This window comes from Amphiura filiformis, chromosome 6, assembly GCF_039555335.1.
Source record: "Amphiura filiformis chromosome 6, Afil_fr2py, whole genome shotgun sequence".
Taxonomy (NCBI): Eukaryota; Metazoa; Echinodermata; class Ophiuroidea; order Amphilepidida; family Amphiuridae; genus Amphiura; species Amphiura filiformis.
The window spans coordinates 55788970-56039811 of NC_092633.1; the positions used below are offsets into that span (position 1 = coordinate 55788970).

Sequence of the window (250842 nt, forward strand, 5' to 3'; positions counted from 1 at the left end):
ATTTCCGTACGCTCATGTTCGACATTTTTCACTCCACTCCAAGTAATCCTGAAAAGTTGACAAACAACCGTGGTGTTCGAATCCTGATGGTAACAAACAACTGTGCTCATCTTCTCTTTTTAAATTCCTTCTTTCCCTTAAAGCCAAAAACCACTTTCAGCATTAGGGTTACATACTTAAGTAAGGTAAATGTTTTTATCTGTTGCTGAAAAGCAATTCTTCCTAACTCAATATCTTCTCAACTCAAGAATATGTGTAATGCAGTTGCTGCTTAAAATAACCAGTGGTTGATGTCAATTAATTGATTTGCACTTTCTTTTACAACTCGTCCCTTCCTGAATATCTATAAAACTATTTTATCCCCATCTGAAAAAGGGAATTCTTGACATGGTACTTGATGTTGTTGATCAGATTGAACTTAAAAAAGCACAAGTCAATAATGTGTAATGTAGCCAGCTAGTTAGAGCAGTCAGACTGTGCTTTATATCGTTATGAATTCGGCAGACAGCTGAATCCAGATTTGGCTTTTGGGAAATTCATGTTACGCATGCATTATTTTTTAATAAGCGAACAAGACACTAACGCTTTAGCTCAAGAGGGCAGCATAATCGTCATCCCTATTAGGCTGCACCATTCATGCATAAGATGAATTTATCAAAAGGATGAATCCAGATTCGGCTGTCACGCTGAGTTTTTTTTTTATCTTTCAATATTTATTGGTTTGTATTCAAAAACAAGAAATAATTAAGACAATTAACATCAAACCATACACAAAAAGGTAGCAAATATGGATACACAAATTATGCAGTTACTTCTACCCAGATACACTAATCATGCTGAGTTCATAACGATATGGTCATCTTGACAACTGCTGCATGGTGGAGGTTGTCCAGATCAATTTGACATGATGCATGATTTGTGACATAATTATCAGGGCTGTGATTTCCCAGGATTTCCAGATTTTTTATGTGCCCGGATTTATTTTAATTTTTTGGAGTGTCCCTGGACCTAGAACTAAATGCTAGGATCGTTCATGGTTGACTTGCTCGAAAAAATTGTTTGTGTTTTTAATATGCAAAGTGATAATTGTGTCCATGTCATATTCTACCAATGATTCAAAATTGATACAAATTCAATGCATTTTAAAATCAATGATCCTAGCTAGGTCCAGGGACACTCAAAACCGAAAAAAAAAATCTTTTTTTTTTTTTAAATCTGTACAGTGTATTTTTGAGATTGTGTTTAACACAACTTTAATTAAAGTAAAGAAACATTTCAAGGGTTGAGAGCCAGAAAGCCTCAACTCACAATCACCTGCTCCCACAAAATGAGCATAAAGTCACCAGGGCATCATCATCATCAGTCGGCTGCGGAGCAGGCGACTACAAGCTTTCTCCAACTAATGCGATCTTGGGCAAGCGAAACAATTTTGTTTGGCTGCAGCATCCTTCAGTATCTCCCAGGAGGTGCTGGACATACTGTAAGTACAGTGTGCGCGCCGTCCCGGTTTCCTCTTCCCATGTGGTGGAATATAAAGCGCATATTCTTTCACAGGCTCGCCATCTTCAAGACGCAGTATATGGCCGAGAAATTAGAGTTGATGAATCTTGACTCTGGCAACCAGTGGAGTGGTGTTGGTCAGGTTGTAGATGGTTTCGTTTGGAATCCGATCCACACGCTTGATGTTTAACATGACTCTGTAGCAAGATGTTGCAAATGCATTGATCTTGTTTTCCATGTCCTTGGTAATTACCCATGACTCGCACCCGTACAGAAAGACAGTAACACACGTTGTCTGAAACAGCTTGATTTTTGTTTCGATTGGCAGGGACGGGCTTCTCCAAAGCGTTCCAGTTTCCAGAAAGCTGCCCAGGCTAGTGCTTTTCTTCTTTTTAGGTCTCCAACACTAGAGCCCATCTTGGAACCCAAATACCTGAAGTCTGTGACATGGTTGATGGTACTACCATAGACTTCAAGTGCTGGTTGGGCGTTACAGTTTGCAGTCATATATTCTGTCTTAGGTGCGCTGATTACAAGGCCTAGATCTGCTGCTGCAGTTGCAGTCCTAGTAAGCTGTGACTGGGCCCGGTCTATGGAAGATTCCAGCAGGGCAATATCATCAGCAAAATCCAGGTCATTCAGCATCTTGGCAGGATACCTGCTTGACCGACGTGGGTAGGTAACAATTCCAGCGTCAATTCCAGAAGTTGATTTCATCAGAAGGTAGTCTACCAGGATAATAAACAGGAATGGTGCCAACACATCACCCTGAAGCACTCCAGTTGTTACTTGGAAAGGCTCTGAGATACTGCCATCTACCATAACGGCACTATTGGAGTCTTTGTAGAGCACCTGGATGGCATTGACCACAACCTTTGGTATTCCATAATGCCGCAGCACTGAAAACATGACGGACCTGTTGATGGAGTCGAAGGCTTTTTTGAAGTCCACAAAAGTGACTGTTAAGGGAAGTTGGTACTCCTTGAAGCCTTCCATGATCCTCCTCAAAATGTGTATTTGCTGAGCACACCTGCGACCAGATCTAAAGCCAGCCTGGTTGCTTCTCAGTAAAGGATCAATGTGGGCTCGGATCCTGTTCAGAAGGATCTTGTTGTACACTTTTGCGGCAATGGACATAAGCGAAATACCACGGTAGTTTGTCATGAGAGAGAGGTCACCTTTCTTTGGTAGAGGAATGATTACATTCAGTAACCCATTGACGTGGTGGTGTCAGCGTTGAGAATACTTCCATACAGAATTCGAGAATCATATCAATCATGCTATCCCTCCTCCCTGAAGTGCTTCTGCAGTTATAGCACAGTCCAATCCTGCTGCCTTGTTGGTCTTCATGGCTGCTATTGCTTTGACTACTTCTTCACGAGTTGGGGGCTCAGTGATAATAGGATGATCTTCAACAGCTGGTGCAGGAAGTTCTGAAGCTGCTGTGCCACTGTCGTTGTTAAGGAGTGAGCTAAAATATTCCTTCCATTCCTCAAGCAGTTCATGGTCACAGGTTGGAGCTGATCCATCTCTCTTTTTGACTTTCACCCCTTTCCTTGAGTTCTTCCCAGAAAGCGAGTGTATAATTTTCCAGGTGGTGGTATAATTCCCCACCTCGTCGGCCAGCTTCAGGTCTTCCATCTGCTTATTGAGGGTTGCAAGCTCATCAGATTTATAGGAGTTGTTAAGGCTGGTGTTCAAGTTCCTCCATCTTTCTCTAGATTGACGAGACTTTGAAATGGAGTACCGCTTTTTGGCCTCATCCCTTTCAAGTTTAAGTCTGATGGTTGCATCTGATACCCAACTTGGTAGTCCGCATGGCTCTTGCTTTCCAATAACTTTCTCGGCAACTTCACGGACCGCTGTTTGAAGGTCTCATACCTGTCAGAGATGGGTGTGGTGTCATCCATGCTCAAGACCTGGAATCTGTTTGATAGCTCCAGCTGAAATTCCTCCTTTGTATCAGGATCTTGCAACTTCTTCCAGTTGAATTTTGGTCTCTTGCAAGGTTTTCCTTTGCTAGTTCGCAGACTGGCAGCTAGACGGATGCTCACAATACGATGATCGGAGTCCACTTCTACTGAGTTGTATGCTCGACAGTTGCGGAGAGAATTTACCCACTTGCTGTTTATTAGTATGTGATCTAGCTGTGCATGGGTTGATCCAGCTGGATGGGTCCAAGTCCAGAGACGGTTCCTGGGTTGCGGGAATCTCATCTGGGCGGGTCTGAGAGTGAACTCCTGGCAGGTGTTGACCAGACGCTCACCATTGTCATTTGTTGAATCATGGTAGCAATGTGGACCAATGACCCAAGGATGGGAAAGATGACTGTCTGTTCCTATTCTGGCATTAAAATCGCCGAGGATGAGATGGATGTTGTGTCTTTTCATACCATCCAGGTGGTCAGATAGAGATGAATAGAATTCCTCCTTGTCAGAAGATGTTGCGCACTCAGTGGGTGCATATACAACAGTGATGCTGAGCTGAGGGTTGCCATGGAATGTTACAAATAGTATCCTCTCGGAAACAGCTTCAACACTCTTAAGACATCTGTGAATGTGCTTGGACATGACCAGACCAACTCCTCCGTGCCTTTGCTTGGTAGCAGAACTGAATGATAAAACCCAGTTCCTATCATCTGACCAAAGTTCATCGGTTGGGCTTGGTGTAATGAGACGATGTTCTTGAATTCCGGCAATGTCAATACCTGCATCCCCTAGCAGAAATTCTATACAGCAAGAAGTGTATCAAAAGTGTATCAAAGTGTATTAAAACTGTATCAAACAGCAATTTAATACAGTTTTGATATACAAAGGGTGTATTGAAAATGTATCAACTGAAAATATAAGGTATCAAAACTGTATCAAATACCACCTAACTGTATCAAAAATGTATCAAAAGTGTATCAAATTTGAACTTAGTTAATTTTGGCCATGCTTGTGGTGTATCAAAAGTGTATCAAATTGAACTTTGCAGTTTTTCAGTGTATGTAAAGTGTATCAAAATGAACTTTTTGGTGCTAGATGTATATCAAAAGTGTATCAAATTGGACTTAGTCAAATTCTGGCTGCATACAGTGTATCAAAAGTGTATTAAATTGGACTTTGCCTGTTTTTTAGTGTATCAAAAGCGTATTAAATTGGACTTAGTTTATTTTGGGTGGCTAGAGGTATATCAAAAGTGTATCAAATTGGGCTTTCATAAACTGACCTTTTGTAGTGTATCAAAACTGTATCAATAACTGATCACATGTCTAGATAATGACTCATCATTTTCAAATTTGCCCATGTGGCATGTATGCAGTTAACACCAGGATTTGCATTTGGAAATGTACTGTATTTTAGAGCAAATTATGGTGTTTTATTTATCATGATGACGATACAAACATGCTTGTAGACTGCACATTAGGTTACAATGTAGTTGTAATCAGGGACTGTGATTAAAGAGGAAATATCTGACTTTGTTCTGATAAGGTAAGCTTACTATATATTATATATAGGGCCTCAATGTATATGTATTAAGCATGAATATAGCACATGCCTGTATAGTAGATGTTATTGGTAGCCTTTTTGTCTCTTTATTGAGGGTAACAACTTCAGTGACAAGCACTGCATTCCAAGCAGGCCTTCTGATGTATGTATGTTCCATTTTGGTTGGGTTTTGCTTCTTTTTTGCAAGACTTTCTCACACATTTATCCTATTGCGTTGTAATTTTGAAGCGTTGATAGGGAAAGTGCATTGAGCTGCTCCGTGATGGGGGAAAGTGCTAGAGGTCAGCATTAGCAGTAGAGGGCAGTGTTGAATTTGAGCTTGATTAGACTAATTTCAAAATTTGACCTTTGACCCCTTCACTTTGGGGTCATTAATGTTTGCAAATATGTTTAGATCATGTACGGATAATTCTTGTTGAATTTGAGCTTGATTGGACCAATTTTGAAATTTGAAAAACTGTATCAAAAGTGTATAAAAAACTGTATCAAAAGTGTATCAAAACTGTATCAAAAGTGTGTATCAAAAACAAAAACTATCAAAAGTGTATCAAAAAACTATCAAAAGTGTATAAAAAACTGTATCAAAAGTGTATCAAAAAACTATATCAAAGGTGTATCAAATGGCATGTATCAAAAATAGGGCGGTCCAGCTGGCCAGCATTAGAATTGGAACGCTGATTTGATACAGTGACATATTTGATACACTTTTGATATAATTATGTATAAAATGTGTATAAAATGAAAGGATAAGAATTTCAATGCTAATTTGATACAGTTTAAATTGGCACGCTGATTTCATACAGTGACATATTTGATACACTTTTGATATAATTATGTATGAAATATGTATGAAATGAAAGGATAAAAATTTGAGCATAAATTTGATACAGTTTAAATTGGAACCCTCATTTGATACAGTAACATATTCGATACACTTTTGATATAAATTATGTATGAAATGTGTATGAAATGAAAGGATAAAAATTTGAGCGCTAATTTGATACAGTTTAAATTGGAACCCTGATTTGATACAGTAACATATTCGATACACTTTTGATATAAATTATGTATGAAATGTGTATGAAATGAAAGGATAAAATTTCAACGCTAATTTGATACAGTTTAAATTGGAACCCTGATTTGATACAGTTACATATTTCATACACTTTTGATATAATTATGTATGAAATGTGTATGAAATGAAAGGATAAAATTTGAGCGCTAATTTGATACAGTTTAAATTGGAGCGCTGATTTGATACAGTTACATATTTCATACACTTTTGATATAATTATGTATGAAATATGTATGAAATGAAAGGATAAAAATTTGAGCATAAATTTGATACAGTTTAAATTGGAACCCTCATTTGATACAGTAACATATTCGATACACTTTTGATATAAATTATGTATGAAATGTGTATGAAATGAAAGGATAAAAATTTGAGCATAAATTTGATACAGTTTAAATTGGAACCCTCATTTGATACAGTAACATATTCGATACACTTTTGATATAAATTATGTATGAAATGTGTATGAAATGAAAGGATAAAATTTGAACATAAATTTGATACAGTTTAAATTGGAACCCTCATTTGATACAGTAACATATTCGATACACTTTTGATATAAATTATGTATGAAATGTGTATGAAATGAAAGGATAAAAATTTGAGCATAAATTTGATACAGTTTAAATTGGAACCCTGATTTGATACAGTAACATATTCGATACACTTTTGATATAAATTTTGTATGAAATGTGTATGAAATGAAAGGATAAAAATTTCAACGCTAATTTGATAGTTTAAATTGGAACCCTGATTTGATACAGTTACATATTTCATACACTTTTGATATAATTATGTATGAAATGTGTATGAAATGAAAGGATAAAATTTGAGCGCTAATTTGATACAGTTTAAATTGGAGCGCTGATTTGATACAGTTACATATTTCATACACTTTTGATATAATTATGTATGAAATATGTATAAAATGAAAGTATAAAAATTTGAATGCTAATTTGATACAGTTTAAATTGGAACCCTGATTTGATACAGTAACATATTCGATACACTTTTGATATAAATTATGTATGAAATGTGTATGAAATGAAAGGATAAAAATTTGAGCGCTAATTTGATACAGTTTAAATTGGAACCCTGATTTGATACAGTAACATATTCGATACACTTTTGATATAAATTATGTATGAAATGTGTATGAAATGAAAGGATAAAAATTTCAACGCTAATTTGATACAGTTTAAATTGGAACCCTGATTTGATACAGTTACATATTTTATACACTTTTGATATAATTATGTATGAAATATGTATGAAATGAAAGGATAAAAATTTGAGCATAAATTTGATACAGTTTAAATTGGAACCCTCATTTGATACAGTAACATATTCGATACACTTTTGATATAAATTATGTATGAAATGTGTATGAAATGAAAGGATAAAAATTTGAGCATAAATTTGATACAGTTTAAATTGGAACCCTCATTTGATACAGTAACATATTCGATACACTTTTGATATAAATTATGTATGAAATGTGTATGAAATGAAAGGATAAAAATTTGAACATAAATTTGATACAGTTTAAATTGGAACCCTCATTTGATACAGTAACATATTCGATACACTTTTGATATAAATTATGTATGAAATGTGTATGAAATGAAAGGATAAAAATTTGAACGCTAATTTGATACAGTTTAAATTGGAACCCTGATTTGATACAGTAACATATTCGATACACTTTTGATATAAATTATGTATGAAATGTGTATGAAATGAAAGGATAAAAATTTCAACGCTAATTTGATACAGTTTAAATTGGAACCCTGATTTGATACAGTTACATATTTCATACACTTTTGATATAATTATGTATGAAATGTGTATGAAATGAAAGGATAAAATTTGAACCCTAATTTGATACAGTTTAAATTGGAACGCTGATTTGATACAGTTACATATTTCATACACTTTTGATATAATTATGTATGAAATATGTATGAAATGAAAGGATAAAAATTTGAATGCAAATTTGATACAGTTTAAATTGGAACCCTCATTTGATACAGTAAAATATTCGATACACTTTTGATATAAATTATGTATGAAATGTGTATGAAATGAAAGGATAAAAATTTGAACATAAATTTGATACAGTTTAAATTGGAACCCTCATTTGATACAGTAACATATTCGATACACTTTTGATATAAATGATGTATGAAATGTGTATGAAATGAAAGGATAAAAATTTGAGCATAAATTTGATACAGTTTAAATTGGAACCCTCATTTGATACAGTAACATATTCGATACACTTTTGATATAAATTATGTATGAAATGTGTATGAAATGAAAGGATAAAAATTTGAACATAAATTTGATACAGTTTAAATTGGAACCCTCATTTGATACAGTAACATATTCGATACACTTTTGATATAAATTATGTATGAAATGTGTATGAAATGAAAGGATAAAAATTTGAACGCTAATTTGATACAGTTTAAATTGGAACCCTGATTTGATACAGTAACATATTCGATACACTTTTGATATAAATTATGTATGAAATGTGTATGAAATGAAAGGATAAAAATTTCAACGCTAATTTGATACAGTTTAAATTGGAACCCTGATTTGATACAGTTACATATTTCATACACTTTTGATATAATTATGTATGAAATGTGTATGAAATGAAAGGATAAAATTTGAACGCTAATTTGATACAGTTTAAATTGGAACGCTGATTTGATACAGTTACATATTTCATACACTTTTGATATAATTATGTATGAAATATGTATGAAATGAAAGGATAAAAATTTGAACGCAAATTTGATACAGTTTAAATTGGAACCCTCATTTGATACAGTAAAATATTCGATACACTTTTGATATAAATTATGTATGAAATGTGTATGAAATGAAAGGATAAAAATTTGAACATAAATTTGATACAGTTTAAATTGGAACCCTCATTTGATACAGTAACATATTCGATACACTTTTGATATAAATGATGTATGAAATGTGTATGAAATGAAAGGATAAAAATTTGAACATAAATTTGATACAGTTTAAATTGGAACCCTGATTTGATACAGTAACATATTCGATACACTTTTGATATAAATTATGTATGAAATGTGTATGAAATGAAAGGATAAAAATTTGAACGCTAATTTGATACAGTTTAAATTGGAACCCTGATTTGATACAGTTACTTATTTGATACACTTTTGATATAATTATGTATGAAATATGTATGAAATGAAAGGATAAAAATTTGAAGCATAAATTTGATACAGTTTAAATTGGAACCCTGATTTGATACAGTAACATATTCGATACACTTTTGATATAAATTATGTATGAAATGTGTATGAAATGAAAGGATAAAAATTTGAACGCTAATTTGATACAGTTTAAATTGGAACCCTGATTTGATACAGTTACTTATTTGATACACTTTTGATATAATTATGTATCAAATATGTATGAAATGAAAGGATACATTTCATTTGATACTTTTTGATACATTATCTTGGCATTTGATACACTTTTGATATGTATAAAATGTGTATGCAATGTTAATTTGATACAGTTTTGATACATAAAAGTGTATGAAATGAGGGTTCCAATTCAAAGCCTTTTATTTCATACATTTTTCATACGTATCAAAAGTGGTGTATCAAAAGTGTATCAAATTTCAGCCAGGGTCAGCACAGCCCATGAAAAGCTGATGCATTTTCCCTTGTTGATTTACAGTACGGACATTATAAGTAGATATTACAAGAGGTTTGAAGGTAGACAGGCGACAATAATCAGGGCCAACAGTTCGTGATGGTGTGCGAGTTCCCGCTGGTCCGTCATGAAGTCAACAGTAGACTGCCGATCATCTACCCTCGGTATTTTCGAAGATTTGCTTGTAGTTTTCGTAATCATGAATTTTGCTGGGAATTATTTTGGTCCAGTCCCAGCAGCTTTACGGGTGATCAGCCCTGTTTCAGCTTATTTCTGGACACACAGCAGCCGAGATCTACCAATATGTAGTAGTTTGCCCCTGATCTGGAACATGTTGGCCAGTGTTGGAAGGTTGACCAATGATGACATGTTCAACACCAGCCTAATGACCGTTGAGAAGTAAATCTTCCTCTTCCGCTCTTTGGCCCATGATGAAGGTTTAGAGCCATTGGGATAGGCTACTCCAATATGGGCAAATTTTTTTTGGAGACTCTGAGCTGCCCAGTAATCAGAGTCCCCTCTTGGCCTCGTTGATGTAGTCCAAAGGAGAGCGAAGCAACACGTTTGGCATCAACTTGGATGCAGGAGCTGCGGAAGGTGTTGAAGTTCATTCACCAGACCGCCTTAGGGGCTCCACTCGGATTTGTGTAAGGTTTACTCCTAGCCTTTGCCTCTCCCGAGGCGCTCACAAGGCAGTGAGGTTCATCCACATTTCTACACAAAACTCTATGATTGGGACAGGAAGAAAGAAAAGATGAAGATGAAGAGGTAAGAATAGACACAACCCAAGCTGGCACCCACACTAGCTTTTACCCGACAAAAGGAAATGGACGATGATGTCCGTCTGTGGACAACCTTTTAGTCCACAGTCCGGATTTAATTGACGGCATCGCCCACTTCCTGATGCCCGTGTGGGGTTACGCTGTCACCTTCACACTGGGGATCTGTGTCCTGTACCGCCAGTGTGAAATGATTTATGTACCCATCAGTACTGGAATTCAGCGCCTTTACCATAGTATGTGGAATAAGAACTCCCATCCTCTACGAAACTTAGGACGGAAGCTCCAATCCAAAAACAACACCAGACAATAAAACAAGCTACCAAGCCAACTAATTTGGCTCACCTTTCCTAACCAGCTGTGTTGCGAAAGGAAGTTTCAAGGTAGAGTAGGTAGACAGATAGAAGGATGAAAAGTAGAAAAGGATGAAATATAGAGTAGTGTAGGTAGGAGCATCCAAAAGGGACAAAATATAGTACCCATTTGGAGAAAAACCAGCATAGATGGAAAGAATTAGCAAAAAGTGCCAAAATGCTGGTAAAAGGTAATTTTCAGCTCCTCGACACTGGGATGAGGTGTCTTCCTTTTACAGCGGGCTGTAAACGCATAAACTGTCCCTAGTCAACATCGTTGCAGACTATAACATAACTAAAAACCTATATCTTGAAAGACTACTATTATTATAAAATCCTGATATACCTTTAACATGGTAAATATTTGACACTGGTGGCGCTATCTCCACGGATCACCATCCCTATCATCCTCTTTGTTTGAGGTACTCTTTACCATCTCACTTAAAGTCATCCCGTTAATCCTCAACTCATCGTCCACGGATGACGCACTATTGGGAACATCCTTAACCTTAAGTGACTGTTCTGATGCTTTGGTTGAATGCACTTTAGCTATATCATTTGACTTATTCAACATCGACACCAGGGCACTATTGAAGATACAGTCCATTAATCATGATAAAATTCACAAGACATTAATATTGATTTTTGAAGACCAAAGCAAGGAGCCAACTTTATGCTCATTTTGTGAGTGCTGGTCATAGCGAGTTACAGCTTTCTGGTTCTGAACCCTCGATTTACAAAAGTTGTACCCAATTTGACTGTCATTGTACCCCATGAAATGGCCTCTTCTGCGGTGCTACACACTCCCAGGTACTATGAAAATTATTTTCATATTATGCGACTTCCGTGTATTTGTTATAAATATGCAATGCTACGAACATCATTCAAACCTAATACCTATAGATTTTTATCTTCCGCCCTTCTCCTATGTGCCTCCTTAGCTCAGTTGGATAGAGCGTCGTGCTGGTATTACAAAGGTCGCTGGTTCGAATCCAGCCGGATGCACTGGGGTTTTTTTTAAACGTTTATGTGCACTGGCCTACTCTGGGAAATTTGTTTACCCCCAGGTGGCTGGTGCTACAAAATAGTACAAGATGTAGCAAGATACATGCATGATGTGATGTGATGACATAATCACCCCATGTGATATATGCACGCTTTCGTTGGCAGGGCCAGCGAACACCTGTGGCTACCTGTCGCCGACCTAGTGCTAGGCACGCGAGAGTTCTCAGGTTCGAATCCCGCCCAGAGCAAACAACTTCTTTGTTTTCTTTCTTTATTCCTTTCCTTCATTTCCTTCCAGTCACCAGAAAGCCCTTGGGGCATTGAGGTTAATGGTGATGGAGACTAATTCTATGACTAGTTATTGATTTATAACTACGTAAATAATGATGAAACAGGCAAAACAGTTATTATATGTACATTGATCAATGATCACTCTATAGAGGTTGTTTTATTTCAAAAATAACATTATCATAAAACGTACAATGCAATAATAACATATCTATCAAGCTCGCTGCATAAATTAGGAAATCGTCATTAGTAGAAGCTATCACTAATACAAGCTTCATTATTAGAAAACCCTAAATCATTATGTCTGGGACAGGTGTTAGTACAATAAAAAAACATTTCAACAAACAACAATTGCCACTTACACACAAAATTACAATTCAAGTCAGAGATGTCTGATGACGCGACAAATGTTTTCCACAGAGACAAATGTCTAGAAGAATAAAGCTAATCATGAACTGAGAACCAAATGCAGCAGAGAAACACAAATGTAGCATCTATTCCAAGGATTTTAATACCAAACTTTTTTCCTGTGATCTAATTCCATAAGAAAAATATAATGCAAATGCTGTTATTTACCATACAGAAACTTATCAGTGGCGTACTAGACAAAATTTCATATTTGCTATTTTAATGTTAAAATGGGTCAAAATGGGGTTACATGACCTGTAATTTGTCTTTAATAGCATTTTGGCTCTGGGTACCCTAATTTCATGAAAATGGAGTGCAAAATTTACACTTAGAAATTTAACAACAGCTTTGTTTGACATTGAACTCAGGCCTCTTGTAATTAGATTTTGTGGCTAGGGACCAAGTTCGTCATCTCATTGGTGCCAATGAACTTTTCAGACAAACTATTCACACAAACTAGGCCATGGCAAGGCTTTATAAACACATTCAATAATAACCTTCGGGTAGCCGTACAAGAAATTTATACAAGGTAACATAGGAATGGATAGGTACCCAAGAGCTTGCCCGAATATCCCAGCCTTAGTCTATACTGGCCTAAAGCTAGCTAAGATTCAATGAAGCTGTTGGTAAATTTGAAGATTAGGATTATCCTAAAGTGATCTATAAAATAATTGGTATATATGACAATACAATGACTTTTTTAAAATTCAAAATGAGTTTACATTTGGCAGCCTTTAGCATTTCAGTAAAAAATGTTCTTCTATGAAGCCTGATAACCACAATGGACAATATTTCCACCTATTCATTTGCTGATTTCACCAACCGACAAATTTTATAGATCGTATAAGTAGATAGGCTTTCTCAACAAATTCATAATAAGCTACAGAAATGAATAAGCTATAGGATTTCTACGAGTATGCCATCAGTTATCACAGTAGTGAGTACCAGTGCAGCCAGTCCCTGTGTGAGTGGTCTGGCTGCACTGGTAACCGACAGCGTACTCATAGAAAAAGTATAATTTATTTTTAATTTTAGATCATATGTGTGTGGAATTGTCTTCACTGACATGCATTCTGTAATAGCTGCTCTCTGTAGCATTACATTTTACACATCAAGAATTCCGAAATGTAATCAAATACTATAGTCTATATATCTACCTCGAGTCAGCGGCACTAGCTTTGAAGTTCAGTGTGTGCTGCATTGGCTTAGCATGGTTTCTTGCATATGTACATATGTGGCACGTTGGTCGTGTGTGTAAAAGTATGTACACGCACCAAGTAACGCTAAGCTAACACAGAACACGCTGAACTTCAAAGCTAGTGCCGGTGACTTGAGGTAGATATATGGACTATAGAGAGCAACTAAAGCAAATTCAATTCCCCCGTTGATCACATCCGGATTATTTTTGGTTAAGTGTATTGTAAATAAACCAAATCTGAGTATAATGATGCTTAAATACATAAATATACATGCAAAATGTACAATTGTCACTTGACAGATCTGAACATTTGTGGCCAAAAGAGTGACAGTATCTAACTCCATTCACCTGTTCTACAGAAGACCAATCAAATGGGCCATTTCATGGCTTTGGGACAAATGTAGGTAACACATTTTCTTCTCTCGCTCTTATATCAAGAAAGTCTAATATCATGCCAAGGACAAAAACTATTGACCTTTATATGACAGGAATAGTGTGTGACTTGCTTCCTGTGCAAGACAAGAGGACACAGTATTGGTTTAGACATGTCGCGTAACTTTGTCCCAAACCCATGGAATGGCCAAACTGTAAATCACTATAATATCAAATATATTTATATAGCCCACAATGACACTACCATGTTAATTTTGATAGAAATACAGGGGTATTTCATGATTTTTGCATCCTCTTCACTATACATTTGTATATTCACACAAAAAAGCTTGTTTCCAAAATTTCAGTTGATTCAAGTTACACATATCCAAAATACAGGGGACCAGGACTAGTACTGTCCTAATAGAAAGCTGTTACATTCACCCTTGTTCAAGTTACTACTGAAGTCCACAAGAATGAATTACAAACATAAAATGTAACCATATATAGGCCTACTTTGGACTTAAATCATAGTTTGCAACCATTCTGTGTTGCAGGGCAAAATTTGGATGCATATTACAAAATGTATTAAATAAATGCTTGTGTCCAACATTTTTTGTTTTTTGTACAGGGGCAATCTTCCAGCAATCTTTTCATAAGTACTTTTACAAAAATTACTGATCATGCATGACCATCAAAACATATACAACCAATTACTGGCAATTTGAACGTGTATTCAACCATGAATACACTATGTCAGGTTAGGGCAACATGGGACATGATTGTCGTGAAGAATCATGTCATGCCACATCACATGCTATCGCTAGCATGTGATTGGTGGTGGTGTTTTTGTTTACTGCACACAACAACTTTCTGAACTACTTTCTGAAGATTTCCAATAACTACTGAAAAGTCCCAAATAAATCTTGATGATTTCAGTAGAAAATTATAGCAGGGAACAGCAAATGGGCACAAACACAAACTATCCACTGGTTGGATTATGTCAATAAGCTTCAATAAAATGCCTTCCAAAGTGGATAAGGTTGTAAAATGTTAAAATACCTGCTATACATGATATCAACTAAACCTAATCATATCACCCAATATTATGTTGCACATAAATCACATTTATGATGTGCTTCATTTGATAACAAAACATACTTTTAATTTAATACACCATTAGTTAAAAATCAGCAACTGTTTTCTTCAAAATACTTTCTGAAACATGACATAAATTTTGATTTATACAAGGTTACTATTGTACATGGCAGATTACTGAAAATAAAGACAGAGAAATGAAAATGGTCATTGGCTAAAACTAGAATGCTTTTTGCTGTAAAACTATAAACAAGTAGAGACTTGGTATGCAACCTTTCAAAGAATTTAAGTAGAGAACAAGAACGTAAGTACAGAATAAAGATGAACATAGCACTATGCATAATACTGCACTAGGCTTCACACAAGTTAAGCACTTTTTTGCCACTTAACATGTATACACAGAGTACAAAAGTTGGAGTCTGATTGGCTGATTGAGACATGTTATGAACCATCGACACTTCATTCATACTTGTCAAAATCAAACTATGTTTACTTCTTACAGTTTGTCCCCTCTGAAGTACAAAGTGACAACGCACTCGTATACAGCGCGTTAACAGTGCGTAGTGTTTTGTCTCTTCTGCAGGTATGTGTGCCTTCAAAGTCGGCACAATGTGTGCGTCCGTGTTGGTACTTTGTACTTCAGAGTAGACTAACTGTAGGCCTGTGTGATGTAAGGCCTTACCCAATAAAGTACCTGCAAAATCAAATGTTTGTATTATATGGGCTCTGTATGCACATGGCAACACAATCAACAGGTGTACTATTTACCCATCCACCATCCTGAGCATCATATCAACTTCACCTGTTTTACACAGGCATAAACAGAATTTTTATTAATTGAGTTCTTATCAATGTTACTTTTTCCTCATCACATTATTACCTTATTATCTTCTTACAATGATGACTGATGAAACAAGAAACATTCACAATTAATTTTTGCTACCAATTGCTTTTGTTGTTGGATATGTTACCATATGATACAGCAGATACAAAGTTCATCCATTGCAGCTATCAAAGACCAAGTTTGTAATGCTCATGCTTACTTCAACCAACACCAACGTCAGCCATAAATCACAGATGGTACATACACTATTATGGTCTCCATAATAAACATGACAATCCAACACAATGGGTATTCCTTAGAGTTCCTCCTCCAGCTATGCAGTTTGGGTATGGCACTCCAGGATTTCCAATTCCACTACAAACTACATTTTGGAGACAACAAATTTTCCATTTTCAATCGCAGTTTTTGCCCATGGTGTATACAACTGCTTATCTTCAAAGCCCATTTATGTGCTATGTGCTATTCTTTGAAGAGGTGAAACATGTGAACGCCATGACAACTACAAACAAAGTGCTACAATTTAAAATAACTATAATAAAAACATATAATTGGATGGAATGAAATCACTTCAATCATGGAGGGTTTCAGACAATACTTATTTCATGTAGTAATAGTGCAACATTAAATCACTCAATCATTCTAGTCCAGAGTGGTAACACTCGCATTGGGACCAATTTGATACCTGCCACCCAATGCAAGCATATCTCAACCAACTATGACATCCTTCAGTTATACCGTGGTCCACATCAAAATCGGTAGTGACGTCTATGCTTTTTCATGGTTGCGCCACAAGTGCAGATAAATATCCTTGTACACTCTGCAAGATTAACTTTACATGGGCGATCAATACTGCGGCACGCACAGGGAAATACGCATCTACGTCACTCCAGACTTGAGGCGAGCCACAATATAGAGATCATGCATAACTGAGGGATACTTTTTGAGTTTTCACATCTCATGAACCCTGCAGGATACTCCTTAAGCTGTATAAACAACCTGCAGTCACCAAGTAAATTTCACATCTTAATATGTTAATTTATCATTATTTTTTCTCCACAATCTGGAGTGTTAATCAATCATAAAAAACAGTTCAATTTTACTAATACAACTTCCATCATCACATATAATTTTGTTAAAAAATACACACAGGTCATGTTTTCACTTTTATCCCAGTTGAAAGTATACAAGTACTAAAATGGTTTGAAGGGGTATAGAGAAACTTTTTTCCTTGAGGTACTAGCTATGCAAGTTTCCTACAAAAATCCGAAGGGTAGTACGCCTGTCGCCAGTATCAAGGGGAAAATATTGACCCTATGTCCCAGAAAATACCATGTAGTATTTGTTTTATTATACCTAACACCTCATCACACATATTTATGAGAGAATGACACCAATTCATAACACTGTAATTTAAGAAATATGAATAGACCCATTACATGAATTGCTTTATCCTCCACATACCCTCTTCTGAATCTTATCATGGAGAACCATTACACAACACTAATGCCAAGTCCTACCTTCTTTGGTACCCACTTACAAAAGTGAAAACAAATTTTAGGGATGATGATGGAGTGATGGGGTGGAGAACTATCGACTAATAACATAATGTGGATCATAATGTGCCCTTGAGTAAAATACTTCATCTTGATTACTCTCCACCCAGGTGTATAAATGGGAACCGTCATTCTTAAATGCTGGAAGGTAACAAACTCGCTGTGTAGGAGATGTGGCGATCCCCAATAGCAATATTTCACGATGGAGTGTAGCCTAATTGCTAATGAAAGAGAGATGGGCACTCCGTCTTGTAAAAAATGCAGGTTTGACTCCTTTCTCTGGTTAAATCTACTAAGGTTGTTAAGTTGCTATTGACCAATGAATTGGTGTCATTCTCTCATGCACACATAAAATGCAAATGCACTAACAAATATTACAACCGTGCATATTTACTCAAAATAGCAATTACAGAAAAAAAAAACTGGCATTATTTTATATTATTGTTTGGCAAAAAATGAGACTCGTAACATTGTGTATTGATATCAAATTGGGCAAAGCATCAACACTAGTTGTGTAATTCATGACAGGTGCTTATTTACGTGAGCATAAGTTGGGATTTTACTGACGTGTAAAAAAATCAAACAATTTTGTCCACTTATAAAGCCAAACAAAGTAAGAGTATAAAAATCACATGCACATAAATCAACTTGATACAACTTAACATGGCTAGCTGTCAAACTAAATTCCTTATTACCCAAGACTCTCATTATGTAATGTATTAGGAAGTGTTATCCCACATCAACTTCTTTATTAAGCTATTATGTTACATGTTTTGACTATCAAATTAAAAAATAAAATCCACCCGACTGATGCCGTCTTCCACAGAGAGTGAAAGGACAAGCAAATTATTTGTTTGCCTTGATGCTATAAACAACAATGTACAAAGCATCAGATCTGACCAGGAATCAAAATAATAAGTCATCTATAATTGTTAATGTTGTCTATAATCCTAGTATATATGCAATCAAATGAATTTGAAACAATGAAGCTTAATCACCTATATGTCTAGTTAATTAGACATATTGTTTGAATTAATTTCATCATTCATATCTTTTGCTTACAAGTGGTAAGTGTACATCATTTTCAGCCATCTTCTGGGTAAATCAATATAATTACTTTCCAAGTATACAAGAAAATCATGTGATAACCTACAGACGATAACACAATTTCGTATCCATGACAATAACAAGGAATGCAACCCTACTGATTCACCCACAAGATGGTGACTGGCTAAAGACCGGGATATAATTGGCTAATCAAATTTGGTACCAAAATGTTGTTGGTACAATGATATATCCATTTTGTTCACTTCCAACACAGGTCTCATTTAGGTAACACATGGCCATATAAAATCCCTCGTGTACCACATATATGAGAGATTGCAAACAAGTAACAAACACAAAGAAGCATTGATGACATCAATTTGAGGAAGTAAAACAACATGGGTCAAGCAAAATATGCACACAAATCGGACGTGAGACAGGTTCCTAGTGTTTAATACCAACATAGCATGTGTATGGTCATCAGCTAAACTGAAAATGGAAACCACCAGGAAATCCTCCACCACCACCACCACCGCTTGAGAAGTTGGAGCCACCTGGGAATCCATGTCCTCCGCCGCCATTGGAACCAAATGAGAAACCAGGACCGCCAAAGAATGTCTGGAATATCTGGTTAGGATCAAAGCCTGCAATGAGAATACAATGACAACTACATTAGGATAATGTTTTATTCATAACATGTGCACTAGTGAGATTTAGAGATGCCACTCAGTTTCACTCAAAAAACCTGAAATTGGTGAAAAACCTGAAAAAGCATGCAAATGCAGGCCAAAAAGCCCCCCAAACAGGCTGAAAAAAAAACCCAAAACACAAAAAAACCTGAATTCAGTCTTAATCCTGAAAAGTGGCATCTCTGGTGATCCAATCAAAGTATTACTAAATAAATGTATGAAAGATTTTGTAAGTTATTGATATTGCACATTTTTGTGCACATCTGTAACCAATTTTTTTTTCTTCAAAACGTCCCCTAAATGACTTTCAACCTTGTAGCAAAAATACCCCCTAATAAGAGATATAATGCTGTTTTTGACTTAATGTGTCATGTGTGTATCATGGAAAAAAACACAGCTTTTGTGTTTTTGTCACACGTGTACAATGTCATACCTGTGTGGCCCACAGGATACTTACACCCAAGTATGCACATCAAACAGTTCCGGTTCCTAAGTGTTCAATTGCAATTCTAAGATTTTGATCTAGCTAAAGGGGGTACTACACCCCTGTGGTAAATTTGTGACTGTTTTTGCATTTTTCTCAAAAACTAATAACACACTGGTAATTAAAGTTATGTATATTATTTGGGCAATGAATCCAATTACTACACTGAAATTTCAGTGACTCAAGACAAGCGGTTCAGTATATAATGATAGGAAACAAGGTATCATAAATAACAAACCGCTTGTCTTGGGTCACTGAAATTCCAGTGTAGTAATTGGACTCCTTGCCCCTATAATATGCATAACTTTTGTTACCACTGTGTTATTAGTTTTTGAGAAAAATTCAAAAATAGACACAAATTTATCGAGGGGTGTAGTACCCCCCCTTAAGTGCCTGCAGCCAGGATTGAGTCTGGGTCTTGTACCAAGCACTCAAAATTACAAATTGCCAAGCTTCCTTTCTTTGCTTGCAATCACATGTAACTCATATGTGAATAAAAATTGTTATAAGAATTGTTCTTATTATAGACATCAGTGTCTTATAAATAAAATAAATAAATTTTGGATTTATAAAGCGCCTTTCTCCAGATCTTAGAGGACTCAAAGCGCTGTAATTTCGCTGCAATGGTGAATCATCACAATCAGATCGCATCAACTAGGTTGCTGCCGAAGCGCACACCTATCCGCATTTAGATTGTAACATCCACCAATTATCTGTGCAGCTCCCCAAATTCCATTGGGTGAAGGAAGTTTTTGATAACCAAACAACTAATCACCGATTTTTGCGATACAGGAGGAAACCGGAGATCCCGGAGAAAACCTGCGAGAGCGAGCATGGAATCGGGATAAACCAAGTGCACATGAGTCCTTGGGCGCGCCGGGCTTGAACCCGGGACCTCAGTGGTGCAAAGCGAGGGAATTACCGCTGCGCTAACTCGCCCTCCCTACGAGTTGAGTCTTAGCTACCATCCGTCATATTGGATTGAATGGGGGAGTTTGCTCCGAAGACTGGCATATTAAATACATTTGACAGATGCCATTTAATTATAATTGAAGCTTTTGAAAAAGTCTATTGAACATATTTTAACTTCTTTGAATGAGCAACCTCAATTTCTAGACACTGATAGCACTTACCTGAGAATCCCTCCATCTCCTCAAGGTCCTGCCCACTATCGTATCGATAACGCTTTTTGGTATCGGATAGAATGCTGTAGGCTTCATTTACTTCTTTGAATTTGATCTCCTCTTGTTTGCGTTCATCAACTGATTTATTAGCATGACGATCTGCATAGAATAGGGGGAGAGAGAGAAGGTTATTATAGGACACTACATGATCTCAGCACACCTTGTTGCTGATCAGTGTCAGAGGGGGGCACTCAACTCAAGTATAATGCGGTTCACATGCGTGACCAAAAAATTTTTATGTGAAAAGGGTTTTTGTTTTGGCGTTACGGGAAAAAAATGCCAATTTACACAAAAAAAGAGTCCTATTTAAAATGATCTCAAATGCATTTAGCGTACTTTTTTTTATCCACTTTACGTATCTGCTCCTGCACCGATTTCAAAAAATGTGTATTCCTTGTATTTTTTATGTTCTTAATTTTCCCCTTGTATGTTAAAATGACAGTTTCAAATGAACACTCTTGATGACTTCATTTACATTTGTCAATAATTTTACCTACAATTCTGGTCAGATTCCATTTGCGCTTGCCAATGTACACAACCTGTTAATTGTTACACCAAGTTCATACAACACAATTTACTTATTGAATGTTCAATGCATATTCAATAAATTTTACAACCCACATGCTATATCTGGACAAAATGCAACAGAATTCTGGTGAAGAGCATATTATGTTGAGTGTTGTTTACCTGCTGCATTTAAACATGACATGACAATACCAAGACTTACCTGGATGGTGAAGTAAAGCATGTTTGCGATAAGCTTTCTTGATTTCATCTTCACTTGCTGCCTTAGTAATACTCAATACTTTGTAGTAATCTTTCCTTTTACTCTTCTTCAGTTCTAATTTGGCATCCTGAAGCAATCTCTTGTTATCTGCAAGAAAAGAGCAACATTACCTAGTTAAGGATCAAATCAAAACTTGACCGGCGGTCGACCACCGGTTCTGGGCGATTCTGTCTGGTTGGAGCAGGTTTCTATTGTTTAAACAATGGAATTTTTGATTTCATCCCTTTGAAAAATGAGAAGTAATTGAAGATGGCATTAAAAAAAAAAAAAATTTAATTTAATTTAATTTTTTTTTAAAGCAGTGATCTAATAGTGCACTAAGCACAGGCATAAACTCGCAAGTCTTCTACTACTGGTGACTGGATTTGACTAATATGACATTTTGGAAACGGCTAACCCTATATGTGACCATTCACCACAAACCAGGTGTAAAGTCACCAGGACCTAGCATATTCAGAGATATGGCTCAATAAACTCAACAATATTCAATAGGAAACAAAGGAATCTTTACAGGAATATTGATCAAGTGACTATTTACCACGCAATTATCACATGTGATACACCATTTTAAAGCTTGTTTTTGTACATTGCAACTAATTCAAAATCTAAAAAGTGAAAATTGCAACTTCACACCTGGTTCGTTGTGGACAGTCTTTTCTTATCCATATTATATATGAAGCCATTGGATTTGAAGATAAATATGACATTTTAGAAAGGGTAACCGTCTCATGACATACCTCTTGTCTTGTCCATATTATAAATCTTGTCATAGTCTCTGACTGCTTCCTCAAATTGCTCTGTATCATAGAAGCTGAAAGACAATCACACAATGAACATTGTTTTTGATAGATATTGCAATGTGACCTATGCAGACATGCCAACTTTGAAATCCAGGTGCAACTATACTAACTGGCATGTCTGCCTATATTTGTTTGAATGCATAAACAACATGATTAGATTCCCATATCGCATAGACTTACAACTGATCTCAAGCTTGATTTGAACACTTGATAAATTTGAAGTTCTGATGATTAAGAATAATCCAAACTCTATGTGAACCAGGCCTCAAGACTATTTAAATCATTGCATGCTGATTTAGTTTATCGGGTGGAATGCTTGTTGTTGTAGCATCAAAAACTTCTAAGCCCATTCAGTGATCCCAGCAAAAGTATAAAATATTAATGTGTATAAATTGCTTAAAAGTGAATAATGTAACTTTGCATGATAAACTGAAATATTTACAAGAATGCATTTAGATTCTTGCAATTTTGTTGATGAGAATCTTTGTGAGAATGGATACTCGGATTCTCGCCGAATTTCTGACCCTATGTAGCTAATTTCACTACTTAGGCCGTATAAAATTAATGTTTTGGTTCTCGTCCAGAGGATTTTCATGAATTGATGAGGGAGGGAGGTGTTTTTTTGTTTTGTTTTTTTTCCCAATGTAAAATTAGCATTGTCAGTAGTTTTCGGTCTTCTCCAACAGTGCTCGAGGAAACGATGAGGCCCTTTTTTTTTTTTTTTCAAATGTGAGATTCTGAGGGATAAACCCCCTAGAGTACCACAAAAAGACTTGGAAGTGATGCTTGTTCTCTAATAAACTTATTTATATGTATGAAAATTTCATAAATCATTCCAAAGTCTAAAAAAATTGAAAAATCTATAAAAAAAAAAAAAATCTGACAAATCCCAGAAATTGAGGAGGGAGGGGACGAGAACCAAAATATTAATTTTACACGGCCTTAAGTAGACATATAACAGTTTCATGTAAAATGTCCTATCTTGATGATTTTCTGAATGAGCAAATTGCTGAATAGGCCGTTAATGGTTTTCTCCACAGATATAGAACTTTTGGTACGGGAAGAGTAAAAGAACTGTTGATCATTTTGGAAATATAACAATGTGTTCATAATATTTAATGTTAAACTTGCACCACTCATTTGATAGAATGTGCAGGTGTAAGCAATGGGTGTCTGGCGTCTCATGATTCAGAGAATCATGTCAAATGGTGGCCCTGTGTATCATATGAATCAAATGTGCAGCAGAATTGCACTGATACAATTCATAACAGACAAAAATGTACACTAACTTGACAGATACTAGATACACACACTCACACAGGTATACTTGTGTGTCTGTGAGACTTGTGTGACTTTTCTTGTGTGTCTTTTTGACCAGACGGACACGTGACAGACGCCTGACGGACCTCTTGTGTGTCTTTTTTTTCCATCTTGTGTGTCTTTTTTGTTGTTCAGACTGGTTGTTGCTTGTGTGCCTTTTTCAATACCTTCAAAAATGAGCTCTATACCCCCCTGCACGATCTTGCTTCTGTACTAAAAAAAAGGCACACAAGCATAGCCTCGTGAGAACACACAGACAGACAGACAGACATTCAAACCTACCATTTAGCTCTCCTCATGTAAGCTTTGAGGTAGTTTTCATCTAACTCAATTGCACTTGTACAATCTTGTATGGACTCTTCTAATCTCTTTAACTGTGAATAAAAGAGCAAATAGTATGTTATCACTTCATATAAACACTTCATACATTTCATCTTTTCTTTGGGTAGGGTAGTACAAATACATGTACCGTATTGTTCCATTAATTGCCCATTCCCCTATCAGTGCCCACCCAGCAACTTTACTAGACAAAGGCACTGAGCATTTGTGCTTAAGTTATAAGACAATCCTGAAGTACATAAAGACCAAAGATGGTCTTGAGAATTGAGATCATGGATAAAATGACTAAAATCAAACAACTACCATAAAGATTCACCTAACGTGGCACATGGGCTCCCTGTAATTTTAGGTACAAACTAAAAGTGCCCTCCCGTAATACTCCCATCAGCAATTTGTACATGAAATTTAGCCAAAGGCAGAGGAGCCCATGTGCACCATTAAATGAATCTCTAAGGTATTACATATACCATGTACAAGAATTTCACTAACAAAAATAGAATTTTGGAACTAAGATAACACCAATGAGTTTATACATAGCCTATAAGGTAAGAAAGATATAGACAACGAGTCCCCATTGCCGTGAGGTCCACATTCTGAAAGTTGTGTGTCCACATTTAACACCGTAAATACACACACATGCCCACATACAGCACTTATGAACGCAAACAGAGACAGCATAGAATACCTACCTTGGCTCCTACTGTTGCTCTATTACAATACAACTTTGCATTTGTGTTGACGTTATGTGGATCTATTGAAAGTGCTTCTGTGTATAAGTCATATGCTGCCTGGAATTGACCCTTTTTGAAGGCCTCATTGCCCTGGTCCTTTTTACCTTTCAATAATTTACATTTCTGCAAACAAACAAAAGAGTTGTGTTATCAAGTGTTACAAACATATTTAGCATGAAAATGGTTAGTTTAGTCATAGCACAATCATCTTGGCATTAAGTTGTACAGGTGTTTTATAGGTGTTCTTTCGATTTTTCTTCAAATTCAAGAGTAACCATCTTCGCTGCAATTATCCAGGTAAAATACTGCAAATTATGACCCCTGAAGGCAAATAACGAAAGTTGGCAAAATAATATTAGGTTAAAGATAAAAGTTGACACTGCATTTTGTTGAAAATTCATTGGAAATGGCAAATATTTGGAGTGAAAATGAGGTTGCTTTTCACACATACCATGTAGTATTTTATCTTTCATTCGGCATGACAGATTACACTTTGGGACAAAAATCGTCGCATAGTTCCACAATTGTTATTCTCAAAAGGCCACATTATGGACTCATGGCATGGAACAACATCCGTCACCTGCTAAATTTCACCATTGATGTTAGCACAATCAGTGCAGAAGCCACCAAAACTATGTTTTTGATGGTTTAAATAAAGAACACTTACCTTAAAAGCTGTGATGGCAATTTTATGGTCTGGAGCCAACCTTAGTACTTGCTGGAAATGTTGTTGTGCTTTTTCTATACTATCTTGGTAATAAAGGCATAGACCTCTGACATACAGGGCATCTGCATTCATGGGATCTCTTAGTAATAAGCCACTGCAATATGAATTCAATATGAGAATTATCATATAAACATTACATCTTAATAGCAACTTACAAAGCAAGGAAGGGAGGCCAAACTCTATTCGACTGGACTGGTTTCTCCTTCCACTGAGGATTGAAGTTGTACCAGGGGCAAGAACACCACGGGTACACACAGATGCATAAATGGATGCGCTGCTCAAATGGGTAGTTTTTTTCTGAGAAATCCTTTGGAATGTTTTGTACTTTAGCTATGCATGAAATAGACAGTACATTACCAAATTTTGACTTAAAATCCTGTTTTTTCTTGTGGGCTATGTGCAAAATTTAGTCTGTGCTACAAATGTAATAGCAGTAATATATGGACTTAAAATCATCCACAAAAAAAAACACCCATCTTCAGATAGGACAAAGGGTCCATAGTTCATGTAAAATTATGCTTGGATATAGGTAAGGGTTTTGCAGATTAAGCCACACATCCTTGTGAAAAAGTAATTCAAGTACCCACCCCCCGCCAGCGCAATAACCTGCTATAATAAAAAATAAAACAATTCCACAGAAGTACCATATTTTCCACTCCAGAAACTGTGTGCCTCAAGAACTTGAATATGTCAATGTGGAGGGACCTAGTGAATTAGCCAATGGCATACCAATGATTGATGACCCCATTCAATCAACCATTCACACCCCCTTCATGACATATCAACAAAATAATGTGAAACACCTGTCAAAAGATAACAGTTAACTTACTTGATTGTTTCTTGTGCTTCTGAGAACCTTTTGAGTTTGGCTAATGCTTCTGCTCGTCTAATTTTAAATCTGGAACTAGCAGGTGCTCTGTCAATGGCCCTATCCATATCATACACAACCTAACAGATAGGTCAAAGGGGAAATTACAAGTCAATAATAATATTGATTGCTTATGCTTAACTCACACAATACTGACTAGAAGCAATCATTACATCAATGTCAAGCCTTTCAATGTAACCAGGGAGCATGGGGACACATTTTTGTATTATTTAATACAATACATTCTTAATGTCTTTTTGTTCCTTGTTCCATTTGATGTTTTCATAAGTTTGATAATGCTGTATTAGAATCCTATCACAGAATAGGAACTTGCTATGTTTCAATGGCAGTGAAATTAGCACTGAAAAAGTGCTCCTGCTACATGTTCGCAGGATGGGGTGTGTGTGTTTAGCACTTTTTTTCTGGTTTTTTTGGCAACATAGCAACCTGAACCATTTAAAACAATATAAGCTCCTATAGGGAACAAACAAAAAGCTTGATGATGTCCTATAAATGAAAGTGCTGTTGTTAGGAGACTGACCCTCCCCCCCCCCATCACTGATGGTGCTTAGCGGTGAACTTAAAACCAAACTTAATTACGTCTTAATCCTATTAAAACTAACAATATTTTTATTGTAAATATTGATTCGTATAAGAATTCCTCACCTTTCTGAAGTCACCATCAATGAAAGCCTTCTCTGCAGCCAAATCATGAAGTTGTACCAACTTGGCCGTTCTCATCTACAAAATGTACAGGAAACATATTAATTATCATCAGCATGAGTATAATAATGGAGCTAAACTATGTTCTCAAAATCTCTCTGCTGTGTCATGTAAATGAACTCACAAACTTCATGAACTCATAAAATAGCAGTAAAAGGAAGACCATAATTAGCTACCATGTGTACAAAAGGTGATTTGCTTACAAATTTTGGGACAACATTTGATGATTTCCATCACAACATTTTTTGGATAAACTTCCATCAATGTGTGATGTGCAAGAGTCAAAATGATGGCAGTACAAAAGCAGACAAGGCTAGGGAGATATCTCATTTGTAACATGTCCAATCAGCCTCATTCTTGGACTTTCAAAGAGAAGTATATCATTTGGGACTACCAAAATCACTTTGGACTTTGGTGAACTCGCCAAAACAAATTTGCTTCCATTATTAGAGTTCTTCTTTGGCTTCGATACAATAAGGAACATCTTTCGTAAATCTTGGGAACTTCTCGCAGAAGCTCTACCGAGTTAAAAAACAAAATACTGTTCACCATAGTCCAACTGGTACAAGCTCAATTTTTCCTTCTAAATTTTTAACATGAATAATAATCACATTCACATTTAACTTACGATGCATATCTACAACATGCTATAAATGTTAGTGAAATTCTCCTGGTCCTATGTCTTAATACATTTATTTTGTAAAAGCTGCAATACCTCTGATTCTGCCTGTTTGTTACTAGGTTCTATATCAGCAAGCCTTTCTAAACTTCTTACAGCAGCATCAGCACTTCCTAATGCTATATGACACTTGGCTTCTCTTAGATAACCCTGCAAAAGAAAGGTTTCAAAATTCTTTAAATAGTACATAGATATATATTGTCCATAGATAGTATTCGCATAATTGACATATAAATCACAAAGTGGTTCAAGGTCGGTGGTCCGATAGTCAGTGATGTATCGTTCGAGTCCGGACTCGAGTCCACTTTTTGTTGGACTCGGACTTGGACACAAAAAGACTCGGCTCGGACTCTGACACAAAAGGACTCGGACTCGAAGCCGAGTCCGGTCCGAGTCCAGTCCAATTAAATCCATGTGAATCTGAAATAAATCTGAAAATGTCAAAATAGATCTCAAATTTGTTGACTTTACTTGAACATTTTCCAAATTAATTGGGGGTGTCAAATCTGTGATCTGTCATATATCCTACATATCCACCAAATTATTTAGATTTATCTGTCACTTAGCAGAATCATAATTATTATTGTTATCATTAATTTATTAATGAAATAATTAATTAAATTCATAATTTAATTAGATAGTAACCTCTAGCCCTGAGGTTTTCTACCGCACATTGAGGCCAATCACCCAAACATTGAATTCTAAATCAAGGTTCAATTGCTCCAGTGGTTCGCTGGGAGCAAAAATTTACATCACAGTGGCCCGTAGAACAGTACATGACTTCCTGGGGTGGAAACCACCAAAATACTGTTCATACTACCTAAACTAAACATATCTCAGGTCTAAATTTCACTGGGGTTATGAAAAAAATATGAACTTTCACCTTATACCAAAATCAGTATTTTGATGTGATTAAGTGGGGGGATGAGGATGTCAATTAGATCACACATGCACCTGACACTCAGGACATACAGCCAGGGTTTTTTTGTATACCGGCTACCTGTTTTTCCCCATATTATTGAGTGACAATGATCTCTTGCACATGTTGCATAGTCCTGCATTTGTAAACACTAACAATATTCTGATTCACCTTTTGACAATTCAGTCACAAAGTGCACCTCACACAATGTTGTCTAACCCCTTGGATGGATAGACGGAAGGAATGACGGACAACCAGGAAACATATTGTCATTTGTACTGAGTAGCCCCACTCCTCCGATCCAAATCAAACACCTGTGGGATCAATTACCTTAACTAATTTGTTATTTAGCCTGAGTGCTTCCTGTACATCTTCCAAAGCCTGTTGGTACTTATCCAGCATCATATAGGCTGCAGCTCTGTTGTTGTAATAACTTGCACACATCGGGCATGTTCCTATGGAGAAAAGAGAACAAGCATAACTGATTAGGAAAAAAGTGTGAGAAATGAGAATATTTCAAGACATCTTATTTGACTTAAGACAAAGAGTTGTTTCCAGAAGTTATTTACTCCAAAAACTTGTATTAAAAAAATTAAATTATCATTCATGATTTAGTCATTCTCTGTGAGCACCACAAACCAAATTGTTGGGGACAGTCCATTAATCTGAAGGGTCGATAGTCTGAAAAGGGTTAAGATTTTGGGCATTTTATGTTGGCATTAGGGTTAAGGGTAGGGTTAGCATTAAAGTTTGGGTTAGTGTTATGGTTCGAAGGGTTAAGTTTAGGGTTAGGATTAGGGCTTAGATTTTATGTTAGGGTTATTGCAAAGTTTAGGGTTACAAGGGTAAGGGTTAGGATGTATAACTAAGTTATTGGGTTTAGGGACTAATGACTCTATCAACCTGTAACCATATTGTTGAGCAAATGTTGAGCATATAGTTTGATCAGCTCGTAATCGGCGGGAAATGTTAGGCTTTTACCAATAAAATAAAGTTGACGCACCTGGTTTATATTTTGGGTGTTAAAGAAAGTAGACAAAGTATAGGACTTGAATTACGAGCTGATCAAACTATTGGATGATGTGCTGTACAAGTTTCCATTATACAACCACCAATGGAATGTGTGTGTAAACTTGAATGCACAATATAAGAACCAAAGGTTTGTTCAATTTTGCAATCATTGTATCTTGTCCAAGTGTAATTAATACAATTTTTAATAATTAGCGAGACCATTACAACATTCAGGACAACTTCTTTTAACTTGATTTCATGCTACACATTACAACATGCAGAAGAAACCATACCTGCATACCCTTAACACACGAGTTATGCTAGTATTAATTTTCAGGCTCGGTTGCGACATAAGGTATGAACCGCGACTTCACAGGTACTCAACCTTTCTGCTTGCAGGATACGACTTATAAAGGACACACTTGTACCCTTGGCTTTCATCATCTTCGGGAAAATACACAGATGAAACAAAAATTTTAGCTGCAACAAAAACACATGCACATGGAACCACAAAAAAGAAAAACAAACGGGAATATTAATAATCTCATCACCATGCTGATACAAAAAACAGCCTCAGAAATCTGCAAAGAATAAAGCACTACATTATGCATTACATTAGTACTACATAGGAAAAAAGAGACATCTCATCATCTCGTGGTAGGCAAGGCATGCAGAAGAATTAAAGACCTCACAATAAGTAATGCAGCCATTACAAATACGTCTATAGCTGCAGAACTATTAATTGTATTCACAATATTTTAACAAAGAAAGACGGTTTATGTATGCATTTTGAAAGCCCATTCATCCAATGACGTTCAACATTAACAACACAGCAGTATTTTTAAGGAAAAAACTCATATTAAAAAGTTGCATTGTATGCAAAACCTGCTATTGTCTTCACACTGGATTCACATCAATACAAGTTACTGCAACTTTTAAATTCATGGGTTTTCTTTAAAAAATACTGCCGTGTTGTTATGTTGAAAAAAATTGGGCAAATAGGGTATTAAAAATAAATGCGCATGTATAAACTACCTGTCTGTCCATGTGAAAATATTGTGAATATGATTAATAGTTCCGAAACTATAGACGTATTTGTAATAACTGTGTTACTTTGTGTGAGGTCTTACTATCTCAGTAAGCAGATATATAAAATGAATTGCTGAGCCCAGATGCCAGTATTAATTTTCAAGCAGTCAGACCTTAGATCATGATCATGAAAATTCAAAGGTTCAGAAGTTTCTCTATAAATACCCTTGTTTTTAATGGCCACAACCAGGCTGATGTTTGAAAGGAAAGATTTGGATGGTAAATTTCATTCTAATGACTGACAAACCTCAATGTCTTGCTACTGTACATGTAAGACACTGGAAACATTCCTGAAAGAAGTGATGTTTTACTATCTATGGTATAAACTTTAAAAGAGGTGCACCACAGAAGCAGTGGCGTACGGACCGGAGGGGGGGGGGACTGGCTCGAAATTGAATTGAATTGACAAAATGCTGTACATTATGTGCATTTCCCTTTAGTCCCTTTTTGGGCACAACTGTTCCAATTTTGACCAATTTTAGCGTTAAAATAGACAGCATGCTTCACCCGCATTTGTCCTGGTACAGTCATTTTAGTACTGGTCAGCTGTTGGTTCGGAGGCCTTGGTACGCCCCTGTAGAGAAGTTGTCCACACACCTGCATGTATTGCATTATAGTTACAAACAAGTCCCGGAAGGATTTGCAAATGCAACAGGTAAAAACAGTAGATGCTTGTATTTTTGACATGCTAAGAATGCAGAATTCTTAACAAGCAAACACTGCAAATGATAAGACTTCTATAATACTTACCAATTGCTTCTGAATAGCATTCAATTGCTTGATCATCGCCTGACGTTTGTACAGTTCATTCCCTTCATTTTTCTTTGCTTCTGCAACCCTAAATTGAAAAAAAAATTGTTCAATTGAATGTCAGAAAATGAATTTAGAGTAGACCAACCTAATGAGGGTTGAGAACCACAAAGACATTTAACTCATAGGCAGAAAGCCTTTACGCTGAGTTGGTACCATAGAATGGTTGGCACCCGGGGTACTCAGTACAAATGACCATACGGGACGTGCATAAACATGGGTAGCATTTTCGGCATTTTGGTATATCAATGACCCCTTTTTCCAAGCCAATTTTGGTATATGGATGGGGCCTTTTTACATAATTTTCTCAATTTTTTCAGAAAATAGCCCAATTTTGCTTCAATCTAGCCAAAATTTTTGGGAAAATTTGTAAAAACTAAGCCAATTTGGCCGAAAATGTTGACTTTTGGTATATCGATGGGTCCAAATTTCTTGAAAAATTGGTATATTTATGGGTCCACTTTCAAATTCTCAGCGGCACACCCTACCAAAACCAAACTTGAGTACCCCCCCCCCCGGGTAAGTTGGCACCCTCTGGTAGATAACAATGACTAACTCAGGATAAGGTTATTTGGATTGAATCAGGAATCAATGTTTAGTGATTTAGCGAGGGCGAGTTTAATAGCGCAGCGGTAGTTCCCTCGCTTTGCACCACTGAGGTCTCCGGTTCAAGCCCCGGCGCGGCCCAAGGACTCATGTGCACTTGGTTTATCCTGATTCCATGCTCGCTCTCGCAGGTTTTCTCCGGGATCTCCGGTTTCCTGCTGTATCGCAAAAATCGGTGGTTGTTTGGTTATCAAAAACTTCCTTCATCTTCACCCGCAATGGAATTTGGGGAGCTGCACGGAAAATTGGTGGATGTTACAATCTAAATGCGGATAGGTGTGCGCCGTTCGGCAGCAACCTAGTTGATGCGATCTGATTGTGATGATTCATCATTGCAGCGAAATTACAGCGCTTTGAGTCCTCTAAGATCTGGAGAAATGATTCGATTTTTGTTGATGATTTCTGTCATTGGTGTTATGTAAATTTTGATCGCAAATAGTCAGTGGAATCAAACAACCATTTCGAAGTCTTCAGAGTGGAAGAAACTTACTTGATTTACCGTTTATATACTGACAAACTTAAAATTAAATTCCATGGTCGAGTGTCGTTTTTTCCGAAATTGAATGTCACTCCAGCAACATCGCTATGTAGCCTCCTTCACAGCCGGTTTCTGTTGTTCATAACAAACCGTGAGCCACATGCAGTTTGGGCCCGAGAATAGAGATAGCCCGGATGTTGGACCGACAGAATACTGCCGAGTGACGAGTGTCGACACTCGACAACAGCCAATGCCGTACTATTACGCTGACTTTCGTATTCGCCAAGGAGGACAATTTCGACCTCCTCGTTTGTTTACGAACAGAGAGGTAGACAAAAGCCTAAGATTAAAGAAGGCCTGTCAAAACTGTTCCGCTTGTCCAAACACTCAAGTATCAAAAGGATGGTCCACAATAGAGTGATTCACGCAACATGAATAGGGGATTTAAAAACTGTGAAGTAGGACCATGTGCTTCTTTTGTCCAATTTGCCATCAAGATTTCGAATGGAAACAGTTCAGACCCAGAACACGATCATGTGACAGAAATTAATATTTTGTTCTGGGTCTGATTATTCGGACTAGACAACAGCATGAATTCATAAGTATACATGTACATGAATCTAGGCCTAAAGCTTTATATCATTATACATGTTATATATGGCAATATATTACATCATCAGACTGTACATAGTACACTGAATGATCATGCAATGATTCAGCATTGAAATTCGTGTGGAGTGTATTGCTATAACGCATGATACGTGCGCGTGAACACCGGCATGCGATCACCGTAACTTCTCTGGCCATTTCACACACATATCAACGATTAAATTACACGATTGCAACGATGTATACAATCACACATACTCTTGATCTGTCTCCATGCCATTTTCTGAAGAATTGTCCATGTTATTGCTTAAATCTGCGTTGTTTTTCCCCATCTCAACATCCGCCATAATAACATACACAGGTTTCGCTTTAATGCATGTATTTACAACGGGCTGACATCACTGAAACTCGCCATCATTGGCCATTTCCACACTGAGCTGCGATTTCATGGTTTGTGGGGGGGGTACAAAACTTAAACCCCATGCAAAAAAATATTAGTACCCCACACTACCTCTCCTTTTGATATCAATTTTGGGAAACCAAACAATTGTATAAAGTGGCGTGATCACGGCAGGTGTGCGTAGACCACATTTTTTTGGCTTTTTGGTAGGGGCCCATGAGGCGGAGGGGAGCGAAATCTAGCGAAGACCCGAATGTGCATGTCATTTTAATATTTGGGCAAGTTCTCTTAAAAGCACCCATATTTTTGTTTAAATTTCGGGTGCTTTTGGTAAAAAATTGTTATACTGATGAGTTGCAAACACAGCCTAGCCTCCATCCACCCGCCTCACCCTATGTCTGAATAGGCCTAGCCACGGATATGTGACTCACTGCAAGCGGAGCCAGTGGCGTAGCGTCATAGGGGCATGGGGTGGGGGCCATGTGCTCCCATAGGAAAATTGCCAAAAAACGACTTTTGCCCCCTCCACAATCAGACCCGGTGCCCCCAATCATGGTCGATGCCCCCGATCAGCTGAGCGGAGCTATTTCTTAGCAGGACATCTATACTAAAATGATGAAATAAATAAATTAAATAAACAAACAAACAACCAAATAAATAAGTAAATAATTAATTACATTATAAGTTTATCAAGTGGCATTTCGTGATCCATAGCCTCATCCCCCATATTCTAAAAAAAGTTGAGAGATTTTTTATACACCTCTGGGCTGGCTACATAATGTTTAGAGACCGTTCACAAACACTTGTAAGGGGGGCTGATGCAAAAAAGAAATAGAAAAGCATATAAAAAGGAAAATTTGTGGTCATTTTTTCAGCCCCCCCCCCTTAGGAGGGTCAACAATTTCCAGGGCCCCCCTTTTTGCATCAGGTCCCCCTTACAAGTGTTTGTGAACGGTCCCTTATGTGCAAACTTTCAATTCATTTCTTATTTATTCAAAATAACATCGTGGCAAATAGCCCAATTGTGTTACCTTTTACAATCTTAAAACATCAAAATTATTTACTATTATTACACATTAAAGTTATTAAAATACATTATTGCAAGAAATAAGCATAAGAAAAACATAAAATATTATGTTTTTTTATTTTTCACTTTATATAGCAAATCTTCACTTTGTGTTCTGTTAACAGTGGCCTATGGCTAATCATACATAACTCACAAACGCCCCGACAAACGCACAATCGGAATTAACTGACATTTTGGGAATAAACTTAATATACTAGTACCCCGCTAGTACGCCTACCTGGACATTATCAAGTCACTTATCAGGACTTCAACAACGAACTTTTATACTAATCATCGCGACATCTTTTTTAAAGATATTTCTTGTTTTACGCTGCATACGATGTCAGCCCTGTGTGTCAATTAGTTAATCATGCTCTGGCAACACAATGTATGAACGAAGCTTTGGAAAGTTCGAGAAGCAAATTAAAGGAGAGGTGTCATCACTAAATACATTTCAGTAAATGAATCACATAAAAACGGTGTCATTTTAATCAGGACAAGGACCAAGAGACAATTTATAATGGGACAAATTATTCTGGTTCATCTGTAAATCCCGGAATGTAATATTTATAAATGAATTGTATTTTTTATTTTTTTTTAGGGAGTGTTCATAAATAGGGGGAAGTAGGGCAAATTGGTCCACCTAATGTCCCATTTTGCCCCACCTGATTTTACTCGGCTATAATACTAATACCCGACAACTTGCGACAAGTGACCACTACAAAACAAAAGGTACATCACCAAGTGTCTAGTAGACTTACGTTTCACAAAAATTGGTGCCGGTCGGCCTCCGGCTTCATTATTTTATTAAGGTGTCTTTAAGGCGTCCCATTTTACCCCACTGCAAGATTTTTCTGTAACAGAGGCTGGGGTAAAATGGGACAGCTTGGGTAAAATGGGACGCCATTGATTTACTATGGGACTTTTTTTTTTGGGGCAAAATGGGACAGTTTGAGTTAACACACAGTAAATCAATGGCGTCCCATTTTACCCCAATTTGGCATATTTCTAAAAGAAAGCTTTTCTTATAATTTTCGAAGAAAAAAGTTACAATTGTTGTCTTATTTAATTGAAAGGGTAGCTTAGAAGTTATTTTTTAATTTGAGAAACACTAATCCGGACCATTGATTCAGATATTGAGCCACAAGTCGTGACCTCTGCTTAGACATGACAAAAAAATGGAATACTTATTTTGATGTGTTAAGCTTACGGCCCTCAAGTTCCTGTTTAATGAAGAATGGTACTTTTAAACGGTTTGAAATATAAATAGACATTATATCAAAGTTATTTTGTTGCAAAAATGGGCAAAATGTGACTATTTTAAGGTATAAAAGTATTTCCGAAATCACTGTCCCAAATTACCCTGTGTCCCAATTTGCCCCAAGTTACCCTACTTTGGTAGGGGGAGCTGGAAAATATGTAGGGGGGTCATAAAATTTTAGGAGTTCTGAAGAGGGGGGGTTAAAAAAGTTTTGGGCGTATGAACAGGGGGGGGTTAAAAAGTTTTTGGGCACGTAGAGGGGGGGGGGGGTGTAAAAACTTTAGCAACATTTAATAGTCCTGAAGCAAAAAATATAAAATAGCCTGAAATTTTTTTTTGCGCGCTACGCGCCCAAATGTTCCCCTAAAACCAGAACAAAAGTTCATTCCAGATAAGGGCATTTGATCAGGTCCTTTATGTATTTTGAAAAGTCATTCAATATAAGGCCGTGTAAAATTAATATTTTGGTTCTCGTCCCTCCCTCCTCAATTTCTGGGATTTGTCAGATTTTTTTTTTTTTTTTTAGATTTTTCAATTTTTTTAGACTTTGGAATGATTTATGAAATCTTCATACATATAAATAAGTTTATTAGAGAACAAGCATTGTGGTACTCTAGGGGTTTATCCTCAGAATCTCACATTTGAAAAAAAAAAGGGCCTCATCGTTTCCTCGAGCACTGTTGGAGAAGACCGAAAACTACAAACAATGCTAATTTTACATTGGAAAAAAAAAAAAAAAAAAAACCCTCCCTCCCTCATCAATTCATGAAAATCCTCTGGACGAGAACCAAAACATTAATTTTATACGGCCTAAGTATGAAGTGTTAATTGTCTTGTTGTCTATAAGTCTAACTTAATTTTGAGGTTTGTGTCAGTTCCTTCTGATCTGCTCTTTTAATCACCAAAAGACTGCAATAACTTTGTTCTTCTTTAGTGTTGACAATTTTTACAATAATGTTTCATGCAGTACAGATTATTAATTTATTATCAACTAAATGTTGCTTTACAATTATAGGCGGAGGAATCTTGGAGAACCGGGGTACACGTTTCCACCCCCTAATTTTTCCATGGGGGACATCCCCCTAAAGATCCTAGTAGGAGAAAAAAAAACAATATCTGCCATATGCAACTTTTTTAGCACATCGAAAAGCACCGTGTTTTGGGCCCGGGTTTTGGGCCCAAATAGGGTAAAATTGCACAATTTTGCGCTTCGCGATCACACGAACTGGCCCAGCAAATAGCAAAACACCCCATTTCGGCAGTAGCGTAGCCAGGGGCAAGGGGGGAAAGTGCCCGGGGGGGGGTACTCAGTACAAATGACCATACGGGGACGTGCCGCAAACATGGGTAGCATTTTCAGCCTTCTGGTATATCAATGACCCCTTTTTCAAAGCCTATTTTGGTATATGAATGGGTCCTTTTTCAAAATTTTCTCAATTTTTTCGGAAAACAGCCCAATTTTTCCTTAATCTAGCCAAAATTTTGGGAAAATTTGAAAAAATTAAGACAATTTTGGGTAAATTTGGCCAAAAATTTTGACTTTTGGTATATCAATGGGTCCAAATTTCTTGAAAAATTGGTATATTTATGGGTCTACTTTCAAAATCTCAGCGGCACGTCCCTACCAAAACCAAACTTGAGTACCCCCCCCCCCCCATGACAAAGATGAATGAAAAATGAAAGATAAAATCTGGAGGGCAAAGGAAAAGAATAGTGGCAAGGAACCCCTTTTCCACCCAAATTCACCCTGATCATGGGCCAAAATAGTGTAAAATACAAAACGTTTGCGTGCTGTATGCGCACATTGTCACAATAAAGGCATTTTCATCCCCATCATGGGCGAAAATAGTGTACAAATGAGGGGGGGGTCAAAATAGTTTTGAACCTAATATGAGGGGGGGTCAAAAAGTTTTAGGTCCATTAAGAGGGGGGGTCAAAAGTTTTGGGTTCGCGAAGAGGGGGTTAAAAATTTTCGACATGAAAAAAAAAAATTCCAGCCCCCCCCCCCACCACAGTCTTTATGAACACTACCTTATACATTTCCTGGCTTTTGCTACTTTGTTGAACTGTATTTTTACCACTACTAGTTAGTGTTCGACTTGCCCGGGGGGGGGGGCACTCAACTTTAGAAGTGACGGGTATGTGCCTACCGGTCATGTTGCGAAGTAGGGGCCTATCGGTAACAAAGCGTTATTTTAAAAAAGGGGTCATTGGGTACAAACAAAATAAAAAAGGGGGTCATAATATTTTGAAAAAAAGGGGGATGATACTATTCTAGAAAATCTAGAAAAAAGGGGGTCATTGGGTAGCCGCAACCAAAAAAAGGGGGTCATTGGGTAGCCACAACTAAAAAAAAGGGGGTCATCGGGTATGACTTTAAATAAAAGGGGGTCATCGGGTATAGTCGACCCCAAAAGAGGGGCCTATTGACAGGCACATACCGTCACTTCCAAAGTTGAGTACCCCCCCCCCCCCCCCTGGGTTTTGCCGGCCTGCATAAAACCTGTTTTTGCACCGCCAGCAAAAATGGCAGCAACTTGTCAGCCAAACACTAACTTGCACATTGAAGCTCATAAACAACTTTTAATGACTCATTCAACATGTTTTTGCCACATGTCAGTCAGGGGGCTATCATTTTCTTCGGAAGACCGCCCCCCCATCTTGGGTCAAACAAGTTGAAGTTTTGCCGGCCTTTCATAATATTAATCATGATGAACACATTCAGTTGAACTTGTAATAGCCAGAGCTTTCCAGTAGTGGTATAAAAGTCTCAAATTTTTGAGCAAAGTGAGGGGGGGGGGGGAGGCTGTGGACCATGAAATGCCCCTTTAAATTTAGAAATTTAAAAAATATTTTGCCAAATAAAATACAGGCCCTATTCCTTTTGTTAGTTCTCACTGGCAATATTAATAAAGTCACATTTTAATATTTCTGCAGTTTACATAGGCTTAGGAAGATTTTCAACATTGGGGGGCTGAAACTTGGGACAAATTTTGTGGGACCAGACTGGGGTGCGTGAGGCCCCCCTCGCAGTCAGAAAATGTTGCAAAATATAGGTCACAAAGACCCCATCTCCTTTTATTTTATCACAATTTTTCAAGTCAGTTCACCTAGGATTATTTGAAAGGTATTCCAGCCCCGCACCAAATTATTTCAAGCCCCCCCGGTTCCTAAGCCTATGATTTATTGGGTCAAAAACATCCAACACTGTTTTACCAAAGTATTGGGTACATGTACCCTAGAATAGCCTACTTTGGTTTTACCACACAGTATTGTATTTGTAGTAGCCCTCAGTCGCAAAGTTGGGTCATTCGTGATTTCAGAATCAACACACAGGGCACGATTGAGCCTCACGTGAAAGAAACCGGCAACTCTACGGCCTCTTTTCTTCGCACACGCTGCTGGCATGGTATGTTCCTGTACAGGTCGTTAAAGAAAATTACTGAAAATTCGCCTTTTGAAAATAAATTTGCAGTTAATAATTATTTGGATGAAATGCTAATTGTATCAGCTTTGCGTCTTTAATTTTTATTTTTTACATCTCTCAATGCCACATCGGAAAATATCTCCATAAAACATGGTTCAGTTTCCGCGAATTGGTAAATTCAATAGCATGCTTGGGAATTTATAGGAGTCGAATTTTGCACCTTTTTCATGATCATGATGATACAAGGTGCTCTTGTAAGAAAAGTCATTTGCAAAAGAGAAATCTGTATTTTTGATTCAGGGACGTATCCAGCATGTCCAGCGTTGTGGATGGAGCCTGAACTCTGGGATTAACTGAATTTATTTTCGGTTTGGCTGCAAATTTTATTTAAAAATATTTTCCCAAGATATCCAATTTAAAGGGGCATTTCGTGATCCACAGCCTCATCCCCCCACTTTTCTCAAAAAAAGTTGAGATTTTTATATCACTGGAAACCTCTTGCTACATAAATGTTTATGTACAAAATTATAAATATTTCTTTCAGATTAATTCGTTTTGCAAAGATATCGTGAAATTTGAATTTCGTTCTGGTGCACCAGAACGAAATTACAACGCATTGTCTATGGAGCAGTGTAATTTACATATATCTGGTTCCATACAGCAATACGCAGTATTGCTGTCTGGTAAGCAGGTACGAATTGAGACGTTGTGAATTGAGACGTCGGAGCCGGTCAAACACAGAGGACTAGCCTACATCCCGTATCCTACTATCACTCAAACAAGCAAATCTCTTCACGAATTCACTCACCTTGCGATCCTACATCATCAGTTGAAACAAACATCTAAGTTACCAAAACAACTTTGTCATTCCTCAAAACTACAAGTAACTTCATTAATAAAAAATTGAAATCATACTATTACCCGTTATTGAAAATTTTGTTCGATTTATGTGAACCAAAAAGAAGCATGCGAGTCGAGTTCAGTTTACCAAAATGGTAGCTCCTGCCTCCTGGTCACCTCAGATATGCGTCAGTATCAAGCTGCTTATTAAGCGGTGGATCGGATTGGTTGAAATCAACGCCACGTTTTTGACCTTACAGGGGTCAGAGATATGCATATTCATGTATGAAAACAGCGATGCGGATATAGTATCATCACCGAGAACTGAGAATTGCGACATTTTCGATGTTTGTACCGGGAATTTCAGACACGGAGACTCAGCATGGAGATTTCGAAAAATTAGTCAAAGGTAACCAAAGGGTTGGGGATCGCATTTTTAACTATCACTAAATGTTTCGGAATTGAGGTCGGCTAAAAAGTAGACAGTTTCGGGGACTGTAATTGGTGTAGATGTCACATTTTGAACAGTGAGCGATAAGTGACCAATTTCATGCTCAGCACAAGTGACTATCTTTACACAGGGTATGTAATACACATAATCATGCATAACTCGCAAAAGCAAAATCGGAATCAACTGAAATTTTGGGAATAGGCTTTTTTTTGTGGATATGTACTGAAAAATGTCATAAAAAGAGGATGCTAGGATCACGAAATACTCACGAAATACTCCTTAAAGGAGTATTTCGTGATCCTAGCATCCTCTATTTATGTAATTTTTCATTAGATATCCACGAAAAAACCTATTCCCAAAATTTCAGTTGATTCCGATTTATGCTCATGAATTATGCATGATTATGTATTCTGCTCCATAGACAATGCGTTGTAATTTCGTTCTGGTGCACCAGAACGAAATTCAAATTTCACGATATCTTTGCTTTAGAAACGAATTAATATTTTCTTCCATTTCTTGCTTTGTTTATCAAAGCTATCTAGGCCAGCATGCATATATTAGCCTACACTGGCTATCCAGGCTTGTGCATTTGTATAAGCTTGGAACAGTACATGGATTTTCCATGGATTAGCATGTGTTCCTCACGGACCAACCTGGGTAAACAAACAAACAAACAAACAAAGAGGTTTCCAGTGATATAAAAATCTCAACTTTTTTTGAGAAAAGTGGGGGGATGAGGCTGTGGATCACGAAATGCCCTTTTAAGGCATTAATATTTATTTTCACAAAATAAAATTGAAAGAATCCATGGTGATCTGCAATACAATCCATGCAGAAAAAAGTATAGAAAATAGACCAATTTTTTAGGCAGAGTAAAAAATAAAAAACATGGTTTCTCGTCCGGGTTTTTAAAAAAAAGAGGCCCTTTTTATTTTTTGTTCTGCTGGTCATGCTGGTAGGTACGCCCCTCTAGTGATCACAGAACCATCCAGAAAGTGTTTCTTGCATATTAGCATGCCAAGCCAAGGCAGGCTATACTATAGAAAAATTATCAAATTCGTGGACATCGTGGAACATTCAACTACGCTTGTTACTCGCGACTAATCATGCTAACTACTGCAGCATTATAACGCTACTCTCTGGCGTCCATACTAGCGAGCAGGGGTCGCGCTAAGTTGCGTTCTTGCGCGCCACGCGCATTTTTTTAAGTTTGAGCGCATCTATTCATTTTTGCATACCAGTTCGGGGGTTTTCATGCGCGCAGAAAAATGAAAACATGTGACGGAAAAATAAAAGCTTCGATCTCCAATATTTACGACCTGTCCAGAAATTATGTAACATAAAATGCAATAACATAAATGTTGAAGTGAAGTCGCCGTAGCATTGTAACATAATTTAAAAATAAAAATAAAATACACACCTCCAGCGTAATTTAACACAGATTGTGATATTGTATAGAATCACTGATGAGTTTTATTGCAGTACTGAATGACGACACGTACGTGAGTTGGCAATTTCTAATTCTAGGGATCGGTAAGGAATGCTTCAAGGGTGGTATGTAGAGATATGCCAGCGGTGAAATACGAGGCCGTAGAAGGAAAAGGTGACAAAAATTTGCCCTTGAATTATGTTTTATAGTCAAAATACTCCAGTAATTCAATAAATATCATGATATTTGGCCTAAACTTGAACTCATTAGCAATGAAATGTCATTTTTTATTGAGTAAATCATGGCTTTTTTCACTCGTCACATGTGACTTGCAATGCTGTTGAATTCTGCACTTTGCCAAAGTTGAACTGCATTTTATGGAATTCGGCGAACTTTTATGGCATAAAGCAACACTTTTATAGCAAGTACACTGCGTGGGAACTTTCTTTAAAAGCCAGATAGTTGGTTAGGGAGTGATCGTTATTTACGAGAGGGGGGTAATGGGCGTTTTGAGGGGGAAATCCGAATTTTTTTGGGTCTTGAGCCTGAGGGGGGAACACAAAATTTTTCGTTGAACCAGGAGGGGGGAACGCGAAATTTTTTGTCGATATTTTTTCCAAAGCGCCCATTACCCCCTGCCGTAAATAACGATCGGTCTACATGACATTGCCTTAATAGCGAGAATCGCGGCGTGAAAGGGAGATCGCGTTTTTGCCAGGCCATAAACTATTTACACATAACCAAAATCACAAAATCTGATACTGATAATATTGAAAGCGGGCATTCAATACTTGACTAGAGAACCCCTCATTTTAGGATTTGAGCGCATATTTTTAACACTTTCAGGGGGTTCAGGGGTTCTGAGATCCCCTGGATTTAAAACCTAGTGCTACCCCTGCTAGCGAGGCTATCTGCGTACAACTGCTTACTACGCACAGCCACGCAAAGAGTATGTTCCACGATGTCCACGAAATTGATAATTTTTCTATAGAAAGACATCTTTCTTCAAAATTTTAACTGAATTAAAAAAAAATCTAAATAAATTTATAACGACATCACAAAAGGAAGCGGGAGGGGACAAAAGGAGTTAAATTAAATTATAATCAAATTGAATTCAACTCGGCTCTGCGCTGCGTAATTTAATTTTAAAAACTGCAAATTTGAACTTTTTGGGGAAAATACACACATTTTAGGAATATTAATCCATAAATCTGGTGCGTGATATTTGCTGTCAAAAATTGTGCATTTTTCTGAGGGTGTCTTTCTTTCTTTCTTTGAGTTTAATGGCGCCTTCAGCTACTATGGCTATTTGCGCCAGTTACATAATCTCCAGCATCCAGTACCTTCAAACAAAAAATAAAAAAAAAACAAGCTAGCACATGGAGCTAGTGAGTTAGGATTTATACAAATTACAGCATTGTCTTCAAACATTGAATATTACATCACCATTACTACACATTTAAGTTGTTATTTAAATGTATATATGTTGTAATGTAAAAGGTGAAAAATAAACCTTTTACCAAAACATTTTTTCTGAGGGTGTGCAGTACTTACTGCTTAAATAATTGTAAGGATATCAGTATAACATTGATGAGCTAGCTGAAACAGGAAAGCAATTATCATTTGGGAATCCTAGGTGCGGTTCATCACACACATTTTCAATAATGGAGATTTGGTTGTCAATTGATATCATTTCTCATAAATACCTGCGCAGTCAGATTTCCAAAATTGCAAAGGGTTTAAAAATGTTGACCTTTCGTATTGAAGGTACACATTTTTTTACCAAAAAGACCTGCAAATGTTTGGTCTTTTGGGGGGAAAATGTGGAAAATGGAATACCACCTTTCAAATGTATTTTAACCAAGGTATAGCGCGATGACCAGGAGACAATACATTATAATGATCGGGCCACATAAAAATACAAATTTGTTTCATGTCACAACCTTTTTGGAAAAGTATGGGGGTGAGGGAGGTTGTATTTTTGCTCTTGTGTTTGAAAGCTTATCACGTCTCGCTGCCGTCCGAATTTTCATTCATTGACTGGTGACCCGGAAGTGTTGCAAAATGGAAGTGGTTAAATGTGAAAGGTCAATAACTTGTTTACTGATTGGTCCATTGGTTATGAATATTAATTAAGCTTTATTAGGAGAATTAGGAGTGATCAGTCAACGTAATTTTCGCGATTTTTATGATGATGAAGTTGGTAAGCTTATAATCACTCATTTTTGGGCTGAATCAACTTCCGACTGGACGCAACAGGTTGATGAAATTTGTTGAACATTGCATCCAGCAATACAAAAATGCGTCTGGACGCAAGAATTCGCGTCCAGCGGGAGCCTTGAGTGCCGCCATGGTATAGTATTCGTGTGTCGTTAATCCCTCCTTTCTACAGGAGCACCATCGGGAAATTTAAACATGATTTTTAAGTTTTTTTCACTGACAATTCACCTTCAATAAACACCCCCTTTTGGAAAAACGGCCTAATAATATGATGAGAGAAATATATAATTGATCATTCTTTTTTTCTCTTTGCCAGACTCAAAAAAGGCGTAACAACGGACGTAACAAGAAGGGCGTGGCCATGTCCGCCAGTGCGCTGCACCAACTGTGCACGCTGTGTGCCCAAGGACAAAGCTATCAAGAAGTTTGTTATTCGTAACATAGTGGAAGCCGCTGCTGTCAGAGATATTCAAGATGCTAGTGTGTATGAAGGTAAGGTGTTTTGCTGTTTGTATCTGTGTAGTAGATTAGCATTGCTCCTCCAACAACTGTTTTGAAAACAATCCCAATTTGGTTGTCCTTGGCCAATAGACCCTGTGCAATAACCACAATGTCACTGGCCATGATGGATTCCAATTATCATTACATGATCATGTGATTGAAACAGAATGATGATTCAGTTATTTGCTCCCTTACTTTGTTCCTAAAATTATTGTGATGAATTGTAAACACATGTTAAGAAGTTATTGGTTACCGTTTCAAATCGAGAATGGACCTCATCTGAATTCTTTACCCCCCACCGCTGCATATGCTTCATAATTTGTCAAAATATTTTTGTAAATTGTAATCTAAATGTACATGTAATTCTAAAATACCCACAATTGCATGATATGTATTACAGCATCATCACATTTTTATTTTACAGTATATGCTCTACCCAAACTATATGCCAAGTTACACTACTGTGTGAGCTGTGCTATTCACTCCAAAGTTGTCCGTAACCGTTCCAAAGAGGCACGTAGAGACAGAACCCCACCACCAAGATTCAGGCCTGGCATGGTAAGACTAAAGGATTGAGTAGTAATATTAGTACCGTATTCATTCCAATAAGCGCCCAGGTCATTTTGGGAGGGCGCTTATTTTTACCTCATTTACCCAAGTTTTTTCATAAGGGGGCGTTTATTAGAGACAAATGTATGTATGTTATAAAAGGGTCCCGAGACGTTCTAGTAACTTTCTGATGCAGAAAATGTATTGCAAGTTATTACAGCTATTTCACTGTATCGACATCTATCTGTCACTTCAACGTTAATGGTGTCCTTAAGCAAATTGAAAATACACTGGGTGGGCCCTTATTGGGGTATGGGCGCTTATTGGAACGAATATGGTAATTTAAATTAAAGGAAAAGTTTGTAAATGTAAATAAATGATTTGATTCTTGACTTACAATGCCTGTTGTATCATATACCATTAATGTGACTTTTCTGAAGGAATGAAATGTTTATCTATTTTCCAATTCTAATAGCCAATCAGGATTCAGGACTGCTCTTCTTTATTGACAGTTACAAATGTATCCTGCATAGTAAAGTGAAAGAATTGTGCTTAGAGAGATCAAATCACTTTATTATCAAAATACATATAAAACCATTGAACAATAAAGGAATACAATAAGCCCAGGACAGATCGTATATATTAGGATTTGAGTTTGATTTAAATACGCTTATTTTGAGTTACAATAGGTTCACATAAAAATGAAACGCTTTGGAAATTTGCAAATCTTTATGAGCCCTTTCAAGCAAGACTGCTTTTGCAGCCCATGTGCTTTTATCATTACCGGTATGCCTTTTACTTGTTGCGGCTAAAAATATGAGAATCTTTTTAGAACACAAATCGATATCTAGGTCTTCTGAGAAATTAACATGTGCTTTTCTTTTTGTTTCTTCTCTTTTTGCAGGCTGGACGGGGTCCCAACCAACCCGGAGGAGGTAGAACATAAAAGTGTTGCATTCTATTATGAACTGTAAATGACACAAATTTCAGATAATGAGGGATATAATTAAATACGTATTATTATGTCTCATTTCTGTGAATAAAAGACCACATAATTTCCTAATGTGACAAACAAACCTGGATTGTATGAGCGTGCTATGTGTTTTTTGTGTAATTTATTTTTAGTGCAAATGTGCAATCAGTGTGGCATTTAATGCAGCATATTTAATAAATGCATGTATATCAGTTTCAGACTGGCAACCCATCGCATCTAATTGTTTTCTTTTATAGGCAACTGGAACTGCAGTTGAGGGTGTGATGAGTAGGTCAACAATGTTATCCTTTTCGCCGTATTCAGATGTCAGCTTCTCTGTCAATAACTTTCCGAGTCCTCCCAATAAAAAAAGGCAACATAGTCGGTGACAACTAACTTGCGGTCTGTGGTAGACTATTTTCGTTTGGCATGTATGTATTAGCTACTTGCGGTTCCGCCATTATGCACTATGTGCGGGCCGAGCCTCGAACTGGCAGCATACATGAAAGGAAGAATTATGTATCCTTACACAGAACGTTATGACTAGTTGAATTCCCATTCATGTATGCTGCCAGTTCGAGGCTCTCCCCGCACATAGTGCATAATGGCGGAACCGTGCAAGTAGCGAATGGATTAAGTTAGGGCTGAATGAGCCTAAATTGAAGGCAAAAACTGCCCTTTTCAAAAGTCACAAAGTAGGCCTATGCTTGTCACAAAAGTTGATTCATGGCTTGTTACTAATGGAAAACCCCATGTGTTTGAGTGCAGTTTAAAATCCTCACCAAGTGAACATTTACTGTAATGTGTATCGATTCTTGATCATTCAGCCATGCAAATCCCCTTGGTGCAGAGTTCAGCACAGTGAGTTGTAAGATGGTCAGTTCCATTCCTTGTCCCAATCGCCTTGCAGTTAACAAGCATAGGCCTACTTTGTGACTTTTGGAAAGGGCACTTTTTGTCTTCAATTTAGGCTCATTCAGCCCTGAAGTCATGGAAATCTCTCATTTTCACACAGCACTTAGTAAACAGTCATATAATTATTTCAAAGTTAGTTTTGTTGGTACAAAACGAAACCTTACGATGTTATGACGAAATGTTCAGAGGGGGACTTATTTCTTTTGAGGTGTTTATATGAGAACCGGTCATCGTTCGCCCCAAAGAACTCCAAAAAAAATGGAGAAACTTGAAACTAAGCCAAAGACACATGCCAGCCTGAAATCATCTGTCAGACATCCGATATCACAGACCATGTTGCCTCTACCAATCATTCTATCAATAGTGAGGACTCGCAGAGTTATCGTCAGAAAAAACTTACATGACCACTAGATGGCTGAAAGAAGCCATCTGGATATGCCGAATATGAAGAGACTAAAAAAAAAGGGGCAAGGGGCCAAATACTCAATATCTTTGAGCAACTCATCACGCCCTCAACAGCGGTTCCTGTTGCCTATAAAAGGAAACATTTGGGTTGCCAGTCTGAAGAAACCACTAGTGTAGTGGTCAAACGTCACATGTGAAAAGCCTACTGTTTTTTCACTGAAATTGCGGTTTTAACGTTCCATATGAACATTTTCAAAGATACATGCCAGCCTAAAATCATGTTGAATGAATATTCATGTCAAATATTTTGAGTCTGTAATGCCCTTGGCATTTCGTGATCTAAAGTATCGTCCCCCACTTTTCGCAAGTTACGTTAAATCAGAATTTCCTGAAATTTTTGGGAATATGCTAAAATTCAGATTTGAATTTCATTACATGGCTTTAACTTTATTTTGCTGATAAAACCCCATAACTGGACTTACGATTCCAGAAATATGGCCATTTTAGTGTTGCTCAGAACAATAAAATACACAGCTGAAACTTATTATTGGTTATACACTAAGCCAAAAAAGAAACTTATAATTTTTCACAAGGTCACATCTTAAAACCCTGTCTATCAAAATTAACCAAAATTACACACAGGATTGGATTGCCTCAATACTCTACTCTAAACACATGTCACTAACTATGCAGTTGTCCAACTGACACAACAGCAAAATGCACTGACATGCAACACCTTCCTGGACCACATTGACAGCGCAACAGATTTCTTTGGCTGGGTTCCAATTATTCGCCTGTGAATGTGATCCCGGAAGCTGTTCTGTGTCAGTGCATTTTACTGTTGTGTCATTGGAAAACAGCTTGGTTACTGTCATGTGTTTAGAGTAGAGTATTGAAGTAATCCTGTGTGTAATTTTTGTTCATGTACAGGCGAATAATTGGAACCAAGCCAAAGAAATCTGTTGCGCTGTGAATGTGGTCCAGGAAGGTAGTTGCATGTCAGTGCATTTTGCTGTTGTGTCAGTTGGACAACTGTTTGGTTACTGACCAGTGTTTAGAGTAGAGTATTGAAGTGATCCTGTGTACAATTTTTGTTCATTTTTATGGAGAGGATTTTAAGATATGACCTTGTGAAAAATTATAAGTTTCTTTTTTGGCTTAGTGTATATCTAATCAGGGATGTGAGAGTCTACTCTCACATCCCTGATCTAATAAATCAATATTACCAACATCCGACTCCACGCAAAAAGCATAGCAGGCTGACGAAATACTTTAAAACCAGAATATGACAGGTGACATTTCAATTCCAAATAATACATGTACATGTATAGTGATTGTTACCCGTGGAAATGACTCATGAGTTTCAATGCCTCCAAGTGTCAAGTACTACAGATCACCAACAAGCGTAGACTAATCCCAGCCAATTACACCATCCATGGCCACAATCTTGAAGTTGTCAACTCTGCCAAGTACCTTGGAGTCGGCCTGGATTCTCGGTTGAGCTTTAACACCCATATCGACACCATCACGAAAAAAGCCAACTGTACCAGAGCCTTCTTCTCTAGAAACTTGTGCCATGGCAGTTACAAGGTCAAGGAAGCTGTCTACAACACATTCATCCGTCCAACAGTAGAATATGCTGCTACATCATGGGACTCCCACGCACACTGCAGAGAAACACAAGTAAATTGGAACAAGTCCAACACAGCTCAGCTCGATACGTCATGTTGGATTACAGCAAGTATAATAGCAGCGTCTCTACCATGCTGAAACATCTCGGCTGGACATCACTCCAGGAACACCGTCTTCAGAGTAGGCTGCACACGATGTATAAAATCAGTAACAACCTGGTCGACATCCCCTGGAACCACTACATGTCTCAACTTGCATCGTCCACCAGAGGCCACAGTTCCAGATTCTTCCTACCACGTACCCACTCTTCAGCGTATGCCAGCTCGTTCTTCCCTCGCACCATCCGGGAGTGGAACCGCTTACCAGTAGACCCAGCTGCATACCCATCCCTCAACTGCTTCAAGACTGCTTTTTTGGCAGGCCAAAAGGAGGGGGGGGCAAGCATTTTTTTGCAGGTCGAAAGGGGGTCAAGCAATTTTGGCAGGTCGAAAGGGGGGGGGCAAGCGAATTTTGGCACAGATATTTTGGGCACCGTTTCTATATTACGCCCTAAAAAGGTAGGAAAACGTTAGGAACACGTTCAAATGTAAAAGGTTTTTTGGCATGTCAAAAGGGGGGTGGGGCAAAGTTTTTTTGGCACGGCCTGAGGTGGGGGGGGGGGGGAAGCGTTTTTTGGCAGACCATTTTGAGAATTCACCCGGGTACACATAATTATTGCACCACCCTTATGGATGATGATCAATGAGGCAGTAGTGTTGCAATGAATTTATGGATGATGATCAATGAGGCAAGTAGTGTTGCAATGAATTTATGGATGATGATCAATGAGGCAGTAGTGTTGCTATGAATTTATGGATGATGATCAATGAGGCAATAGTGTTGCTATGAATTTATGGATGATGATCAACGAGGCAATAGTGTTGCTATGAATTTATGGATGATGATCAATGAGCCAGTAGTGTTGCTATGAATTTATGAATGATGATCAATGAGGCAATAGTGTTGCTATGAATTGTGACTGGACGCGGCGAATCAGCCGTAAAGTCGGCCCCGGTCAATTTTGTTTTATTTCGTGTTTAGAAAATATATACCATAAGCTTTAAAATGGTATATATCATTTGACTTCAAAGCGATATCCAAAAGCGGGGTTATGATTTGTTGAACTCTGTTCCTTCGACAAAATCCCGGGACAAAATTGTATTTTTTATCGGTTGTAGGCTACATGTGTCTCTTTTTCTACATTTCTGGTAATAAATATCCAACAGTCATAATTGGCGGTCATTTCAAATCATCCCCAAGTCAACGTGGCTTAGAAATATCCTCTCATTGTTCATTGTTGATTATACATACCTAGACAAAATACAATGCTTTGTTATCTGCCACTTGAACAGGATTTAGCCAAAGCAAACAAAGACAAGAACTATTCTATAGAAATAGGTAGAAGCTTAATTATTATCCTCTTCAGCAGTAGTATTATTGATTGATTTAAACACATCGCTTGATAAGATACTTGTCGCCACGATTTGATACACCTATGAATACGACCTTCACATACATTTTACACTTTAACTCAGAATACAATTTGCCGAGTTTACGGCTGATTCGCCGCGTCCACTCACAATTTATGGATGATGATCAATGAGGCAATAGTGTTGTAGTGAATTTATGGATGGATGATCAATGAGGCAGTAGTGTTGCTATGAAATGGATGATGATCAATGAGGCAGTAGTGTTGCTATGAATTTATGGATGATGATCAATGAGGCAGTAGTGTTGCTATGAATTTATGGATGGATGATCAATGAGGCAGTAGTGTTGCAATGAATTTATGGATGATGATCAATGAGGCAAGTAGTGTTGCAATGAATTTATGGATGATGATCAATGAGGCAGTAGTGTTGCTATGAATTTATGGATGATGATCAATGAGGCAGTAGTGTTGCTATGAATTTATGGATGATGATCAATGAGGCAATAGTGTTGCTATGAATTTATGGATGATGATCAATGAGGGCAGTAGTGTTGCAATGAATTTATGGATGGATGATCAATGAGGCAGTAGTGTTGTATTGAATTTATAGATGATGATCAATGAGGCAAGTAGTGTTGCAATGAATTTATGGATGATGATCAATGAGGCAATAGTGTTGCTATGAATTTATGGATGGATGATCAATGAGGCAGTAGTGTTGTATTGAATTTATGGATGGATGATCAATTAGGCAGTAGTGTTGTAGTGAATTTATGGATAGATGATCAATGAGGCAGTAGTGTTGTATTGAATTTATGGATGGATGATCAATGAGGCAATAGTGGTGCTATATGAATTTATGGATGGATGATCAATGAGGCAGTATAGTGTTGTATTGAATTTATGGATGGATGATCAATGAGGCAGTAGGGTTGTATTGAATTTATGGATGGATGATCAATGAGGCAGTAGTGTTGCTATGAATTTATGGATGGATGATCAATGAGGCAGTAGTGTTGTATTGAATTTATGGATGGATGATCAATGAGGCAGTAGTGTTGTAGTGAATTTATGGATAGATGATCAATGAGGCAGCAGTGTTGTATTGAATTTATGGATGGATGATCAATGAGGCAGTTGTGTTGTGAATTTATGGATAGATGATCAATGAGGCAGTAGTGTTGCAATGAATTTATGGATGGATGATCAATGAGGCAATGGTGTTGCTATGAATTTATGGATGATGATCAATGAGGCAGTTTGCTATGAATTTATGGATGATGATCAATGAGGCAATAGTGTTGCTATGAATTTATGGATGATGATCAATGAGGCAATAGTACTAGTGTTGCTATGAATTTGTGGATGATGATCAATGAGGCAGTAGTGTTGTAGTGAATTTATGGATAGATGATCAATGAGGCAGTAGTCTTGTATTGAATTTATGGATGGATGATCAATGAGGCAGTATAGTGTTGTATTGAATTTATGGATGGATGATCAATGAGGCAGTAGGGGTGTATTGAATTTATGGATGGATGATCAATGAGGCAATGGTGTTGCTATGAATTTATGGATGATGATCAATGAGGCAGTAGTGTTGCTATGAATTTATGGATGATGATCAATGAGGCAATAGTGTTGCTTTGAATTTATGGATGATGATCAATGAGGCAGTAGTGTTGTAGTGAATTTATGGATAGATGATCAATGAGGCAGTAGTCTTGTATTGAATTTATGGATGGATGATCAATGAGGCAGTATAGTGTTGTATTGAATTTATGGATGGATGATCAATGAGGCAGTAGTGTTGTATTGAATTTATGGATGGATGATCAATGAGGCAATGGTGTTGCTATGAATTTATGGATGATGATCAATGAGGCAGTAGTGTTGCTATGAATTTATGGATGATGATCAATGAGGCAATAGTGTTGCTTTGAATTTATGGATGATGATCAATGAGGCAGTAGTGTTGCTATGAATTCATGGATGATGATCAATGAAGCAGTAGTGTTGCTATGAATTTATGGATGATGATCAATGAAGCTCAATGAGGCAATAGTGTTGCTATGAATTTATGGATGATGATCAATGAGGCAGTAGTGTTGCAATGAATTTATGGATGGATGATCAATGAGGCAGTAGTGTTGTAGTGAATTTATGGATAGATGATCAATGAGGCAGTAGTGTTGTATTGAATTTATGGATGGATGATCAATGAGGCAATAGTGGTGCTATATGAATTTATGGATGGATGATCAATGAGGCAGTATAGTGTTGTATTGAATTTATGGATGGATGATCAATGAGGCAGTAGGGTTGTATTGAATTTATGGATGGATGATCAATGAGGCAGTAGTGTTGCTATGAATTTATGGATGGATGATCAATGAGGCAGTAGTGTTGTATTGAATTTATGGATGGATGATCAATGAGGCAGTAGTGTTGTAGTGAATTTATGGATAGATGATCAATGAGGCAGTAGTGTTGTATTGAATTTATGGATGGATGATCAATGAGGCAGTTGTGTTGTGAATTTATGGATAGATGATCAATGAGGCAGTAGTGTTGCAATGAATTTATGGATGGATGATCAATGAGGCAATGGTGTTGCTATGAATTTATGGATGATGATCAATGAGGCAGTTTGCTATGAATTTATGGATGATGATCAATGAGGCAATAGTGTTGCTATGAATTTATGGATGATGATCAATGAGGCAATAGTACTAGTGTTGCTATGAATTTGTGGATGATGATCAATGAGGCAGTAGTGTTGCTATGAATTTATGGATGATGATCAATGAGGCAATAGTGTTGCTTTGAATTTATGGATGATGATCAATGAGGCAGTAGTGTTGCTATGAATTTATGGATGATGATCAATGAGGCAATAGTGTTGCTTTGAATTTATGGATGATGAGGCTATAGTGTTGCTATGAATTTATGGATGATGATCAATGAGGCAGTAGTGTTGCTATGAATTTATGGATGATGATCAATGAGGCAATGGTGTTGCTATGAATTTATGGATGATGATCAATGAGGCAATGGTGTTGCTATGAATTTATGGATGATGATCAATGAGGCAGTTTGCTATGAATTTATGGATGATGATCAATGAGGCAATAGTGTTGCTATGAATTTATGGATGATGATCAATGAGGCAATAGTACTAGTGTTGCTATGAATTTGTGGATGATGATCAATGAGGCAGTAGTGTTGCTATGAATTTATGGATGATGATCAATGAGGCAATAGTTGTTGCTTTGAATTTATGGATGATGATCAATGAGGCAGTAGTGTTGTAGTGAATTTATGGATAGATGATCAATGAGGCAGTAGTGTTGTATTGAATTTATGGATGGATGATCAATGAGGCAGTTGTGTTGTGAATTTATGGATAGATGATCAATGAGGCAGTAGTGTTGCAATGAATTTATGGATGGATGATCAATGAGGCAATGGTGTTGCTATGAATTTATGGATGATGATCAATGAGGCAGTTTGCTATGAATTTATGGATGATGATCAATGAGGCAATAGTGTTGCTATGAATTTATGGATGATGATCAATGAGGCAATAGTACTAGTGTTGCTATGAATTTGTGGATGATGATCAATGAGGCAGTAGTGTTGCTATGAATTTATGGATGATGATCAATGAGGCAATAGTGTTGCTTTGAATTTATGGATGATGATCAATGAGGCAGTAGTGTTGCTATGAATTTATGGATGATGATCAATGAGGCAATAGTGTTGCTTTGAATTTATGGATGATGATCAATGAGGCAGTAGTGTTGCTATGAATTTATGGATGATGATCAATGAAGCAGTAGTGTTGCTATGAATTTATGGATGATGATCAATGAGGCAATAGTGTTGCTATGAATTTATGGATGATGATCAATGAGGCAGTAGTGTTGCAATGAATTTATGGATGGATGATCAATGAGGCAGTAGTGTTGTATTGAATTTATGGATGATGATCAATGAGGCAAGTAGTGTTGCAATGAATTTATGGATGATGATCATGAGGCAATAGTGTTGCTATGAATTTATGGATGATGATCAATGAGGCAATAGTGTTGCAATGAATTTATGGATGATGATCAATGAGGCAGTAGTGTTGTATTGAATTTATGGATGGATGATCAATGAGGCAGTAGTGTTGTAGTGAATTTATGGATAGATGATCAATGAGGCAGTAGTGTTGTATTGAATTTATGGATGGATGATCAATGAGGCAATAGTGGTGCTATATGAATTTATGGATGGATGATCAATGAGGCAGTATAGTGTTGTATTGAATTTATGGATGGATGATCAATGAGGCAGTAGGGTTGTATTGAATTTATGGATGGATGATCAATGAGGCAGTAGTGTTGCTATGAATTTATGGATGGATGATCAATGAGGCAGTAGTGTTGTATTGAATTTATGGATGGATGATCAATGAGGCAGTTGTGTTGTGAATTTATGGATAGATGATCAATGAGGCAGTAGTGTTGCAATGAATTTATGGATGGATGATCAATGAGGCAGTAGTGTTGTATTGAATTTATGGATGGATGATCAATGAGGCAGTTGTGTTGTGAATTTATGGATAGATGATCAATGAGGCAGTAGTGTTGCAATGAATTTATGGATGGATGATCAATGAGGCAATGGGGTTGCTATGAATTTATGGATGATGATCAATGAGGCAGTTTGCTATGAATTTATGGATGATGATCAATGAGGCAATAGTGTTGCTATGAATTTATGGATGATGATCAATGAGGCAATAGTACTAGTGTTGCTATGAATTTGTGGATGATGATCAATGAGGCAGTTTGCTATGAATTTATGGATGATGATCAATGAGGCAATAGTGTTGCTATGAATATATGGATGATGATCAATGAAGCAATAGTACTAGTGTTGCTATGAATTTATGGATGATGGTCAATGCGGCAGTAGTGTTGCTATGAATTTATGGATGATGATCAATGAGGCAATAGTGTTGCTTTGAATTTATGGATGATGATCAATGAGGCAATAGTGTTGCTATGAATTTATGGATGATGATCAATGAGGCAGTAGTGTTGTATTGAATTTATGGATGGATGATCAATGAGGCAGTTGTGTTGTGAATTTATGGATAGATGATCAATGAGGCAGTAGTGTTGCAATGAATTTATGGATGGATGATCAATGAGGCAATGGTGTTGCTATGAATTTATGGATGATGATCAATGAGGCAGTTTGCTATGAATTTATGGATGATGATCAATGAGGCAATAGTGTTGCTATGAATTTATGGATGATCAATGAGGCAATAGTACTAGTGTTGCTATGAATTTGTGGATGATGATCAATGAGGCAGTAGTGTTGCTATGAATTTATGGATGATGATCAATGAGGCAATAGTGTTGCTTTGAATTTATGGATGATGATCAATGAGGCAATAGTGTTGCTATGAATTTATGGATGATGATCAATGAGGCAGTAGTGTTGCTATGAATTTATGGATGATGATCAATGAGGCAATGGTGTTGCTATGAATTTATGGATGATGATCAATGAGGCAGTTTGCTATGAATTTATGGATGATGATCAATGAGGCAGTAGTGTTGCTATGAATTTATGGATGATGATCAATGAGGCAATGGTGTTGCTATGAATTTATGGATGATGATCAATGAGGCAATAGTGTTGCTTTGAATTTATGGATGATGATCAATGAGGCAATAGTGTTGCTATGAATTTATGGATGATGATCAATGAGGCAATAGTGTTGCTATGAATTTATGGATGATGATCAATGAGGCAGTAGTGTTGCTATGAATTTATGGATGATGATCAATGAGGCAATAGTGTTGCTATGAATTTATGGATGATGATCAATGAGGCAGTAGTGTTGTATTGAATTTATGGATGGATGATCAATGAGGCAGTAGTGTTGTATTGAATTTATGGATGGATGATCAATGAGGCAGTAGTGTTGTAGTGAATTTATGGATAGATGATCAATGAGGCAGTAGTGTTGTATTGAAGTTATGGATGGATGATCAATGAGGCAGTTGTGTTGTGAATTTATGGATAGATGATCAATGAGGCAGTAGTGTTGCAATGAATTTATGGATGGATAATCAATGAGGCAATGGTGTTGCTATGAATTTATGGATGATGATCAATGAGGCAGTTTGCTATGAATTTATGGATGATGATCAATAAGGCAATAGTGTTGCTATGAATTTATGGATGATGATCAATGAGGCAATAGTACTAGTGTTGCTATGAATTTGTGGATGATGATCAATGAGGCAGTAGTGTTGCTATGAATTTATGGATGATGATCAATGAGGCAATAGTGTTGCTTTGAATTTATGGATGATGATCAATGAGGCAGTAGTGTTGCTATGAATTTATGGATGATGATCAATGAGGCAATAGTGTTGCTTTGAATTTATGGATGATGATCAATGAGGCAGTAGTGTTGCTATGAATTTATGGATGATGATCAATGAAGCAGTAGTGTTGCTATGAATTTATGGATGATGATCAATGAGGCAATAGTGTTGCTATGAATTTATGGATGATGATCAATGAGGCAGTAGTGTTGCAATGAATTTATGGATGGATGATCAATGAGGCAGTAGTGTTGTATTGAATTTATGGATGATGATCAATGAGGCAAGTAGTGTTGCAATGAATTTATGGATGATGATCATGAGGCAATAGTGTTGCTATGAATTTATGGATGATGATCAATGAGGCAATAGTGTTGCAATGAATTTATGGATGATGATCAATGAGGCAGTAGTGTTGTATTGAATTTATGGATGGATGATCAATGAGGCAGTAGTGTTGTAGTGAATTTATGGATAGATGATCAATGAGGCAGTAGTGTTGTATTGAATTTATGGATGGATGATCAATGAGGCAATAGTGGTGCTATATGAATTTATGGATGGATGATCAATGAGGCAGTATAGTGTTGTATTGAATTTATGGATGGATGATCAATGAGGCAGTAGGGTTGTATTGAATTTATGGATGGATGATCAATGAGGCAGTAGTGTTGCTATGAATTTATGGATGGATGATCAATGAGGCAGTAGTGTTGTATTGAATTTATGGATGGATGATCAATGAGGCAGTAGTGTTGTAGTGAATTTATGGATAGATGATCAATGAGGCAGTAGTGTTGTATTGAATTTATGGATGGATGATCAATGAGGCAGTTGTGTTGTGAATTTATGGATAGATGATCAATGAGGCAGTAGTGTTGCAATGAATTTATGGATGGATGATCAATGAGGCAATGGGGTTGCTATGAATTTATGGATGATGATCAATGAGGCAGTTTGCTATGAATTTATGGATGATGATCAATGAGGCAATAGTGTTGCTATGAATTTATGGATGATGATCAATGAGGCAATAGTACTAGTGTTGCTATGAATTTGTGGATGATGATCAATGAGGCAGTTTGCTATGAATTTATGGATGATGATCAATGAGGCAATAGTGTTGCTATGAATATATGGATGATGATCAATGAAGCAATAGTACTAGTGTTGCTATGAATTTATGGATGATGGTCAATGCGGCAGTAGTGTTGCTATGAATTTATGGATGATGATCAATGAGGCAATAGTGTTGCTTTGAATTTATGGATGATGATCAATGAGGCAATAGTGTTGCTATGAATTTATGGATGATGATCAATGAGGCAGTAGTGTTGTATTGAATTTATGGATGGATGATCAATGAGGCAGTTGTGTTGTGAATTTATGGATAGATGATCAATGAGGCAGTAGTGTTGCAATGAATTTATGGATGGATGATCAATGAGGCAATGGTGTTGCTATGAATTTATGGATGATGATCAATGAGGCAGTTTGCTATGAATTTATGGATGATGATCAATGAGGCAATAGTGTTGCTATGAATTTATGGATGATGATCAATGAGGCAATAGTACTAGTGTTGCTATGAATTTGTGGATGATGATCAATGAGGCAGTAGTGTTGCTATGAATTTATGGATGATGATCAATGAGGCAATAGTGTTGCTTTGAATTTATGGATGATGATCAATGAGGCAATAGTGTTGCTATGAATTTATGGATGATGATCAATGAGGCAGTAGTGTTGCTATGAATTTATGGATGATGATCAATGAGGCAATGGTGTTGCTATGAATTTATGGATGATGATCAATGAGGCAGTTTGCTATGAATTTATGGATGATGATCAATGAGGCAATAGTGTTGCTATGAATTTATGGATGATGATCAATGAGGCAGTAGTGTTGTATTGAATTTATGGATGGATGATCAATGAGGCAGTAGTGTTGTATTGAATTTATGGATGGATGATCAATGAGGCAGTAGTGTTGTAGTGAATTTATGGATAGATGATCAATGAGGCAGTAGTGTTGTATTGAAGTTATGGATGGATGATCAATGAGGCAGTTGTGTTGTGAATTTATGGATAGATGATCAATGAGGCAGTAGTGTTGCAATGAATTTATGGATGGATGATCAATGAGGCAATGGTGTTGCTATGAATTTATGGATGATGATCAATGAGGCAGTTTGCTATGAATTTATGGATGATGATCAATAAGGCAATAGTGTTGCTATGAATTTATGGATGATGATCAATGAGGCAATAGTACTAGTGTTGCTATGAATTTGTGGATGATGATCAATGAGGCAGTAGTGTTGCTATGAATTTATGGATGATGATCAATGAGGCAATAGTGTTGCTTTGAATTTATGGATGATGATCAATGAGGCAGTAGTGTTGCTATGAATTTATGGATGATGATCAATGAGGCAATAGTGTTCCTTTGAATTTATGGATGATGATCAATGAGGCTATAGTGTTGCTATGAATTTATGGATGATGATCAATGAGGCAGTAGTGTTGCTATGAATTTATGGATGATGATCAATGAGGCAAATGGTGTTGCTATGAATTTATGGATGATGATCAATGAGGCAATGGTGTTGCTATGAATTTATGGATGATGATCAATGAGGCAGTTTGCTATGAATTTATGGATGATGATCAATGAGGCAATAGTGTTGCTATGAATTTATGGATGATGATCAATGAGGCAATAGTACTAGTGTTGCTATGAATTTGTGGATGATGATCAATGAGGCAGTAGTGTTGCTATGAATTTATGGATGATGATCAATGAGGCAATAGTGTTGCTTTGAATTTATGGATGATGATCAATGAGGCAGTAGTGTTGCTATGAATTTATGGATGATGATCAATGAGGCAATAGTGTTGCTTTGAATTTATGGATGATGATCAATGAGGCTATAGTGTTGCTAGGAATTTATGGATGATGATCAATGAGGCAGTAGTGTTGCTATGAATTTATGGATGATGATCAATGAGGCAATGGTGTTGCTATGAATTTATGGATGATGATCAATGAGGCAATGGTGTTGCTATGAATTTATGGATGATGATCAATGAGGCAGTTTGCTATGAATTTATGGATGATGATCAATGAGGCAATAGTGTTGCTATGAATTTATGGATGATGATCAATGAAGCAATAGTACTAGTGTTGCTATGAATTTATGGATGATGGTCAATGAGGCAGTAGTGTTGCTATGAATTTATGGATGATGATCAATGAGGCAATAGTGTTGCTTTGAATTTATGGATGATGATCAATGAGGCAATAGTGTTGCTATGAATTTATGGATGATGATCAATGAGGCAGTAGTGTTGCTATGAATTTATGGATGATGATCAATGAGGCAATAGTGTTGCTATGAATTTATGGATGATGATCAATGAGGCAGTAGTGTTGCTATGAATTTATGGATGATGATCAATGAGGCAATAGTGTCGGTTGCTATGAATTTATGGATGGATGATCAATGAGGCAGTAGTGTTGTAGTGAATTTATGGATGGATGATCAATGAGGCAATAGTGTTGCTATGAATTTATGGATGATGATCAATGAGGCAGTAGTGTTGCAATGAATTTATGGATGGATGATCAATGAGGCAGTAGTGTTGTATTGAATTTATGGATGGATGATCAATGAGGCAGTTGTGTTGTGAATTTATGGATAGATGATCAATGAGGCAGTAGTGTTGCTATGAATTTATGGATGATGATCAATGAGGCAGTTTGCTATGAATTTATGGATGATGATCAATGAGGCAATAGTGTTGCTATGAATTTATGGATGATGATCAATGAGGCAATAGTACTAGTGTTGCTATGAATTTGTGGATGATGATCAATGAGGCAGTAGTGTTGCTATGAATTTATGGATGATGATCAATGAGGCAATAGTGTTGCTTTGAATTTATGGATGATGATCAATGAGGCAATAGTGTTGCTATGAATTTATGGATGATGATCAATGAGGCAGTAGTGTTGCTATGAATTTATGGATGATGATCAATGAGGCAATGGTGTTGCTATGAATTTATGGATGATGATCAATGAGGCAATGGTGTTGCTATGAATTTATGGATGATGATCAATGAGGCAGTTTGCTATGAATTTATGGATGATGATCAATGAGGCAATAGTGTTGCTATGAATTTATGGATGATGATCAATGAAGCAATAGTACTAGTGTTGCTATGAATTTATGGATGATGAACAATGAGGCAGTAGTGTTGCTATGAATTTATGGATGATGATCAATGAGGCAATAGTGTTGCTATGAATTTATGGATGATGATCAACGAGGCAATAGTGTTGCTATGAATTTATGGATGATGATCAATGAGGCAATAGTGTCGGTTGCTATGAATTTATGGATGGATGATCAATGAGGCAATAGTGTTGCTATGAATTTACGGATGGATGATCAATGAGGCAGTAGTGTTGCAATGAATTTTATGGATAGATGATCAATGAGGCAGTAGTGTTGCAATGAATTTATGGATAGACGATCAATGAGGCAGTAGTGTTGCAATGAATTTATGGATGGATGATCAATGAGGCAGTAGTGTTGCTATGAATTTATGGATGGATGATCAATGAGGCAATAGTGTTGCTATAAATTTATGGATGGATGATCAATGAGGCACTGGTGTTGCTATGAATTTATGGATGATGATCAATGAGGCAATAGTGTTGCTATGAATTTATGGATGATGATCAATGAGGCAATAGTACTAGTGTTGCTATGAATTTGTGGATGATGATCAATGAGGCAGTAGTGTTGCTATGAATTTATGGATGATGATCAATGAGGCAATAGTGTTGCTTTGAATTTATGGATGATGATCAATGAGGCAATAGTGTTGCTATGAATTTATGGATGATGATCAATGAGGCAGTAGTGTTGCTATGAATTTATAGATGATGATCAATGAGGCAATGGTGTTGCTATGAATTTATGGATGATGATCAATGAGGCAATGGTGTTGCTATGAATTTATGGATGATGATCAATGAGGCAGTTTGCTATGAATTTATGGATGATGATCAATGAGGCAATAGTGTTGCTATGAATTTATGGATGATGATCAATGAGGCAATAGTACTAGTGTTGCTATGAATTTATGGATGATGAACAATGAGGCAGTAGTGTTGCTATGAATTTATGGATGATGATCAATGAGGCAATAGTGTTGCTTTGAATTTATGGATGATGATGATCAATGAGGCAATAGTGTTGCTATGAATTTATGGATGATGATCAATGAGGCAGTAGTGTTGCTATGAATTTATGGATGATGATCAATGAGGCAATAGTGTTGCTATGAATTTATGGATGATGATCAATGAGGCAGTAGTGTTGCTATGAATTTATGGATGATGATCAATGAGGCAATAGTGTTGCTATGAATTTATGGATGATGATCAATGAGGCAATAGTGTTGCTATGAATTTATGGATGATGATCAATGAGGCAGTAGTGTTGCTATGAATTTATGGATGATGATCAATGAGGCAATAGTGTTGCTATGAATTTTATGGATGATGATCAACGAGGCAATAGTGTTGCTATGAATTTATGGATGATGATCAATGAGGCAATAGTGTCGGTTGCTATGAATTTATGGATGGATGATCAATGAGGCAATAGTGTTGCTATGAATTTATGGATGGATGATCAATGAGGCAGTAGTGTTGCAATGAATTTTATGGATAGATGATCAATGAGGCAGTAGTGTTGCAATGAATTTATGGATAGACGATCAATGAGGCAGTAGTGTTGCAATGAATTTATGGATGGATGATCAATGAGGCAGTAGTGTTGCTATGAATTTTATGGATGGATGATCAATGAGGCAATAGTGTTGCTATAAATTTATGGATGGATGATCAATGAGGCAGTAGTGTTGTATTGAATTTATGGATGGATCAATGAGGCAGTAGTGTTGTAGTGAATTTATGGATAGATGATCAATGAGGCAGTAGTGTTGTATTGAATTTATGGATGGATGATCAATGAGGCAGTTGTGTTGTGAATTTATGGATAGATGATCAATGAGGCAGTAGTGTTGCAATGAATTTATGGATGGATGATCAATGAGGCAATAGTGTTGCTATGAATTTATGGATGATGATCAATGAGGCAGTAGTGTTGCTATGAATTTATGGATGGATGATCAATGAGGAAGTAGTGTTGTATTGAATTTATGGATGGATGATCAATGAGGCAGTTGTGTTGTATTGAATTTATGGATGGATGATCAATGAGGCAATAGTGTTGCTATGAATTTATGGATGGATGATCAATGAGGCAGTAGTGTTGTATTGAATTTATGGATGGATGATCAATGAGGCAGTAGTGTTGTATTGAATTTATGGATGGATGATCAATGAGGCAGTAGTGTTGTATTGAATTTATGGATGGGTGATCAATGAGGCAGTAGTGTTGTATTGAATTTATGGATGGATGATCAATGAGGCAGTAGTGTTGTATTGAATTTATGGATGGATGATCAATGAGGCAGTAGTGTTGTATTGAATTTATGGATGGATGATCAATGAGGCAGTAGTGTTGTATTGAATTTATGGATGGATGATCAATGAGGCAATAGTGTTGCTATGAATTTATGGATGATGATCAATGAGGCAATAGTGTTGCTATGAATTTATGGATGGATGATCAATGAGGCAGTAGTGTTGTATTGAATTTATGGATGGATGATCAATGAGGCAGTAGTGTTGTATTGAATTTATGGATGGATGATCAATGAGGCAATAGTGTTGCTATGAATTTATGGATGATGATCAATGAGGCAGTAGTGTTGTATTGAATTTATGGATGGATGATCAATGAGGCAGTAGTGTTGCTATGAATTTATGGATGGATGATCAATGAGGCAGTAGTGTTGTATTGAATTTATGGATGGATGATCAATGAGGCAGTAGTGTTGTAGTGAATTTATGGATAGATGATCAATGAGGCAGTAGTGTTGTATTGAATTTATGGATGGATGATCAATGAGGCAGTAGTGTTGTAGTGAATTTATGGATAGATGATCAATGAGGCAGTAGTGTTGCAATGAATTTATGGATGGATGATCAATGAGGCAATAGTGTTGCTATGAATTTATGGATGGATGATCAATGAGGCAGTAGTGTTGTATTGAATTGATGGATGGATGATCAATGAGGCAGTAGTGTTGTATTGAATTTATGGATGGATGATCAATGAGGCAGTAGTGTTGTATTGAATTTATGGATGGATGATCAATGAGGCAGTATAGTGTTGTATTGAATTTATGGATGGATGATCAATGAGGCAGTAGTGTTGTATTGAATTTATGGATAGATGATCAATGAGGCAATAGTGTTGCTATGAATGAATTTATGGATAGATGATCAATGAGGCAGTAGTGTTGCTATGAATTCATGGATGGATGATCAACGAGGCAATAGTGTTGCTATGAATTTATGGATGATGATCAATGAGGCAATAGTGTCGGTTGCTATGAATTTATGGATGGATGATCAATGAGGCAGTAGTGTTGTAGTGAATTTATGGATAGATGATCAATGAGGCAGTAGTGTTGTATTGAATTTATGGATGGATGATCAATGAGGCAGTTGTGTTGTGAATTTATGGATAGATGATCAATGAGGCAGTAGTGTTGCAATGAATTTATGGATGGATGATCAATGAGGCAATGGTGTTGCTATGAATTTATGGATGATGATCAATGAGGCAGTTTGCTATGAATTTATGGATGATGATCAATGAGGCAATAGTGTTGCTATGAATTTATGGATGATGATCAATGAGGCAATAGTACTAGTGTTGCTATGAATTTGTGGATGATGATCAATGAGGCAGTAGTGTTGCTATGAATTTATGGATGATGATCAATGAGGCAATAGTGTTGCTTTGAATTTATGGATGATGATCAATGAGGCAATAGTGTTGCTATGAATTTATGGATGATGATCAATGAGGCAGTAGTGTTGCTATGAATTTATGGATGATCGATGATCAATGAGGCAATGGTGTTGCTATGAATTTATGGATGATGATCAATGATGCAATGGTGTTGCTATGAATTTATGGATGATGAACAATGAGGCAGTAGTGTTGCTATGAATTTATGGATGATGATCAATGAGGCAATAGTGTTGCTATGAATTTATGGATGATGATCAACGAGGCAATAGTGTTGCTATGAATTTATGGATGATGATCAATGAGGCAATAGTGTCGGTTGCTATGAATTTATGGATGGATGATCAATGAGGCAATAGTGTTGCTATGAATTTACGGATGGATGATCAATGAGGCAGTAGTGTTGCAATGAATTTTATGGATAGATGATCAATGAGGCAGTAGTGTTGCAATGAATTTATGGATAGACGATCAATGAGGCAGTAGTGTTGCAATGAATTTATGGATGGATGATCAATGAGGCAGTAGTGTTGCTATGAATTTATGGATGGATGATCAATGAGGCAATAGTGTTGCTATAAATTTATGGATGGATGATCAATGAGGCACTGGTGTTGCTATGAATTTATGGATGATGATCAATGAGGCAATAGTGTTGCTATGAATTTATGGATGATGATCAATGAGGCAATAGTACTAGTGTTGCTATGAATTTGTGGATGATGATCAATGAGGCAGTAGTGTTGCTATGAATTTATGGATGATGATCAATGAGGCAATAGTGTTGCTTTGAATTTATGGATGATGATCAATGAGGCAATAGTGTTGCTATGAATTTATGGATGATGATCAATGAGGCAGTAGTGTTGCTATGAATTTATAGATGATGATCAATGAGGCAATGGTGTTGCTATGAATTTATGGATGATGATCAATGAGGCAATGGTGTTGCTATGAATTTATGGATGATGATCAATGAGGCAGTTTGCTATGAATTTATGGATGATGATCAATGAGGCAATAGTGTTGCTATGAATTTATGGATGATGATCAATGAGGCAATAGTACTAGTGTTGCTATGAATTTATGGATGATGAACAATGAGGCAGTAGTGTTGCTATGAATTTATGGATGATGATCAATGAGGCAATAGTGTTGCTTTGAATTTATGGATGATGATCAATGAGGCAATAGTGTTGCTATGAATTTATGGATGATGATCAATGAGGCAGTAGTGTTGCTATGAATTTATGGATGATGATCAATGAGGCAATAGTGTTGCTATGAATTTATGGATGATGATCAATGAGGCAGTAGTGTTGCTATGAATTTATGGATGATGATCAATGAGGCAATAGTGTTGCTATGAATTTATGGATGATGATCAATGAGGCAATAGTGTTGCTATGAATTTATGGATGATGATCAATGAGGCAGTAGTGTTGCTATGAATTTATGGATGATGATCAATGAGGCAATAGTGTTGCTATGAATTTTATGGATGATGATCAACGAGGCAATAGTGTTGCTATGAATTTATGGATGATGATCAATGAGGCAATAGTGTCGGTTGCTATGAATTTATGGATGGATGATCAATGAGGCAATAGTGTTGCTATGAATTTATGGATGGATGATCAATGAGGCAGTAGTGTTGCAATGAATTTTATGGATAGATGATCAATGAGGCAGTAGTGTTGCAATGAATTTATGGATAGACGATCAATGAGGCAGTAGTGTTGCAATGAATTTATGGATGGATGATCAATGAGGCAGTAGTGTTGCTATGAATTTATGGATGGATGATCAATGAGGCAATAGTGTTGCTATAAATTTATGGATGGATGATCAATGAGGCAGTAGTGTTGTATTGAATTTATGGATGGATCAATGAGGCAGTAGTGTTGTAGTGAATTTATGGATAGATGATCAATGAGGCAGTAGTGTTGTATTGAATTTATGGATGGATGATCAATGAGGCAGTTGTGTTGTGAATTTATGGATAGATGATCAATGAGGCAGTAGTGTTGCAATGAATTTATGGATGGATGATCAATGAGGCAATAGTGTTGCTATGAATTTATGGATGATGATCAATGAGGCAGTAGTGTTGCTATGAATTTATGGATGGATGATCAATGAGGAAGTAGTGTTGTATTGAATTTATGGATGGATGATCAATGAGGCAGTTGTGTTGTATTGAATTTATGGATGGATGATCAATGAGGCAATAGTGTTGCTATGAATTTATGGATGGATGATCAATGAGGCAGTAGTGTTGTATTGAATTTATGGATGGATGATCAATGAGGCAGTAGTGTTGTATTGAATTTATGGATGGATGATCAATGAGGCAGTAGTGTTGTATTGAATTTATGGATGGGTGATCAATGAGGCAGTAGTGTTGTATTGAATTTATGGATGGATGATCAATGAGGCAGTAGTGTTGTATTGAATTTATGGATGGATGATCAATGAGGCAGTAGTGTTGTATTGAATTTATGGATGGATGATCAATGAGGCAGTAGTGTTGTATTGAATTTATGGATGGATGATCAATGAGGCAATAGTGTTGCTATGAATTTATGGATGATGATCAATGAGGCAATAGTGTTGCTATGAATTTATGGATGGATGATCAATGAGGCAGTAGTGTTGTATTGAATTTATGGATGGATGATCAATGAGGCAGTAGTGTTGTATTGAATTTATGGATGGATGATCAATGAGGCAATAGTGTTGCTATGAATTTATGGATGATGATCAATGAGGCAGTAGTGTTGTATTGAATTTATGGATGGATGATCAATGAGGCAGTAGTGTTGCTATGAATTTATGGATGGATGATCAATGAGGCAGTAGTGTTGTATTGAATTTATGGATGGATGATCAATGAGGCAGTAGTGTTGTAGTGAATTTATGGATAGATGATCAATGAGGCAGTAGTGTTGTATTGAATTTATGGATGGATGATCAATGAGGCAGTAGTGTTGTAGTGAATTTATGGATAGATGATCAATGAGGCAGTAGTGTTGCAATGAATTTATGGATGGATGATCAATGAGGCAATAGTGTTGCTATGAATTTATGGATGGATGATCAATGAGGCAGTAGTGTTGTATTGAATTGATGGATGGATGATCAATGAGGCAGTAGTGTTGTATTGAATTTATGGATGGATGATCAATGAGGCAGTAGTGTTGTATTGAATTTATGGATGGATGATCAATGAGGCAGTATAGTGTTGTATTGAATTTATGGATGGATGATCAATGAGGCAGTAGTGTTGTATTGAATTTATGGATAGATGATCAATGAGGCAATAGTGTTGCTATGAATGAATTTATGGATAGATGATCAATGAGGCAGTAGTGTTGCTATGAATTCATGGATGGATGATCAACGAGGCAATAGTGTTGCTATGAATTTATGGATGATGATCAATGAGGCAATAGTGTCGGTTGCTATGAATTTATGGATGGATGATCAATGAGGCAGTAGTGTTGTAGTGAATTTATGGATAGATGATCAATGAGGCAGTAGTGTTGTATTGAATTTATGGATGGATGATCAATGAGGCAGTTGTGTTGTGAATTTATGGATAGATGATCAATGAGGCAGTAGTGTTGCAATGAATTTATGGATGGATGATCAATGAGGCAATGGTGTTGCTATGAATTTATGGATGATGATCAATGAGGCAGTTTGCTATGAATTTATGGATGATGATCAATGAGGCAATAGTGTTGCTATGAATTTATGGATGATGATCAATGAGGCAATAGTACTAGTGTTGCTATGAATTTGTGGATGATGATCAATGAGGCAGTAGTGTTGCTATGAATTTATGGATGATGATCAATGAGGCAATAGTGTTGCTTTGAATTTATGGATGATGATCAATGAGGCAATAGTGTTGCTATGAATTTATGGATGATGATCAATGAGGCAGTAGTGTTGCTATGAATTTATGGATGATCGATGATCAATGAGGCAATGGTGTTGCTATGAATTTATGGATGATGATCAATGATGCAATGGTGTTGCTATGAATTTATGGATGATGATCAATGAGGCAGTTTGCTATGAATTTATGGATGATGATCAATGAGGCAATAGTGTTGCTATGAATTTATGGATGATGATCAATGAGGCAATAGTACTAGTGTTGCTATGAATTTATGGATGATGAACAATGAGGCAGTAGTGTTGCTATGAATTTATGGATGATGATCAATGAGGCAATAGTGTTGCTTTGAATTTATGGATGATGATCAATGAGGCAATAGTGTTGCTATGAATTTATGGATGATGATCAATGAGGCAGTAGTGTTGCTATGAATTTATGGATGATGATCAATGAGGCAATAGTACTAGTGTTGCTATGAATTTGTGGATGATGATCAATGAGGCAGTAGTGTTGCTATGAATTTATGGATGATGATCAATGAGGCAATAGTGTTGCTTTGAATTTATGGATGATGATCAATGAGGCAGTAGTGTTGCTATGAATTTATGGATGATGATCAATGAGGCAATGGTGTTGCTATGAATTTATGGATGATGATCAATGGGGCAATGGTGTTGCTATGAATTTATGGATGATGATCAATGAGGCAGTTTGCTATGAATTTATGGATGATGATCAATGAGGCAATAGTGTTGCTATGAATTTATGGATGATGGTCAATGAGGCAGTAGTGTTGCTATGAATTTATGGATGATGATCAATGAGGCAATAGTGTTGCTTTGAATTTATGGATGATGATCAATGAGGCAATAGTGTTGCTATGAATTTATGGATGATGATCAATGAGGCAGTAGTGTTGCTATGAATTTATGGATGATGATCAATGAGGCAATAGTGTTGCTATGAATTTATGGATGATGATCAATGAGGCAGTAGTGTTGCTATGAATTTATGGATGATGATCAATGAGGCAATTGTGTTGCTATGAATTTATGGATGATGATCAACGAGGCAATAGTGTTGCTATGAATTTATGGATGATGATCAATGAGGCAATAGTGTCGGTTGCTATGAATTTATGGATGGATGATCAATGAGGCAGTAGTGTTGTAGTGAATTTATGGATAGATGATCAATGAGGCAGTAGTGTTGTATTGAATTTATGGATGGATGATCAATGAGGCAGTTGTGTTGTGAATTTATGGATAGATGATCAATGAGGCAGTAGTGTTGCAATGAATTTATGGATGGATGATCAATGAGGCAATGGTGTTGCTATGAATTTATGGATGATGATCAATGAGGCAGTTTGCTATGAATTTATGGATGATGATCAATGAGGCAATAGTGTTGCTATGAATTTATGGATGATGATCAATGAGGCAATAGTACTAGTGTTGCTATGAATTTGTGGATGATGATCAATGAGGCACTAGTAGTGTGAGTAGTGTTGCTATGAATTTATGGATGATGATCAATGAGGCAATAGTGTTGCTTTGAATTTATGGATGATGATCAATGAGGCAATAGTGTTGCTATGAATTTATGGATGATGATCAATGAGGCAATAGTGTTGCTATGAATTTATGGATGATGATCAATGAGGCAATGGTGTTGCTATGAATTTATGGATGATGATCAATGATGCAATGGTGTTGCTATGAATTTATGGATGATGATCAATGAGGCAGTTTGCTATGAATTGATGGATGATGATCAATGAGGCAATAGTGTTGCTATGAATTTATGGATGATGATCAATGAGGCAATAGTACTAGTGTTGCTATGAATTTATGGATGATGAACAATGAGGCAGTAGTGTTGCTATGAATTTATGGATGATGATCAATGAGGCAATAGTGTTGCTTTGAATTTATGGATGATGATCAATGAGGCAATAGTGTTGCTATGAATTTATGGATGATGATCAATGAGGCAGTAGTGTTGCTATGAATTTATGGATGATGATCAATGAGGCAATAGTGTTGCTATGAATTTATGGATGATGATCAATGAGGCAGTAGTGTTGCTATGAATTTATGGATGATGATCAATGAGGCAATAGTGTTGCTATGAATTTATGGATGATGATCAATGAGGCAATAGTGTTGTATTGAATTTATGGATGGATGATCAATGAGGCAGTAGTGTTGTATTGAATTTATGGATGGATGATCAATGAGGCAGTAGTGTTGTATTGAATTTATGGATGGATGATCAATGAGGCAATAGTGTTGCTATGAATTTATGGATGATGATCAATGAGGCAGTAGTGTTGTATTGAATTTATGGATGGATGATCAATGAGGCAGTAGTGTTGCTATGAATTTATGGATGGATGATCAATGAGGCAGTAGTGTTGTATTGAATTTATGGATGGATGATCAATGAGGCAGTAGTGTTGTAGTGAATTTATGGATAGATGATCAATGAGGCAGTAGTGTTGTATTGAATTTATGGATGGATGATCAATGAGGCAGTAGTGTTGTAGTGAATTTATGGATAGATGATCAATGAGGCAGTAGTGTTGTAATGAATTTATGGATGGATGATCAATGAGGCAATAGTGTTGCTATGAATTTATGGATGGATGATCAATGAGGCAGTAGTGTTGTATTGAATTTATGGATGGATGATCAATGAGGCAGTAGTGTTGTATTGAATTTATGGATGGATGATCAATGAGGCAGTAGTGTTGTATTGAATTTATGGATGGATGATCAATGAGGCAGTATAGTGTTGTATTGAATTTATGGATGGATGATCAATGAGGCAGTAGTGTTGTATTTAATTTATGGATAGATGATCAATGAGGCAATAGTGTTGCTATGAATGAATTTATGGATAGATGATCAATGAGGCAGTAGTGTTGCTATGAATTCATGGATGGATGATCAATGAGGCAGTAGTGTTGTATTGAATTTATGGATGGATGATCAATGAGGCAGTAGTGTTGCTATGAATTTATGGATGATGATCAATGAGGCAATAGTGTTGCAATGAATTTATGGATGGATGATCAATGAGGCAATAGTGTTGCTATGAATTGATGGATGGATGATCAATGAGGCAGTAGTGTTGCTATGAATTTATGGATGGAAGATCAATGAGGCAGTAGTGTTGCAATGAATTTATGGATGGATGATCAATGAGGCAGTAGTGTTGTATTGAATTTATGGATGGATGATCAATGAGGCAATAGTGTTGCAATGCATTTATGGATGGATGATCAACGAGGCAATAGTGTTGCTATGAATGATCAACGAGGCAGTATGGAGTTGCTATGAATTTATGGATGGATGATCAATGAGGCAGTAGTGCTGTATTGAATTTATGGATGGATGATCAATGAGGCAGTAGTGTTGTATTGAATTTATGGATGGATGATCAATGAGGCAGTAGTGCTGTATTGAATTTATGGATGGATGATCAATGAGGCAGTAGTGTTGTATTGAATTTATTGATGGATGATCAATGAGGCAGTTGTGTTGTGAATTTATGGATAGATGATCAATGAGGCAGTAGTGTTGCAATGAATTTATGGATGGATGATCAATGAGGCAATAGTGTTGCTATGAATTTATGGATGGATGATCAATGAGGCAGTAGTGTTGTATTGAATTTATGGATGGATGATCAATGAGGCAGTAATGTTGTATTGAATTTATGGATGGATGATCAATGAGGCAGTAGTGTTGTATTGAATTTATGGATGGATGATCAATGAGGCAATAGTGTTGCTATGAATTTATGGATGATGATCAATGAGGCAGTAGTGTTGTATTGAATTTATGGATGGATGATCAATGAGGCAGTAGTGTTGCTATGAATTTATGGATAGATGATCAATGAGGCAGTAGTGTTGTATTGAATTTATGGATGGATGATCAATGAGGCAGTTGTGTTGTGAATTTATGGATAGATGATCAATGAGGCAGTAGTGTTGCAATGAATTTATGGATGGATGATCAATGAGGCAATAGTGTTGCTATGAATTTATGGATGGATGATCAATGAGGCAGTAGTGTTGTATTGAATTCATGGATGGATGATCAATGAGGCAGTAGTGTTGTATTGAATTTATGGATGGATGATCAATGAGGCAGTAGTGTTGTATTGAATTTATGGATGGATGATCAATGAGGCAATAGTGTTGCTATGAATTTATGGATGATGATCAATGAGGCAGTAGTGTTGTATTGAATTTATGGATGGATGATCAATGAGGCAGTAGTGTTGCTATGAATTTATGGATGGATGATCAATGAGGCAGTAGTGTTGTATTGAATTTATGGATGGATGATCAATGAGGCAGTAGTGTTGTAGTGAATTTATGGATAGATGATCAATGAGGTAGTAGTGTTGTATTGAATTTATGGATGGATGATCAATGAGGCAGTAGTGTTGTAGTGAATTTATGGATAGATGATCAATGAGGCAGTAGTGTTGCAATGAATTTATGGATGGATGATCAATGAGGCAATAGTGTTGCAATGAATTTATGGATGGATGATCAATGAGGCAGTAGTGTTGTATTGAATTTATGGATGGATGATCAATGAGGCAGTAGTGTTGTATTGAATTTATGGATGGATGATCAATGAGGCAGTAGTGTTGTATTGAATTTATGGATGGATGATCAATGAGGCAGTATAGTGTTGTATTGAATTTATGGATGGATGATCAATGAGGCAGTAGTGTTGTATTGAATTTATGGATAGATGATCAATGAGGCAATAGTGTTGCTATGAATGAATTTATGGATAGATGATCAATGAGGCAGTAGTGTTGCTATGAATTCATGGATGGATGATCAATGAGGCAATAGTGTTGCTATAAATTTATGGATGGATGATCAATGAGGCAGTAGTGTTGTATTGAATTTATGGATGGATGATCAATGAGGCAGTAGTGTTGCTATGAATTTATGGATGATGATCAATGAGGCAATAGTGTTGCAATGAATTTATGGATGGATGATCAATGAGGCAATAGTGTTGCTATGAATTTATGGATGGATGATCAATGAGGCAGTAGTGTTGCTATGAATTTATGGATGGAAGATCAATGAGGCAGTAGTGTTGCAATGAATTTATGGATGGATGATCAATGAGGCAGTAGTGTTGTATTGAATTTATGGATGGATGATCAATGAGGCAATAGTGTTGCAATGCATTTATGGATGGATGATCAACGAGGCAATAGTGTTGCTATGAATGATCAACGAGGCAGTATGAAGTTGCTATGAATTTATGGATGGATGATCAATGAGGCAGTAGTGCTGTATTGAATTTATGGATGGATGATCAATGAGGCAGTAGTGTTGTATTGAATTCATGGATGGATGATCAATGAGGCAGTAGTGCTGTATTGAATTTATGGATGGATGATCAATGAGGCAGTAGTGTTGCTATGAATTTATGGATGGATGATCAATGAGGCAAGTAGTGTTGCTATGAATTTATGGATGGAAGATCAATGAGGCAGTAGTGTTGCAATGAATATATGGATGGATGATCAATGAGGCAGTAGTGTTGTATTGAATTTATGGATGGATGATCAATGAGGCAATAGTGTTGCAATGCATTTATGGATGGATGATCAACGAGGCAATAGTGTTGCTATGAATGATCAACGAGGCAGTATGGAGTTGCTATGAATTTATGGATGGATGATCAATGAGGCAGTAGTGCTGTATTGAATTTATGGATGGATGATCAATGAGGCAGTAGTGTTGTATTGAATTTATGGATGGATGATCAATGAGGCAGTAGTGCTGTATTGAATTTATGGATGGATGATCAATGAGGCAGTAGTGTTGTATTGAATTTATGGATGGATGATCAATGAGGCAGTAGTGTTGCAATGAATTTATGGATGGATGATCAATGAGGCATTGTAGTGAATTTATGGATCGGGGGGGAGGGTTCTTCGGAAAAAAATTACGGGGATGTGCCACACAGACTTTCGGATGCTGACTTTCTCTATACCTACTTTTTGCCACCCATTAGTATACCAATTTTTCGCAAAAAGCACCCAAATTTGCCCTAATTGGGCGCTTTTAGGGGCACTTTTGCCCCATTGGTATCCACTGAAAACCCACCCATTGATATACCAAAATTGCTGAAAAGGTACCCGAAAACCGTGGCACATCCCCATATACCTTCAACCAGGGAGACTCCCTCCGGGGAGGCAATAGTGTTGTAGTGAATTTATGGATGGATGATCAATGAGGCAGTAGTGTTGTAGTGAATTTATGGATAGATGATCAATGAGGCAGTGTTGCAATGAATTTATGGATGGATGATCAATGAGGCATTGTAGTGAATTTATGGATGGATGATCAATGAGGCAATAGTCCGGGGCAATAGTGTTGTAGCGAATTTGTGGATGGATGATCAATGAGCTGTGGTTAAAATAATCAAGGGTCAAATTGAACATTGTAGTCGCCAAAAGTAATTCTCACCCGGTACGACAGTGTCTCACGCCTAGCAATTCCAAAAAGTTGACAGCCCTGGTGGATCATCTATAATTTAACAAGTCCAGATAATTAATGTTATTGTCCTTGCAGGAAACCACTATCACCAGCAATGTAAAAGTTGAAACCCACTGACCATTTCCTTTTATAGGACCCGCTGTTGAGGGCGTGATGAGTTGGTCAAAGATATTTTTGGGTGAATAGGCCCCCTTGTAATTTTTCCGAGGGGTGGGGTTACGGAACAGGCCAAAATATTGATGGAAGTCTGATAAATCTTAAATTTGTTTCATTTCATACCTGTTGACCCCCTCCCTCCATCTGTAACAAGCGATTTTTGACATACATTCATGGGGGCGTTTTTTAAATAAAATGCTCTAAAAAGGCTTGCATGGAAATGCTTTTAAAATATGCACATTTTCATGTTCGCAACATGTATCTAGGACATAAGGTTTGCAAAGAGGGATCCCAAAAATTTGGCGTGTGCAAAGAGTTTTTGGCAGGCCAAAAGGGGAGCAAGCAATTTTTGGCGAGCCAAAGGGGGGTGGGGGCAAAAGTGCATCCCTAGAATGGTACAACGTACCCCTACAAAGTACTAAGGTTTGTTCAGTTTATATCAGGCAGACAAAATAAGACTCATAACACTTGCGTATTGATATGGAATGGCGTGCACGCTATTGACTCGAGTGTTGGGCACAGTGCTTACGCTAGTTGTGCGTTTTGTAATGCATGACTGACGCACGCTCATGTGAATTTACGTGAGCGGGAGTTGGGACTTTATTGACGCGCGCAGTAACAAAAGCCGAATAATTTCCGCCTTATATAAGCCAAACAAACTTTAGGGTTAATATCAGAAGTAATATTTTACCTGGGTAATCCACATCCAAGGTATGTCTCAAGCAAATAGTAAATATAACAAATAACAGGCAAATTCACACAAGATTCACTGAAGAAATTCAATATTCATGTATTTCCATAAGAACTTTGAGATCAAATAGTACAAATTTAACTGATAGTTTAATATATATACATGCTATACACAAGCTGATGCTTTACTAAAGTAGTAAGAGTTGCAGTTCTTATGCCTGCATTCAAAAATGGCTGGGTAGATACTCTATTGAGTACAGAAGATTTTAAGTTCTACACTACCCAGGCATTTGATATGGGGGGACATACATCAGCTAATTTTTGCCTCTCTACTCCCCTAATTTAATCGTTTTTAGACCAGGCATGAGAATACATAAAAGAAAACAAAGGAAAAAGTGCATAAAATATGGCAATACCTAATGCTCAAAAACTGGCTAAAAGAAATAAAAACAGAAATTTGGGGCAACAAATAAGGAATTCCTGTAAAAAAAAAGGAAAATTCTCATGCCTGTTAAGGTGGTACTACACCCCTTGATAAATTTATGACTATTTTTGCATTTTCTCAAAAAGTAATAAAACACTGGTAACAAAAGTTATACATATTATAGAGGCAAGGAATCCAGTTACTATACTGGAATTTCAGTGACTCAAGACAAGTAGTTATTGATTTATTGATCAAATATTGGTTTTCCCTCATTTTTGACTGTAATTCCACAACTGTTGTCTGTGCTGAAATAAAATTTTCAGTGCAGTAGTTGTAGTCCTTGCCCCTATAATATACGTATATAACTTGTAATTGTTACCAATGCGCTATAATTTTTGAGAAACATGCAAAAATAGGCACAAAATTGACCAGGGTTGTAGTACCACCTTAAACTCCTGGATGCACCCTGCAGGGTTTTAGCTACATCTACCATTTGTGATGTGATCAAGCAAAATGAGTTGAATGCCGGGATTATTGATTTTGAGATATAGCCACTATAAATAGTATTGGCCAAATCTCTGGAACCATAAGTCTAATTACGAAGGGCTTTTCAGCCAAACAAAGCTCTGAGAATGGCTCAATGAAATCAAAAACTGAATTGTGATAAATGACGGACATCTGACTCATTTAACTTAATCGCATCACATTTGTACAAATTGAAATTGTACACATCAGTGGAGTGGCTGCCCCCTACACATTTTTAAATTACAATTTGTAACTGCTAATTCTGCACACAGTTATAATGTTCCTGAGGTATGAAGTGTAATTTGAATAAGAGAATCAGCATGCTCCACTTAGCAAACAGAATTAAGAAACAATAACATGCCTATAAATATTTATATAGGAAGTTTATCTTTATAAACACTAAATCACCTTTCCCTAAAATTATTTGATAATTGTAATCAGATGTACAGTATTTGATCTAATGAGCAACCCAAGTGCTTTCTGAAGTCATTTTAAGGGAGCGCTTATTAGATAGATCTTCTGAAAATAAATTCAAAATGGATATGTTATAAATCACACTAACTGTGACCAAATGTCACAACCATTGAAGCTAAATGTCAAGATGGATTTCCTGTGATTTGTAAAAAGTTTTGCAATTTAGTAAACTAGAAAGGGGCTTTACAGGTTCAAATCTAAAAAATGCACATGGTGCGCTAATTAGGTCGAATACAGTACATCTGATTGATACCGCCTCCATTCCACTTTTATTTGTACAGAATTTACAAATACTCACTATTTCAGCATTTGACAAAATTGAAGACCACATGGTCTTCAAAACTCTCAGTCCATCACCATTAATGCTCCTCATTTTCTAATGTGTGGTCACACAATACAAGAATAGTCCTTCGAGAATGATCTCAGCTATCGGTAGGGGGGTCCAGCCGGGGTTCCTCGGCCATACTACATGTATATAGTTTTTAACTTCAGCTGAAAGCCTTTTTTAAAGGATTATTCAACAACCATAATTTTCCAAGATACTACATGTACTAAATACTACTGTGACTATACGCTGGCGAAGTGATGTAATTATCAGATTCACTACCATAGCAATAGGTGAAATTTTTTTTGAATATACCGCGCTGCACTGGTACGTTCATGTGGTTGATTTTTGAACCATATCATGCTGATCACTCGAACCTGTAAGATTAATATCTTTGAAATTCAATTTATGATTGCAGACATACACAGGTGATAAGTGCAACCTGCTTGTAGTGCAGCGCGATGTATACAAAACTTGTTTTCACCTATTGGTTTGCTATGGTATTTAATCACTTCGCCAGCGTATAGGCCCTTATTCCATAAATTAATCAAAGAACAATACCAAAAACTAAACTACATAAAAGTATTACTTTTGAATGCAAATTGTCATTACCTAACAAATGAGTAACATGAGGGTAGCGGGCTGAGCAAGTTTTGGCCAAGCCAAGGGTTGGCATTTATCATTTTGGGTGTTTACACTCAGGATAATCACTTGGTCTATTCATGTCCAAAAAAGAACCATGTGTCTATTTCATCACTTACAGTTTGGAAATTAGACAACTTATAGGCCAGTACTTGAAATAAGTCACTCTGTTCCCTTTATGTATATACACGTCTGAAATTAGTGCCCTTAATTCACAAGTTGAGGTACAAAGTCTTCTGATCAGGGTTTCCCAAACCGGTACTGAGATCCATTCCTTGAAAGTCTGACCACCCCATTTCCACATTTTGTTTCCTTGCAAGTCTCAAGTCCCAAAATTATGAACTAACAACACACCAGTGTTGTAGTCGAGACCGGGCTAGCCGAGACCAAGACCGAGACCGAGACCAGACAGTCCGAGACCAAGACCAAGACCGAGACCGGCTGGTCCGAGACCGAGACCAAGACCGACAGGTCCGAGACCAAGACCGAGACCGGGCTTGAAAGTAATATCATGAATAAATGATAACTATCTCGGTGACTGGTACATGAAGGGTCATTTAAACCATTTTTAATTCTAGCTTTTTAAGCAAGGATAACAAAATTCAATTATTTTTCAAAATATTTGGATCCAAAACAAGAGATATAATTAAAGCAGTTCAAGTGACCCATTAGTAACATCGAAATGATAGTATTTTGCAGTGGCGTAGATTTCCTTTGGGACATTGGGGGCGGGATGGGGTTGGAAGTATAGTGATTTCAGAAATACAATGTACAAGGTTAATTTGTTCAGAAACCCACATACAGGCATCAACATTAGGGGGGGGTTATTTTTGGACCTCCCCCCTGGCAAAACTTTTGGGGGGGATTTATCCCCCCCCCCCTCCCGGATCTACGCCTATGATATATAGGGTCCAAAAGCTATAAAAGAATGCGCTCATACTCATAAAGCTCTATGATGCTATGTATCTTTGATCATGGTGCATTAAAGGAGTATTTCGTGATCCTAGCATCCTCTGTTTATGTCATTTTTCATTAGATATCCACGAAAAAAACCTATTCCCAAAATGTCAGTTGATTCCGATTTTGCGTTCGCGAGTTATGCATGATTATGTGTATTACACTGCTCCATAGACAATGCGTTGTAATTTTGTTCTGGTTCAAATTTCACGATATCTTTGCTAAACGAATTAATCTGCAAGAAATATTTTGTGGGGGGATGAGGCTGTGGATCACGAAATGCCCTTTTAAGTTGCATGTAGCATTATCTGCTATCCCTGCCATAATGTATGGGGAATTTGAAACAAAACTGTTTTCTGCAAAATGTTAATGTTAAATGTTTTTTCAACTTTACAACAACAATACGTACAACAAAATCGGTAACATTATTGTAAAATATTATGAAAACTGTTACTAGAATACATTTTACCATGTTTAACATTAACTGGTTACCTTTGGGAGTCATTTCATGTTGCTACTTTTTGGTACGTATAGGGCCTATACTTTATATGATTATTTGGGCAAATGCATCAATGAAATTGTTTAAAATAGATTTTTAACAGAATTGGATTCTGGAGATTGAGATTGAGTTTGTTTACAATGAATTCATACAATGTTTTGAACAATACTAATTGGATCTAATTGAAAATAAATGAGTAAGTTCTGATGTAAGATTGAGAATATTAATGAATGATTCAATAATTGAAAAATGTCGAGCAGAATTGCTGATAGGTAACCAAAATGGTGCCATTTTGCCGGTCTCGAACCCGGTCTCGGACCGAGACCTCGAGACCAGGAGGGCCGAGACCGAGACCAAGACCGAGACCAGCAGGTCCGAGACCGAGACCAAGACCAGGCTTAGCTGGTCTCGAGACCGAGGCCGGTCTAGAGACCTACAACACTGCAACACACTGGTTTGAGACACCCTTCAGATTAACAATGTAAGGCAAAAGGTGAAAAGGATTGCTGGAAATTACAAAAAATACAATTCATTTCAGCTCGAGATTGGTTGTGACGCAATCCGCAAGCCAATTGACAAAACCCATGTCCCTTTTATGTGTGTATATATACAAGTAGCTTTGCATGATTAGGTTTAACACACAATCCAACCATCTACGTCAGTACCAACCTAACGGTGAAATTACCTACGTTATAATAGGGTCCCGAATGTTAGTGTACCCACCTCATATATATGTACAATACATACTGTGGAAGGGAAGAGGCAACTTTACTTGTTGGTCTTGCTACCCTGCATCAAAATGCAAATTTGAATACCCTGTAAAGCCCAACAATTTAATAAATTTTCTATTCAACAAAGGTTCATTCATGCCTTATTAAAACAGGTTTTTATAATGAAAAAATATTCAAATTATTAATCAATACCCAGCAAATACAACTCATTTCATAACATTTTCAAATGAGTGCACAAAGGTTGCCAAGAAAACATTTAAATGCTGGGTTATACAAACATTGTAGTAAACGCTTTTATAATAATTTCAAGTTGCCACAAAACATTGTAGCATTATGAAGTGTTGACATGTTTGTCAAAATGTTTTACAATAAAATGTTGATTACATTAAAAAAAAGCAAATACATCCTAATATTTTAACAACCCAACATTAAGGTTATAAAGGTTTTGTAACTTTTAGAAAAATGTTTTCAAAACATTTCAAAAGTCACTTTGTGTCTGAGTTTATTGCAAATAATATCCATCACCATCAAAGTTTAAATACACCTTTTCCTCAAGTTCAAGTAAATACATCATACAACTTTCACATATTCCTGATCTCCTTTTTGGACAAGCAAGAGGTAGGTTTCAGGTTGCTCAGTAACAATCTCTGTAGCAATTTCCAACTCTGACTCAACACTAGTGTGTTCTATAGTGTGTTCTACTTTTGGCACATTACATCTCAACAAGTGTTGCCTCAAATTTGCTTTTGAGCGAAATGCTTTTCCACATCGGGCGCAATCAAACGGCTTGTCGCCTGTGTGACACCTAATGTGGCAAACTAAACATGCTTTAGTTTTGAAAGTTCTTGAGCAATACTCGCAGAGAAATGGAAAATTCTTTGTGTGGCTTCTCATGTGCACTCGTAGACCGTTAGGAAATGTGTAGGTTTTAGGGCATAGTTTACAAGCGAATGGTTTTGGGTTGTCATGGTGCATCACATGAACCCGGTACGATTGAGAGTCGGGTAGAACTTTGCCGCATTTCTCGCAGGTGTATTCCTTCTTCTTTCTAACAGTTTTTGGTTCATTTTCTCTCCTGTGTTTCTGCAAATGACAGCTTAAACCCCGTTTCTTCTGAAACGAGGCATCGCACAAAGTACATGGGTAGGTGTTCTTGCCATGCTTCATCACCAGATGACTTCTGAGTTCACATAAGGCGCAAGGTTTCACCTTACAATATGGACACTGAAACACCTTGCGGGCACGAGATAACTTGCAGTTTTGGTATTTGGATTTGGCCCCTTCTTTGTGGATTCTAAAGCAAATTTTACATGCGCCACTTTTTATCTTGACACTTTCCAAATGTGCATCAATTTCCTCGTCAGAGAAGAGTAGATGACAATCTGAGCACTGGTAAGCCCAAGCAACTGGAAGTGTATCTTCCCCACCTTTCTTATTCTTACTGTCTTTCTTACTGTCTTTCTCAGGTTGCCCCAGTACCACAATACCATCAAACTTCTTAGCTTTCTTATGCTTTGACTTTATGTGGCGTTTGGTAGAAAGTTTGGAGTCAAGTAGGCCTTTGCAATATGGACACATGAAGTAGACTTCAAGCAGTTTTGGTTCAATGTTCTTTTCAAGTTGTTGTTCCTCTAAAACTGATTGACTTTCTTTGATATAGTCATGATCACCATGCTCTACAGGTGGTGGATTGGATTGATCTGAATCATCCATTGGCTCTGGGGTATTATCTTCACCTTCCATGTCTTGGTCCTGCCTGCCATCATCATTATTGTCACCACCAGGGGGTTCCTCGTCTGGTTTCCCTTCATCTTCTGTTTGCTCATATTTAATTGTATGAATAGCAATTGGTACGACGTTGCCGTCCTCATCAGCAACTGGTAAGACATTGCCGTCCTCATCAGCAACTGGTACGACGTTGTTCTCATCATCAGCAACTGGTACAACATTGCCGTCCTCATCAGCAATTAGTACAACGTTGCTGTCATCATCAGGATGCTTTGCCTCATCTCCTGTTGCATCTTTGTATTGAGACAATGCTTTGGTACTCTCGCTTGTCTCAACGTCTTCTTCATTTGGCTCCATCATGACACCTGTTGCTTCATTTAACACAACATCAGATTGCATACCTTCAACCTCCATCCGTTTCTGATGTGCAACACCAAGATTCAACCGTTTCTGATGTGCACGTGCAACACTTTGTTCTACCTCACTAAGATCAATCACCACTGTTTCACCTAGTCCGTCCATTATTTCCATCTGCACTTCGTATATAACAGGTTCTTCTTCCATAAGCACTGGCACCTGTTCACCTTCAGGAAACATGAAAGTACCTTGGGCACTTCCTCCTATGGGAAGAGCACTTCCTCCTGTGGGAGTCTCTTTATCATGATGTACCTTTTTCTTGCACCTGCGATAATGCTGTCGTAGATTTGCTCCAGACCGGAACATTTTTGCACACAAGTGACACATGAAAGGCTTATCTCCAGAGTGAATCCTAACATGATCTTGGTACAAAATCTTTTTGGAAAACGCCTTTTGGCATACTTCACAACGCCAAGGTTTCTCCGATGCTGGCTTGTGGGTGTTCATGTGTGCCCGTAAACCTTGATGAAAAGCATAGGTTTTGGGGCACAACTTACATGCAAATCTTTCTCCTGGTACTCTTTTAGCTCTAATTCTTCTTTCTTCTGACTTTTCTTCATCACTTTCTGTCGCACATAAATGCTCACCAACAGGTCCCCCACCTTTTTCAAAGAACCCACACGTCTCACAGATCTCTGTCTTTACTTTAGTATGGATTTTCCTAACATGTCGCCGTAGAGATTTTGAAGATTTAAAAAACTTTTTGCAACCTCTGCATTTTTCTATTGGTAATTGGTCATCATCCGATTCATCTTCAGAGTTGCTGTTAGCTCTAATTGGCGGATCCTTCATCCAATCTGTGTTAGCTTTCCTTATAGCAACATCTACTTCATGGCATTTAGAGTGAGCCAATAGAGCTTTCATTGTAGAGAATTTTGCCTGACATGAATCACATACAAGCCACTCTTCATTCTCATCCGGTATGTCGTGTAACGCCATGTGCTCTTTCAGGCTCCATTTGGTGTTGAAAAATATCATGCATGTCCAACAGGCAAAACAACTTGGATGGTCCTTCATTGGTCCTCCCTTCACTTCACAATATCCACATGTTGGGCAAACCTCTGTGTCTACATGGGTGTGTTTCTCCTCAATATGCTGCTTGAGTGATGTTAGTATGAAGAATTCACTGCAGAATTTGCATTCCAATATCTGCTCTTCAGGGGCTAATATTTGCAATATCTGCTCCTCGCCAGTTGATTGGGATTGTTCATCATCTTCTTTCTCGGATGACTTGCCTGATATTTCTGTTGCCTTGGTATCCATCTTAACATTGATTTTCCTTGGAGGTACTTTATCACTTTTATCGGATTGATTTGATTTCGCCAACATCTCTTTGGAAATCCTTGTTTGCTTTTCCCCTTGGCCTCCCGCAAGAAAATCAATTACCACTGTTTCATTTGCCCGCTTGCCTTTTTGATTCACGATTGTATAAGAATGCTTTGTTTTCTTGTTGGGATTCCCTGCTGGGCCCTTTCCTGGTGTGTGGGATATTTTATATATCTCAATAGTTTTATTTTTACTTTGTTCACTCTCTGTAAGATTTTGTTGAGAAGACATAACTTTGGCAGGAGATGATTTCTTTTTGGGGTCATCCTTGGATCCACTCTTAGTTGCTAGACTAACTTGTGGAGACGCTGTCTTAGTGGTCAGTAATTTCACTTTTGGGTCTTCCCTTGCTTCAATCACCTTTGATCTGGTAGTGTGTTTAGTTGCTGTACCGGCAGTCAAATCACCAATTGGTGGTGAAGCTCCCTTGGTGCTGGGTGACAATTTTTCTTTGGGGTCTTTGCTTGCTTCATTTTCATTTGATCGAGTGATTCGCTTTGTTGCTGTACCAGAAGTCGGACCACCGACTACTGGAGCAGCTTTCTCAGTGATAGGTGATAATTTTTCTTTGTGAAAATCTTTTACTTCACTCTTCTGTGGGCTAGTGATTGGTTTAGCTACTTTACCACCACTCGCTCTATCAACAGGTGGAGAAGCGCCCTCAGTGGCGGGTGACAATTTTTCTTTGGGCCCTTCCTTTGCTTCACTCTCCTTAGATTGAGTGATGCGCTTACTTGTATTAGCAGTCACATGATCAACTGGTAAAGAAGCACTCCCAGAAGCTGATGATCTCTCTTTGGGCTCTTCTGTTGTTTCACTCACATGTGATCGAGTGATTCGTTTAGATGGACTAGTATCACCATGGTCCGCTTGAGGGGAACCACTTGCGGCATCTGTCTTGTCTTTAGATGCCATTTCAAATACTACACTGCTTTCTTTAAATACTTAAAATACTTTAAATTACAAACTTAGAGAATAATACTTAGTATACACTACAATTTGTCAATACATGACAGTCAATCACTACTCATTCTTCAATTTCTGCAGCAGGTGTTCAATCTGGTATCTCATGACAGGCTGACCTCTTGGTGTTTTTTGTCTTTGTTTCTTGTGTCTCGCCGTCTTCTTCTCCTTGTATCTTTTCAATGCTTCCTCCTGCTTTGCCTGCCTTTCTAGATAATCCTACAATGATCAAACATACAAATGAAATGATACTAGGTTATTACATGCCAGCAAAGTTTTAAGTCTATTAATGATACTAATGTCAGTTTCTTTGCTCCATTTGCTGATGAAGGCTGGGGCAGGGGTAAAATGATTATTTGGGACTGTTAGGCCATGCATCCAATAATATTAGGTGATGTGTTGGTCTAATTATGGGAAGTACCCTGCCCCACAGCCAAACCCATCTATGCTTCACCAACCATCTATTGTAACTAAGTTTTGCAGTAATGTTTGCATCATGTTTCAAGAAAACAGGTTCATCAACTTGATCCAGAATGAATTTAAGATTTTTCTCCGAATACGTTATTTGAAACTCCACTTTACTTACATGGATATATCATCTGTATACACATATAGCCGAAGTACCAGGGGTTTAGCCCATTTAAGTTTGCTGATCCACTAGCTAGCTAAGGGACAAGCTAGATACTTTTTACATAAGCTACAAAGAATTTGATTGACAGGATTGTTAGACGTGAACTAGTTTCTCTATTTGCTGTAACCATGATTTCATGATCAGACTAGTTAAAATTCCTTTAGAGTTCCTGGTATGTTATGCCGATTATCGAGTGTGTAGAAGTAACAAAGTCTCTACCACTTCTACATGCTTGATGACCAATGGGTCATGATTGTGTATCACTTCTGCATTCACACTTGAATACGCTCGATGAATGGCACATAACGTAGCATTTAGGAAATTTACTTTATTTTCCTGAAACCACAGAGTGAAATCACTGAAATGCCAACCATACCTCTCTCTTCTTTTGCTTCTCTGCTACCTTGTGTTTGTGCACCTGTTCAGCTTGCCAGAATCGATTTTTGTTGGTTTCCTGTTGTTGTCTGTACGTAAAAAGTAATACACAAGTGAAATTTCAATTATACATCTAGTGAACTTGTGTTTGTTTCTTTTTCTTTTCTTTTTTGATTAAATTGAATGCATTTAAAATAAACATTTGACTCATTACCTATAAGATCAATAATTTATTATTCACTTAAGAAGTTCACTTAAGTATTTAGTTAAATGGCCAAAAGTAAAATTGGAAAAATATGGCGCTTGTTATCCAAGGGTACTAAATGAAAAATATTTCCTTTGAAAATGCAACACCTAAATAATATCCACATTGACCACATAAGAGCGGATATTGATGTGTCTCTGGGGAATCTCGGCACATATTCACATTCAGTTTAACGATGGACTTGCAGCTCTTCAGCATTTCCTCGATCAGTGGAACACTTCCAACTAATCCACTTCCAAGACTTGCTGAAATGGTGTCAAATACTGCTTCCTTTGGATTTCATGGGCAGTTCTTCTGTCAGATATCTGGTAAAGGCACTTAATTTGGTCCAAGTTCTGTGTGCCTGTTTATGGGTTACTTGGAGAAGCAAATCTTCAACTCATACACTGGCAAGAAGCCAGAGCTATTAAAGAAATACATCAATGAGTGTGTTGGGGCAGCATCATGTCCCGTCGAAGAACTTCAACACTTCATCAACTTTTTTTGGTGACTTCAATCTGTCGATTAAACCCACCACCATATCTGGTAGTCATGTTCCTTTTTCGGACATTATGCTATCCATCTCCAACGACTGCCTCAACAAGTGTTTATTACAAAGCTATGGATTCCCATTGACATTGTTTTCTTACTTATGACTTTTCTCATCCCCCAGTGTTTAAAAACAGCATTCCCTACTCTCAGTTGCTTTGTGCAAGATGTATTTGTAACAATGACATTGACTTCCAAGAGAAAACCACCCAGATGACAAGCTTCTTTCATCAACGACATGGGTACCCTAAGTAACTGATGCTGCTATTCACAGCCAACATGTCGCAAGACTCAGCTCTGCAGACTTCCACTCCATCAGCTTGTGATTGCGTCCCATTTGTGTTGACTTACCATACCTTAAGTACCAAGATCAAGAAGAGCTTCAACATCCTGTAGGCCTACCAGAAACATTTTTTACCAAACCTCCATTATGCACAAGTTTATCGCGGTGACAGTAATACCTTGTGCACTTGACACTTCTGCATGTACTGATTCAGCCTCTAATTCCACCAAATCTTGCAAGAGCCCACATTGTAGCACCTGAACTCGAATGATATCACATCTATGAAAGCTCTATTACAGGACCTAACAATCATCGTCTTCACATTCGTAATTCATTCATGTGTATTTCAACCAATATTGTGTATCATGCTGTCTTTTGTACCAAATGTAATCTGATTTACATCTGATCTCGGGGAAACCAAGAGGAGAATGGCTGACCGTTTTACAGAACACTTGTGCTCTATTAGATTGAAAATGCAGGGGCTTCCAATTACTCAACATATAACTCATTATCATAACAAAGATTATCCAATGACTTAAATCACTGCACGCTAACTTCAACGCCTTCAAGAAATAACTCTTGGTTTCTTTGGTAATGTTTTGCCGCTGTGAACAGGGATTGCCTTTTGAAGGGAGTAAGAGCAAACGCTCTTTACTGCTCTCCTTAAATCTGATATAGGAGAGTGATTTTTAGCTCTCTTTAGTTGACCATTCTCTCCTTACATGTACATTCTATTGTAAATAGTCTAAACAGCTCTCCTTGAAGACTCCAGAAGAGCTATTTAATGCTCTCCTGCAAATTCCAAAAGGCAGTCCCTGTGTGAATAATAGTACCATACTGTCTCTCGAGTCAATCTTGTTTTGTTTTTGTATCATCCGTCTATTGCTTAATTTATTGTTGATTTTTCCAATGTCTGTGTTTTATATATATTTTAGCATTTTGATTCTGCTTTTTCTCTGCAATCCTGCATTACTGTTTTCACATGATGAAGGGCTGCGCCCAATACTTTAGGATTGTGTAATTGAAATATATTGATGGCAATTCTGTCACCTGCTAACTGCATAACTTTATATGTACATAAAACATAAATACCTTTTATGTTTTGGCCTTTCACCACTCTGTAATTTCCTGTTGTGCTCAAATTTCTGTGTACTCTCCTGAGATCGAACTTTGAACTTTGACCTCTGATCCACTCTTTTACTGGTAGCAGGTTTTGATGGTGCTGTGGATGATGCTGCCTCAGAGACTGATGAGGAGTCAGAGGAGCCTTGCAACAGTTTCTTGCGTTCACGTCTGTACTGATTTATAACTTTTCTTTTTCGTTTGTCAGCATATCCTTGACCTGTGGGATTTACAAAGCAGAACATTACACAATATTAATTATCAACAATGACATGGCATACTGACATTCTGGGTTGTAGCTAGAGAATTTTTAGTGCCGGGTGGTATTTGAGGGAATTTTTCATGAAATTGACAATTTAATTGAAAATGGCCTAAATTTGGCCAAATTCTATTTAATTTTGCAATTTTTGACACTAGTGCTAGAGTTTAAATGGTTTATCAGTGGTTGGCTCTAAATATGCGTGCCGGGCTCTGCCGCCTGCCACTACCCTCTGTAGCTACATCCCTGCTGACATTATTGCAGGGTTTCTTTCTCATGACAAGGCTAAATATCAGCATATCCTGATCTGATTGGTAGATTAAATTCAGACTTCCGCTCTCCCCATGGTTCATGTAGAATTGGGTAAATGAATCATGAAAGTACTCCGTCCTTCGGAGGGGACGTTAAGCCGTCGGTCCCGTGTACAGAGAGCCATACCTGTACATGTATCTCGCAGCCAGTTTCGAAAAGAGTAGGGTGTTAACCCCTGACTGTTCCTAACCCGTCCTGGTGTTCAAATGGACCCCAATGGAAATAAGCTTCAATAGAGGCTTTCTTGGGTTATCCAGGGTTGTCAAAACCCGAACAAATCAAATAAAAATAAAAAAAACCAGACCAAGAAGAACATCAGCTGTCAACAGGCCCGTACCCATGATTTCATTTGGGGGGTGCTGATTTTGAAAAAGTGGACTTTTTTCCAAGGGGGGGGGGGGGGGGCAATTTTGTAAAAAGTGGACTAAAATTTGGGCCTTTTATTCTGACATTTTTTCTAGGGAGTGGGTGCATTGCACCCCCGTACCCCCCCCCCCCTGCGTATGGGCCTGGCTGTCAACAATAAAGGGTTAAACACATGGGCAGTGCAGTGCGCTGTGTCATGTTGGCTCCAATCTCCTAGCATGCTGTTAGGATAAACTTACTGCTCATCACGATCTACATGTTTCAACTTAGTGAAGAGTATTAAATACATGTATTCCGTTAAAAGAAAATGTCAGTATGATAACAGACTAACAGTCAATGTCTGTGTTGACGAAACTAAGTTGGACGTGGTCACAACTAGTATTATCATGTCCACTGGTTATTATTATTATTATTATTTATTCTTTCTTTATTGAGGGTAATACTGCTTCAGTGACAAGCACTGCTTTTCAAGCAGGCCCTCATTGTATACATGTTATAGCAACAAAATATATTCATATACACAATATTTACAAAAATAGCATAGGCCTACATAATATACTAGTATTACAAATAAGTATAATGGTATCATCAAATACAAGAAAATTATAAATACCATGATTCAAAATACAGAAATACAATAATTATATTTATACAAAAAATAAGCAAGCAAATGAACAAAATGTAGATAAAGACAGGCCTAAATGTCTTTAATTTTTGACTGAAATTGGCCTAAAGTCATATTTTCCATCTGCGCTCTTACTGTCGGTGGCAAAGAATTCCATGCATAGGCTGCCCTGACGTGAAAAGTACGTTGACCTGAATTTGATTTAAATTTTGGAACAATCAATGTATTAGAAGTATGATTTCTAGTTATATGATTATGGTTATCGTGAACAAAATCAAATTGAGAAGATAAGTATGATGGATATTCGTTCTTTAAACATTTGAAAACAGTCATTAATAGAGTATTATGCCATCTTTGATCAAGTTTAACCCACTGCAATGTATTCATTAAATCATTAGTTGGTGTCCTTATATCTGCTGAGAGAATTATTCTAGCTAAATTATTATGAAGTACCTGAAGCCTATTGTGGTACTCTACACTAAAATTTGACCAGACCATGCTGCCATAATCAAAGTGGGGAATAACAAGAGCATTTGATAACATTACAGTGGTTTTATATGGAAGGAAATATTTTATACGTTTTATTATACCAGTTCTTTTGGAAATAGTTTTACTAACATTATCAACGTGAGCTGACCAAGACATCTTGCTATCAAATTTTACACCTAGATATTTAAACTCATCTACTCTTTCAATGGTCTCTGGCAAGTAGACCTATGCACAGACTGCGTTACTGGCCTGTATCTCGTTTCAGGGAAAGAACGTCTCACGTACATACCTGTTTTCAATGACTTTGCAACAATGTTTCTATTGTCAGCAGTAACACCTTGCATTCATACTTTTGAGTTTGTATGGAGCACATTCGTACACATTATAAATAAGTGAAATCAGAATATCCTGAAAGGAATTTAGGTAACAAATTCAACGACACTGACCTCGCACCAGCTAATGTTTTCATGTAAACATGGCATCATTAGACATTTTTAGCCTACGTTTCGTATCCTACTATCGGATCGTTGAAACAACAAAACCTCAATCCCCGGCCTCATTCACGAATTCACTCGCCTTCCTACACCACCAGTTGTAATAAAACTCAAAACATCCCGTGTTATTCCTCAAAACTACATGTACCTTCATTAATAAAAAATTGAAATCCTAGTAGAAATCCGCTATCGAAAATTGTTTGATATAAAACGTCAACAAAAGTAATTTTTCTGAAGAGTAGATACCGCGTGTCAAAATGGCGGCTCGCAGTCGCATCCCCTGCTTTGTACATGTACCCAGGTCACAGTCTGTCTACGTGAAGAACAGTCAGGGTCAGTGGACAGCGCAACCTGTCCGCCGTAATATATGCACCATGCACCTAATATGGGCATAATGGCTCCGCCCAATATACGGCGCTGTCAATCTGCGAACAGACTCTTACGCAGGTAAGCTGTCCTCACTTTAGCGATTAGGATCGACGAACGTCAGGCCGACACAATCTGGTTGTGTAGGAGACTATCATCGTGATGACCACGTTGGAACCATTGGATTTACGCAAGAAATATTCATTGCCAGGACTGAAGCGGTGTGGCCATTTCTATGTTTGTACCGGGCACGTACCGGACATTTTTCAACACAGAGCGAGCGGATTTTACAGCAAATTCGTCCAAAGGTAAGCAAAGGGTTGGGGATCGCATTTTTAACTTTGACTAAACTGTTTCGGAGTAAAGGTGCGCTAAAAGTAGACCATTTCGGGGGCTGTATTTGTTGTGCATGTCACATTGTGAACAATGAGTGAAAACCGACAATATTCGCTGAAGAATTATTGCCACGCTTTAGTATACCTCCGTTACGAAGAACGGCGGTATACATGTATACCTAACCTATGCATGGCACTGCGTCATTTACGCGCGCAATGCTGTAGTGCGCATTATGGACATGGCGCCGAGCCGCGGATGCGCTGCATGCATCGAAATGGGTCCAAACATATGATATCCAAACGGGTTGAAATGGATGAAAGAAAAACAGGAATGAATGTAATGGCAATCCTTGAAACATATTGCTCTCCAGAAATGTATGGATTATGGGTTTGCATAACTTTTAAACTTGAACTACATTTGGAATAACCAAAAGGTGCTAAAAGCGATCCTGACTTTTAGACCATCCACGCTATATAGTTATAAGGACTAAATTTTAATTTTTGCATCAAGGTTTAGTTTTGAATCATGGTTAAAAAGTGGCCAACCACTTTGGACTCAAGGTGGAAGGTGGGCAGGGCTTCGATAAATGAGGGAAATTATGAGGTAAAAAAGAAGGTCAAAACAACTTTTTGAAAACAAGTAAAATTACCATTTTTCTAGGGCATTTTTGTCTCAAAAAATAATTTTAAAATAATCGTTAAAGCAAGAAACGTACCTTTATAAAAATTAGCATCATTTCCATTGTTACCGCAAAACGCGCATGCATATAATGCGCTTGTGCTATACAAAAGCTTCGGTGCTGGTAATCAACAGTTTTGCACAATCAAGCTCTTTTACGTCAAAAATAGCTATAAAAACATGAATTTTGGAACAAAATAAAGCTTGTTTGACAGAATAAAAGAAAGGTAAGTTTGTACGTAGTTGAAAACAAGTTTAACTTTATTGAGAAAGTTAATTTGATAAATTGGCAATTTTAACCTTATATAGCTCGGGTGGTCAAAAAAGTCAGGATCGCTGTGACTGCATGACTGTGTGAAAAACATGAAAAATTAAGGAGGTGATTTCAACCAAATTTCCAAATGTGCACCAAAATCAAAATGGGGTACCAACCTAAAAATGCGACCATAATACAATTTATGTACAAACATACAACTTAAGTTATAGTAAAGATAAATAAGCTCAACTTTAGTACTGTAGACTAGTCACGATTATCGCACTTTCAGTTTCCCACGCGTTTGAACGGGAATTGGATTGCCTACTTTTTCGATGTCTAGTGAGCAAATTTTTTCAATATTTTGAGAAAATGATGTCAAATTTTCTATTCTGTATTGTTTGGTAATAATGTCTTTTGCCAATAGTATGTTTAAAGTTGTAATTTTGTGTTTTTGATCTAAAGATCGGATATTTTCGCTTCGATTCAATTCTGAACCCTTCGTAAGGGTGCCGATTTCGCAGAACTTTGACGATAATTTTGCCTTTTTGGACACTAAAATGCATTCGATCCTTAATTTTGTTTCAACCGAGTCTTAAATTATCAAGCACAATAAGGTTGGTACCACTTTTATATACATTGATAAAATTTTAAAGATTTTTTTTCAAGTTTCTAAGCGGCGCAAATCGTTAAGTGTGTATTTCCCATTGACATCCAAAATGGGAAATACGAGTCTGATGGACATAGGAACGGCGTCCATGAGACTCAGCGAGTCTACTGTAGACTACACTCTACAGTACTGTAGATGTAGTACATGTAGTAAGGGGTGACGAATTCGGCAACAAACCCATTTCCAACGACAACGTCATGATCAATGTATTTTGATTCCAGTTTATTTACCTTCCAATCTATTCCCGATGACTTTGTGGAACTTATCCTGTTGAATAGCTTTGACTTTCTTTTGTCTTTGCGAAGAATGTGGTTTAAACCTCACTCCAGCTGCAGGAATTTCAGACATTTTTCGACATAATTTTTTGCCAATCTCCGATACGACGCGGCGGCTCTATGAAGTCGATAAAAAATAGCTAATGAATATGAATGAAGTGACGTCACCATACGCAATGAATGAGCAAACTTTAAATAAAAAAATAAAAAAACGTAAAAAAACATCAACAAACAAATATTCGTCAGAGTAATAATAATAATACCCCCCAAAAAAGCTGTGCAGTATAAATTATGAGCCATGGTGGGAGGGTGAAATTGGGGTGGGGCATTTTTGGCAAGCTAAAAGGGGGAGGGCAAGCTTGGCAAGACGAGGGGGGAGGGCAAGCAATTTTTGGCACACATTCATGGGCTACCTTTTAAATAAAAGACTTAGGAAAACAGTACAGAAACCATATGCAAATTTCCCTGCTTGGCGCTGGTTTGCCAATGCCCAAGTTTGGCATGCACAGGGGGGGCAATGAGATTTTTTGGCTGAGAGGGGGAATGCAATTTTTACCCACTGGGTGGCTCAAAATTATGCACAGCCCCTTATGTCTTAAGTGCAATTCCCTCTCCTGTCATATTTATCTTTTTATTATGCCGTCACATTGATATTTTTATTAGGTTGAGTTTTTGTGCAATGGTAAGTGTGGGAGTGCATCAGTGGATGGGGGGGTGTATGGGAGTGGTGTGGTGAGGTGAGGTGTGTGCAGGGATGTGCAGGGATGTGATTGAGATATAGTGTTGAGGTGAGTACGGTTGAGTATGAGCTACAGCTATATTATTTTTGTCCTTTAATTCTTTGACTGTTCATTTAAAAATTTTCATTGAGTATGTAACGGTGCAATAATTCAAGTTTCTTTTTACGTATTTTATTATTATTTGCCTATCTTTATCAATTTGATTGTAATTCACCATGCAATTCAGCCATTTTGGCTGCTATTTGAGTGTTTTAATAAAATATACCTGAAAGAATATACCTGAAATAAATGAATTGCAGCATAGGTGAGGATTTATCTTGCAAGTCGTGTTTACATCTGAATCTTTGGTATGTTGAATTTATGTCTTTTGCCGTACAAAAGATTCACCTTGGTCTTTTGGTTTAGCCCAGAGGATGATTTAAGCACTTCCCAGCAAGTCTTGCGGTTAGCACAGCTGTGTGAGTGAACATGACACCACTGCCCGCCCACTGCATACACACGTGCATGGTTAAATTTGAATTTGGACTGATATATTTACAATAAATACACATTCAAAATGCCAGTCGATTTCACATTTTATGTTATCTACAGAAGGTGTGAATTATCCTTCATGCATACATCACTTTAGATCTGAAATCGACCAAGTAATAATGACACACGGGCAATTCTAAAACAACATCTTTTGCACAGAGTTCAATGGGATTTGAAAAGTAAAGTGGCAGTTGAAACTCTAGCACTAACACTTTTACAGTGCATGATGGGGCTTCCTTAAATCATCCTCTGGGTTTAGCCTATGTTTAATTTATGTATTTTTGCAATCTACTGAAGATGGCTCAATATGAAATGCAGAATAGGGATGTAAAAGGTCAATAAACAAGGAAAAGGATGTACTACACATAAATCGTGTTTGTATCAAAGATCAATGAAGTCTTTTGGTGTAGGCCAAATGTTGAATTCATGTTTTTGCTATCTACTGAAGATAGCTGAAATGGCAGAATATTGGGATGTAAAAAGTCAATAAAACAAAACAAAAATGATGTTTAGGCCCTACTCGTAAAATGTGTCTGAACCAAAGATATTGGAATAGTATTTATAGAATTTCTTTGCTCTGAACCGAGTCTTTTGGTATAGCCTATGTTGAATTTGTGTCTTTTTGCTATATACTGAAGATAGTTAAAATGAAATGCAAAATAGGGACGTATATGGTCAATAGAGACGGCGGTTCTAGATGTTTTTTTTCCATTTTCAGCCTATTTTACAAGTTGACCTCAAATGAACTTTGATCTTAGCATGTGACCTTGAACACCTGATTATTACATCCCATGGTGCAGCTACTGGCCCAAGTTTGATATAAAATTGGATCGATTGATCCCATATTTATTGGTCGAGCTATGAGTTTTAAAAAATTGGGTGAGACATAAAACTTGTAACTTGGACATAAAGCATCCAATTTTATCACTATTTATATGTTTTGAATCCAATATTTTCACACACTTGGATTCATCAAAACATAATAATGGTTGCAACTGGATTTGAACTGTTCACATGATTCCAGATTTGTCATTTTCAGCCAATTTACAAGTTGATCTCAAATGATCTTTGACCTCTGTATATGACCTGGAACACCACCAATACATGAAGGATCACATAGTGCAGCTATGACTCCAACTAACAGGTCACAAGGTTGAGCCATAAGGTTTGAAATATTAGCCTCTCAGTACAAGAATAAAATGAGGAAAATTATGACACGTCTGGTGAGGAGAGATTTCCACGAACTGGTTATTATAAAGCCTGATGTGTATTCGCTGTTGGAATATCTCAGGGTACATAACTTTTAAAGCTAAAGGGGCATTTTGTATATTTTTGCATCCTCATTGAATTTGTGAGTTATGCATAATTTGTTACATAAATGACAGCACACACAGGTTACAGTGTTGTAATTTTGGGCTGTGTCATTATTCAAGGACCGCTATTCGAAGGGTCATTACTCGAATTTACAACAAGGCTCATTATTCAAGTGTCATTACTCGAAGGTTTATTAATCCAAAGGGTCATTACTCCGGAGGGTCATTATTCCGAAGGGTCATTATTCCAAAGGGTCGTTATTCTGAATGGTCATTACTCTGAATTTAAAATAAGGTTTGTTATTCCGAAGGGTCATTACTCTGAATTTAAAATAAGGTTTGTTATTCCGAAGGGTCATTACTCTGAATTTAAAATAAGGTTTGTTATTCCGAAAGGTCATTACTCCGAATTTACATTAAGGTTCGTTATTCTGAAGGGTTGTTACGAATTTTAGAATAACAGTCCTTCGGAATAATGACCCTTAACATAAATTCGGGAGTAACGGCCCTTCGGAATAATGACCCTTCGGAATAACAATCCTTATTTTAAATTCGAATTAACCAACGTTCGGAATAACGAGCCTTTGGAATAATGCACCTTCGGAGTAATGATCCTTCAGAATAACGAACCTTGTTGTAAATTCGAAGTAACGACCCTTCGGAATAACGGTCCTTCTGAATAACGAACCTTACCATAAATTCGGAGTAACGAACCTTTGTAATAACGACCCTTCAGAATAATGAAGCGTTATCGTAATTTTGGTCTGTCAACAGCCTGAAAATACAAATTGGACTACATCTTTGTCAAACTACTGATCTGAAAGAAAGCTTATGCACACAATTATGATGTATAGTCACATGTTTCTCATGGTATAAAAATGTCCACTTGTTTGGAGTAAGTTTGGCAGGGCGGATCCAGGAATTTTCAATAGAGGGGGCGCCGAGTCACCGCCGCCGCGCGGCTCGGCGCCCGCACAAAGTCAGGCGCCGCTCTGCAAAAATACACAGAGTCAGGTGCCGATCTGCAAAAAATAGAGGGGGCGCGCGCCGGGTGCGCCCCCCTCTAAATCCGCCCCTGCTTGGGGATGAAGCAGTGGATCATGGAGTACCCTTTTAAATCAATTCCTTCCTTTCTGACAAATTCAAATGTTTATTTATTTGTTTATTTTCACAAAATAACATACAACATCCAGGAAAGTTCCTTGATAAATTTATCAAAAATCACACAATGACACCAAATGTACATCAAGGTCTTTTTGCCTGTTCAAAATTGCCTGTTCAAAATTTGATCTTGAAAAAATAAACCAGACCACTGGGGGGTTCAGTCAGTTCAAATAGGTAACTATATAGCCTTATCTATCAGTCTGGTCTTCTGTTTAGTTAACAAACTTATCCGAGCATCATTTTTAGAGTTTAGCATACGTCACACTCACAGCCATTAATTTTGCCTGTCCCAGATGCAAACTGCCTGTCCAAAATGATGGGTGGATTGCTAGTTAACACCCTGATATACATATTGGCCTCTTGCTGCTCTCCTCGGGTGGCTACTTACTTCATTAACACTCCCAATTGTCACACTATAAGTATTGATGGTAATTTGATAAACAAATCTAAGGAACAGTTCGCCTGTCTTCTCAGGCTCTGATATGGAGGCTATAAAAAGCCTAAAATGCCCACCTTAAACATCAAATATCAATGCATAGAATGAATATAGAGTATTGCCGCATACAATTACCTAATAATTATTGCACCAAGGTTTTATTTTGATTCAAAGAGTTCCATACTTTTTACTCACATCTTGCATTCATCATATTTTGTAAAATATAATTATATTCATAAATTGTTGCAGATCCTTTAAAGGACCCATCACATGGTTGTAGGCCTATACTCCCTGACTTAGATGGATTGATGTGCTTTAAAACCCAACAGGTACAGGCCAAACAAAACATGGAATAAGTACAAGATGTAGTGTTGTCATCAAGATATTTCTCCCAAGTTATTCAGAATGATTCAAATTCCGACAATGACATGATGTCGACATAACTGATTGCTGATAATAAGTATTGACCAACTGATACCCATACCCTAAAACACTCTGTGATCAGCTGTATAACAGTTGTACTTTTTATTTATTATTTTAGTCTAGGCCCTGTAGTCATGGTCTCATATGAACCGGTAAACGTCTGTTAATTACATCAAGTACTCTATTTTCCAGAAAAATATAGAACTAATTTTTTTGAATAAAAATATATTATCCTGTTTTGCCAAATGAAACATAGCTAAATCCTAATCCTTTAGTTAGTCCTAACTAGCAATAAAAGTCAAATTTTAATATTTAGCCAATTTTTGGAAATAAGGGCCAAAAACATGCGTTTTTAGGGTGTTTTTCGTATGCTGTGATAATCAAGCCCAAAGACTTGTACTAAGACTAATATCAGTTTATGCATTCTCAATTTTGGAAAAGACATGTTTCATTCTTATAGCCCACCATTTAATTCAAGTACATGTAACACAAAAAAGTGAAAATTAGAGCAAAATTTTGGCATACTCAAGATATTGAATGCTTAGACTTGTTCAGTCTGTGATTTTTGTGACTCGTTTGTCAGAAAACATATCGAAAATGCATGTTTTTCGCTCTTTTTCAAGAAATTAGTAATTTTTTTAATCCCAAAAAATTAGTGCAGTATTTTACTGGAATGGGGAGTACAGTATTTTGTTCAATGTTGATATACCCAGCAAACACAACATGTTTTACAGAAAACATTTTATTGTCAAGGTAGGAAAATGTTTTAATAATGTTCCAAAAACATTTTTGAAACTCTGATGCAAAACATTCTGTCATGCTACTTTATACTTTATAGAGTTGACAAACTATTTTGTAATTTCACAATAACATTTTACAACATTTTTAAAATGTTTGTTAAATGCATTTTGGTTTTATTCAAAACGTTTTAATACAGAATAAAACCAAAATGCATTTATAACACGGTTGTAATGTTTTAGAAATATTTTTGTGTTTGCTGGATCTTTATCCACCCGATGTCAGTATGGCAGCACTAGTAATCTGATACTTCCATAGGATTCACCCTGAGTTAAATACAGGGTGTATCAAAATAAAGTATATAGTTACAAAAATTCCACTAGATTATAAAGTCTAAGGTATTTGATCAAAATTCTCAAAAAATCCCAAAAATACCCACTGATTCCTTATTAATGGTCACATGCCAGTGATTTTACAGTTGTGGGAGGACAAGGTGTTGATTCAGCTATCAACTAAATTATTTTGACCAAATACCTCATTCTTTTTAAGTAGTGACATTTTTCAAACTGTAAACTTTATTTTGATACACCCTGTATAGAGTTGTTTAAGAACCTATGCTCCTACAATGTCTTATGTAAATTCTTGCATTAATGATAAAAATGCAACAATTACACCAACAGTGACTGCAAAGAACATGAGAGTGGCAAGTGTCTCTCCAGATATCTCTTGAATGAATGTTCTATTCAATTCTTGCCTCCTTTGCCTCACATGATTCACCCTGCTTGTGAATTGTCTCACATGCTCATTTGTGTCACTAGTCCTAAACCTGGGAATACTGAACCAAGGTCTAGTTATAGAACTCAACGAGGAGTGCCCTGGAAGAGGAAAAGATCGGTGGAGTGTACGTCTTTCAGCTTCCCGCCTCCTTTGAACTTGAGTTGGAAAGAGTTTCTTGATGGCTGCGGTGAGTTCTACAAAATATAAAATGAAAACATACCATCATTGAGATTATTTTTAAACTCATGGGAAAACTTCAGAATATACCACAAAAGGATTATAATTAATATGGTATCTTCTACACATATTTAGATAATTATAAGCAAAGGCCTAAAAAAACCACTACAGAATGTGTGGTTATAAAGTTTTGACATGATTTACTATTACAATAGGGGATCAGTTTTCCTAATGGTTGACAAAAATTTTGATGTGCTCAAATGTTTTCCAAAAGCACAGGCCTTTTTTTTTTTTATAAAAACACTTTTCAATGTTATGACTGTAAAACTCCATTGATTTGATTCATTGTTCTCAAATACTGTAACCTATATACATGTGTATATCCTGTGGGCTGTGCAATAATTGTGAGCCCTGGTGGGAGGGTAAAATTGGGAGGGGGCAAGACATTTTTGGCAAGTTGAAAGGGGGAGGCATTTTTTGGCAAGCTGGGGGGGTGTTTTTTGGCACACATTCATGGGGCGCCTTTTAAATCAAACGCTCTAAAAAGGCTTAGGAAAACAGTACGGAAACACTTAAATATGCAAACTTTTCTTTTTTCTCCCATTACAAATGTATATTAAAGAACCTTTAACTTTTGTATGAATGAACTATGTAAATAATGATTCCTAGTACAGCTCAAGAGCCAATAATTTAATGCCATTTTTGTTGTTAGTTTACAAAGACTAAAAATCCATCAGTTTGATATATATAGTAGGGACTTAATGCTCTGTAATATCAAACATAAGATCATTATCAAGTTCTTGTGAAACACTCTTAGAGGCTTTATTATGTATACATCTTAGAAACCAATTTGTTGCACACTGACAATACTTACCAAAATGCTCAACAACTGTCTGGATACTTGTTCTACACAAAGGACATGGCGCCACCACATGATGAACACTTGCCAATTGACGAAGGCACGGTTCGCAAAAGATATGGTTACATGGTACACATGAGTGTGGCTGATAGAAGACATCTAAACAAATGCTACAAGTAGTGACTTCTTGTAGAGCTTGGCGATTCCAGTCAGTACCAAGAATGTCCACAAGACCAGAGAGGTTAGCTGGCTCCTGTATGTAAAGTATCAATACTAGAATATTAACATCATATTACATGAGTCATTTTAAAATAAATTGTACGACTCTTCATAAATTCACTACAATGCTCCCACACACCCCACCACACATTTTGTTGTTTCATTTTTGTCTGTTGGACAAGGATTTATCTGGGTATATTGAACAAGATACCCGCTTGTTTTCTAATACATGATTTTTAAACATAAATTTTTTTCAAACATTTCTATATAATGACAACTCGCTTACCTGGTCTTCCTGGTAATAATTGTGAGATTCCATCCACTTCTCTTTCCTTCTTTGTTTTCTTCTCTCCTTCTTCCTCCTATTCCTTTCCCTCCTCAACGCTGCTCTTTCCCTTGCTCGTACTCGGCTCGGTGATACATCATGTCCTAAATCTACAAGATTTTGGGACAGGTCCAGATCATCATCTTCCTGGAAATTGTAATTCATTCCATCTTGAGATGACAGCATTCTACTTTCTTCAATCTCATCTATGATCTCCTCAAAAAAGTCTTCCCATGATGTACTGCTTTCTCCATCAAAACTCATCCCTATGAATTGTGGGTTGCCTGTACATGTAGCTGCGTCCATTGTATTGTCATTGATATTTTGTGACAAATTATTCATTTCTGATCTTTCTTCTTGTACATCTCTTGTCCTATCCATATTTTCATTTTGTTCACTTGTTCTTTCAATAGTTTCATTACATGACATTATATGTTCAGTTCTGCTCTGATTATTAGTATAGTTAATATCTGATTGCACATTGGATGTAGATTCACTAGATTGCGGCAAATGCCTCCTTCTAACAGCCATACTCTGTTCATTTTCTCTAACACATTCTTCAGATCCTGCTTGATGAACACTCTCATTCACATACATATTTTCCTCATGGTTCTGGTTAGTTCTTTCATCAGATAGTTTCCTATCATTATCACACATATTTTGCACACGATATCTGTTGCAATCATTTGATTGGTTAGAGTGTGTGGTGTCTTCCACAAGACTCATGTTACAAGATAAGTTAGACTCTTTGCACCTGTTCCTTTTATCAGCAGCTGTAATTGCTGCTGTAGCTTCATCATATGATGATATCAAAGCATGTGGTTGGTCTTCAGACTGATTGAGTGCATGTTGCACAGGCATCTTACCAGTTCTAGTACTTTTAATGTTAGTGGTAGATTCTTCTTTCATTCCAATAGCAGCTTTGTTTATCTGTGTATAACAATAGTAAACATAAAAAAGTCTATCATCTATAATAAATTACTGAGTTTGGTGACTTGGTAAGGCTAAAAACTTCTACGTTTTGCATTATTTCGAAAAGCGGATTTTTTTGCGTTGCGTGAAGTAAAGTTGTCCGCACCCCAATAAAACGTCCAATTTTGTTTTTGTTTACGTTAAGGGTGTCAAATTATGTTAATTAGTTTCAAAGCCACTACCAGAGCACCTGCATGCTAAATAATGTTGACATAGCCTGAATTAGGCCTTCTATCCTGTCATCGGTGTGAGGATATTATGCCTGTAGTCTCAACTATTACATGACACAGTAGAAGTATGCCTGTAGTCTCAACTATTACATGACACAGTAGAAACTCAATTAACATCTATTGTTTATTCAACTAATTTATCAACATTAGCATGTATTCTGTGTTTTTATGGAGAACCTATAGTCAACAGTAGAGTGTTTGTTTATTGAATTAGTTTGTAAGTGAAACTTTTGAAGGACAAATTAATCAGGGTTGTAACTTTATATGAAATAGAGTGTAAGGAAATGTGAATAAAATTGTTTCAGCTGCACAATGGTGTAGCCAGGACTTTTTCAGAGAGAGGGAGAGAGAGAGGGGGGGAAGGCAAATTTCATGGGGGGTTGTCACAAATGGACTATAAGAGTACAACAAATTTATCCAAAATGGGCTAACAAATAAAAAGTACAACAAATGCATAGAAATCTAAAATATCAGATCAGCCAGCAGGCCACAGGGGCCAAGAGGGATGTGAATAAAATTGTGTTCATCTGCTCAGTGATGTAGCCAGGACTTTTGCAGGAGGCGGGGGCAGCAAGATACATTTCAAGGTGGGGGACAAACTTGGATGAAAATGATAAAAAATTAGCTAAAAAGTACAACAAATTTATCCAAAATGGGCTAAAAAGTACTGTAGAAACAAATGCATAAAAATCTTAAATAGCAGAGCGGCTAGCATCCCACAGGGGCAAGACTTCTCACGGTGGATATGATATGGTGGCAAGAAGACTTGCTTCGATCATGATCTAATTGCAATTTCAAGCCATTGATTTATATGGAAAAGATACTAAATATTATACTTCTAAGTTCTAAATGATAATCTCCTCTCATACCATTAATCACGTCAAATAAAACATTTACATGTACACAAAATATAACAAAATTTACCAACCGCGAAAGACCCTGATCGCAAAAGACGGGTGACCGCTAGTTTAAGTTAGAGATAAAGACACTAGTTTGTGTCTGATGGTTCTGTTAATCAAACTACCCACAGCCTGTGATAGTTAACCCTAACTGAACCGAATCTCACTTACTCTCATTATTTTGGAAAAGTGAGATTTAGTGAGATCAAGCATTCTGTACTTTGCAATTTTTTAATGAGATTTAGTGAGACTTGGTATTATTCAACTTTCTGCCCATTATGCTACAGTGAGATTTAGTGAGATACAGTTTTATGTGTACAAAAGTGGAGTGAGATTTAGTGAGATACAGTTGCTGTCTACACTTAGTGAATGAGTGAGATTTTGTGAGATTCAGTTTTATCAAAGATATCAATAGTACAGACAATGAGATTTTATGAGATTTAGTAATGTACATACAATTGCTGTCTACACTGAGCGAATGAGTGAGATTTTGTGAGATTCAGTTTTATCAAAGATATCAATAGTATAGACAATGAGATTTTATGAGATTTAGTAATGTACATTTTTTCTTATTTCTTATTATATGTGCAACTACCTTTATATAATAATCCTAGTATAACTCGGATCATATTATACTGTATTGCCTAGCTGATAAGCCACATCGCAACATGGGTCATATAATTATGTTATACCGTAATGTCCAGGTGATAAACCACAGCTCAACTACATTTAGGTCATTTATATTATACTGTATTGTCTAGTTGATAAGCCACAGCACAACTTGGGTCGTATAGCCTATGTTCTACTGTAATGTGTCGCTGATAAATCACAGCGCAACTAGGGTCATATATATTATACTGTTATTGTCTAGCTGATAAGCTACAACGCAACTTGGGGTCATATATGTTCTACTGTAATGTCTAGTTGATAAGCCACAGCTCAACTAGGGTCATATATTATACTGTATTGTCTAGCTGATAAGCCACAGCGCAACTTGGGTCATATATGTTCTACTGTAATGTGTCGCCGATAAACCACAGCGCAACTAGGGTCATCGATATTCTACTGTAATGTCTAGCTGTTAAACCACGCCACAACTAGTTATAGATAAGTATGTACTGTAATGTCAGTGAAATAAGCTGCAGGACTTTCTCATGTTATATATTTGTTTGTTTGTTTTCTTGTAGTAATAATGAAAAACCTTAAGCTCAATTATTTTATGTTTGTTTACCACTAAAGGGAGACAATTATAATCTAACTGCTCCATTGTAGAGTAAACATTTTTACTGTCAGCCTCACGTGGCTTGAGAGCAAAGATACTAAAATCCTAAGCTCTTAAATTCAAAAGGCTGAAGGGGGTGGCTTTTTTTTTTTTTTTTTTTTTTTTTTTTTTGTACTTTTTTGTATTTTTTTTTTTTAGCTTTTTCAAAAACAGAAACTAAACAAAACTAATACTAATAACCCTCCATCTTTCTCAAATACTCATGCCACGACTTGTGGTGTCGCCTACATAAGTAGAGTCTACATGGTACGCAACCATGTACAGAAACTCTATATTTGCCCAGAGATTTGCAAAACCCACACCTCCGTTCCCTAGTCTGGCCATATATACCCTTTTCCGGTATTTTTCGGAAAACATGGCTGGGATGGGCTGCAGGCACTGTTGCCGGGATCTGCAATCTCTGGGGAAGAGAATACATTTCCATGTCCATCTCCTCGCTGTCTGAGGATGACATGTTGAAATGATTTTGTTGAAATGATTTGGTTCTATCCATTCCATTATATATAGGCATTTTCTTCCCGCCATATGCACATTTTCGAGTCACATGATGTATTCTGCAATTCTATTGGACAATTTTCCCGCCATATGCCAAATTTGGATAATCATATTACATAATTAACAATAAAAAATTGATGTGTTTTGACATGTGACTAAACAGTGGGAAAATTATTTAGATTTTAAACATCACATGACATCATGTGACTTAGAGCGGAAAATTATTTAAATTTTATGATCTCATGTGACTTAAAACGGGAACATTACACAATCTGATTGGCTTTTTTTTGACATGTGCCTAAACAGCGGGAAAATTATTTAGATTTTAAACATCACATGATGTCATGCAACTTGGAGCGGGAAAATTAAACAATCCGATTCACTTTTTTGACATATGATTAAAAAGCGGGAAAATTATTAAGATTTTAAACATCACATGACGTCATGTTGACATAGAGCGGGAAAATTAAAAAATCTGATTGGCTTTTTTTGTCATTTAACTAAACAGCGGGGAAATTATTTAAATTTGATGATGTCATGTGCCTAAACAGCGGGAAAATTATTTAGATTTCAAACGTCACATGATGTTATGCAACATAGAGCGGGAAAATTAAACAATCTGATTCGCTTTTTTTGACATATGACTAAAAAGCGGGAAAATTATTCAAATTTTCCAAGCAACAGAAGGGTATAAAAAGGCCAACATTCTGTGCCTCTTCCCTTTCTTCATTGAGAGACCACACGGTTAAGAGCTATCTTTTCCAAGTCTTGTTTGAACAGTTTTGTTTGAACAGTGTTTGAAGTGAAAAAGTTCACCCTACAAAATAGTGGAATATCCAAAGATATGTCTAGGAGAAGGCTGCTATCACTGCAGGCTGACCTGAGAGCTGCAGAGGGTGATACTTTCATGCAGGATATGGCAAGAGGAAGACGTAAAGCTAGTGGTGGAGGAGGTAATAGAAGAGGAGATGGAGCCGGAGGTAGTCGTGATAACGGAGGACAAGGAGGAGGATTAAATCTGAATGAGTACGTTGAGGCATTGAAGAAGGATAAGCATGTTGCTCAACCTGACCAAGAATATTTGGACGCGATATCCACTTCATCAGATCCATATGAGTACGACTCTAAGTACAGCAGTGATGATGGTGAGTGTGGCCAAAATTTATTGCCTACTGAGATGAAAACATTTACTGAATTTTTAGACACAAAAGATTATATTTTCAGATACAATAATAGTTGAATTTGAATCTTCTATAAGACATGAAAGGATCATAAAATGTTACCACTATATGGAAATATTTGTGCAATTGATATATTTTTGTTACATGTTAATAACCAAACAACTATTTTGCCCAAGATTTCCTACCCCACTCCCCCTCCCTTTCCATCTGAAGTAAGTTTGATCCTAGGACCATTGGACTTTGAACCAATTGTTTACCAATTAGCAAGTTCAGTCATCCAGTAACTATTTTGCCTAAGATTTCCTATTACCCCACTCCCCTCCCTTTCCATCTGAAGTAAGTTTGATCCTAGGACCATTGGACTTTGAACCAATTGTTTACCAATTAGCAAGTTCAGTCATCCAGTAACTATTTTGCCTAAGATTTCCTATTACCCCACTCCCCTCCCTTTCCATCTGAAGTAAGTTTGATCCTAGGACCATTGGACTTTGAACCAATTGTTTACCAATTAGCAAGTTCAGTCATCCAGTTGTTTACACATCCCTGTTTACACCAAGTAAACTACTGTGAGATTCAAGCATGAACAAATTGTAAAATGTAAACTTTTATTTTTTAGCAATCATAAGTTTTTGTTTGCAACTGAATGGACATGAATTTTAAAATATAGTATGTACATGTAGTAACATTAGGCCTATACCAAATGGTAATAATTATAAAAAAAATTGTAAAATATGTTGGCAAATCTGAATATTTGCTAATGTTACTTATTCTATCACACTCAGGTGGTGTTGCTGCTGGAGATGATGATGGTGCTGATATGGATGTGTCTGATGGCAATGGTGGTGGTAATGACCCTGGTAATGACCCTGGCAATGATCCCAACGATGTCGATGATGATGACGATGACGATGACGATGATGACCCCAATGGTGACGATGATGGTAATGAACCTGGCAATGACGATGATGATCCTGACAATGATGACCCTAACGGTGACGATGATGGTAGTGAACCTGATCCCAGTGATGATGATGACGACAATGACGATGATGATGATGACCCCAGTGGCAGTGATGATGGTGGGTTCAGCGTTTATATCTTAGACAAAAAATGAGATTTCCCAGAGGCCTATATATATATATATATATATACTACCGTACTCAAAACTTTATATTTGTTGGCACATTTTAACCTTCTCCTGAAGTCAAAGTCAAAGTCTTTAAAAAACTGTTTTAAACAAATTAGATGGTCAGTCAAGTCAACCAATTGTTTACAAATATCATTTTGAGGGAAAACTTCTAAGCTTCAGAATGAAAACAGTAAATAGATGCATTTCACTTGTCACTTGTATTCAAGCCGTCAGCCCCGATAGCGCAAGCTAAAGTAGTGAGTACTTTTTCAATGGATTTGTCAAGCAAAAATGTTTGACTTATTCAGAATGAAAACATAGAAATTTGAAGTAGCTTCAATATGTAACTGAATGTTCCCCAAATTTATTGTTTTGTATCAAACACAGGTAGTAGTAGTGATGAGGGATCTGGGTCTGGAGACAGTAGTACCAACCCATCAGATGGCAGTGAAGGCGAAGGTGACGGTGAAGATGACGGTGAAGATGACGTGGGGTCTGAATTTGAAGATGAAGAGAGGGAGAGTTCAGATAGTTCGGATGAGGAGATGGTGTTGCCACCTCAACGCCGGCGACAAAGACCTATCCGGCACTTGGACTCATGGCCGCTAGAAGACGACCCCTCATCGTACTCGGACTCCGACCATGACGAGGTGCCCGACCGGCATGGATGGAAGAAGCGTGGCAAGCCGCACCGGGTTCGCCAATTTGAGGGAGCTGGGAATGGGCCCACCTACAATGCAACAGGCATGAGCCCAATGGATCATTTTTTGAAATTTTTTCCATTGGCCATAATGCAGTCAATAGTCAATTGGACCAACCAGGCCCTCAGAAGTGCCAATGAACCAAGGACAACGTTGGCAGAGATTAGAGCTTTCTTCGGAATCACACTAATGATGGGGCTCGTACCACTCAAGAGCATTTATGACTATTGGTCTACAAGACGGGGTCTCAGAAACGAACTGATCTCTATAGTGATGACCCGGAAGCGGTACCTTCGCCTCTCCAAGTTTCTCACATGTAGGAATCCAGACGAAGATGCTGACAATTGGGCGAGGGTAACTCCTGAAGACAAGCAACATTACTTCCACCACACCAAGCGACACCCTCTTTATAAAGTGCTGCCTGTCTGGGAAGAGGTTTTGAAGCGTTGTGGCGACAATTTCAACCTTGGTAGAAACATCGCCATTGATGAAGCCATGATTAGATACAAGGGCTTCAAAGCATTCGTCAAAAAGTTCTTTATGCCAAGTAAACCAATCCGTGCGGGTTTCAAGGTGTACGCTCTGTGCGACTCTGCCACACATTACATGGCAAACTTCAATGTTCATCCCAGATATACCACCACGGTCTATAAAATCAGTAAAGACCTGATACGTCCAGTGTTTAACAAATGTCACCATGTTTTTATGGACTCGTATTACACAGGTGTTAATCTGGCAAAGAAGTTGCTGCGGAGACGGACGTATATGACGGGCGCTATTATGAAGACCAGAAAAGGACTTCCAACGCAGTTTAACCTCGGCGACAAGAAGAACGGTTCTAGACGCAGAGCGGTGCACATGCGAAATTTCAAAAAGACGCGTCGTGGCACAATGTATTTCAGGAAACAACACCACCTGTCCTACACCATGTGGAACGACAGCCGTCAATGCACGTCTTATCGACTGGTCACCAAGCATGGCGAAACCGTCAAGAGGACTTCGTCCTGAGGACCTTCTCCTTGGATGGCATCCTTCCAAAGGAGAAGCACCAGGTTGCCGCTCCGAAGCAGGTGCTAGATTACATTGCCAACATGGGTGGAGTCGACCACAACGACCAGCTCCGTGCATATCATACATGCAGCCGGAAGTCCAACATCTGGTGGAAGCAACTGGTCTATTTCCTGCTCGACATCTGCAGAGTGAATTCTTACATCTGTCACTCGTATGGACGGAGGAAAGCTATGCGGCAGCAAGACTTCATCCACGATGTCGTTGAAGGCCTCATAGACGGCTACGCCTACGGTCAAGACCATACCAGAAGGCACTACAGCAGCCGGCAAAATATGAGGGCGAGACCAGTGCCTGCGCACAACGGACCAATCCACCGCCTGGAGTTGCTGAAGGGCAAGAAGGAATGGGGCATTTCTTTGCGCCGCTTGCAAGGCGGCAGGAAGGGTCTGCGCTGGACGTCGTGGCAAACCAATAGTCACCAAGTGGGGATGCCGGCGTGCGGGGCCCATTTCTGTCGTCTGAGCAAGAATCCGAATGCTTTGCCAGCTACCACGGTGCGAGACGTCCTAATGCTGCCAACTAGATCCGTGCACCCACCCAGATGGACCTGCTTCAGATGGATCTTCAACCGGGCCCGCCTACTTCCACGGGCCCGTTACTTAACCCCACCGCCCCACCAGTTTGATGGGTCTTGGCCCATGTTACGATCGATGCCAGACCCAATTGATAACTGGACCAATTTTGGCAATGGCGATGACTGACTGGTCTGAGCCACATTTTTTTTTTTCTAATTAGGGGATATGTGAAAAGATGAAATATTTTATAAATTTTAGGGGGATATGTGAAAAATTAAAATATTTTATATGTAAAAATATTGCAAAGAAATAGCTTGTAGGTTTTACACAGCCGATTCTTAATTTTTAGGCCATGGAAGTATGGGGTGGTTGCTTTTCAGCCTATTCTGTTTTATTTTTTAGATTATATTTTCCAGCTTTTGAGCTGAACAAGCATTTCTTTGCATCATCAAAAAAATGGCAAGGATGAGATATACCGGAATGACAGAGTGGTTTGGCCAATGTCTATGATCGATGCCAAACCCAGATATAGTCACCGAGTAACTCTGAGCCATTTGTAAAATTCAGAAACATGTTGCCTGGCTTTTCAGCGAAATCAAATTTCTTTGGTATGAAATTTTTGCATGGCTTTTCAGCCTTGGTTTTTCTAATATAAATTTATGCAATTTTAGGGAGCTTTATGCCTATGGTTTTTCAGCCTAACGGCATGAGATACTTGCATCTGTGGCTTTTCAGCCTCGATGTACATGTATCTTGAATGTCTAAATTATAAATGTTTGTGCAAAAGTGAAGCCTGGCTTTTCAGCCAACCTAGGCTATAAATTCATAGTGATGTTCCTATTCAAATTACTTTGACTTGCGGCAATATTGTTTCTGAATGGGGGGGGGGGTGGGTGGGGGATGGCAATGATGATAGGGAAATTTCCCACCTTGCAAGCTATACAGCGCTAGTCTGCTTGCATTGTAAATATCTGAGCCATCACTTCAACAACAAAAATGCTATGGTCCTACATACACTCAACCCCAAACTAAGTCAATGTTACAGTCCTACATATTCAATGATCCCAAACAAAATGTCGCCTATGTTCATGACAATAAAATACAGGGCTATTAGCTATATTCAAAACAAATAAATAGCTAAAAAATAAAATAATGGCCTTTATTCATAACAAACAAATAAAATTTGTGGTTAAAGTACTCCTGTCACAACACTCTCATGCTGAGCCCAAAATAATTAACAAAATGAGTTACAGATAAATAAAACAAAGAGCATGACTTTTGTTTTGGTCAATAGTATAATAGATAATGAAACTAAAACTAAAATGTGAAGTCTATAGTTGATTTGTAGTTGTCAGTGACCACTAGGATTGGTTAATGATTATGTCAGTCTCTGCCCCTTTTGCTGCAGCTTAACAGCAAGATATTATGGTACATGATTGAAATACCACAAAACACCACACTTGAAAATAAGATTGAAAAGATCGATAGGCTTTAAAATTTTTAATTACCACAGCTAATTTGTTACAACATATATAAAAACCAAATACCACCTATTTTTTACAAAGTGAGATTTTGTGAGATTTAGTTTTTGAGAGATTTAAAAAAAATGAGATTTAGTGAGATTCAGTTATGACTTTACTTTTGTGCATTTTTTTGTAGTGAGATTTTGTGAGAATTAGTTTTGTATGAATTAAAGTTTGAGTGAGATTTAGTGAGATTCAGTTAACATGTTTAAAATCAGTACAAATAAGATTTAGTGAGATTCGGTTAATAACATGCATTAATAAATTACATGTTATTTCAACATACACTCCACATCTCACAAAATCTCATTCCACTTTTTTAATGAGATTTAGTGAGATTTAGTTATTAACAGGCTTTGCAGATGGACATTTAGTGAGATTTTGTGAGACTTGGTTATTTACCAGGGTTTTTCCCCTTGTGTGTGTAAAGGATATTGATTCATCTGGTGCAGGGTCTTAGCTAGGATTTGACAAGTGCCCGTCATTTTTACCAAAACTGCCTATCCAAAATTTGACACTGAGTGAAAACACAAACCAGACCTTTGCACCTTCTGGGGGTTACAGTTCAAATAGCAATAGCCTCGATATGTTAGCCTGGGCTTGTTTTGACTTCACATAATATATTCATGCATTATTTTTAGAATTTACCACATTTGAAGGTGAAAAATACATTATACATTAATTTTACAATGGTAAAATTATGAATGATTGTCCACTTTTATTGCAAAAAATTGCCAATTGATGAGGGCCAGGCCCAATGATAGATTTTCAGACCTAAGAGTATGAATGGGCCTTAAAAACATCTTGGCTTATTTCTAGCATTTCCTATGTGAGCCTGTGACCCAATTTTTCAACATTTTTCATATTAATGACAATGCTAAAATACAAACTGAATCTGCACCCTAAAGAATTTGCCAAAGATCATAGTCATAATCTTACTAGAAAAACCATTAAAATCCTAGACACATTGTGTGACTCCACATGAGAACTGAATCCGCATTAAGGCTGGCATTTTCGGTCGGGGCGGGTACCGCCGAGATTACATTACCGGGTAGGAAATACCCTCCCGGTACTGAAATTCAAAAAAAAAAAAATTTTTGGTTTTGTAGTGTCCCTGGACCTAGACCTAAATGCTAGGATCATTCATAGTTGACCTAAAAAAAAAAAAAAAAAAAAAAAATTCAAGATATTTTGTTATTTTTAATATCAACATTGATAATTTGTATTCATGTCATAGTCTATTAATGATTTCAAAATGCATTCAAATTCAATACATTTTGAAATCATTAATAGACTATGACATGAATACAAATTATCAATTTTCATATAAAATAACAAAATATCTTGAAATTTTTTTTTTTTTTTTTTTTTTTTTTAGGTCAACCATGAATGATCCTGGCATTTAGGTCTAGGTCCAGAGACACTAAAACCGAAAAAAAAATAAAAACTTTAAAAAATAAATTAAAATTTTTTTTTTTTTTTTTTTTTTTTTTTTTTGGTACCCAGTTACCCGCCCGAAAATTGCGGCGGGTACCCGGGTACAAAATTACCCGAAAATGCCAGGCCTAATCCACATCAATGCCATCTTCTGGGATGAACATCCATGTGGAAAGTGTCTACATGGCACTCGGATCTGCATCTGGGAGCTTCTGGGAAATGATCGCACAGTTAGCAGTGTTTGTAAGTGGGTTACAGTGAGTTAGAGTGCACGTAGGGTGCTCATGGCACAATATTGTGTGCATGTAGGGTGTTCATGGTGCGATGCTGTGTGCATGAGGGTGCTCATGGTGCGATGCCGTCTGCGCACACAAGAGGAGATCCGATTGAAACATACCCAGGCTGTTGCTTAATGAGTTCCATGGTTACATACATGTACACTTGATGCTCCTCAATCGTAATTATCAGTCATGTTTGGCTGCTTACCTTTTGTACTCTGTCAATGATGGACTTTGTTGGTTCACAATCCACTCGATTCTTGATTATTTGAATAGAAGAGAATACAGCTTCACTCAATTGAGTCTTGTTTGGGGTGATAAAATCAAAGGATCCAAGACGACCGTGGCACTTTGGACAATTCAGCTTTCCTTTGGTCCACTGGGCCTGTTGATCAAAGAAATATTGTGGAATGTAAAAGGGACAGCTAGCAAATTCATGTTAGGACTATTGCTGACTGAATGTAGGATTCCCCACACATTTGTCAAATATTTTCCATTCAAATTTATATTCAGTAAACCTTTATCACCTCTGTAAAATGGGATGTCACAGATGTTAACTCTGATTTCTTTAATGGTATTTTGATTGGGTCATTATATACATTTTCACTCTCAGGGAAAAAATAACCCAAGACACCAAACGTAAGGGTGTCCCAATGCCTTTGCCTTGATGCCACTGCCACCCATTCCCATTCAATAACATGTCAGTGACCTGGTTTATCCAAATTGCCTAAACAATACCTTAACAGTACATTATTTGTTGATCACTGAGTAATAACACAATCTAAAAATCTTAATTTTTCTTTGTCAATCATATTTCATGCAATGATCATTCTAATTCATAAGATCAGAATGCTCTGATTATTACGACATGATTCATCCATGTGCAGTTTGTTTTCATTTCTATCTACAATTCCATCTTTCACTCTCTCCCCAGATATTGATTTCAACACCCCCTTTATGAATGAGATACCTGTAAACCCTAAGTCCCCCTTAAATGAAGCTTCATACCTTCATCTTGGAACAAGCACATTTTCCTTTGCATTGCTTTATTTTTACATTTTGGCCCAGCTGGAGTCTAAATAAATTTGACTATCACCATACAAAATGTACCTCAATTATTGCATGTTGTATCCAGTCGGGGTGACTTTCCTCCTTAAGATACCACACAAAAGATGCTGTACCATCATCTGATGCAGTCAATATACTATCATCACCAAAGAGATAAACTCGACAGCGTCGACATTTGAAGCCTAATTCTTGTGTAGCCATCCTTGACATAGAGAATTCTGTAAAAAATGAGCAAAAAATTGGTATAAAGCTGAGTCATAAATTATCACATACATGTCAGGGCAATATCCTGAGTAAGGAAAAGGATGAGCATGATGTGGACAGTGGACCATGCTAAAGGTGCCTTGCTCTTCTCAATACGTGTGCATTGAAATTGTTTACTAAAGCATACATGTGTAACAACTTATATTGATACACAGCACATAAAAGTTTGAGAAGTAGAAGTATATAAACAGTAGTATTCAATTTCTCTTTTTATTGGAACTTCATGAAACCATAAACTGATTTTAGCTAATCTAAGATGGGAATGGGAAATTTGCTTTTACTGACAGAACTTCACACACCGCAGTTAGGACAGTTAGTCAGTCTTATCTAGTTGCAATTTCGGATACCCGATTACCCATATGAAAACTGTGTCGGTACCCGGGTACAAACTTACCCGAAAATCTCTGGCTTAAGGGGGTACTACACCCCTGTCCAATTTTGGGCCTATTTTTGCATTTTTCTCACAATTTAAAGCGTATTGGTGACAAGTAAGATATGTATATTACAGGGGCAAGGACTACAACTACTGCACTGGAAAAGTTATTTCAGCACAGACAACAGTTGTGGAGTTACAGCCAAAAATGAGGGAAAACCAATATTTGATTAATAAATCAATAACTACTTGCCTTGAGTTGCTGAATTTTCAGTGCAGTAGTTGTAGTCCTTGCCCCTATAATATACATTTCTTACTTGTCACCAATGCGCTGTAATTTTTGAGAAAAATGCAAAAATAGTCACAAAATTGGCCAGGGGTGTAGTACCCCCTTAACGCAATTGCCTGTCATGATCGGCTGTGTTTATTTACTTCTGAACTTCGAATGCAATGGTCTCAAGCCTCAAATGTGAAGCTCATTGGTGAGCAAATTTGAGGCTAGACTTCTCAAGTAATATGCGATATGTGACATACGTAGTAAAGTACACAGGTTAAAAGGTTTACAGCAATTTACTACTATTTTATCAAATTGACAATTGACGATTACGGTACTAAAATAAAGTGATATTAAAGAGAATTTCGTGATCCACATCCTCTCCCCCACTTTTCCCTAAAAAAGTTAAGATTTTTATACTATTGGAAATCTCTGGCTACATATAATGTTTTTTTGTACAAAAAATTTCTTGCAGATTAATTTGTTTAGCAAAAATATTGTCACATTTGTATTAATTTCTGAACTAAATTACAACATAGTGCCAACTGCACTGGTGTCCTACATGCCCTACAATGCTACATGAATGGAGTTGCTCGAGAAGTCTAGCCAAGAATTTGCTCACTGATAGCTTCACATTCTAGGCTAGAGACCATTGCATTCAAAATCTAGTCGGATTCACTGAAGCATGACACCGTCCAAAGCTTCAGAAGTAAACAAAGCCGATCAAGACAGGCGATTGCATCAAAAAAGTTGTTAAAATTACACTTCAGCAAAATTTTAGACTGTCCAAAATAGGCAAATCTTGCTCAAAAGATACAGTTGACTCATCGAAATAACTTTCATCCAAATTTCAACATTAAACAGAATCAATAAACCTCCGGTGAAAAAACTTGCACCGCTGTCCAACCGAAAAACAATAGCAAAGCACTCTAGCATCGAATGCGTATAAACTATCGTGTGCAAATTCGAAGCTAGAGTTCTTGAGTAAGAATGGAGCAGTGGATACATGATCATGCATTATACTTGAAAACGCATTTATAATTGGAATCAAGTGAAACATTGAATTGAAATTTTGGGAATAGATTTTTTTGTGGATTGGGGATCACAAAATATTCCTTTAAATCTTAAAATGAATGTGTCAATGCAAACTAGAAAGGCTTAAATTTAAGCTTACGTACACAAATTTGCATGCAAATGATGCATGGTAATGATGGTTCAATCATGCATCATTTACAATGTAATCATACATGTACATCATTTGCATGCAATTTTTGTTGATTCATAATGATTGTCATGAATGATTGTAGACTAAAGTTAATTTTTTATTACTTCCGTGGTCCGGGTACGCGCTGGTGAATTGCGATCGCGTAGAAATGACAAGGTCGCTAGTACTACGCGCCGCGCCAACGACCAATGGGTCAACCAGCTTGTTGTCAAGTGCGTTGATCAGCCAATCAGCGTGATTGTTTATTTCTTCTGTGTGTACTCTCGTCTACGCTTGGCGCACAGCTTGGACCACGGAAGTAATCAAAATTTACTTTAAACTCATGAAAGCTTAAAGGTCCGTAACCCGATCGACAGCATCATCCCCCCGATTTTTTTCATTGTTGATGAGGTTTTGGTATCACATTTAAATAGATACTATTTTTCTCATTACTATCCTGAAATTTGACGCTCCAAGTCGATGTATTTCCGGAGAAATCATGAAACACAGCGGTTTTTACAGGCTACCGGTTTGTAAAAATAAAAATTACTTCGGATTTCTGGGTAGGGAATTAATTGCGAACCATCGAGACGGTATGCCGTATTTAGTTATAAAAAAATCCACGATGTACGTCGTGGGCTGAATTGCTCAATCGGTTAGCGCTGTCGTTGCCGAGAGGTACCGGTTCAAAATCTCGTATCGGAAGATTTTTTTTCCTCTCCATTTTAACCCAAACTTTTTATATTCATTTGAAATGTACATATTGCAAGGGAAATATATTTTGTTTCCTTTTTCTCGGAAGCGATACGAAAACAACAACAAATATTTTCCGTTCAATACGGGCGGGCATTGTACAGCATGTCAGCATTCGTCATACCATGCATACTGAGCGGGAATTGTTGTTGCTTGCTTGCCTGCCAGAAACAGAATGCAATTCACGTATACCAAGGTATTGGATTGCAAATTTGGCTATTTATTCACATTTACGCTGAAAATGCTCTCGTTTTTTCACAAAGCAGCATAAAGGGGGCGATATTTGATATTATTATGTAATTTTAAAGACAATCCATATCCAAAACCAATAGGGTTACCCCCCTTTAAGCTAAGCTTATTTCTTACGGGTACTTTAAGAAAAATATAAGCTTACCAGACTACACGAAAACAAAGCTAGTGAACTTCATCTGCATGATAACTCACTTCTAACATGTCTAGTAATGGATCGATTGAAGCTGTTCCTTTATTTATTTATCTTGTATTTCTTACGTGTACTTTAATAACATAGACATGAATCATTGATAGACTAAAAAAAAAGGTTCCCTCGCCTGACTCACTCACTCACATGGGTGACGAGCTGTCGCGCCAAGTCAAGGTTAAAATTGATTGACAGGTAGAATGTTTACACCAATGTCATGAATGTTGTGCACGTTGCAGTTTGAAGAGTTCTTCAACCAAACTCCATACTGATGATACTCGCGTAGTGGCACATTATTTGCAATGGAAATCTCTACCTTGAAAAGACGCCCGCTGTGAATTTACACCCTCAATAAAATGTTGGTATGCTTTCTTCATGCATTGCATGGATGGTCTGTTTATTATGTAACGTACTTACTTAGACAGTTTAAGCTTACCAAGAGTATATACATCATGATGCATGATATACATAGTATACTGCATTGGCGTACGCAGGGGGGGTGTTACGGGTGTGAAACACCCCTTGGTTCTGTCCAAAAAAATAAAAAGGGGGGGAAAAGGGAAAGAAAGAGAGAGGGAGAGAGAGAGAGAGGGAGGGAGATAGAGAGAGAGAAGAGGAGAGGAGGGAGAAGAGCAATGCATAGGGGACATATTATCATAGGCCTATAGATGCCTAATTAACTACCCCCACACAGATTTTTCTCACCCCTATACCCGGCATTGACCTGCAACGTACGTAAATGTGTCGATACATGTTAACACCCCGGGCCCACCCTCACATCATCACACCCCACACCCTACCCCGGCAACGTAGTCCTACAAGGTTTTAATTGTGCAAATTGAGTTCAGGCCCTTTTTTCTGTTTGAAGCAATGATTAAAAATAGTGTAAAAATTAATCACCAAATGGCTTCAATCGGACCTTCATTTTGCAAATTTTTCCAACTTCTGCAGGAGGGGAAAACTCTTGTTCATGAAAGGCTTCATGGACCGCTATTTCACCAATTTTCGGCTTTTTCAAACTAAATTTTTACACACTAATAGTGCCAAAATGGTCCACCAAATCGCCCGGGGGGGGGGTTCTTCGAAAAATTTTGTACGGGGGTGTGCCACGCAGACTTTCGGATGCTGACTTTCTCTATACCTACTTTTTCCTGTTTTTGCTACCCATCAGTATACCAATTTTCAAGAAAAAGCGCCCCCAAAGCGCCCAAATTGGCCATAATTGGGCGCTTTAAAGGCACTTTTTCCAAAATGCGCCCAATTGAGCGCATTGGTCTCCACTGAAAACCCACCCATCGATATACCAAAATCGCTGAAAAGGTATACCCCAAAACCGTGGCACATCCCCGTATACCTTCAACCAGGAAGAACCCCCTCAGACACCCCCTGCGTATTGTGGATAAACAAGTAGCCATTTTTGTTTCTGCTTTCGACATTTACCAATTTGTGTTCAACACAATTTATAGGCCTAAAACTGTAGGGAAAACTTGTTCACGAAAGGCTTCATGGACCGTCATTTCACAAATTTTCGGCTTTTTCAAACTAACATTTACACGCTAATCATGCTAATACTAGTAATAATGCCAAAATAGTCCACCAAATCGCTTGAATTAGGTCTTCATTTTGCAAAAGTTTCTTAATTCTGAGGGGGGCACATCCCCCTCAGACACCCCCCTGCATAGTGGATAAACAAGCAGCCATTTTGCTTAATTGCTTTCGACATTTACCGATTTGTGTTTAACACAATTTATAGGCCTACAATTGTAGTGAAAACTTGTTCACGAAAGACTTCATGGACCGTCATTTCACAAATTTTCGGCTTTTTCAAATTAAATTTGTACACACTAATAGTGCCAAAATGGTTCACCAAATCGCTTCAATTAGGTTTTCATTTTCCAAAAGTTTCTTAATTCTGAGGGGGGCACATCCCCCTCAGACACCCCCCTGCGTCACACAGGCGCGACGGGATGACCGCTACGCGGCCATTTCTTTATTTTAGTATTTTTATCATCACACCCCCCTTGAGAAATTCCTGCGTACGCGCATGGTATACTGCATATTTTTAGAGTTTCTTAGTGGCGATCTGTCTTGAGAACATTATTTACCAGTGACTTTTATGAACGATCCTGATGAATTTGTTCAGAGTTTTTAGTGGCGAGTATATTAAAGCTACATTATTTGAAGAGCATGTTTTGGTGATGTTGGTGCAAACTTTGTGGTGTGGTGGCGTTTATGGAGAGAGGGGTGGACCGTGGATGGGTGTGTGTATGCACTTCCGTTTAATTTCTTGATATTTGTCATTTTGATAGTTAATGAGTGTTATGTTTTAACTTCGATAATATTATAAATATAAATTGGAGAAAAAAGAACCCAAGATATGTAGTAGATGCACTGTCACCTTAACAGTTTCACCAGACCTCCCCAAGGCTACATATGATCATTAATCAAACTTACAAACACTTTCCTCTAAGGGGGGGCAGGGGGGAAATTGCCCCCAGGAAAAAAAAGAGGAAAAGGAGGAGAAAGAGGAAAAAGAGAGGAGAGAGGAGGGGCTGAGAGATGGGGAATCCATACGATATGCAATACCATACGATTATTATCAATAAGCCTGGCAAAATTGTCTATTTGGGCCCCGCCCTCTACCCCCCAAGTGCAGGAAAATTTGGTGGATTTGGGCCCCTGCCCCATACAGGCTTGCCCCTCCCACCCTGGAAAAATCCCAGCTACGCCGCTGAACCACATGTGTATTGTTTAACTACCATTTCGTTTTTATATTAAAATGTATCATTGCAAACAAGCAATGTATTGTATCATTTGTTCTCAACTATAAAACAGGAAGTAACTTTACTGTGGCACATTTTGGGCCGAAAAAAATCAATGTTTTGGTTCTTGTACCCTCCCTCCTCAATTTCTGAGATTTGTCAGATTGTTTTTATTTTCTAGATTTTTCAAATATTTTGGAATGCATTAGGAAAACTTCATACATAGACCTAAATAAGTTGATTAATATTAAAGTAACAAGAATCACTTCCATTCCAAGTCTTTTCGTAGGGGTTTATCCCTCATAATCATTGAGAAGAGAAAAGAAAAGGGACCTTCCTAATAAAGGACTTTCCTAAAGACTAGGAAAAGATTGAAACTACTAACAATGCAAATTTTACATTGACAAAAAAACCCTACCTCATCAGTCCATGAACACTCATCCATGTATAAAATTACCATACCTCGTCCCTGTGTCTCCCTATTAATAATAGGCCTATGATACTAAGTTTAAATTATACCCCTCCCCCAATACCGCTTCACCAAATGTTAGGGTTCAGGTTATAGGCCTATATTTTGAACTCAAACTATTTCCAATATTGGAATGTTTTGTCTGTATGGTGTCAAGTCATAGCTCAAAAATCTGGATTTTATATTATGTCCCATCATTCAGTGAGACATTACACCTTACTGTAGTACCGGGGTATAAGCTTCTATGACCATTATACAAAGATAGGCATTATGGGATATGACATAAACAATGTGTATATTTTGTTTTGGAGAATATTTGCCAAGAAGCCATGTGCTAAAAAAGCTATCTAGGCCAGCATGCATATTAGCCTACACTGGCTATTCAGGCTTGTGCATTTGTATGAGCTTGGAACGGTCCATGGTTTTCCGTGGATTAGTATGTGTTCCTCACAGACCAACCTGGGTAAACAAATGAAATAGTTTATGTTAAGGTGATGCTGACTGAATCATTTAAGACTGAATGTTTTTCCAAATTGAGATGCAGACATCTAGAAAATTCACGCTCATAACACAGAGCTCGAGCATTGCAGTGTTATCCAATCTAATTTATAGCGTCTCTCGCAAATTTTGAGATGTCTGCCCAGGGTCAAACAAAAGTGTTTATATCATATCATCATCATGTTTATATTTTGTTTACGATATACTTTAGTATGTCCAATCTTGCAACATTTGATGCTTACAACTCGCCACTAAGAAACTCGAGAAATATGCAGTATGCAGGTATGCAAAACGAACCTGCCGCACTGTACATACATGATACATGTACAATCACAATGTATTGTATTGTATTGTCAATTTCATGGAATCCTGTTGCTGAGAATCGAGAATTTCACAGAGAAACGTCAGACATGCTTCATAAATCACAGCTGTTATGCTGACTTTATACCACTCGCTCGTTTTTGCAGAAAATCAAAGCCACACAGCACCGCAGTGCTCCAGGATTGGATTGGACGTGCTGTGTTCAAAATTTGTAACGGGCGCCTTAACCCGTTTTGTGATTGATTCATTGGTTGTATTAACCATTTATCGCGACCGTGAAGCCAATCAATGAACGCAACAGCCTTCACATGTATGAAGTGTGATGTGTCCAGACAGGATATAAGTTAAAGCCATATTGTAACATAGCTGAAGAGGACGCCCTCTATATGTTTTTTAATTCTGTTTTTATACTATTGTAATGTACTTTAGTAAACTAAAAAACCCTGCAAAATTCAACATTTTAGGTGCAGTATTTTTGTCAAAATCTGAGATTTTGAATAAACCGTCTGGAAATGTTAGGCAAACGTGTATGCAATATTCATGACCATCTTCTCTGTCATAGCATTAAAACAGTATGTACCCCGTGCAGGACATCACACACATATCAAAAGATCATACTGTAGAACAACCGACGCGACGCATTGGCACTACTAAATTCCAATTTTCTTTGATTGACCGCACGCAAATTAAAAGGGGATACAAATATCTGACAGTAAAAGCTAACATTTTATGGAAAAGAAATTCTAATCTATTTTTATGGAAATGTTACAATATATGGCTTTAAGGCAAAACTTTAATAATGTTTGTTAACACATTTGCTAGTCAGCCAAACTAGTAAAATATTAATATTACACAATTTGCATTGGTCCTGGAGTTTCAATTAGGCCTAAAAAAAAAGATTGCCGTAACCCGACCTACCCTAAAATTATACCCGACCCTAACTTTTTTTCTTTTCTTTTTTTGCAAAAAAATAATAAAATTTAAAAAAAATAAAAATGAATACATTTTTTTAAAAACAAGAAAAGAAATTTACAGCTTAAAAAGTTTAAAAAAAAAAGAATCCCAACCTACCTGTACCCTAATTTGTTTTTATGTTACGCCAATCAAACAATTTTTTGAGGCCTTATTAGAACTAGGACTAGGCCAGTAACATAGCCAGGGGGCGGGTAGCCCGAAACATCATGGCCCTAGTTGTTCCTTCCTCACCATAGAGGAAGTCACAGTGGAAATCGTAGTGACTGAGGTGTGAGTACCTCAGGCTATGGGCGGGCAGAGTGCCCCTGACAAAAAAAAGAATGAAAAAGTGCCCTCCGACAAAAAAATGAAAATCAAGAAGGCGAAGGGGAAAAAAGGGCATGGAGCCTGTCTTCCACCAAAATTCATCCCGATCATGGGCCAAAATAGTGTAAAGTACAAATTTTCCACGCTCTACTTGCGTACATTGTCCCAACAAAGTTCTGTTCACCCAGATCATGGGCCAAAATAGAACAAGAAAACCGGCTACACCCCTGGTCCTGGACTAGGCTTAATGTACATATTTTAGGCCAATAAAAGTACAATTAGCACAAAAGTTGATGAGAGTGAGAAACATCCCACCATCATGACTGTTGATCAGGGCCATAGCAAGCGGGAGGGGGTGGGCAGGGATGCCATGGCCACCCCACTTTTTGATAAATTTGTTATGTTTTTCTTTAAAGCTTTATTTCAATTTTGACGTATATTTGTAATTTGGCCACCCCACATTTATGATTGCCGCCAGTGTCCGTAAATAAGGAAAATATGAAGGTTGTCCTGAGGACAACTAAAGCATAAATTCTGCTTGTCCTCAAAACATTTTGGTTGTCCCCAAAATGTGTCATATTTAAGAGGTAAAATATAGTGGTTGTCCAGAGGATAAGTACATATCTCAATATGGGTGTCCCCAGTGATTTTTGGACAAGAGGATAAATGCTTATTTCAAACACTGATTGCCGCCCCACATTTATCAACCTTGCTATGGACCTGCTTGATCCTGGCTGTCTGCTGTATTAAAGTGAGGATCGTTTATGCATTCTCCATTAGCAAATTGCACCAAATGCATGTGTTTCCGCTAAAATTGTAAATTTAAATGCCATTTTTTTTGCAAAAGTTTGTGGGGCTAAGTACAAAGGTCTACATATCTCAATAATATCATTCAATTGTATAACTATATTTTCTTTTTCCACAGCTGTCAGCTTAAGTAATTTACGGAAGAAGAGCGGTACTTCTGTAAAGAAGGGAGCTATGGATTTTGACACAGCATTAGAAACTGTTGGTGATTTTGGTTGGTCTCAAATCTTTCACTTGGCAGTGTTGATAGTTCCCAACCTGTGTGGTGGTTTCTATACAATATCCAACTCATTTGTGGGAAAAGCCCCTCATTTTATCTGTGCAGAGAAACCAAATGAAGATCCATGTAGTGTTCAACCTCCTTGTCAAAAGTTTGTGTATGATAGCAGTTTTACATCTATTGTTACCGAGGTACATATTACAAATAAAATAAAATAAATAAAATGTAATAAACACCGCCTCTAAATAAATACGATTTTTTGAAAAAAAAGTGACCGCAATGCACATATTTCCAATCCATTGCCATATTGTGTGAGCTTAAAACATGCATCATTGCAAAATTTGCACAGACAAAAAGCTATTCTAAGGGGCTGTGCAATAATTATGAGCCCTGGGGAAGGGGCAATAAATTTTTGGCGAACCGAAAGGGGGGGGGGGGAAGCAATTAAAACACTCTAAAACGGCTTAAAACAGTACAGAAACACTTTAAGGGGGTACTACACCCCTTGATAAATTTGTGTCTATTTTTGCATTTTTCTCAAAAACTAATTACACAGTGGTAACAAAAGTTATGTATATTATAGGGGCAAGGAATCCAATTACTACACTGGAATTTCAGTGACCCAAGACAAGCCGTTCGTTATTTATGATAAGAAATAAGGTACCGTTAGGATGTACCTCATTTACTATCATTATATACTGAACCGCTTGTCTTGGGTCACTGGAATTTAAGTGTAGTAATTGGATTCCTTGCCCCAATAATATACATAAATTTTGTTACCAGTGTGTTATTATATTTTTAAGAAAAATGCAAAAATAGTCACAAATGTACCACAGGGGTGTAGTACCCCCTTAATATCCAAATTTTCCAGGGGGTTAAGATTTTTTGGCAAGCAATATTTGGCAGGCCGAGGGGGGGGCAAGCGATTTTTGGCAGGCTGTTCGGAAGTTTTACCCCTGTGGGCTCATAATTATTGCACAGCCCCTAACTTAAACTTTCATCCAGTTCATTGCCAGAATTATTGTAGAATTTCACTAAGCACATTAGCACATCACATTCTTGCTTTAAAATGTACTTTTTGTAGTATTTACTGCAGTAGCGTAGCCAGTGGGGGGGTGTGATGAGATGTGGTGTGCTTTCTAGATTTAATTGTTTCTCACTTTATTTTTCGCATTTATTTCAACTGTTGTACATGTATGTTAATTTTCAAATGCAACACAGGTGACAATGTTGTGCCAATAAAATCATATAAATATCATATCAAAATGAAATTTTTGTTATTCGTAACTGTTTTACAGTATTGTTTTTGTATTGTTTTGTAAACAGTGGGACCTTGTCTGTGAAAAACAGCAACTTGCAGAGCTAGCACAATCAGCATTCATGATTGGGAATTTTATCGGCTGCCTTATATGTGGCTTTCTGGGAGACAAATTTGGGCGCTTGAATACAGGAATTGTCTGCAATCTATTATGTGTACTGGCACAAATGGCTGGAGCTCATGCACAAACATATGAACAATATGCTGTGAACAGGTAAGGTATCAACTCACAAGACCAAATTTATGCTGGTTTCACAGTGTTATGTCACATGACGCTTTGCTGCTCAATGGTCACTGTGCAGTCGTACCAGGACGGATTTTGACTGTCATTATGAAATCACATAACACATGTGCCACTTGAACACTTCATTAGCATAAAATATGCTTATTCCAAAACTTTTTTTTTTTTAAAGCAAATTTTGAATTTTGACGATTTATGGGGTGTCATGGTTTAACAATTCACAGATTGTCCTATTAAAACCATTTGTTGGCATTTGTAATGTTGGCACTTGGCTTAGCACAACATAGAATTATTCTGTGGATTTTCTTTCACTTTACCTTGGCATTTTGGCTTAAAATGGACAGGAACCCTTCCTGACAGTTACTACTGACCCATTCCATGTCAACTCCAGGGATGTGCACCGCAGCACCTCTTCAATTTTTTTCTTTTTCTGTGTGGTGGTAGATATTGATGAGAAAGTAAAATTCCGAAAATTTGAGCTTCATACTCCATTTCGTTTTCCTGTGGCATCAATTTGAAATTTAGGGGTCAGCATAAAAATGTGTAAATGCTTGAAAGACGACGTTTGGAGGTCCATAAATGTATAAAGGAACCCTTTACAACTTTGAAAAGTATGTATCCTGGGATACTTATTTGTGTAGAATTCAAATCTGGCATCAGAAAACTTGTAACTCATTTTTTATGCTGACCCCCCTAAATTTCAAATTGATGCCACAGGAAAACGAAATGGAGTATGAAGCTCAAATTTTTGGAATTTTACTTTCTCATCAATATCTACCACCACACAGAAAAAGAAAAAAATTGAAGAGGTGCTGCGGTGCACATCCCTGGAGTTGACATGGAATGGGTCTACTAATATTATTTTTGTTAAAAGAAGAAGGAAATTTGAATTTGACAAAAATTTTACAATAATGGCTTTAAAGCCAAAAAGCTTGACATATGACTGCCTGAAATATGATAAATTAAATGTATAAATTGTATGTTTTAGGTTCTTCGTTGGCTTTGCTAGTGGTGGTGCTGGTCTTGTACTAGCTACCATTGTTTTGGAGAATCTGCGTAGTCATTGGAGGAGTGTAGGAGCAACATTACTGTGTGTTTCATTTGCATTGAGTATTTCAGTAAGTATATCACTCAGCTGGTCCAAAACTATACTGCAAACATAAGTATCCAAACACTCAAAACAAAAGCTATTTCTAAAGGACATTAAAATTCAGAGGTGGTCTGGCGAACAACATACCTTAAGCATTATTGGAGTTTGTAGCTGCACTTTACAGCATCTTTCATCACCTTTTGTGTTTTCTGCACCGCACTTGCTCCATTGGGGTGATAATACTCTTGCACAGAGGGATACATCTCACCACAAAGAAGAACTAACTGACAAAATAAAGTAGTTGATTAGATGGAGAACTTTGTTTGGCATATTTTGACACCTTCGGTATGATATGACTTTATTTTCCTAACTTATAGCAATTTGAATAAAAAGAGAGCTTTTCAAAAGTGACAAAAATTTGCATTTACTTTTCTCTCAAAGCATACATTTATTAAACACAGCGGTGAGAGCGTTCATCCATCAGGCTTTATTGAACCTGTAACAAAAGGTAGTAGAAATCACCTTGACTGAGGAAATATCCAAATTTGTCACTTTTGAAACTCTACCTTTTGTCATTCAAATGTGTATAGCGTAGTGGAATAAAATTACATTGTACCAAATAAGGGCTCATATTGAAATTCCCTTACACAGGAAGGTGTGCACCATCCTGCAGCTTTCCTGTGCTAGCCTTCTTTTGTTAAAATCCTGGGCAGGGTGTATCACTGATGCATATAATCCATCCGTTTTATGACCGAGCTTTCCTGAGGCGCGCGCTTAGCGAGGGGAATCCTGCCTTCTTTCTGTGTGAAAACGTGGTAGGGTATTTCAATATGAGCCCTAAGGTATCAAAGTACGCAGAATAAAATTCTCTATCTATTAACTACTTTATTTTGCAATTTTATAGTTTAAGTGTTCAGATACTTTTTGTGTGCATTGCTATATGTGGAAGAGCCATTAGTACAGTAGTATACATTGGTTTACCTCAAGATCAGTAGTGACACAGGTGTGTATTTTGCTGGTCGCAGTATGGAATCGAGTGTGTAAAGTAAATCACGCAGCGCGTACATGAACACATACAAGTGCAGTTTGTTGGCACCCTTCCATTGCAACCACAAAAAAGCATAGACATCACTGCCAAACTTGTGGTGAACCATATTATTACTTTGTAGATCTTTAAATTTTAAATCAATATCACTGCACATAAAGAAGGGCATAATATGGCTGATATCACATTGCATTGTGCTATACACAATCTAGCCAAATTGGTATGCAACAACAGCGTAATATGTCATCAGACTCCGAGTATGTCTAGTGCTATACAAATGAAATAGTTGCTGCAATTATGCTATACAAAATACTGATACCAACTTTTGGTTTATCCTTAGTGTAAGAGAGCACAAAATACTAATAGGATTAGAGTTAGGGTTAGGAATTAGGGTTAGGGTAAGGGTTAGGGTAGGGTTAGGGTTAGGATTAGAGTTGGGATTTGTTTGGTATTCTCTTACACGAAGGATACACCTAAATTTTGCACTGTACTCTATACCAAATAACCAGATTGTAGTAAAACCTTCATCAAGTGTGTTTTTTTCCTTGGCAGTTTACTGCAATGTGGGCATACCGTGTGAGAGAGTGGCGAGCTTTTCTGTGGACCTGCAATATATTTATGCTTCCATTTTGCCTTGTATGGTGAGTAAAAGATGCAAATTATATAGCCAATGCCATAGTGTGACTTGCATCTATAGCCAGTGCCATAGCCAGTGCCATAGTGTGACTTGCATCTATAGCCAGTGCCATAGTGTAACTAACACAGTTTACAGTCGATATTATTTGACAGTTGCATGAAAACTCCAAGATTTGTGAAACCTGTATAGTTCTGCATTGATTGTCCAAAAGCCTGATATAGAGACATGATAAAATTAAATGAATGGGGCATACAAATGCTAAAAGGGACAATTCCATGTGATAAGCATTTCAGTGCAAAAATCTGGCTCAATCAGTGAAGTGGATTCTTTGTTAATTTGATGAGAACTTGAATTGTGACTCACAATATACATACAAGTCTACATAATAAACCATAGGTTTCAGTTTAATTCCTCAAGCAAATTTTCACCCACAGAGCAAGTTAAAGTAGCTATGGACCATGTACTAGGAGGTCCAGGTTCCTAGCTTTATATGAGTTGTGTATTATTGCTCCCCGTATTATATTTATTGCTCCCCGCCATTCCTCCAAAACAGAATTTCCAGGCACACATAGTCATCTACCATGTGTACCTGCATGTCCGTCTCGCCTGTTTTGTTATTGTCTACACATTTCTGGTGTCTCTGTCTTTGCACCATCCATTGTATATAACCATTTGTGTCTAAGGGTGGCCATAGTTCTCTCGAACTTTGCGCTGTTATGGACATCCTTCCATTTCATTGATCTCTTATAATATTAATATTGTAATTTGATTTCATTATGGAAAAATACAAATTGAAACTGAATGTTTGGTGGAGTGCATATAATTATCATGGAAATGGTATTTGTTGGATGTGATTTGAGTGCAGAAAAATGTCATTAGTCCATTCTATACAACCTATGTACAACAGGTGTTGAACATTGAAGCAATATGGTGATAGAACATACACGGTCAATGTTATTGATCAATATTGCGGACCCTAAATGCAGGAGTGGATACAAAATCTACCATTGGGAGTGTACAGTGGTAGATTTTGAATCCGCTCTTGTATCAAGGGTCTTTGATATTGATCAAAAAATTGAATGTGTGGGCAGCATTAGTCATTTCTGGTGCTGTATAGGTTTGTCAAGTTATCTGTATAGCTAATTTGCATTTGTTGGCAGAACCTATATAGTCCTACAATTTAATTACCGTATTGTTTGTAATAAACGCCGGGGGCGTTGCATTTTTCCAAAAGGGGGGCGTTTATTGGAAGTGAATTGTCAGTGAAAAAAGCTTAAAAATCGGGTTCAATTTCCTGATGGTGCTCCTGTTAAAAGGAGGGATTTACGACCATACAAGATGGCGACGCCCACTGAAAATTACAATTTTGTGGGAAATACAACAAAATTACACCTGTAAGGCTGTAAAGTGCATGGAATTAGTGAAATTTTACCATAATTAGGCAATGAAATGGATGGGAGTTGAGTCAAAATAGGTTTTTCCATGCAATTTAGCGATTGTGACTGACATGACTGATGCAAGTTTTAAGCTTACCTACACGATATGGCATGGAAATGTTTGCATTTTTGTCAATTTTTTACAGAAAAATTGGAGGGGGGGCGTTTATTAGAGGGGGAGCGTTTATTACAAACAATACGGTAGTCATTATTCATAACCTCTGTGTATCACACCAAACATGTGTGCAACCCAATCAAATTGCTTGTTAGATGATATACGCACACAATTTTCAATTTCAATTTAGTTTTCAATTCCATTTTATTCATCAATCAATAAAATGAAATCAATAAAACAGATACATACACAATAGAATTATAAAAACACACACGCTGCACACAGGTGCAGAGGGTATCCATCAATGACTTCCATGTGTGACGTAGCAAGGGATTTGCATGTTTGCTTTTGCACTTGAAAATTTCACGCATATGAAACTAACAGGGTTGTTTGATTTAAATCACACCAATTTTAAATCACTGATTTAAATCAACTTTTTCATTTTTTACCATTTTTGATAAATGTAAGTTAATTTTTTCTTAAATTGACTGTATTTATGAAGCCTTCTCATAGGGTCACAGTTTTAATTGCACAACATGTACCTGTTTGTTTGTTTGTTAATTGGTCTGTTATGGACACATGCTTGGTCCATTAAAAATCCATGCACAAGCTAGGCTATAGCTTAGCATATAAAAATCATGCTGGCCCTTTTATTTTTGTAGTGTTAGAAAGATCTTTAAATAATGTGTAATTTCTAATTAGAAATACAATAATTATCATGTGAACTTTTGAACTTTTTCAGGTTTGTGCCCAAATCGCCAAGATGGCTTCTTTCTCAAGGACGTACTCAAGAAGCTGAGGACATCCTCTTTAACTATGGCCATAAAAATGGCAAAATTACAAGCAGAGACAGTGTGAAATTAAAACCTCCAAACGGAAGTAGTGTAAATGCTGAGGTTAAATCTTATGGTGCCATGGATGCCTTTAGGACACCAGAAATGAATAGAAGAATGAAGATACTGCTATGGGGATGGTAAGGACAGGATGTGGTGTGAAAGAAAAGGGGTCTTTAGGTTTGATGGGTGCGTTTAAGATGTGAGAAAGTGGGACAATATGGTGATGTAAGTAAGGGAACAGCTCATTAGTCCGATGGGGGCAAAATTTCCAAATCGTCTTGCTGACAATCCCTAAATATTGTTTGCTGACTAAAATCGTTAATTGTAACCCCCAATTTTTTTCGTCAGTGGGATCAAGAATCTAAAATGTGGGGGGAGGGGGGGCAGGGACACATTTTTTTGGCAATTTTAATGCTAAAATTGGCCAAAATTCAAACAATTGCTGGCATTATAGCTTCGTCAATTTTGTCGCGCTATAATTTTCCTCCTGTATTTACATTACAGCCTTTTGTCCTGGTATTTCGAGTTGGGTGGGGCACATGTAGCTATGCCTCTGATATTTTGAAGTATATTTTATTATAAGTATACCAAAAATCTGTGGTAAGAATTTGAAATTCCTACATACTAACACATATGATTGTTTATTTCAGGGGTACATGTGGTCTTCTCTATTATGGATTGACAGTAAGCTCTAGTAATCTTGGAGGCAATATGTATGTTAATGTTGCTATGTCTGGTTTAGTGGAAATACCCAGTGCATTTATATCATCATTTCTGTCTAATAGGTAGGTATAGAGCATTGGAAGTACATGTAGGTTATCAAGAATAAAAATGGTTACAAAGGGCCATTAGTCAGAAAACCCCATAACTTAGTTATACACCCTAAGTTAACCCTTATCCTAACCTACCCCTAAACTTCACTCTAACCCTAACATATGGGTCAGTCCATGTCGAAACAGATTGAGTGTACACCCACCCTCTTGGATTTTGCTCTCCTTTGGCTCAGGGGTACCTTTCATGGATCCCTAGGTGAGGTCACAAGAAAAAATTCAAATTCCATTTCGTTTTGCGAATGGCGGGCAATCAAAGTTTGGCGACCTCGACCAAAATTGTGAATTTAAGGGGTCCAAATGACAAAGTGCTCTCTTTGAGGGGCACTTTCTTCTTAATTGAATCAGTTGTGATCCTCTTTTTGAATGTGGTCACTCACTGGCTGTGTCTGAAATACCTAATGCCAAAAAAGATAGATTTGAATTTCGTTGGGATTTCAGAGGGGTCAAAATCAACACTTCGTACTGTTCAATCAAATTATCTTGATTTTGAAGGACCCATGATAATGTCACAGTGCACTTATAGGTCCTAATTATGTTCAGAATGGATTAACCATATGCCAATGTCTATGAGCAATTCAAAAAAAGAGAAATTTCTAGACCCCTACAGAATTTTAGGCCACCCCTAAAGTGGTTCAGCCACAAATGGCACTTAAAGTCGGCAAATTTTGACCCCTAATAACTTTAGGTGTACACCAGATATGAATTTCTAGTCTTTTGCATCTGAAAGAATGTAGTTTAATGTTACTAGGAACATAAGATTTGTTTTGTATTTTTGTGTTTTAGTATTAAGTTGACGCTTTCAAGAAGAGTCATTTTTGCCGAACATACCATGCATACAGGATACGGTACAAAATGCCAATTTTAGTATGATATTTTTTATATTTTGATCACTTTATAGCCATTTGTATTATTTATCCTGATATTTCAAGTTGCTCTTGAGTCAAGTAATAAGAAAAACTACTTTCTAATCCTCTGTATGGATTTTAAGGGGTCAAAAATGCACTTCCTGGCAACGATGCACATGCAAAGTACAGGTTATGGGGGTCAAATTTTCAGAATGCTCCCAATTATGTCAAGTAATATATCAAATTACTCATATGGTCAAAAAAAAACAAAAAATGTATAGTTTTTATGTGTCAGACCTTTCAGGAGGGCGCTATGACGAAAAATGTTCATAGGTCAACGACCTTTTTGAAAGTATAAAAACACAAAAAATATAAAACAAATCTTATGTTCCTAGTAACATTAGACTACATTCTTTCAGATGCAAAAGACTAGAAATTCATATCTGGTGTACACCTAAAGTTATTAGGTGTCAAAATTTGCCGATTTTAAGCGCCATTTGTGGCTGAACCACTTTAGGGGGGCCTAAAATTCTGTAGGGGTCTAGAAATTTCTTTTTTGAATTGCTCATAGACATTGGCACATGGTTAATCCATTCTGAACATAATTAGGACCTATAAGTGCACTGTGGCATTATCATGGGTCCTTCAAAATCAAAGATAATTTGATTGAACAGTATGAAGTGCTGATTTTGACCCCTCTGAAATCCCAAATCGAAATTCAAATCAATCTTTTTTGGCATTAGGCATTTCAGACACAGCCAGTGAGAACCACATTCAAAAAAGAGGGTCACAACTGATTTAATTAAGAAGAAAATGCCTCTCAAAGAGAGCGCTTTGTCATTTGGACACCTTAAATTCCCAATTTTGGTCAAGGTCGCCAAACTTAGATGGCCCGCCATTCGAAACTAAATTGAATTTGAATTTTTTCAGACCTCACCTAGGGGTCCATGAAAGGTACCCTGAGCCAAAGGAGAGCATAATCCAAGAGGGTGGGTGTACACTCAGTCTGTTTTGACATGGACTGACCCATATGTGACACGATCTGGTCCATGGGGGCCAAAGGAGGCATTTTTGAAAATTGAGTTACTCTAATTATTATAAACGTACAATAAGCTATCATTTACTGAAAACACCAAAGGTCTAGCATACTCGGTTCTAAAGTTATGAAGTTTTTTTATGTCTATTTTCTTATGTATTTTATTGTTTTTTAATCCATATTTTTACCTTTATCTCAGTTTCAAATTTGCCGCCTTTGGCCCCCATGGACCAGATCGTGTCACATATAACCTAAGCCCTAATCCTGACCTAAACATAGCCCTAACTCTAACCCAAAATCCTAACACTAACTCTAATCCTTTCACCAGCACTAACCTTAACCCTAGTGATATCCCTAACCTTATCCATAACCCTAATCATAACATAAAATACCCTAAACCCTAACTGGAATTCTTTTAGGACTAATGACCCTTTAGACTAATCGGCTGTGCTCAGAAACACATCCGTATTCATCATATAAGCAGGTTTCATGTACACCACAGGTCACTAGCCCTGGAGGCACAACAACGATATTGGAGCACGTGAAAATGAAATATCACCCACAGAGTGCTAGTATTCCTTACAAAGCATGGGTTTGAATGACGCGCCAAAGATTCACAGAGGGTGATAATAGTTTGTTTGTTTTCCAGCACACTTGACTGACTCTCAATGCTGGTCATTTTTATCAACCTTTTAACCTTTCGTGCAAGCACCCTATTGAATGCTGATGTGATTTATAGCTAATAGTTAGATATAGAGCATTATAAGACTTCATGTAAGCTGTCAAGAATGAAAACATCTGTATTCATCATGTTGAATATTGATATGCCTATAGCTTTGGCTTTTATGAAGTTTAGAAGTAGTACCCATGCTTAAAGTAATTCTGTCATTTTATATGGTCTGCTTTTTCATCTCAGATAGACCTGGACTTCAGAGTTGTAGAACAATTCACAGTTCTTTTAAATGTTTTATTACAAACACTGTGCCTCTCACCTAATAGATTTGTGTGTATAAATAACAAAATTCCTTCAATCCTTTTAATTTACTTGTTGCAGGTAATGGCATTTTGAATGTGAATATTTGTGACATGCTACCACGAAATGAGTGAAGTCAAAAGTTGGTAGTTTTGAGACATCCTGGCTGCTGAGTTGATGTGGTTGTTTGCTGCGCATCCTTACAAGCCAGTAGTATGTCTTTTGTGAATGGCCCATTGCATCCCCATTCACAAAGGACATACAGACATACTATTAGCTTGAACAGGAGTGTATGAAACAAAGAACACCAACGCACAGCCAGGATGTCTCAAAACTACCAACTTGCAACTTAATGCTCATTTTGTGGTAGCAGATCACATATGCCAGGTGAATTGATTTCTTGATTCACTTATTTTTCAGAATTGGTCGTAATAGGACTATAGCTGGTTCTATAGGTTTAGCAGCAGTAGCTTGTCTAGCTATAGTAATGTCTTCAACAAATTCAGGTGGGTTATACACACATTAGTTTACCCTATATCTTCTTGATAACCCTGATAGATGAAAAATCGACTGCTCAGTGCCAGAAGTTGGTAAGTGCAATTATAGCTGCCATGTGTAGCTTGCATGTGTAGATGAGTACCATAAACTGTGTGTAAATTGCCAAATGTTCACAGGGCAGCTATTGCACTTACCCACTTCTGGCACTAAGTAGTCGAAATGCCATTTCATATAGTTGCACGCCCGCACTTGCAACAGTATTATGCGTGTTTTACAACTTACCTTAGTTATACATGTATCTTGGTGTACATCAAGCATCCAGTAGATCTAATATTTAAGAACAGGTTAATATGCCTACTGGAAATGAATTTGCAACCTCTGGAGTTAATCAGGTATTTGATTGGTCACATTAAATTGACAAATGATGGGGGATTGCGAACACCACAAACATACAAACCACACACATACCACCCCACCCCACCCCACGCACACACCCCAACACTACTGTGTGTGTTTGCTGCCAACCGCGGACATTGTGTATGGTGTTTTCATCACCTAACTGTGGACTAAAATGGCGAATTGTTTTTGTGTATGATACAAAACAGAATTTTACCCATCAACTGCTGACTGTATTCTTTACACATATGGTCCTTGGTTTTGAGCAAGTATCACTCAAATGCATTTAGCATGCATTTAAGGGTCTATTGCAACAGTTTGAAAACAAGGATGGTCCTTGGTTGCAGGTAAGTCCACAGTTTTAGAGTGGAAACTCTTGTGTGTGTCCTCCTTTGCAGGCAAACACAGATGCGCATACAATCTTACAACTATGTATTTGTCTCATTTTAGATGGAGCGATGACAACATTTCAAACTTATTGTGCAATGACAGCCAAATTTGGTGTGGCAGCAGCATTTAGTCTACAGGGTCTATACAGTAGTGAATTAATACCAACAGTAATAAGGTAAGCTCCTATCTTAGTTATTTTATTTTTGATAGGCAAATCCAGAGAATCACATCACATCGTAGAAACGAGACTACCAGTTCCCGTGGGAGATGCAATGAGCCTGGAAAGCACCTGTGATCAATATGGCATACCCTGCTATCGAAAGCTAAGAAACGTGAGTTTTATTCTTTGGATTTGCCTATCAAAAATAAAATAATTGTTACGAACAATCCTACAGATGAAACTTTTCAGTCCTATCTTAGTGTTGTTGTCGTCAATCAACTCATCTGAGTATTTGAGACATTCCCGATAATGTTGTGGACTGGGTTCCTTGTCAAGCATGTGGTATGTCTTGTGTAATAAATGGTTGTTTACATTTGCAGATTTGACAACATTTTGTCTGCTTTGTTGTCAAAAATGAAATTATTTGGTTTGACTGAATAATATGTACGTACATATATTATTTTGACTAACCAGATCATTTTCTTCCTTACTAGGAATATTGGCACTGGATTTTGTTTCATGGCATCTCGTGTAGGTGGTATCCTTGCACCAGTATTAATAGCATATTGTGTAAGTATAGATCAATTACAATAAAAGCCAGATATAAAAATACTAGTCCGCATGTGATGATCTTATCAATCAAACTCCCCACACCCTGTGATTGGTTAGTAGAACTTAAAATGGAGCTTGATTCATCTGGTGCTTACATCAGAGAAAAGGAATTGTAGAAGTGGTGCACGGTGTCAGTTTTTTAACCTGATTAAAAGCAACTTTTCTAGGGGGTGTTGACATGATACCTCACGAAGACCTAACTTTTGAGACGGTTTGCATGTTCGAAGGTGCAAAACAACTAACCGCATGACGCACTGATTTACGCTGCATTCAGACATTTCAATCATCACAACAACTGGTAAACAGATTCTGAGTTTGATTAATAGGTGACGTCAGGTGTGAACTAGTATTTTTAATTCAGACTTTTATTATACCTCGTCACTTAAAGGCCCATTCAGTAGTCTCAGTGTTTAAAAAAATGTGTGTAAAGTGCCTAAAAATGAAGGATAGGTCATTGAAATTATCATTAGGTATTGTTTAATTGAAAAATTGCCTGAAATTGATGAATGCTAGATGACTATGGTATATACTGTCCCTGTATAAATCGAGAAGTGTCCAATGCAATTCGTAGAGCACAGGGAGCAACAATAGCAAAAACGTCTTTACACTGCAAAAAAGTCGACAATGTCATCCTTTAAAAGCTATTATAAACAAAATGACCAATTTGTAGATTTATTTTTGAGTATATAAAAAACTGGAGGGTCTTTAAAAGAAATTAATATTTGGGCCTAAAATGTAAATTGTAATACAAGCTTATATATAAAAGGTATTGATGTGAACAATTGACCTTATCTAACATGTCTATCCAAAGCTCAATTTCTTTGACCAAATATCTTATTCCAAAATGTTCAATATATAAATTTTGAGTTTGGTTTCTCTGAAAATATTTGGATAAAAATGTTAGTCTTCTTGACCATTCACATATTTCCATTGATATCTACATCCAATATATGCATCTGAAGATGAGTTTATTTGATTGTTTATGATTCTTAGGTGGCACAGGACACACGTCACATGATGTACAAGGCTGACGAAATTACTATGCTGAAAGCCTGTTCAAAATAGATGGTTATCAATTACAAATTTAAAAACAACATACAGTGGAGTTTGATGTTGATCTCTAACGGTTTAGAATAATATACCCCCCTCCCGCCGCTTAGAACCATTGTATTGATCAGATATAATAACATTGTTTTCCTTACAGAGTGGTGTTACAGTGTACTTTGTCTATGCCTTGATGTCAGCAGTATATTGTCTGACAGTATTGACACTTCCAGAGACATTAAACAAACCAATGCCAGAAAATATTGATGATGTGGAAGCTCCGGTATGATCAGGTGCACTTGGAGGGTCAAATTAATCGTTTGACATGTTCTTTTTTTCTCCTTTACCTTGCTTGTTTGCTTTATGTATGACTGCTTTATCAGCTTGGTGAAGGCTTTGACTAGCTTAACCTGTTGAGGTACCCATTGGGAGGAATTGGACCAAAACAAACATACAAACAAAGCCAGGCACAAAAACTGTTTTTAAATAGTTAATTTTAAAATAACACATTTTTGTGCCTGGCTTTTTACTTGTGCTTTACATGTGCTTTGATTCCGCACGGCAAATATTACACATTGTATATGTGACCAAATCAAGCAAAGTGGGGACAATGTTGTCCAAGTTGTCTTTGAATCATGAATTGTCAAATTCTTATGTTTTTTATTGTTTCAGTGTGTCACATGTCACATTTTAATGAGAGTTACATCAAATTAAAGCTGCTTTATTAAAAGGTCTTTCTTGTGATACAAAAAAATGACTTTTCACAAGATTGTCTGCATTCTGCTTGACTGTGTTTTAAATGTTTTTAAGTGGAAAAACAACTTATTTGACCAAATAGGATCATGTCACATGAAAATATTTTAACGGGGAAAAAAAACAAACATTTTAACAGGTATTTTTCTATTAGTATAGAATATACATTATGAGAAGTATTACAAATTACAATATTTTCCAAAGACCTTTCACACTGGCCGACAGACCTTGTTATTTAAGAAATAGATCACCCGATGCAACACAGATTGATCGTCAAATGAGGGGCTGATGTGATGATGACATGATTCAATTAGCCAGTCAGAACCAGACTTAATGTTTACGCCATAAACTCAAGTTTAACTGTGCCAAATCGGGCAGTACGAAAGATCTTTGCAAATAGGTGTAGATCAATGTTTGGTTTGTAGATCAAATAACAGATGTGCTAAGAACAGCTTTGTCCAAAAAAAGTATTATTAGGGCAACTCAGGCTCTGTATAAATGAAGCCCCCGTGTATATATGTGGCGTGTCATGTCAAAAGGAGACACTTTTGGGCAGGATCGTAAATGGAGAAATAGCCAAAAAATCTGCCGGTGGGTGATTTTTTTCACAATTTGGGTTTGTTGCGAATTTGTGATGTTGTTAATGTTAAAAATATTGTCTGATAGTTTCAGACCGGAATATAACTGGCATCCTGTATTTTTTGAGACATTTTTTCAAGGTAATTCCTACTCTCATCATTGTCAATAATATTTTTAAAGGCCGATATCTCGATTTCCAATTTTAAAATACCATAACTTACAAACTCAATATCTTCGCTTAGGAATGTCTGATTTCATTGGGGAAAACGGCGTTGTGGAGCAATATATCTCCATATTTAAGATATGTAAAAACCTCAAAATTGATAACCTGCCCAAAAGTGTCTCCTTTTGACATGACACGTCACATATAAAGCTATGGAACACTGCCATGTTGAATGGGGAGTGAAATAGTGTACCACTGGCATTTATCAGTGGCATTTGTATCTTAAACCAAAGTTTGTATGTAATGCTTAGCTTGTGTTATGGGTAAAATGCATCATTTGCAGGATGCAAACAAGGACACCGAATCAGAATTTTGCCTGGTGAATAGTAATGGTGTTATGAATTTGGCAGATGGCCGAATCAGGATTAGTCTTCTTGGTGAATTCATGTTACGGATTCTAGATGGCAGCATATCAAATTTTTTAACAGTGTTCAGTGTGAAGTAAGCGGAAGAAGGCTGCATACAGGGTTAGCTAATGGTGCGGCTCAGTACGGTCTAAGATTATCACCGTTAAAAAATTGATATGCTGCCCTCTTGAGCTAAAGCGTTAATTCTTTGTTCGCCAATCCAAAAATAATTCATGCGTAACATCATGAATTTACCAAAAGCCGAATACAGATTTTACTGTCTGTCAAATTCATAACGATGAGTACAATCAAATGATTGACACCCATCAGTGTGAAGTGAGTATGAACAAGTTGACTACATCACAAAATGCAACATAAGATATACCTAATTTGTAGATTCATGTTGTAAAATTACCTTAATTCTGGTCATTTCAAGAATATCTGTTGCCTTTTGAAGAAGAATTCTTTTCAACACACCAAAACTGGGGTACCAACCATTTTGATACTGCATTTATAGTATCATATATGTACAATGTAGTCATATATTTGCTATGTGTGTATTTGAAATTGACTCAGTATATGAAGAGCTTGTTTCCAAATCATGTTAAGTCCACAACCACATGTTTCTCATTTACTTGTGTGATACAATCATAATTACTTTGACAAGTTTGACATTAGCAGCATTGAGTTGTACCAGTAACAAGCCATTATTTACCACAACAATGCTGCTGAACAATATGGAGACTATTGTTCTCATTTGGGAACCAAAGGCCTCACACATCATTGTTGACCTATAGCATCACAACCCATTGCAATATCGCATATAGGTAAATGAGAAACATGTGTTTGTGGATAACATGGTTTGGAAACAAGCTCTTCATATAATGACTACTCTGCTTGAATGGTTTTAATTATGTAGATTGATAGCTATATCATTCCCATTTTATATCTTCATGACCAAACCAAACAAACTCAATCGGGTTCCTAGATGGCCCAACAACACATTCAGGATGATCACAAAAATAAAAGAAGTGGGCCCAGGTTGATCAAAGTTCACTTCACATGTGCCAAAAATTGAAGTGGCTTATACCAAAGAAAAAGGATGTTATCTATCATATGGTTATGAATTCAGCAGACAGCCAAATCCATATTTGGCTTTTGGTAAATTCATGTTACGCATGAATTATTTTTGAATTAGGGAACAAGGGATTAACACTTTAGCGAAAGAGGGCAGCATATCAAGTTTTTATTTATCATTGCAACCGTACTGCACTGCACCGTTAGCTAACCTTGTATGCTGCCCTCTATCACTTACTTAAAATTGATATGCTGCCATCTAGAGCTGAAACGCTTGATCCCTTTTTCTGTAATTCAAAATAATTCATGTGTAATATGAATTTATCAAAAAGACAAATCCGGATTCTGTTGTCTGCCAAATTCAAACTATATGTGATGCGATCAAGCAAAATCAGTCGGAACTTGGAAATATTAGATTTTCAGTATAGTATAGGATAGTAAAAAGCATTTACAAAGCTGTATTTTGCAGAAAACCCTATTGAAATTGAACAACCAGTTCTAAAGATATGAGCAATTAAAGACTTTCCAAAACAAAGAAAATCAAAAGAAGTATTTCCTTTGTTTGGCTATATCTCAAAATCAATATTTCCGAGTTCTGACTGATTTTGCTTGATCACATCACATATGATGTACATTTTTGAGCTATTAGCAAAAAGGATAAATGTACATGTACTGGTAAGGGTTCTGTAAGGGATTTAAGGGTGACCTGAGCTGCTGCTCTATTATCAATTATTTATCGGTAGTCGGTGGAAATAAGCCCATAAAAATGAAATGTGAAGACTTTAATGTTACGTTGGTCCACATTTGTGACACATTATCTGATTACAGGCTCACAAATCAACATGTTTAATGTCATGTATTGATGATGAAGTCAGCATTTAGTCTGCTATAGGGTCTACAACTTATAAGTCCCCCCCTAAATACTTTTTAAAATAAATCGAAAAATATTTGACGAAATGCAAATGTGTAAAAAGATATAAGTAGCCTTATTTGTTTTACACATATGGACCAAATTATAGCGTCACACATCATTGCGTTCAGTCACAATGGATCATTATGTAAAACAGAGACAGTTTTGAACAGTGTTAAAAGTGGCATCTTAGTCCATAGGAATCAGATCTCAAACAATGCAGTAGGCCAGGCCTATTCATGTGTTTATTAAAGAAAACCTGACTGCTATGGACTCAGGTGCAACTTTTAAAACGGCCTCTTTTCTTACACAATCAACCAATGATGTGTGACGCTATAAATTGGTCCACAGGGGTAAAACAAATAGGACTATACATATCTTTTTACATTTTTATATTTCGTAAAATATTTTTCGACTTATTTTAAAAAGTATTTGGGGGAACTTATAAGTTGTGGACTGTATAGTTTGTGGGACTAGCTGACCCACCCCAGTCTGCGTTACTGATTTTAGTAGCTCACAATTTCACAGGGCCCACAGGATAGTGTATCAGCTAGCTTGCAGTGATTTTCACAGCTATTGGTCCTAACCTTATATCCAACACTATATCAAGGTAAATATTTATGGGAAGGAATACCTAGTATTGATTGCAGAGTAACTATGAAAGTTTTATAAGAAAAGCTGCTGTATTTGATATCAAACAAAAAAACAAAAACAAAAAAACCCTCTAAATTGGATGCTGAAAATTCCACTTTGCCAAAAAATTGCTTTTGTTAAAGAAAGTTAAATTCAAGCCATAACCAGTAATGAATTCTTTTTTATGAACAGTATTATTGTACCTGGGTCTGTAAAGGTGTGTGTTAGGGAGGGTGTCTGTGAGAGAGAGGGTGGGTATTTGTAAACTCTGGCAAACACAAGAGAAATCTTTGCAACAGAAGCAGCAGACATCTACTATTTCTGAACAGTGTTACTAGATCAAAAACAGTATCAACAGGCATAACACCAAAAAAAAATAATTATGAGTTGTAGTGTCAGTATGCACTTGGATATTGAAAACTTACAGGGTGCACGGTTAAGTGAATAAAATTTAAACTTTAGTCCGCAGTTATTTGGTGAAAACTCTATGTTTGCCCGTGTTTAGGGGTAGGGTGTGTGTGTAACAGGCATGAGAATTTTCAGGCTTTTACCTGTCCAAATTTATGCATTTTTCTCCAGCTGTTTTGGGCCTTATAAGGTCAAATTCACACACTTTTTAGGTAATTTTCAAAAAAGCCATTCTCATGCATGGTGTAAATGTAGTCAGAAATCTGTTGGTGTGTATAAGAATTATTTTGTGGGTTCATATGAACTTTTTCTTTTGAGTTGGAAACTTTAAAAACTTAGTATACAATGCTTTTTGTGGTGGTGTTGTTAATTTTTAATCAACTATGAATGATTTGTATAAAATATGTATATTGACTCATTTATTTTTATATATGCAAAGTTGCAAACTGTACATTCCAGTGGGTAATGTAATCCTTAACCCCATGGGCACTACTGCTTTTCTTACAGTACCTCTGATTGGTTGGTTAATTACATGATATACAGGGGCGGATCCAGGAATTTTTGATAGAGGGGGCGCCTTTTGGAAAAAAAAAAAAAAATGGTGTTAAGGGGGTTACCCCCTCGAAAACTCAACGGTTTTGGCCCATTGTTTGCTGTTCATGGCGAATTTGTTCATTTTTTTAAATTTCTTTCATATTTTGTATTTTTAAGTTAGGCCGGCGCCTTTTGCTTCTCAAAAAATAGAGGGGGCGTGCGCCAGCTGCGCCCCCCCTAAATCCGCCCCTGATATAATCATCTGAGTAACCAATTATAACATACAAGAGAAAATCTATACAACCTTTGTATACTTGAATATGATCCGTGTTAGTTCTTACAATTTAATAAGGTAAGGTATTGCCTTCCTTACAGTGTCCCGAATTGGTTAATTATGTGATAATCATCTAACTAACCAAACAAAATGGAGCTTTTAGATTTCTTAACAGTTTCAAGTTTAATCCCTTCAACCTATATACTGACTATAATTTGTATCATATCTCTGATTGGCTCAATATATGATATACCCTTGTTTGTAACCAATCAAAATGGTTCTTAGAGACAGATAATCTGACCGGTAGTGTCCACGGGGCTAATTGAATTCAGTAATCATGGTGGTGCTAGTAAATTTTTATTGACATTATTTTGCAGTGTGAAAAGTAACATTAAGTATTTTATTGTAGAATACTGGGGTGTATAGTGTATTCACAGCTTAGTAGGCTTTGGGGGCATTCACTAAAAATTGGTGACGGGGATGTGCGGCCACATTGAAATCTCTAATCTCTCTCTGTAAGACCCCTATTTTCTGTCCACACATCCCTTTTACATCCAAAGTCGAGTGCCTCTCCCTCCGGATCTGCAGGTTCCCAGCAAACATTTTGTTGTGTCAGTGCAATAATGACAATGTGATGCGTATCACTTGTTGGGAGTGAAATTGTTACAAAATAATGCATGCATACTGAGATGTTGATGCATCTAATGCACGAGCCCCAAAGGGGGAGTGCATTAGATGCATCAACATCTCAGTGCAAGTGCATTATTTTGTACAATTTCTCCAGAAACAAGTGATACGCATTTATTAACCTATTTCATACACGATTAAAAAATAGTCTAAAAATCTTGTAATTTTCGCTACTTTTATAACAAAATTGTCATTAAAAATGTTGGAAAATGCAAGCAAATATCAATGAATCCACCCACAAGAAAAATGAATGCGTCCGAAGGACCGAAAGCACTGCGAGTACTACGCGGAATGCGCGCCCATGCAATTATACAATATTTATGCACAGCTAGCAATTTACTAACATTTGCTCTGATTGGTTCTCGCTATCCAGGAGTGTATGAAGTGACTTTTCACTGCTTTTGCAGAAAAATTTTCATGTGTAGTGTATTGTTTTAATTATTATTAATTAACTACTTCTAAGACTTTTAAAATAGGTGAAACTTGATTTTGTCCAAAATGTCACTTACGATGTTCTTGTACTGACACAACAATTTTAATATTAAATGCCATGTTATATAAAGGTCATCAGAAGCACAACAACATTTTTAAATTGTTGTCTTTTAATGTTCTTTTTGCAAAATATTTTGTTAACACTTAAAAAACAGGTTATGTTTTGCAGCAAGTTTTTAAATGTTATTAAAATGTTTTATATCTTGAGGGCCCCTGTGGAAAGCAGTGCTTGCACTGGTGGGTGTACCCTCATTGAAGATGACAATAAATAAATATATCCTTTTTATAACCTGACATTTAAACTCTTTCTGACAAACTTTTTTGGAAACATTTTGTGTTTGCTGGGTTGTGGTGTGGTTATAGATGTAGCAAGAAATGAAAAGAAATGGTTTAGGACTTTGTGGAGTTGTTTGAAATTTGGTAGCTGATTATAGCCACTGTAAACAATGATAAAATAATGTGGAACAGTTTTGTACAAAGTTTCACTTTGGACCATTCTCAAACAATGCAGTATACTTACTGTAGATTATAATCTGTATGATTTTTAAGAGTTGAAAAGACCAAAGTGCAACTTTCGGAACAGTATCTTTTAAATGAGCCATTGTGACCAAATGTTATGTAAGTGTGTAACATTGTACATTGGACCAGTTCTGGCATATAAAATGTGCTATCAGTTACGTTTGATATTTTTTTAATTTTATAAAAATTTGAACCAGGGCTGTCAACATTTCAGAAATACTTGGCATGAGATATTGTCTAAAATGATAAAAGTTGATTAGAACTTGTATTTGGCCCATTGGCTGTGCATGTTGCGCTTGCCCAATGCAGGGGGTGTCTGAAATGAACCCATTTGGTGCACTATTTTTACACTATTATTGGTTATTTTCACTCAATATTTTGAAGATGCATAAGATTTTACTACTTTGGCAGTTCTTAGCGTGAGATTTACTGCCTTGTTCATGAGATATTTTACTACCTTGGTGTGAGAAAGTGCCCAAATGTGTGAGTGTAGCGCCCAATGCGTGACAGTTGACAGCCCCGCTTAAACATGTCTAATATGTTTCAGGGTGAAATTAGTTCATTAATTTTGGGACTGGTCAGCGTGCAAACTGTGACCTTATAATCAGAATACATTCTGAAGTGATAGGCTGTACAATAAATGAAGGCACTGTGGGTGCTGTGCAAACACAAATGTACTGCATTTGGGGATTTTTTAAGCAAATTTGTTTCAATGGCCCTCTCATTTACACCTACTCAAAAGCATCCTCCAGTTATTGTACTCCACACTATGTATGACTAATAGTATTCTAGTTACCAAAGCAATATATTGATCTATATTAATGGTATATTATTTTAAGTGCCAAGAAGCTTTAACAACGGGCATCATATTAAGTTCATATTCACAGTTTTCATATTTTGGTGGGCAGTTAAAAATAATATGAAAATTTAAAAAGGGAAACAAAAATCAATTTTGAGGTTACAAGTTGCATAATGTCCATTATTTATTAATGCATGTTGGAGCTTTGAGGCAGACAATTATAGTAATATGTGACGTGTCATGTCAAAAGGAGACACTTTTGGGCAGGATCATAAATGGAGAAATAGCCAAAAATCTGCCCGGGGTGATTTTTTCACAATTTGGGTTTGTTGCGAATTTGTGATGTTAATAATGTTTAAAATATCGTCTGATAGTTTCAGACCGGAATGTAACTGGCATCTTGTATTTTTTGAGACACTTTTCAAGGTAATTCCTACTCTCAACATTGTCAATAATATTTTTAAAGGCCGATATCTCAATTTCCAATTTGATAATACCATAACTTACGACCTCAATATTTTCGCTTAGGAATGTCCGATTTCATTGGGGAAAACGGCATTGTGGAGCAAAATATCTCTATATTTAAGATATGTAAAAACCTCAAAATTGATAACCTGCCCAAAAGTGTCTCCTTTTGACATGACACGTCACATATGACCTAATAGTAACCAAAACTAGAATGGTATGGATACTTATTTTATGGGCATAAGGGGGTACTACACCCATGGCCAATTTTGTGCCTACTTTTGCATTTTCCTCAAAAATTATAGTGCATTGGTGACAAGTAAGATATGTATATTATAGGGGCAAGGACTACAACTACTGCACTGAAAATTCAGCAACTCAAGGCAAGTAGTTATTGATTTATTGATCAAATATTGGTTTTCCCTCATTTTTGACTGTAACTCCACAACTGTGTCTGTGTTGAAATAAAATTTCCAGTGCTGTAGTTTTAGTCCTTGCCACTTACTTGTCACCAATGCGCTAGTATAATTTTTTTGAGAAAAATGCAAAAATAGGCACAAAATTGGCCAGGGGTGTAGTACCCCCTTAACAGACTTTTGCAGCTTTACTCTAAAAATGATGAGCTCTTGAACATTTGTATATTCTTAAATGTGACAAAATCTGGTCTATGGGGGGCCAAAGGCAGCAAATCTGCAATTCAGATAAAGGCAAGTGTGGAGCAAAAAAAAACAATTAAGAAAACATTATAAAATACATCGCAGAACTTTTGAACCGAGCATGCTAGACCTGGTGTTTTCAGTATATAATAGCCTTATGTTGTATGCCTCCTTTGGCTCCCATGGAACTGATCACGTCACAAATTATACCAGTACATCAAAAATCAGATTTATATTTTTATTAGCAGTAGACCATGTTATTATTTCCTTCTTTGCCATTTTGTGTTTATTTTTTGTATACATCATTAAATTTAATTTGAATTCATCAAGAGAAACAAGTGTGGACTTCATGAAGTGAATTCTGTGTTGACAGTAAACTTGATCAAGTAAAGAAATTGATTTTTGACACCAGCCTTGTATGTACATAATGTGTTGTCTTATTTCTTTTAGGGAATAACAAACCATAAGATCGTGAGTCCTTTGAATGTTTGATTAGGGAAGGGCTAACACTAGCCACTGTTCACCTGACATTTTGGATTGGCAGTTTTCTAATGCCTGACATAAAATACAAAAATAGTGCTTCTACAGCAATATCTATTTGAACCTTTTTTTCATTTTTATTGCCCTGTTCTTGGGACTGGTGGGTGGAGAAAAGATACAGAAAACCACCAGCCCCCTTCTTCATGTCAGCCATACAATATTATAAACAAATATTCCTTTAAGCCCAAATTAAAGTTTGATATATAGCTACACTTGTAATTATTGACACCCACCACTCACAAGTGCTGTGATGTATACACCACACAAGCTGAAGCCAGGACATAAGAAAAAGAATGGTAAAAAAGCAGAAGCTTGTCCAGGCCTGACAAAAGCACAAAACGAAGACCATCCCAGCACTGTCATAAGCGGTGAGTGTCAATTGAGATATAAATGAGACATCACATTCAAGAGAGAATCAAATTCAAGGCATCATAATCATATGGTTGAACAAACACTCGGATCAAATCTACATACCCAAAAAAACTACAAAAAACCAAAAAAAAACACCATTTGAATACTTATGCAAAGAAATGCAGGAAATTACATTCCTCTTAAGAACTCAGATCAAAAGAAAATTTCTTAAGGGAACTGTGATGAGCGTTTTAAGCGTTTCGACAGTATTTTTTGTGGGACATGAGAGCACATCAGACCTATCGAATTGCATTCTGAATACAAAGAATGTCTTTCTGATATCAAATAATTTTCATTTTATGAAATTCACGATCTAATTTTCATTTTATGAAATTCACGATCTAATACAAATCTTATAACAAATTATTAAAATTTGATATTTTTCACATTTTTGAGATATAACAGTCCTCGAAGTAAATTTTATAAATTTAATGATATAGTCTAAAAGTGTATGTAGCTGGGAGGAAAAGCCGACGATCAATTGAAAATTTTGACCTTTCATAATGAAGATATGGATTTTTTCCCCAAAAAGACCTTTTTTGTTTTGGTGTTTTGGGAAAACAAATCCATATCTTCAATACAAAAGGTCAAAATTTTCAATTGATCATCAGCTTTTCATCCCACCTACATACACTTTAAATATAAATCATCAGATTTATAAAATTTACTTGAGTACTGTTAAATATCAAAAATATCAATTTTAATGATTTGCCATAAAATGTGTATTACATTGCTAATTTCATAAAATGAAAATTATTTGATATCAGAAGGACATTCTTCGTATTCAGAATGCAATTCGATATGTCTGATGTGCTCCAATGTCCCACAGTAAATACTGTCCAAACGTTCATACCCCAGCCCTCAAAGTGTTTGGACAATTTGCTTCTGTTTTCAGCAATTTTTTTCTCTGTATTAAATTTAATCGTGACCAAATTCTTATAGGCTTGAAAGTTGAAAATTAGGAGCAACTTTCTGGAACTTAAATCTATGAATATAAAATTTCAAACAAAGGATGAGAACATTAATAGTATTTTTATGATCAGAATCTTCAATGTCCAAACCAAACATCTTCTGAAAATTGGAAAATTGCAAATTCTCACAAGTTTTGCTTTCAATTAAGTCCCACAAATTATCCCATAAAGGAATAATTTTATCACAATCACAAAATAAGTGGATAAGAGTCTCATCAAATTTATCACAAAAATAGCAAAGTGGGGAATCAATTCTACCAATCTTATCTATTTGAACTTTTGAAGGGCACATGTCTTTTCAAATTTTGGAGTTTTAGTGAAAATGAGGGGCACTTGTCAAAGCCAAAACACTGACTTAAAATTGATGTTATTTTGACCCACCTCCAGTTCAACTTTGCAGCAACTATACCAACTAGTTAAATTTACAGAGCTTTATCAATCTTTTGGTTTGTTCCCTTATGTGTTTAGCATTGATCAACACAATGATATCAATACCATCTCAAAAATCCTAATGAAGTATCAGAAACCATGGAAATGATGGTAAACTTTTAGTCTTTGAGGTTCCATTTCCATTGTTATGAAGGATCACTTCTAGAATGCTTTTTCCCAAGTGCTCTTTGATGTAAGACCCAAGTTCAATGTGTGCAGCTTAAATTCACAAGCGTTTCATACACATATCATCATGAATTCAGCAGACAGCTGAATCTGAACAGCTGAAACGGATGAATGTTTTAACTCAAGAGGGCAGCACATCAATTTTTAATGGTGATAATCATCAACCGTACTGCGCTGCACTGTTTTACCCTGTATGCTGCATGCCCACTTGAGCCAATTATCATGCTGAACACCGTAAAAATTTGATATGCTGCTATCTAGAGTTAAAGCGTTTGCTCCCTTGTTCTTCAATTCAAAATAATTCATGCATAACATGCATTTATTAAAAAGACGAATCTTGATTCGGCCATCTACGGAATTCATAATGATATAATGCACATCTAAAATCCCTGGGCACAAAATGGCTGCCTCAACATATTGACGTCATTTGACTGGACTACGTACGTATTCACATAGGATGCTAATCAAAACCCAAGATCCTCTGTCATTGATGTACATATTGATGAGGATAATTAGGCCTCATATTGAGGATGCTCCGACATGGTGTCATTTACAGGATAACCATTTTAATTTGTGACCAAATATGGATGACCAAGTGAGACTGTGGTAATTGTGAAAGATCTCATTTATTCAAAATTAACAAACTTGTTGATTACATGTATGTATCAATATTTCAAATTGTCCATTCTTAAAAGTAATTGCTTTTGAATGAAGTGCTAATTGAAAATAACTTACAGCAGCTACACATCTGGAAATTACTAGATGAAAACAATCTACCATTTCAATTCAGATTTTGCCAATTTGCTATGTATGCAAATGCTTAATATTACAGGCATGAGAAAATATGCTAAATGCCAAACAAAAAGACTGATCGAAGCAAAATCCCACATTCAACCTGACAATTGTCATTTATTTATCAGCACACAAAATATTATATATACACCTCTATAAATAAACTATAATGTTATAAATGTCATAAATTGTTTTTGAACTCAGTGAGTGACAAACTAACATGCATCCTGAATATCAAAAACAAACAAAAAATGGAGCAAAACAAAAGGCCCAATCTTGGGAGTCACTTACTGCAAGGAGTCTAATCATGTCACATGTTCCAGTTTATTTCTGGGCAGACTTGGGTTGACACCATGGGGTATGCAACCATGGGACTGGTTGGCAACCCTGTTCGAGCGTATTAACTGATTGTTTGATAAATTCCCAAGAGGGAATGTAAACACATCCAAAATACATCAGGTCGAAACTGATTTGCTTAAATATGATTCTGAGTTTACATTCAATACAAATATCAAAATGCATCGCAGAAATGATTTTTAAGAGAATCACAACATTCTTGCAAAGATTCTCATACAAAATTTTTTTCAAAGTTGAATCAAGTTATAAATATTTGAATTCTACATAAGGCCTGAAAAAAAATTGTTTGATTGGCGTAACATAAAAATTTTTAGGGTAGGTAGGTCGGGATTCTTTTTTTTTTTTTTTTTTTTTTTTTTTACTTTTTAAGCTGTAAATTTCGTTTGATAAAGGCTTTGGAACTTTTTTTCTTCTTTTTTTTTTAAATTTATTTATTTTTATTTATTTTTTAAAATTTTATTTTTTTTTTTGCAAAAAAAAAAATAAAAAAAGTTAGGGTCGGGCCTAATTTTAGGGTAGGTCGGGTTACGCCAATCAAACGATTTTTTGTTAGGCCTAATAGTACCTGGTGGACATGCTGAGGCTTTCGTCCAGCAGTGGACCGACAATGGCTGATGATAATGATGATGATTTTTTGATGAAATTTTAGATAGAAATATGAAACAAACAACCTAACACTTTGTTCTTTGTTTCACCTTCAGCATGCATGAATGCCATTGATCAGAGAGTGCAATCTGATGTCCCAAACCCTACAGATGGTTGAAAGGAACTGCAATAATGTTAATTGATTTGAAGTACAATATACATCTATTTCAGTTAGTACACTTAACTTAAATATTCAGTCGAAGAAAAAAACCAGATTTCAGTTGTAATTATTTATACATGATGAAAAAGAACATGATGAACTACATCTGGATTTATGGTGGTTTACATTTTTTGGGTTGTTTACAATTTTTTGAGATTCATTTTTGCTTAGGCAAGTTGGAGGCAAAGTCTTTTGTTGGTGGGTCAATTTTCATGCAACTATAAATATAAACACAATCTAAAGCAGCATTGTAACATTTGTTTCTTTTACATGTAGTTTTCACTACCGGTATTAATCTGTGCCCTTTTAATTTGAACCAAATAAATGAGGTAAATGGAAGAAAATCACTATTTCATTTCAGCACCTATATACATGTACATGTAGTCCGTATACATGTCGGTCAATCAATAATGAGGTTTATAGGCTCAAGGTATTCTTAACATTGTATTGATTCATAAGACATTTCACCATGCACAAGTTTGACTAATATTTTGCTTGTATAAATTTAAAAATCAGATGTCACAAATACATGCCATTATGATAGCACAGAACAGGTGTTGTTTTTTGCAGGGTGAATTGTGTAAAAAAAAACTATGGGCAACCTCTGCAAATGTTACAATACTGCTTTTAATTATTAATAACACATTTTACAGAAACCATCCATTAATTAGTGAAAAATTTCCTGGATTATCATGATATGTACATATTAAAGGGGCATTTTGTGATACATAGCATCATCCCCCCACTTTTCTAAAAAAAAGTTGATATTTTTATATCACTGGAAACCTCTGGCTGCATAATGTTCATGTACAATAAATTTCTTGCAGATTAATTTGTTTAGCAAAGATATCATGAAATTTGAATTTAAACGAAATTACAACAAATTTGTCTATGGATACACATAATCATGCATAACTCGCAAAATCGGAATCAACTGAAATGTTGGGAAAAGGCTTTTTCGTGGATATCTACTGAAAAATGTCATAAAAAGAGGATGCTAGGATCACAAAATATACTCCTTTAACTGTCTAATAGACATTGTCTATGAGTGTAATGGTTGAAATAGTGAAAGATGGATTGTTTGAAATGGAAAAATCCATCTTTCACCATCACCATATGTCATATTCATATGATTACACAAATTTAAGAAGACAGAATATTTGTTTTAAATACCTAACTTTTCAAGAATAGTTTATACATGTACTCATTTGACATCACAACTCAACTTGAACCATTAAATAATTCATTTCATATTTCTAATAATTTACCCACTAACAAACTTGGTGAGTCTAAGAGACAACACACACACATATTGCACAAGCAACTTAGGAAACAGTAATAATAATAATAATAATAATAGCAACAAGGCACATATCCACTCAATTTAGAGTGCTCAAGGCACTAAAACAAACAAAAACTGAACAATAGATAAAGAAAACTAGAAGTAAATTAAGGAAAATAACTTAGGAATTACAGAATGTCTCTGACATAAGCTGAGTTTTTAACATCTTTTTATACACAGTTACATTTTTAGCAGTTATAAGCAGTTCATTCCATAAACGTGGAGCTGCAATTGCAAATGATCTGTTACCCCATGTGCGGTTGGATTTTGTTTCTTGAAGAAGTTGCATGTTTCCACACCAAAGAGTACGGTTGGGAACATAATTTGAAATGAGTTCAGATAAATATGATAGAACACATAAACGATGTGCATACTACATTTGAATATGGTTGTAACATGTCACGTTGGTTAATAGTAAGAATATATAATGGTAATCAACCAATGAGCTAAGCTTAAAAAGTTACCTTTTCAGAGTCGGAGTAGAGCAAAGACGTAGCTTGCGACGCCATCACGGTGTCTTCATTCAGCGTAGTGATTAGACTCCTCAAGGTCACCTGACCACCCTGTGGGTGGTAAAGTGACAGCAGATCATCATGGCGGGCAGGTCATGTAATTACATGACCTGCCCGCCATTATAATCACTATGCTGAATGAAGACGCCGTGGTGGCGTCTCAAGCTATGTCTTTGCTCTACTAAGACTCTGAAAAGGTAACTTTTTAAGCTTATGTCAATATGACAGAGTCCAATATCAGTCTACATGCTGCCAATGAGCAACCAATGAGCTGTCTATAATATATGAGTGATATATCACTACAAATCAGATAATAAGAAACAGTACATTCGAATTCTAACTGTTAGATTGCACTTAAAAATAAATATATATATGAATATTATAGAGTCTATTACTCTTACGACCCATTATTCAAAATCGCGCACTGTGATTTGTTAAAACACGTCATGTGAGAGCCCATTATTCTGCAATAATGGGTCAAGCGCCGTAACACATTCTACGCACAGCATTACGCTTGGTTGCGTGTGCAATATTCCGCGATATGCGCTGTCACTTACGCGCTCCACCTTGAAGTAAACACTTTAAATATTTGTGCCAAGAAATGATATTTTATCTTAAAAGCGCACTATTTTCTGGTAATAGAATAGAAATATAAAGGGTGCAGCATTATCCTTTACACGCAAATAATGTGTCCTTGGCACTCGGCAGTAAAAACGTTTAAATAATGGGTTCGGCTGCGCCTCACCCATTATTTACGTTTTTTTGCCTCGGACACATTATTTGGGTGTAAAGGATAATGCATTACCCTTTATTTCTTAATTAAATTCTTTACATTGGCCCTTCCCATCTGGTTATAACTTTATCCATCCATCCATACCCGTGCGCACACCCCTCCACATTATTTTCAGCTTTGTGGAATCAGTATTGTAACTGCATTTTCCAGAGGTCGCCATATACTACACAACTAATACTGCTGGGTTGGTGGCATCAAAAGGGACGTGTCCCCTTATCTTGGACTTTGCCCCCAGAAAATGATTCCTGGTGCTGCCACTGCTGATTTATAGCCAAATGAGGGTTTATACTCAGTATTGTTAACATCATTCTGAGAAAAAATCTTTTAAAGGAAAAGGTCAAAGATCATGCCATTATCCCATTATCTTTTAAGTTGGTCCAATGCCTCTCCAGTCATACACCATGAACTATGTTGTAACTGTTCAGGTTCATGTTTTAAGTTCCTTTTGGAGGATTCTGTCCTCTTGCACTTATTTTACTTAATTCAACATCATCTTCTTCCTCAGTATTGTGTCCGTCTTGTGGTAGACCAACTTCTGTTCCTTCATTTTCAACACTGTCTCCAGGCTGCCTTGCATCCACCTCTGCACCACCAATGACATCATTTCCATCTCTATCATCTCCATCATCATTACCATCATTCCCATCCTGATTTCCATTATTATTGCCATTGTTATCTGTTGAGTGTCGAGTTGCAACTTCAGCTGCTGCAAAACCTGCAGCACCAGCAGCAGCTCCAGCACCTAAATAAGTAGTAGCAGCAAGTCCAGCAGCACCAATACTTTGACAGATAGCAACGGCACTTCCAGCAGCCACGCCTCCTCCTGATGCTACGGCAGATGCGGACATCATTCCAGCAGCCATAGAACCACCAACAATTCCCCCTGCTGCAAAACCCATTGCTGGAAGAATAACAAATGGTATAGCTGCAGCAGCAGCCACGCCACCTACTGCTGTTGCCCCGCCTATAGCTAGGTTACGTAGTAGTTTGTTTCTGTAAAAAATGATCAATATAGAATATACTAAATGTTGTCCGTAAGGTTTGCAGAAATTCAGAATACAAAGTTTGTTTTTCAAAACCAATTAAGTACTGTTTTTCACTGACCTGACAGTTTTGAGTGTCTTGGGCGACACTCTTCTTCAGAGTGAGCTATGTCCACACATGCCCACCTCCGGCAAATTTTGGCCTGTATTCATATCGTAAACTTGATCTAAAACCCCCATTCAAAATTCGAAACTAGTAAAAAAATGCCAAAATGACCTCCCAGACATCTAAATCAAGTAAATAAATACAGAAGGTCATTTAAAAGACTAATATTGTTCAGAATGATTGTAGATGTGGAAATTTTTTTTAAATTTAAATCATGAAATATTAAAAATGTGACTTGTTCCTGGTTTTGTCAGAATGGGTCACATTTTCTTTGTATCTTATCTTCTATGGGTCAAGAGAAAGGAACTTCTTCTTAATCTGGTTACAGTCCGACAGTCCGAAGGATCATTACAGTCCAAAAACCCAATACTGGTAGTTATAACCCTAACCCTAAACTTCACCCTAACCTACAACCTAATCCTAACCCTTAACATAGCCCTAGCCCAAAATCTAACTAAAATTCTAATCCTAATCCTAACACTTACCCTAACCCTATCCCTAACGCTGAATCATAATAAACATACTCCCTAACCCTAACCTAAAATGCCCTAAACTCTAACTTTAACCCTATTCAGACTAATGACCCTTCAGACTAATGGGCTGGTCCAGTTAATCCAACAGCCAATTGCCACTGCGTGTTTAATATGTTTGTATACATACGGTGGTTTTTCCCCATCTGGTGTAGGTTCCTCTTGTTCAACTTCAGGGTCTGCGGCGTCCTCTACTGCATCACGAAGACCAAAATTGGTTGGCAATCCCCTCACATCACCATCAGGAACTTGTATGTCCCTTTTAAAGAGTAAAAGAAAATATCATTATGTACAAATTGGGTAAGGTTTGATTGCAATAATTTTATGTATACAGTGTAAATTTATGTACATCAACAGCAGGTTCTTATATATGTTTTTACCATTGGAAATCATATTCAAATTTGAGTGCATATAAGGCACTTTAAAAGTTGTGGTCTTTCAGCGATAGGTTAAGTTGCACAACAGGAGGTCCTTTGGACCTGCCAAAAATAAGACTGAAATACTTGCCCCCTACCTTTGGCTTGCCCAAAATTCTTGTCCCACCAACCTCCCCCAGGGCTCATAATTATTGCACATCCTCCATCGGGTAATGGCATACCAGTGCCACCAAAAAGATCCTTATTTTGAGTCACCTGTCACTCAAAATTCAAACCCACGTTTTATACAATTTGTTATGTGAAAAAGGGTTCATGGGAAAAGTAATTTGTGGCACATAATCTAGAAATGTATTACATATCAAAGCCATTGAAGGTTTGCAAATTGGGAGGGGTAAAGATTTTTGGCAGGATAAAAAAAAGGGGATGCCTTTTTTGGCAGTTAAAATGGGAAGAAGGTCAAGCAACATTTGGCACAAATTTACAGGGCACCTTATAAGATTAGATGCTATAGGAAAACAGTACAAAAACTCTTACAACATATCTAGAACATTTAAGGTTTGCAAAAATTTGGCCTGCAAAAATTTGGCCTGCAAAAAGGGAGGCCAAAGTTTTGTTGGCCAGACAAGAGGGGGCATATATTTTTTGGCAGGCCAAGAGGGGGGCAAAGCTTTTGGGCCAGCCATTAGGAGGGGAGCAAAGATATTTTGGCAGGCCAAGAGAGGAGCAAACAATTTTTGGCACACCGTTTGGAAATGGGGCTCATAATTATTGCACAGCCCCTTACAGGCACATGATGAGTGTCCCTCCCCACATCCCTATAAAACAAACCCACAGTAAAGATAAAACTAACCTTTGGCACAAAGGGCATTTGATAGTTGGAGTACCATGTGGTGCCATTTTCAGAAGACATTTCAGGCAAAAGCTGTGACCACAAGAAAGCACTTTTGGATCCTTGAAGATTTCTTGACAGATGGGACATTCTGGTGCTTTTGGTTTTTTGGTTGATTGCATTTTGAATGTGTGTGGAATACTGGTGAGTTCATAAGATTCTCAGCACATCTGGAAAAGAAGAATATCATGATCAGTGTCTAGTGGATTTGCCCTACTATCATTCTGTCAGTCAGCATGATGTCACATGTGATATCTAGATCGCTTCTTCCCATTGGTTGCTTTTGCCAAGATTTAGCTGTTCCATCTCACCCCCTCGGACACAAAGGGGATCATGCTTACTGTTGAACTCAATGGAGAAATCACAAAACATGCCATAAAATAATAATAAATACCTCTTGATGAAACAATAATCCAAACATTTGATTTCTTATCAGGAAATCAACTTTAAATGAAGTTTACCAAAGGCAATTTTGAACTGATGAAAGGCCCTGCCCCTGTCAATAGGGATTTTGCAAAGGTGTCCCCTTTGACAGACGTGTGTAGTGGGCAAGTGCAATAGATGGAACAACCCCGACCGAGAGAATGGCAATTTCTGACACAAAGATATAGGGATGATGATGCTGTGCATAACCATAGCCCATAGCTCCATGTAGAGCTCCATCATGCCATTGTAAATAGTTCGCATCCCAAACTTTACAAATCGGGCAAAACTGATGTGTCATTTTCGGTATGATATTTTTTATTTATTGATGCTGCCAGCTTCCCTATTTGCACAGAAGAGCCATCTCAGTTTGGGTGCCCCGATTTGGATCATGTGGCATGCGCCAAATTATCTGCATGGGATACAATAACGTACGAAGTATACAATTTCAAGCATAGGATAGGAGTACAAGAACCTATCATGCCTGTATAATTAATATTATGACAAAAAAAAATGCAACACAGGAGCCTTGTATTTTTTTTAATAGTAGTATACCGTAGTACACATACATGTAATATACCTCGCGTCCTCGGTCGGTATATAGGCCTAGATTCCTGTCATCTGATTGGTTGAAAGTGCAGTCAATCCCCGGTCACGTGGGTCCCGATCAAACTGTGCAATCGCAACATCCGACCACGTATCCATTCGGCATATAAAAACAAATTATTATATTGACTGCTTTATATTCGGGACATGGTTAAGATTATAGGCCCGCGGTGATCTCAAAATGGGTTGAGATCACCTTGGGCCTATAATCTAAAAAGTCCATGCCCCTCATAGCAGTCAATATTTGTATACTAATTACTAATACTAAAGTTGTTTTTTTAAAACTTCCGTGGTCCGGGTACGCGCTGGTGAATTGCGATCGCGTAGAAGTGACAAGGTCGCCTACTATGCGCCGCGCCGACGGCGAATACCAATGGGTCAGCCGGCTTGTTGTCAAGTGCATTGATCAGCCAATCAGCGTGATTGTTTATTGCTTTTGCGTGTACGCGATACGCACAGGCACGACCACGAAAGTTTTAAAAAAACAACTTTATGTCATGAAATTGCGTTGCACCTGAGAGTACTAAATTAAGAGAGGCGCTACATCGATCGCTCAAGTGAGGACAGCGTGAGCTCGATACCTGTATAAGAGTCTGTTCGTCACGCCACAAATCCTGAAAGGTGATTATGAATATGTAATGATATGAATTAGCTGAATGTGACGTAGCTCCGAAAAGGCGATGTTATTGGATGTATGTGGTTCATTTTCCTATGAGTTATTGTTGTTGTTGTTTAAATGGTTTTTTTTTGTCTTATGAACGCACCGCAAATTAAGGCGTGTGCCACTGATTTAAAAGCGTCCGTTCAAATGAATAAATAAAATAAATAAAATAAAATATGCCCATATTGTTGTTGTTGGGCAGACGTCACGCTCTGCGAATGGTACAAAAAGGTGACTATATAAATAGAGAAATATTACGGATATTGGCAGCAGACAGATTGCGCTGTCCTCTGACCCTGACTGTTTGTCACGTTGACCTAGATAAAGACGTACAAGCAGGGGATGCGACTGTGCCACAGGTTTTGTCTTCGGAATCAGTATAGGCAATTTGTACAGAGTGCCGCTAGGCTAGCCTGGTTGCACTCGATCTGTATACAGATCCTCTATGCAGAATACGCTACGGTATACGAGGGGGTATCAAAAAGTTTTAGAAATCGCCCAGAAGTGAAAGAGCTATATCAATGAAATTTTGTCAGTGCAATCCAGGCCCGTCGGAACCGCTACGGCCGGTACGGCCATGGCCGTACCACTTTTCAGCCAAAAAAAAGAGGAAAGGAAGAAGAGAAGAGAAGAGAAAAGGAGAAGGGAAAAGGTTAAATTACCCATGCCTAAATCACAGTCGGGTCAATCTATAGCCTATAGGCCTAGGTCTGTGATTATTTTGCTTGAAGCCGGGTCCTCTGCCCAAAAGCATGTGAAAATTACGGTGGGCTCGCCGATATGTAGGGCCCGTCACATCGTCACCAAAGTCAGTTTATAGGCCTATTACGACGAACTCCGTGCTGACTTCAATTCAAAATCGATCCATGCATGCTCTATGCATGCATGCTCTGAGGTACATCCCCTCAGAGACCCCCTGCGTATACAAACTGCCCGTTTTCGTGTCTGTATTTAACACCTACCACTTGATGTTTAAACCAATAATTCATAAAATAACAGTGAAAAAATGGCCTTCAATTGGCTTGTCATTTTGTAAATTTGATTTTTTCTGCTTTTTCAAACTAATACACAATTAAAGTGCCAAAATGGTCCACCATTTTAAATGGCTTCAATTTGGTCTTCATTTTGCAAAAGTTTCTCACTTCTGAGGGGGGCACATCTCTGCGTGCACAACTTTATGTTTACATGTAAAGCAATACCGGGTAATTTATAAAGGTCAAAACTTGTCCACGAATGGCTTCAATTGGGCGTCATTTTGCAAATTTTCGCCTTTTCAAACTTAAAATTTTACACAATAATAGTGCAAAAATAGTCCACCAAATGGCTTCAATTAGGTCTTCATTTTGCATCATTTTCTCACTTCTGACACCAGCGTGCGCAACTTTATGGGTACATAATTATAAAACAATAATTCAGACAATAAAAGTTAAACTTGTCCACAAATGGCTTCAATTGGGCCGTCTTTTTACAAATTTTAGGCTTTTTCAAACTAAAATTTTACACAATAATAGTGACAAAATGGTCCACCAATGATTGCCAATGGCTTTAATTGGGTCTTCATTTTCCTAACATCGCGCAGGCATTTTTTTTCTCGAAAATTGGGCTTTCAATTTTCTATCATGTGTACTGCAATCGAGTCTTATCATGAATTGGTAATATGTTTTATGGTTCATCATTTTTATTTTGAATGTCCAAGTTTTGTCCTATTAACTTACCGTTGAAATTCTATTTTTCATTTTCCAAAGTCCTTGAGCTTCCAGGGGCTTCGCCCTTGAACCCCATGAGGGGCTCTGCCCTTCAAACCCCGCTGGGGGTAACCCCAGACCCCCAAAGTGGGCCGTACCACTTTTAATTTGCTTCCGACGGGCCTGGTGCAATCACTGGTCCTTTATGTACACTATGATGCAAAAGTGGTCTCATAAGAATATTTACTTTTTTACAGGCGCTAGATGTCAGTAGGCCTACCTGCCTATGTAACCGCATAACCAGCAAAATGGAGAAAATTGAGGCATGTAGCATGATTAAGTTCCATTTTAAGGGTTACAGATATACATGCCCAATCTGTGATGAAATAAAAATTCATTTTCCAAAAAGCAACAGTGACAATATCACAATCACCACCGAAGATAACTTTCATTTCATCATCGATTTTCTAGGCACTGCAACCCTTCAAATGCAGAATCTTAATAACGCTGCTTGCCTCAATTTTCTCAATCTTGCAGTTTATGCGCAGTAACTGGGGCAGCAGGTTATTAGCATCAAGCTTCGCCTGTAAAAAAAGTAAACATTCTTATGAGACCATTTTTGCATCATAGTGTACATAAGGACCAGTGATTGCACTGACAAAATTTCATTGATATAGCTCTTTCACTTCTGTGCGATTTCTAAAACTTTATCGGCATTAGAAGTTTGCAATGCATTGTGGGACAGTTTTTGCATTTTTAGGACAGTTTGTCCTTTGACCTATCGCGAAAATTCAGAAATATTGGTTTTTGTGCATACAAAAATAATTTTAAAAAGTTTTACTAGAATAAAAACAAATTCAAAAAATATATTTGTTATATAAATTGATTATTTAAATATTTTTAATGATAACATTTTTACAATAATAGATAAATAAATAATAATTAGAGCAATTTCCCCGATATGTCAGAGGTCAAAGTGTCCTAAAAGTGCTCTCAAAAACCGGAAGTCACAATGGCGATTGGGCTTATTGTAAATTGTTAAATTGTTGTAATGTCGGGTGTAATGTAAGCTTACTTACTAAATGTAAATGCTCATTCGGCAATTATCTTGTTAAGCTCTTGTTGATTTGCACCTATCAAAGTGCACACATTAATTGATGATCAGTTTAGTTTGAGCAGTAGGCTGCCGCCTGTGTGTCATGTTTACATATTTTTGTTTTTTTTTATAGCTTTGAACTTGAGATTGCTGTTTTTCCCTGTCGATCGTCGATTCGGGGCGCACACCACTATACTATAATTGCCGTCGATTTTTTTTAAATAAACAAGAACTGCTTAAAAAAACATTCACCGATAGCTTCAGTCGTTGGGGGGGTCTTCAAAAAAAAAGGGGGACGGGGGGTGCGACCACATTGACCCCCATTTTTCAACTACCTCTCACCCAATGACCCCCTTTTTTTATTTTACTGAACTCCCTCTCACCCAATGACCCCCTTTTTTTTTCTGTCACCTTTTTTCAAAAATTTAAGTTGGGGACATTTCTGATAATCTCTCACTAAAACTTTAAACTAAACACAACAAATAATTTCTTCGGGTGTATAATAAATAAATAAATAAATAAATAAATAAATAAATAAATAAATAAATAAATAAATAAATATTACACGTATATCAATACAGTATGTATTGGACTCGCTACACTGTGTTTCACTTTGCTAAACGATCATCAGGCGAATGCTTGATGATCGTCTGATGATCGTTTAGCAACGTGAAACACAGTGTAGCGAGTCCAATACATACTGTATTGATATACGTGTAATACTACTGCTCTTTTCGAAATCGAGCACTCTTTTTACAGCAGTTTGTGATAACTTTTTTCGTGTATAAATAAATAAATAAATAAATAAATAAATAAATAAATAAATAAATAAATAAATAAATAATCATTATTATTCTATGTTCTTTAATATTTATGCTCATTTTTAAATTCCTTATTATTTTTTTCTTCTTTCTCTTTTGTTATTTCTTATGTTTTTATTTATATTATTTCTCACTTTTTGTTGTTACTTTTATTTATTGTTTAGTTTCCTCATCCATGTTTACCTGTACCATATAGGCTACATGCGTTTCTATACAGTCCTTTTGTTTTGTTCTGGCTCCATGGGCATGCATGCATCACGATCGAGGGGTCAAAGTCATGACTGGTCAAAGTTCATGTTCAATATTTTGTATACAATACATTACATTTTGCTATATGGAAGTGACGGAAAGCAAGTGCAAAATTGTATGTGTACATGCAGTCGTGTATATACATGTATTGTATGTATTATCAACATGATCAAAGACGATACATGATTTTAATATAGGCCTACAGGGCCCTACATCGCAACTGGTGGAAACGCGATAAGCACTGATTTTAACGAAATTTTCTTGATGAGGGTAAGCTAGGGTAGTTGACGGTAAACCTACTGATGCATTTATTCATCTAAATATTTAGGTCTATTTAAAACATGGTGACGTAAAATGCTGATATTTATGACATTCAACATCATGCACCTTATATGTCTATTGCATATAGGCCTACAGTCTTCAATTAATATTTTTTTCGAAACGCAATAATTATATTTCCTGCTCCAATATATTTACACGCTACGTAGGCCTACTAGTATATAGGGCCTATATAGACTAGTAAACTCAACCAATAAAGTATCGAAACGATTATAGATGGTCAAATTTACACAACAGAGCACATCGGTGTCCTTTGTCTTGATTGTGTGGATGTGTGTGGGTGGGGGTGTGTACACGACGAACGCGTTTGGCTTGAATAGGAGCTAAGTGCAACTTTCAAAATCCGACTTGAAGCCACCTAAACGCCCATAACTCGACCAAATGATATCGTAGAGCAACAAAAGAGGTATCAAAATGCGCAGGAGAAAGCTGCGTTTTATATACATTAAATACATTTTTGCTATATATTTCAGTTCCCGATAAATCTGACCATCTATAATCGTTTCGATACTTTATTGGTTGAGTTTATTTTAGGGCCTATTTACTCCTGCATTCATGGTAGGCCTACATGTACTATTAGTCTATTAAGGCGCTCCGGCGAGTGGAGCATGGTGTTTTTTTACGCTATATTAAAGCATAGATACTAAAAATAAAGTATCTATGATTAAAGACAAGTAAAGCAGCCTGATACACAAGAGGTGTTTTTATACGCTATGGCCATGTGTTTTGAACTCGCCACCCTTAGCGTTACATCACAAATATTATGAATTTTTACACCATTTGAGTTTCTAATTATATCTCCACAATCACTAACCCTAAACTAGCAAAAGTATACATTTTTGGAAAGCTGAAAGCAAAAGCAATTTAAATATACACATTTCAACTCATTGTACAGACTGACCTTGAAGTTATACAGGGTGGAATAAAAAAAATCCAAATAAAAAATGGGTCACTTATTGCATTGCTTATTACTAACTTATAAAGTTATAAACTGAAAGTAAACAACATTGATTTGGTTAGAGGTTAGGGGGAGCCTACAGCTGTTTGGTAATCTCGGAATACAGGGTGTCCCAAAATATGTTCAAATTTTTTTACAATTCAACATATTTTGAACTGAAACACTTTAACCCATACAAAAAAAGTAAGTCCATATTTTAGATTCCTCATCAAATTTCCTCTCAGAAAATGTAAACTTTGACTATGATAGGATAAGTAATTAAAAATTTACAGCAACTTATAGATTTTGAAGACATCCGCATTGCTTACTACACTGTTTAATATGAAACGGGTAGTTTTGTACATAAAAGTTTGCATTTTATAGACTAAACCAATCATAAAGAGTTCAAAATGATTAAAACACTTAGCAGAATTAATAATCTTTCAAAAGAGCTCTTAACCATGTCTGTAGCCCATATGGATGCAAAGATATGATCAGTTGATTCAACGCGCACACACAAAATCTTTATTTCCCATAGACTTTACACATACCGCCACACCGCCTCATCCGCCACCGCCTCATCCCCCACCTCGGTCATTCTGAACTCAAACAACTCTAACTACACTATCTTAGCTGATAAACAATTCTCCTTTAGAGGTCTGTTAGGGCACTCATTTAGCTTCAAAATGACCAAACACACTTCAATACCTTTTGTTTAAGCAGAGATATAACAATTTGAACGAGTCTCGATTTGGAAAAGCGTAACAAAACCACCATTTTTGGGTGGCGAGTTCAAAACGCGTGGCCCTATAGACAAATTAGGCCTAAAGCAGACACGAATGCTATTGGGTTCTATCCCAATTAAAAGGTGTAATTTTCACCCATGTGTAGAGCTATGAATTTTCACGGGACTGGGGAAACGTTTAAACCATATACCCTAGTTCTACAGTCTATATGTTTAACCGTATAGACTATTATAGGTATAGGCCATGCGTCTCTACGGCCCTTGGATTTCCACTTTCGTAGTCCCCTCTTGGGTGCAACATGAAAACACAACAATCAACAGTAAAGATATGTCTGGATTAATATCCAAAAAGTTCCCGTATTTTACTTTGCACATTGATTTAGGAGTTATTTACGGTTAAAATGTGTTTTCGTGATTTTTTTTTGTCCATTTTTGCCCAAAAGGTCAAATATTAAAATAGCTGTAACTTTAAAAATAAATTGAGTAGAATATTCATTTCTATTGTAGATGTTACATGTCACATGGATTTCCAACACTGGTGAATAAAAATGTACCGGTAACAGCACAACTCTAAAATATTTTTTTTAATGGCAAAAATCATATTTTTGTGCTATTTTGGCCATTTTTGACCTAGGTTTAAAAAAGTAATTTTTGCATGGGGAAAAATAAATATGTATTATATTGACTTGAAAAGTATATCATTATGCCAACCTAGTTATTTTAACAAAAAAGTTAATGATGGTGAATGTCTGTGACCATCATTCAAATTCACATATGGACTAAAATAGCATGTCAATTAGCTGTCACACTGACACTCACTTGTTAGACTTCTCCGTAGTCCACTTGCCCATTTTGTATACTTTAGCTATTACATTTAAGCATAAAACTCTGATTTTTATTAATTCTGTGCAACTGATAGAATTTCACATCTGATCTTTTCAGTCACAGTACTCCCTCTGTTTACTAGCTTCCCAAGTGGACTACTTACTTTGGGTTGCGGTTAAGATTCTTAACACGGGACTCTATGGAGAGTTAGGCCAATTTCTGGCCTAACTAAAATTGGCCATGATGTAATGCATCTTTAAATAGATCTGGCTTGTGATTGGTCGCCCAGATCTCGTTATGGTTTAAATCCTCCGAGCACGTGCCATTACCATTGGTAAGCAAATGTTCTCAACACAGATCCAAATAGTAGGCCTAAATTAGGTACCGGGGTACCCGCACAATAGAAATATTTCGATTCCTATGAGGAATCTTGTTCACTCTGGTGTGGTGAGCGGTAGTGTTTCTAGATGTTATCGGCAAACTTTGTGACGGATTTTGATGACGTCACATGGGTTGCTTGCCGATTGATGATCTGATCGTAGATCCGATCAAGTCTGTACGCCCCTCGTCCTTGTTAGCTCTTGTTCATGGTGGTGTTGCCTCTCATACTGCAGTTACTGTCCGCCGGCGTTTTCCTATACACAATACACAGTGCTCTTACCATTGACGCGTGACCTCTACAAATAGCGTACGTTAGTATGGGGATTTGCCTAGTTAACGTCGCTGTGTGAAAAATAACCGTCCGATATTAAAAGTACTCTTCTAAAATTCTAGAAAATATAGTTTTGTAACATGTCCTAAATTTTTAGCTAATTTAGATGTTTGGAAATATGCGTACTTTGGTGTTTTAGTGTATGTTATAGGTAATAGTACATTGCCTAGTTAACGTCGCTGTGTGAAAAATAACCGGCCAATATTAAAAGTACTCTTCTAAAATTCTAGAAAATATAGTTTGGAAATATTCGTACTTTGGTGTTTTAGGAAGGATATGTAAACGACAGATAACACCAAAAATATGAAGAAATTATTTCCAAACCGTGTTAAGTCAACAATCATTATGTTGCTCATTTTCAAGAATGCTGGTTAACAAAAAGCAGGCCATTGTCTCATTTCGTGAACAAAGGTCCACATACCATTGTTTCCTTGCGTTTCCTTTTTAATCGGTTACCCAACTGAAGCTATAAATACCAGCTCATTGCGATACCGCACATATAAAACAGACACATGTGCACAACCAGAGAAGATCTGATTTAATCAGTTGAGCTGTTTTTAATGAGTGTTATCTTGGTTTAATAGCTTTTAATGGGGTTTAAGTCCTGCAAAGGTCGCGGTGAATTCTACTGTAGACATGACTGCATCATGTACTCCTAACTCAGATGACCTCTTTGAGCCAACGGGTTGTTTTATTGGCCTCGTGGTCGATGGCTTTGGCCTCCTCCCACCCAATTACGTGATTATTAGTTGCAGTGCTCTGCTACTATTTGGATCTGTGTTGAGAACATTTGCTTACCAGTGATTTATGAACGATCCTGATGAATCTGTTCAGTGCCATTACCATCGATAACTATCGTACACAAATATGCGGGGCTTTGTATACTAGGTGCATGATCGCGTCTTGTACGTCCTGGCTTTGTGCCTGCGGTTAAATTGGATTGATAAACAAATATGATTGACAGTGTGTGTTAGGGACTAAGTCCCCGGTCAAAGTCCTGTTAAAAAGGCAATGTACATAGTCTTATTTTAAACTCGATTGCATCTTTCGCGGTTAATAACCTGGTAGATTCTAAAATCAGAATTGTTCAGTATTGAAGTGCCATATTATAATATAATTATGCCATTATAATATGTTGCATTCAATAATATAAGCCTACGTATAGGTTACTGTTACTGTCACTAATATAATTATAATAATCTTTTTCATAATCATTTATTAGTATTTTGATGTCATAGATATAAGTATAATTTCGAGTTCAACTGAATGCGTTCATCATGATTAATAACATAATTTATCAAAAATCGATTATGGCATAGTCTATCCGTTATAGGCCTCCTGTATATGATGTATGGATTTACGACCTGGCATGTTTGATGATGTTTCTGTTATTTACCCCGTTTCAGATAAAGCAGTAAGAAAACAGTGAGAAAGTGTCATGGCATCGCTTGTACAACAACACAGAGGACCTACATGTCCTATATGTCAGGATATTTTCACCCATCCCAAACTCTTAGTATGTGGACATAGCTTCTGCCTAGAATGTCTGCGTTCTATGGCACCACGTGGTACACCGAATACCAACTGTCCTCTCTGCAATAAACAGACACAGATTCCTAATAGCGACGTGTATCAATTAACTACCAACTACGGACTTCAAGAAGCTATTGAAGGACTCTTTGCGATTGGTGGAACGTCACCAGAAAAGAACTCACATGAAGCCCATAAGGGTAAGTAAACGCAGGTCAATTGTGCATTATTAGCCTACCCTTTTTAGCAAAGAATCCTGAAATTGGGAGTTTGGGACTCTAAATTCCTAAAGTCGGTCTGTGATGTTTGGTTAATTTCCTACCCTTTCCCGCGAATTTTTGCTCGAGGATGACAACGCCTTGACTTTTCATTCGAAAAAGGTCCAGTTTTTGTAGGCCCCCCTCCCATAAAATCCCGTGTGCGGACGGGCCTGTTTGCCATATTTACACGGAATAATTATGGAATGTCTTTTTGTGAAGATCTGGGCGATACAATGACCTTCATCTCATGGTGGGTATATTCTTTCTCAGCAAAATGAAAACAAACAACTTTTAAATATAACTGTATAAACATCTTCATTATTTTGTGTTCGTTAGATGACGATCTCAGGAAACCAGAAACCTATCCAAGTGAACCAGCACCTGCCATGCAATCGGCTCATATAGAAACTGGAGACCATGCGAGCACTGAGAAATACGATCCTGAACCAGTCGCCGAAGACCCAGAGGAGATAGAGAGGTATTGTCACGACCCTGAACCCATATCTTATAGACCCTGAAAAAAGAAACACCAGCCACCACATCCGGGTCTATTATGTTCGTACATGCTATATCAGATTAACAAGATAATAAATATGTGACGCTGGTTATTTTGTCCTCTTAAGTACGGTACAACTATTATCCGGGCTATTATCTTGAATATGTGTAGTCCGTATACATTCCTTGAGTCATAGCTAGGGCTATCAACGTGATTTCAATCTAATATTGTGGTTGACATCGTGTTCATCTTCAACCAACATCAACCCGCCCACTGGATGGCACATGTTGCTTCAACGTCAAATCGACGTGCAGTCAACGTTGTATCGACGTCGACGTTAATCCGACGGTTGGACGGTGCGTCCGCAATTGCAGCCTGATATCGATCAAAATTCAACCTTATTTCGACTCGATATCAACTTCACGTTGAAATGTAGTTGAAAACAGGTCGATACTTGGTTGAAGATGGACAAGATTTCAATCATTTTTAAACATCAGGATGAAGTCAGGTTGATGATTGACGAGTTGATATACGCGGGGATATACGTCAACGTGGAATTGACGTCGCCGTTTGTCAACTTGTGCCCATTGGGATGGTTCGTCAGGGAAGGACGTCAAATTGGCTTTTATCTTTTAAACCATTTCGGCCAGAGAGCCGGATGCAATTTGTATAGTAGAAGAAATGCCTAAGTTCAAATATTTATTAGTTCTAAGAAAATCTAGATCATAATCATATTCTGAGACTAGTTAATACTAGGTATCGAAAGCTCTTTTTGTTTGAAAGTTTTGGCATTAACAGTTCCTGTGTCATTTTCATTTAAACGTGCAAATATGTTTGAAAACAATGTTTGTGACTGAAAGAAAATATGAAAAGATTGGATCATTTGATTCAGAATTATTCTGAACACCAGTGCACTTCGTTCACTACAATATTCAATACTTTATACTATTAATTGTCTCATTTGTTATTTTATTTATTCGGTTTTTTTGTTTATTCATTTCTTTACAGGGAGAAATATGTTCATAAGGTGGTAGTTAGAAGTATTGCTGCAGTTGGAGGTGTAGCTGTGGCCGCTACGGCGGGTGTGGTACTTCTTCCTATGGTAGGCATCACATCTGCAGGAATCGCTGCCGGATCATTAGCTGCAAAAGGTTTAGTTGCTACAACCCTAGCTGCTAAGACGATCGGTGCAGGCGCAGTTGCAGGAGGTACATATGCTGCGGCTAAAACAGAAACCGCAGGCAAAGTGGCAACGCATGTTAAAGACATAGTCAAGCATGTTGCACACGGAGAAGAAGAAAACCATGAGGACATAAAAGATGGTGGGGAAGGCATCAAAACAAATGAGATTCCAGATGGAAATTCAGTTGAATCTAAGGCAGAGGGCACTAGTGGTGATGCCGATTCTTCACCTTGCGCTGTGAGCCAAAACTCTGAAATGTGTCCAGATGGTGGCGAGACTAAAACAGAAAGTGTCGTCAAAAGTGGAGAAGGTGAGAGTAAAGGTAATGAGAGTGGTAGCAAAGCTGAAGTTAGTGGTGGATTGGGATTCTGGGCGTCTCAGGTGCAAGTTATGTTTCACGACGCGGTCTATGGCGATGGTATTGTGAGTGGAGAGAGAGATGATACCCCGGATAGTACTAGCGGTGTTGAAAGTAACTCTGCTACTGAATCCAATGAAGTTAATGAGAATGTTAGTGATACCAACAAGGGTGGCAACGGTGACGGAGAGGTTGTAGACGCAGGGGCAGGAGGAGGAAGAGAGAGCGCGCATGGCGGCAATAGTGGCGGTTGGGGATTTTCTTGGGCATCAAAAATGTATAACACAGTTGTCTATGGCGAATATGATGATACAAATACTGACGAAAAAGCTAATAAAACCGATGATAAGGGAAAAAATCTGAAAAAATATGTTGAAATTCAAGTAAACCGTGACAGTGAAAACAATGATCAGATTGCCGAGGAAGATCATTCAAGTGTGCTCAGTAGTGCTGATGTGAAAGACGCAAAGAATGACACTGATGGCATTTGTGAGAAAGATGGTGAAGTTGACGATGGTGTGAAAGATGTTCATGATGATGACACGAGAAGACCAATTGGTGAAAAAGATTGTTTTATTGCCACGCACACTAGCAGTAATGATCAAGATGATGGCAATGGTGGGGTTGTTTCTAGCAATAATGATGAAGATAACACAGGCGATGCTACGAGACCTAGCAATGTTGTGGAGCACGTTGAGAAAGATGGTGATGAAGCGACGAGCCTTGGCAATAATGACAAAGATGATGAAAATTGTGCTACAAGGCATCAAGATGATGAGAATGATGGTGACGAGATTACGAGCCCTGGCAACAAAGGATGTGATGCAGCGAAGTTATACAACAAGAAAGATGATGGTGGCGAAGCTACGAAGCATGGCAATGATGACAACGATAATGTAGGTGATGCAATGAGGTCTGTCCATGGTGATGAACGTGGTGCTACAAGGTCCCAAGATGAAGTGAAAGTTGGTGACGAGGTTATGAGCACTGGTAATGAGGAAGGTGATGCAACGAAGTTATGTAACAAGAAAGATGATGGTGACCGTGAGGTTACGAAGCATGGCAATGATTACAAAGATAATGAAGGTGATGGTGCGAGTCTTAGAAATGATGAGCAAAATGGTGTCGAGGAAGCTACAAAGCCTGGCAATGATGACGAAGATAGTGTGGGTGGTGCTGATACGATGCCTAGAAATGATGTAGAATGTGGCTACGAGCCGTGATAATGACGAGAAAGATATTGGTGGTGATGTAGCGACATTGAACAATTTAAGAAAGAAGATGATGGCGAAGCTACGACGCCTTCCAATGATGACATGAGTGATGATATTGACGATGTTTATAGCAATAATGTATATAAATAAATATTGGTGATGGTGGTTTGAAGAAAATGGTGATAATGACCGCAAATTGACGCTGGAGAAAATGTTGAAAGCTAAACCAATATTGATCATGTTGATAGGGAAAACAATATCTCAATTGGAATAAACAGCAGCTGAGTCAAATACAATGAAAGCATTAATGTAAATATAAAACAAATTTCTAAGAAAACCTTTATTGAAAAAATATATTGCTTTGCAGCGGTGTGTGGTAAAAAGTGTCCAATGAAGACGAAAAATTGCGCAGACATTTTAGGGGCGATAATCTTCGATTTCTTTTACCTTCCCCTACACCCACGATTTATAACAAATTACTTTCAACTCAACATGAATCAATTTTCTTCGAAATGACCCTCCCTATCTGGGGGTTAAAAATTGTATTTCCTCCCTTCCACACACAGAGGCCCAAAACATTGGCGTACCTGACGAAGGACAAAGAGGTGACCCCACCCTCCCCGACAACTCAAAGAAAAAAGAAAAATAAATATTCCTTGTCATTAATACTTTTAAAATACGCAAACATTCCGGAAGCATCTTGATTTGGGTCTAAAATAGTGTACAACTGCAAATTTTACAAAATTTCACGAAATGAACCATTGTGCAACTTTCACATCAAACAGTATAAATTCTGACCCTATTCATTGCGACGTTTTGGCTCATACGTGCATGTTCCTCCATTGTTGTTGAAGTTGAATTTAATCATTGTAAATTATATTATCATTATGTAGTTTCAAATGTTTCGTATATTACATAACAATCGTTTCGGTGATTTATTCCATTTCTAGTAATTTAAAGTTCCTAATTAATAGGCAAGTCCTATTGCTGAGCCCGAATTCGATTGACATCCGTACAGGCGCATTGACAGACCATATCGACGAGCTAGCCTGAGTTTGATTGATTTTACGGAATCCTTTGTTACTTCCCGAAGCGGACGTATACGAAACATTTGAATCGGACCATTGTATAAATTTGTATTCTAGTATATTACACTTGCTTGCTTTTTACTTGCCTGAAATAATTGTGAATATTTTAACTAGTATTATGTAACCATTCTTATATACCAAACTTTCGGCAGACCTAATATCGAGATCTGTATCACGATACAAAAAAGTTTTTTCAACTTTTGAAATTGACTTCAAGTGATACCATAACTACAATTTTTATTTTATTCAACAATATATACCTCTTCGATCCCTATTCAGCATGTAGTTGAAGTTTAAAACTCCTTACACAGACATCCACAGAACTCATAGCGTCAGTCTTCAAAAGTATATGGTACAAAAAAACTAATTCAGTCAATATTCACTAAAAAGTCAATTTTCGAAATTTTGTAAGAACGTGTCGCATACATGATGCATAATTTGAAACCTCTGTATTTCCTGGGAAACAGTAATCGTCATGTATGTACTTAAAAGATATATAATATTCAGAAGAAAGAACTGCTTTGTAAAGAATTATGGTCTCTAAGACTCTAAATAAATTTGTAAAATGTATGCTTTATCAAAATGAATTACGTGTTACTTGTCTTTATTTCCAAGGTTATCACCAATTATTTTTACTTCATTTATGTTCATAGGGGTTTGATCGGGATTAATCACTGACACCTTTCCTTTTTTTACTGAGGACTCGTAGATCATTAAAAGTTAAAAGATTTTGTTCTAGACCACCGATTTTATGAGATATTGATACGGCACCGAAAACTACAGCTGTTCCCAACTCAGCCAGGAACCCCGTTTCCAGTAGAAATGTTGATGTTGTCACAATGGATTCCAAGTAATCATATCGTCAAGAGACCCACATACAGGAATACGACATCTATCCTGAGCCAATCAGCATTTTATTTCCTGCAAAAGCCGACGATCAGACATAAATTTTAAAAGGAGCATGTCCAGATATCAGCGTTAATTTCATGCTATTCCTCCATTGTTGAATTTAATCATTGTATATTATCATTATGTAGTTTCAAATGTTTCGTATATTACATAACAATTGTTTCGGTGATTTATTCCATTTCTAGTAATTTAAAGTTCCTAATTAATAGGCAAGCCCTATTGCTGAGCCCGAATTTGATTGACATCCCTACGGGCGCATATTGACAGACCATATCGACGAGCCTGTGTTTGATTGATTATTGTGGATCATGGAGTAAATTACGGAATCCTTTGTTACTTCCCGAAGCGGACGTATACGAAACATTTGAATCGGACCATTGTATGAATTTGTATTCTAGTATATTACACTTGCTTGCTTTTTACTTGCCTGAAATAATTGTGAATATTTTAACTACATGATGCAGTCATGTCTACAGTAGAATTCATCTCGACCTTTGCAGGACTTAACCCCATTAAAAGCTATTAAACCAAGATAACACTCATTGAAACAGCTCAACTGATTAAATCGGATCTTCTCTGGTTGTGCACAAGTGACTGTTTTCATGTGCGATATCGCAATAAAGCTGGTATTCATAGCTTCAGTTGGGTAACCGATTATAAAGGAAACGAAAGGAAACAATGTTATGTGTGGCTTTGTTCACGAAATCAGACAATGTCGTGCTTTTGTAAACCAGCATTCTTGAAAATGAGCAACATAATGATTTTTGACTTAACACGGTTTAGAAATAATTTCTTCATATTTTTGGTGTTATCTGTCGTTTACATGTCCTTCCTAAAACACAAAAGTACGACCCTCTCCAAACACCTAAATTAGCTAAAAATTTAGGACATGTTACAAAACTTTATTTTCTAGAACCTATTTAGAATAATTTAAATGTAGCTTTTACCGGTTTTTTTGTGGCATCCTTCAGAAGTGAGCGGTCCGATACCAATATTTTCGGTCAAATCTCCATTCAAATAACACGGGGAGTTGGCTAGCTATGCCTTGCCCTCACTCATATTTTACAAAAGTGCGACCATTTCTGAACATCTAACCTAGCTGTAATTTTAGGTCATGTTAGAGAAATATATTTGCTAGAAGTTTTGGAGAATAAATAAAATATTGGCTGGTTATTTTTCACACAGTGATGTTAACTAGGCAAGTGTCCATTCTCCCAACATACATCATTTGTAGGGTCACGCGTCAATGGTGAGAGCACTGTGTATTGTGTATAGGAAAACGGACAGTAACTGCAGTATGAGTATTATGTAACCATTCTTATATACCAAACTTTCAGCAGACCTAATATCGAGATCTGTATTACGATACAAAAAAGTTTTTTCAACTTTTGAAATTGACTTCAAGTGATACCATAACTACAATTTTTATTTTATTCAACAATATATACCTCTTCGATCCCTATTCAGCGTGTAATTGAAGTTTAAAACTCCTTACACAGACATCCACAGAACTCACAGCGTCAGTCTTCAAAAGTATATGGTACAAAAACTAATTCAGCCAATATTCACTAAAAAGTCAATTTTCGAAATTTTGTAAGAACGTGTCGCATACATGATGCATAATTTGAAACCTCTGTATTTCCTGGGAAACAGTAATCGTCATGTATGTACTTAAAAGATATATAATATTCAGAAGAAAGAACTGCTTTGTAAAGAATTATGGTCTCTAAGACTCTAAATAAATTTGTAAAATCTATGCTTTATCAAAATGAATTACGTGTTACTTGTCTTTATTTCCAAGGTTATCACCAATTATTCTTACTTCATTTATGTTCATAGGGGTTTGATCGAGATTAATCACTGACACCTTTCCTTTTTTTACTGAGGACTCGTAGATCATTAAAAGTTAAAAGATTTTGTTCTAGACCACCGATTTTATGAGATATTGATACGGCACCGAAGACTACAGCTGTTCCCAACTCAGCCAGGAACCCCGTTTCCAGTAGAAATTTTGATGTTGTCACAATGGATTCCAAGTAATCATATCGTCAAGAGACCCACATACAGGAATACGACATCTATCCTGAGCCAATCTGCATTCTATTGCCTGCAAAAGCTGATGATCAGACATATAAATTTTAAAAGGAGCATGTCCAGATATCAGCGTTAATTTCATGGTAAGCTTAATTAAAACGCATTGAAAACGCCAAATTGCAGTCACAAAATAATATTAGTAAATCACCAAGGTGAATGGTAACGTAGGTATGTGGAAAATTAAAAGAACTATATTAACAATAACAAAGTATGTGCCAAAAGATTTGTCTTTGGCATGTCGTTTTTTTGAAATATCAGCAAAAATATAAAGTTTTGGAAAAACGTCCCAAAATTTAAAGCAAACCCGAACCTTCCAAAATAAATACATATTCGTACTCGGCGGGGCCCAGTCACTACCAGCCGCCGTGGTTTGGGGTAACTCGTCGCTTCCCCTTTTCAGTTATACCTGTACTTTATGTTTGCTCATACCCCAGACCTTAAATCTATGAAGACAAATCAGTCTGTTGAAGTATTTGAACATCTATGTCTAAGATAAGTTTATTTTGACTATTATGTTTTGATAGTTTAACAAATCAACATATGAAGTATTTGATCATCTGACAAGCTCAAGGTTATTTAGATCCATCAGGTAAATAAACTTGTGATAACCTGGGTAAAGTCCATGCATTCATATTGAATCATATCACCGTTCATATGTCACTGAAAGTCATGACCGACGTTGTCCTTTAATGTATGTTTGTTTGCAATGCCAAGACAATGTTGATCAATAGGTCAATAGACTTCTTTTCTATACTCTGCATCTTCCTCAACGTCACTATCTTGGAACATGACCTTAAATCTGAAGCATTTTTGCTGAAACATAGTGGATAAGGTTATGGCTACCGACGCGTTTTCCATCAGTTCCACTCTGACGGTGTCGTTTCAGACTATTTTAGAGTATTGGACTGTAGAACGACTTCAAACAACGTTTCGGAAACAACGTCAACGGCACGACAAATTGCATTGCGACGAAGCTGCTATGGTATTGAAACATTGTATTGAAGATTGTCTTTGCTTGTGTCATAGTGTGGCGAAGGAATCACATCTTAACTTACCTAGACATGGAACCAAAGTAAAGGATGCCTGTAAGAAAATGCGTTGCACCAGATGTTTGGAGGAAATCAAATATCGCTGTCTAAATGATGAGACATGTCTTAAATATTCAATGCCGTTGTCGTCGGCATTTTGTACCTCATGCGAGCAGCCGACAGAAGCTTATTGTTTCTTCTGTCAAGACTCGAAGGAAGACTGGAGTACCGTTGAGCCAGCATGCATTCGTGGTATTGTGTATAGTGCGCAGTTTCTCGCTAAAGAAGAGCGGACAGCTTTGGAAAATCATGGTTTTGATGGGCAAGACTCCATGCAGCACTGGTTGTCTTTACTAGCACATGGAAGAGAAAAATACCTTCGTCTGCGAAAAGATTATAGTCGTATGATCTCCCCAGTAACGAACTTACCAGATGTAAAAAGCAAATTAGTTGACAGTGTACAGTATAAATCTGCTCGAAAGAGTGATGGTCGGGTGTTAACTGTTGAAGTCCAAGCGCCATATGAGATGTGCGTAGCATTAAGAAGATCAAGGGACGAGGAATCTTACGTAAGAGCGCTGGACGTTGCCTTAGAGTGGAGGGCATTCTTACAGGAATGGCAAAAGTGTTTCAATTTACCACCGGATTCAAGACGATAAATTCAAAGCATCATGACTTGATATATTACAGAGGCTGAAATCACCTTAATATAATATGGTCTTGAATTTGAATGACACCTGCCAGCAAGCCCGTTAGCTATAAAACTTGTTTCTAGTAAATTGTTGAAAACCGCTCTGTTCTACAAACCCAATATGAATTTGGCTGAATCCAGTTAGCATGGTTAGGTGTACACTCTTAATTTCAAGGATTTAAAATAAAATCTAAGGGATTGTGAATAGGGTCAATCAAGTAATTAAATCTTGCAGATTTGGAAATAAATCTTTAAGATTTAAATTCAAATCTATAAGAGTGATCTATCTAAGGGACCGTTCACAAACACTTGTAAGGGGGGGGGGCTGATGCAAAAAGGGGGCCCTGAAATTTGTTGACCCTCCTAAGGGGGGCCTGAAAAAATGGCCATGTCAAAAATTTTCATGTCAAAAAGGGGGGCCTGAAATTTTTGAGGTCTATAAAGGGGGGGGCGAAAAATTTTCGCGATAACATTTTTTTGCATCAGGTCCCCCCCTTACAAGTGTTTGTGAACGGTCCCTAATATTGATTGGTAAATTGCAACCTTAAGGATTTATTTTTAAATCCTTGTAATTTAGAGTGTAGGCCTATGTCGGGACATGTGTGCATTACAAATATGCCAAAAAAACTCATGTATAAAATTGGACTCGGACGATTATGGCCCAAATCAGTCGATTTCGGTGATTTGTTTTTGTCCAGATGGGGCAACTGGGGAAAAGGGCAAAAGAGAAACCATCTGGGGTGGAAATGCCCCCATTTCAAGGGGAAAGCGTGAAAAACTAAAAATCATTGAATCAAAACATAAATAAACCAACCAAACAAGCAATCTATTTACCTTTATATGATTGGTATCCATTCGAACCTCAGTATCACGAGGCGACACTTCTTGCCATATAGACTTGCGAGAAATAATTTTAATCCTACCCTTAAGGGCTCTGTAACTCCCTTTTTGCACAGATAGACTTGCGAGAAATAATTTTAATCCTACCCTTAAGGGCCGGCTCTGTAACTCCCTTTTTGCACAGTATTTTTGGTCTTGAGAGCACATCAGATACACCAAGTTGCATTTTGAATACGAGGAAATTCTTTTGATATCAAATAATTTTGTTTTGTGAAATTCGCGATATAATACAAATTTTATAGCAAATTATTAAAAATTGACATTTTACAGTCCTCGATTTAAACTTTATACATTATGTAAATCTACTGTATACGGTACTAAAGCTGAATTCATATTCGATCGCCAAGCGATTGCGATACATGGAGTGCCGGAATCGGGGACAGGAGACAAAAAGTCAAACCTAGGGGGGGCTCAGCTATATTGGCATGTGTAAACCTGTTTTATGGGGAGACATAATTATCTTCGTTCAAACTTGTCAAATTTAGTGCAAACATCTTCACATTTAGGGATAGTTTTTGGCGAAAACGGGCATGTTGAAAATAGTTGGCACGTGTATGTAGGGCCTTGTAGGCCAACAGTATGCCGGTTGAGGCCCCGCCCCGGACCCTTTAAACCATTTTTGTTGTGCATTAAAATTTGGTTGAGGGCGACACAAGTTTGGGTCGATCCTTCATGTAATTATTTCGTGTAAGCTAACCCTAACCCTATAATCCTAATCCTAACCCTAATCCTAACCCTATTCCTAACCCTAACCCTAACTTCGTGTAAAATTATAATGAAGGAAACTAAAAAGGTGGCTTCAATATGATTGCCAAATCCCTGTACCACACATTTTTGTCCTCGTATTTTCGTAAACTCATTTTGGTAGCTGGTCAATTTTGCAAATGTTCTCCCCTAGGAAAGTTAGCCCAGTACGCCATTTGTTGATGAGATATATGGGGGACAAAAAACCCAATGAAATCGTTTAATTAAAATCATGAAATAGTAAAATCTACAAAAAGAGGAGCTATTAAAGGTTTTATTTTCTGGAACTAAATGTTTCACAAGCTTTAAGTTTCCCCTAAGACTTTTGAAAATAAATTGAAGTAAATAAATAAAGTAGTTTTTATACAATATTCAAAATGATCAAGATAAATTAACGGTAGCCTATATTTGGCACACCTGGTCCAATTTGCAATGTCAGACCAAAGAAAGTATTGGTCAGACTCAGACGTCGTCGTTGTGTTTGGTACAATGGCTCATTTAAGCTCATTTATATGCAAGAAGAACCAACGCAATTTTGAAAGTTGCACTTTAATCCATTAAACTCTGACAAAATATGCAGAATATAATCTACCGTTTAAAATATTCTACATAGGCTTTGTAATAAAAGTAGCCTACAACTTTCAAAACTGTATCTTTTATACACTATACTATGAGCCATTGTAACCGAACGCAATTAAACGACGTCTGACATGTGAAACAAAATAGGCTACAAACAACTTTCATAATTTAAATTTTGGAAACTTCGTCAACAACTTTTCTGTTCATTTCAAAAAGTTTTGGGGGGACTTAGAACTTGTGAACCCTTAATAAGCTATATGGGTATTTTAAAAGAAAAACGAAAAGCAATAACTTCAAACAAAACAGGCATTCATCGTTAATATCATTTATTGGTAATAGAAGGAAATATTCCACTTTGGTCACAATATTTAAAATGACGATGTTATTTATACAAAATAGTTACTTTTTCCATGCATTATTTTGAAAAATTTTGACTATTCCAATATTGCTGAACTCATTTATGATGACCTTATTAAAAAAATAAATAGTAAACATAAATCTCCGGGATGTCAAATATCGCACCCCTACATTGACTGACCCACTATGTACATGTATATTTTCTAAGGCACCCCCAAGAAGAAAAAACACCTTGGGCTTTCCCCCAGCCAGAACCCCTCCCCCACATATAATAATTCCTGGTGCTGCTAGTGCTTTGATGATATTGATAACCAACATTCAGCTAGCAATTTATTATGCAAATATCTTGACATTCTTCAAATTAGAATCGTATATCATATTATATTCACTGTGTAACATAAGGAATATGCATCTACTTATCAAAATGATTGGTATACCCATCTTTTGATGTTTATTGACAAGCCACGTGCTTCTTCAATATGCAACATTGGATCCTCAAACGCCCAAGATTTGTCGTTTCCTATGAAAGTTTATAACATTCATCTATAAATAAGGTGTACCTCGATTATGTTGCATTTCGATGTAATAGTCTTAAGTTGTCCATTATCACTGGAAACTGACGAGTACCAATCTTTTTGATACAGTCTGTATTTTGTTCCTCTTTTGCATTACAAGTACATAGCATCTGGATAGTTTTAATTTATATACTATTTTTCAGTGAATCCTCACTTCATTTTGATATTTGTTTTGCAAGGTTTTGTGAAATATTTACAAAAATATTGATAAGCATCAACAAAAATATTACACTATTAAAATTTAATTTGTTCGCTACTTCAATTGCTAATCCACAATCATGGCACTCTAAGGCCAAAATTCAACCAGCAGTTTCGTTTCGTCTTCCAACGATTGCAGTTTGAAGCCACCACATGCACTATGCAGTTATTACACACAGAGTGGGGTAAGTGGTCCACTTCAGCCTAATGTCTATATATATCACGGAATAAGTCTTGTTTGCTTTACTTTTACTGTTGATGGTAAAGAACATGTTAAATCATTATAATTAGAAATGAATCAATGTCTCCATGTTCATTTTAAATTCCAGTATCATCGATCCATCTTCCCATTGCGAGTCCAGTGAGTCCGTTTCTATATAGCAATATCGTTTTTATCAATTTTGTACGTCTACTTCAATACCCTTATTGTCCACACCCGATGTATCTCCAGCAACAGGCATACTGAAGGCTTCCGCAGATGGTAAACTGGTTTCATAAGTGGGATTAGGACTTGCACTGAATACATCTGATTTACCCGATGCCGGCTCAGTATTATCTCCCGCCACAGACATACTGAAGGCTTCCCCAGACGGTGCAGTGCTATCATAAGTGGCACCTGAAGGACCTGTACTGTGAAATGTATCTGATTTATCCGCACGCGATTTGGACAATGTTGATTTTCCCGCCCCACTTGATGTTGTACTTCTTCCGTGACTGCTACTAAAAGTAGAGGTAACAGTTTCTCGAACATCTTTTTGTTTCAAACAGAAAAAGATGAATATAAATACACCCTGAAAAGAGTTAAATATACAGAACAACCACTGGAATACTAGTGCGGCACCATTAATAGCCAAGAAGCCGAAGATCCAAGTAAGTCCAAGTAAGCAAGAAATCGCTACGGAATTGCGGAAGCGTTCCAGCAATATTTTCTTCTCATTTACGCTTCTGACCCTTCCACCTGCTCCTGGTCGAGGTCGAATGATGCTTTTTACCATCAGAACAAAGCATACCACGTTGTGAATTAGCACTAGTGCTATTGGTAAGAGAATACCTAGGTAAGTCACCAACCCAACCTTGGGAAAACAGCTGCAATACAATGATAAAAGATATTAGAACTATGTGCATTTTCATGGTATTTTGTAAATAAAAACACACACATGTACAACATGATCACGAACACGTCACAGGTATAGCAAGTTTTTCAGGTACCGTTATACATTATACGTTTCCTATGCCTTGAACAAACAAATCATCAGTCCTATTTTACCAACGTTTGAACTGAAAATGGGGCGATAACTCATTATTACCGGTACTCATTTTTGAACCATATTCATGATAGTATATGGCAAATGCATCCTGCATGACACGGTTGAGACCTGTTACTAGCTGTCAACATTTGCAACCAATTCTTACACCAAGGTCACTTACTGGAAAGCTGGACAGAACAAGATGAATCGATTACCCATCTGGGTCATTATTGTAAACTGTTCATTTCAAAGAACAGGAACAAAATTCATTTGGCAACTACAAAATGTGGTCAACTATACTGTCAAGAAGAATTGCCGTAGGCCCTAACGTATTTCAACTTCATTTCTTTCGGTGAGTTGGGATTAATTCGGGCATAGACCATTTTAAATGGTCTATGATTCGGGAGACTAACGGTAACTCTAATTATCTCCGCCCTATGCTCATTTTCAACAGGTTGTTAATGAATAGGAGAGCTAGTAACACCTTGCAACAGTCTACGAATCGGCAAAGATGTGAAGATATGCGTTTGAACTACTTACTAGTTTTCATTCTGATAAGACTTGAAGCCAGCGAGTGAAATAGCCGTGATTATTGCAGGAATTCCTATTGAAAAAGAGCAAATGAAGTTACATTGTTAAACGTAATAGTTGATAACAAATTAAAAGTCATTGTGGGATAGGCTTTTACGACGGGAATTCGTTGACAAGGGGCAGTCTCCAGTGAACGGCTCTTTTCAGAGCCACTAAACCTTTCAATTTGGCAGATAGGCGAGATCTGCTTGTTTTTCTGTTGACAAGGGGCAGTCTTCAGTGAACGACTCTTTTCAGAGCCGCCAAACCTTTCAATTTAGCAGATAGGCGAGGTCTGCTTGTTTTTTCGTTGACAAGTGGCAGTCTTCAGTGAACGGCTCTTTTCAGAGCCACCAAACCTTCAAATTTAGCAGATAGGCGAGATCTGCTTGTTCTCTGTTGACAAGGGACAGTCTTCAGTGAACGTCTCTTTTCAGAGCCATTAGTAGGCAAGGGGCGGCCTACGTTTCTCATTCTTAGGTACTTTGTCCTGAAGAAGTCAGAGCTACTCCTGACGAAAGCTTGACACTTCTAAACTTGTCCGACGGCGACCCGCTAAAATTCCACTAATTGGAATTACAACTCGTTTACAAAAATATGTAGGCCAACTTGCAAGATGCGCTTCTTGAAATATATAACTTACCCCAGGCTGCCGCAGCTGACTTGATGACAAATCCCTCTGATTCAGGATCAAAGATTCTGACAAGCTTGATGTACAGATATCTTGCTTCCACTGCCATCCATGCCATTGTAGTCAGCAGGAAATAATGTAATAAGACAGCCACCAGAGTACAGACAGGTCTGGGACAGGTGTGGTCAATGGCCACAACAAATATCAAGTAGAGAGCAATAAGGGAGACACAGAGCTGAATCAGGATGTTGCGAGCTTTCCGTCTTAACCGCCTGTAAGTACCATTTAAAACGAACAAACAAAGAAGACGGAACGAAAGAAAAATGTCAGGAAATTTTGTTGCCATATTTACAAAATATGAAAATGTTAATATATGCAATTAAATCCTCTTTTTATGACATTTTTCAGTAGGCCCTAGATATCCACGAAAAAAGCTTATTCACAAAAATTGAGTTGATTCCGATTTTGCGTTTGTGAGTTATGCCTGATTATGTGTATTACACTGCTCCATAAGCCACTGTTGTAATTTCGTTCTGGTATACCAGAACGAAATTCAAATTTGACGATATTTTTGCTAAACGAATCAATCTGCAAGAAATGTTTGGTAAATAAACATTATGTAGCCAGAGGTTTCCAGTTGTATAAAAAAATTGAAAAAAGTGGGGGGATGAGGCTATAGATCACGAAATGCCCTTTTAAGTCCAGTGTAATAAAAATGTTTTATTTGCTCGCTTGTTTGTTGGTTTGTTTATTTATTTGTTTATACTTGCTTGCTTTTTACCAACAGACAGGTCTGGGACAGGTGTGGTCAATGGCCACAACAAATATCAAGTAGAGAGCAATAAGGGAGACACAGAGCTGAATCAGGATGTTGTGAGCTTTCCGTCTTAACCGCCTGTAAGTACCATTTAAAACGAACAAACAAAGAAGACGGAACGAAAGAAAAATGTCAGGAAATTTTGTTGCCATATTTACAAAATATGAAAATGTTAATATATGCAATTAAATCCTCTTTTTATGACATTTTTCAGTAGGCCCTAGATATCCACGAAAAAAGCTTATTCCCAAAATTTGAGTTGATTCCGATTTTGCGTTTGCCAGTTATGCATGATTATGTGTATTACACTGCTCCATAGGCCACTGTTGTAATTTCGTTCTGGTATACCAGAACGTAATTAAAATTTGACGATATTTTTGCTAAACAAATCAATCGGCAAGAAATTTTGTACATAAACATTATGTAGCCAGAGGTTCCCAGTTGTATAAAACTTTTTTTGGAAAAAAGTGGGGGATGAGGCTGTGGATCACGAAATGCCCTTTTAAGTCCAGTAAAAGGTTTGACTTGTTCGCTTGTTTGTTGGGTTGTTTATTTATTTGTTTATACTTGCTTGCTTTTTACCAAAAGAGGGAAAGGTGTAGCGGCATTCTCATTAGGCCTATATCATTTCACTAAACTATAAATGTTTGAACTACGACCTACCAGGAAACAACAGCAAAATGTAGTGTGAGAAAAATCTAAACAATACACCGAGGAAGTAAAAAGACTAAAAAATAAAACCCCGGGATAAAACCAACCGTTGCCAAGAAAAGGTTAAGTAAATTCCTATGTTTTGTTCTGGTACTTTGATTATCAAAAGGTGTCTGCAGCGCGTAGCGTTGATATGTGAATCTATTCCCATGCACTACTGATTACCGTAATCATATCATGTATGAAATGAAATGGTCTTTTCAACTTCATAACAATGATTGATTTATCAAAACTGGCTATCTCCCAACATACGGTTGTAAAGGTAAATACATACCTGGTAAATGCTATATACCGCCAGGAAATCACATGACTTTACTTTACTTTAATTTTTGAGATAGGACTATACTGGGGAGTATTATTAACATATATTACACAAATATGACAAAAAAGAGAAGGGAAATGAAGGGAAATGAGATAGGAAAATTCCAGAATCGGTGTAAAGGATAATATTAGATAAAGAAGTTTCCACTATACCTGTACAATGTGAATATGATGACGGTTATAGTAAGTGCCGCTATTGACAAGCCACACCCAACCTTGCTGACGATGTCCAAGGCTGTACTTTTTATCGTATTCTTCCCGTGGTACTGTGGAATTTCATACAACAACGGTTTATATTTAAAGTTGTATATATTTTACTGAAACCATATAATCATAGACTTTGTGAAACACACATAAACAGATGGTTATAATCTGGATTGCCATCTGGATGCCCGAACTGTTCTGAATCTCAGGAACTGTTCGAAATCTCAAGAACTGTTCTGAATCTCAGGAACTGTTCTGAATCTCAGGATGCTTTCAGTTTAGGTCATGTATAGTGCACACCCCATCGCACCGCTTAGGTGTATATCTCGGGTGAGGGACCAGCACCCCTACTCTTAGCTGCTGTGATCGTGAAACACTGATTGGCCCATGTGGTTGTCTTTTATAGTGCCTATGTACCTATATACGTTCTTGACCTGCCACTCCTCATGGACTATAAATTGTTCACTTTAGCATTTTATAAAAAAACAAAAAAGATGCATGTCGGATTTGCCTCATCCATATCTTCCTCATATTTCAACATTCTTCTTAACTTTATTGGAAAATATTCTAACCTGCAAGATATTTTGAGGGGTGGGTGGAGAGTCATCACTAAATAGTTCAATTCTGAAACGCTACTTGACACTTCAGGTACTACCAGGCGTCATCAGTCATCTGATTGGTGACCAATAGCATAGCAAGTGTTTGTTTTATAAAGATACTTACCACAAGCACGGCAAAGTTAGTCAAATGATCGCAATTACAGACTCGTCTTCCTTCTTTGTTTACCCCCAAATATGTACATCCTTTTGAAGACCAATCTCCTGCACCTCCATTCAAGTCATAGTCCCAATACACGCATCTTGGCTCAGGGAAATGGCACGAATCCTATATTCAAAACATGAGGACAAACATTAATGACACAAACACCGATCTGATTCAGTGGTGGAGAAAAATAGCAACAAATGTTTCTTAATCCATCGCCTGGTTAATAATTACTTTGCACAGCAGAGACACTAAAATCAATACCCGGGATCGATACACGTGAATGTGCTATGCACGATTTAATATTCAGACGATAAATCTTTGGATACCAGGGAAGAAAATGATGAATATCTCCCGTAATTTTTTTTTATTCTAAAGAAGCCATATTTTTTTGCTTGCACTTGAATATGCTGAAAGGATATGATAATCGTTAGCTTGCGTATTAAGAAAGAACCGTGCGTATTGAGCTCAAAAAGTGACAAAAAGTCTGATTGAGTCTTTAGCATAGACTTGAACACGGATGTGGTCGCAGCAGGTTTTATGTCCCCGGGTAGTGAATTCCATGCCGCAGCAGCTGCAATGTGAAATCTGTTTTCGCCAGTGATTCTCTGGCTGCGTCTTGAAATAGCGAGCCGGTTCAGACAGCGATCGCAAGGTACGAGGAGGAACATAAACGGTAAAGCACACATACCCGTGATAAAGCTGCTTGGCTCTCCGGTTCTTTTTATTTTCAATGACAACTGGGTCTGCCAGGTCATTTAGGTCTATTGTCTCCTCATCACTTTCCACCGTGACATTGACTGTCAGTATAACACCCTCCACACCAAGGTCAAGCTCAGATGCCGTCCTGGATGGAAACAGGGAGGGATTTCGATATGCCACGAAAACAAAGCTTAAATCGCTGTCTTTGTCTGTAAGTAAAGACAACCATAACAGTGGTTTATAAATATTGATAATGCGGCAAGGCGAAAAGTTTGCTCGATTATGGTTTATACGACAGCATTATGTAACTTGTATGATAAAAATTGTAATTGTCATGTTATCCGGGAAGGGGTCTTGAAAAATTTTGTACGGGGATGTGCCACGCAGACTTTCAGATGCTGACTATACCTAATTTTTGCTGCTTTTGCCACCCATCATCAGTATACAAATTTGTCACCCAAATTTGCCCTAATTGGGCGCTTTTATGGGCCCTTTTCCCATGCGCATTGGTCTCCACTGAAAACTCACCCATCGATATACACAAATCGCTGAAAAGGTACCCCAAAACCGCGGCACATCCCCGTACCTTCAACCATGGAGAACCCCTTCCAGGCTGCGCTGATGATGAGAAAGGAATATCTTAAATGCTGCATATGCGGCGATACTGACATTTTTTTTATCATAAATATATAGGAACTGGACTAACTTTCATTTCGTCTAATATCGATGTTTGCAGAAAAATAACATAAAACATTCGCAAACACGCAGGCAGTGGCATAACGGCATAGGGGCACGGGGCACACACACCCCCACACCCGGCACCCACCCATTACACCCACCACACAATCCATTCTCAACAACTTACTTGACAAATCTTTCACTGTGTCCTTGGACAAGAAGATATAACCAGGAGGTCCCTCTTCCATAATAGATGACTCCTCATAGTACGTGCGTGTCGAATTATTGGTAAAGTCTGACGTAGCATTGGTTAATATACCAAACCCAATACCTGTAAGGCTGTATGTACTGAATTGAGTCTGAGTCCTTGAACGGCTAGATTGGACTTTACAACTTTAACTTCATCATTCTGTTGCAAGCCTTGGGCTACTTGGCTTTCAACGGCTACGGTTATGCGAGTGGTGGAATTGTTTGTTGTCTGACTAGTTGGTGGGACTCTAGAGTCAGCTGCTCCTAGAATATTGTTGACTGTATCCACAACCGACTGCGTCACCTGAAAGCAGAATATCACAATAATCCTTTTTTTAAATAGTGTCAATCGATGGCATCAAGAATGCATGATGCAGTCATGTCTACAGTAGAATTCATCTCGACCTTTGCAGGACTTAACCCCATTAAAAGCTATTAAACCAAGATAACACTCATTGAAACAGCTCAACTGATTAAATCGGATCTTCTCTGGTTGTGCACAAGTGTCTGTTTTCATGTGCGATATCGCAATAAAGCTGGTATTATAGCTTCAGTTGGGTAACCGATTATAAAGGAAACGAAAGGAAACAATGGTATGTGTACCTTTGTTCACGAAATGAGACAATGGCTTGCTTTTTGTAAACCAGCATTCTTGAAAATGAGCAACATAATGATTGTTGACTTTACACGGTTTGGAAATAATTTCTTCATATTTTTTGTGTTATCTGTCGTTTACATATCCTTCCTAAAACACAAAAGTGCGACCCTCTCCAAACACCTAAATTAGCTAAAAATTTAGGACATGTTACAAAACTATATTGTCTAGAATTTTAGAAGAGTACTTTTAATATTGGCCGGTTATTTTTCACACAGCGACGTTAACTAGGCAATGTACTATTACCTATAACATTAACTAAAACACCAAAGTACGAATATTTCCAAACATCTAAATTAGCTAAACATTTAGGACATGTTAAAAAACTATATTTTTTAGAACTTTAGAAGAGTACTTTTAATATTGGCCGGTTATTTTTCACACAGCGACGTTAACTAGACATATCCCCATACTTTTAACGTAGGGATATTGGTAGAGGTCACGCGTCAATGGGAAAGAGCACTGTGTATTGTGTATAGGAAAACGGACAGTAACTGCAGTATGGTGTACAAGGATTCTGGATATTCTTTGTCAAGATGCACGTGCTTAATATAAACAACCCCCTCCCACACACCCCCCCACACTCACCTCACCACCACCCCACACCCCCTCCCTCTTCTACAAACCCACCCCACCCCACACCCTACTTAGCATACACACCCACCCAATAAGCATTGTCTTGTTCTAGTTTTCATGTAATGTATAGGCAAAAAAAGTAGTTCTGTCAAGCCAGATTTTAGTTTTATACTATTGCACGTGCGTGGGGTGTCGAAGTAGCCATCTACTGCTGATGTTAGTGTTGACGAACTACCTATAGTATCTATGCATACTGCGATACCGATGTAGTCATTCTAACCTATGATGCACTGCACCTTTTTTACATGTTTTTTGGTTACCAGAAAAAAAACTAAGGAAACAATATACTTTTAACACAGTAAAAGTCCCGTGTATATCACACACACTGAAAAAATTGTGTCTAGCATCATGAGCATGGAGACATGTCTTCAGAAGACATGTATGTCTTAATTTAGCGTCTTTGTGCAAGTCACATATCATAACCACATATCTTGTGGTTAGTCATGACTTTATGCATATGAGTCATGTCTAGTTTAGAGACAGAAAATTGCGATAAGACACGACTCGAAGCATTAGTGACTTGTTAGAAGTCACTTATTCAATAGGCCTAATGTGCCTTTAATTAGGACATGAAGTAACACATGACCCATTCTGATCCTATAATAAAGACATGACTTAAGGCTGGCTACATACTTTGTTGATGTCTTGTAGCTAGTCAAGTCTTGGATAAGGACATAGCTCAAAGTCCTGTCTTTCCACAAGCCATGTCTCCATGCAAGACATGACTTGCATAAAGACATGGCTAAAAAGTGGCTTCAAAGTCGCGTCTTAAAATAGTGTCCTCAGGTAAGACACAATTTTGCATTGTAGCTTATTTTGCTAGAAAAAACCGCACAACAAATAAACTCAACCCAGAAAGTATCGAAACGATTATAGATGGTCAGATATATCGGGAACTGAAATATATAGCAAAAACTTATTGAATGTATAAAGCGCAGCTTTCTCCTGCACATTTTAATACTTCTTTTTTGCTCTACGATATCATTTGGTCGAGTTATGGGCGCTTGAGTGGCTTCAAGTCGGATATTGAAAGTTGTACTTTTAATAGCTCCTATTCAAGCCAAATGCGTTCGTCGTGTACACCCCCCCGCCACACACCCCCACACCCACACACACAATATCAAGACAAAGGACACCGATGTGCTCTGTTTACTTAACCATGAACTTTACTTTATTTTACTCCTTCGACTTCCAACCCGGGCTTCCAACTTCAATACTTGCTACCCTTTACTTATCTCTGACTAATATCTCATGAACTCTGTCTGCTGACATCTCAATTCCTTGGTGTACCCCGGGGTGTACCCACCATCACTGTCTATCACTGCCTGGATTCGTCGTCGCATGCTCTGAACAAGATGTGTTATCTTTCCTTGGCTTGAATAGGAGCTAAGTGCAACTTGAAGGCACTCAAGCGCCCATAACTCGACCAAAATGATATCGTAGAGCACCAAAAGAGGTATCAAAATGTGCAGGATAAAGCTTCGCTTTATATACATTAAATAAGTTTTTGCTATATATTTCAGTTCCCGATATATCTGACCATCTATAATCGTTTCGATACTTTCTGGGTTGAGTTTAGTTTTTTATGCTATCAGCTTACCTGTTCAGAACCATCCCCTACATTTACAATCTCCAACAATTTATCACCAACAATCATGATGTCATTATCAGTAAATATACCATCCGGTCTGGTTGTAGTTTCCACCAGTACTTGGGCCACCTCCATCACATTGTCACTGGTTACATTAACCTGTTAAATAAAACATAAGTGTCTCCATTGTAAAAAAAGCAGGTTTGTGAAATAGTAATGGGTATGTTCAAACCTACATTCTGGCGTTTGGGTGGTGTGGGAGTTTAGGGGTGTGGGATGACGTGTATAGGGGTGAGTGATGGTGTCTGATACGTGGGGTGTGTATGAGGGTATTTGACCAGCCCAGCGGGTCAGTTGCCTGATGGTTGCAGACGCAACATAGCAAGTTGCAAAAAATGTAAGTTCCAGTATTTGATTTTATCCAAAACTTTGTGATTCTAACGACTGGATGACTGAGAATATTCACTATTATGAGGGTATACGTACTTTTTCTATGTCTTCTAGATCGATACAGGTATTTTCATCTGTTACCAGTGATGAATTGCTTCCAGCACAAGCTATGAATTAAAAACAAATCAGATTTTTAAGTAATAACCTTTTTACCTGATAATATTTTGCAGAATAGTTTACCTGACGTCCATTCTCCTTACACGTGACCCTAGATCATAAGGCTATCATAGTACTGTAGTCAATTTTTCAAACATAGAAACAAGATCCCAATCTTTCTTCTTCATACTAGATACCACTACCTAGTCCGTCGAGACGGACTACATCCACGCCGTCATGCATGGGCGTGGATATAGTCCTTCTCGATGGATCTACTTATGCATGTTTACCACCAACATGACCAACCTTTGCATGCCTAAGTAGAGTCCTATAGTTCACGAAATACCCGGGACGAAATCACACAATGACAGTAATTATAGCTGACTATATAACTTTAAAATATATTTATCGAGTTTAACTTTTCTCTCTTATTGATTCAATTCATCGTCGAAAACAGTGTTTGTCAGATTTCTACCTGAAATTTGAATGTTAATTAAAGGAACCTATTTATTAACAATGAGAACTTACGATTTACACGAAGTAGTATTTGGTCGTACAAGTCGGTGGTGGTTGGCCCCTTAAACACGCACCAGAAAAAGCCGGAATCAGTCAGATTCAAATTACTTATCTATCACAGAAATCAAACAAAGAGTAAATAAACCAAAAATCAAGCAAACAAAATAAAACGAAAAAAATTGATTGCCACTATAGAAACATATTATTAATATTAATAATTATTGTCAATTCAATATACATGCAGCATAATTGGGCTATTGTGCTATTGAAATCCATCCCGGAAATCCACACACCCTCTGTGGAAGACATGACCTTAATCTTCCATACAGGGAGTGTGAATTTCAAATGGCGTAACCCATTTAGGCAATCCTATTTGAAATTCACACACCCTGTATGGAAGATTATAAGGTAATGTCTTCTATAAGGGGTGTATGGATTTCAACTAGAATAGCCCATTGGTTTATTTCCTTTTCATTTGCCTGAGAACAGTTACGGTACATTTTATTTCCTCATATGAATATTATTAGGCCTATTATATATTTCCTGGTTCAAATAAGAGTTAATTCATCCATGATTTTTTGTGGAATCGTCACATGCACCAGTGTCTGGATACGACATAACGGACTCCATAAATAATGTGGATTTCAGCGGGTTAAATAACCCTGATTTATCCAGAACAAAAGTATTAGAATTTCTGCATGTAAACTGCCCTTGTGTAAACAGAGTCATATAATGGTAGGTGTCCCTTGCTTATGATTTAGTGGCTCCGAAAAGAGCCGTTTAAGCGACTACCACTTATCCACTGATGAAAGGTCAGTGGCTCTGAAAAGAGTCGTTAATAGTTGGTGTCATATACTGTCTGTCACTGAGCACTGCTTAGATTCTGTGTAGACGACGGGCAGTCTCTCCATGCACAACTCCCGGGACAACTCCTCATAGTTTTGTCTTGAGGAAGTTGGGACTGACAGTTTTATATTTCGACGGTAAACCCGTTAACACCCTCGGTTAGATCTGCTTCATGAATGAATACCCGTCAGTCTATTGAGTAATTTGAACTCCAAATATAAAAATGTACATACTTTAAAATGAGAGTAAGCATCACTTCTTATAGGCTTACCTGTAGTTGGGCACTCAGTGGTGATGTGGGCGTCAGATCAAATGTATGCCTATCTCGGGAAACATAGTATATTGGGATAATTGGGTCCATGTAAGCTTCAGCCTCCGCTATCCTTATTGCCGTTTCATCAAAAGTAGTCGCTTTGTTTTGTTGATATATCTAAAAAGAACAATGAAAACAATACCGTGATTACAAAGACATTTCTTTTCTGCAAGGTGTACAATTTAAGATTAATGAGCTTCGTAATCAATGTACATAGTTGGCAAATTGGCATGTGATATTTATCTCAACTTATTTAGGTTTTTTAGGATTTTTTACAGAATAACATCATACCACTGACTGGTTTTAAAAGAAAGAACATTGACGTCAAGATGGGAACAAAATTATTTGGTATCTTTTTATTGGTCTATAATCAAGCTATGATTAATAATTTCAATTCGTTCCATTATCATGCTTATTATCACAATGATCACCTGGTTTGCTTAAATTATTATTTTCATAGCATTATTACTATATATATTATAATTGTTAGCATCGGTGTTCCCTGGCTCTGCTCTATAATCATGCTCGTTTAAAGTTGACACTAAAGAAAGTAATATTAACATTAATTTGTATTAAATTCCTATTATTCTACTCATGAATCATATAAACTAAAGAAGACAGAACACGATACCTCTACTTTGTTGTATTCATAACTCTGTTCTTCATCACTTTGAGGTATACTACAGGTGATGGTGACATCCCGACTGACGAACCCACTTTGCTCACGATACATAGCTGCACAGCATAAAAAGAAATATTATAAATATCACTCATTATTCTTTGTGTACTACTAGTATATAGGTCGTCAAAAAAACCCATTCATGCACACTAATATTGTTAAATGTATAGCATTGACTTCCCGCTTTACGGATCGCCTTGCCAAATTTCTAAAAACAGCTAATCATTACATTCTTGGCTCTTCAAGATGATTCTAATGAATTGGTCGGAAGGACAGCTCCATCTACCGCGAAGAAATTAACAAGAATGTCCTTGCGCATATCTTCTTTTTTTAGGCATGCAAACATTTTGGGCTAAAATAGTGAAAAAATTAAAAAGATTTTCCGCGCAATATAATAGTCCCGGTGAAATCGAACTAAAGATGCTACCGGGAAAATGTTTATCTTTGCCCCGGGCCGGGATCTTTGCCCCCCCCTGAAAACTGACCGCTGATACGCCAACTGTTAATTGGCTATCAATTTGTCGTGTTCGTCAGTAAATACACCCCCCCCCGCCCCCGCACACAAGGATATCACCAGAGAAGATATCTTACCCTTCCCAGAATAATTTTCAAAATGATATATTTTCATTTCATCAAATTACACTCATAATTTTGTAAAGGCTTTCATTTTGAGAAAAAACTAGCTAAATATGGGTCATAATCAAGCAATAAACATATTTTGCAAGATCTCGGTGTGCTGTTCATTGAGGTATAGGCCTATATATGGCCTAATTTTTGTCACTATCGACGAATAAATCCGTACAGAAAATTGAAATGGAAGAAATGCATTGTGGAACTCGCAAGATATCTTCACTATTACTTACGGCCATCACCATCATTGTCCTGAATACTGATAGTCAATTCAGCATGGTCATAAGAAGATTCTCGAAGAATAAGTTTGAAGCTTTCGAGCCCTTCTGATATGGTATCATCTATGATCGTAATGCGAACTGATTGTCTCTTCACACCTGCGGGGAATTCTACGGTCATTGGAAAAACTTCGAAATCTACCATGTTCTTGGCTGTGATTTCTTCCACTACGACGGCTAGAAACAAGAACATTAATGATTTATGCTTTTAGTTGGTGTCGGTGATGTAGTTCTACTTTGCACCACCTATGAGATTTAATGACACCTAAAGCGAAGGATGTCTTTTACCAGATCTAACATGTTCCCAAAATTAAAATGGCATTTCGTGATCCACAGCATCATCCCCCAGTTTTCTCAAAAAAAGTTGAGATTTTTCTTGCAGATTAATTCATTTAGCAAAGATATCGTGAAATTTGAATTTCGGTATACCAGAACGAAATTATAACACATTATCTATGGAGCAGTGTAATACACATAATCATGCATAACTCGCAAGTTGACGCAAAATCGGAATCAACTGAAATCTTGGGCATAAGGTTTTTTCGTGGATATCTACTGAAAAATATCATAAAATGAGGATGCTAGGATCACGAAATACTCCTTTAAGTGATTCTAAGCGACAAAGTTCAATTCACATAGTGGTCAAACTTCTTCTCATGCAATAAACAAGAATATGTGCGAATGATAAGATAAAGAAGAACTAACCAACAGATGAAGGTGCATTTGCACCGTCTATTGATATCTCTACATAGAGAGTTGCTTCACTCCCTTCAGAGAATGTATACATGGATGAATCCCAAGTAAACGTAGCTGTTAGCAAGATAAAATATCGAGTCAAGATGTTACTAACATGCATATCTACCGTAAAACCCCGTCTACAAGCATATATAGTGTTTTTGATAAAAGTTTAGTTAACACGACACATGCGTAAATATGCCAATTCAATAGATTGGTCTTACAATAATACTTTTTTGTATGTGCTTGGATCTTTAACATATTTGCTCTAATTCCATTGGCGCCTGGATTAATTTAGTTTTATCAGAAGCACTCTATATGCTTGTAGACGAGGTTTTACGGTATATCATTAAGCTGTTAATGTTATAGGTGGAAACAAAATACATACATAGGCCTACATCAATCAACCCCACCTCTCACTTAAAATTATATACTATCCGCGAATACGCAGCCGCGAGTATGCGAGCGGAAATATCGCGAATATCGCTACGCAAGGACGGGGAACGCATGACACCATACTCCACAGAAGAAAAGGGACGATTTCCGATTCCAGGGAAAAACTATTTTGAGAAAAAAAAATTTCACGTGACGTATTTGCAAGATTATTATATTGCAATGAATAAGCAATAGGTGCATCATTGTTTACAGAAATATGTTTTCCTCTTTGAATCAGTAAAAGATGATAAAAAGAGGAAGGAAAGTAAAAACGGAAAAGAGGAAGAGAGTGAAAAGGAAGGAAAATAAAAACATGGTTATACATTAAACACAATCATGATGAAATATAATGTTCGATTGTAACTTTAATTAAATAATACTAAAAATAATTGAATGAAGTAATGCTCACCTTTAAAGTGTCTACTTTATGGCCTATACATTACCCAGGGGTTACATGTTTCTCATTATGCTCGAACTGAGAACAAGCCTATATTATTATTATCTATAATAGCAGACCATCGGGACGTCAATTCATTTTCTTCCCTTCACGTGTGGAAATTTACGGTCCATCAAATCACCAATTTCAAGCATCATCTTGTTAGGCGTTTCAGTTGTTATTTGTGCATCCATAATTGTTTCAGATGTTCCAAGCTGGGAAGAAGAATTAAAATGATTCGGGTTATATACCACTTAGGTCCCGCGTTCGAGCCCTGGCCGTTCCCTCTGAGAGACTTGTTAACCAGGCCATACTTGCTTTACGCCCTTTTGCATCTAAAACTGGTCTGTCTTCCCTGAATATGATATGCCTTATCTCCCGTATTGAATAGGCCTGTGATTATTAAAGGTATTGGAAATGGCGCAAATCATGGTCTTAGTACGAGATTTATTTTATTTTTTATTTTACAAATTTGGATCAAAAAGCAAAGTAAAATAACAAAATACATACAAAAGAAAACAAAGAAAATAGCCCCAATGGGCTAGCCTGGAAGAGTCGGAAGCATCAAGACATTGCAAGAGGTGTGACTCCTCCAATTGGCAATTACATGTAGGTATACAATTTAATACTATTACACAATAAAGATATTTAAAAACAATACAAGATGGAAATATGCTCAGTGACCTCTACCAGTTTATGACTTGACCTCACTCGGGACCCCACTACTCCAAACCCAACCTACCCTGTAACCCCACACACCCAACCAGCCACCCACCCACTCACCCGCCCACCAATACAGTTAGGACATGAAGACAGATAAAGTAGGCCTATAGGTCATGGTAGAACACCAAAATATCATAATTTAAATTTTTTGAGAAGAGTCCTGCTCATCAATATTCTTATTCACAAAATAATTTTCAGATGTATTTTAAAAGACTTTGTGCCCACAAGATAAAATTACCATTAACAGAATTTGGCACATGCACCAGCCCACATGCAATGGTAAATTTGAAACTTTCAGTTCCGTTGTGATATGATGATTAAAACTAAGTTTCCTGAATGACGTGTGTTTACAGACCAATAATTATTGCTAAAATCCAAAGTGTTGCATTTTAAAATGCAAGGCAAAACAGATAGACAAAATACAGATATCGGTCTGAATAACCGATTAGCTCAAATTAGGCCTAAATACAAAAAGAAAACATGATTTCTTCAGCATTTAGGCAACACAAGCATTAGAGGGTTTTTTTTTTGTAAACTTATCGAATCAAACTTACTTTTACCTTTTGCCAAAATGGAAAGTATACCAGTAGTACGGGTTCCATTGCAAAGAGATCCCGTCTTCATCATTTTCACCCAATACTGTAAATAAGTATTAAAAAAGAATATTGCTGAATAAGGTCGCAGTCTTTAATACGAAATCTGTCATCGAATTTACCATGGAACGCGTGTGTGAATAATGCTGTTCTTTTTATTCCAAATTGAAATTATGTGGCAATTATTGATATCAAAATAATCTGAACAGAAAAACTTGCGTATACGAAATAATTTGTTAACCACAGACCAAACTAAATTCGAATTCGCCGATGAAATCCAAAGGATTGGTACTACATATTAAACAAATAATTTACATGCACTTCTGAAACTTCCAACAAGGTTGATGAGAAAAGCATATCTGGCTATTCCAGTTGGAATACGTCCACCCTATGGAAGACATGTTCTTAACCTGCCACACACGCGTATAAATTACAAATGTCTACCTGAATGGGTAATTTCATTTGAAATCTACACCCCCTGTGTCCGGGGACTCCGGGGAGATTAACTTCATGTCTTCCATATGGGGTGTAGGGGAGAGCGGGGAGTGTTCGCCCTAGGGGCAGGTTCGCCCACCCCTTGTTTCTCAGCACTACGGCTATCAGGGAATTTGGTGATGGCAAAATTAGGTGACATAGGTCATGATAAACTTCTCATATTAGCTACGCGACATATAGGGACGTGTTCATCGAACTGCAGCCAAAACAAAAAAATTACACCAAAACATAATTTTTTCTTGCATTCATAATGTTGTATTATCATAGATACATAAATACAGATGGTTTTAATGGAAATCTGTATTGGGAACATATGGGATTTGTCAAAGATTTAATGCAGTTATAAACTCCTTATTCGATTTGTGTTTTGCATACCCCGAAGAAAATACAAAAATGTGCACAAGGGGCTCGTTCGCCCTTTTGAGGATGGGGCATGTTCGCCCTATATCTTCCCCGGGCGGACTTACCCCCAAACTGGAGGGCGGACCTGCCCCATCAGCGTATTATGCAAAATATTGATAATTAAACCATTAAACAAGGTAAAACTACTGAAAACATGTTTTTTTAAAGTTATGTGATATCGGTATTACTCATACCACCGTTTATGTCCTAATCCATTTCTCCCCGAAGTTGTAAACATGATACGTTTAAGCTCACTTTGGACCCCTACATTTTACCCTGACCCGACCCCTGCAACAAATTTAGTGACTCTCCAGAAGAGAATGAATGCCCTGTATACTCTTGCTAAATGTTTGCATTGAATATGTTATTGTTATGCAATGTTTAAACCTTTTTTGTGATTAGGGTGAACTTACCCCACCATATGGGCGAACCTGCCCCAATATGGGGCAAGTTCGCCACTTTGCAAAACTTTTTGTTTGCTCTATCCTGTTGCTATTGTAAGGCCTATAGTTCTGGGATTGTGGTCGTATATAGCTAAGACATAGGGCTTTCACATGGGCTAATCAAGTCATCCCTAACCTTAAAATTGGCATCGCTAGGCTGGTCAGAAAAAAATAGGGCGAACACTCCCCGCTCTCCCCTATGCACCGGCGCGGCGTTTCCAGTCTTCCTGCATGTGGGGGCTCAGAGGGGCTTTCAGAAATGCGGGGGGCTTAATGGCTAAAATCAACAACAAAACAACTGATTTTACATGATTTTTTAACAAAGTGCGGGGGCTTCAGCACCCAAAGGCCCCCCCCACACGCCACTGGTATGGATTTCAGCTGGAATAGCACAGTAAGGCAAAATGAGTCAAATATATAGCGCACGTACGCCTAAATACAATGTACTTTTTACTAGTTTCGACTCGGCATTGAAATGTTTTTGTTTTGTCAGAAAACAAAGCCATCCACGCATTATTCTTTAAAGGTAATATATGGGCATAAAACATTTTGATATTTATTTCCTCGTTTAGAATGAGTTTGCGTGACAACTTCAAATGCATGAATGATATTTAAAATTTCCGCCATAGCATGAGTGGGTTTTTTTTTTCAACACGGGGTGACAAAAATCAGCACGGTTGCGATTTCTTATGATGGTCCAAATGCAATTTCTAAATTTTCTAAATATGGTTGTCTTTTTTGTACAAACATTTCTTGGCGCATTTCAAACCTCTTTCAGAAGCGATTGCAAATAAAGAATAGTTTGCGCCATCTATAGGATGTTTCATTATAAGTCGCGCAAATATTTTGAAATCCCAACCCTGTATCGGGAATCCCTTTAAAATGAGAATTTGCTCGCTTTCAAATTAAAAATTTTACTCTACATGCAGCAGCACTTTCTATAAATAAATAAATAAATAAATAAAAAAATAAATGTGTCCGTTCTCTCGAGCCCCAAAACGTCAATAAATAAATAAAATAAAATAAAATAAATAAATAAAAAATAAATAAATAAATAAATAAATAAATAAATAAATAAATAAATAAATAAATAAATAAATAAATAAATAAATAAATAAATAATACAAAAAGAAATTATAAATTAGTTTTTATAGGACCTAGCCTACGCTGGAAAAATAAATCAGCGCATAAGAAAAATAAACAGACGCTCGGATTCGAACAAGCGACACTGAGCACAGCAACTAAGAAACCATAATGCCTTAGACCACTCGGCCATAGAAGCACACAGTCTTCTCCATGTCAAAAATATATATTAACCTTTAACGTTGCGCAATATTGGCACACGACACGGGCACATGTATGTGGGTAAAGATACTGCATGATAGAAAGGCGTGCAAAGGATCTATCCCTGAAGTTAATGGTCATTGACATGTAACCAATTTTTTGTATACCAGCTACACTCAACCTATACAAAGAAGTATATTATTAGGCGTTGACGCAATCATGAATGCGGGAAGTATAAAACCATAGTCGCCACTCGTGCACTTGTTTGAGTCCACAGGTATTCCGGAAACTGCATTCAACCCCGAATTCAGAGGTCGATTTTGGGTTGTTACATGCAAATACAAACTAATATATCATGAAAAAACCCACCAAGAGGACTACGATACTTATTCAGAGTCAATCTAGGGCCTATATTCTGTTATTTACAAAAGCCGACGGTCAAAGTAAAATTATAAAAGGAGCAAGACCAGATATCAACGTTAAATCACGGTAAGCCTAAAATCGCATCGAAAACGCCAAAATGCAGTCACAAAATTTATAATATTACTAAATCACCACAACGAATTGTAACGTAGGTATGCAGAAAAGAGTTGTATTAGCAAAGTATGTGCAAACAGATTTGTCTTTGGCATGTCGCTTTTTTGAAATATCGCCAAAAATATGAAATTTTGGAAAAACGCCCCAAAATTTAAAACAAACACGAACCTTCCAAAATAAATATATATTAGCACTCGGCGGCCCAGTCACTACCTGTCGCTGTGATTTGGGGTAACTCGTTGCTTCCCTTCTCCAGATACCTGTACTTCAAGGTCGCTCATACCCCAGCCCTTAAGAGGAGTGTCATTATTACTACAGGTGTAAAAGTTGCGTGCGAAACAGAAATAAAGGCATTACCAATATTTCCCGCATAAAAAGTTTCAAAAATGGTTTTAAAAAGTTGAAGGCAGTGGTTCAAACGTCTGTTTAAAATTCTTAAACGTTATACAAATGACTGTTTCTATCCTACACAAATTTCTATCCTACAAACAAGCATATACGAGGGGGTACCGTATCAAAAAGTTTTAGAAATCGCCCAGAAGTGAAAGAGCTATATCAATTGAAATTTTGTCAGTGCCATCACTGGTCCTTATGTACACTATGGTGCAAAAATGGTCTCATAAGTATGTTTACTTTTTTTTACAGGAGCTAGATGTCACTACCTGTAACCGCATAACCAGCAAAATGGAGAAAATTGAGGCATGCAGCATGATTAAGTTCCATTTTAAGGGTTACAGTGCCCAGAAAATCTGTGATGAAATACAAATTCCTTTTCCAAAAAGCGACAGTGACATATCACAATCACCACCGAATATAACTTTTATTTCATCATCCATTTTCTAGGCACTGCAACCCTTCAAAAGCAGGATCTTATAATAATGCTGCTTGCCTCAATTTTCTCAATCTTGCAGTTTATGTGCAGTAACTGGGGTAGCAGGTTATTGACATCTAGTGCCACCTGTAAAAAAGTAAACATACAAATGAGACCATTTTTGGACCATAATGTACATAAGGACCAGTGATTGCACTGACAACATTTCATTGATATAGCTCTTTCACTTCTGGGCGATTTCTAAAACTTTTTGATACCCCCTCGTACAATCTTATTACTTCAAGCAAGGACATGGTTTTATTCCTGGTTCATTTTTTGCAAAGTTGGCGAGTCATTTATATCAAATTATCAAATTTCTCTCTTTTTCGGAAAATTTGCCAAATTTGGCTCATTGTAGCCAAAATGTATGACAGTTATAAAACCTCCATCAATTAGTATTAAATTTGGCCGAAATTTTGAATTTTGGATGGGTCAATTTTTCCTTGGAATTATCATGAACATTTTTAAAGGAAACTCCATTGTTTTTGTTTGTCCCATAGTTATGCGCTCTGCTGTAGAGTGAATTGTATAGGCCTACATGTTAAAAATCCTAATTTATGTAAAAAATGCCAAAGTGGTAAAGATTTCAAGAAAGAAAAGTGTCACCATGCACTATTAAACGTTTTGGAAAGTTTCAGAAAACCGCTTTATATGCCAGTCATAATCGATCAGCTTCAAACAACTCAAATTAAAGGTCAGAATAAAAACGACCTATATTTCTGTTTTCACAATGGCGTAAATATTGACCGGTTCCTAATTGTTCCTTTATTGGGGTTAATAATTATGACAATTTTTAATTTGGAAATGTTTACATTGCCTGAATCATTATCTCGATTTATTGATTTCATGAATGTATCCAAAACCTATTTTCGCGCCTCGACTTTACGCGATTCCCCAATCTGCCGATAATCAAATTGCGCAAGTGCGATTTCAAGGATTTACTGTTTCAAAATTACGCTTCAATTTGCCTTCTCTCATTTATTTTCGTGAAATATGAGTTGGTTACATTACATAACACCCAAATTTAATTAAACCGTTTTGGGGCTTTTAATTGGGAAAAATAAGCCTGTCAATAAGCCTGTAAATCTGAAATTTATTCAAAATGACGCTTTTGGCTCAATTTAGCATGCAAAATGACAATATCGGAGATCTAAACTTAACTATTGCGCGACAACAGTTCAACAGATTTGGACGATTTAAACACCATTCTCATTTTTTTAAATAAGAACCTTCCAGAAACCCCCTGCATACAGCAAATGTTAAAAACAGGGTTTTATTTATTTTCCTCCTGACCCATGTAGTACCGTCCAGTTATTCAGTTTGAATCAATACATATGCAACAAACCGAACGAAGGCACAAACTTTTCATGGAAAATGGTATGTAATTAATTTTAATTAATTACGTAAAAGTACCCTATGCACATATTTTCATTCAAGATTTAAAATCAGAGCATCATTATTTGGGCTCCTTACAACTTACCCGTCATCCGTCTCAAATTATCTTCGATTTTGCAATCATCACTTGAGCTGTCCACGAATCTCCTACTCAGCCCCGATATATTTTTGATATAGTCATGATTCGGCAGTTTGCTCTTTTCCATTAAAGTTAAATGGTGTACAACAATCATAATATCAGCATTTGTACCATACAAATGTAGGTAGCCAAATTCGAGGCATTGACGCAAACTTTTAAATCTGATGTCTTTCCCTTCACTCCACCTATACCGATGCATGGATATCATTCATTCCACTATGATACGAAATTGTTTACCACTCCTTTTATAGACAAACTTTTACTGAAAGTACACATTATCATGACTCATTAACTCAATTAACTAAAGCACATTCATGCACGTATTTTTATTTGTAGCGATATGTATTATTGAAATTATCTGCCATTGAATTGAACCTGGGAACGACATATCCTGATTATACGAAACCAGCGCAGCGTTGCGTAGGGGAATTACCTTGGTAGTCCGAAGTCAACGTATAGAATGGTTTCAAATTCACTTCCTTCTACGTACCTGGGACTTTTTTCTTTGTCTGCAATTTATTTATATTTCGATCAACAATAGATTCTTATTATGGCAAACAAGCAAACATGCATTAAAAGTTGATGAAATAAACCTGGGAAGAATGGCAACTATCGGTTGAACTTTCACCTGGAGAGAGAGAGTGAGACCTTTTTTGAATTCGTCCATCCTTTATTTTGTTTTAATACCAAATTTCACATACAAGGAGCCTCGCACATCAAACAACACTATACCAAGTTTTTTTCTAACCAATAGCCGTTTTGCCCCGGGATTTTGCGTACTGAATCCTCAGATTTTGCGTACTGAATCATCAAATAGAACTCGTGTTAGGCAATGTTTTTGGAACATTATTATTTTGCATGTTTTTTTGCCTTTGCTTGCTATCTTCTGTAGATAGCATTTAGGGCCTATTAATACCTCTATTTTTTCCTTTATGTTTAATGATTTTTTTAATGATTGTTATTTTGACTATCTACTGAAGATAGCAATTACGGCGGATTTATATAAGACAAAAGGTAATTTCTTGCATACTGAATCATCATTGTTTTTTGTTTGTTTTATTTGTTTTTTATTGTTTGTTTTGTTTTTGTTTTGTTTGTTTTTTCTTTTGGTTTTGTTTCTTATTTTTTTCCTTCATGTTCCTGATAATCTCTGCTGTGTAATTTCTGTACTGAATCATCATTGTTTTTTGTGGGTGTGTGGGTGGGGGGGTGTTTTGTTTTTGGTGGTTTTTTTGCTATATAAGTGCCGTTTTAAATTTTGGTCAGCTTCTTCATTTTAACATTTCTTTATAGCTTTGCATTCGGCCAATTGGCTATTTTTTTTCTAAGCGCGCGGCCAATTATAGCCGTTATGCCCCGGGATTTTGCGTACTGAACCCTCATACTGAATCATCATCTAGAACGCGTAGGCCTACGTGTTAAGCAATGTTTTTTGGAGCATTATTATTTTGCTTGTTTTTTTGGCTTTGCTTGCTATCTTCTGTAGATAGCATTTAGGGCCTACAAAGAAAATAATTAATACCTCTATTTTTCCTTTATGTTTAATGATTTTTTTTAATGATTATTATTTTGACTATATCTACTGAAGATAGCAATTACGGTGGGTTTATATAAGACAAAAGGTAATTTCTTGGGTACTGAATCATCATTGTTGTTTTTTTATTTTTCTTTTTTTGTTTTGTTTTGTTTTGTTTCTTATTTTTTCCTGCATGTTCCTGATAATCTCTGCTATATATAAGTGCCGTTTTAGTGTTTATTAAGTGTTATCCGTTGTTTTTTACAGTGTAGCGGCTATTTTTGTCTTTCTGAAGGGGTGGGTATGAACGTTTGGACAGTATTTATTGTGGGACATTAGAGCACATCAGACATATCGAATTGCATTCTGAATACGAAGAATGTCCTTCTGATATCAAATAATTTTGATTTTTTGAAATTCGCAATACACATTTTATGGCAAATGATTAAAAATTGATATTTTTGATATTTAACAGTACTCGAGGTAAACTTTATAAATCTGATGATTTATACTTACGTGTATGTAGGTGGGATGAAAAGCCGACGATCAATTGAAATTTTTGACCTTTCGTATTGAAGATATGGATTTTTCCCCCAAAACACCAAAAATGAGGTCTTTGGGGGAAAAAATCCATATCTTCAATATGAAAGGTCAAAATTTTCAATAATCGTCGGCTTTTTCTCCCAGCTACATACACTTTAAGAATATGTCGTTAGATTTATAAAATTTACTTCGAGGACTGTTATATATCAAAATGTGAAAAATATCAAATTTTAATAATTTGTCATAAAATTTGTATTATATCGTGAATTTCAAAAATGAAAATTATTTGATATCAGAAAGATATTCTTCGTATTGAGAATGCAATTCGATATGTCTGATGTGCTCTCATGTCCCACAAAAAATACTGTCGAAACGCTTAAAACGCTCATTCCAGATCCCTTAAGTAGGCCTACCTTTCAGAAATTTTATCTTGATACTATACCTTCATCATGTTCCGGATAAACATCTTTCTCTATTGCAGACTTTTTTTAATATCTCATTATAAAGCCGAATGCATTTTTTTTATGCGTGTTAGGAAATTCTTTCACTGCAAAAACTCCGGTGTCAAAAGTAACAAGGGTGTTAATTTTAACACCGATAAAGTGTTCCGGGAGGACATCACCCACGGGTGTTTGACTTTGCTGGTGTTAAAGATTTTCAAGGTTTGTGTTTTTACTGATCTTGTTTGGTGTTAATTTGACGCGGCTTGTGTTCATTTGACACTTTCCCAGTGTTCTGAGAGGACCACACCAATTGGTGTTAATTTACACCAGACTTTGGTGTTAACAATAATTGGTGTACATCACAGCAGCGAGGGGCGAGAAGCTGTGAGCTTACATAATAGTATAAGGTTGAAAACAGGTCGGCCATAGACACACACACCCAGCCCAATTCCCCAACTGGTGTAAGAGTTTAACGTATGAAAGATAACAAGCAAACGGGTTAGTAAAGTACAATTGATGAGTACTACGTAACTGCATTATAAAAATTGATAACGGAATCCATTACTTTTAGTTCAATATTTCAATCTTCAATTTTAATACAGGTTTTCTCAAAATTCTGTGATTACAAATTACATGTACATTGTTTGAAAATATACATAGAAATAAACACCTTCTTTATCAAATAAAATACTCTTTCCAATTTTGGAAAATGAAAATGGATTATGATGAGTACTACGTGTAAGTAATTGCATTATAAAAATAGATTTCGGAATTCATTACATACAGTTCAATATTTTAATGTTTAATTTTAATAATATATCGTACAGATTTGCCTAATGACGCATTATGGGCTCCCTTGACCTAACTGGAATTTTAGGCACAAACTGAGTCTCCTCCCGTAAAAATCCTACATGTACCAGCAAATGAAGAAACGGGTCAATTGGGATTTTAAGTGGAGGGAACTCTCTATTATTGTGTATGTGAAATTTACGCTAAGGCAAAAGAGCCCATGTGGGCAAGCGAATCTCTAGGTATGTGTGTTTACAAATTACATTGTTTGAAAATGAAAATTGTGTACAAATAGAAAAATAATAAACATCTTCTAGTTCTTATCAAATAAAATACTCTTCCCCATTTTGAAAATGTCTTGAGAGAAATTTCATAAATACCACCCCACCATTTCTCCTTGATCAGGCTATTCAGGTTTATAAACTTATCTTATTTACAATATGTAAATACTCTTCTTGAGTATCGTGTATTTGAATTCATTTATATAGCATTTTATTTTATATTATATGATATGCCATCATACCATACGCTTGGATAGTGAATACACTACATCTGCATCTACTAGGATACTCAGTAAAGTTGCCAAGGCAATATCTGACTGACTACATGTAGTCATGAACATTATGTCAAAAACTTGCGGGTTGAAATTGCCCTGAAAAGTGCACTTTTAGTTAATAATATCATTATGTCTCTGTAATATGCATACGACACGTATACGACAGTATGGCCTAAGTCATCTGAATTTATATATACTACTTTTAAATCAAGGCTTTTTTGTTCTTTGATTTTGTCAAGAAAGATATAGCCTTCTTTTGAGATACTATACATGTAATAATGCAAATATTGCTTAAAATAAAATAAAATATTTGTTAGGGACCCAAGAGAAACTAAAAGTCACCATCGCTGGTATTTTTAGGAATATAAATGCCTGTATTATGTACATACTTAGTAAGCTGATATGAAAGTCATTGATTGGCCTACAGCATGAAAATGTTTGATTTGATCATTTGAAACATTTTATCATTTAGACTAGTTTAAGTAACAATTTAAGTAAAATAAGACAAAATTGGGATTTGATTGCTAGTGACTCTATCCTCCTGAAAAACATAAACAGTATCTGACAAGAAAAAAAAAGGAATATGGGGGGAAATGCTTATTTGGATAAAACAAAAATGGTCGCCAATTCAGGGTAGGGCTCAAATTTTAAAATTGGGCAAATATGGAAAAACAAATCTAATCGTATTCCTCCCATTATTATGATTCAAGTATAGTTTGCCCTATCTCCGATGTACAAAGTTATAGGCATAAATCATGTAAATGTCAAATATTGATCCCCACAATTGTCCTTAGGGGTAAAAATCAAACATGCATCGATTTTGATCAAAGTGGTCTAAAATTTGGAAAAACATGATCAAAGAATAGTTTGACATATCTTAGGCATTTTGTTACCTGGGTAACAGGGCAAAAAGACAAAGCCCATAACCTTGACCTATATTGTGATGTTACCCAGGTAACAAAACACCTGAGATATGGCAAACTATTCTTTATTTAAAATGTTGTTCCAAGTGGAACAATTTGAGACCACTGTTATCAAAATCTGAGAATTTTTATTTTTTTTACCCCTACGGACAATTTTTGGGGAATACAAAATTTGACATTTGACCTTTATGTCTATAACTCAACATGCAGTTCATCCCGAGATGATGCTTCACTAGGCTTTGTAAGTCTTCCCAAAAACAAAATAGCACCAGAGCTGTTATCACGAATTAAAAACAGAAAAGGGTGATTTGCTCTGAACTCAGGTGACATGTCTATAGAGGTCAATATCACATTCCCTGCAGTTGCAGCAGCTGCTTCACTTCCTTCTTCATTGACCTCAATAAATGCTTCATGAATGACCTTTGACACATAAAGGTTGCTTCCTCCATTGATGCCAGACAGGTCTGCTTTGCCTTCAATGAAAAGATCTTGTATTCCCATCTGATTGAGGGTCTCATGAAGATTGAAGCTTTGAGAGAATTTGAACTTTGGCACTGCTACTCGAACTTTGACCTCTTGCATGTTGGCCATCAATTTGTTGAGAACATCTACATTGAGATTAGCTTCAATCTTGGAGAGACCTTCAATCTCATCTGGTAATAGCAAGACCATGCTGAGATGGTCACCTTTATATGGCAAGTCTAGCAGCTTGCACTTCATGTTTCTGTCATAAGTAAAGTTATACTTGATGGGTTCCTGATGCATCATGGGGATTTGGACACTCTTGGTAGCTGACAAATGGAAAGACTCATTGTGGGTATTGGCATCGAATTGCTTTAGCCAATCTCCTTTGAAATAGATAGCATTGACAAGAACAAGGCTAACCAGTGGGTTAAGAGATCCTGATGGCAAAAGGTCGGTGATCTTTTGTGCTGTTTGCTCTTCAACCCAGCTGTTGATCAATTGGCGAGCAGCTTCCGTTTCTCGAGCAAAATCAACAGCTTCAAGATGAGCACCATAATGGGATCGTGTGCCGTCAAGGAAATCAGGGAGGAATTTGTCTCCTTTTTGCCCAAATAGCCTGTTTGCTGATTTCAGCGTGTAGGGACGATTTGTGTCATAGAGCAGAGCATTTAGTTCCTGAAAAGCTTGGTGTAATTTCTTTTCTTCAACCAGATTGAAGCGAAGAACTTTGGCAACCTGTGCTGCTGTATCTCCACGAGTTCCCATCTGAGTCATGGCTAGTGCAGTAGAAATACTCATTGGAGAGAAAAACAGATTTTCACCTTCAAACCCTGGTTGTAAGGACTGGTATAAGTGCAAGGCAAACGTGTTGCTGGCTTCTGCCACTTTACTGACATGAGGTGTGACCCCTGAACTCTGACCTCTCTTTGCCATGATGATCAGAACTGCAAGCAAAGGAGGCAAGAAGGATGACATAAGTGTTGGTGAGTACATCTTGGACAATGATGGAATGCTGGTTGATAAGGGTAGTATATGGTTCATTCATAGATGGTCATGTAGTGATCCTTGGAAGCCTCTTGGATTCTTGGTCATGGCAAAACACCTAGTGCAAAATTAGAAGTATATGATGCAAAACAAATTTCAACATTAATAAAACCTTTAGAGGCATAATTAATTGACATAACTGCAATTAATCTTCACTGGCCAATATTAATTATACTTTGGCTGCAGCTGCAATGCTAATTAGTATGCATTGCAGGCTGCAAGAAAAATTGATCTATATGAGAATGTATCATGGTACCACTGATGCCTATTGTATGTGCACTGCCAACCCAATATGAATAAAAATTCCTTTAAAAAAGGAATGGGGCGCCCAATGTGAGCTGGACGGGATATGGTGAATTCCATGGTGATTAGATTTGGTACTATAATGATTTTTTTAGGGAAGAGTAGAAGATGATCAAATACGAGAGAAATGCTTCATGGAATGAAGCTTTCGTGTCAATTTGCGATTATGTGGGGTGGGAGTTCTGTTTTGGGGGCCTATTGTAGTGAGGATATTGCTTTGATATTGAATATTGTTGAATTTCGTTATGCAGGGCCTAGGGTATATGATGGATAGTATAGAAGACACAAATAAGTAAGCTTCCCCCTAGTCATCTATACACTCATTCTTGTCACACGTCCAGAAACTGCATGAAAATATAAAACAATGCTTTGTGGCACTTCCCTGGACAGGTAGTACAAACCAAGGTATAAAATATTTGCAAATACATCAGTAGTCACTGGTCATATAAACATGCAATCTATTTTCACACACTGGCTGCATCAAGAAATAAAATATGAATGCCACGAATGAAGAGCTACAGGGGGAGTATGGGTTTCAAAATGAACTCAGACCAATTACATTTGAAAAACATACTCCCCCTGCGGAAGATATTTCCAAAATCTTCCACAGGGGGAATGTGGATTTTTTTTTTAATACTCTCAATTTGGTTAAAGCATTAAAAAAATATAGTGGAGCCTCTTTAGCACAAAATCTATGACAATCACAACCAATGCCATAATAGGCCTAATGTAAATGGGTCAATGTTTGTTACTACTAACGGTACTACTAGCATGGTATACTAGCTGAAGTTGCTGAACGAATATGAACGTAGGCCTACACTACTGCCATGTCTTGACTGCCATGCATAGTGCAGCCCTGGCATAGTGTAAGCTTTATCAAAAATGATAATTCACTTACCTTCACGAGTACGAGTGGCGACTACTGGCAATAGTACTGATAGCAATTGTTGGTACTGTCCCGGAAAATAAATTACAACTGTGTTTACAATGTTTACATTCGTATAAAGTACACGTTGGCAGCCGCGGATCCAGAGAGTAAAAAATACGGGGGCGCAAAATACATGAGATTTCTAGAGGGCGACGAACCATATGGCCGTGAAGCGGTCATCGCGTCGCGCTTGCGCGACGCAGGGGGGTGTCTGTGAGAAACTTTTGCAAAATGAAGACCTAATTGAAGCCATTAGGTGGACCATTTTGACACTATTATTGTGTAAAATTTGAGCTTGAAAGAGCGGAAAATTTGTGAAATGACCATCAGCTCATTTTCCATTTGTGGACAAGTTTTCAATATTATTATATAAATTAAATTGCTTGTGCGACGCAGGGGGGGTGTCTGAGGGGGATGTGCCCCCCTCAGAAGTGAGAAACTAAATGCTAAATGAAGACCTAATTGAAGCCATTTGGTGGACCATTTTGACACTATTAGGCCTATTGTGTAAAATTTGAGTTTAAAATAGCGGAAAATTTGTGAAATTACCATGACGGGGCTCATTTCACATTCATGGAAAAGTTTTCAATATTATTGTATACATTCAATTGCTTTAAACATAAAGTTCCGGGTATCGAAAGCATAAAGAAAAGGGCAACTTCTTTATACATACGCAGGGGGTGTCTGAAGGGGGATTTTCCCCCTCAGAAGTTGGAAAATGAAGGTCCAATTGAAGCCATTTGGTGGACGATTTTGACATTATTATTGTGTAAAATTTTAATAAGATAAAGTTCGGAAATGTGTGAAAATGAAGGCACAATCGAAGCCATTTGTGGACCATTATTCACTATTGCTGTAGGCCTAAATCCATTAAGTTATTACTTAAAACAATATAGGCCTAAAGTGTACGGGTGTCCAAAACAAAAGCGAAAACGCATACGTAGGTGTGTCAGAGGGGGAAATTTTGCAAAATGAAGGTCCACTAAGAAGCCATTTGGTGCATCATTTTTACACCATTTATATCATTGCTTTAAACCAAAAAGGGCCCGAACTCAATTTGCAAAATTTTGAATGTTACACTGGTCCACTGACCATGCTGACATTTTGTAAGATTTGAGACACACAATTAAGCCTACTAAAGCATGCATGGATTGATGTCAGCATTGACTTTGACTTCGTCTTAATCACATTACTCGTTGACTGCCGATAAAACGCCCAATAAAGACTTAGTCACCGGACCGCGCCGGCCAGTTAAAGTACATGCCCTATCACACCACTCCACACCATACATAAATTCTCCCAGTCACATTTCCCAAATATGAAATTAAAAAAAGTCAAATTTTAATTTACTTCTTTTAAAGTTTGGCAGAGGCGGGGTTCGAACTCACGGCGCAACGCTTAGTACTCTATGAGCCTAGCGCCTTAGACCACTCGGCCACTTGTCTTGTTGTTATTCATTTGAAACTTATTTAAAAATATAATCGCTACCACGTGACAAGCAAAGACAGAAAACGTATTATATTTTGGAATTTTATCATTAATGTGTATTATAATAGAGCTACCATTATTTATATTGTTGAATTCTCAAGCGCATCATTTCGAATTGGGTTTTTATTCCTAAAGCCCGATACTGACTCCACCTGTACATTTTAATTTCATCGCTGGATGCTGAGATGTTTGAAAAGCATCGCAGCATCGCATACCGCTGCGAAGTGGAGTCAGGATCGGGCTTAATTCGAACCACCAGCATCCATGGTTCGATGTAGAGAGTCTTTCCTATTCAGAGGAAATATTGCAATTACACACCTTATTGCCTTTTAACAATAACCAATGACACTAGCACGTAATTCCAGTCAAGCACCAATCTTTAATCCTATTGTTGAAGAGGATAATAAGCTTATACTTATGTATAGCATTCGTAAAAAAGCTTAAGTCTTTGTTTGCTTTGGTTAAGTCCTGTTCAAGTGGTGGATTAACCAACAATTAACAATGAGAGTACATTCCTGAACCTCGTTCAGTTGGCGATGATTTGAAGTGACCGCCAATTATGACCATTTGATATTTAATAGGGGCCTACCAGCAATGTGGAAAAAAAGAAATAATGTAGTGCCAAAATAATGTACCCTTTTACGGAAGGAGCAAAGTTTAACAAGTTACGACTCCGCTTCTGCAGTACGAATGTCAGCGGCGAATGTCAGGTTATTATTTCCCAGTCTTGAAAAAAAATTGCAGGCAGAGGTGGGAATCGATCTCGGTACCTCCCGGTTAAAAATCACTGTGCAAAACCACTAAGCCAACTAAATATCTGTCGTGAGTTGCTTGACATTAATCTTTGATATTGCTGAATGGAACAAATCGCGGAATTAAATCAGTAATAAAAGAAGTAGATTCTTATTTAGCGGCCAAATTGGATAAAAGGGGAAATATTTGTCCCTGCTCTAAAGAAAATATAGGTTAGAAAATTATCAAATAAATTTAAATTAAAAATTGAGACTTTATATTTATTTATTTCACAAAGCGGCATTTTCACAGACAAACACTGTATACGCTAAAAACTCGACCCTCATTACTAGATGATGGCATAGCTCAGTGTTAGAGCATCAGACTGGTAATGTCAATATCGTTGGTTCGAATCCGCCTGCCAGCAATGGTTATTATGATTATAATGCTACGCTACAATTTGTTCAATTTTTTTCATTTATTTATTTATTCATTCATTCATTCATTCATTCATTCATTCATTCATTCATTCATTCATTCATTCATTCATTCATTCATTCATTCATTTATTTATTTAAATAATTTGATATATTTGAAAGGGGTATTTGAGCAATTTGAAATTTTTACCCCGTATAATCCTATGGGGTCATTTTGAACCCACCCCTCCCAAATTGCCAAAACCTTTAAGTTTAAATCATACATAATGATCAGTACGTCAATCATGAGTGAACACCGGTTGGTCACTGCATTTGGGAATGGGTAGGCACTGCAGCTTGATTCCCCATCCACAACATGATAATGTGTGCACATGCTACATTATATACACTTGTAGGCCTATGTTGTTGTTGGTGTATAAGTAATGGGCCTTGCAATTGAAATGCCTCAAGCTTTTAATCCGATATGCAGATTATCTATTTGTTTTCATGAATTGGAAGACATTCTTTGATGTATTACTGAGCTCAATGATCTGAAATTACTGGAGTGTGAGGTCAGCATAGTATTTTATTAACAGAAAGTATAGAGGCCCTGCATGAAATTATCGATTGGCTCCAAACAAAGGATTTGAGCCGGTGTCCTTCACCGTAGTTATGGCGGAGTGCAGTCCATTCAATCAAATGTTGTCATCAACCTATTTGATTGCAATCATGCTTTTGTTGAATGCATTTGAGTAGTCCGCCATATTTACGGGATGATATGTCACATGCAAGGCCTCTATTCTCCAAATTCATTTCCTAATGTATGTGAGAATGATACAATAATGACATGATGAACATAGTCATTGATGCATCAGTTTTAAAATAGACTAGGCGGTTACCATATTTGGCGGTTCTCGGCTGGGCGCGATTACCAGGCTGATGGTGACATGTCCATATGACCGTTTTTCCTAATTTGACCTCAGATGACCCCTGGCGACCCCAAAATGACCTTCCAAAAATTTGGCTCTAAATGTTGTTGACTGTACCCACCAAGTTTCATGCCCATACGACAGTTTTTAGTAATTTGACCTCAGATGACCCCTGGGTGACCTTTTTTTCTTCAAAATTTGGACCTGTTTGGATTGGGGCGGATTTTGAAAAAGGGACTTTTTTCCAAAATTAGGACTTGACCAAAAGGCATAAAAAACCCATTTTTTTTTCGCTCGCTACACCCCCAGCCACCCGGTTTACGGGGCTGGAATGGGCGCGGGTCGAGGTGGTGGTATCCTGTCTCATCTTGCCCTGGTACCGTAAAATGGGGTAACTATGGGCACTTTTCAGAGTTTTTAAGCCACCGTGCTTCCAAACAAAATCAATTATTAACTCTTTTTTTATGACATTAGGGTTCCCTTGTACACCTTGAAGTTGAAAAAGATTTTTAATAATTTCGTAAGGGTGCCCTAGGGGTTCAAAATTTGGGGCAACTTTGGTCAGAGTATTACATTCCATGAAGAAAAAGAAATCAAAAAAATTGATCTTCGCTGTATATAGGCAAGTTGTTGTTTTTTGTGACATTTGACCCCTTGCAAAATTAATCCAGCACACATCCTTGCTCACAAATATCTATTTTTATTTTGTCTGAAAAAAAATGTAAAAAAAGCTCATTTTTGGTCAAAAATCCAGATTTTTTCGTAAATTTCGAGGAAATTGGACACGAGCGACTTTAATTTCTTCAAAATATATTTCTTAACAAATTGACATCAAATATGACTAAAAACAATATTGCTGTACGAAAATATGACCATTTAAATAAATATATTTGACCGACCAAAGTTACCCCGCTGACCGAAGTTACCCATTTTACTGGTATTCCTCAAGGGACAATTTTGGGTCCTCTTCTATTCACGATGTACATTAATAATGTGCCTTTAACTATGTCCAGTGATACCAAAATCACGCTCTACGCTGACGGCACGGCTCACAGCAAACTAAAGTTATACTGATTTGAATACAACCACCCATTTTTGTAGCTGCACACGGCTGATTGATTTTCATCCATTTAAATTTCGACGAATCAGCAAAGTGCTAACAGGATTTATTGTTGAAAACACAACTTTTGCTTTTAATTAATATTCAATAAAGTCCATGACGGTACTATAGTTTGTAGGGATACCAATTCATGTCTTTACGAACGATCCGGCAGAAGCTTGATTGGGGAATGCTGGGTAAAGTATCATCTACCAAAACACGTTTCAAAACGTAAAAAGGGGCCAAGTTTAAAAAATCTTTCCTGTGTGGCTTTTCACCCTTTTTTAAACTTGGTCCCATTCAGTAAAGTGGTACCGTAATAACATGAAGAATGAGTCCTAATTTCTACATGCAACAATTAGGTTTTAAGACTGTTCGAAAGCGGTGCAATATGACGTAGGCTATGTATTATCAAAAACATTTGAAGGTTTATGTTTCATTATATTGCGTGTTCATAAAGAGTAGTAGAGTATTATATATACTTAGCAAATTGACTGTCTGTCAACCTGTTACATATTATAGGCCCTACATCTGTACATAAGGCGCAGGATCGCACAAGACGATGAAGAATTTAACAAAGTGAGTATTTGCTACTTTTGCTTAAATCAAAATACATTATAACGTCTTTACGGAAAAACTTCAATCAAGCACGAACATTAATTAATTTACTCTACAAAATGAACACTGACAACTAAGAAAACAAACAAGTAGCCTAAAGATGACTTCGTATGGGTCTTTAGAAACTTTCATAAATGGGACCAAGTTTAAAAAAGGGTGAAAAGCCACACAGGAAAGATTTTTTAAACTTTGCCCCTTTTTACGTTTTGAAACGTGTTTTGGTAGATATTAATTCTTTTTTTGAGGTAAAACGATATTGCGCGGTAAGTGGTTCTTTTTAGCCATGCGAGGCGAAGTAGTTGGATATCCATATTTCGCGGTTAATGGTTCTTTGTAGCCCTGCGGGGCAAACTAGTTGGATATCCATATTTCGCGATGAGTGGTTTTTGAAGCTTCGAGGGCAAACTAGTTGGATATCCATATTTCGCGGTTAGCAGTTCTTTGTAGCCCTGCGGGCAAACTTGTTGGATATCCACATTTCGCGGTTTGTGGTTCTTTGTAGCCCTGCGGGTAAACTAGTTGGATGTGAGTGGTTTTTACAGCTTCGAGGGCAAACTAGTTGGATATCCATATTTTGCGGTTAGCAGTTTTTTTTGTAGCCCTGCGGGGCCTATGTTCGATATCCTCATTTCGCGATTAGTGGGTTTTAAACTGCAAACCTAATAAAGATATTTTGATAATTGAAAATAGTCTTTATCATAAATCGTATTGAAAGAGTCAACAAGCGTCAGAAATTATAATTTGACATGGAACTTCGGTCATATTTTATTTGAAATATAACTGGATGTTAGGGTCTGCATGCATGGTAGGCCTATGCATAGTATGATGATATACAGACATTGACCTTTTCCTAAAACTATTAAGCAGCAAGTTGTGTATCACACCCATCATCAGGGCGATGTGACTTCATAAAAGGGCAATGTCGGGGATTATAGGACACAATCGATGGGGAGAGATGAGGTCCGACCAGGTCCGACCGAGTCTCCTACACAGGTTACGCTCCCTGTGGAGGGGCGGAACCAAACTGGCTGATGTGGAGATAGTCTCCTACACAGCCAGTTTGCGTCGGTCTGACACTCGTCGATCCTCCTAACAATATGTTCGTGATAGCCACATACAGTCTGGCCGCGAGACTAATGTGGAGACTAAGCCAGTTTGCGTCGGTCTGATACTCGTCTTTGACCATGCGCAGGTCTGGCTGGTCAGGAAGATATTTAATATCCCGAATTTATAATATGCCTACCAGTTCCATCTATAACCGATTTGCTAGAGAATATTTGTTACCATGTTTAATAAATTCGTATTAATCGTATAATAAAATGTGGCCAAATGTGTGGATCCACTCTTCTACGGACTTGGCTACTAAGCATGTCGGGAAGGATATGGCGGTATGCTGACCTGGGTCAATATGTTCTGGGCAGATGAGGTCCGACCAATTGCCTACGACCTTATGTGCGATCATGTGTAACAGGCAATTCCCGATAATAATAGAGGTTCCCTGCCATCATGGGTTCGAACATGGAGCTATTATAAGATGGAGAGGAAATAGATTACGTAACGCATTGAAACCTTGTGCCGATTTGAAATCTGACAAGCTATTCATCGAAAGGTACCTTTTGTTTGGGACAAAGGGCTTCCACCATTAAATCGGTAAGCTGACCCGACAGTGTATTAACGCTTTACCTAACAGGCTACTGTCAATAAGTGATCAAATGCAAGTCGCGTGAAAGCGCTTAATGGAACGAAAAGTACCTATTGTTATACATAAACCCAAGGGTGTGATTGAGTAGCCGTAAGCACAAAAGGCACACATTAGCCGCTAATGCATAGTTCGTTGTCACCCCACTGACATTAGGTGCTTCATTTAAATAAATTGAATGCGTCTGCTGAATGATTACACATCAACGCTGCCATGTGTATAGTACAATAATGGTATTAAATAGCTACGTCCCGGGAGCTACGTATGCATGTAACATATAATAAGCATACCGGTATAGGCCTATATAAAAGTTGTTTTACAAATTGAGATTTTATTTTATTTTACTTTAAGAAGGAGAATGTCATAATCAGTGGCGTACTGAAGGGGGGAGCTCTTCTGTGAGAGGTCTTGGGAGGGGATGAGGATGGAGGAGGGGATATGAAGAATGAAAGGGGACTGGAGGAAGAGAGAAAGAGGAAGAAATAAATAAATAAATAGAAAGGTAAGGAAAATGATAGGAATGAGAGGGGACAAAACGTAAGAGGGGATGGAGAAGGGAAGGGAGATAAGAAGAGGGAGTGATACTTTAGCAAGTACAGAGAAAGGAAAATAAATGAATGACAAATAAATGTAGGCCTTATAATAATTATTATAGAAACTAAACACAGCCCCCCCCCCCCCACACACACACATAGGCCTAACACTAACAGCACTATAGGCAGCCATTCGATGATGCCCATGCCTTTATGCGTTACGTATTTAAAACGCCCAGTCAGATGTATTTTACACCTGCCAAGCACAAGTCACCCAATTTCGAAAATTGGACGTTGAATGTACACTCTCATGAATATTGATTGGCAACATTTTCCAATATGAGCGTGTTTATAGTGAGCCAGATTATGCGGTATTTAGCTGGACTGCCACGCAGTCTATATTTGTTTATGTTTTACTAACCATTGCAAATCTAGACTACGTGGGAGTTTAGCTAAATAACGGAAAGATTGTCTCACTATAAACACGCTCTATGTCAGCGCTCAAATCGGACACAATAGAACAATAGACCATTCAGTGCGTTGACCCCTTTATTGTATTTTATTGTTAAACCTGAATAGCGTGATTACTTTTGAATGAGCGGCAGCACACATATTTTGTTTGAGGATAGCTGGATCTATCTCCTTTTCCTCACATCTTCTCTGTAGTACAAAGCTGTCTTTTTATCTAGTGTTTAGACAATGTTTACTCAACCATTGCTATCAATGGATGTTGCCATTTTGACGACTTCTAACTTTTGAAATGCCCAAAATGAATCAATAAAACCGTGTATAAGATATTTGCGGGGATATTTGGGCGCGATTACAAAAATTAGAAAATAAATGGGCACTTCTGGGTTGGGTATCTATAGAGGCCCTGCATGAAATTATTGATTGGCTCCAAACAAAGAATTTGAACCGGTGTCCTTCACCGTAGTTATGGCGGAGTACAGTCCATTCAATCAAATGTTGTCATCAACCTATATTTTTGATCGTAGTGCAGGGTTATGTGTGTGAGACGAACTGTCACGGTAGATTGCAATCATGCTTTTGTTGAATGCATTTGAGTAGTCTGCCATATTTACGGGATGATACTTCACATGCAATGCCTCTATAGATTCTATAGAATTTAAGTATGATATATTTTCGATGGTAATATATTTTCACTTTCAAAGTTTGTAGTTTTCATAATTGCAATTTCTGAATATTATATAAAAGGTGGGAATATGTCTATAAATGAAAGAGTATCGGATCATTTTGAATGTTAATAAATACGAAACGCCGGCGGTAGACATCAGCAATATCAGGGATTGCCGCGATTCTTGCAGTAGCTTTTATGAATAGAATACAATAGTGGATACAATAGCGGATACAATAGCGGAACAGTAGAGCTCTCTTACGGGCAAATAAACCTCGTCGCGTTTTGCTAAATTTCACTTCTTCTTTTTCATGAACTAACCGTTATTTCATTAAGTAACCGTTATTTTTAAAACTTGGCAAAACCTCGACGCGAGGTTTTTAATACTGCAGTTACTGTCCGTTTTCCTATACACAATACACAGTGCTCTCACCATTGACGCGTGACCTCTACAAACAGTGTATGTTATAGGTATATGGGCATTGCCTAGTTAACATCACTGTGTGAAAAATAACCGGCCAATATTTTAACTATTCTCCAAACTTCTAGCAAATATATTTCTCTAACATGACCTAAAATTACAGCTAGGTTAGATGTTCAGAAGGGTCGCACTTTCGTAGAATATGAGTGAGGGCAAAGCATAGCTAGCTCATAGCTAGCCAACTCCCCGTGTTAATTGAATGGAGATTTGACCGAAAATATTGAGCTATATTGGTAACGGACCGCTCCGTTCTGAAGGATGCCACAAAAAAACGGTACAAGCTACATTTAAACTATTCTAAATAGGTTCTAGAAAATATAGTTTTGTAACATGTCCTAAAATTTTAGCTAATTTAGATGTTTGGAGAGGGTCGCACTTTTGTGTTTTAGGAAGGATATGTAAACGACAGATAACACCAAAAATATGAAGAAATTATTTCCAAACCGTGTTAAGTCAACAATCATTATGTTGCTCATTTTGAAGAATGCTGGTTAACAAAAAGCAGGTCATTGTCTCATTTCGTGAACAAAGGTACACATACCATTGTTTCCTTTCGTTTCCTTTATAATCGGTTACCCAACTGAAGCTATAATACCAGCTTTATTGCGATGTCGCACATGTAAAACAGACACTTGTGCACAACCAGAGAAGATCTGATTTAATCAGTTGAGCTGCTTCAATGAGTGTTATCTTGGTTTAATAGCTTTTAATGGGGTTTAAGTCCTGCAAAGGTCGAGATGAATTCTACTGTAGACATGACTGCATCATGTTGAGCTGATCTTTGGTCTTGCTGTAACGCATGTCTAACTCTAGCAATGTTCACTTGTGATCTAGCAGTTCGTGGTCTGCCTCAAGCTAGCTTCCGGCTGTCTGTTCCTTAGCGTCCCATGCAAATTGAGCTTGTTTACATTCTTATCCCGGGATTCTTATATACTGATCCCTTACATGAAAACTTTCAAAACGGCATCAATTTTGAGAGGAAGAAGATAGAAGGGCAAGTAGCAAATGAAAATGGGAATTACGACACTACACATGCTACATGGAAAATAATCCATGACATCTCGGAGAAGAGACCAAATCCCACAGTGAAGAAGAGAGATGGGACAGTCCCCTTAAATGACAAAGAACTACTTGCTGAGTGGAAAGACTAGATACTTCTGCGCTTTGCTGAACAATAACAATGGACCACCAATATCTGATCTCCCACCACCCACTGATCAGGACTTACCTATTTGTGCCGATCCCCCTACCCTAGCTGGAAGAGACAAGAAAAGCCATTCACGAATGAAAACAAACAAAGGTGCAGGACTGGACTGTGTGATTACCACTGAGGCACTCCAGGGTGGTGGTGAAGCTATGGTACACATCACACATCATCCCTTAATATTCTGCGTAGAATGTTCTACAAAATAATAAGCTTACGCCGCCGGAACAGTGGATTAGGCCTACCAATGTTATTGTTCCCCTTCCAAAGAAAGGAGACCTCTGCCTCATGAACAACTATAGAGGACTCAAACTGATGTCAGTTGCAGTTAAGGTGTATTAAATATCCTACTGAGTATTAGGGACCATGTCGATCCTGTAATAAGAAGTAACCAGGCCTGATTTAGACCAGGCAGAAGCTGTGCACAGCAATCGTATCTCCTCCGTAGAATCATGGAGGCTTTCCGTTGTTACCAACTCCCATGCACTCACTATAACATCCATTGACTTCAAGAAAGCCTTTGATTCAATAAACAGGAAGAGGATGTTTCTGTTTTGCGGCACTACGGTATCACAGAGAGCATCCTATAGGCAAAACGTGTGCTGTATAGGCCTACTAACTCACAAAGCGCCGTATGTGTATAGATGGCAACATCTCGGATCCCTTCGTAGTGACAACTGGAGTATTGCAGGGGGATGTTCTAGCTCCATTCCTATTCATTGTTCTCATCGACTATTTGATGAAGATGTCTACCGAGGGGACTGACAGTGGTGTTGAAACACATCCGTGTCGTTCCAGGCGATATCCTGCCAAGGTTTTGAACGACTTGGATTTAACAGCGGCTGCAGCAGAAAGCCTTGGTCTCATCATCAGTTTTCCTAAAACCGAGTACATGACCATCAACTGCAATCCACAACCACCACTCCAAGTACACTCAGAACCCATCAAGTATGTCACCGATTTTAAATATCTTGGTTCCTTGATGGGCTCTAGACTAATACCAGTGACCTCTCCCGACGGAAGGCGCTTGCGTGGTATTCATTTTGGAAACTGGAGCATCTGTGGCGAAGTCCAGAAATCACTGTTGCAACAAAAGTCAAGCTTTTTCACACCACTTGTCATGCTTGTGTTACAACATTGCTCTATGGCTGTGAGTCCTGGGTGATATCTATACTGAAATGGAAAATAAGATCAACATCCTACTTGTCTTGTGTGCAAAAGCTGTTGGGGACTTCGACAACTTTTTACTGCCAGATGCCATTACCAGTTTGGCTTCAAATCGTAGTACATATGGAGAAACTTTGTAGTCGCCTTGCCTGCTTCACAGCCGAATGAATTGAATGAGGGGCGTGTGTATTTCAACTGGAATAACCCAATGTCTATAAACATCAATCTATAACCGATTTGAGATCCGTATAAGCATGATAAGGGTAAAAATATACTTGTTGCTTAAAAGAGGAGAATTCGACTAGAAGCAAAAATCACTTGCATATATCGTTACTACACGACACATGAGCTGGCCATCATAGAGATCACCTTCATTACTGAGTCGGTGTTTTGTTTCAGCAGAGTATGCTTGGTAAAACTGGACACGTATAGTAATTTCAATAATAATTGAAAACAAAGCCGCCAGAGAAAATCAAACATCTATTAACATTGTAATCGAAAATATGCTTCCCTTCCATAGTGGTAACTTTTACTTTACATTAACAGCATGCGAAATGAGTATGGCTGAGAGCATAGCATTGAGCGTAAGCAGACGTCAGGTCGTTATTATCATCCACCACCATGATAGCGAGGGTTGGGGTCTTGCCGTATTTTCACGATGATTCTCAGTTTTTAAGGGTTTTGCAGTATTTTTGCCGTGAACCTCGGATTTAGGGTTTGCGTTTTGGCGTATTGTCGCGTCCCGGATTGTCGTGGTGATCCTCAGGTTCAATAATCAGTGAAGAAACAAACAATTTGAATCATAAATAAACAGTTGAATGGTTTCAGCATTATGACAATTGTCTTAATATTTTAATTGGATAAAATACAAACTAGCTCTTATAAGAGCTATCTACTGTAGATAGCGATTTTATGATGCAAGTTATTGTTCGAGGATGACCCTGCCCGTTCTAGTGCAGATGGGACAGAGTTACCTCCGATAGTTCTATGGCAGTTAACAATATATTTATATAAAAAAGGAAAAAGACATTTAATAGATACAAGGTTCAAACAATATCGGAATTCATTACAGTTCAATATTTTAATGTTTAATTTTAATAATATACCGTACCGTACAGATTTGCCTAATGACGCATTATGGGCTCCCTTGACCTAACTGGAATTTTAGGCACAAACTAAAAGTCTCCTCCCGTAAAAATCCTACCAGCAAATGAAGGAACAGGTCCTTAATTCTTTTGGGATTTTTAGTGGAGGGAACTCTATTATTTTGTATGTGAAATTTACGCTGTTAAGGCAAAAACCCATGTGAACAGGCGAATCTATACGGTATGTGGGTTATCTCAAAATTCTGTGTTTACAAATTACATTGTTTGAAAATTGTGTATGAATAGAAAATAATAAACACCTTCTAGTTCTTATCAAATAAAATACTCTTCCCCATTTTGAAAATGTCTTGAGAGAAATTTCATAAATACCACCCCACCATTTCTCCTTGATCGGGCTATTCGGGTTATATAAACTTATCTTATTTACAATATGTAATACTCTTCTTGAGTATCGTGTATTTGAATTCATTTATATAGCATTTTATTTTATATTATATGCCATCATACCATACGCTTGGATAGTGAATGTGCTACATGTACATGTAGTCATGAACATTATGTCAAAAACTTGCGGGTTGAAATATTTTTTTTTGCCCTGAAAAGTGCAATTTTAGTTAATAATATCATTATGTCTCTGTAATATGCATACGACACGTATACGACACGTATGGCCACAGTCATCTGAATACTATACTACTTTTAAATCAAGGCTTTTTTGTTCTTTGATTTTGTCAAGAAAGATATAGTCTTCTTTTGAGATAATAATGCAAATATTGCTTAAAATAAAATATTTGTTAGGGACCCAAGAGAAACTAAAAGTCACCGTCACTGGTATTTTTAGGAATATAAAATGCCCGTATAAATGTACATCCTTAGTGATATGAAAGTCATTGGCCTACATATGTACAGCATGAAAATGTTTGATTTGATCATTTGAAACATTATGTCATTTAGACTAGTCAATATAAGTAAAATAAAACAAAATTGGAACACCAATGTTTTTGATTGCTAGTGACTCTATCCTCCTAGGAATATGGGGAAAATGCTTATTTGGATAAAACAAAAATGGTCGCTAATGCAGGGTTGGGCTCAAATTTTAAAATTGGGCAAATATGGAAAAACAAATCTAATTGTATTCCTCCCATTATTGATTCAAGTACATGTATAGTTTGCCCTATCTCCCATATACAAAGTTATAGGCATAAATGTCAAATGTCAAGTATTGGTCACCACAATTGTCCTTAGGGGTGAAAATCAAACATGCATCGATTTTGATCAAAGTGGTCTAAAATTTTTCAACTTGGAAAAACATGATCAAAGAATAGTTTGACATATCTTAGGCATTTCGTTACCTGGGTAAAAGACAAATCCCATTAAATAATGTAAACCTTGACCTATATTGTGATGTTACCCAGCTAACAAAACACTTGAGATATGGCAAATTATTCTTTGTTTAAAATGTTGTTCCAAGTGGAACAATTTGAGACCACTGGATCAAAATCTGATAATTTTTATTTTTTACCCCTACAGACAATGGTGGAGAACAAAATTTGACATTTGACCTTTATGCCTATAACTCAAGAACAGCACACCAGAGATAAGTCAAACTATCATACTACTTTCAACCTTTATCACTATATACAATGTACTGCTACTGGTTTCACCTTTTAAGGGGAAAAAAGGCTCTACTGTTAGTATATTTACAGTTCATCCCGAGATGATGCTTCACTAGGCTTTGTAAGTCTTCCCAAAAACAAAATAGCACCAGAGCTGTTATCACGAATTAAAAACAGAAAAGGATGGTTTGCTCTGAACTCAGGCGACATGTCTATAGAGCGCTTCTTCATGGTCACTGCAGTTGCAGCAGCTGCTTCACTTCCTTCTTCATTGACCTCAATAAATGCTTTATGAATGACCTTTGACACATAAAGGTTGCTTCCTCCATTGATGCCAGACAGGTCTGCTTTGCCATCAATGAAAAGATCTTGTATTCCCATCTGATTGAGGGTCTCATGAAGATTGAAGCTTTGAGAAAATTTGAACTTTGGCACTGCTACTCGAACTTTGACCTCTTCCATGTTGGAGATCAATTTGTTGAGAACATCTACATTGAGATTAGCTTCAATCTTGGAGAGGCCTTCAATCTCATCTGGTAATAGCAAGACCATGCTGAGATGATCGCCTTTATATGGCAAGTCTAGCAGCTTGCACTTCATGTTTCTGTCATACGTAAAGTTATACTTAATGGGTTTCTGATGCATCATGGGGATTTGGACACTCCTGGTAGCTGACAAATGGAAAGACTCATTGTGGGTAAGTTTGGCATCGAATTGCTTTAGCCAGTCTCCTTTGAAATAGATAGCATTGACAAGAACAAGGCTAACCAGTGGGTTAAGAGATCCTGATGGCAAAAGGTTAGTGATCTTTTGTGCTGTTTGCTCTTCAACCCAGCTGTTGATCAATTGGCGAGCAGCTTCCGTTTCTCGAGCAAAATCAACAGCTTCAAGATGAGCACCATAATGGGACCGTGTACCATCAAGGAAATCAGGGAGGAATTTGTCTCCTTTTTGACCAAATAGCCTGTTTGCTGATTTGAGCGTGTAGGGACGATTTGTGTCATAGAGCAGAGCATTTAGTTCCTGAAAAGCTTGGTGTAATTTCTTTTCTTCAACCAGATTGAAGCGAAGAACTTTGGCAACCTGTGCTGCTGTATCTCCACGAGTCCCCATCTGAGTCATGGCTAGTGCAGTAGAAATACTCATTGGAGAGAAAAATAGGTTTTCACCTTCAAACCCTGGTTGTAAGGACTGGTACAAATGCAAGGCAAACGTGTTGCTGGCTTCTGCCACTTTACTGACATGAGGTGTGACCCCTGAACTCTGACCTCTCTCCGCCATGATGATCAGAACTGCAAGCAAAGGAGGCAATAAGGATGACATAAGTGTTGGTGAGTACATCTTGGACAATGATGGAATGCTGGTAGATAAAGGTAGTATATGGTTCATTCATAGATGGTCATGTAGTGATCCTTGGATTCTTGGCCATAGCAAAACACCTAGTGCAAAATTAGAAGTATATGATGCAAAACAAATTTCAACATTATAAATCAAACTTTTTAATAGAGACATAATTAATATATTGACATAACTTAACTGCAATGAATCTTCACTGCCCAATATTAATTATACTTTGGCTGATATTGAGATATAATATGAGAATGTATCATGGTAGGTATAAGTGATGCCAATGTGCACTGCCAACCCAATATGAGAAACTGCATTATAAAACAATGCTTTGTGCCACTTCCCTGAGATAGTATAAACCCAGGTATAAAATATTTGCAAATACATCAGTAGTCACTGGTCATATGCACATTGCACATGCAATCTTTTTTCACACACTGGCTGCATCAAGAAATAAAATATGAATGCCACGAATGAAGAGCTGCATATCAATTCACTCAATACTCTCAATTTGGTTAAAGCATTTATGACAATCACAACCTTTAATGCCATAATAAATGTAAATGGGCCAATGTTTGTTACTACATGTACTACCGGTACTACTACTACTACTAGCATGGTATAGTGACTAGCTGAAGTTGCTGAACGAACATGAACGTACACTACTGCTAGACTGCGGAACTCAGTCTTCCATGATAGTCGTCATTTATCATTTGGTCGTTATATGACTACTGCCATGTCTTGACTGCCATGCATAGTGTAAGCTTATAATTATATTTCACTTACCTTCACGAGTGGCGACTACTGGCACTGACGGCCGACTAGACACACAAGCTTTATTAATATTAGTAGAGTACTGACCACGTAGGCAGACTTTACGTGGCTTTAAATCAAAACAGGAACTCGGCTTCGAATTTGATAGCAATTGTTGGTACTGTCCCGGAAATTACAACTGTGTTTACAATGTTTACATTCGTAAGTACACGTTGGTATACGGGGGTCAAAGTGCATATTTTTCTCAGCCCGTGTAGCCTAAGTGTAATATATTGCTGGGTAGTTTCGCAAAGCGGCATTGCAGCCATACATTATATGATTTGCGTACTTATAATTGATAATGTATGATGTATGCTGCGTACCAGAACAAGAGTTGCCTTTAAAAAGCATGTAGTGTTTCCGGACATATGTCATCTTCAGAGTTGAGAGAAGCTGAGAGTGTCAACCGGGCCAGGCCCATATTAACTAGGATTTCTTTCTTTTTTTTGGGGGGGCTCATTTTGAAAAAGTGGACTTTTTTTCTTCAAAATTTGGACCTGTTTGGATTGGGGCGGATTTTGAAAAAGGGACTTTTTTTCTAAAAAAATTAGGACTTGACCAAAAGGCATAAAAAACCCATTTTTTTCGCTCGCTACACCTCCAGCCACCCGGTTACGGGGCTGGAAGGGGCGCGGGTCGAGGTGGTGGTATCCTGTCTCATCTTGCCCTGACCGTAAAATGGGGTAACTTTCGGGGCACTTTTCAGAGATTTTAAACAACTGCTTCCAAACAAAATCAATTATTAACTCTTTTTTATGACATTAGGGTTCCTTCTACACCTTGAAGTTGAAAAAGATTTTTTAATAATTTCGTAAAGGTGCCCTAGGGGTTCAAAATTTGGGGCAACTTTGGTCAGAGTATTACATTCCATGAAGAAAAATCTTCGCTGTATATATGCAAGTTGTTGTTCAGTTTTTGTGACATTTCAACCCCTTGCAAAATTAATCAAGCACACATAATTAATCACAAACATCTATTTTTATTTTGTCTGAAAAAAATGTAAAAAAAGCTCATTTTGGGTCACAAATCCAGATTTGTTCGTAAATTTCGAGGAAATTGGACATGAGCGACTTTAATTTCTTAAGGGAGCCCTAGGGGTTAAAAATAGCCTGACCCAAAGTTACCCCGCATTTGGGGCAACTTTGGTCAGAGTATTACATTCCATGAAGAACAAAAATCAAAAAAATTGATCTTCGCTGTATATGGACAAGTTGTTGTTTTTTGTGACATTTGACCCCTTGCAAAATTAACCAAGTACACATCCTTGCTCACAAATAATCGATTTTTATTTTTTATGAAAAAAATGTAAACAAATGCTAATTTTTGGTCAAAAATCCTATTTTTTTCGTAAATTTAGAGGAAATTGGACATTATTGGATTATTATTTCTTTCAAACATATTTCTTAACAAATTGACACCAAATATGACTAAAAATAATATTGCTGTACGAAAATATGACCATTTAAAAAAATATATTTGACCGACCAAAGTTACCCCGCTGACCGAAGTTACCCCATTTTACTGGTATTCCTCAGAGCTGGGTATTCCTCAAGGGACAATTTTAGCCCCTCTTCTATTCACGATGTACATTAATAATGTGCCTTTAACTATGTCCAGTGATACCAAAATCACGCTCTACGCTGACGGCACTGCCATTTTCCACTCAGTCTCGCGTTGTTTACCCGGCCTTTGCCGCATTCATATGTACCGGAAGACCACCCGCTATACGTTAAGGTCACTTCGAGACTGACTGTTTACAAGCTGTTATGGCAGCGCGGAGCTGGTCACGTGCGTATTTATAAATACGTATTTATAATAGTTTTACATGATGAATTGTGATATTTCAGTTTTATATGCGACTTTTTTTTAATGTTTAAATTATGATTTATAGGAGAATGTTCGACTTTTTAAAAATGTTGAAATAATGTTTTAAGGAGAATGTGCGGCTTTTAAGAAATGGGTGCTGAACAATGTTACGTGGGAAGTAAAGACACTACATATCATGCCATCACAAAAAAACTGGACATAGCCACTTTTGCCACAAAATTTAAAAATCGCTTATGGACATAAACACTATTGACATTGCTATGGCGCCCTCTTTTCTTCACTGTTGGACTTTCACTCGTGTACCAAAGAAAGAGCATCCATATACAGGCTGAGTCAAAAAGAAGTAAACTCATGTTTGAGGGGCTGTAACTCGAGATCTGCAAAGAATCTGCTAAAAATAAAAATACCACTGAAAAGAGCAAATTCTACACGTCTAAATAAAAAAAAAAGAATTGTTGCAATTGCTCACAGCAAACTAAAGTTATACTGATTTGAATACAACCACCCATTTTGTAGCTGCACACGGCTGATTGATTTTCATCCATTTAAATTTCGACGAATCAGCAAAGTGCTAACAGGATTTATTGTTGAAAAGACAATTTTTGCTTTTAATTAATATTCAACAAAGTCCATGACGGTACTATTAATAGTTTGTAGGGATACCAATTCATGTCTTTACGAACGATCCGGCAGAAGCTTGATTGGGGAATGTTGGGTAAAGGATTGAGCTGATCTTTGGTCTTGCTGTAACGCATGTCTAACTCTAGCAATGTTCACTTGTGATCTAGCAGTTCGTGGTCTGCCTGAAGCTTCCGGCTGTCTGTTCCTTAGCGTCCCATGCAAATTGAGCTTGTTTACATTCTTATATACTGATCCCTTACATGAAACCCGGTTAGCTATAGGAAATTGGAGACGAAGAAGACGCTGAGCTTCAGTGGGACTCTTAGTTTCATGATACTTCGTCGACAGAAACGTGCGCTCCCGTGCGGTAAATTGTGGTGCCATGTTGTCATTTGGCCCGTTTCATTAGAATGTAGTGCACTGAGGTAAAATTCATATTGAAAAGAGCCCTTTTAACATGTAGAAATTATTGATCCAAATCACACCTGCCACAGAACTTTTTTTTTTGCATTTGAATATCGCGCCTTACCAATCAATATGATAGGTAGGTCCCTACTTGGGAAGTGAAACCGTGTGCAGCTACAAAAATGGGTGGTTGTATTCAAATGAGTATAACTTGAGTTTGCTGTGAGTAATTGCAACAATTCCTTTTTTATGTAGACGTGTAGAATATGCTCTTTCCAGTGGTATTTTCCTTTTTAGCAGCTTTCTTACAGATCTCGAGTTACAGCTCCTCAAACATGAGTTTACTTCTTTTTGACTCAGCCTGTATAACGGGTTGTACAATAAATTATGAGCACTTGAGGAGGGTAAAATGGGGGGGGCAAGAAATTTTAGCGAGCCGAAGGGGGGGTAAGCAATTTTGACAAGCCGAGGGGGGGGGGGGCAAGCGATTTTTGGCACATATATGCTTTGGGCGCCTTTTAAATATAACGCTCTAAAAGGCTTAGGAAAACCGTACGGAAAACTATAAATATGCTAACTTTCTTTTACAATATTTTTTCACGGTTCTCGATTAGGTATAAGGTAATAATATAATAGAATAGAATAAAATGATATCATATTACAAATAAACCTCTTCTTCATTCAATCGTCTATATTAATTATGTTCTCTTGAAAGCAAGTGGAAGTACAGATTGTGAAGTTTTAAAAACGGCATCAATTTTGAGAGGGAGAAGATAGAAGGGCAAGTAGCAAATAAAAATGGGAATTACGACACTACACATGCTACATGGAAAATAATCCATGACATCTCGGAGAAGAGACCAAATCCCACAGTGAAGAAAGAGAGATGGGACAGTCCCTCAAATGACAAAGAACTACTTGCTGAGTGGAAAGACTGGATACTTCTGCGCTTTGCTGAACAATAACAATGGACCACCAACATCTGATCTCCCACCACCCACTGATCAGGACTTACCTATTTGTGCTGATCCCCCTACCCTGGAAGAGGCAAGAAAAGCCATTCAAGCAATGAAAACAAACAAAGCTGCTGGACTGGACTGTGTGATTACCACTGAGGCACTCCAGGGTGGTGGTGAAGCTATGGTAGACATCATCCATAAATATTCTGCGTAGAATTTTCTACAAAATTAAGCTTACGCCGCCGGAACAGTGGATTAGGCCTACCAATGTTATTGTTCCCCTTCCAAAGAAAGGAGACCTCTGCCTCATGAACAACTATAGAGGACTCAAACTGATGTCAGTTGCAGTTAAAGTGTATTAAATATCCTACTGAATAGTATTAGGGACCATGTTGATCCTGTAATAAGAAGTAGGCCTAACCAGGCCGGATTTAGACCAGGCAGAAGCTGTGCACAGCAAACGTATCCTCCGTAGAATCATGGAGGCTTTCCGTTGACTTCAAGAAAGCCTTTGATTCAATCAACAGGACGAGGATGTTTCTGTTTTGCGGCACTACGGTATCACAGAGAGCATCCTAAAGGCAATACGTGTAGGGGGAAGTGGGGCAAATTGGTCCACCTAATGTCCCATTTTGCCCCACCAGATTTTACTCGGCTATAATACTAATACCCGGCAACTTGCGACAAGTGACCACTACAAAACAAAATGTACATCGCCAAGAGTCTAGTAGACTTACGTTTCACAAAAATTGGTGCCGGTCGGCTTCCGGCTTCATTATTTTATTAAGGTGTCTTTAAGGCGTCCCATTTTACCCCACTGCAAGATTTTTCTGTAACACAGGCTGTGGTAAAATGGGACAGCTGGGGTAAAATGGGACGCCATTGATTTACTATGGGACTTTTTTTGTTGGGGCAAAATGGGACAGTTTGAGTTAGCACACAGTAAATCAATGGCGTCCCATTTTACCCCAATTTGGCATATTTCTAAAAGAAAGCTTTTCTTATAATTTTCGAAGAAAAAAGTTACAATTTTGTCTTATTTAATTGAAAGGGTAGCTTAGAAGTTATTTTTTAATTTGAGAAACACTAATCCGGACCATTGATTCAGATATTGAGCCACAAGTCGTGACCTCTGCTTAGACATGACAAAAAAAATGGAATACTTATTTTGATGTGTTAAGCTTACGGCCCTCAGAAGTTCCTGTTTAATGAAGAATGGTATTTTTAAACGGTTTGAAATATAAAAAGACATTATATCAAAGTTATTTTGTTGCAAAAATGGGCAAAATGTGACTATTTTAAGGTATAAAAGTATTTCCGAAATCACTGTCCCAAATTACCCTGTGTCCCAATTTGCCCCAAGTTACCCTACTGTATACTACATGTAATTCACAAAGCGCCGTATGGGTAGATGGCAACATCTTGGATCCCTTCGTAGTGACAACTGGAGTATTACAGGGGGATGTTCTAGCTCCATTCCTATTCATTGTTCTCATCGACTATTTGATGAAGATGTCTACCGAGGGGACTGACAGTGGTGTTGAAACACATCCGCGTCGTTCCAGGCGATATCCTCCCAAGGTTTTGAACGACTTGGATTTCGCTGACGATCATTGCCTTCAGGCTTGAATCTTCCATCCCGCAGGCACAGGCACAGCTGACCAGAACAGCGGCTGTAGCAGAAAGCCTGGGTCTCATCATCATGCAGTGTTCCTAAAACCGAGTACATGACCATCAACTGCAATCCACAACCACCACTCCAAGTACACTGAGAACCCATCAAGTATGTCACAGATTTTAGGCCTAAATATCTTGGTTCCTTGATGGGCTCTAGACTATAGCCCCAGTGACCTCTCCCGACGGAAGGCGCTTGCATGATATCCATTTTGGAAACTGGAGCATCTGTGGCGAAGTCCAATAATCACTGTTGCAACAAAAATGAAATAAGATCAACGCTTTTGGTACATCATGTTACAGGATAATGCTGAACATCAAGTTCACTGACCATGTTAGTAATTAAAGGATCTATACCATCACCAACATTGTGCTCTTTACATCACATTACATGATAAAAGAAGACCTGGAAGGCAACGAACATCCTACTTGTCTTGTGTGCAAAAGCTGTTGGGGGACTTCGACAACCTTTTACTGCCAGATGCCATTACCAGTTTGGCTTCAAATCGTATAGTACATAATGGAGAAACATTGTAGTCACCTTGCCTGCTTCACAGCCGAATGAATTGAATGAGGGGTGTGTGTATCTCAACTGGAATAACCCAATGTCTATAAACATCAATCTATAACCGATTTGAGATCCGTATAAGCATGATAAGGGTAAAAATATACGTGTTGCTTAAAAGAGGAGATATTTACATCGCAAATCTAAGAGAAAATCACACATACGGAAAATAACAGATGAAGGGCAGTGTGGGCGTCGGAAGCATCATGGTTAAATTCGACTAGAAGCAAAAATCACTTGCATATATCGTTACTACATGACATGTGAGCTGGCCATCATAGAGATCACCTTCATTACTGAGTCGATGTTTTGTTTCAGCAGAGTATGCTTGGTAAAACTGGACACGTATAGTAATTTCAATAATAATTGAAAACAAAGCCGCCAGAGAAAATCAAACATCTATTAACATTGTAATCGAAAATATCGTTCCCTTCCATAGTGGTAACTTTTACTTTACATTAACAGCATGCGAAATGAGTATGGCTGAGAGCATAGCATTGAGCGTAAGCAGACGTCAGGTCGTTATTATCATCCACCACCATGATAGCGAGGGTTGGGGTCTTGCCGTATTTTCACGATGATTCTCAGTTTTTAAGGGTTTTGCAGTATTTTTGCCGTGAACCTCAGATTTAGGGTTTGCGTTTTGGTGTATTTTCGCGGTGATCCTCAGGTTCAATAATCAGTGAAGAAACAAACAATTTGAATCATAAATAAACAGTTGAATGGTTTCGGCATTATGACAATTGTCTTAATATTTTAATTGGATAAAATACAAATTTGATTTTAACACACTCACAATCATAGAGGGTACATACGTTTTGTTTATAGTTTTGTTAGAGTGGTTTTACAGAGTGGTATATAGTCTATAAGTCAAATGCACGTCATTCAGTTCCGTCTTTCTAAACTCTATTATTTTCTCAAATATTTCACATATTGGTATAATTAATAAAGTCGTTTAAAATTTATCCCAACATTTATTACGTCGTATTTTCCGCGATTTCGGTAAATGACGAACCCTATATACTAGTGATAGTGATTTTCATTTAAATAGCATCAGCAAGCACCAGTCGGGGCCTAGAGGCTCAAAAATCCGCCGTGCAATGTCGCCAAAATTCGATACAATTTTCTGTATATAGAATGCAGTTGACACATCGCCCGATAAGGTTTCAAATCTGTATAGGTATAGACTATGACTGGCTATATACTAGGAGTGCACCGTCAATGAAACACATAATTCAATTTCGTGATGTTATAGTTCGACTGCTTAGAAAGAAAAGTATGTGTTTTAGTACATTTCACTTTTGGAATATCGCGGTATACTTTGTAGCATCTTTAACAGATATAAACTATAGATAAGGATATGTTGGCCTTTATATGTTGAAAGTATACTAAAATGTATTCTTTGTACATTTGTAATATTTTATGGCTTAATGGCATTAGGAAGAGCAAAACAGCTACTTACATTACACAGGAAATCATGTCGGGACCAAATTTTGTTAACACAACCTTCAAAATTAGCCTAATAGTTAAACAGAATAAAATGACAGAATGCAAGCAAATTTCCGAGTTTAAAATGCGATGGTAAGTTACGAATACCACCATAGCTCATCATATCTGCACTTATTGAAATTGATTTGTACGTATTACATTTTGGTGATTATATATGATATCAATTTAATCATTCGTAAAAATGGCTTAACTATATCTGAAACTATAATCAAGTATTGGGGATATTTTCTGTGTGCCAACCTGTTATTTGAGCGTTGTTACCGATTTAAAGAACCTTGCCATTTCATGTTATGTAGACTGTGTTCAAATCTTAGCATCTTGTCATGGTGTATTGAAATTCAACATTGACCGGTTTTGCATTAAGTTACCATTGTGTTTAAAAGTCACCAGAACTATCGGGTCTTGTTACGGGTTATTCAATGTCCAAAAGAAAATACTGCGTGTATAAAGCTTGCGATAGACTTGACAATGTGCAGGTCAGAGAGAACTAATCCCAAGCAATTTTTCTACAGGTAGATAACCATACTTAGTCTGCTATCTACCGTAGATAGCGTTTCTTTTCCTGAACACTTTTTCCTACACTGAGTAGATGTTTCATTTATATAAACTGCTATACAAATATGTCGTTCGCATTCTATAATATTGTAATCTACCTTAGAGAACTCTTCTGCTGTAATTTATCTACTACTTCAGAGAGAGTGTTCTTTTCCTCAACAAATCTACTTCAAATAGATCGGCCTCCTTATATATCCTAGATTTTTCGTAAGCAATCTTCCATACAGGTATACAGCTCTTATGCTGAACATTTGTGTTCTGTATCTTCAGCTAATTACTATCCACAGAAGATAGCCCTTCTGATAATCAATTTTATCTACAGAAGATAGTTTTTCTGCTAAAATTTGTTATCTACCATGATTAGCTTGAAGTGGATGCCAAAACATTTATCTCTATAATGGGTATATTTTACTTAAGATTGTTGTCAATAATAACTAGCTCTTATAAGAGCTATCTATTGTAGATAGCGATTTTATGATGCAAGTTATTGTTCGAGGATGACCCTGCCCATTCTAGTGCAGATGGGACAGAGTTACCTCCGATAGTTCTATGGCAGTTAACAATATATTTATATAAAAAAGGAAAAAGACATTTAATAGATACAAGGTTCAAACAGGGTGTTTTCCTTTACATAAATAAGTTATTAGTTCTGAAACACAGTTTCATATGAATCGTTTATCAACCGCCTGTATGTTGATCCACTTGTCGATATTTCCATTTATTAAAAACAAATGTCGAGCAACAGATTTGAAAGTATGAAGAGTTGTGTCTCATGACAATCCCATTTATAATATATATCATATCTATATATTGTGAAGTCTCTCTTTTCCTCTATCGTCTCTCCCCCAATCAATATCAAGCTATATGTTGCATTCAAATAGCCGTAAATTCCCTGTTCATTTTATCAAGCTCTGTCAATTTATTGGCGAGGAAAAGCAATTTGAATAGACAAGTAGGTACAAATTAAATGATGAGATGACACAACGGTGCACAACGTCAACTTAATCCGATATATGCGGTCATGTGACTCAACGTAATTCACCCAACTTGAAGTCTCTTCTTTCTCTCCTGGGTGAGGGGTGAAAATATCGTACAGTTAGTAGATGGCGAGTTTTATTTTCACGTAGTTTTATCGTTTTAACATAGCATAAGGAATATCGTTTTAACATAGCATAAGGAAAAGGAACACATACACTGACAGATGTAGAAAAGAAAGCAAGATATAAGGGTGAGAATTGGTGGCGAAGCCAGTGCATGGGGACCGGGCCGCGCTGGTGACCCCCCCCGATCATCATGGACTGTGGACACTATCACTCATCAATACACGTTGGTCTCTGGGGAAAACAATTAGGGGTCAACAATTCATAATTTCGTGTGTACTGGCAGTCCAGGGTAAGAATCATACTACTTGTTGCCAAAATTTACGACGTGCTTCTTCCCTTTGGCCTGTCGTTCAACATTAACCAAATTGTGGCACATTGAAGGACTAATATTGCTATATAAATCGTTGCTGGTGGTATGTAACGCGATAGCAATCCGGTCAAAAGTAGTTACTAATGAAAAAATAGAAAAACTCTGGAAAAAATTGGTATCCACCCCCCACACACACCCAACCCCCCCCCAACCCCCACCCCCACCCATCCACCACCACCACTTTAAATTGGGGTCAACAATTCACAATTTCAGTCGTCACAAGTTTGTGCTGCCCCGGGTCCTGTTTTCAGTAGAAGGAAGGAGGGGGATAATAAGAGGGGGAGAGAGAGACTGGCAGACAGACGGAACGAGGGAGGTGTATTTATTTACTTTAATTAAAAGACTGTAATGCCTGTGCGACAAAACAAATTGTGGTAAATAATTGCTCAAAATTTAGGATACGTGATATGTGTAGCCTGTTTTCCTAACATAAAACCATTTTCAATCAATGCATTTACTTACGGTGTCCGTTAATAGCATACGGTACCTCATGATTACTCTCTGCTCAACATTTCACTGTAACTCGCCGTGCAATTCCTCTTCTAGACTGTAACTCGCCATACAATTCCTCGTCAATAATGACAGCTTCTACAGTATAGTTGTGAAGCCCCTGCCATCCATCGTCTAACAGATCACCCAATCTTTCTACTGTGAAGAATCAAAGAGATTATCATTAACTGAATGTGCGTTCAGCTGCTCGCCTGCCATTGAAAAGAGGCCATTTCAAACTTGGAGATCTACTAATTTATTTTCCTCTTGCTTGTTTTTGACTCCTAGGACGATAGCCGGCCTAAGCTGAATAAACAAGCCCGCAGTTAGCGGGGCGCATTGCATAGTACCTGGCTATGGCTAAGGACTATAAGGAGAAGATAGAGACTGGCCATGCTTCTTATAAGCGGCCACTTCTAGGATCAAATGCCCATCTTGTGACGGCACTTGAAAATCAAGGTAGCAATCATGTTTTATTGAGGCAAAAAAGGTTTGATCCACAGGTAATATGCAAGCATTCTTTGTTTTTGATGTGGTTTAGATCCTGCTGTGAGTTAACTCTGCAACGCTTAACATATATATTTTACTTTCAAAAATAGGCCTAATATGATGAAAATTATATCCAAATTTACCCAATTAGAAATAGGCTAATGAATTTTAGAGGTCATTCTTACTTCTGATGAATTGAGGTTGGGGTGGAAGCATTAAAGAAATTCTTTGGGGCAAACTCGCATATAGGTAGCGACTCTTGTGGCTTTTAGCCAATAACTGTTAAGGGCTTTTAGGCGACTGAGCTCAGACCATTTCTTTAAACAAGGAGGTTTCAGAAATGTGATCATAATGGAGAAAACTGGTCATCAAACAAAGGTCATAAAATACCCATCATAGGACATGTTACGGAATTTATACGGCAAAAATGAAATTACATGCGCATCTTATATAATAGTTTTGTTCTTTTATAATTATAATTAGTTCACTTCTTTCTTCTTTAGGCTATACTATTTTATTTCTTACAATTATTAAAGTTATTTTATCAGTTGATTATTTATATATTAAAGTCATTGAAATTAAATCGTGCAAATTGTTTGTAATTTGAAAATTGAAATTTTATAGTTTCGAACTCAACTAGCTTTGAAGAGTCAAAATGCAGTATTACGGTCAAAGTTGCTATCTACTGAAGATTAAAAAATTCATGCGTTGAAGACATTACAAAACTATGCATCCAATAAAGATAACAAAAGTATGCTAGTTACTGAAGATAACAAAACTGTGCATCCACGAAAGATAACAAAACTATGCTATCTACTGAAGATAACAAAACTATGCTATCTACTGAAGATAACAAATCTATGCTAGTTACTGAGATAACAAAACTATGCCAGTTACTGAAGACAACAAAACTATGCATCTACTAAAGATAACAAAACTATGCTATCTACTGAAGATAACAAATCTATGCTATCTACTGAAGATAACAAAACTATGCTAGTTACTGAAGATAACAAAACTATGCATCTACTAAAAAAAACACCTATGCATCCACTAAAGATAACAAAAGGTTGCTAGTTACTGAAGATAACAAAACTATGCTATCTACTGACGATAACAAAACTATGCTATCTACTGAAGATAACAAAACTATGCTAGCTACTGAAGATAACAAAACTATGCTAGTTACTGAAGATAACAAAACTATGCTATCTACTGAAGATAACAAAACTATGCTATCTACTGAAAATAACAAAACTATGCTAGCTACTGAAGATAACAAAACTATGCTAATTACTGAAGATAACAAAACTATGCATCCACTAAAGATAACAAAACTATGCTATCTACTGAAGATAACAAAACTATGCTATCTACTGAAGATAACAAAACTATGCTAGTTACTGAAGATAACAAAACTATGCACCTACTAAAGATAACAAAACTATGCATCCACTAAAGATTAAAAAAACTATGCTATTTACTGAAGATAACCTGACTATACTATCTACTGAAGATAACAAAACTATGCATCTACTAAAGATACCAAAACTATGCATCCACTAAAGATAACAAAACTATGCTATCTACTGAAGATAATATGACTATACTATCTACTGAAGATAACAAAAGTATGATATATACTGAAGATAACAAAACTATGCATCTACTAAAGATAACAAAACTACTATCTACTGAATATAGCAAAAATATGCTATCTACTGAAGATAACAAAACTATGCTGTCTGCTAAAGATAATAAAACTATGATATTTACTGTGAAGATACCAAAATTACGTTATTTACTGAATATAACAAAACTATGCTATCTACTAAATAAGATAACAAAACTATGCTATCTACTGAAGATAACAAAACTATGCTAGCTACTGAAGATAACAAAACTATGCTATCTACTGAAGATAACAAAACTATGCTAACTTTCGTGTATACAAGCGTACGGTACGTGTTTCTCTAATTTAGTCCAAAAGTCAGCATGTATAATCATGATTTTCATTCATAGCGTTTTAAATAGATTAATAAGTGTAAAATTGTTTTTGCTCGCGGGATAGCATTGTACACAGTTAAAAATCACACAGAAACACTTAACAACAATCTGACTCATTGAATGTCATCTGCACCTCAAAAAGTCTGCGATAAAGCTGAAATTACGCGGTGTTTATTTAAAAGATGATCTACTGTCTTCCCATCATCCTTTACGGGTTATGCATGTTATAGGAGCGACATAATCAGGTCAAAACTTTTACGAAGTACATGAAAATGAATATTGTTCTAAAGCGGTTTCAAAATAACAAATAAAATAAATAAAACTTAAAATAACAAGCTAAATTCTTTATGTTTTCTATATTATTTTCTACGCGTTTTTATTTCATTTCTGAAAAACAATAACTATCCATTTGGATTTATTTCTACATTTCAAAAAGTTTTTTTTTCAATTGAAAAGATTTTTGACATGCATCATCAGCAGATACATAGCATCAAGGACAAAGATTTCATACCTGTAGATGATTTCATGTTTGAATGAGCATACGTTAATTGAAAGAGTTCACTAATTCAGAAGTTGCAAAAAGTTAATATCAAGTACGGTACTCGATATAATGCACGTTTTCCTGATAACGGGTGCTCGATTAGGATCCACGTGTACTTGCCAATAATGGTTGCCAAAATGCAAGGTTTCCTGATACCGGGTGCCTGAATATAATGCAAGTGTCCGATTGCAAATTTATTGCCTATATTCTGGTCAGACAGGCGGGCATGGTATCAAATTCTTCTTGACCATCGTCCTCTAAAAGGATACTCATATTTGCGACTTTTGAAATCAGCAATCTCTCCATTCATGTGTGATTACATACACCTGTGGGATTAGAACCACTGGGTATATGAATTCGCCACTTGCACAGTTCCGCCATTATGCACTATGTGCGGGGAGAGCCTCGAACTGGCAGCATACATGAATGGGAATTGGACCAGTCATATAACATTCTGTGTAAGGTTACGTAATTCTTCCTTTCATGTATGCTGCCAGTTCGAGGCTCTCCCGCATATAGTGCATAATGGCGGAACCGTGCAAGTGGCGAATAGGCTATGATGCATGTCAAAAATATTTTCAATCGAAGAGATGCTTTTTGAAATATAGAAACAAATCCAAAAGGGTAGTTATTTTTGTTTTACTCTTTATTTTGAATCAAAACCTTGATGTTTTTAGTGTGATACGCATAATACATAATCGTGCACCCCAAACTTTTTATGCATTTTTTGTTCAATTCATGAAAATGGGCTCATCAATTCAATTTCAAACTTCTACTGATAGAATATCGCAATGAATTATGGGTAGCAGGTTCCCCGAGTTGGATTTTCGTCGTATTGGTATCATTTCTGCCGTAGTGTGCACCGACTTTGAGTGACGTTGAAATCGTGGAGTACCTACACCTGCATGCGCGCATCCACTCCAATACGATCAAAAGTTTTTATATTCCAACATTTCTTTAAAAGCCTCTGTTTTGACTTGGATTTCAGCAGGTTGTACTTAGCGTATATTTTTCTTAATTGAAACTAGTAATTGACGAAGATGTGATTGTCATAAATATACCAAGGCAGAATGTGTGAAAGGTAAAAATTGATTTTTCAAGTGAAATATGGAATATAGTATGACAATTATGACTGTAGCAAGACTTACTTAAACCAAAGGAAATGCGATATGTATATAGTCAAAACCGTCATGTTGGTAACTTTTTGCATTTTGCATGAACATATTTTCTTGACGTTTTTGCATACAAATGATAAATATAAATAATGCTACTGGAAAGTCAAAATGTGTTTTTGTTATATGAATTATTTATTTAAACTAAATTTAGGTAGTTTTAGTATCAATTTAACATAAATAACTTTGTCTGGTGTATGAGAGTCATTATCATGAGCGGGCCAGATATGAAGTCTGATGGTATCAGACGCAACGTAGCAAGTTGTAAAAGTAAGTTCCTGTAACAGATTTAATTCTAAACTTTATCATTTTAACGACTGGATGACTGAGAATATTCACTATTTTGAGAGTCATTATTGTTCCTAATAAGATCCTCGACTGCTTCTATGTTAGCATATTCTGCTGGTATTTTTTAAAGCTTCTTAACTTTACAGTATAGTAGAATACCAAGCGTGCCCTCCTCCCATTCTGGTATCGCTGGCAACCCATTCTGGTATCGCTGGCAACACACAACTTCAACAGCAACTGGGCGACATTTTGGACAATATCTTGATTAATTTTGAGGGCGCAAATCCAGTGTTGAAATATTCTAAAGTAAAATGAATTATTAAAGCCCCTAAAATGGAATACCGGTATATCTTAAGTATCAAATAGTTTATTTTCTTTCCCGTTCGCGTAAAATTTGAAGTAAAATTTCAATTACTGAGTGAATTGAATTACAACAATGCTACTTTATTTATCAACTTTTTGCTGACAAACGTATTTGCAAGTATTCTGGGAAGTATTGATCTAGACAAGATCCTTATTGCAAAATGCCTTAAAATGTGTATCTTAGCATATACAAATTTAACAAAGGTAGCTGATAAACAACTTCAACAACTTACCAATATTATTCAACTTCAATAATATACCTGTCGGAAAAATGGTTGAGAACTGTTGAGAACTACTGAACCATATTTTGTAACACGACCACGAAGTGGGTGCCCCCCTAACTTCATACACCGTTATTATTTGGTACGTATATTATAGCTATGTCTCCTCTATATCCAGTGAACAGTGCTACCAAAATAAGTACAAACATGCCCCACATAATGTCGCTATTACGTCATAATGTGAGCGCGCCCATACAAATTTGGGAAATACGATGGCTATGTACAAAAGTAGATAGCGAAATTGATTTTTCGGCTAAAATTCTACGACCATGCGATTTTCACCATTTTTCTGCTAAATATAAAAGGAAATAACTGTTTCAACAAGCAAACATTTCAGTAGCTCTTGGAATAATTTTACAAGAGAAAAATCATGAATTTGACTGTAGACACCAATGGTTGGCCTTCCCCCCTCCCCCTCTATGGTCATTTTTTATGGCCGGTCCTATCCCCGGGTAAGGAACTGGTGTAAAACTTTTGTCACTAAAATAAGCGCAAAAGACGGATTTACGTTTGCTTAGGTCGTTTGGACGTAAACAAGCGCGTTTTGATATGACGGGTGATAAACCTTAGGGGTGGGGGTTGGTACACCCCTTCGTATTTGATAAGATGTTTAAAAATGTAAATTTAAAAAAACACCATAAAATGCGTGTATGGTATGTAATTGTTTTTAAATATAATATACTTTATCAATAAGCAAAAGAGAAGAAGCTTATAGCAAACGACTATAAAGAGAAAACAAAACCAAAATAATTGTGAAAACTAGGACAACATCAATTGATCTTAATCGTCATGATAACCAATTATGATTGGTTTTCATAATAGCTCCAAATTTCACAGTAAGTTAGTCACAGTACCAGCTAACTAAATGATGCCATTGATTTCGATGCGTATAATATCACGGTTAAGCGACTGATACCTGGCTAAGTCAACAAATCTACTATTGTTAGAATAAAACCAGACCTTATATGGCGTAGCAAAATGTGTTGAGGTGTAAGAAATTGCGCCCAGCTGAAGTGCTGACACGCGCTTAGTGAATTCAAATAAATCGGAATATATCACGCACAGGGCTAACCATTTCAACCGCAATACGACCACGAGACGGAATTGTAAGCAATATGATGGCTGTTAAAAGCCAAGGTCGATTATAAAAGTTAAACAAGATAAAACTAATAATATATAATATTTTTTAGAAAGTTAGAATATCCTTGTAGACTAATGAAGTGAGTATGCATATGGTTTAAAAACCTTATAATCCAATTAATCTACACTGCCCATTGTAAAAACCAATTAGAGTTACTTTTTTGAACCAAAGAAGGAATAAATACACGATGTTTAGCAATAAAGTAGTCGGCTATACGATGTTTAAACAGTCCGTTCTAGTTTGCTATCTAATACTGTAGACAGCTCATCGTCAACGATTGCTATCTATACTGTAGATAGCATCATATACCAAAGTAATATTGTCAAAGATTGCGACATCTCCGTGATCGCAAAACTCAGACTCTGCGGTGTTATTACCCCTATTATATAGATGGGCTCTACTTTTGGTGTGGAAGAGGGGGACATTCTGTTTGTTCGAAGGATCATTAGTCCGGAAAGGACTATATACAATTAGGGTTCGGGACATTTCATGTTACGTTAGGGTTGAGAGTATAATTATGGTTAGGATTAGAGTTCAAAGTATTTAAGGTTGAGAGTATATGGTTAGGTGTAGTGTTAGGGATAAGGTTAGGGTCAGTGTTATAGTTATAGGATGTAGGTAATAGTTATGGTTAGGGTAAGGATTAGTATTTATAACGACCCCTTAATTGAGTTTTCGGTCTAATGATCCTTCGGACTGTCGATCTGTAACCCGGGAGGGCACGGGTTCCCTCGGAGTCAGAAAAATAAATTTAGCTTCTTTCATTATAATATATCTGATCGAGTATATTTGACTGAGGCAAAGCTGCACCCAAGGGCTGGATCCTGAAAGAAGAAGCCCATTGCTCCTCCCGTGGCGCCAGTGGCAGATCCAGGGAAGGGGAGTCTTGGCGCTGATTTTCCGATTATCTTGCGATTGTCAAATATTACTATCTACGGTAGACAGCATATTTCGATGAGGCTACTATCTACCCTACTATACTTTCTGCTTTCAGCTTATATCGTTATAAATTTGTATCTACCGTCAGACGAATTCTATTATCAAAATAAAACTGAGACTGCTATTAACAAAGTAGTAACCCTTTTGCAAAAAACTTCCGTCGTCCACTATAATTGCTACCTATCTTAGATTAATTTAATCCTTTCAACAAAATATCGCTATTTTATTTATCGGAAAAAATAATAAGTTAGTTTACAGATATCCAATGACATTAGAAGTCCTGTCATTTGATTTTGAATATCGTCTTTTGACCACTAGAAAACTCCATATTGACTGCTGTGTCTTTTGTAACAGTTGCATAAAATTCATTTCTGCGAATAAACTTTCTTGTGTTAACACCAAAGACAAAAGCTAGATCTCTACTTATTACAGTGATCTTAGAAAATGTTTACCGCTGATAAGGATCCGTTTTCTTAAAGTCAGCATAACATTTCCTGTGTTACGGGCGTCTCTCTTTCAATAGTCAAAAATGTTACATGCAAACTTCTTATCTATTTCTCCCCGCTAGGTAAATTATCGAACGATGGAGGCGCTAGCTATAACGCGGGACCATTCGAGCCAGTCTCAACACGGTTTACCCATGCCAAATGTAACGAACGCATAAGCCGGTCGTGCACTTCCCCGCCGCCTCCGGCAACCCAACCACTTCTCGCCGCAACACTATCATCTGTCGCCCCCAAGCTCTTCTTTTTTCGTCAATAACGGCCCCCTTGAGTAGCTGTATGGTCACTAGACACGTGCAAGTTTCCACTTGCTCATAAATGAATAGAGAATATTTTCTATAAACGAGAAATAAAGATTAAGTAAGTCAAAAGTCCGCGTGCATGGCAGGCAGCAACGATCGATAGTGACATTAAACGTGATCATTATAACACCTTCAAATATGTGGAGAGAAAAGTGGTGCACGGGGGACTGAAATGTGCGTCATGTCAATCAATTTTGTATGCAATGCGATTGGCTATGCTATATATTGTTTTATTGTAAAAATCGTTTGAAAAATGACACGTCAAAATAAAGTAAATGTATTCTCTAAAGCATTTTTTTGTTTACAAACGGAAGCAAAAATGGTAAATTGATTTTCAAAATTATACTATTCAGTTAAAATAATTGATCGCACAAGACTGGGTAAAGTGGGGCTAATACCGAATCTAGATCTAACGCATAGAGTATCTGTCAAGCACTCCACATATTTCTTGTCGAAGGTTGCTATACCTATGTCGTCAATGGATTCGTTCTACAGTAGATAGTATCGATCGTCAAAGATTGCTATCTTCCGTAGATAGCATCAAAATTTGCTTTCTGTCGTATATAGATAGCACCAATCACCAAAAATTGCTATCTTCCGTAGATAGCACCAATCATCAAAGATCACCGCCTACATAGCATCAATTATCATATTGCTAATCTAACATAGATATCATCATGGTCAAAAATTGCTATAGGTGACTTAGCATCAATGATCAAAGATTGCTATCTTCCGTAGATAGCATCAATGTCAACAATTACTAAGCCCCTAGCCATCTACCGAAAATAACACCTGTCATGAAAAATTGCTATCTACTGTAGATAGCATTAATCAACAAAGATCGATTTAGATATTTAATCATTTTTACAAAGTAGCTTAAAAGACTACTGTTTGTCTTCACACATTTCTATCTGCCGCAGATCAAAAATTGCTATCTACCGTAGATAACAATTAACAATTGCCTTCATTGCCAAGCAAAATGTTGATAACAACCGTAGATAAAGCATTAAAATGTCGTGTAGTGATGTCGCGTAGCTTTTACTATCAAAAATATTCGCGTCTACTCCACTCTGTCACATAGCTTTTAACAGAAAAATAACTGTTTGAGCATCAATTCCCGCTCTCTCACTGTATAATTGCAACTTAAAAGCAATGCATAGTCTATTTGCATTCATTTTAATGCCTCTTTTATGCTAATTCCATTATGCAAATATTATTGAAGCATTCCTGCTAATTTCATAAACTATTCCTTTAAAAAAAACACATTAAATTGGCGTCGTTGCTTTTCTTGACTCACTCACGTGATTGTTAACTTTCAGTACCGTTATCTATTATATACTTCCCCACCTTCTAACAAAGTTCTACCTCACGTTTGACATTTTGACAGGTTTAGCTTTTCTTATGCTACCATGTCCCAGCCTGATTCAATAAAAGATGCATTTTTGCATTTTCATTACCAAGCATTTCCTTTTTAAGAACAAAATTTTGCCCCCTATAGGCAGGTAGTGAGCGACATAGCCTCGGCGCACTAGCTATCGATCGGCGCCTGATTAAACAAAATTACCTCATGATTGAAGCCTTCCGAGGCGATAGATCAGTGAGCACGCATGCGATCGAAATAGTTGGGCGATTTTTATCCAACCAGTCAGCTCTTCTCTCAGTTTAACCACACCCCTTGTGAAATCATGCATTCGTAATGAGTAATTGTGTTCACTTTTGAAGGATTTTCTATAGGGTGTTTGTGAAGTGAATGTAAGGACTGCTTAAGCGGGCCCTAAAGTGAGAAAGTTTAGGTTGAGCTGTGATTTGGTATATGCAATGCGCTCATCGCTGAATCACGCGGTATAAGACGGAATTTTATTAACTCGTGCTTTCTCCCTAGTCACTCACCTACGACGTACGGACGTACGCGAATCATCTTCGCAAATAGCGACGCTTTAGATGTCGTAAGTCATTCGCTCTCCTCACTCGCTACTGAACTGACTAACGTCTCCGTAGCAGCCGCTTCATCTTTAACTGACTGGCTACGCAGTGATTGGCGTTAACTGTTTGGACTTATAATTTTGTTTCCTCAACAACGGTTTTAAATCAGTATATTTTCGTATTTTACAAATCAATATTCACTCAAAGTTGGATGAGCTCTGATTTGAAGAACAATTTGTTTGTTGCACAACTTCAAGGAACTTTGTTTACAAACGGAGTATAAAATATGGGTAAGTCGCTTTATATTCTTTAAATGTTACTACCAAATTGTACTATATTCATTTGTGATTTTAATTGCCTTTCAAAGCAACTTAGCCAATTTCAATTTTTAATTTTTTTTTCAATGATATAGTTTAATTTCATTTATGTTGCTGCATTAGTGATAGTCTCAAGGACAACTTGCCTTTAATAGATCATTTTTCATTCATGTATGTTTTCATCGTTTTATCTGGAATGCGTGATATATTATATTATAAATCATCGTTACTGCAATTTTTAATTGTCTGCAATTGCTTAATACTTTGCGTATTCTCATATAATTATCAGCATAATGTAAATGACACAAAGACACATTTTACTTTCGATCAATTACCATTGGACCCAATGTTATGGTTGACTTTTATAAATTCTCAGCAGTTCTGTACCAATGTCAATAAATGGTTTGTATCATTTTTCTATTGCACAACACAGCCAATTATGGTTACAAATGTTAATTTGTCATACGCAGTGATTTGAACACAGCGACAATGAATGTGTTACAACATTAACTGCCACTGTGTTCAAACCACTGTTGCGTATGACAATGGAATATGCACTTTAATTCAACGATTGTACATCTGTATTTATATAGAATGGCCTGTAAGTAAACCGATGTTTAATTAATGTATCATTGCATTATTTGCTTTTCATATATACGACACAAAGTCACCTGAATTAACAATTAATACATTTTTGATTCACATTGAAAATAAGGATGTTAATTTTGAGTTCAGAGGGCGTAACAGGTGATGAGAGGTTTTGTGTGTGTGTGGGAGGGGGTGTGGGTGGGGGTGCATGTAGGGTGGCCGAACAGCTATACGTCTTGCCGATAATTCAAATAATAATGTATCTGAACGTGTCATAAAAAGATGCGTTTTTAATATAATGTTACCAAATATCTAAAAAATGGGGATAAAAAAACGACCAATAACAACAAAGCATTTACTTCAGTGAAAATTTTTCCAAACTACTTCATCTTCGTAATTGGTATATTCTGTTTGGCGTATAGGGTGTATAAAACATTACTTGGCTTATCAGCAATATTAGACACATGAAGTGAAAGTTGCTAACAGAAATTATTGTTCTTACGATTTCTTTGCACAAAAACGTGTCAGCTATTAAGTATCAGTTTCTTTATATATTTCATAACAAGTTATTGGTAACATTATTTCAATATATTATACATATGATTTTAGTGATATTTATGATGACGAATAAACGAAATGTGTAAATGACTGAACTGTTGTGCATATTCGCAATTTAGTTATAATATTTAAACTTATGGTATTGTGTCATTTGATTACAAAAGAAGAAAAAACTAAATAACTTTGCAAAATTGTAAGAAATTACCATTGAAAATGAGTTTGAAAAAAGGAGTGAAATAAAGAAAAAGAAATATAATATACAGAAAGCAGAAAGAGTATAAAAGAAAGAGAGAGAGAGAGAGAGAGAGAGAGAGAGAGAGAGAGAGAAAACAAAAGAAAGGGAAAATATAAAACATATAGAAATGGTAAAGAACAAGAAAGAAAAAAAATAAGAATGTTTGAGAATAGAACCAAAGAAATGTTCCAGAAGTTTTAAGAATTCTAATCATACTTGCGAATTTAATTATATCTCGTCTTCAGTAGATAGCAGATTTAAGAATTCTAATACGCGCGTATTATGTCTCGTCTTCAGTAGATAGCAGATTTAAGAATTCTAATACGCGGGTATTATGTCTCGTCTTCAGTAGATAGCAGATTTAAGAATTCTAATACGCGCGTATTATGTCTCGTCTTCAGTAGATAGCAGACATATATAATCATTAGCTAAACAAATATACCAACAATTATACTTGGTTTTCATCTTTACACCATTTTGGGTCCAAAACAAACTGTCTTGTGGGGGTTACCATGCAGTCGTGATACGATCTTCAATAACTGTGATTAATCATTGAGTAAATTGTTACACTCATTACGACAAATTACGAGCAATAAATTGGGTCTTATCTGATGGTGCTGCTGCAATAGTTTAGCTACAAAGCTTTGTGTTAACCAGCAAATCAGGTCAATTCAAGTAACTTTCTATTCTCAACCTAAATGGAGTGGGTGGTTCAATTCAATCCCGGAGTTCAATAGTTTCGACAGAATGGGATGTCTGAAACGTTTTATCGTAAAATCAAAGTCAAATATATTGGAATAAGCACAAACATGCCCATCTCTCCACATTTTCTCATAATTTGTTACATTCAATTGTAAATTGAATCAACAAGCACGCTCAGAGCATTTGAAGGCAATATAAAAGGAAAAAGCCCTTTGTCAACATTCACTAAAATGTCTCCTTATATGAGCCTTTTGATTTCTTAGCTTCAATCGAGGATTTATCTCGGATTTAGTAAACACAGCGTTAACGTATTCAATTTGTAGCACGCATGGTAGCTAAGTCAGGCAAACCTCGAGCTATGTACAAAATCTCCAATACAACTTTTTTTACTGTAACTATATTTTCTCATATACCTCTGATATGCCGGGCAGTTAAGCAGTGACAATACTTAGAATTAGTATATCTAACCCAACCACATTGTTCCCGTACTTTTTGGACTATTGACGGGGAGCCCCCGGGGGCACCACTCGACACTTGACACGGGAGCAGTTCGGAAACATTCACTTCAAATATAAGTACGAGGAGGTGGGTTGTTGGTTAATCCTTAAAAAGAAGTTAACAAAAGAAGGAAAGAAGCCTTTTACCTTTAGGGGAAGTTTGACTTATTTTGGGATTAACATCGCCTCTCTGGTGACCGGGCCGCATACTGCTGCAAGTTGCAAACATTATCGGCTTTTTGATTGTGATGTGTTCTTAAAATAAAGCGGTATTTCGTGTGTTTTATTGGCACATGTATGTGCTTCAAAACAACGATCTAGATGAAGACAAATTTGGATGGGAAATATTTTGTTCCCGCCATCCAAAGTCACGAAAATGTGGCTAATGTATAAACATTATTGATAATTGATCATGAGAGCAAATAATGTTTTATTTGTTTTAAAACCAGACCATCGTTAATATACATGCAACCAACCTACTTCATTTAGTAAGAACTGTTAATATGATTATATAATATCAGTTGACAATCAATACGTTTTGATTATTATTATAAAACAAAAATAAGATATTTCTTAAAGTTAAACACAAATGATTTCATCGAATTTAATTATTGAGATTATTGTGCATCATAACCTGTCGGATCCAATCTTCAAATTGCTACTTAATTATACACCCCATCTTCTCTCCTTGATCTCATATCTTGATTCTTACCTACATAAGACAAACCCAAATGATGGTACTCTGCTCACATGATCACCCCAAAGACATGTTCCAAGTCTAGCAGTAGCAACTGAGAGAGTCAAAGGAAAAGATTTTTTCCTCTTTTCATTTCAGTTCGATAAACCACCCTTAAAGTCACCACATTTTCTCTTTTGTTACTTTGAATTGGTAACAAGTGTATGTAACTCGATCTGCCACATCGCCCGTAACTCACGGCAGACTCGTGCAACCATTTTCCGTACTAAGCGGCGTGCATCAATAGTAGGCCCATTTTGCTGTCGACTCGGCTCGGATAATTACCCCGTGCTCCCGTATAATTACATGGCGGAAGATAGAGGCTTGGTAGCACAGCTGTACGGCTGTGAGCCCATTGGACTAAATTAAGGCCTACTTATGCCTGTGATTTGTACATATTTAGGTCGTATATGTATGCCTGGCTTACTAAGCTTGTTTCACAAAGTGCCAAATTATACATACAGTATTTGAAACACATACATATATGGAAATTAATGCTTCACACTTCATAATAGGTTTTAACATTCACAAGTTAGAGTGATTTTAATGCATCTTTGGTAAAATACCAAAGGTTGATATTTGTTGGTGGGTGCTGTTGAGTTTGCTCGCGTTTTTTTAGAAATCAATATGTTAGTATTATAAAGTCAAAATTCTCACCAAGTTGTATTCCTCAACTGATTTAGACTAGACGGCAG

At 37.1% G+C, this 250842-nt stretch overlaps 11 protein-coding genes and 1 pseudogene across 15 annotated transcripts in view; 4 read left to right on the forward strand and 8 right to left on the reverse strand.

Moving 5' to 3' along the window:
* Positions 1 to 18403: 18403 nt before the first annotated feature.
* Positions 18404 to 33951, reverse strand: LOC140155678 (dnaJ homolog subfamily C member 7-like). Its single transcript, XM_072178603.1, is given in 14 exon segments — positions 18404 to 19366; positions 21029 to 21178; positions 21807 to 21953; positions 22604 to 22677; positions 24269 to 24360; positions 25015 to 25179; positions 25724 to 25877; positions 26613 to 26731; positions 27318 to 27392; positions 28090 to 28203; positions 29303 to 29427; positions 31823 to 31865; positions 31868 to 31910; positions 33834 to 33951. Coding segments are annotated over 14 exon segments (1554 nt in total). The 5' UTR covers positions 33923 to 33951; the 3' UTR covers positions 18404 to 19202.
* A 10692-nt stretch (positions 33952 to 44643) lies between these two features.
* LOC140154098 (small ribosomal subunit protein eS26-like) lies at positions 44644 to 46795 on the forward strand. The gene is given in 5 exon segments (XM_072176707.1): positions 44644 to 44652; positions 44986 to 45029; positions 45031 to 45161; positions 45595 to 45728; positions 46624 to 46795. Coding segments are annotated over 5 exon segments (360 nt in total). The 3' UTR covers positions 46666 to 46795.
* Positions 46796 to 85795: 39000 nt separating this feature from the next.
* LOC140155670 (uncharacterized) lies at positions 85796 to 94238 on the reverse strand. The gene is made up of 4 exons (XM_072178592.1): positions 94086 to 94238; positions 88978 to 89227; positions 86811 to 86898; positions 85796 to 86022 (listed from the first exon to the last, which is right to left on the reverse strand). The coding sequence occupies exons 1-4, from the start codon at positions 94201 to 94203 to the stop codon at positions 85864 to 85866; spliced, it is 615 nt and encodes a 204-aa protein (XP_072034693.1). The 5' UTR covers positions 94204 to 94238; the 3' UTR covers positions 85796 to 85863.
* Positions 94239 to 99905: 5667 nt separating this feature from the next.
* Positions 99906 to 118022, reverse strand: LOC140155677 (uncharacterized). Its single transcript, XM_072178602.1, has 6 exons — positions 117876 to 118022; positions 114656 to 114831; positions 113754 to 113930; positions 101794 to 102762; positions 101304 to 101541; positions 99906 to 100446 (listed from the first exon to the last, which is right to left on the reverse strand). The coding sequence occupies exons 2-6, from the start codon at positions 114821 to 114823 to the stop codon at positions 100106 to 100108; spliced, it is 1893 nt and encodes a 630-aa protein (XP_072034703.1). The 5' UTR covers positions 114824 to 114831; positions 117876 to 118022; the 3' UTR covers positions 99906 to 100105.
* A 107-nt stretch (positions 118023 to 118129) lies between these two features.
* LOC140155679 (solute carrier family 22 member 15-like) lies at positions 118130 to 139245 on the forward strand. 2 transcript variants are annotated; one of them, XM_072178604.1, is made up of 11 exons: positions 118130 to 118278; positions 124177 to 124469; positions 125605 to 125810; positions 126826 to 126955; positions 128525 to 128613; positions 130903 to 131133; positions 131647 to 131781; positions 135104 to 135189; positions 136028 to 136142; positions 136622 to 136697; positions 137944 to 139245. In XM_072178604.1, the coding sequence occupies exons 2-11, from the start codon at positions 124233 to 124235 to the stop codon at positions 138070 to 138072; spliced, it is 1434 nt and encodes a 477-aa protein (XP_072034705.1). In that variant the 5' UTR covers positions 118130 to 118278; positions 124177 to 124232; the 3' UTR covers positions 138073 to 139245. The 2 variants fall into 2 exon arrangements, with proteins under 2 accessions (XP_072034705.1, XP_072034706.1); XM_072178605.1 differs by having other exon boundaries at positions 118141 to 118282.
* A 12068-nt stretch (positions 139246 to 151313) lies between these two features.
* Positions 151314 to 160667, reverse strand: LOC140155671 (uncharacterized). Its single transcript, XM_072178593.1, has 4 exons — positions 160628 to 160667; positions 157184 to 157392; positions 156087 to 156215; positions 151314 to 155270 (listed from the first exon to the last, which is right to left on the reverse strand). The coding sequence occupies exons 2-4, from the start codon at positions 157342 to 157344 to the stop codon at positions 154712 to 154714; spliced, it is 849 nt and encodes a 282-aa protein (XP_072034694.1). The 5' UTR covers positions 157345 to 157392; positions 160628 to 160667; the 3' UTR covers positions 151314 to 154711.
* A 2214-nt stretch (positions 160668 to 162881) lies between these two features.
* Positions 162882 to 173037, forward strand: LOC140155672 (uncharacterized). Of its 2 annotated transcripts, none has more exons than XM_072178595.1 (4): positions 162882 to 163033; positions 167728 to 168051; positions 168448 to 168589; positions 169616 to 173037. In XM_072178595.1, the coding sequence occupies exons 2-4, from the start codon at positions 167760 to 167762 to the stop codon at positions 171369 to 171371; spliced, it is 2190 nt and encodes a 729-aa protein (XP_072034696.1). In that variant the 5' UTR covers positions 162882 to 163033; positions 167728 to 167759; the 3' UTR covers positions 171372 to 173037. The 2 variants fall into 2 exon arrangements, with proteins under 2 accessions (XP_072034696.1, XP_072034697.1); XM_072178596.1 differs by having other exon boundaries at positions 163019 to 163043.
* A 7877-nt stretch (positions 173038 to 180914) lies between these two features.
* LOC140155681 (adhesion G-protein coupled receptor G2-like) lies at positions 180915 to 185910 on the reverse strand. Its single transcript, XM_072178608.1, has 6 exons — positions 185750 to 185910; positions 184976 to 185088; positions 183755 to 183868; positions 182986 to 183245; positions 182313 to 182376; positions 180915 to 181611 (listed from the first exon to the last, which is right to left on the reverse strand). The coding sequence occupies exons 4-6, from the start codon at positions 183089 to 183091 to the stop codon at positions 180921 to 180923; spliced, it is 861 nt and encodes a 286-aa protein (XP_072034709.1). The 5' UTR covers positions 183092 to 183245; positions 183755 to 183868; positions 184976 to 185088; positions 185750 to 185910; the 3' UTR covers positions 180915 to 180920.
* Positions 185911 to 187355: 1445 nt separating this feature from the next.
* LOC140155680 (uncharacterized) lies at positions 187356 to 202790 on the reverse strand. 2 transcript variants are annotated; one of them, XM_072178606.1, is made up of 10 exons: positions 202542 to 202790; positions 196997 to 197075; positions 194813 to 195928; positions 194063 to 194284; positions 193152 to 193255; positions 192479 to 192637; positions 191374 to 191473; positions 190786 to 190856; positions 190309 to 190458; positions 187356 to 187721 (listed from the first exon to the last, which is right to left on the reverse strand). In XM_072178606.1, exons 3-10 carry the CDS (start codon positions 194961 to 194963, stop codon positions 187479 to 187481), a joined length of 1200 nt encoding a protein of 399 aa, XP_072034707.1. In that variant the 5' UTR covers positions 194964 to 195928; positions 196997 to 197075; positions 202542 to 202790; the 3' UTR covers positions 187356 to 187478. The 2 variants fall into 2 exon arrangements, with proteins under 2 accessions (XP_072034707.1, XP_072034708.1); XM_072178607.1 differs by having other exon boundaries at positions 196991 to 197075.
* A 2834-nt stretch (positions 202791 to 205624) lies between these two features.
* LOC140155673 (leukocyte elastase inhibitor pseudogene) lies at positions 205625 to 226618 on the reverse strand (annotated as a pseudogene).
* On the reverse strand, positions 223745 to 226588 carry LOC140155674 (leukocyte elastase inhibitor-like). Of its 2 annotated transcripts, none has more exons than XM_072178597.1 (2): positions 226462 to 226588; positions 223745 to 225767 (listed from the first exon to the last, which is right to left on the reverse strand). In XM_072178597.1, exon 2 carries the CDS (start codon positions 225715 to 225717, stop codon positions 224413 to 224415), a length of 1305 nt encoding a protein of 434 aa, XP_072034698.1. In that variant the 5' UTR covers positions 225718 to 225767; positions 226462 to 226588; the 3' UTR covers positions 223745 to 224412. The 2 variants fall into 2 exon arrangements, with proteins under 2 accessions (XP_072034698.1, XP_072034699.1); XM_072178598.1 differs by having other exon boundaries at positions 223745 to 225620; positions 226462 to 226587.
* Positions 226619 to 246343: 19725 nt separating the features above from the next.
* LOC140155675 (nuclear receptor subfamily 2 group E member 1-like) overlaps positions 246344 to 250842 on the forward strand; it is a 23057-nt gene continuing 18558 nt past the window's right edge. The window contains exon 1 of the mRNA XM_072178599.1: positions 246344 to 246804. Coding sequence (XP_072034700.1) covers positions 246801 to 246804 — 4 coding nt within the window. The 5' untranslated portion in view covers positions 246344 to 246800. The remainder of the gene's footprint in view (positions 246805 to 250842) is intronic.

Excerpts from the sequence above, each read along its gene's own strand:
- LOC140155671 (XM_072178593.1), bottom strand. The coding sequence starts at position 157,344 with ATGCAATCAACCAAAAAACCAAAAGCACCAGAATGTCCCATCTGTCAA. Across the intron at positions 156,216-157,183 it reads AAATGCCCTTTGTGCCAAAG|GGACATACAAGTTCCTGATG; the intron begins GTTAGTTTTATC and ends ACTCTTTAAAAG. Across the intron at positions 155,271-156,086 it reads CCAGATGGGGAAAAACCACC|AAACAAACTACTACGTAACC; the intron begins GTATGTATACAA and ends CATTTTTTACAG.
- LOC140155677 (XM_072178602.1), bottom strand. The coding sequence starts at position 114,823 with ATGTCAAGGATGGCTACACAAGAATTAGGCTTCAAATGTCGACGCTGT. Across the intron at positions 102,763-113,753 it reads TCATTGACAGAGTACAAAAG|ATAAACAAAGCTGCTATTGG; the intron begins GTAAGCAGCCAA and ends TGTTATACACAG. Across the intron at positions 101,542-101,793 it reads ATTATTACCAGGAAGACCAG|GAGCCAGCTAACCTCTCTGG; the intron begins GTAAGCGAGTTG and ends CTTTACATACAG.
- LOC140155679 (XM_072178604.1), top strand. The coding sequence starts at position 124,233 with ATGGATTTTGACACAGCATTAGAAACTGTTGGTGATTTTGGTTGGTCT. Across the intron at positions 125,811-126,825 it reads GAACAATATGCTGTGAACAG|GTTCTTCGTTGGCTTTGCTA; the intron begins GTAAGGTATCAA and ends TGTATGTTTTAG. Across the intron at positions 136,143-136,621 it reads TTAATACCAACAGTAATAAG|GAATATTGGCACTGGATTTT; the intron begins GTAAGCTCCTAT and ends CTTCCTTACTAG.
- LOC140155680 (XM_072178606.1), bottom strand. The coding sequence starts at position 194,963 with ATGCATGTTAGTAACATCTTGACTCGATATTTTATCTTGCTAACAGCT. Across the intron at positions 194,285-194,812 it reads AAATGCACCTTCATCTGTTG|CCGTCGTAGTGGAAGAAATC; the intron begins GTTAGTTCTTCT and ends TCTTGTTTCTAG. Across the intron at positions 187,722-190,308 it reads TAGGGGATGGTTCTGAACAG|GTGACGCAGTCGGTTGTGGA; the intron begins GTAAGCTGATAG and ends TTCTGCTTTCAG.
- LOC140155674 (XM_072178597.1), bottom strand. The coding sequence starts at position 225,717 with ATGAACCATATACTACCTTTATCTACCAGCATTCCATCATTGTCCAAG.
- LOC140155672 (XM_072178595.1), top strand. The coding sequence starts at position 167,760 with ATGGCATCGCTTGTACAACAACACAGAGGACCTACATGTCCTATATGT. Across the intron at positions 168,052-168,447 it reads CTCACATGAAGCCCATAAGG|ATGACGATCTCAGGAAACCA; the intron begins GTAAGTAAACGC and ends TGTGTTCGTTAG. Across the intron at positions 168,590-169,615 it reads GACCCAGAGGAGATAGAGAG|GGAGAAATATGTTCATAAGG; the intron begins GTATTGTCACGA and ends ATTTCTTTACAG.
- LOC140155670 (XM_072178592.1), bottom strand. The coding sequence starts at position 94,203 with ATGTCTGAAATTCCTGCAGCTGGAGTGAGGTTTAAACCACATTCTTCG. Across the intron at positions 89,228-94,085 it reads CATCGGGAATAGATTGGAAG|GTCAAGGATATGCTGACAAA; the intron begins GTAAATAAACTG and ends TAAATCCCACAG. Across the intron at positions 86,023-86,810 it reads AGAAGCAAAAGAAGAGAGAG|GATTATCTAGAAAGGCAGGC; the intron begins GTATGGTTGGCA and ends TGATCATTGTAG.
- LOC140155681 (XM_072178608.1), bottom strand. The coding sequence starts at position 183,091 with ATGGCATGGATGGCAGTGGAAGCAAGATATCTGTACATCAAGCTTGTC. Across the intron at positions 182,377-182,985 it reads GTCAGCTGCGGCAGCCTGGG|GAATTCCTGCAATAATCACG; the intron begins GTAAGTTATATA and ends CTTTTTCAATAG. Across the intron at positions 181,612-182,312 it reads TCTTATCAGAATGAAAACTA|CTGTTTTCCCAAGGTTGGGT; the intron begins GTAAGTAGTTCA and ends ATTGTATTGCAG.